General features: G+C 36.3%; 1 protein-coding gene and 1 long non-coding RNA gene across 3 annotated transcripts; one reads left to right on the top strand and one right to left on the bottom strand.

Moving 5' to 3' along the window:
• Nucleotides 1–34,168: 34,168 nt before the first annotated feature.
• On the bottom strand, nucleotides 34,169–35,431 carry LOC141544378 (uncharacterized). The gene is made up of 2 exons (XR_012482588.1): nucleotides 35,145–35,431; nucleotides 34,169–34,568 (listed from the first exon to the last, which is right to left on the bottom strand). It is a non-coding gene; the product is annotated as an uncharacterized LOC141544378 (long non-coding RNA).
• A 483-nt stretch (nucleotides 35,432–35,914) lies between these two features.
• SPATS2 (spermatogenesis associated serine rich 2) lies at nucleotides 35,915–207,453 on the top strand. Of its 2 annotated transcripts, XM_074270470.1 has the most exons (13): nucleotides 35,915–36,298; nucleotides 89,450–89,753; nucleotides 138,457–138,536; nucleotides 156,342–156,450; nucleotides 159,197–159,246; nucleotides 161,178–161,439; nucleotides 163,589–163,795; nucleotides 166,242–166,377; nucleotides 191,757–191,815; nucleotides 192,574–192,683; nucleotides 201,114–201,216; nucleotides 203,053–203,267; nucleotides 206,405–207,453. In XM_074270470.1, exons 2-13 carry the CDS (start codon nucleotides 89,729–89,731, stop codon nucleotides 206,744–206,746), a joined length of 1,698 nt encoding a protein of 565 aa, XP_074126571.1. In that variant the 5' UTR covers nucleotides 35,915–36,298; nucleotides 89,450–89,728; the 3' UTR covers nucleotides 206,747–207,453. The 2 variants fall into 2 exon arrangements, with proteins under 2 accessions (XP_074126571.1, XP_074126572.1); XM_074270471.1 differs by lacking the exon at nucleotides 163,589–163,795.
• The last annotated feature ends 18,106 nt before the right edge of the window (nucleotides 207,454–225,559 follow it).

Genomic DNA, 225,559 nt, shown 5'->3' with positions numbered 1-225,559 from the left:
TTTACAAAATTGTAGGTAAGTCTCTATGATTGTATGTATGTAAATATGTATTGGTATTTATGTATGTCTGAGTGAAGAAATCTGTAAATGATTGTATTGCATGATGCTGTTTCTGCCACTGTGTACCTTCATTTGTGTGTTAATATGAATGTCTATTTCTGTGTGAAAGTGTTGAAGGGTTGGGTATCCTCCCTTTGTCTTGTGTATGTGTAGGCTGTCTAATTCTGCTGAATGGGTCACAGAACATCAGAAGTAATTCAGAAAACAGGATAGAAAAGATCTGTCTTTAATCTTAGTACTTTCCAAAGGCCTCAGCCCAGCCTAATCCTACAACATCTCTAGTCCCCAGTTATCTCTAGCCCAGTCCCAGCAGGTGCAACTTCTTACAGAGTGAGAAATTGACCCTGCTTTTAACCCAGAAAAAAGAAAATTGTAACCCCTTATCTGAGTTTAACTGTTCTTACCTCTCTCCCTTGCAAAAAAAAAAAAAAAAAAAAAAAAAAGTAAAAAGTCTGTAGATATAATGATAGATTGCCCTTCTATGGTAGTTTGTGCCTCTGATTTTTGAGAAACAATTACAAGGCGAGACACTTTATAGGGAGTGAAAATTCTAGAGGAAGGATATTATATTTTCCAAACTCCTAGGAATGGCAAGGGCTGGGTGTTTATAGGATAGAGTAGGGAGTCAGCAGCCTTGGGGAATTCAAATAAGAGAATGAGAGAGAAGAGAATAGAGATATTAGAGGAGCCAAGATGATGAGGTCAGGAAACTGTTATCAGAGATTCGGACAATAGATTTAAATTTGGGAAGATAGGACTGATGCAAGACCTGGGCCATGGAGAGTCACAACATGCTGCCACATCATTGGGCCTGGGTTGGACAGTCAGTGAAACAGTAACATTTATGGGACAGTCTGTTGCTTTCTGAGTTTTGGGGTGGATCCTGGCTTGAGTCAGATCCCTTTCCCCCCTTTCTTTCCCTTAGTAAGACAAGGAAGAAAAAATGAAGAAGGTGGGAGAGTTAAGGAGAGGGCTTGATAACTCAGGTGGTGGATAAAGACTGCTGTTGGCAGTGGAAGGAAAGGGAGGGATTGGACTCGTCACACTATAAATACACATTTTATTCCAAGGTCTTTGTCACAATTTGTCTTAGGATGGGGGAGGCTGAGGGCTTCCACAGCCCTTTGCATGTCTAATTACAAAGCAGGTCCCCCAAGCTGGGATGAATGGATCAGAGTAGAGAGAGAACCCATACTGCCTTCCCTATCTCAGCTTTTTCTGTCCTATTCTCTCTCTCTCTCTCTCTCTCTCTCTCTCTCTCTCTCTCTCTCTCTCTCTCTCTCTCTCTCTCTCTCTCTCTCTCTCTCTCTCTGTCTCTCTCTCTCTCTCTGTCTCTCTGTCTCTCTGTCTCTGTCTCTCTGTCTCTGTCTCTCTCTCTGTCTCTCTCTCTGTCTCTCTCTGTGTGTCTCTCTCTCTGTCTCTCTGTCTCTCTCTCTGTCTCTTTCTGTCTCTCCTCCCCCCTCACTCCTTTCCCTCCTTTACTCTCTTTCACTCTCTTCTCTTCCTGTCTTCTCCCTCTCCTCTCCCTTTCTCTGTCCTCTCTTTCTCACCCTTTCTTTCTCTCTCCTGTCTTGATTTCTGTCTCCTCTCTGTGTCTGTCTGTCTCTCTTTGTTTCTATCTCTCTGTCTCTTTTTCTTTACCTTCCCCTCCTCAGTTCCCCTTTTCTATCTTAACCTGTAGTCCTCCCAAATTTCTGAATTCATCTCCCACTGACCAAACTGGTTCCCAGTCCTTGCCCTTCACTTGGTATTTTCTTTCTTCCTCTTTTTTGTCCTCTTTCACTCTCTTTTTCTTTCTCCTTCTTAGCCCCTGTTCTTGCCACAGAATCTCTGCTTAATCTCTTTTTAGCTTTTCTTATACTCAAAGCTTTCTTCTCAGCTCTTCCTACACCCTTGCCCTCCCTTCACAAACCCTTGTTCACAAACCTCCTTCAGCTCCTCTTTCTCAATCTTTCCTTCTCAATGCAGACATTCTCTCACCTTCTTGCTTCTCTGGAGGTGGGGAGCAAAGCTGTTGGCTGTAGAGCTGTGGGAGCCCAGCAGGGCTGCAGCGGGGGAGGAGCATGGAGCACTGTGGAGGGAGCTAGGGGGACAGCTCTATGAATTTATTCATGTTCTGTAGCATTTCCCCCCTCACTCTGGAATGATGCCTTTAGCTCACCAGGCACTTCTTTCTTTTCCTGCAGCTGTCACTTGACAAGGCTAGAAGGACCAGGGCCTGGCAGCAGACCTTGGGACATCAAGGTTAGCGTCTGGGTTCACAAGGTGATGAAGAACAGGTGATGAAAAGCAGGAGAGAGACAATTTAGTGTCAGTTGATCAGGTCAACCAAAAAGAAAGGTAGTGGAGTTGAGACAATTTGTAAATGGTGAACAGAAAGAATTAGATAAGATTTGGGGAAAGGGCTAAGAGGTGAATCAGAATAAGAGCAAAGTGCAGGTTTGAGTTAGGAAGCAAGGATGGAGGTCCTGGATATATCCCCATTGTTCCCTATTTCAGTTCCAGGTAGAACCCCCCCACGCCCACATTTACGAAGTTCTACTCTTCATCCTAATTCTAGGCATAACTGCACAATTCCAAGTCTCAACTTAACCCCTAGACTAACTCTAATCCAATCAACTAACTCCATCACCTTAACTTTAATCTAAATGGCATTATCCCAGCTCTTACTTTAACCCAGGGAATTAATTAATTAACACTACAATTTTACCTTCTAGGGTTCCATCCAGGTGTCATAGTAAAGAAATCCATGCTTTTGGTTACCATACTATTAGCATATGATTTGTATGAAATATGTATTGTCTATTGTTCTCAAGAAGTTTTCCTGTTAAAATTTTTAGATGTCTGCCTTTAAGGTCATCATTTATTGATTATTCTCTATTCTTCCTACACCCTGTTAACCCCTTAATAGAAGAAGAAAACAAAGAACAGTGATGGCATATATTGCAAGAGCCCACAAGATATATTTGGGGCCAATCATGGGTCAGCTCCCAAACTTGCTAGGGTTTTACACACATCCTGGATATAGGTCATATATCCCTGAACCTTCAAGCTAGAAATCCCTCCCCCTCCCCCATCTTTTTCCAACTTTCACTACTCTATACCTTTTGGTTCCTTTCCTTTTATTTGGCTATATTCTCCATCCTTCAGTCTTTTCCTCCCTGTTACTTTCTGTCTAGCTTTTCTATTCAAACCTTTAGCCCTCTAGAACTAAACAATCTCTTCCCACCCTTTTCTCTTCTCCACTCCTTCAACTTACTTTTACATATACACTAAACTTTCTCCCATCTTCTGATCCTTCCAATCCTAGTCTCTTTTGTCCCTTTTTATATATCATTGCTTTTCCAACCCTCTTCTCTCTTTTCCCGTTTAATCCCTTCTGCTCTTCCTATGGCTATTTCCTGTTCCTATTCTTTCCTCAGTCTCCCATTGATTTCTTTAGCTTCTCTGTTTCCCTGTTTTGAAGTATCCCATTTTCAAGAACATTACTAAGTAATACAGAGCCCCTCCAATGGATCACCCATGGGTGTCAAATTGGTGTATCTTGAAGATCCCAAAGTAAGAAACCATTCATTTCCTGAGGATCCAACAATCCCAGTTGGCATTGTTCCATTCTCATCAACCCTGCTAGAGCCTTCCCACAGATTCGTTTTTGGAGGAATCTTGCTTGAAGTGGGTGATCCATTGGAGGGGCTCTGTATTACTTAGTAATGTTCTTGATGTTCTTGGGCTTGATGTTCTCTAGACTTAAAGCACTTTCAAAATTGAGGAAGCTGCAGCAAGTTGAAATGAAAAACTAGTGATTGTAGAGATTTCCCATTTCCTCTAGGGAAACATTAGGGCTGATTCAGAAAACTATCTGGGATTGAAGAATACTGACTTCTATCAAGTAAATACCTCCCCAAGGTAGTAGAGCACTCTAACCCTTGTTTGTTAGTAGATCACGTCTCTGCTCTCCACTTCTGACTTTCCTTCCTCAAAATCATCCAACTCCCTTTCCCTCCCTACTCCTTACAGACTCCCAGTTAATGAAATGTGCAGAGCAGCAAGTCACCGACAGCTGCCAAGCTTACTGGTTAATAGATCCCAGCACTGATAGGTGAGAGGAAGGGGCAATGCTAGAAAGATAGGGCACAAATGGGATATATCCGCCGTGGAATGAGAAAGGACGTTATGGGAGGTCTATTGACTTAAACTTGCCATATTGTTCGTGATCTCTGACCCCGACAAATAAAAATGGGATATATTAAAGGGATATGGGAGTACGTAGATGGAAGTGGTGTAGGTGGGGCAAAGCAGAGTCAGATCAGTGGTGGGCTCAATTGCCCAGAAAGGAGCAGCAATTGAGGCTGGAGCTATTCCTCCAGGCCTTATAGATCCTTTCTTGCCTTGTGGCTTCTCTCCACCCTGTCTCCGGCAATCAGTCCTGGGGACTGTGCTTTGGTGTTGAGCTCTAACCATTAGTAGAAAGGGGAACGAGATACGGACCTATGTCTTCCCCTCCCCTCCCCCCATTTAATCTCTATCTAGTCGGGAAGGCTGCCGGGATGTGGCCCATTTCTTGTTCATTTGTAACTCTGACCCCAGTGCAGCCCTGCTCTGATCCTGGTCACGACACAGACTCTTGACTCCCCAGATTCTCTTCTCTAGCTGAGCTCCCCCCCACCAATCCTCCATCCATCCCTGTCAGCTGGGCGGCTCAGAGCCCCAGAGCCAGGGCCCGCCGGGTTCCTCCTCCTTCCATCTCTTCCCCCTTCCTCCTCCTCTCCCTCTCTGGCGGCCTCGGCCTTTATTAGGGATTCCGGGGCTGTCGGTCCAGCCATCCATCCTGTCCGCCGGCAATTAGGCGGCCAGACAAAGAGCAGCTTCGGATGGATGAGGGTCCCGGAGGATAGGAAATGTGAAGGGTCAGCGCTGCCGCCCGCGGGCCCCCCCGCACCCCGCTCCCTCCTCCGCATAATCACCGCGCAGCCCGTCACTCACTCGGGGCCGTCCGGGGACCTGCTGGAAGGCTGGAGAGAGGGGAGGAGGGAAGAATACTTTGGCCCTGGGCCTCAGGAGTCGGAGTTGGAGGGGAGAGGGGGGGTGAGGTGTTAAGGCTGCCTCCGGGCGCCTCCTGCGGGAAGTAGGCAGGACTGCGATCCCTGGACACCTTTTGCGGCGAAAATATAGGACTTCGGCCCTAATGTTACTCCCCCACTCCATTCCCAATTCTATAAAGTGCAACCGAATTGAACCGAGGCAAGGCAAGAACTGCCAAGCATAGTTTGGGCAGAGTAAGATCATTGATAGAGAGCTGGAAAGGAGTGGAGTGGAGCCTGGAGGAGCTGGACAGAGTCAGGATTTCATTGCGGTTTTTTTATTTCCCCTGCTGCCCCTCCCCGACCTGACAAAACGACATCTCAATCTGACAATTACCCGGCGTGGCCTGGGGAGGGGGCTTCCTGGTCCTATCCTGATCACCGGGAGGAGGAAGGTGGGCGATCCTGGCAGTGATGAACGAGGCGGGGATGGGGGGGGGGGAGTGCTCTGGGCCCTGAGCGCGCATTCATTACCCCAACTGACAGATGGGGGTGGAGGGGGGCCGGCGCTGAGGCGTACGTGCCTAGAGTGAGGCCGGCGGAGGAGAAGGGGAGCTGTGTGTGGAGAGGTGTTGATGTGAGCGACTACTTCCTGCACTGGAGGGGAAGCTTTTTTCAGAACCATCTCCTGGGATTTTTTCCCTAGACCTTGCCCCAGACCTTAATTTCTACCACCTCAGTTGTCCACTCCCTATGGTTTCTGTTCATTATTTGGGGGGCGTTTCCTTTTTCCCATCTCAGCCCACTTCAAGCTCCATCTCTTCCCAGAGATCATAAGTCAGATCAGATCTAGGTATTAAAGGCACACCGAGGGGTATCAAAGGTTAAGGTTCCCAAACTGAGGAGGGAAGAGGTTGGACAAGGGAGCTCTGACTCTAGCCGTTGTAAGGGACAATGATTCTGGTTCGTTCTGGGCACTGGTGGAGGGGAGTAGGATAGGGAGGAGCGTCTATGTTTTAAGTAATTGGTCAATGTGTGTGGTAGGAGGGAGTGTGCGTGTTTGAGTAATTGGGGTGTGTGTGTGTGTGTGTGTGTGTGTGTGTGTGTGTGTGTGTGTGTAACTCGTGTATAAGGGTCAGGGTGTTACAATGTTACAGTGTCAGGGAGAGCGTCTGGGTGTGTATGTGTGGTTGTGGCATTGTGTGTGTCCCCAAGTGTGTCGGTGTGTCTTTCAATATGAGCCGAAGCCCTTCAATGTGATGGCCTCACCGCTCAGCTGTCAGATCCCTGTCTCTGGCTCTGGAGGAAATGGCAACGCAAGTGGTGACAGCTTTGGGGGGGGGGGGGATGAAGGAAGAAGGTCTTGTTAACTGTCTGAGTGCCGAGATAGAGCATGGCTCCGGTCCCCATCACTGCCCATTAGACTAGAATCTCTCCTCCCTTTACACCCCCCACCCCAAAGTTCCTCTTTCCAAATTTCTCACAGAGGTAGAGAAGGGACTCCTCTGGGCTCAATTAAAAGGTTTAGGATCCAAAGTGGGTTAGGGAAAAGGGCTTTCTTATAATGTTGGGACTTAGTTCCAGTCCCCGGTGACAGCAAGGATTGATGGATTTATGGTATTCTCAAATTGGACTTTCTAGGCCAGTTCCCTCCTTTGACAGAGGAATTACAGAACAAGATCTCAGAGAAGGCTCTGGTCTACAACAGCTTAATTCAGGGAGTGGAAAAGAAGGGGGTCACCTTGTGAAAAGAAGTGGATCAGGAGACTTACCTGAGATGAGTAGCAGTGCCTACAATTAGACTGAAATTCCATCTTTGCATCTCCCCCCACACGACCTCCCCAGCCAGTCTCCCTATGAGCTGAATTAGATTCTGTCACTGTCCCTTTCAAAAGGAGAAGGTTAGATGAGAAGGATCTAATGTAGTAAACCAGGCTGGACTCTCTTCAGTGTCAATTTGGCTTTTAAACAGGTTGTTTCAAAGAAGTTTGTATGGGTTGGAGGGGGAGGGAGGGAGGGAAGTCATCATGGTACAACTATGATCCTTGGAGTCAAAGAACTTGGGTCCTACTTTGCCACTTCCTATCTTAATGGCCTTGGGGGAAAAAACTTCACCTCTGTGGGCCTCAATTTCTTCATCTGTAAAATGGGAAGGCTGGACCATAATTTCTAAGGTCCTTTTCAGCTCTATTTCATGCTGATTGTACTTCAAGTAGTTGTCTCTGGATTTTGCACATTTGGAAAAATACTCTCATACAAGCGATTGCATCAAAGCTGGTGATCTTATATACAATGCCCTTTCAAAATGAGAGATTTCTGTGCTTGGCTTCTTTCCCCGGGGCCTCATCTTTTAGACCAGGAAAAAAATGCGACCCTGGATCTCTATTGTCTTTTCAAATTTCCAGTCTTCATCTTCTACCTCTATTACCTCTCTATTTTCATCTCCATGCATGTATATTACGACATATTCCCATCTGTCTCCTTTATTCGCCTGTGTTTGCATCTCTCCCTTATGTGTCTATGCCTTTGTATTTCGGCTGCTCCCCACAAAACTCTGAATTTTATCCCTTTTTGAAGACCCCTCGAGCCAGAAGTGAGATCCGTTATAATAGGGGAGGAGGTGGCGGAGAAGGAAAAGTGGAAAACCGGAGAAACAGAACCTCTTTTCCTTGTCTTATCTGTGATTCTGGTTAATAACCTGGATCTCCGACCCCGGGGACCTCAGTGAAGAGGGTGTCAAGGCCGTGGCAATGCTGTAGCTGCTTCTCATTCTTGGCATAGGCAGTCGGTCATCTTCAGATGTCTTCCCCCCCCCTTCTCTTCTTAGGGCCCCTCCCCTCGGCCCCCAGCTTGGAAAAGGCAAATTTGACATTTTTAAATCCCGAGCCTTAGAGGGATCGATGAGACCCGAGGGCCCCGCCCGGGGTCGATATTCTTGATTGGGAAGAGGCCGTAGAGCCAAGTCAGAGTGTAAATCACCAGGGCCCAGGGGTGGAGGGAGGATTAAAGGGGACGAGAAAAAGAATCTGGAATTGGTCAAGGGAATCAGAGATATCCTGAAGAGAGAGAGTGAAGAGAGGCAGAAAGGCAAAGACCCCAGATCCGGAGAAACAGCTACAGAGAGCAAGACTCTGGGAGAGCAACATACGGAGGGGTCGCTTCCTCCCTCCCCCATCCTTCAGTCTTCTCCCTCATTCTGCCAACTCCCGAGCTCCGGCTCTGGTCTCGCTTCAACAGCCTCCACCCTCCGCTGCCCCTAGAGCCGCCCTTGGGAGTCCAGTGTCGAAGCCAGCCAAGCGGCGGCCTCGACTCTGGCCGCTCCCGGGGGTGGAAGGGGTGGGGAGGGCAGCCGTTTCGGCTGTCAGTAAGCAGACAGGCCGACTTGGGGCTCTCGGGTGGAAGATGGGGGTCGGAGAGGATTTGAGAGGGAGAAAGGGAGGCGGGAGGACTGAGGACTAGTGAGTGGATGGTGGAGACAGAGGAGAGTGTGAGAGGAAGGAGCTGCTGGGGCAAAGGGGCTAGAACAGCTATTTTAGAAAAAAACAGCTGTCTTAGAGGAAGGATCCGAGAACGACAACAGTGGAAGGAAACAAGGTAGTCTCGAGACAGAAGGAAGGCAGAGATGACTCGAAAGAGACAAAAAGAGGTTGGGAGAGCTTCAGATCCTGAGTTGCCCTGCATTTTCACTAAACCAGGGGAGTTTCTCAGCTCTCTGCAGGCGTTTAGAACTGGGGGGGGAGGGGAAGAGGAGGGAAGAAAGGAAGTTAAGGATTCTAGTCCTGGCTCTCAAATTGCACTACCAGTACATCTTGTGGATGAAGCCAAATGCCCTCAAACCTCCTAACTTTGAGTAAGGACTAAATAAATGGAGGAGCAAAGAATTCTGCTTAGTTGTTTGGGCTCTGCAAGCCTAGGCCAGTTTTTGATGAGAAATACAAACTGGGTGGATGTGGGGCTTGAGAAGATTGGGAGGAGAAGCAGAGAATCGCAGGACACACAGAGATGCTTAAAAAATGCTTGTAGATTGAAATAGAAACATAGAAGAGACAAAAGATGAAAAGGTAGAAATCCAAAATAAATGGCTAAAATGGGGGGAGAGAGCAATGGTGGGAAGGCTTCAGTGGAACCTTAACCTTTCTGCAAATGTCTGTTTTCAAACCAACTCCTGACCTGTCATTCCCCTCCTGATCATCAGACTTTTTTGGGGGGGTGGGGAGGAAGCAATTGGGGTTGTGACCTATCCTGGTCAAACAGCTATTAATGTTATAAATATAATGTATAAAGTGTCTGAGACCAGATTTATATTCAGGTTCTCCTGACTCCAGGATGATGCTCTATTCACTAAGTCATCTAGCTGTCCCTCAGTTAACTGGCACTGCTTTTCCCTCTCTCAACTACTGACTGATTGTGGTGGATAGAGCCAGATTGTACCTAGAATTAGGAAAATCTGAATTGAAATCTAACCTCAGAGACGGTGTAACTTGAGTAAGTCACTCATAACTATTTGCCTCAGTTTGTTACATCATAAAATGGGGGGATTAATGCATCTACCTCGTGGGGTTGTTGTGAGGATCAAATGAGATAATATTTGTAGAGTCCCTTCACATAGATGCTATTATTACAATTTCTAGTGCACTTCAATATGCTGTGGAAATTGAGACTGGGAAGGTAGAGATGAACCAGGAAATTTAAATTCAGAGATAAATTCAGTGACAGCAAGAAGATAACACTCCTGGGCATACATACACTCTGAAAGGCTACTCTGGAATCTTGTCCCTTTTCTTCCTCCTCCTTCCACCCCATGACAAAACCTCCAAGTCTGAGCCTAGCCCATCTCCTGAAATCTCATATCTCCTTAGCCTCAGTAGTTCCTAGTCTCTTCCATTCCTCTTCTGTCATCCACCTCCCTCCTCCCGCAGGTGCCTGTTTATAGAACAATTTGGGAAAAACAATCCTGGCTTAGTGACGGGCCATAATTGTGACAAAGTGAGTTCGGGCGGAGAGAGTGCGCTAGTGTAAGAGAGGAAGGAGGGGAGGTGAGAGGGAGAAAGGGAAAGAGGGAGGGGGAGGAGAGAGGGAGAAAGAGATTTTTCACAGCATCACTTCCACCTTTTCTGCCCCTCCATCCCTTTTCTTATTCTAATCACTGTCTCTCTCCCAGACTCTTACTTGCTCTTAATTTCTCCTTATTCTATCTCCCATCTTTCATCGTTTTTCTTTTATTAACGATTTCTTTCTCCCTCTCTTAATTTTCATTCACATTTCTCCCTTTTTATCTTTTTTTCTCCACCTCTAAATCTAAAATCTTCTAGCCCTCACTTTATCCTCCATCTTTCATTTGTTTCTCCATCTTTCTCCCTCACACTGCCTCAGTCTCTGCTCACCCCTCTCTTTTTCTTTCTTTCTTTTTATTTTTTTCCTGAGGCGGCTCCTTCTCTCTTTCCCAAAGATCGATTCAGCGGCACAATCTTCTTTGCCTCAGCTCTCCAGGCTCAGTTTCCCTCGACAGGGGTTCTTTACTGAGCTGAAAGATTCCTCCAGGAGAGATCTTTGAGGCCTGAGGAGTGAAAGAGAATCTTAGCCTGGTCCCTCTGCCCATTTCTCCCTTTCCCAGGTTTCCCCGAGGATGTGGCTGTCCAGATTATAGCCCTGAAATGAAAAATCCAAGAGACCCCAAGCCCAGATGATTGCCTGCCCCGGCTCTTCCGGTCTTTACAGAGCAATCCTTACCCGAGGTATAGGCCTCCATCCCCAATCTAATCTTTCCGCCCTGCCCCGCCTTTCACCTCCTTCAGTCCCCCCTCCGCCGGCTGATGCGTGCCAAGGCTGCGAGTTCCAGAGTGCGAGGAGAAGGCTTGTTTGTCCAACTTCCGCCGCCGCCGCTCGGGTTGTTTGCAGAGCTTAGAGCTGCGCAGCGCCGGCTCGGCCGCCCAATTAGGACTCATTCATTATTCATAACCCCAGCCTCGCACCCTCCAGACGCCGCCGGCTCCCTACCTCCTTCTGCAACTTCTAATGTGGCCTCCCAGCTCTAACGAGCCCTTCCTCAATTCCCCCCACCTCCCAGCTCCTAGAAACTTCGGACCCTCTCCTTGATGGGAAGGGCGGGGGGGGGGGGGAGGAGCGGAGAAAAGGAGGTTAGATTGAGGCGATTTGGGAGAGCAGGGAATAGGAGAGGGGAAAATAATAGATGGAACTGGAAAATACAAAGCAGCTTTTTTTTTTTTTTTTTTTTTTTTTTTTTTTTCCTTTTAGTTATCCTCGCACGCCAAGGTCAGAGAAAGAAAGTAGTCGTCTATTTCTCAGGCAGCTCAGGGGAACGTCAGCAGGCAACTCGGGGATTCATGGGCCAGTTCTACTCACTCCATTGTAATGAAAGGGGCTGGGGGATGAGGTCAGGGTCTGCTCTTCCTCTGACTCCTTACCCTCCTGCATTTTTAACAAGGTGAAATCAGGCTAAAACGAGCAGCAAAAACATCCTTAAAGACATTCCCTTAAAGGGGAAAGAAAGTAATAAAAGAGCACCATGAAGCAGGAAGGCAAAGTGAAAAGGCAGCGACTTTGCCCTGGCGGTTGGGGTTAGAGACTGGCAATTGAAGAGCATTTATAGGCAGGATCAATCAACGAACAAGCATTAACGTATTTATATAGAGAGATGGGGTGTACAACATGTACACATATAAATACAAACAAAATATAGATAAAGTAAATATGCAATTTCAGGGAGGAATTAGTATGTGGGGGTTAAGTGCCTATGTTTCCTCATCTCACCATTTTGCTTTAAAACTCGCCCAACCTTTGAAGCCTTTAATGATTCTCTTCACCTTAATATCTATTCTATATCCCCTAAAATTACCTCGTTTTTTGCTTTATTTTTGTATATTCTATACTTATACAGAGGGGTTGGACTGGAGCACATCCTGTAGAGCAGGTGCTCTAGTCCTTTGATAGAGGGAAAGGGGATCAGTTTTTTAGTTGGAGGTCCGATGGTCCCTGTAACTAGAGGGGGAAAGTAGGGGGAAAGTGTTGCATTGAAAGTGCAAATGATCCAGAAAGCTCTATTCAGGAGGTTGTATCAAGAGGGAAAAGCTATTTTCTTTATTGAGCATGTTGCTGAGGACTGGGGCAAGTAGCTTGGACTTCTGAGGAGAGAGATGTGTCTCCCTACCCCATTCCCATCAGCCAAGTGACTACAACGCTAGAACATGGCCAGAATGGTATGTGTTTGTCTAAATAAATCTGATATTGGACCTATTCTGTTTTTTCCCCAGCCAGGTCACAGAATGTTAATTCTGAGAAATGGGTTCCCAGACTTGGTGGCTACCTAATTAAGCTTAAGGGCTCCTGGCTTAGTCAGTGCTGGATTCCCATTGTGCAAGTACATTACTTCTAGGAGGAAATGAATGGGTGCCAACAGAAAGATACTGCAGCTGAAAGGACCTAAGTAATATTTTGGCTAGCTGGATCTTGTGAGTTACTCAAGAAGGCACATGTGCGTTGAAAGGACTATTCCACTGTCCTGAAATCCTTTTGCCACTCAGGGAAGTATGTGCAATGTGATTAATATTTTATGCTTTAAACATTTGCTAATACTCATATATGAATCTTTTGTGTTTTAAGCAGTTCTTTTGTGATGACTTCTCAATACTTCATAGCTACTTTGTGCGTTGAGTGCATTTACTAAAATAAACTTTGTTAGTCTCTTTTTGGGGAGCACCCTGACATGAACTGTGTGTAGGAAAGGCATAATAGCTATTAAAATCTGAGAAAAGTATGATCTCGGGGGTCAGCCTCCCACAAGATTGAATCTGTGAATCCATCTACAGGTAGCGTGTGTGTGTGTGTGTGTGTGTGTGTGTGTGTGTGTGTGTGTGTGTGTGTGTTTTCTCCCTTTATTGAATGTAAGCTCCTGAAGGGCAGGGGAAGTTTCATTTCTTACTTTATATCCTCTGTAGATATCCAATAAATGCTTGTTGACTAATCCAGAAACACTTCAGAAGATGAACTGAATTTTGAAAGAGGCTATAGATTCAGAGAGGCAGAACTGAGGACATTCCAGTAGAATGGAAAAGAGGACAGTCTTGAAAAAGGTAAGAGAAATGGAATGTTGAATGTGAGAGCCAGCTTGTAGAACAGCTTAGCTTGCATTATCATGGAGTACTAAGTTTGGAAAGATTGACTGAAATAAAAGTGTTAAGGATTTTACATGCCAAAAAAAGGAGTTTGGTTTTGATACCAGAGGCAATAAGAAACCACTGGAGCTTTTTGAGCAGGGAAGGTTCAGGATCAAGTCAGTATTTTTAAAATATCACATTAGCACTAGGAAGGGCACAGTTTGAGGAATCAATTGCAATTGTTAAGAGACGAGAAGAATCTGAGTTAGGATTGTGGCCCAGAAGAGGGCATATATGAGAGGTATGATAGACAGAGAAACAAGTTTTGGCAACTGGACTGAAAGGGGGGGGAGAGATGAAGCAGTGAGGAGGTGAGGATATCTCTGAGGTTGTATGCTTATGTATATGTCCCTAGTTTTTGTTTTTGTTTTAAAACTTGACAGACTCACTGCCTTCTTGATTGGTTGCTCCCTTGAGTCACATTTCTGTCTAGTCTGACTGGGATGATGACCCTGATTCACTAGATGCCCCTGGGACTTAGTGCAGGTGAAAGTAGATGACCTACCTGACACTTCAGCATACAGTCTGTGCCACAAAGCTGCTTAGCTTCATTTTTTCAGTACTGGCATCATTCAGCAAATGGAGAGATTAGTTAAGGGATAGTCATGTCCTCAGATCAGTGGCCTTCAAATAGCTTTGATCACAAATTTGTATCAGTCTTAAAAATTAATTTGTATTTCTCATTGTGTATTATTATTGGTAATAACTACTAACATTTATTTTGTATTTTGAGTTTTCAAGGATTTGATATTATCTCATTTGATTCTCTCACAACCTTGGGATGTGGGTACTTTTATTATCCCCATTTAAAAGAGAGAAAAAGCTGAGGAAATCATATATAAAGTAATATATCATAAACATTAAATACATAAAATACAAGTTAAAATAATGAAATAAAATTTTCTATCTTAGTGTACAAAATTCCTTTGTTTCCTCTATGATATTTTATTAAAACCTTTTAGTGCAACCAATATAATTTCATATAGCCCATTATTTTTTAAAGCCTTAGTATGGTACTTTGTGATAGAGCAATTGAAAGATCTGATTCTGAGTTTAATTTATTTCAACAATTGATTTTAATGACTGTCAGTTAAAAAAAAAAAAAAAGACCTCACAAAATATGTGTAACCAAATGGAAGAAGGGCTTCATTGTTTGCTCTTAAGTCTTGATACTAACTTTGCAATCCCAACCACCAATTATGCAAAGGATTTTGTAAATATACTAGCCAATTTTCAACCTTCTCTAATTCTAAGCATTTCTTACAAACTAATTGAAAGGTTTTGCATTTTTATATTTTTAATGAATAGGCTCAAAATTCATGGCACCCCCTTGAAGATTTCAAAATAGGTTAGAAACTTATGTTTTTAAATTTTAAAGTGTGCAGTTATGAGAGTTTTTATAAATGATTCATCATTTTTGATGCTGAGTTTTTAGCTGTCTTACTAACTGTGATATCTTCACCAATAGTAAATGTATAATATACATTGCTCAATATATAATATACAATTAGGGCAAGAGTTCTTAACCTGTTTGTTTTTAATTTTGATAATTATTTCAATTATTTCAGTGTAATTGGTTTCCTTTGTAATTTGATGGGTATTTTGTTTACCTTTAAAGATAGGATGCTGAAAGGAGGTTCATATGCTTTGCCAGGCTATCAAAGAATCCATGATACAAAAAAAAGATTAAAAACTCCTGACTTGAGTTCATCATTAACAATAGAGGATATAAACCCATATTTCAAATAATATTCTCATAATACTTTACAAAATTTTGGGACCTGACTTCTTGTCAAATCTAATTAGATTATTGTTTGTTTGTTTGTTTTTTTACAATGTATCTGACATAGAGCTCTCTCTAAAAATGCCACCTCTTCCAATTTCTTGCCTTTAGTTGTGCTTTACAATATTAGTATTATAATAATTAATATCTTTCTTTGTGTGAATCTTTTTAAGACACTTGTCTATTTTATGAATGATAGCTTAGTTAAAACTAGATAATAAATTAATAAATCCATTTACTGGGCATACTTAAACTGCAATATTATACAAATAAAATACAATAAAATCAAATGAATTGAGTGTGTTCACTGTCAACTGTTTTACTACGTGGAACTCTTCTTCCCTTTGGATAATTTATTTGCCATATGTGGCACATGATCATCTGACATACAGGCAAGTACCTACTATGTGTCAGGCACTATGTTAGCATACCACTAATCAGTTTGTTGATTGCTAGTAAATAATAATTTATTATTTTAAAATTTTTAAAATTTTAAAATAGAACTTCTAATATTTTCTTCCTACATCCCCATGGTTCATCTTGCAAACTCTGATTAGTTGAATTTACAGCACTTTGGACACTACTGTCTTAGATCAAACTAAATGGCTGAGGTAGTAACAGGAAATTGAAGCAAAGAGAATGAGGAAAGGAGAGGATAGCTGAAATTTGAAACAGGTAGATGGGGGTGGTCAGAGAAAGCATGTTTATTTACATAAATTGGTTAGTATACAAAGGGGTGGGGTGTTGTACTCACATCCCCCAAAACCAATTCAACAAATATTTATTGAGTATGTATTGTGTACATAGCACTACAAAAATGCAATGCATTAGTTCTTTTGGATTAATCCATTGAGGAAATAAAACATGCATACAGATAGGGAGAAAAAAATTAGTTTGAGAAGGGGAAGATTACTAATAACTTTCGAGGTGATTCAGAAAACTTCATAGAGGAGGCTGCACCTGAGTTAACTCTTGTAGGATGTCAAAGTTTCTGAGAAGCTAAGATGAGGAAAGAATGGCAAAGAACCATTATGAACAAATCACAGAAGGTATGCCCAAGAAGGAATGTAGTTGAGCCCAATAAGGAGGGAAAGGTGATCAATTAAGTCTTTCTGTCCATTTAATGAAGTTGCAGAATGAACTGGCCAGGTGACAAATATAATAAGTAGTTAAGGTTTAAAGTTTTTCCTCCTTTGGACTTTGAATAGTTGTAAAAGGCACAAAACCTAGAGGGGTTCACACCCTGAATATATTCATAGACGATCATAGGCATAAAAGTAGAATTGGCCCATTTGAATCTTGTGAAAAGTTTTCTGACTTGATGGACTAGTATATATATAGTTCCTTTATGAAGAATAAAGTTCTACAATCAATTTGATAGCATTATAGGGCTGCTATTAGTTGCATGAAGAATTAGCCAGCCCTCTGATGGCCTTAAAAACATGAGCAAGAGCAAGATTTGAGAAAGTCAGTTTTGTCAAGAGAGAAGAAAGAGCTAGCTATGAAAGAAAATTATAGTTCTTAAAAAGGAAGCATTTTCCTATTCTTTCCTTTGTACCTCTTTTAGAATGTGGGATGGAGAGAAGGGGATTCTTTCTCCTTTCCTCATTCATAGACAATAGCATCTTATAATAGTGTAGTTTATCCAGGAGGAAATGCTGCATATAGCAGAAAGCAGGCCCCAACAATCTAGTTTACCTCTCTACTGGTGCATACCATGTGTGTGCCCTTCTTGTCCACTGAGACACATTTGTGGTAGAATGTGCCTCAGTTTTATGGGGAGAGAGGGGAAATATTTTGTAGCCACTGCTCTTACTATTTTGTTTAGAGAAAACATTTGCTTTGAGCTAATTATCACTTCTAAGTGACTTTTAAAGGTAGAGGCATTAGCAGGAGCTTGTGAACTATAGTTTTAGAAATGCATATCCACAGAGGATTTAGAAGCGGGAATAGTCATCTCTTAGGGGATGTCAGCCTGTGACTAAGAGTTGGCTGATGGAGGCATTAAAAGTTTAAGCAATACATCAATAAACATTTATGAAGTGCCTGAGATGTGCCATGTACTATGTTAAATACCAAAGATTCAAAAACAATCAAAAGATAGGATATTCTCATATTGGACATATTTCCTTATATGATGGATGAACATCCTCCTTAACATCATCAGATTCGAGATTTTATTTTTGGCCTTAATTATATCTCCCTGATAAAACATCTTATGTAGTACTTTAAGATTTGCAAAGCATTTCATATGTTATCTTTTAAAAATTCTTACAATTATTCTGAGAGCAGAGGTTGTAAGTAATTTGTCCAGGATCATACATCCTATAAATATTTGAATGGAGATTTGAACTCAGGTTTTCTTGATTCTATGTAGTCCTGGCATGTGAACTGAGCACCTGAGCTAATCTTTGGACTTTAGAAAAGGAAAGTTTAGGGGCAGCTAGGTGGCGAAGTGGATAGAGCACCAGCCTTGAATTCAGGAGGACCGGAGTTCAAATCTGGTCTTAGACACTTAACACTTCCTAGCTGTGTGACCCTGGGCAAGTCACTTAACCCCAGCCTCAGGGGGGGGGGGAAGAAAGTTAGAAAGGCATACAGAAATTTAGAAGAGAAAGTTTATACAATACACATTACGGTTTTGGGAAGTTGTTCTAGAACCAAATCAGAGTAAAACGGGAAGAGAAATAGCAAGATTCAGAGCCAGGATGTAGAATTATCCATTTCAAATTCTAATTATCCTTCTCTAATACTATGAAATATGTAGACTATAGGTCACAGGAAAAGGGTCAGCTCTTTAGTGATCACCAGTACTTTCCCCTAACTTTAACACCAGGTTAGTACTACATGTTTAAAGGATCATATATACACCCCAGGAGGTAAAGGGATCCACTTCAGGGAATAGATTATTGGACTTTCTTGCTACCAAGTTCTTGCTAGCCCTTTGGTGGCTGTAGTAAAGGACCTCAACCTTAAAATAAGAACATGAATCCAGAATTGTATATGTCACTGGGAAGAACAGAAGCTCACAGTATAAAAGAGAGTTGTCTTGACTGTTTATGGAGTCAGTACAAGTCCTTTAAAGTCTTTATATTTTCAGTAGTCTTAAATAGAAGCTGCCAAAGTGCTTGTAAATGACCTGAAAGGTCCTTGATCTTTTCTGTAAAAACCTGGGCATGAGCTGTTTTTTGATGTTCCCAAAGGAAGCCCTAGGTGGTGGGGAAAAATTGGTAGGGTTTTTTTTTAAAGAATGATTTGTGAGATTTTTCTAAGTTTGAACCTCATGTCGGTATAGGACTGAGATTCTGTCTTTAGGCTATAACTTAAATCATGATGGAAGATACAGGAGTAACTAGTGGTCCAGTTTGATTGAGACATGAGGTACCTGATGGAAAATAGTTTGAAATAATGCTAGAAAGGTAGATGAAAGCCAGATTCCAAAGAGCATTAGGGGATAGAGCTATGTTTAAGAAATAAGCAAGGTGGGTTAGGGGGAGGGAAGGAATCCAAAGTGAAGACTAAGAAAGATAACCTCGAAAAATGATGTCATGATCTGGAATTATGCCCCAAAAGTTATCAAACTGTGCCTACCCTTTGATCCAGCATTGCTACTACTGGGCTTATATCCCAAAGAAATACTAACGAGGGGAAAGGGTCCTGTGTGTGCCAAAATGTTTGTAGCGGCTCTTTTTGTAGTGGCTAGAAACTGGAAGATGAATGGATGTCCATCAGTTGGAGAATGGTTTGGTAAATTATGGTATATGAATGTTATGGAATATTATTGTTCTGTAAGAAATGACTAGCAAGATGAATACAGAGAGGCTTGGAGAGACTTACATCAACTGCTGAGTGAAATGAGCAGAACCAGGAGATCATTATACACTTCAACAACAATACTGTATGAGGATGTATTCTGATGGAAGTGGAAATCTTCAACATAAAGAAGATCCAACTCACTTCCAGTTGATCAATGATGGACAGAATCAGCTACACCCAGAGAAGGAACACTGGGAAATGAGTATAAACTGTTTGCATTTTTATTTTTCTTGCCACGTTATTTTTACCTTCTGAATCCATTTCCTCCTTAGCAAAAAAAAAAAAAAAAAAAAAAAAGGTTCTGCACACATATATTGTATCTAGGATATACTATACATCTTTAATATGTATGGGAATGCATGCCATCTAGGGGAGGGGGTGGAGGGAAGGAAGGGAAAATTTGGAACAGAAGGGAGTACAAGGGATAATGTTGTAAAAAATTACCTATGCATATGTACTATCAAAAAAAAAAGTTATAATTCTAAAATTAATTTAAAAAAATAAAAATGATGTTATGGAAATCAAGGGAAGAGGTGATTGTCAGTAGTGTCAAAAGTTACAGAGAGATTGAAGATGAGTGCTGATATTTAATAGTTAAGAGGTCATTTGGTTATCTTTGAGAAAACAGTATCAGTAGAGTGATGTAAGCTACATTTCAAAGAGCTGAGAAGCGAATGGAAGATAAGGCAGTAAGTGATTATTGATATAGAATACTCAAGAAGTTTGTCAAAATAGAATTATAGTAGCTCAAGATGATGAAAAGATCCATTGAAGGTTTTTTGTGTGTTTCACTTATTTCTTTTAAAAAATTTTATTGATGCCTTTTGTTTTTAATGTTTTTTTCATTTCTTATCCATCCTTCAATATTGAATTATCTCTTTGATGAAGAAAAAAGTTAAAGAAAAACATATAATACAAAGATTAAAAGTTACATTGCATATAATGTTCTGAATTCCTTATATTTCTTATTGCACAATAATATTCTATTACATTCATAAACCATTATCATTTTTTTCCTCTAGTTACATCCCCATCAGTGGCATAGTGAATAGAATACTGGATCTGGAACTAGGAAGTCCAGATTTCACATTACACCATAGACAATGACTAGCTGTGTGATCCTGAACAATTTAGTCTATCTCAGTTTTCTCATCTGTAAAATGGGGATAATATTAATATTTGCTTCCAAGGGTTGTTGTGAGGATAAAATGAGATAATATTCATAAAACATCATATATTAGCATTGTTGTTATCATTATTATTATTATTATTAATTTTGGTGCATCTACTCTGATTCATTATGAATATTTTGGTATATGAGAACTTAGTTTCTGTCCTTTTACTTCTTTGGGGTTATATATCTAGTAATGGTATTTCTAAATCATAGTTGAATCTCTTTTCTTATATAATTTCAAACTAATATCCAAAATGATTGGACCATTTCAGTTCCATCAACAGAGCAGTGGTATTCCTAGCTTTCCATAATTCCTCCAACATTGACTAAATGTTTCATTTTTTCATCTTTATATGGTATAAGCTGAAACATCAGATGTTTTAATGAAATGATTACAATGAAGGCAATGATTGCAGCAAATGCAAAATATAATGATTTTAGAGTGTTTTTATATAAAATTTGCAGTTATTCTTCTGAAAAATTTTATATTCTTTGATCTATTGAGAAAACTGTTTTTGGAGTTACAAATTTATATCAGTTTTTTAGATATTAGATTAAGCAATGACATCTGATACGAATTCCCTCCACCCAACAACTTTACTATTCCTCTTCTAATTCTATTTAAAAGAGTTGTGTTTTTTTTTTTTTGTTTTTGTTTTTGTTTTTAAAGGATGGAGAAACTAGATCATGTTAGTAGGCAATGGAAAAGAAGCTAGCAAATAGAGACTAGAGATGAGAAATGAAAGGATCAATGAATGATCCTGAAGTTGATGTATTCAAGAACACAAGTAGAAGAGTTAACTTTGGCAAAAAAAAAAATTAGTGAAGTGAAGCAAGACAAGTGAAGATAAAGGGGAGGGTGTAAGGGTAAATAGGGGTAAATAAGGGAGTACTCAATAGAAGACCTTGATTTCCTCAATAAAGTAAGCAGAGAGATTATTTGCTGAGAGACAATAGTGAGGTTGGCTTGAAGAAAGAGAACCAAGTTTAGAAAAACCACTGTGGAACTCATGACAGCATCAATCAAAAAAGAATTAAAAGATTACTGTGCATTGGTAAGAATTCAGTTGAGATTGAATATCATAAATTTGTAGCATTTCCACCTGATCTGGTTGCATGATTTCTTCTGGCATGACTTAGAAGGAAAACCATTTCCCTAAGGTTCCTTAGCATAGGCTTAGGTGGTAAATTCCCTTGAGCCAGTTTATCCCTATGGGTATCTCCAAATGGGAGCTAAGTTAAGGCTTAAAGATTTAAGACTAAAATGGATCTATTGACTGATGTCAGTTGTCCCTTAAATGATGAGATTTCTACTTATCCTTGCTTCCTCATCTTTTTCTACTCTAGCCCACTATCTGGGAAATTTTCATAGGAGTTCCATTTAACATGCTTTCTCCAAATCTCCTGACACAATCAGTACCAATAGAGAGCACAAAGTATGCACTCCTTGATCTCACTACATGAACTGATATGACCTCCTACCCTCCCGGAACCTCATACCATTTTTACAATAATTTATCTTCTCAGTAATTTCCTTGGTTTCACTTTTGTTTCACAAATTGTTGTTAATTATATGCCTGGTAGTACAAGTCTAGGGATAGCTAGGTGGCACAGTGGAAAGCTGGACTGGAGTCAGGAAGATCTGAGTTCAAATTCAGTCTCACACATTGGGTGACATCGGGCAAGTCACTTAATCCTGTCTGCCTTAGTTTTCTTATCTATAAAATGAGAATAATAGCATCTACCTTTCAGAATTGTTGTAGATTAAAGGAGATATTAATTGTAAAGTGCTTAGTACGGCTTCCAGTACAGAGTAAATGTTATATAAATGTTAGCTATTATTATTATTCCATTGCCCCAAAATTTCCAATAGTTCCCTATTGTTTATGGAATAAATTATAGATTTCTTAACTCAGCATGGAAGGCCTTCTACCTCCTATCTCCAAACTGCCTATGAATTAGTCCTCCTATATACTATGCTTCAGCATAAAAGAACTACATTTTCTTCTCTGCTAACACTGTTTCTAATTCCTGGAATAACTTTCTTGCCAATTACTATGTGTTGATGGTTTACTCATTCTTTAAGATCTAACTTAAATGATGCCTTCCATGAAGTTTTTAGAAATTTCCCCTCAATGAAAGTGATTCACTCAGCTCTCATTCAGTGAATATTTATTAAGTACTTGTATTTATTGAGTACTTATAATGGAAAAACCTTTTTTGTATGTTTCTAATGTTTTTGGAGTGATGAGGTAAAATAAACTTTTAATTATATGATTCTGTGAGTATGCATGTGTGTATAGCTAGCTAGTTAATTCAGTGATTACTTCCTAGTAATTTGAATGAAGCACCAAAAAATATAACAGGCAATCAGGAAATGTTATAATTAATTGATGACAACTTTGAGATCATGGAATATACTAGCAAACTCCATCAAGAGAACCCAGGTGAACAAATATTTGTGTAATTAAAGACAAGGAATTATTCCTCAACTGTGGTGGCTGACACCTTAACTTAACACTTATTGTGCACAGAAATATAGTTGAGAAAAAATATAGTTACAAAATTGACTATGTGAAGCCACAACAATCATTGTCAATCATGTGATTGTAATTTGTCAACTTCTTTTCTTTTTCCTGAGGTTTTGGGCCTTAGTGATGGGGCAATTGGAATTACCAGGAATTAGTGAAGATGTGGTACCCAGATCACAACAGACACCAAGTAGAGAAAGCTCAAAGACATTGCTTAGAGATCCAGGCTGCTTATGAAATCCTCAGTAAGTCTAAGAAATAAAGAAACTCATGAGAAGTTGGAAAAAAAAGGCAATGAGATATTAAGAAGCCTTCCTTTGCCATGGGTTCTTCCTGGAAAACACTATCTCTGTAGATTTGTTCACTATATTTCTCCCAATAGAATCAAGGGAAGGGATGATAGCATGAAGCTGCTATTGTTGGGAATAAAAAGACTTTATTGCATTAGGATATATGGATTTATGGTAAAGTTTTAAATTTTTGTTTTCTTGATTGTTTTTAAACCTTAAATGATGATGGGGCAAAGGAAATGCTATGGAACAAAAAATAATTGACCTTTCATGATGTGTGTCATCTATTTTGGTCTGCCCTTCATATATACTGAAGATAGTAGCTTTGAAAAGCAAACTCAAGATATCTATTGACATTTGTTCATTTATTGAGTGTCTATTCTATGCAAGATACTGTTCTCTCCTTGACATATATTGGAGATAGTAGTTTAGAAAGATAAACTCTAGGTGTCTATCTATTAACCTTTGTTCACTTATTGAGTGTCTGTTCTATGCAAGACATTGTACCAGACATTTTCAGATATAAAAATAAAAACATGGTTTCTTTTAAAAACAAATATACAAATAAATATGATACAAAACAAGAAGGTGGTATGTACCCTGAGAGAAATGCCAAAGGAATTAGGAGGCAGAAATCACATCTGTTTGGGAGAATTAGGGAAAGCTTTAATAATCTCACTATTTCTATATTTCATCCACTAAGCAAGACTATTGATCAACCAATCAGCAGGGATTGGTTGATTAACTGTATAATATGTGTTTTAATATGTGCCAGGCAATATATTAAAGGCTAGGAATACAAAGATAAAAATGAAGCAGTACTGCTTAAAAGAAACTTACATTCTATTGAGATGAACTACACTTACATATGGAAAGAAATACAAAATGCAGAGTATACCAATAGTAATATTTGTTGGAAGGGAACCAACAGCAGCTTCAGGGGATCAGGAAAACCCGCAAGTAAGCTTAGGCTCTTGAGATGAATTTTGGAGGAAGCTAGGGATTCCAAGAGGCAGAGTTGAAGACAGGATGAATTCTAGGTATGAAGGAGAAGCCTTTGCAAAAGCACAAAAATGTGAAATTGTTGTTTGTAAGAAACATAAAGCAGACTAATTTGATTAGAGTATAGAGTAAATGATGGGGAGTAATGAGTCATAAACTTAGAAAAATAGGCTGGAGTCAGGTAATGAAAGCTTGAAATGTCAAACAAGAAACATTTGTATTAGATCTAAAGGATAATATGGAGCCAGGGCTGCTAGGTGGTGAAGTGGAACTCTTCCTAAATTCAAATCTGGCCTCAGATACTAACTGTGTGACCCTGAGCAAGTAACTTAACTCTGTTTGCCTCAGTTTCATCATCTATAAAATGAACTGGAAAAAGAAATGATAAACCACTTCAGTTTCTTTGCCAAGAAAACCCCAAATGGGGTTGAGAATACGCAGACATGACTAAAAATATGGAGCCATTGGAATTTTTTGAGCAGTATTGGACCTGTCCTTTAGGAATATTGTTTTGTGAAATATGTGGAACAAAGCTGTCAAACATGGGATTAAAATATAATTGGGAAATATTTAACAAAATGATATACAATAGAACATAGATAATACTAATATTTGATTTCCTAAGTCAAAATTAAACCTTATATGTGTATTATAGATATCTTTATATATGGCATAATAGCCCATTCTAATAGGCTTGATTCTATTTAGCAACTAATTTGGTGGGGAGGCAGAGAAACAGAAGAATCAGGGAAACGTCAGAGTTTCAAGAATGGATAACTCTAAGGATGTTGGATGTATCCTGGGAGAAAAGAGAGAAGTTTGAAAGATCGGTAGGATTTTTTTAAGTGGGAAATAGTAGATTCCACAGGAATATTGGAAGAAATAAGTGTACACATGACTAGAAATGAAAGGTCACATTGTAAATAAATTAGAGAAACAAGGAAGAAATTAACTTTAGGATCTATGAATTTATGATCAAACAAGAGATAGAGGCCTATTGAAGATAAATGGACAATTTTGTTTACATAACACTAAAAAGTTTTTGCAGCTAATATTAAAAGAGAAACACTTAAGTGGGGAAAATTCTCTGCAGCAAGTTTTCTGATAATATGAAATTAAGAAATAGAAATTAAAGCAACTCTAAGACTCTATCTCACATCTACCAATTGGCAAAATTGATAAATTAAAAAAATTGGCAAGAGTTGAGTGGGCTGTTGGAAAATAAAAACATTCATATACTATTGATGGAGCCAACTGTTCTAAAAAGCAGTTTGGAACTATGTCCCAAAAGTCACTAAACTGTGAATAACCTTTGACCCAGCATTAACACTACTAAGGCTTTATTCCAAAAAGATAGAAAAAAGAAGAAAAATACACACACACAAATATAATTTCTTTTTTTTTTTTTGGTGGTAAAGAATTTGAAGCTAAGGATGTATCCATTAATTGGGGAATGGCAGAATAAATTATGTCATAATGTATTGGAAAACTATAATGCCTTAAGAAATGATGAAAGGATGGTTTTAGAGAAACCCAGAAAGACTTGAAAGAATTAACTCATAATGAAGACCAATGAGAATGGCTTATATCATATTAAAAAGAGGAACAATTTTGAAATACTAAAGATCTCTGATCATCAACACAAGGATTAACTATGATAACAGGATGGAGGATGAAGCATGATATTATTATATTATGATATAAGGGCCACAGGTCAAAAGGTTAAGAAGAGATGAGTTGTGGTAGGTAGATCAGCAGGCAGACTGAAGTTGCTGGTTGTAATCTATTCTTACCACAATTTCCCCCTCCCTATGTAAAAGGTATTAATAAAACACTTTGCTTCTCTTTCTTTTACCTTGATTTTTGCCTTAAATTTAAAGAAACAAACAATTGGAGATGCATAAAATTAAAAGTAGGGCAGAATCAAAGCTCACTCTGAATGTTAGAGATTTTCCTAACTGCAAAATCTGAGTTAAGTGAGTGTATCAACAACTTTAGTCAGTTAGTCAATAAACATTTAGTCTGATATAAACTATAAAAAATAAAAAGCAAACAAACAAACAAAAATAAAGGTGAAAGTAAGAATGCTTCAATCTCCATTCAGTCCCCATAGTTCTCTCTTGATGCAGATATAATTTTCCACCCCAATTCTATTGGAATTATCTTGAATTATCACATTGTTGAGAAAAGCAAAACCTATCATAGTTGATCATCACATAATTATGTTGTTATTGTATACAATGTTCTCTTGGTTTTGCTCACTTTGCATCAGTTCATGTAAGTCTCTTCAGGCGTCTCTGAAATCATCCTGCTCATCATGTCTTATAGAATAATATTCCATTATATTTATATACCACAACTTGTTCAGCCATTCTCTAATTGATTCTTTCTCTCCTTGTAGTGACTCTCTTGTCTGTCCTGAAATGGGATCTTTACCATTATTACCCTTTTCAAAAGACTTGCACATAAAACTGGTGTCCTATGAAAACAGATTGAACACTTCCATAAGTAAAGAAAGTTCATCTTCAGATAATTTCAGAGTTTGAAGGAACTTCTCTTAATTGTTTTCTTTGAAATTTAGAATGCTAGACCTGGAAAGGGCGTCCTCAGTGTGCAGATGATGACACTGAAGTCCATATTAAGCCTAAATTCATAAACTTAATCTGTGGTAGAACTAGGACTAGAGCCCAGGTCTTCCGAGTTTTCTGCCAAAACTCCTACTATGCCATATTGTATTAACTTTATTTTTTAGAGATAAGGAAAATTAACAATCCTGAGGACATTAGCCACAAAAATATTCTTCTAGAGTGATCCTATGATGAAAATGTTCCTGTTCTGTGGACCAATTAAATAAACATGGAAATGTGCAACTGAAATAAAGGATACTGGTTCCTTATTTTTCACCCAATTTTGTTTAATAAATGTCATTATTAATCTATTGTTTTTATGCCATTTCTTTGATTATTCATAATTTGGTTGACATAGGATCTGGAGAGAAATGGAAATAGCATAGACTGAGCGGCATTTCTAAATGAGACCTGAAGGTGGCACCATAAGGCTGCCACAAATATGTAGTTTCCAATTTGAGCTGGGATTTGATTTTTAATGGGCTCTATTTGTAAATTTAATTAACCCTCTTTTGACTGAGACAGGTGTTATTGTGATCAAGATTTAAATGTACTCTTCCAACCAGAGCAAGTTTCCATTATATGTAATTTGATTAAATGATACGTACCACCAATGAAGCTCTTTCTTCTTGGGAACTTGAGGAATAGTATTGATGTCCTCTGACTTTGGGGAGAATACTTGAGAAACTCTCCTTGAATCTCTCTTATGGGAGAAACCTGTCCCAGGGAATCAAGATAAAGTGGTTTCATTCTGTTATCTGGGTGGGACTAGCTGAGTCCCAGACCACTTCCTATTTAGCTTAAATTTAGTCTCATTCTCTATTGAGCTCAAGACCACTCCCAGTAAGTGATCTCATCTAGGCCTGGGGGCAGCGACAGCATAGAGGGAATCTCATTCAATTGAAACTTCTGTCTCACATTTCCTTATAAAAATGGCAATTTAAATTCATTTCTTTGCAGAGGCCCTAAAAAGCTGGACTATGCCAGGCCAAGGGACCTCTTCTTGGCATAGCTGTCTGCAAGGACCCCCTACCCAATGAGAAGACATTCTCTTTTCAGTGTTAACCCCTTTTTATCTCTCTCACCTACTTTTCTGTCAGGATCTAGCAGAAGCCCAAAGCAGGACCATGCCTTGTCAAGGAACCCCTCACTCTCCTTGGCATAGCTGCTTGTCAGGACCCTGCCCACTGCAAAGAAACTCCTCCTTCTCAGTGTTAACACACCCATTTCTCTCTCTGAAAAGGATTTCTCTACACCCCTTGTTTATTTCTCTGCCAGGACTTTGTCACTTGGAAGTCAGCCTCCTAGCAAATGAGAGACTGTTATGTGAAATTAAAATATATGAATCAATTATAATTCTCTTTTGTTTAACAAGCTTGAGCTAAGATTTTTTTTCTAGCAATTTGTATAGCATAATTGAGAATTTTCTCTTTTAGGCATCTGGCTCTTTCCTTCTGCTGAATATGAATAATAAAGCACATGGATCAGCAATGTAGTAGTTAACCATTTTTATCTCAGAAACTAATTTTGAAACAAAAGAGGAACATGACACAAACTCAAGAGATTGCAGAACAGGTACATCTTTCAAGATAGAATGGGAAGGAAAAAGAAGGAAAGTGAAGAATGTTTGCAGCAGTATGAACCATTCCATCAACTCAATGTCTACTCTCTGTGGCTCCTAAATCTCAGTCTGCAGAGAAACTTCTGGTCTAAGTAGCATCATGGGCAGTGGTTATGTCATCAGTTGTCCTTTCTTAGGACTGAAGGCTAGGTTTGCCAGTTAAATGTAACTATTCCTTTAGGAGTAACATTAAGACTATAAGTAGTCAAGTAGTAGAACATAGGAACATTCTGTTTTGACCAACAAAACACATCTCCAGCACCTGTATCCCTTTGGAAATTCTAAAAAGCAGATACATATAGACACATGTATGTGTGTATATATATATATATATATATATATATATATATATATATATATATATATATATATATATATATATATACATACAGAGAGACAGATATAGAGACACAGAGAGAGAAAGAAACAGAGAGAGGAGTTTGGAATACATGATATGTAAAATATTTTCTGGTCTTAATATTCAATGACTTTGCAATCATAGGTCTTTTGAGCCCTATATATAGATATTTCTTTTAACTCATGTCCAATTCTTCATGACCCCATGGATCATAGTACACCAGGCCCTAATTTCTCTTGAAGTTAGTCCAAGTTCATGTCTATTGTTTTGATATTATCTATATCCATATCATCCTCTCCCATCTCCTTTTCCTTTTGCCTTCAATCTTTCTCAACATCAAGATCTTTTCCAATGAGTTCCATTTTCTCATTATGTGGCCAAAGGATTTAAGCTTTAACTTCAGTATTTAATCTTCCAGTGAATAGCCTGAATTTCTTTTAATACTGATTATTTGATCTCTTTGCTGTTGAAGGAATTGTCAAGTCCGCAAGTTTGCAAGTACCTATTCTGCAGCACTCAGATTTCCTTATACATGTATACATTGCTATGTATACAATGTGCTGAAGAAATCTACTGAAAAAACATAGTTTTTACTATATAGACATTTGTTGGCAAGGTATATTTCTGCTTTTTAGTGTGCTGTCCTTCAAGGAGCAAGCATCTTTTAATTTCATGAATGCAGTCTCTGCAGTGATCTTTGAACCCAAGAATAAATATTCTGATTCTGCTTCTATTTCTTCTCCCTCTATTTGCTAGGAAGTGATAGGATCAGTTTCTAAGATTTTAGTTTTTTTTTTTTTAATATTAAAATTTAAGCCAGCTTTTATATTCTCTTCAAGAAGCTTCTTAATTCCTGTTAACTTTCTGCCATCAGAGTGGTATCATTTGCGTATCTGAGTTGATTGGTAATTCCCTCAGAAACCTTAATTCCAGCTTTTTATTCATCCAGCATGGCATTTTGCATGATGTACGGTACATATAAGTTAAACAAATAAGGTGACAGTATATAGACTTGTCTTACTCCTTTTCTAATTTTAAACTAGTCAGTTGTTTCATGTTTGGTTCTAATTTGCTTCCTAGCCTGAATATGGGTTCCTTAGGAGTCAAATAAAATGATCTGGTACTCCCATTTCTTTGAGGACTTGCCGCATTTTGTTGTGATCCACACAAAGGCTATATATATATATATATATATATATATATATATGTCATTGCAATAAGTGAATATTTCAATAAAGTAAGTCACAGGAATTTCTTGGTTTCCCAATGCAAAAAAAAAGTTATGTTTAGACCACACCATAGCCTATTGTTAGAATTTAGGGTAAATAATACCTACAAAAATAATATATAGAATGACATATTTTAATTAAGGAATACTTTATTAATAAAAAAGCTAATCATCCTCTGGGCCTTCAGCAAATCACAATCTTTTTGCTGGTAGAAGATCTTGTCTTGATGTTGATGGTCATTGACTGATCAGGATGATAGTTGCTTAAAGTTGAGGATGTTGTGGCAATTTATTAAAATGAGACAACAGTGAAATTTGCCACATTGACTGACTCTTCCTTTCACTTGGATTCTTAAAAAGGCCAGTAGGGAATAGCCATTCCATGGAGCAGTCAATACACATATAACATTTTCCTTAGGAAAAATGGCACCAATAAAAGCTGGATTTCTAAAAATCTTCAATTTGTAAAACCAAACCAAACCAAACCATAGTATCAGTGAAATCTAATAAGTGAAGCATAAGAGAATGAGGCATGCCTATATAAAAAAAGCTAAGGCAGACTAAGTGAAAGTGATACTAATCAACCTTGACCTAGGTAATGGAACTTTGCACCTCTCCTTCCCCCCAACACCTCCCTCCCCCCAAAAAAAAGAAAAAAGGGAAAAGAAAACTTGGCCAACAAGAATTTGGAGACTTTTAAAAAATAGTATACTTTAAAAATTGTATACTTAATCAGCTTTTCAATAAAACATGGGTATGTGTAAACAGCTGCAATAGAAGTAACGAATTGACTTTTTGAATTTTTATGATTATACACTTTTTATGTAATTGGAATGAACATGTAAAATCATTCTAATTCTTAAAATTTTTACATTATTTTGTATAAAATGCAGGACTTGTTTTAAAAGACATACTTAAGTTGGTACAAAATATTTGGGGGTAATGGAAATTATATTAGTACATATTTATTATGTCTTGGGTCTGCCACCAAATTTTTGAGTAATACACTCAATTACACTGATAGAAAACCTATTGTATGAATAACCAAATTGAGACCGTGAAGAATAGATTCAAGTCAATAAGCATTTACTAATTACTATTGTGGGCCTATTGAGGAGCTAAATACTCTATATAGCAGATTAATCACTAGGACTAGAAACTTTGTAGGTAAATTCCTTCTTTGTGGGCCCATATCTGAAATACCATCTCCCTGCAGACTGGAGCTTCCCAAGGATCAAGACCATGTCCAGAATATAATTCATGAGGATGGATACTAAATCTCCCATTTCAGATCAAGGATATTGACTTTTCCTCCAATTGTTTTAGCTATGTCTGACTGTCACCCATTTGGGGTTTTCTTGGTAAAGATACTGAAGTGATTTGCCATTTCTTTTTCCAGCTCATTTTACAAATGAGAAAATTGAGGCAAACCAGGTTAAGTGACTTGCTTGGGGTCACACAGTTAGTATCTGAGGAGAGATTTGAACTCAGTAAGAGTTTCTAGTCCTAGTGCTTGATCTGCTGTACCACTTAGCTGTTCAATTGGCCCACAATAGGTAATCAGTAAATGCTTATTGACTTGAATCTATTCTTCACAGGTCTCAATTTGGTTATTCATACAGTAGATTTTCTATCAGTGTATTTCCCTGTACTTATTTATTTTGTTTATATTTTTGTTTACTTTTTTATGTACATCTTCTGGTAGAATATAAGGTTGAGAAACAGGGATTATTTCACTTTTTGTTATGGGCCAGAACTCAGAACTTGCAACAAGGATGCTTATAAGGTACTAACTAAAGTGGAATTGATGAAACAATGGTTACCTAGTTTAGCACGATTCAGTACGATTGATTTAATCTTACAACAAATAATGGTTTCCTAAAGATACAATGATTAGTTTATACTCAGTGTGGAGCATATAAGCAGGGACTGAGAACCACAAAGGACAAGCGCACTAGAAGCTCTTGGAGCCAAGAAGACAAATTCATTTCACCTTCAGTCAAGCTCTTGGTGGCTTTCCTCTCCTCTCGCACTTCCCCCGCTAAGACCAAGGCCAGACTGAAAGGCTGTCTAGAAAGCTGCCCAGCATTAGGCAAAGAGACAATAAAGACTTTTGGAGACCCTCAAGGAAACGAATGAGAGAACATTACAACTTTTGTCTTTGAATTCTAGCATCTAGCAAAGTACCTTGTTATGGACCAGAACTTGAAACAAGGTGCTAATGCTTATGTACTTAGTTTACACCTTAGTTCACACCTTTAGAGAGAAGATATAAGGAGTTCACAAGCCCACAAAACAAGTCTACTCTTGGACTTCCCGGAGATTCACAAGTCAGAAGCCCATAAGGCTACTCTCAGGGAGGAGGAGTCAAGATTCATTCCAACTTGCACCTTTGTGCTGGCTGGAGACATTGGGAAGAGGAGAGGCTGAAGCTAGCAGAGACAAAGGACTAGAGGCAAGAGTTTTTGGAACCAAGGAGAAAGATAGGCCTCTACTAAAGCTAACCAGGCCCCAGGAAAAGAGACAAGACTTTGAAGGAGACAATAAAGGATTAACTCCTAGCTGCATTTAGGGTGATTACACAGAACTGAAACTAAGGCTGCCTCCACAAGCCCTCCAAGAAACCTGCTCCCAGAGAACAATTACATTGTAGAGAAGAGAACATTACAGTAACCTGACAGATAGTTTAGTTACATGCAATTCAATTTCTTGGAATAGCAATCATTTTGGAATGTCTTCATTTTGTGACAGTGATGCTTATGCATGTGCTTCAATTGACATTAGTCTCTCTCAAAATATTTGATTGTGACCAGAAAAAAAGCCAAATTGAGCTTATTTCTAGAATTTCAGTTGTTCATCTTTCATTTTTTGAAGAGGGCCAATGACATCACAGATTTCCTGACTTGAACATGAATTGGATTTAAGTGAGGCAAAGCTGCCCAAAGTTGTCAATCTCACTCTCTCTTCCTAAATCATAGAAGTCCAGTGGCAAGACAAAAGTGAAGATGACTGGTCATGGTCCAGGATGCAATGGATGACTTTGGTGTCTTCAATGTCTGACCAAGCCCTGTGCTACAACACCTACTTCATGGCTGTTGGGAAAAACTGTTCTCCATCTGCTGAGGAAAAGTGTTTATATTCATGCATGTAATGTTCTCTCTAAAATGTAATGTCCTCTATTGAGGTTTTCTTGGGGTCTCTGGAGGCAGCCTTCGTTTCAGTTCAGTAATCATCACAAGTGCAGCCAGGTGTTAAACGTCCAAATCCTTTATTGTCTCCTTCAAAGTCTTATCCCCTTCACGCGGGGCTTGGCTAGTTTTCTGGAGGCCTTCCAGAGTCTTGGAGAAGTGAAGGAGGAGAGCCTGCCACCAAGGTGGTGTGAGATGGGATGAATATGTCTTGAGTCTAAGATCTTGTGCTCCAGCCTTCAGCCTCTAGCCTTCTGACGACTTGTCTCTGAATCTCTCTGGCTGAGGCTTCTAGCTTATATGTTCCACACTGAGTAAAAACCAATCATTATATCACTAGGAAACCATTATTTGTTGTAGGATTAAATCAATGCTAAACTAGATTTAACCACTGTTTCAATTTTACTTAGTACCTTGTTTCAAGTTCTGACCCATAACATCTCCTTGTAGGATTAAATCAATCATATTGAACCATGCTAAATTAGATAACTATTGTCTCTATCAATTCCACTGACTTAGTACCTTATGAGAATCCTTTGTTTCAAGTTCAGAGTTTTGGCCCAAAGCACATACACATCCCCCTAAGTCACCAACATGTTTGAAGCCTGGTTTAGCCCGTTTGTTGAGATGATTTACTGAGAAGTGGCCACTGTTCATGCTGCATATTATAGCTTCTTAGAACCACAGATGAGAGTTGGGTAAAAGTGGACACCAAAGGTGGATTAGTTGCCCTGAAAAGGGCTCAGCAGGCTCTCACAGCAGAAGAATACCCCATACCATTCAGAACTTATTATTTTTTTCTGATACAATTTAAGATCATACAAGTGTTTCATTTTTCTCTTTTATATTTTTAAAAAAATGGTTATTTCTCCAAGACATATATAAAAGTTGTAGCTTCTTGTAGAGAACATTTCATTGGCTATTAGTAAGATTGTAATGGCCACTAATAGGAGTATGACAAGTGTTTTCAAGTTATAGGATCAGCTGAATTGAGGTGCATAATAAAGTTAAAAGTGAAAATAAACAAAAGCACTTGAGGTCTTCAAACATTGTTATGTTTTAGAGGGTTTAAAGCGGAGATTTTTTTTAAGGTATTGTTCATATTAAATGGATCACTTCTGAGGCCCTGAGATGCTGGGATTTCAGAAATAAGGAAATTTCTGGTTTATCTCCTCAAACTTAGCTCTTTGTCTCTCAGTCCTTCAAAGCCCCCTCCTAATATGCCCCAACCAACATTTCTGGAGACAGAAATTCTTTTTTTTTTTTTTTTGTTGTTGTTGTTGTTGTAAAACCCCTTTATTTTATTTATTTTTATTTTTATTTTTTTTATTCATTTTTCCAAATTATCCCCTCCCTCCCTCCACTCCCTCCCCCCATGACAGGTAATCCCATACATTTTACATGTGTTACAATATATGTGTGTAAATACCATTTTCTTGTTGCACATTAAGTATTAGCTTCCGAAGGTATAAGTAACCTGGGTAGATAGACAGTAGTGCTAACAATTTACATTCACTTCCCAGTGTTCCTTCTCTGGGTGTAGCTACCTCTGTCCATCATTGATCAACTGGAAGTGAGTTGTATCTTCTTTATGTTGAAGATTTCCACTTCCATCAGAATACATCTTCATACAGTATTGTTGTTGAAGTGTATAGTGATCTTCTGGTTCGAGACAGAAATTCTTAGAGCAGAATCCTAGGCACAGGGTGAGGCAAAGAGGAAATACAAAATAGGAAATATTATATTACTTCATCATCTTCCTTCCCTCTTCATCGTTGGGCAGCCTGGAAGCTTACATACAGTCTAAAGAGAAAACCCAGGATTACTACAGGAAACACATGTTAAGAAACACAATGGTCTTCATCCTCAGCACCTCTACTAACCATCGTAGCTTCCCTGGAGTCTCACCCAAAATCCCATCTTTTACGGGAAACTTTCCTCAACCCTTCTTAATTCTAGTGCCTTCGTTCTCTTAATCATCCTGCATATGGTCACATATGTGTATATATTTGCATGCTGTCTCCCCCATTAGATTGTAAGCTTCTTGCGGCAGGGATAATCTTTGCCTTTTCTGAATCCTCATCGCTTAGCACAATGCTTTCCACGTAAAGTAAATGCTTGATAAACGTTAAGTTGATCAGTTGAAATTAAGTTAAGGAGCAGAGATCATTACGGCTGCATCCAGCTTTGGCAGGAAACCTGACTGTGCAGCAGCAGGAGACTCGAGGAAGGCTGGGGGGGAGGGGATGCGAAGGCCTGAGGTAGTGGTACCTGGTATTTGTGAGACACCGCAGGCCAGGTCAGTGGAAGCACCGCAGGCGGCGCTGAGGCTGCGCCCCCGGCTGGCGGTTGCCATGGATTACCAAACATTCTCTCCAGCGGTGAAGGGGGTTTCCGAGTTCAAAATTTAGGGAAGCAAATAGACTAGAGATAGAGAACGCAACTATATAAAGCAAATGACAGGACCCTTTGAGGTCAGAGGGGAAGAGAGTCGTAGCGAGTGCCGTACAGATAGGGGTGGGGCTAACCCATCCCTTTCCTTCGCGGTTCTAGTCTTCGGCTAGCTCCGGAGAAAGGTCGGCTCTTTCCGCCGTTGGAACTCGATCTCCGCGCCAGCCGGCGAGCGCCGCTATCGCCCGCTTTTCAGGGCAAAGACGGTTCTGCGCGTGCGCTCGCGACCCCCCCCATCTCGGTTTCTTCCCCCTAATCTCTCACTTTCCGCCTCAACTGAGTTGGTGGTCCCCCAGTTTGTGAGAGGGGTGGGGGTGGGGGCCAGAGTGGCGCTTGAAGGGTTGGTGCTAGGTGCGGAGGTAAAGTAGGGCTGGGGGAGGGAGTGGAAAGAGGCGGGAGTAAACGGGAGGGCCCCCTTCCCTTTCTTGGCCCCGAAGGGTCTCCCAGCGTTTGCCACCTCCGAACTCACGCGTATCTCGACAAGCCTGTTGCCCACGGTTCTCTCGCCACCCCTCCCCCAGCCCACGCCTCCGCCTTCGCCTTCCCAACGGCCTCGAGCTCGGCGCCACGGGTTCGCGCCAACGCGGGCACGCGCCCGGCTCGCTAAGAGCTTCGGGCGCACGCGCTGGTTGAAGCTCTCGGGTGGGGCGGGCAGATATCCCCCCCCCAGAGGGGGTCGGGTTGAATAAGCCGGAGCTCCAGCCCCTCAGTCCCGGAGGTGATTCCTTGCCCGGGCTCCCCCCCCCACCTCCCACGGGGCCTTGCTGAGGTGGGAAGTGGGGGAGGCGGCAGCGAATACGTGGAGAGCGAGGGAATAGCCCGGCGCCTGAGGAAGAGGAGGTGGAGGAAGAGGAGGAGGAGGAGGGGAAAAAGAAAAAGTCCCTTTCCTCTTGTCAGACCCCTGGGGCGTCTTAGACTGGGAGCCCCAAGCGGGGAGGCTGCCGAAGCGAGAGCGACCGCGGGGGAGGGTTAAGGTGAGTCTGGAGAAGTAGAGGGATGCCGGAAGGTAGGGGAAGTTGGGGTGGGGGGACGACCATGGGGGCGGAGGGGAGAAGCTGGACGAGCTATCCAGGTGGGGGAGGGGGCCAGGGATGATGTAAGGAGCGGGTAGCCCCGAGCTTGTCAGAAAATGAGAGCCTGGAGATGCGGACCCGGGGAGGCTGAGAGAGGCCCCTGCGGGCTGTGGTGGCGGGGGAGGGGGAAGGAGGAGACGGTTAGGGGCCGCCCGAGGGGTTTCCAAGGGGGTACTGGGCACAGAAACAATGAAGTAGAAGGGGAACTTTGTGGCTTAGGAAGCCTATTATTATTAATAATAATGATGATGATGATGCCATGTAAGACGGAAAGGAAGAACTTGGGAAATGGGAAAGCCCGAGGTAGTTGAGAGGTTGGGCAATAGTGCATGTGGAAGATAATGATAGGGCATGCGTGAGATGAGTTGGGGGTATGTAAGACATTATTGAAGACATTGTTAGCATTTTTAAAAATTAGGGAAAGAGAAGAGAGGGAAATGAGGTTGGAGGGAAACAATAAGTGATGGGGAGCAAATAAGTATCAGTGTGGTGTAGACGTGAAGTAAAGAAGAGAGGTGAGAGTTGAATAAAAGGGTACAGGTACTGTGGATCCTGGTCCCTCTGGATCCCCCCCCTTTTTTAAGGAAAATTTATTTTGAATTTATTTGAAATAGAGATCTTTCTCAGGCCTCACATCTCTGCTGTGGGGAACTCTTTGGGTGATTATTTATTCATTCTGATGATACAGCAAACCCATAACATTTTTTCCCCTCTACAATAGGTAAATTATTACTATATGTAAATTACCTGAGAGCAGGAGAAGCAGGGAAGAGTTACACAGAGAAGCATTTGGCTTTGAGTTGAGTTAGTTGCAGACCAGAAATCTGTGGCTTTGGTGAAGGTTAGGAGTTTATTTTCTCTGTTATATCTGCTTTAGCTACCACTCTTTGGAACTCTTAGGAGCTCTGATAAAAAGCTAAACTGTTTCTGCTTTGTTAAATTGTGTTTTGCCACTTAGCAATTGACCATTTATTTTATATACATCATTAGTTTGTTTCATAAGTGATCACACATTTCCTGATTGTTTCTTGGTGGTGATGCTTTTCCATTTGCAGATTTTTAAAGGTTAAGGGAGTACAATAATGGTATTTTAAAAAAATGCCTCTTACTGTCTTACTGTCCAGATTGAATGGTTAACATTTCTGGAAATGCTGCTGTGGCCAGATATTCAATTTAATGCTTTTCCTCTTTAAGGTTCTGCTTACTTAAGATTGTTAGGAGAATATAATTTTATATTATAGGGAGTAAGCTAGTGGCATTAAGTTACTTTTCAACTTTCCTAAAGTTCATTTTATTAGGCATTTAGTGTTCACAACTTAGTAAGTTGTGAAAAGTTATTGAAAGTTGAGATTTTGATTTGCAGTGGCTTCATTATTGACAGTGCAGCCTTGCTTGTTACTAAATCTGATTGCTTGGTTTCTAATTTTCCTAGGCACTACCAAAGTAGGAATAGTAAATTAAGTGAACTGTTTGAAATTCAGGCAAGATGATATACTGATTCTGGTAAATTGGGGACCCGTCTGAGCAATTTACTGAGGGGATATCCTGTTCTTTGTTGTTTGAGAGCATTTCTGAGGTCCCAGATTTTTTCTTTTTGAACTGTAACTCCGATTTTTTTTTGAATGCCTTAAAATATTTTTTTAATTGATTCCTTTTGTTTTCACATGAGCTTCATTTCCAAATATATTCCTTCTCCCTCATCCTTCAAGGTATCCCTTGTAGCAGAATTTTAAAAGGGGGGAAAAATCAGTTAAGCAAAACGAACTAAAACAACACATGACCCAAGACATATGGAACATATGGAGTGTTCTGTATTAGTAATCAGCCTATCACTTTTGTAAACAAGGGTACATTTTCTCATCTCTATTTTCTAGGGTCACCCTCCATATGATTTCATTAGTGTGGGTAGATACTTGGGGCAGACATTTTCAATTCAGAAGTCGTAGAAGGTTGCTTGGGACACTGAAAAATTAAAAGACTTGACTATAAACTTAGAGTTAGTTATGACAGAGATGTGCAACATACTTGTTGCTTTGTGAGCTTTGTATACTGCTGAACAGAATAGTATAGCTGACACTCAGCAGTGTAAATAGACTTGTGTGGAGCCCAAACTTCAGAAAACCAGAGAAAATTCAGTGTGTCCAAGTGTTTTTTTCATGTTATCTTTTAACTTTATATTTGGTACTTAACATTTGGAATCAGGAAGACAACTTCATGAGTTCAAAACTAGCCTCAGAAACGTTGTAGCTATGTGACTTAACTCTGCCTTAGTTTTCTCATCTATAAAAAGAGCTGGAAAAAAATGGCAAACTTTGCCAAGAAAACCCCAAAATGGGGTCACAAAGAGTTGGACATATATAATCCAACAATAATAACATTCACCCTAAATATAAATAATAACTGCTTGGAAATTGTGAAGGAAAGAAATGAGCAAAGTAGAAACAGCTAGAACCTGAGAGAACAACTGCAGGGGATGGGACAAAAAAACTTGGGAATGGAAGGGTGATCTTCATGGGTCAGAAGGCTGCAGATTCTGATGGACAAGAGGCACACACTTAATACCTCTGCTAATACCTCTGTATTACTTCTTTTGATATTCCACTGGAAGCAACTCCTACCTTAAATAGAACTGGCCTTTCGACTTCAAGCTGACCTATTCCTAAGTAGTCAAAAAGCTATTGTTATCAAGGAAAGAACATGAGAACCAACAGGAGATATGGTTTTTTCTCTATCCCAGAGGATTAGTTTTACTTTTGAAAAGGTAGATCCCACTTTTGCAGCTCCTATAGAATAGCTTCTAGCTTCTATCTTGAAAGTGTATAATGAAATTTTTGCTTTCTGTTTTTATTCTTACATTTGTAACGACCCAGATAACAAATGGGGTTCTAGAGAAGGAACTACACCTATCAGTGGTCCCATTTTACGAACTTGGTTCCATTTATTTGCTGGAAGTTTGTGATTATCATGCTTAGTTACTTTTAGGTATGACTTTTATTATGAAAAAGCACTGGTCTTGGAGTCAAGAGGTTTGAATCTTTCTGATACTTGTATAACTGGCAAATTAATCTTTCCGAGTTTCAGTTTCCTCATCTGTAAAATAGGGATAATAATATCTGTGGTAGTTACTTCATAGGACTATATAGTGAGAGTTAAAAGAATTTATGAAATGCATTTCAAAACTTAAGTTGCAATTTAAATGTTGTGTGCATGTATGTATATAAAACAGTCTTAAACTCAAATCCTGACAGTACTATCTTTAAGTATAGTATTCAAGTGCTGTTTTAATAATAATGACTACCACATTTATATAGCAACTTAAGGTTTGTAAAGCACTTTCCATATATTCTCATGTAGTAGTGATTAGAGAGCTGACCTTGAAGCCATAAACTCCTCAGTTCAAGTTCAGGCTCTGACATATACTGCCCTTGTGACCCTGGATTATTCTTTTAACCTCCATATGTTCTAGGCAATTCTCTAAGACTCTAAATTGCAGGGAAGGTACCAACCTCTGTTGATAGGGAGACTTTATTTGTGCAAGAGTTCATTATGCCATTAAGTTATAGGTCTAGTCCTAGCCACATTGTATGTATAAGCCACCTGGCAAGGGTTAAATTTAATTTTGACTTCAGTCTCCTTTCTAATCAAAGAATTTGACTGGAGCAGGAGATGGAAATTTCTGTTAAATATGTTGTCTCTTAGCTCTGAGGTTTCATTTCACACCCAGCAAATTGGCAAAGATATTAGTAAATGGTCAGTATTGGAGAAATTACGGAAAGACAGATACACTAATATATTTTTGGTGAGACTGTGATTTGTTCCAGCCATTCTGAAAAGCAATATAGAATTATGCAATGAGTAAGACTAAAATGTCTATCTTTTGATCTGGAGATCCCAGTGCTATACATCTACTCCAGGTAGATCAGTTATAAAAAAGAAAGGTCTCACATACATTAAAATATTTATAGCAGCACTTTTTGTAGTAGCAAAGAACAGGAAACAAAGTGAATATCCATCATTTGGAAAATGGCTCTATTACTAGTCTTTAAGTACTGAAGAATGTAACTTCAGAAGCAAGAGAAGACTTCCATGAACTGAGGTGCATTAAATAAGCAGAACCAGGAATATATACATATATAGTGTAAATGAAAAGAAAAACAATATAGAATAATTGAAATGATACTTTGAAATTACAGTGATCAAGCTGGCCCGAAAGAAAAGGAATTCAGGGGCACCCTATGGTTCTATGCATGTGGAACATGGCAAATAATATCAGACTTTTTTGATATGTTAGTTGGCTGAAGTCTTTTAAAATTTTTTTATAAGAAGTAGTTTGGGAGGGAGGGAAGAGTTAGTGGAATACATTGAGAAGTAGAGATAATGTAAAAACAAAAGATATAAATAAATTTATTTTAATAAATGTGTTGCCTTGTGTACATTGTGGGATGTACTATTAAACTTTTTCAGTCACACCTGCAAACATAGCAGAATCTTGTGTATGTATCCATATATATATATGTATATATTGGGAAATTGCATTGTCATGTTAATCAGTCTGTGCTGGTTAATCTGCCTTTGAGGAAATTCAGGGTATTATAACTTTTTTTCACTTGGAAAAAATTTCATTTTGTTTGCTGACTACCTTTTCTAATGTATTTTTCCTGTTTTAGGCAGATGGCTTCAGACTGTGGGAAGAATAGGAAAGGAAATTTGGGGATGTTAACTTGGTCTGTACTAAGCAAGTACTTTTTTTTTTTTTTAAGCGTTTTTATTTTTCAAGGCCAGTACTCATTGCTGAAATCACTTGTTTGGCCTTGTCATCTGTATAGCTAGAGTTATCACACATGAGAAAGTGTGAAGTATGCTGAAATATTGTCACTGCAGAATGACAAAAAATGGTTTCAAAATTGTGCCTGGCCTTCATTTTTTCCAAATGCTATAAAAATAATTGTCTCTCTATTGCTATAAATATAAAAACTTCCCAACATATCTTCCACATTTTAGTATTTCTCTTTCCTCTAGAGTGTCCTAAAAATTGTTCTGAGGTTTTTAGTTAGGATTTCACAATGTAGAGCTTGGAAACCTCCTCTCCCCACCCCTACCCCCCTTATGTAAGTGGAGTTATCTTTGAATAATCCACTGACTTTGAGACAGTGTGATCCCTTAAAAGCAGATTGGTTCAGAAATACCTGTTAAGATTCTGTTTTCAGCCTGTTTTCTGGATTCGTGGGATTGACTTTAGGCCAGCATATGTAAGTGACTAGAAAATTAGAATTCATTTGATTCTGATACAAGTCCCTGATATGATGCTAGGTTTTAGAAACTATTTGTGGGTATAGCTTAGGTACCCAGTGATCTAAATTAGCTAGTTGGTTAACTAGTCTCTCATGACTATACTAATCCTAATAAGGTGAATAGGAAGGAGTGTTTGTTTTCTGCAGAGCCAGGTGGGCCAATTTACTAGAACAGAATCTTAAAATTATAGCCTTGCATTATTGGGAAGGGGAGGGATACAGTAGTTTTGGGAATCTTTTATATAAAATAATAATTATGTATGATTTTACAGGAAATAACCAAGTCTTTCATCAATAAGACTTGTGGTTAAGAACATATCAGTTATTTGTGGAATAGATCGGGTTAGATAGGGGAATACATTATTTCCCTTTTGATTTCGAAGTATTGCTAATATCTACTATAGGATCTGTCTAAAAAGACCAATTTATAAAATCCGTCTTTTCTGCCAATACATAGTCTACTAAGTAACAAATGCCAGTTTTTGTAGTTTTCAAGCTCCAGGTCAACCTTTACAGTATTCTTCCTCAAATTAACCACACAGTCTCTAATTCCAACATGTCAGAGTAGTTAGCTCATTGCTGTTTTCCCACTTATTTACTACTGTGTTAAATTGATCTTGATTGTGTTATTGTTTTGTTGAAATATTTCCGTTATATCTAGTTAGCCCTTTTCAGCTCTTGAGCTTTTGCCTTATTAACCCCTGGTTTATTTTTTTCATGTGACAAGCTTTGCTAGGTTAGTTTCAACAAGACCTTAGCAATGGGATGGGTTCTTAAAAAACTCGGTATGTTTCACAGAACTTAGTTAAATGTTGAATATGCAGTGAAAGACTCTTATCTTATAACTGCATTATTCCTTTGATTTTAAGATTTGATGACTTGTTTGGGTTTTGTGATGCTGTTTTCTAGTTCTTAATTGCTTTGATACTGTTTCTAAGTTGGCAATATTAGATAAATTTTATTTTAATTAGGTCTGCTGGATTCACGATAACATACATGGCTTTTCTTTGTAGTTTGAGAGCTTATAATAAGTTGACACTGCAAATTCACCTAATATATGTGTTTATGTCTTGAGGACAGAAAACACAACCGGTCATTGTTAAATGTTATCTTGCCCATAAGAAGCAGCTAAGTGATTGATTTAGTATATAGAGCACTGCCTGAAGTCTGGAAGACCAGAGTTCAAATGTGGCCTCAGACACTAGCAGTGTCTCCACTGAAGCAGGAAATGGCAAGCCACTCCAGCAGCTTTGCCAAGAATGGTCCACGGCATTATAAAGAGGACACAAGTGAACAACAATAAAAATAGGACCTTACTCAATAAGGATACTTTAGGAGGCTTCAAGTTCACATAAGTTAAAAAAGCCCTTTAAAGAAATATTTGACAGCAGTATCTTAGTTCCTTAGAATTTTACAACTAACTCTTCAGAAAATTAATCAGAATTAGATTAAATTCCTGATTTACTCCGTTGGTGATAGAAAATACAATTGGAGAAACAATGCAAACATAATCGAGTTGGCCTACTACTCTACAGTGAAATAGCATTAGGATGATCAGTTTCTCCTCAGCTCTTGAAATATGCTTAGTATCAGTAGTATTAGTATCTTTACATTTTGCTTTCCATGGACTACATTATTCTTATATTTAATTTTTTTAAAAGTTTGATAACTGCACATGGTCAGAATCTGTATATCAGAATACAGTTAATGTTGCTGGGTAGTTGATGCAAAAATTGTTTGACCCATATTTAATAGCAATAGGGAAGAAAGGATGGAATCAAAATTTCTTTTTCTTTCAACTGTTAATTTTGATAGTATTCTGTCAAATGATATACCTAAAATAAGGACATAGAAAGTCATATCAAAAAAGTTGATTTGTCTTCTTTCGAATGCCAACATTTATTCCAAGTTAAGACTGATTGAAGAATTTAGATTTTTCTCTGTTTTGCCCTTACAAGAAAGTACTTTTCTACAAATACTACATTCTTTTTTTTTTTTTTTTTTTTTTTTTTTTTTAAAGAAAACTTTGTTGTGGAAGTCTACTTTCTATTTTTAACATATGTTATGGTTTCTTGTGCAGTTGATCTAGTGTATTATTCTGCTTATGTACCTTAACTCTCCTAGAGTAGTGGTCAAGTGAAAGATAATGGAGGAGAAAAGATCAAAATCATTAGAATCATAAAATCTCACCTATTCTCCCTTCAGAGAATTGCACCCAGACATCTGTCCTATTTTTAGACAGTCCCAAACACTTTACTATGAATTAAAATATGAGGCAGCAGCTTTAAGCAGAATACTTTAAAGAAAACTTTAGAAGTTTATTTAAAATATAAGTTTTTACTGGAAAGGCAACAACCCTATGGAACAATTAGAAATGAATTCCTTAATAAGAAAAAGTGTTGCAAAATTCCCAAATAGATAGACTGTCACATACTGACAAAAATCAGTAAATAATGCATAGTAGCAACTTGGGGCCTGCAGAACCTCAGTTCAAGGTAATTTGTTGGGTTCTTAATCTTGTACAATCATAGTTTTTTCTTCAATCAGAGGATACAATTAGTTCAGAACAACAGCACTGAATGAAATAGCATAGAAAGAAAATTCAAAATAATATAACCCCATGTAAATCTAGGGCATACTTTTCCAAAAAAATACAGTTGGTGGTGAGAATACATATTTTGTGAGGATACACGCATGGACACCACAGGCAGGCTAGTTTAGCTCAAACTAAAAGACAGAGAGCTAAACTCTACTGAATTTGAAGGAAGCAGCATGAAACAAGCAAGTCAAGTTGCCACCATCACCTTGATAGCTCCTTTTGGTCCCTGATGTAAATAGCCCAGGAATTTGAACCTAAGGGCTTTGAAATATAATTTTTACTAGTTTATTGTCAAGTGGTTCAGCATTAGAAACTGATGGGATTTTACCAGTGGAAATGACATTAAAGAAGAAGCATTACTACCTATTTTGCTAGCACCCTAAAAAAACTGTGGGACTTATCCACTTGGTTTGGAGCTGAAATTTCCTGTGTGCATTGTGTTCCCATTAGAATGTGGCTTTCTTTAGAATTAGGGACTGTTAGGATTACTAAGTGAGAACTGAGGTTGTCTGGATAGTTACAAGGTGAGAACTCAGGTTGACTTGGTAGAAGGAGCAAGCCCATTGGCTGAAGTGGTTCTTCCCAGAAGCCCTTGCATTATCCCACGCCCATTCTCTGGGAGGATAAAGAGGACAGCAATCCAGGAAGAGGAGAAGACTCTGAATTGCATCAGGCCTGACGGGGCTCTCTGCAGGAAGGGAAGTCACTTCTAAGGACAAGAGTTAACAGCAACTGCCTGGAGACAACGGTTCGTTACAGGAAGAAGAATCTGTCTGAGAGATTTGAGTAGACACAGCAGATCTCTTCCCAGAGAGCGATCCAGCAGTTTCTGGAGACGACAGCACGCTACATTTGGCGTCCACACGTGGGGCAAGGACTTTTGCTTATCCTGACAAGAGGAGCTAGACCAGACCTTTGCAATTTGGCGCCCGAACAGGGACAGACACGGTCCTGATTCCAGTGGAAAAGCCTCCCATCCAGATCTCAGTCTCTCTGACCCAGAACCGTGAGTAACAAGGAAACTTTGTTAAAGATTAAGTGAGCGTGCTAATAGATAAATAAGGAACTTAACTTGTTAAGGGCTAAACCAGGAATCTCTTATAGCTGAAATGGGGCAGATGTTAGCTATATTCAATCCCTGGACCTCAGCCGACTCAACCCCAGCCCCAGAAGCAACCTCAGCTCCATTCAGGAGTGGTTCTATAGAGAGTATAATCAAGATAATTGAGGAGCAGAGTTTACTTGTAACCTGGGTACAGATTGCTAAACTCTTGGCTGCATTAAGACGCACATCCCCTTGGTTCTTAGAGGAAGAAAAGATAGATGTAGATAAATGGAAGCTAGTGGGATATGAAATGAAAGAATTTCAAGCAAAAAATGGGCCTCGTTCAATTTCTGCAGAAGTATTTTATATCTACAACATAGTTCAATTAGCCTTAAACTATCAAGTAAGTTGTAGGAGAAGGAAAAGTTCTAAAAATGAACAGAGGAGGAAGTGTGAGGAAAAAAGGAAAGATCAAGATCTTTCCCTAGAGCAAGAGGATTTAAATGAGGAATTATGGTATGATTCTCTTGAAGAAGCTTCAACCCTGCCTAGAGAACAGATTATTGACAGGCCCACATCAACCCCACCTTCAGAGATGGAGGAAGAAAGAGGGGAAGAGGCAGAAACACAAACAGAATTGCCTGTGAAGAAGCTTAAGCCTATGACAAGATTAGAAAAAGCATTGGTTAAAGCTAAGAGAGAAGGACAGGATATAAGTGATTTTATACATGCATATCCTGTGATTGAAAATACTGACTCTGTAGGTAAAAAAAGGAGAAGATATGCACCTTTAGATTTGAATACAATTAAGGATTTGAAAAAAGGTTGTACCCTTTATGGGGCTACATCAGCTTATGTCAAAATGTTACTAGATGGTTTGTCTTATGAAGTCCTAACCCCGAATGATTGGAAATCCATAGCAAGGACATGTCTGGAACCTGGAGAAAATTTATTATGGCTTGCGGAATTTCATGAATTATGTAAAATTCAAGTCAGATGCAATTTGGAAATAGGAGTTAACACACAATTCACTTTTGAGCACTTGGCTGGTGAAGGTCGGTATGGAGAGAATTCAGAACAGACTGATTATACCATGACAATATATGAACAAATTGCTAAGGCTGCAATAAAAGCTTGGGGTGTCCTCCCTGGACAGAAAGATCGCGGAGAGGCTTTCACTAAAATACAGCAAGGTCCCAATGAACCTTTTGCAGATTTTGTGGGACGTTTGCAAACTGCTGTCAAAAGAACTATTGGAGAAAATTCAGCTACAGAAATAATGACCAGACATCTGGCTAAGGAAAATGCCAATGAGATTTGCAAAAGAATTATATGGGGATTAGACAAAGATGCTCCTTTAGAGGAGATCATAAGACGCTGTGCTACAGTGGGAACAAATGCTTTTTACACCGGGACAATGATGAATGTGGAAAGGCAGGGTCCCTCCTGGCAAGGGACTTCTAGAGAAACTCGGCGATGTTTTCAATGTGGAAAAATTGGGCATCTAAGAGCTCAGTGTAGGTATGGAGATACAGTGAGAAGACAGGGTGAAAGAAGACCTAAAACCCCATGTCCAAAATGCAACAGAGGACTCCATTGGGCATCAGAGTGTAAACTAATTCAGGGAAACGGGATGAGGGGCCCAGGTCCAGGGCCCCAGGCAAAAAAGACTTGGGGCATGATGGCAGCTGATGTTACACCTAAAGAGCCTTTAGAAGGCCAGGACTCTGATTTAATCAATCAGCAGAGAAGCAATCACATGGCAGAAAGGGATTACCTGATAAGTCAGTCAAAAGGCAATCAGATTGCAAAAATGGATTACACTTGGGGAGAATACAGGCCTTTTAAACCAACAGGGCTGTGCCCAGTGCGAACAACTCCAATGTAATTGTCAGATGATGAGAAGAGATTTAGAAAGTGGTAAATAGAAGGAAATTAGATAGGTTAACTGCCTGGGAGAGAGGGTTTGCTTGTATTTCTTCAGCAGGAGAAGGAATCAGATGAGTGCCAACGAGTCATATTCGCCTTGTCCATCAGAGAGAGACAGAAAAAGAGAAAGATCTCAAAATAAAGGAGAAGATCTAAGAAACATCTGACACTGAAAGAGCATGGATAATAAGAAGACTGTTAAAGAACTTTAAAAACCAGCAGGAATCATTGGACTTCCTCACACAAGATGAGACTAATGGACAATGGACTTATGGACATTTATAAATTTTCAATTTATGATTATTTGATTATGATTATGTTATATACTTCTAGCATGTGTTATGTTACTATGTTACTATGTGCTTATGTAATTTATGTAATTATCTGTAATACTTCCCATATTGATGGATTTATGTTTCAAGGTCATGACTGTCCTATGTTCTAAATCAAAAGAAAGGGGGAGATGTTAGGATTACTAAGTGAGAACTGAGGTTGTCTGGATAGTTACAAGGTGAGAACTCAGGTTGACTTGGTAGAAGGAGCAAGCCCATTGGCTGAAGTGGTTCTTCCCAGAAGCCCTTGCATTATCCCACGCCCATTCTCTGGGAGGATAAAGAGGACAGCAATCCAGGAAGAGGAGAAGACTCTGAATTGCATCAGGCCTGACGGGGCTCTCTGCAGGAAGGGAAGTCACTTCTAAGGACAAGAGTTAACAGCAACTGCCTGGAGACAACGGTTCGTTACAGGAAGAAGAATCTGTCTGAGAGATTTGAGTAGACACAGCAGATCTCTTCCCAGAGAGCGATCCAGCAGTTTCTGGAGACGACAGCACGCTACATTTGGCGTCCACACGTGGGGCAAGGACTTTTGCTTATCCTGACAAGAGGAGCTAGACCAGACTTTCGCAAGGGACAGTGCTGATTTTCTGTTTGTAGCTCCAGCACTTAACGCAGTACTTTTTTATATTGTAAGTATTTAACAAATTCCTCATTCTCATATGGCCATAATACTTGTAGGAAGAGACACCTTTTAATGCTAATAGAACCATTGATATATATTTTTTTTCTGGTGATGTCATTGTACTAGTTTCACTGGGCCTGCTTATTCTTCAGTGTACCACATCTCTGCTGAGCACATTGCGTTGGTCTCTAGATGATTATTATGTATATAGTCTTTTCTGGCCTGATGTTCTACTGGTCTCTTGTTTTCTCCGCTGGTTCCTGATGGTCTTAAAATGACTATTGGGAATGTTTTCTCTACTGGCATGTTCTGCTCTTTCCTTGGTGTCTTTGGGCACACTGTTTTGCTGATCGCTAGTGGACCTTGGGTAACTGCTGTGCATGTAATCTCAGCTGTATTGTGCTGATAGGTGCTAGGTTATGTTTCCTATCACAAGCTTTTGGGCTGATATTTTTAGGACCAGATAAATCATATCAGTATTTCATGGAGGAGCAAGGGAAGGAAGGAATAGAATTTGAAGCACAACAGTTTTTTTAATGTTTTAAAAATTGTTTTAACATTAATTTGGGATATGTGTGTGTGTGTGTATCTATCTATATATATGTAAAATTAAGAATAGGCTCAACTGGATAACATGTAAATTCTTTTTTACACTTGGTTTCTGAGATTTTTTTCCTTTTTCTGGCCTGCTTTTTTGTGCTTTCTGATGAACATCTTTCTGTTTTTGCTTTGTGCATATTTCAATGATTTCTGTTTTGTTTTGTTTTTCTTTTGCTAACCTACTCTTCATTTGATAATTAAATTATCCCTCTTTTTCCTGGAGAGAATTCAGATGGGGCATAGGATCATAGATTTAAAGCTAGGAATCTTCTAGTCCAACTTTTTCATTTTCTAGATTATTAAGTTTACTGTTCTCTTTAAATATTAGAAGGGATATATAAATTAACCTGAAGTAAAAATTAGAAGGAAATAGTGGAAATTATAGATTTATATTTTTGGTCAGTATAAAGAAAAACTTTATAACAGTTTTGAGTTTTCAAATATTGAAGTACTTTGGTTAAAAAAAAAAAGGCTGAAGGTTTTTTAGGGAATGTTAAGATGATTTATGTGTTGAGTAAGAGCTTAGACTAGATGACCTTTAAGGGCTCTTTCAACTCTTTAAAGATTCCATGGCTATAAGTCTTCTTGGGAGTAAGAGGTAGATCTGGGGAGCAATAGACAGAACAGCAAAGAATTTTAACAAGTGGTAGATTAATTTCATTGGGAAGCTCAAGTAGTGCATAAGTTGAGTGAATAGGTGTTGACTTGGCATGTGCATTCACACAAATTGGCACTGGTACTTATGGGCTTTTGCCATTATGGACCATAGATCAAGCATAATTCAGATTAGTTTTGTGGGCTCATGTATGAAATTGCGAAGAAATAAGATCATCTGAAAGTTAACAAAAGGTTTATTTAGTTAGAACATGGAAAGGATATTTAGTCAGGATACAGTGCTGATTTAGGTAGGCAAAACTTCTTATTTCCATAGAGAAATGTGTGGGGTCAGGATGGTATGTTGACTTTAGGGTCAGGCTGTCAAGTCTGAGGCACTTAACTTCTCAAGAGCAAGCCATATATGAAATAATCTGTTGAATGGGATTAAGTGCTCAAAGCAACTTAGCAAACTGTTATATTGTTCATATCTTATATTGGCACTTAAAAATCAAAACAGCTATAATAATTGATAACATATAGTTCTTTAAAATTTGCAAAATGCTTTCTTCATGATAACCCTGTAGAGTGGGTAATAACATGTATTTTTGGAGAAAGAGCTGAACCTTTGATTTCATTGCTCTGTGGAACTCAGGTAAGGAGCTCTCACAAAGTTGCAACATTGAGGGGATTAAGTGATTTGTTCGTAGTGATACAATTAAATATGTGTTAGATAGGACTTGAATCTAGGTATTTCCTATTCCAAGGCCGTGCAAGAATTATTACCCATTTTACAGATAATAAAACTGAGACACAGAAAAGTTAAATGCCTAGAACAGAATTATAGCTGGTACTAAAATAGGTATTAGATCTCTGACTTTGACTTCTTCTGGTGTGATAGCACACTATGCTGTCAAATGCAATTTCTGTTATGTTATGGCAAAGCTATTTATTTGTATGTTATTCTTCTGAAGCTTGATGTTGTAGAGATTGTTCTAGATATTTACTTGATTAATAGTATTAAGGGTAGATTGGAAAAAACTGTGTATGTCTTCTTGTGATTTAAATCATGAATAATTTCATGGAAGTAAGTTTTCCATAAGTAGCTATTCCATATCCACAACTTCCATGAATAATTTCAGGAAGTTGTGGATATGAAATAGCTACTTATGGAAGACTTACTTCCAAAAGCTCTAACTAAACTTTGGGCTAGCTAATCTTTCTCTTTTTGGTAGATTCAGTTACCATGAGGGCTGTAAAGAAATGTTTGAGTCTTGATACTTTCAAGAATTATCAGCATAGTCATTAAGAACTTATTTTGTATATTTTTAAAATCCTGAATTTTAACAACAAATAAAATGAACATTTTCATATGTAAAGGATTGTCCATTAAAACTACAAACTTCTTTTCTACAACTTGTTTTTCCTAAAAATATACAATAACTTTGTATATTTATATATAGCAAGGGCTTGACTGCTTATCCCCCCATGTCAAAACTTTCCAGGTGGAATGGTGGATGAGCACAATTTATTCCAATGGCCATGGAAGTGGCTGAAGCAGGTACTGTGGAGCATTTAGAGCTTGGTCAGACATGGAAGATAAGATACCAAGGTCATCCATTCCATTCTATATATCACCAATCATCTTGATTTTTGTCTTGCTACTGGACTTGGATTACTTTGAAGAAAGAATGAGGCAGATAGCTTTGTTCAATTCTGCTTCACTTAAATCCAATTCACATGCAAGTCAGGACATCACCTTGTGATGTCATTAGTCCTCTTGGGGAAAAAAGAGGATGAAGAACAACAACAGTATAATAATTTTAACATATAACTTTTAAAATTTGCCCATGTTTTTATTTATATTCTCTTTTGTGCATTTAAAAAGATTCATTAATATTCTTTGTAATCTTGCTAGGCCCTCCAGTCCCATTTCCTTTTACACTCCCCTTCTCAATTAAAAAAAAAAAGAAGAAACCCTTGTAACAAGTATATAAATAAAAAAAAATTCCCATATTGGATGACTTATTCTGCACTTTTAGTCCATCAGTTTTCTGTTAAGAAGGTGAACAGAATATTTCTTCATTGATCTTCTGGAATTGTGGTTGTATATTTCAAAGGTGTCAAATTCGTGTGGGGCTTCCAAGAAACTCCTGAGTGGAGCCAGACCAAATCATAATTGGGAAATGTCTAACAAAATAAATAAAAATACAGCATGATGGATAATGTTAATTTGTGGCTTTCTAAGTCAATTTGTGGTCTACAAGAATTTGTTTCTATTTGAGTTTGACACTACTGGTCTACATTGATCATAATTCTTAAGTCATTCAAGGTTTTTCTTTACAATGTTATAAATTATTACTGTAAAGTTATCAATCAGTTGCATTTTGTTGCAACATTATTAATAAATTATTCTCTGGGTTCTCACTTTACTTTGTGTCAGTTTATGGTTATTGTCCTTCATTCTCGAAGAGGATCAAAAATGTCCAACTGTGGCTAATCAGACCAATATGAGCTTGGTATGCCCCGCCACCGGTCAGACACAAATAATCCCTGTGAACATTTTGAGGTGGTTTCTCTAACTTTGTATATTTCCAGTTATTTGTAAGACATTTAAATTATTTTATTGATGCCTTTTATTTTTTATATAAACATTTCAAATACAAGATATTCCAAAAGTCTTAGTGCAGTTTTAAACTTTTAAACCTTAAACCTGCACTAAGACTTTTGGGACATCCTGTAAATAAGACTTTGCCCTTCCCTATGCAGTAAGCCTTCCCTTTTACCAGTGCTAAAAAGACCCTCTCCAAATTTAAGCAAAACAAACTAAAACAGTTTTATTTCTTTTACTAATGTTTGGAATATTCCACACCTATATCTCTAATTGTCTAGTTGTGATCCCAAATCTGGCATACTTTAGAGCTTTGGAGTTCAAATAATTTCCTTAATAAAAATATATTCAATAAACCTCCAGATATAAACAATCAATGTAGAAGCAGTTTGCAGATGGAAAAAAACCCACAGATAAAAGCTGTCAGCAATACAATAAATAGCAATAAAAGAATTCCATAATAGTCTTGGAAGTTCCCTGTCATATTAATTTTTCTTTTTTAAAAAACATTTATTTTAAATTTAAATACAAAATAGGAAAAGAAAAAAATTTCCCTATATACATTAGAACATGAGAAAATTCAAAAACTTTCCTACTGGGATTTTTCTTCAGATCTTCTCTGATTGTCCTTAGAAGGATCACTATTCTGCTCCAATTCTTTTTTTTATTTTTACTGCTCTACAGTGTTGCCCACAAAGTCTTGAATTTCAAAAGCGAGTTGTCAATGTGGAAATATGAGAGTTAACTCAAGTCATCCTAAATGTCCTGGCCTATAAGAGCAATGAAGTGAAGTAGGTACATTTTCTTGTCTCATCTCTGGACCCAAGTTCATTACGTTTACACAGTATTTAGTTTTGTTTCATTTTTTTTTTTCTTTTTACTTCATTGTGGTCTTTGTATATATTATTTTGAGTCTTTGTACTTTACCTTTGGAGCAGCTGGGTTATGAAATTAGGAAGACTTGAATTCAAATTTGGTTTTAGACTCTTACTTGTTGTGGAATCCTGAGCAAATCACTTAACCCTGTTAGCTTCTGATTTTCCCATCTGTAAAATGATCTGGAAAAGGAGATGGCAAACTATTATTTTGCCAAGAAAATTTCACGAGCCAGATACAACTGAAACTACTGAATATAAACAAAGCTTTGTCTCTGCATCATTTCATATAAATCTTTACATATTTTTCTAAATACTCTATTTTTGTTGCTGCTTTTGGTGCAAAACCATTACATATTTATATGCCAGTTAGAATGTTCTTTCACTTGTGCATCTAAACTTTAAAATTAACTTGTCTTAAAACTAAATATCTGTCCTCTTCTCTTTCCAAACCCAACTTGAATTTTTTCCTAATTATACTTTTTCACTCAATAAGCATTAAGTGCTTACTGTGTTCCAAGATACTGTGCTAAGTGCTGGACATCCAAACAGGCAGACAAACCAGCCCCTGATCTCAAGGAACTAATTAGAGACCTTAGAAGAGAAAACTGAAGCACAGAGTTTGCTGTTTTGTTTTGTTTTTTTGTTTGTTTTTTTTAATGATACCATCCATTCCCTAATTTCTCAGCCTTCAAGTCTCTTGAGTCTTCTTTGACTTGACTCTCTTCCCTGTTCTCCACAGTCAAGTCCTGTTTATTTTTCAGCAAATATTTAGGGTTAGTAAATCATATGTAAGTCATTGTGCGTCAAGGAGTTTTATGTTCTAAAGGAGAAGCTAAACTATACATCTATTCAAGTAAATACATTATATTTTGAAGAGGGAGAAAGAAATAACCACTGTAGAATAGGAGAGAGTGGTGGTTCAGTAGTAGGTTCCTGAGAGAATTCATTTTAGGAATGATAGTACAGGTTACGTGAAATCGTTAGATTATAGCATTTGAGGAGCGACTAGTCAGTCAAATTAGCTGAAATATAGAGTGTATCTAGTAGAGATAAGAAATATGTCTAAAAAGGTAGCTGGAAGCTGCATTGTAGAGTTCTTTAAATACCAGACTGAAGAAATTGTGTTTTTATTCTATGATAGGTAATCACTGATTTTTTTTAAAGCAGTAGTGACATAGCCAGTACTATGCCTTAATTAACACATCACTTTTTCTCTTAATGTCATTCCTTTGTTTGCTTTTCTACTATTACTATCCTAATTTAGACCCTTATTTCAATCTTGAACTATTTCCTTCTATTTTGTCTCTGCCTTTGTTCTTTTCTCCTTCCAGTCTGTTTTAGACACCATTGCTAGATTAAACTTCCTAGAACACATTTTTATCATGTTCCATAATCTTACTCTTGCATTTCTATTTTTCCTTTATTTCCCCACATGCCATCCAAACTTTTATCCTTAGTATCTCTCCAAAATGCCCTGTCTCTGTGCTTTTCTCCCTGTTATTCCTCCAATAGGAAGGGAATACCCCTTCTTGATAATTTTTCTGGAAACCCCCTCAATAGCTTTTCTGCCAAGAAGAGAATGTTTTTGTTCTTTGGGACTATTTTTCTCCCCATTTCTCAGAGTATGACTTCAAGTGATTTTTTTTTTCCTTTTGCACTATTACAATCATTATTTCTATTCTAGTCATGTGTTTATTGTGGTGGTTCTGCTTATTTCACTGCATTTGTTCAAATATATCTTTAATCATTATTTTTTCTGAATTCCTCTTTTCATAGAATTAGAGCCTTAGAACTGCAAGGGACCTGAGGTTACCTAGGCCAGCACATAAAAAAAAAATTGAGGTCTACAGACATTAAGTAATTCATATTGTACTTGGTGGTTGTTTAGTCATTTTTCAGTTGTGTCTGCCTCTTCATGTCCCCTTTTGGGTTTTTTTTTTTTTTGGCAAAGATACCTGGGTGGCTTGTCATTTCCTTCTGCAGCTTATTTTATGGGTGAGGAAACTGAAGCAAAGAGGGCTAAATGACTTGCTTGGGGTTATACAGCTAAAAAGTGTCTGATGCTGAATTTGAACTTGTCTTTTTCCAAGCCTGTCAATCTATTCACTGTGCCACCTATCTGCTTAGTACATACTATAAATTATTTTGTGTGTGACAGAATGCTTAGTGTTGTCTGATTGGATTATATGTAGTACCAGATAGTAAGGAACACTACATGGAACATCTAAAATATTCTAGTATATGTAAGTTGATAATATTTGTGATGATGATAGATGTATGGATACAGGGAAATGGTTCTTATTGTGCTCCCTTCCTAAGACCTAGTTTGTAATATCACTGTTCAGTGATGATATGCCCTACCAATTAAAGTAAAATTAAAATATGAGAAAATTTCAGAGAATGAATTCTATACTGTTGATTTTTATAATAGGCATAGTTTAAAATAGCCACTTTACATCAGCATTCTCTGATACGTTTTCATAGTAGCCATTGTGTGTAACTTTAGATCTTGGGCATTGAAGTCTCACAACAATCCTGTGAAATGAAAACTGAAGATATTATCCCTATTTTACAGATGAGGAAAAAGGCTCAGAAAGGTCAAATGACTTGCCTGTGTTTATACTTCATTTTCAGAATCAAAATACATGTTTAGCATTTTCTCCACTGTTTCTCTGAAATATTCTTAGTTCGGTTTTTCAGAGGTCTCTGGAAGCAGCCTTTGTTTCAGTTCAGTAATCACCACAAGAACAGCCAGGTGTTAGTCCAAATCCTTTATTGTCTCCTTGCCTGGGGCTTCCGATACCTTTTTTGGAGGCCTTCCAGAGTCTTGGTTTCAGTGGAGAAAACTAAGGAGAATGGGCCTGCTACCACAGTGCTGATGAAGATGGAAATGAATTTCACTCTCCTTCCCTCTGAGAGTGTAGGGTCCTGCTTCCAGTTCTCTTGTTTTCTCTGCCTCTGAATCTGGCCAAGTTTGTGCGAGCTTATATGCTCGCTTATCATAGGTGTGAATCTTGTAGAACTATATTAACTACATGTACTGGACTAGAGAACTATTAAGCATCATACTAAACTAGATAACCATTGTCTCATCAATTCCACTGACTTAGCACCTTGTAAGAGTCCTTGTTTCAAGTTCAGAGTTCTGGCCCATAACACTTCTCCATCAGTCCTGTCAGTAGCCACCAGCTACTAAGGAATTTGATCAACTTAGAAGAAACATTTCTTGATGAAGATGGACTTGGGAATCAAGAAAATGAATTTGAGGCCTGCCTTGAATTTCTCAACTCCATTTCTTCACTTGTAAAATGGCATAATAATTGCATCTCTTAAGGTTATGGGATCAGATGAGATAATTAAATTTTATAAATAATCATAATAATTACTGTAGTTAAAGTGTTATGATGTACATATTTATTATTATCTTCTGTGCTGTTTGGCTTCTACATTGTCATCAAAGTAAATCTTTTTAACAGAATAGCATAATTGTATCTCCTCTGATCAAAAATTTTTGATGACTCCCCATTGCTTCCAGATTTTAAAAAACCTTCCAATCTTAACATTCAAAGTCCTCCATAATTGGTTTCTAACCTATCTGCCAACTTTATTTAATATGTTCTTCTTTCCAGCCAATCTTTACCAGTTTCCAACCCCCATTTTCATTCTGCCCTTTTTTATCTCAGCTCTGCTTTTTGCTCATGATATTTCTTCCATGTCTGGAATATTTTCTCTCTCTTTTCCCTTTCCTCCCATTCTTATTTTTTGATATCCTCTTTATTTAAGGTCTGATTCAGATACTGTCTTCCTTCATGAACCCCCTAGCTTTAGTCCCTTATGTATTCAAAATGAACACTACTTCCTCAAATTTCTCATTGTCAAGGTCGAAGCTTCTTTTTTTTTTCTAATTTCAGAATTTACTTAATTTATATCTTAATTTATTTTTATTATTAATTAATTAATTAATTGATATTTAATGTTTCTTCCAAATATATATTCAAAACAATTTTTTTACATTTGTTTTTAGAATTTTTAAGTTTTAGGCTTTCTCTGCTGTTCCCACCCATATGTAAAGTTATGTAAAACATTTCTGTAAAAGTCAAGTTGTAGAAGAACGCATAGATCTCCCACTCTAATGAAGATTAAAACCCTTAAGAAAAATTATTATTATTTTTTTTAAAGAGAAAAAGAATGTTTTTATCTGTACTCAGGCACAATCAGTTCCTTCTATGGGTATAGATTGGATTTTTCATTATGGGTCTTTCAGTTATTTATTTCATATATTTATTTCATTTATTTACAGCTATTTACAGTAATTGCTATTGGTTTGTATACAAAATATTTCACTTTGCTTGAGTTTATGGAGAACTTTCCAGGTTTTGGTGTTTTGCTTTGTTTTGTTTTGAGAGCATCCTGCTTATTACTTCCTATAAAATAATAATATTCCAGTACAAACACATCCCATGGTTTATTGAGCCATTTTCCAACTGATGGCATCCCCTCAATTTACATTTTTTTTTTGCCCTGAAAAGAAAGCTTCTATGAATATTTTGTTGTACACACAGGTTGTAATAATGCTCTAGTTGGTTTTCTGGAGGTCTTTCGGACCAGCTTTTGTATCAGCAGAGTAATCACCACAAGAATAGCCAGGTGTTAAAGTCCAAATTCTTTATTATCTCTTTCAAAATCTAGTTTCCTTGCCTGGATCCCATGCCAACTTTCTTGAGGTCCTCTGGAATGTCTTGGTTTCTGTGGGGGAGGCAAGAGGACCACCACCACGGTCTTTATCTTGAAGTCTGTCTCATTCCGAGGGCTTGTGCTCCAGCCTCCAGCTACCACAAAGGTGGGAGATGAAATTAACCTCTCTGGCTAAGTGTGTCCCAGCTTATATGCAGTATACTGAGTATAAACCAATTATTATATCACTAGGAAACCATTATTTGTTGTAAGATTAAATCAATCACACTGAACTAGAGAACTATTAATCACCATGCTAAACTAGATAATTATTGTCTTATCAATTCCATTTAGCATCTTGTAAGGATTTTTGTTTCAAGTTTCTGGCCCATAACAATAGGTTATTTTCCTTTTTTTAAAAATCTCTTGGTATTCCTACTAGTGATGGTTTAGGTCAAAGGATATGCATGACTTTATAGCTGTTTAGGCACAGACAAAAGCTTTTGATCATTTATCAATTAGTTTATAGACCAAAGCTTCTTAAAATGTGGATCTTAAACTGTAGGACTTTTATGGGGTTGTATGTGGGGGTCATGAAAAATTTGACAATAAAAGATTTCTGAACAAAATGAGCAAAAATTAATTCATGGTGAAATGAGTAATGAATCTGAGGTGTTTCTGGCAGTGCATAATCTATATTGCTACACATGACTTCACTGCAATCTTTGATCTGAACATAACAATTTGCAGTTTATACTGCATATTGGCAGAAATACCTTGACTCAGATTCAAGATGGGAGTTGTGTAAAAATTTTTTGAGAAAAATGGGGTTGCAAATGGAAAAAGTTTAAGAAGCCCTAGTCTATCTAGATCAAAGGTTCTAAGTTTTTTTTGTGCCACAATCCTTCTCAGAATGTTTTTAAATGCATAAAATAAAATCTATAGAATTACAAAGAAAATCAGTTACATTGAAATAGAGAAATCCTATAATAGATTTTTTATTTTTATAATATACTCAGTTCTCTTTCTTTAATAGTTTAGTGAATTATGTGCTAATTTCCCTTCCTCATAAGATAGAAAGCTGATTGAGAGCACAATCTTGTCACTTTTGCGTCTCCAGTGCCTTCCACATAGTAAACATCTAATGAATATTTGTTGAATAGAATTAGCTCGTATGCTTACTGATTTCTGAAATTCTTTAACAAGGTATAGTATGTCAGCTGATACAAATTTTAGTCAATAAGCAAATGTAAATGATTCATATTAGACCCTTTCCCTGTTTTTCGAAGAGATTGGAATTGGACAACACTGAATATCTAAATTAGAAAAGAGAGGCTCTATCAAGGAGAACAAAAGGGGATAATAGGAGGAGGATGATGATATGGTTTAGCTTAGACTTGATTTCCTTTAATTATTTGAGGTTAATCAGTACAAGCTAGTTTTGTCATCTGAAAATTGTTGATTGTAATTCAAGTTGTATTTTTTAAATATTAAAGCTTTTAGCTCCTCATTAAAGTCTTTCCCCCCTCAAGTTCTAACATGGTAGAGAGGTAACTCTGGTTATCAAAGGTTTTGACTGTGTATATTAATCTGGAAATGTATCAAGTACATATATTTTATATATTTATATTTGAGAATCAGTCTATGTTTGGAAAAATTCATCATCAGAAGATTGATCATAAAGTGATAAATGTTTTATTTCCCTAGAACTTATGAAACTATCAGTGAAGAACTAAATAAGTTCTAATTTGCATTAGTAGTTTAATAGAGATGATAGAACCAAATATGTTCAGTCATCTTTATAATGAATAAGTAATACATTATAAAGCAACAAAAATTTTTTCCAACCTATTTCAGCCCTTATAACTGTGCAAAAATATTTTTACACAGTTATAATCATTAAGCACACCTTATTTTGAGTTACTTTTTTCACTTTTACACGGATATTAATGAGCTTTCTATGTTCTTTGAGCTGAAGACCTTGACACTTAAGAGATGTATGTATGGCCCACAGTACGTCACTTAGCTCAAACAATTTCCTTAGACATAAAAAACTTTCTATGTGCGTTAGTGGTAAGAATTTTTAATGAGATTTAGTTTTGGGGAACCCAAATGAAATTAGGGTAGTCAGGGAGTGACGGAGCAAGGGTAGGGAGTTCTAGGGATTCCCTTCTGGTGTCCCAGAGATCTTCAGTAAAGGAATTTACAGACCCAAAAACTAAGATTGATAAAAGAGGTTTATTATGGGGATTGGAAGTAACGTTAAAGTCTAGTTAAGGAAATAGGTGAAGGTAAAGAGAAGGTGGCACTGGAAAAGAGTATTCCAGTAGGCAGAAAGATCCTGGCTGCAAAAGGCACTGCCAAGGTCCATCTGCAAAAGCCTTAAATTGATGGAAGCTCATTAGATTGCTTGTGTTGGTGGGGATTGGGAAGCTTGAGTAGATCTTTAGAGTGGGGGCTGGGACAGCCCAAGTTGGCTCAGATCAGATGGGGGCTGGAACAAGCCTGGATCTCCTATTGGAATTCAAAGGGATACTTTTGACCAGGATTTGTGAATCAAAGATGCAGGCTTCTAAACTGATAATGCATCTGTGGAAAGAGCTTAATCACCATTCTGAAAGGAATCACAAATCAGTTTTTTAAAAGGACCACAACCCGCTTCATTTTCACATTAATGAAATCAGCTCCTTAACAACTTAACAACTCCTAACAAACTGTGTTTGTGGTGTACACACACAAACATAGTAAATGTTTGTGAATGTACTTTGTCCTTGGAAAGTTGGGTATTGTCCTTATTAATTTGTTTTAAGTTTCCTTGGCTCAAATACTCAAATACTTCAGTCTCACTGATTTATTTCCTTCAACAGTGAAAAACTTAATTTACCCATGGCCACTAATCTCATATGACTGACATTCATGTCCTATCATAAATTTTCCTCAGGGGGTTTATCCAACATCCCAAGATCCTTCTTTATCTTCTGACATCCCAGAAATTTGTCATGCACTCTTGTTAACTTCTGCCATGGAATCAGCTCATTTTCTTTTTCAAAAGTACATTTCTTTGGTGATACCTTTTATTCCTGTTCTTCCAAGTTCCTCATTTATTAGTTTCTGCTCATACCCACCATTTCCATCCCTGTGATATTAATTTTCAGTTCTTAAAGAGACATTGTATTATTTACCTTGGAGCCATAATGACCACATTGGTAGATTATTGGGCCTTTTTTTGGAGGAGAATTTAGGGACTTAAAGGAACTCTAGAGTCAACATCCATTTTCATTATCTGTGGCAGATAAGTGTACGGAGAAATAAGTTACATAAAGCTTATTGATCCTATTACATATCATAGGTATTAATCCATTTTTTTTTTTTTTTTTTTTTTAAATATGTGTTATCAGGCCAAACTCTTTGGGAAGTTTTGGATCTTTTTCTGGAGGTTTAACTACATTATTGGATTTGAGGCAACCATCATGATGTCATTTGCAAATTGTAGTATTTGAAGGATCTCATCTATGGGAAATTTCTTTTCAACTTTCCTTTACTATAGTGGCAAAACATATCTTCCTATTTAATAACTTTCTTGATGTATATATGTCAGAGGCTTATTGGAAAAGGTTTTCTCTGTGGTTAAATCTTTCAAGGAATATTGAATGATAGGAGACAATGTTAAAAGAGGGACTTTAAAGAGGGTAGCATTTGGTTTTATTGAATTAAACACTTTAAAAAATAATCAACAAATGAGCATTTTAATATACATAGTAGAAAAAAGTTTTGTATATGAAACTTCAAAATAAAATTAATTGATAGGAATTATTTAATTTTAACAAAAAGAGTAATTTGTATTTTAACTTTGACAGTGTATTATTTGTATTTATTATGGCATTTGACCAGAGTTTTGTTGCCTTTCCCAAGTTGTAATCACAGTGCCCATTGTCCTTTGAGCTTTCTTCACTTTGTCATTTCATAAAAATCTCTTATTTCTCTGAGTCTTTTATGGCTGTTATTCCTTATTGATTCAGTGATATTTCATTATATTGATATACCTCAATTTGAGCACATTTTATTTTTAGCTTTTTGTTATCACAGTAATATTACTGTGAGCATTTTTGAACATATGGATCTTTTCTTTGTCAGTAACCTTCTTTAGATATAGTCTTAGAAGTGGAATTTCTGAGTTAAAGATAATGAATAATTTTCTTTTGTAATTGCATATTTTTCTACAATGATTAAACTGATTCATATTCCCATTATCAATGAATTAGTATGCCTTTTTTTTTTTAAAAAAAAACAGGATATATGATTTTATAGGTGTAGGGATTTACTGTTGAGGAACTTTCTCAATCAGATCAGCAACTTCTCAGCAATTTGATTTTAGAGAAATCTTGGAATGACTTGTCTAAAGTTGTGCAAAAAGTGTGTCAAGGTACTGGTGGTAGGGATTTGAAACCAGGTTTTTCTGATTCACAATCCAGCCTTGTATCTACCACATCCCTTTGATCTTCCTAGGGGTTCATTCCTCTGTCACCACTCTCAAACAATGTTTTTCTACTTTTGCCTCTTTGCTAGCTCATCAAGACTAAGATGATAATCCCAGGGTTATTTTAATTTGTGTTTTTCTGTTAGTGACTTTATAGACTTTTTATAACCTGAGATTTTTAACACCTCATTTAATTAAGGGAAGGTGGAAAAGCATTGTAAATGATACTGCTGGATATAGTACTCTAGGAATAAAACAGTTAAACAAGTGGTATATGATTGTGATGGGATACAGTTGTGCTCTAAGAAATGATGAGCAGTATGTTTTCAGAAAATTATGACAAGACTTAAGTAAACTGATGCAACATGAAATGAACAGAACCAGGATAATATTATACATAGTAATGGCAATATTATATGATGGTCACCTGTGAATGACTTAGATATTCTTAGCAATGCAGAGATTGAAAGGAATTATAATGAAAAATGTTCTGCCTCCAGAAAAAGAACTGATGGGGGCTGAATGCCAATTGAAGCATATTATTTTTTACTGTATTTTTTTTCTTTTGGTAGGGTGGGGGGAAGGTGTATGTATCTTTCAAAGCATGACTGATGTGGAAATAGGTTTTACATGACTTCACATGTATAATTTAATCACATTACTGAGTAGCAGGGTGAGGACAGGGAGAGAATTTGGAACTCAGAATTTTAAAAAATGTTTGCAATTGTCTTTACATGTAATTGGTAAAAAATTAAAGGAAAAAAAAAACAGACTTTTCTATCAACAAGCATTTATTAACTATGTTCTCTAGGCACTTGCAAATCACCAAAAATAAATGCAAAAACAATCACAATCTAGTAGGAGAGACAACAAGCCAGGTTTGGATAGATGGAAAATAAGAAAGAGAGGGAAGGCATTAGAATTATGAGAGATAGGGAAAAGTTTTATATAGAAAATGAAAGCTTAATTGAGTATTAAAGGAAACCAGGAAGTAGAAATGAGGGAGAGCATTTCAGGCATGAGGGACAGCCAGAGAAAATGCCCCAAGCCAATAGATGGGATGTCTTTTTCATGGAATGGTAAGGAGGTCAATGTCACCAAATCAAGGCATACTTTGTGAGTGGTGATAATAAGGTATGAGAAGATTAGAAAATATATGTAGAAGTTGAGATTGAATTATGAAACTCTGATTTCCAAAGGTGGTTTTTATTTCATCCTAGAGGTGATACAGAGCTCCTCGACTTTACTGACTTTGATGTTGAAATAGTTGAGCCTATGCCTTAGGAAAATCACTTTGATTGGCTAAATGGAGGATGGTTTGGAATGGGGAAAGAGTTGAAACAGCCATTAGCAGGATGTTACACTTGACTAGGCATCAGGTGATAAGGGCCAATACTGGAATAGTGGCAGTATAAGGGGAGAAAAAAGGGACATGCTAGAAATGTTGCAAAGGTGAAATCAGTAGACCTTGGCAACAGATTGGATAAAACATTTGGTTTATGTAGCATGTCCAAATATCATAAAGAAGACTGTTGCATATACTATCATCTAAATTTGGCATTTGATCCCATGAAACCATCATACTCTTCCCCACCCCCACCCCCTTGCTACAGACAATATGCTCCCCAGGAAGAAAAACTTAGCTCTATATCGCTAGTCTAAGTTTTTGGTCTTGAGCAGATTGTTTTGAGGCTTTGGTTTCCAGGTTAACTGCAAGTTCCAGTTCTGTAAAACTGCTTTTTTTTATATTGTCTTCTGTGTGCTGCCAGAGCATTTATCAGTATTCAGATCTTCCTAGGTAATTGTTTCAGAGTTCTGCTGATTGTATCTATCAATTTATTGAGTTTCCAAGTTCCTTGTATCTGTTTGTAAAAAAAAAATATATAGCTTAATTAGCATGCTTGTAAGGTTTGAGTAGAAGGTACTGATACACTGAAACTGCTGGAAACAATCAAGCATTACTTTATATTCTAAGAAATGGTATGTATCAACTAAAGTCTATCAGCTCCCTTTTTGCTTAACAGACAGATTTTACTAGTAGCTATAGTATTACCGTAATCATAATGAGATGGTAGTCATTGTATGTTAAAAGACTATGATGTACATTTATGTTCAACCATATTTAGATAGTCTATATAGGCAGCATTTTTACTGTCACCATCTTTAAATATGCAAACAATCTATTGTGAAAAACACCTTTGTATTATATTTCAAATAAGAATCTAATAGTTAACACATGTGTAAGTATATATAAGTATATTTTAATGCAAATATAGAAGTGGTAATAGGAAATTCCTGCAATAGTTTGTCAAGGGTTGGATTTAAAGCAGAGGTTCTCAAACTACAGCCCAAGGGCCAGATGCAGCTGCTGAGGACTGCGGCAGGCGGGGTTGGGCAAATGGGCTGAGGGGCGGAGACAGAGTGTGAGTTTTTGTTTTTACTGTAGTCCGGCCCTCCAACAGTCTGAGGAACAGTGAACTGGTTCCCTATTTAAAAAGTTTGAGGACCACAGATTTAAAGGGTTTGGTTAGTCTTCACAAAATTTATTCCCAAAGTCCTCATTCTTGTCTTTGCACTTGAACCCTGAGTTTCTATCAGTTACCACATATCCACTTCTCAACCATGTTCCGAAGCCAGTAATCATGCAAGATCTATCTAGTTTCAAGTATTTTTCTCAGCTTTTATGTAGTTAATTGTTTGAAAGGGCACCCATCCCCTAAACATAGTTCAAGTGCCATCCAGAACTTTGAGGCCTATCAGAGCCTTTAATAAGTCCAGAACCTTTGGACTAAGCAGCAAGTTAGTGCAATTCAAGAGATAGAGATGACAATACTGTAGTCTGGCCAAACAGAAGAGTGCACCCCTGAACTGACATAAATCACAAGCTCAGCAGTCTTATGATCATCAGGGAACAACTCCTAATATCCAAGAGATAAAAGAAGATGGACCATAGGAAGTAGAATCTTTTGCCTTTCTGTGGAGTACTTGATCCAGTCCTTTTGAAGTGGGAGGGAAACTTTTCCTTTTACTGAAGCTGTGTTCACTTTAAGATTATCACTCTGAAACTGTATTTCCTTTTGATTTGTGATCCCTTTTGGAGTCTCAGCCCCTCCAGGGGAAGACATATTCCCCCAGATAAGTTATCTTTCCAGGATGTCAGAGCCTTTGATTCAATCAGAAAAAAAAGGGGTCCAAAAGCACCCCTTTGAAGTGTTAATTCCAATAGGAGATCTGGGCTGGATACTGATAAGCATCTAAGCCTGGGAACCTGAGTCCTGAAGGCTCAAGACTCCTTTTAAAAGGCAGTTTCTGGACTCACTCCTTGCAGAAGGCCTAAAGTAGCTTGCTTAGCTGCTAGGACCCTTTGCCCACTGAGAAGGCATTCTCTTCACAGTGCCAGATTCCATTTTCCTAATAGGACTTTGCTACGATAGAAATCAGTTCTTTTAGCAAACTGGTTTCTATCAATAAACTTTCATTTTTGCAATTAATAATTCAGGATAAGTGAATTCTTTCACTTTAAATCTGCGGCTGACCAAAAGGAGATTTTAACAACTCTCTTATTGCCACTAACCTCTTTACCACTGGGAATGGAAGGGATACTAACATTATCACTTTCAAGGGCTACAATTGCTACCAATTTTCTAAGCAGACAACCCCAAATGCCTCCCATGCCCAGAAGGAAACACTAGCAATATTTGAAAACCTAGAAGCAATTTTTCACAGATCATAAATATCTAAAGCATATCTCAAGGATCCAAGAGATTATTGAATATATGACTAGCAAAGAAAAGAACCTTGGGATACCAACCAGCACAAACAAGCAGAAAAGCATATATCTGATTGGTCAAAATGTCTTCTGTGTCTTCTGGCACTAGTTCAGATGCTCTCTGACCAGGGAGCAAGTTCAGATACCCAGGGGCCAAAGTAGAAAGTGGTTATAGTCTTTAATGCTGTGGAATACTTGGAAGTAATTTTTAAGAGACTAGCAGGCCTTTCCAGAGAACCCCAGGAGTCAAAGCAGTAATCTCCATTTGCCACAAGGGGGAGTCTGTGTAGCAGATTCGCTTGTCAATACAAATTTAGGGTGTGTTAGGGAGGGTGGTCATTTCCCATTGAAGGGAATGATGTTCAATTCCTAGTTCTGGAACAATTTAACATTTGTTATTCTTGGAGGGGAGAAAAGAATGCATGCTAATTACAATAAAAGCAGTGTCAGCCATGCTTAATTCTGGCTTCTGCATAAATGTCAAAGATGAGCCTTAAACCTTCAAACTTTTGTTTAAAATATGTGTAAACTGGTTATCAGGGCAGTATATGTTGAAGGCCATGGTGACTAGTGTGCTCTTCAGAAATCCACCAAGTCATGGAAGTCTCAAAATACCTAAATGACTTTATACCTTTCAGGAATTTGTGTCAGGTAAACCAAAGGGCCTCCACAGACAGTTTGGTTTCCTTTTAAGGAAAGCTAATTTTTTTAAGAGGGAAAGAGACTATCTTAGGTTTTTTTGTTTGTTTTGGAGGGGGAAGATGATAAAGAAGATGCATCAGGGAAATGATGGTTAATATAAATCCTTTTTTACCAATAAATTGCCACAACAAGAAGACCAAAAAGACCTCAGAATGTTCTTAGTTAATAAACATTTGATTGATAAATTACCAAACAGAAAGATATGACAGTCAAAGGTAACACAGAGATTATGAACTTGTTACTAAAACCTTATAAAGAAGAATCATGGAGGATTATGAGCAATACCACCTTAAATAGTTTTGAAACAAGGAAGAATAAAACCCTTTTCAAGAAAGCCTTTAGAGATCCAACTAAAGACATCTGAAAGATCTTCAAAGGTAAAAATGGAAGGATACCAGTAACAAAAAAGAAAAAAAAATGGAAAAGATTTTTATGATAAACTTCATCATTAGGGCTTGTAAACATCATGGTACTGGATAGACTTATGAAGAAAAGCATTCAGAAGTGCTTGAATGTAGGGAAAGCAACTAAATTATACATAGTTGTGCATTGAAGAATACTATGCTGAAAGCACAATTGTGTGAGTGTTAAGCTATTTGAAGGGGAAGATCCCAAAGGTTCAGAAAAAGTTTTGGTTCTAGACCTTACTACTTTTCCTCCCTCCCCCCCCCCAAAAAAAAGGACAATAAATAGAACAAAAAAACCTGAAAGAATCCAGTTTGAAGAGTTGTTTTTTTTTTTTTTTAATGAAAAATGAAGCTTTTCAGATGCTTTTGAATGTGGGCGACATTATGCAGTAAATCCTAGAGCATTGTAGAGCATTCTCAGCTGAGAAAATTTTAGCATTACAAACCACATAGGAAAAAAATCAAATAGATTAAGAATGTCTGTTGCTAAGATAGCCATATACAGTTAGATGGACAATCTCTAGAGTTTCTCCATCTATATTTACATTACTATTTATCTGACTCTATAGGCCATACAGTGCCAATGGACAAGTTGAACTTGCCTACATTATTTTTCCCTCTGTTGCTTATAAACAAACCCAAGTCTCCTTAAAAAACTTTTACTAGACCTGACACCCTCTTAAATTTTTCTCAAATTTCTCCTCCTATTCACAGCCTCTGCAGAAAAGGAGTCCTGGTTTTTTTATTTTTATTTTTATTTTATTTTATAATTATAACTTTTTTTTTTTGACAGTACATATGCATGGGTAATTTTTTACAACATTATCCCTTGCACTTACTTCTGTTCAGATTTTTTCTCTTCCTCCCCAAATCCCCTCCCCCAGATGGCAGGCAGTCTTATACATGTTAAATATATTACAATATATTTTAGATACAATATATGTGTGTAGAACCGAATTTCTTGTTGCACAGGAAGAATTGGATTCAGAAGGTAAAAATAACAGTTTACACTCATTTCCCAGTGTTCCTTTTCTGGATGTAGCTGATTCTGTCCATCATTGATTAATTGGAATTGGATTAGCTCTTCTCTATGTTGAAGATATCCACTTCCATCAGAATACATCCTCGTACAGTATCATTGTTGAAGTGTATAATGATCTTCTGGTTCTGCTCGTTTCACTTAGCATCAGTTGTTGTAAGTCTCTCCAAGACTCTCTGTATTTCTCCTGTTGGTCATTTCTTACAGAGCAATAATATTCCATAACATTCATATACCATAATTTACCCAACCATTCTCCAATTGATGGACATCCATTCATCTTCCAGCTTCTAGCCACTATGAAAAGGGCTGCCACAAACATTTTGGCACATACAGGTCCCTTTCCCTTCTTTAGTATTTCGTTGGGATATAAGCCCAGTAGTAGTATGGCTGGGTCAAAGGGTATGCACAGTTTGATAACTTTTTGGGCATAATTCCAGATTGCTTTCCAGAATGGTTGGATTCTTTCACAACTCCACCAGCAATGCATCAGTGTCCCAGTTTTCCCACAGCCCCTCCAACATTCATCATTATTTGTTCCTGTCATCTTAGCCAATCTGACAGGTGTGTAATGATATCTCAGAGTTGTCTTAATCTGCATTTCTCTGATCAATAGTGATTTGGAACACTCTTTCATATGAGTGGAAATAGTTTTAATTTCATCATCTGAAAATTGTTCATATCCTTTGACCAATTGGAGAATGGCTTGATTTCTTATAAATTAAAGTCAATTCTCTGTATATTTTGGAGATGAGGCCTTTATCAGAACCTTTAACTATAAAAATGTTTTCCCAATTTGTTACTTCCCTTCTAATCTTGTTTGCATTAGTTTTGTTTGTGCAGAAACTTTTTAATTTGGTGTAATCAAAATTTTCTATTTTATGATCAATAATGGTCTCTAGTTCTCCCTTGGACACAAACACCTTCCTCCTCCACAAGTCTGAAAGGTAAACTATCCCATGTTCCTCCAATTTATTTATGATTTCGTTCTTTATGCCTAAATCTTGGACCCATTTTGATCTAATCTTAGTATGTGGTGTTAAATGTGAGTCCATGCCTAGTTTCTGCCATACTAATTTCCAGTTTTCCCTGCAGTTTTTGTCAAATAATGAATTCTTATCCCAAAATTTGGAATCTTTGGGTTTGTCAAACACTAGATTGCTATTTTTATTCACTATCTTGCCCTGTGAACCCTATGCCACTGATCAACTAGTCTATTTCTTAGCCAATACCAAATGGTTTTGGTGACTGTTCCTTTATAATACAGTTTTAGATCAGGTACAGCTAGACCACCTTCACTTAATTTTTTTTTCATTACTTCCCTTGAAATTCTCGACCTTTTGTTGTTCCATATGAATTCTGTTATTTTTTTCTTGGTTATTAAAATAGTTTCTTGGAAGTCTGATTGGTATAGCACTAAATAAATAGATTAGTTTAGGGAGTATTGTCATCTTAATTATATTTGCTCGGCCTATCCAAGAGCACTGAATGTCTTTCCAATTATTTAAATCTGACTTTATTTTTGTGGCAAGTGTTTTGTAATTTTGCTCATATAATTCCTGACTCTTCTTTGGTAGATATATTCCCAAATATTTTATACTATCGACCGTTATTTTGAATGGAATTTCTCTTTTTATCTCTTGCTGTTGGATTGTGTTGGTAATGTATAAAAATACTGAGGATTTATGTGGATTTATTTTGTATCCTGCGGAGTCCTGTTTTTAACATCTTTATTTCTTTTCTTCTTTCAAAGGAAGAAAAACCTGCAAAGTTTTGATACTATAAAGTCTGGCTTCTAATTATATCACTCATTAACTGATGTCTTCAAAATTATCAGTATGTCAGAATGCTGTATGGAAACATAGTCTTTATTGATTAGAATGGAAACACCGGAGAGCCGGTGGGCAAAATGCTGCATGGTACAAGGCCAATTTTGCAAAGAATAGATTTTTGAGGACTGTTTTATACAAGAGCACAATCATTCAGATGCAGTGATGTAAGGAGGTTCCTGAGAGTGATGTAAATAAGATAAGGATTCTCTTGTTATCTTTTGGGGACAGACAGAAGTCTCTTCCCAAAGAGAAATTTCCTGATGGCATTTGGTCTATCTGAGCAGATTAAAATGGGGGCTGTAAAACCCCAGCCAGCTCAGATAGCCCCAACTAGTTTGACCAGATCTTGTATCGAAGGTCCAAGTCCCAAAGGAAGTTGGAGATCAAACAAGGAAAACCAAGGGGCTACCACCCTCAACATGAATTGCCAAATTTGATGACTTCAGTTCTCATTCTTCTTGACACTGTTAAACTTTCATTTTGGTTCAACCTTTAAAATCTTTTTAGGTTTTTGTGACAATATTCTCTGTAGGTTCTCCTATCTGTCTAATCATCTTTGTTTCTGTGAGTGTAACCAAAGATCTAATGTTCTTGATTTTTTTTTTTTTTTTTTTTTTTTTGGTTGAGGCAATTGGGGTTAAATGACTTGCTCAGGGTCTCAGCTAGGAAGTGCTGAATGTCCGAGGTCACATTTGAACTCATGTCCTCCTGACTATAGGGCTGATGCTCTATCCTCTGCTCTGCCTAGCTGCCCCCTGATTTCTTCTCTTTAAAGTAACCATATCAGTTCATAAAGTAGACCAGAGCTGATGAAGTCAAGCTGGTCCTTTATTTTTGAGATTGTAACACAATGAAACACATGTAATAGTTAAAGATTTAGCTATAACAGAGAAAGAAAATTCAGAGCAGGGAATGGATATTCACTTGAGGGTATAGCATTGATTCAGTTGAGTACAGCTTCCTTGCCTCCTTCTGTTGATAGTTTCATGGTCTGCCCTCAGGGCCTTGTTGCTACTTCTCTTGGTTTTTTGCTTTGTGTTTTTTTGTATGCACATAACTAGGATACTAGATACTATCAGTAGCCTCTGCTTTAGTCTCCTCAGTCTAGTCTCTGGGACAATTTTAATACCTCCTAAGTAAAGCAAGACTTTGGGATCTTTATTCCAAATCCCTCACAGGTCATATGCCCCGCTACATCCATCCTTCAGAATTCTGGGACTATCATAGAGGGATTTGGGGGTGAGCCTTCTAATGTTAATAACTTGAAACCCCATTATGAAATTTTCTCTCCAGCATTATCAGTAGTGATTATTTCTCCAATATCAGCTAAAATGATAATCATTAATGAGCTTTTTCAACTAATTACAAAATTTACCAAAAATAATTTTTACAAAATTGTTTACTGAAAGAACAGGAACCAAAGAACAGTAATGTCTCTCTGAACTGAAGGCATGAGCTCTCCTTTACATCCTGGTCCTTAGGAATAATGAACTTAAAATATTTGTTCCCTCCAAATTAACTTCTGAATATATCATAGCTACAGTTGCTTCCTTGCTTGCACCATCTTGGTAATGGAATATTAATCTATTGTTGGGTCAAGTAGATTCCTTTTTAGGGTTGTCTCCTTCCTGGGCTTAGGTGCTGGACATCTGGTGGCTTGTTTGATCTTTTGAGATCAAAGGCCCAAAGACATATACATACAATATAGTTCCATCCCAGACACAGGACTAACAGTCCTGAAAGAACAAAGAGCATTTTTCCACCAGTTCTTTGAAACTTAGTGCAGTAGGAAGAAAATAGAATTTTGTAAAGGCTTTGTCTCAATTTTAATTCAGCAGCTAAACAGAATCTTTTTTTTTTTCACCAAGTAATAAGTAGACAGTATACCCAATTACACTTTGAAGTAGAGACCACGCCTCCTTCTGTGTTGTCATGCTTCTTGAAGCTGAATCACCTAAAATGTGTATTCCCAGGACTAGACTATCATTGACCAATCTTTTCAACCCTTATCAAAAATTACATAAGGAAAAGAATTATCCTAGCTTATATGATAAAGGATACTGATAGCTATTTCTCCTTCCACAGCACATAAAAGTTTGATTATCCCTGTACAATGACTCTCATATCTTTCAGTTCAGCCCTTGGACACTACTGAGCTCTAATCCTATATCACTAGCTGCCCATTGAACAGTTCAAATCAGATATTCATTAGGCGTCTGCTGGAACCTTGTCTTCCTAGAAATCAGACTGTCAGGATAATGAAGTCTTTATTCTTGGTCTTTTGCAGTCTTGGTCAGGGGATTATATCTAGCAATCTCCACACCTCCTTCCTCTCTCTCCACTACCAGAACAATATCTCAGTTTCCTCCTCCTACTCCACCCACTCATGTTCCCCTTCTTTGTACATACCCACCAATCCAGCCAGCACAGAATAGTTGGGGAGGGTCATCCTTCAGACATGTTTCCAATTGCCAATTAGTCTCAACATGCTCCATTATCCAAGTGCATTTGCTCAGTTCTAGCCCTTTACAGGCATCTCAAAGTCAATAAGCCCTAAACAATTCATTATCCTTCCCTCTCAATCCATAGTTCCAAATTTACTTTTTCCTATCAAGGGTATTACCAACTTGTTTGTCATCCAAATTTACTGTTTTGGTGTCATTATCAGTTCTTCATTCCACTTCACCCTACATGCACAATCAATTGCCAGATGTTATAATTTCTATATTATGATGTAATGTCCAGACTAGCTCTCTGGAGGACCTTTGGATCAGCCTGAGTGGAGGAGTGAAGGAGGCAAGAGAGCTATTACATGGCTGGTCAGAGATAGAGTTTGAAATCTGGTGGCTTCTCTGATGTCTGTGGCTAAGAGCATTCCCAGACCTTAAATACTTCAGTACAATTACATCACTACACCACACTGAGCAGGTGCAACCATTACATCACCATAACATCACATTAAATAGGTACTTAACTATTAGCACCATGCTTACCTAGATTTAAGTATACCTTTTCAGAGTTCTGGTCCTGTACATTACAGTGTTACTCTGTCCCCTTCTCTCTGTTCTGTTGGTTTTCAGTACTTATTGCTTGGACTATCACAGTGGTCTCCTAATTGGTTTCCTCTTACTATCCAGCTTCTCCCTTCACCAAATCCATCCTTGAGTCTAATTGATTTTTCTCAAATGTAAGCTTGATTTTACCATTTTGTTATTCAGCAAACTTCAATGATTTCCTCTTATTTCTACTGTCAAATATAAATGTTTTTGCATTTAAAGCTCTTTACAACATACTTACAACCTACTTTTCCAGGCTATTCTTTATACACTCCCCTTTATGCATTTAAAATTGCAAACTTTTCTTAAGATCTTAGACTTTCCTCAGAAACAAAGGTTTGTCTTCTTAACATTTCTGTAGCTAGTACTGATTGGACTCTAGATAAGGAACACTAGTTTTAGGGGGAACATGAGTATCCTATAGAGAGAGATATAGAAATGTGGCTGTTAGTAGACTACACCATATTAAAAGAAGAAACTTTGAAGATGTACTTGAAGTAAAAGATATCATCAGGAAAATGTCTGATTGAAAAAGAGTATGGGCTGCTCACATAAGATGAAGGATATCAGGTGGACAGGTAGAATGCTCAATTAGCATTCTCATAATGACTTGAGAATTTACAAAGTGGTTTACTCTCTGAAGTAGAAAACAGAATGAAAAGGTATTGATGAATTATAGTTTCTCTTAACTCTGAGAATATCCAAGTAGATGAGATCATAGCTTAATTTCAATATTTGAATTCTTACTGGCTATTCATAAAGGAAGATATAGTTCAAATCTATTATTTTATAGAAAATGGGATTCAGGCAAAAAGAAGTTGAATGACTTACCCATTATCTCACAGTAGGAAGTAGAAGAGCCAGGCTTTGAATTCAGATCTCTGACTTGTAATCCATCATGCTTCCTATACTACAGTGAGTGGATAGTTGTGTGGTAGCTTCGATTTTAATTCCCCATTGTGAGGAAATCAGACTCAGGATGTTATGATAGGAATTTAAATATTTGTTGAATTGAGCAAGTGGGCATATGCATATTTCTTTTTTTTCCCACCTGAGGCAATAGGAGTTAAGTGACTTGCCCAGGGTCACACAGCTAGGAAGTGTTAAATGTCTGAAACCAGATTTGAACTGGGGTCCTCCTATCTTCAGGGCTGGTGCTCTATCCACTGCACCATCTAGCTGCCCCTCCCTTACCTCCTATACATACACATCTCTTAATGGGGATAGAAATATTAAAATGGATTTGATTTAATAATGAGATAACTGTGCATTTGGGGAAAAAAACTTAATATACAAACTTGATATATAAGGTATATTTGATATTAGACTTAAATAGCTTGATGAACTTTACCCTATTTCTTTTTCAATTTGTGGGCCAAATTTTCCTCTCTCCTTTTACCTCTCCCCTCTCCCTAAAACAGCAAGCAATCTGGTATGGATTAAACACATGAAGTTCTTCTAAATGTATTTCCATATTCATTAGGTTGCACAAGGTAAAAAAAAAAAAAAGAGAGAGAGAGAAAAAACATGAGAAAGAAAAAAACAAACAACAAAAAAGGTGAAAATACTATATTTTAATCCACATTAATTTTCCAACATTCTCTCTCTGGATGTGCATTCCACTTTCCATACCAAGTCTATTGGAATTGCTTTGAATCCCTTCATTGTTAAAAATAGCCAAGTCCATCACAGTTAATCATCACACAATCTTACTGTTACTGTGTAGTGTTCTTTTGATTCTGTTCACTTCATTCAGCATCAGTTCATATACGTCTTTCCAGGTTTTCTGAAATCAGAAATATTTCATTACCTTCATATACCACAACTTATTCAACCATTCCCCAAATGATGGGCTCAGTTTTCAATTCCTTGTCACCACAAAAAAAAAAAAAAAAAAAACCTTGCTGTAAACATTTTTGCACATGTGGGTCCTTTTTCTCTTTTATGATCTTTTTGGGATATAGGCCCAGGAGTGGCACTGCTGGATCACAGTTTTATAGTTCTTTGGGCATAGTTGCAAATTGCTCTTTAGAATGGTTGGATTATTTCACAACTCCACCAATACATTAGTGTCCCAGTTTTTTACTTCCCCTTCTACACTTATTATCTTTTCCTGTCATTTTAGCCAATCTGAGATGTATGAAGTGATACCTCAGAATTTTTTTTTCAGAATTGTCATAATTTACATTTCTCTAATCAGTTGTCATTTAGAGCATTTTTTCATATGTTTAGAAACGTCTTTAATTGGTCATTCTCAAAAATGTCGGTATTCTTTGGCATATGAATTTGAGTCAATTCTCTATATATTTTAGAAATGAGGCCTTTATCAGAAATGCTGATTGTAAAATATTTTTTCCAGTTTTATGCTTCCCTTCTAATCTTGGCTGTATTGGTTTTGTTTGTGCAAAACTCTTAATTTTATATAATTAAAATTATCTATTACCTATTTATCTTCTTAAAATTAATTTTCCCCCCTAAAAGCAATAAAAGATTTTATTTCTCCACCAAGAAACCCTCATTTTTATAAGGTTCCTGAGATCTAGGCATTTGTAGTTAGAATGTATTGTTTTATCTTTAATGTTGTTTCCTTTAAATCACACTAAAACAAAAAGCTTAAAAAAAGTTTTTTTTTATTAAAGCTTTTTATTTACAAACTTCCAATATTGACTCCTGCATAACCCCCTGCCCCAGATTTTCCCCTTCTTCCCCCATCCTGTTCCCTACCTGGCAGGCAGTCTGAAACATGCCAAATATGCTGAAATACATGCTAGATCCAATATGTGTATACATATTCACACAGCCATCCAGTTGTGCAAGAAAAATCAGATCAAGAAGGAAGAAAAAGAAAAACTGAGAAAAAAGAAACAAAATGCAAGCAAATAATAGAGTGAGAATGCTATGCTGTGTTCTACCTTCTGTTCCAATGGTTCTCACTTCGGGTGTAAATGGTTCTCTTCATCACTGCACAAGTGGAATCATCTCAGTGTTGAAGAGAACCAGGTCCATCAGAATTTATCATCATATACTCTGGTTGCTATGTATCTCCTAGTTCTGCTCATTTCACTTAGCATCAGTTCATGTAGGTCTTTCCAAGCCTCTCTGAAATCATCCTGCTGGTCGTTTCTTACAGAATAGTAGTATTCCTAAAGAGGGGAAAGGGACCTGTGTGCCAAAATGTTTGTAGCAGCTCTTTTCATTGTGGCTAGAAACTGGAAGATGAATGGATGTCCATCAATTGGAGAATGGTTGGGTAAATTATGGTATAAGAAGGCTATGGAATATTATTGCTCTGTAAGAAATGGCCAGCAGGATGAATTCAGAAAGGTTTGGCGAAACTTGCATGAACTGATGCTGAGTGAAATGAGCAGAACCAGAAGATCACTATACACTTCAACAACAATACTGTATGAAGATGTATTTTGATGGAAGTGGATATCTTCAACATAAAGAAGATCGAACTCTCTTCCAGCTGATCAATGATGGACAGAAACAACTATACCCAGAGAAGAAACACTGGGAATTGAATGTAAAATATTAGCACTACTGTCTATCTACCCAGGTTACTTATACCTTCGGAATCCAATACTTAACGGGCAACAAGAAAATTGGATTTACACACATATATTATACCTAGGTTATACTGTAACACATGTAAAATGTATGGGATTCCCTGTCATCTAGGGGAGGGAGGGAGGGGAAAATCTGGAAAAATGAATACAAGGGATAATGTTATAAAAAAATTACTCATGCATATATAATGCCAAAAAATTTATAATTATAAAATTAATTAAAAAAAACCAGAATAGTAGTATTCCATAGCATTCATATACCATAATTTATTCTCCAATTAATGGGCATCCACTCAGTTTCCAGTTTCTAGCCACTACAAAAAGGGGTACCACAAACATTTTTGGAAATGTGGGTCCCTTTCCCTCCTTTAAGATCTTTTTGGATATAATCCCAATAAAAACACTGCTGGGTCAAAGGATATGCACAGTTTGATAAATTTTTGAGCATAATTCTAAACTGCTCTCCAGAATGGTTGGATCCATTCACACAAATACTGTATCAATGTCTCAGTTTTCCCACATCCCCTCCAACATTTGTCATTATCTTTTCCTGTCTGTCATCTTAGCCAATCTGAGAGATGTATAATGGTATCTCACAGTTGTCTTAATTTGCATTTCTCTGATCAGTAGTGATTTAGAGCACCTTTTTCATGTGACTACATATAGTTTTAATTTCTTCATCTGAAAATTGTTCATATTCTTTAACAATTTATCAGTTGGAGAGTGGCTTGAACTATTATAATTTTGAGTCAGTTCTCTATATATTTTAGAAATGAGGCCTTTATCAGATCCTTTGGTTGCAAAAATATGTTTTCCCAGTTTATTGCTTCCCTTCTAATCTTATTTGCATTAGTTTTGTTTGTACAAAAACCTTTTAACTTAATATAATCAAAATTATCTATTTTATGATCAATTATGATCTCTAGTTCTTCTTTGGTCACAAATTCCTTCCTCCTCCACAAATCTGACCAGTAAACCATCCTATGTTCTTTTAATTTGTTTATAGTATCATTCATATTATCAACAGTTATTTTAAATGGAATTTCTCTTTATCTCTTGATGTTGGATTTTGTTAATGATGTATAAGAATGCTGATGATTTATGTGGATTTATTTTGTATCCTGCAACTTTGCTAAAGTTGTGAATTATTTCTAATAGAATGCTATTGAGAGTCACCACAGAATATCCTGCCTTTCTCTGTTTTCAAGAAAGCTCGACCCATCTGAGCAAAGTGGCAGGATTTAGGGTATGTATGGCATACCCGGAGAGTCAGGTCAGGGATATCTAGCAGGAGAGCCTGATATCTCTCTAGTAAGTCTCTCGCTAGCAAGCCACTGATGCCGTTTGGCTTTTAAAATGCTCTAGTGCCCTAGAATAAATTTTGAGGCTTCTTCTGTACGGCACAAAAGCCATTCTAGGGAAAGTGAGTCCAATTTCTTTGAGAAATAGACCACTGGTCTGGGATTTCCCAGGGTGTGGCCCTGCCTGTAGATCAAGATGTGACTGCAGTTAAATGGCTCCAAATCTCTTAACTCTTTAGCCAGAAGTTTATACTTAAGAAATTTCTCATTCCTGCCTAAAGCTGGAGTGGCCCAAACAGAGGAATCTTATTTTCTCCCAGATTTCAGAGGGAATATGGGAGGGCTGTGAGAGCAGCACAAAAAGACCACCTGGAGGTCTGAGAAGAGAAAATTTCACCATTAAGTCACGCCCCAATAAGGGAGCATGATAGGAGGGAATAATAAATGAGTGTTTAAATAACAGGTCACCAAACTGGCAAGTCTCCCAACAGTTCTTAAGTTCCCTTGCAATCCCCATTCTTAGGGAGTAGGGGCAAGTGAGACCAGAGTGCCAGAGTGAAAGGAAGAAGTCCCCCCAAGCTCCAAACTCTTGATGGAGGGCAGGGCATTGGGGGGACAGCTTGTCCCCGGTAAGCAGTCTCTCCTTCAGTGCCCCTTAGGGCAAGGACTAGGGAGTTTCTTTGAATAGTTTCCATGACACGTAAAGCATAAACCTCTATGGTTCCCGGAAATGTCAGCAGTCAAAAGTAGGGACTGTTCTTCATCTCTCCCTTTAACTCTGCAGTCTTTTCCCTCTGCTTCAGTTTGATCCCTATCATCAAAGACTCCAATAGCTGTTTCTAACAGCTGAGTGGGAGAAATTTGAGGGCCCATATTTAACTTCTGCAACTTCCTCCATATATCTGGGACAGATTGTTTAATATTAACATCTCCCCAGGAAAGATCAAGGAGGGCATTGGCCTTGGATCCCTCAAAAAGCTGGGTGGGGTCCTCACAGGTTTTTCCTTAGTCTGGGAGAGATTTTACATTGAAAGAGGCACCTCTGCTCTGAGTGTCTCTCCCTGAGAGTCTGCTGCTTCTCTCACGGGGCAGAGATTAGAAGGGGTGGCTGAATCCTGAGTATCCTGAGGAGGAGAAAAAGGGATTCCACTCCTTGTATCAGAGGGATTGAGGAGTGGGGACTGGGAAGTCCCAGGATCTGGTTTAGGTGAGGGAGATAGGAGTTAAAGAAATATTGTGGGACATTAGGTCCTGTTCTGAAAGAGATTCAGAAACCTCCTGATAAGGACTGCATAGGGGTGCAAAGGAAGGATCCCGTGCCCCTAGAGGAGCAGGAAGGAGGGAGTTTGATTTCTCTCTAGCAAATTAAAGCTGCATCCTGCAGTGCTGTTTTGATTTAAACTTTTTAGTTTTGAGGTCTTTTAAGCCGAATTTGCCTTTTTTAAGAGACTTTAAAGAATCCTTAGGAATAGAGGTAGATTGTCCCATTTTGCCACAAGCCTTAGATTTCCCTGATTCTATAGTGCCTCATCCTTCTCCTAAGCTTTCCTAGAGAGGTAGAGATGACAAAACATTCCCTGATTAAGGTACTTTTGTCAGAAAACACAGGAATTCCAGTCTGAGCATCCCCAGATAGAGAATTTTGCCGAGTGGGGAACTCCCAATGACCCAAATTTCCCCGGGAATTTATGTGTCCTAATTATTGAATAGATAACCAACAAAAAAAGGACTTACCTTGGCTATACTCTAGGGGATCCCTGCATGGGTGCGAGAATTGAAGGTAAAAGATCCCCTAAGAGCAATGGGATCCCCTTGGCTGGTTAAGCAGGTTTTGCAAAAGAAATCACAAACCCCAATAAATACAGGCACAAGGTCTGTGGCAAAGAATGGGTTTATGCTAAGAAAGTACGCTGATAAGACAACTTTCTTAGTGGGCAAAGAAGCCTGTTAGGAAGATTTTTGCAAAATGGGTTTACACTGAGAAGAAAATATCTTTATAAGTGGGCTAAGTCCAGAAAGGCAGGCTTTCCTGATTAGGAATTAGCAAGACTGGTTAACAAACCCTTGATTATATCTGGTTTAGTCTGGAGCTGGGGAACCGTTTGAGCCACTTAATTGAGGACTTGGACTATACCTCCGACCAAGATTTCCAATTGAATGAGATTACTTATCTGGGAGTTGTCTGCAAAACATGTGCCCCTCCCAGGATTTGAGAGTCTGGAGCAACCTTCCCCCCAAAGGGGACACAATTTACATCATTATGAAAATGGAAGAGTGACAGAAAAGAATTCCTACAAATGCTAATTTATTTTTATTTAAAAAAAACAAAACAAAACCTTATTGATATGTTTCATTTTAACACATCAGAAACTTCCCAACAAACCTTGAACTCCCCCACAGAATAAATTCTGTGGAAAACAATTTACTGAGTGATAAAGAATGTGCCCCCTTTAGCTTTAACGATATAGTTTGGACATTGACCATTGTTCTTTACTAGAGTTTCCCCCATCATTGGTCATTTTAATTATGTTGATGTAAGTAACCATTTATATAGGTTGCTTTTATTCTGATTTCTTTATCTTGTATTTTACCTAGAGAAGATAGTGAAAATTTTTAGAAAATATGTTTTTGGATTAAAAAATAAAAGGTCGTGGAAAGACTTACATGAACTGATGCTGAGTTCAGTGAGCAGAACCAGGAGAACATTGTAAACATTGTACACAAAATTGTGTACACAATGTACACATATACATTGTACGTGGTAAGAGCAACTGTGAGTTAGCTCTTTCCAGCAATACAGTGAGTGATCTAAGAAAAATTCCAGTAGATAGACTAGAAAATGCAACCTGCATCCAGTGAAAAAATTATAGAGATTGAATGCAATTCAAAGCATACTATTTTTTTTTTCTTTTTTTTTCTTGTGGTTTTTCCCTTTTGCTTTAATTTTTCTATCACATGATTAATATGGAAATATGTTTAAAATGATTGTATATGTATAACCTTTTTTAGATTACCTGCTGTCTTGGGGAATAGGGGAAGAAAGGAAGGGGGGAAAAAATTGGAACTCAAAACTTACAAAAGTAAATGTTGACAACTATCTTTACTGTATGTAACTGGCAAAAATAAAAGACTGTTAAGTGGGGGGGGGGAGAAATAAAAGGCATGTGGACTACTCAGAAACTTTGCACCTCTGTATGAAATTTTTTAAAAATACTAAAAACATACTTGCAGGTAGAACAACTCAGAAAAGTGTAGTGAATGCATGGAATATATTGTATACTACAAACACCACTTAGTCACCATCAATAAAAATTGTTTTTAAAAATTCCAAGTGCTGGCATTGTCCAGAAAATTTTTAATATTTGTTTTAAAATTTAGTTGTTGAAATTTGTTAACAGAAACATTTTTGAATACATTAAGTTGATTTTTTTTCTATTTTGAGAATAACAAATATTTCCCATGATAGTGGGGTTTTCCATGAATATGATATGCTACATATATATCTTTTTAATATTGTGACTTGTTTGGCATGTATTGCATGATCTTCAAATGTGATGCGATTAGTGGCAGTGCAGAGTTGTGAGAATTGGGGTGGGAATCCTCTCAGCCTACAGGTCCAAAGTGAAAGAATTCACATACCCGAAAAGTCTGAATGACAAAAGGGAAGTTTATTGGCACTGAGAAGCCAGCTTTGCTAAGACAGACTCCTCAGTGGCAAGGGGTCCTGGCAGAGAAATAACAAAAGGTTATCACTGAGAAAAGAGTCTCTTCACAGCAGGCAGGAGTCCTGAAGAAGAGAGCTTCATTGGCAAAGCATGATTCCTATTTCGGACTTCTGCAAAAATTTAGAGTTCAAAATGGTCATTTTATGAGAAATCTTAGACTGGGGCTTCCATTGTCATTGCCCCTAGGCCTAGATTTACAGTTGAAAAAAAGTACTTATCTTGGAAGTTTCAAACTACTCATTAGAAATATCAAGTCAAAATCTCCAGCTGAATGAGACCACTTAAGTTATTCCCAGCTACTGGGAGTGGTCCTAGGTTAATCTTAAGGAAACCACTTAACTGCCCTGAAGGATGGGTCTCTGTCAGAGGAGAATTTCAGAGATCATCCTCATCATTTGGACAGTTTTAGGGTTCACCCCAGTCAAATGGACTCCTTATAAAACACCAAATGTTGCACTCTAGAAGTGCTGATAAGTGTACGAGTTCTGAGCAATTTCACTGAACCAAAGCTGGAGGAGTTGATAAATCAGAAATTGATAATATCTGGTTTCACAGGTGCTATATAGTATACCCCGCTTTGTAGCAATGGAGGGCATACTCTTGCAAGCAACTTTTGTAATGAGGTTATTCTTAGGCACTTTATCACCTACGGGATTATGAATAGTTTGCTTATTACAAGCCCTGTTCCTGAACATTTCTCATTCATTCTCCTTCTTTCCAGACATGGTTCTAGTGCTAGAGACTGAGAACAGCAGCAATTGTGAACACAATTGAAAAATTCATAAACATTTTCTTTATGAAAAAGGCTGACATTGATGAGGTTTAGATTTGGGGAACCCAAATGAAATTAGGGTCTCTGTGGTCAGGGAGTTAAATGAGGTCTAGTGACAGGTTTGGGGTTCAGGGTAGGTTTTGGTGCAAAGGGGGGAGTTTTGGGGACTCCCTTCTGGCGGTGCAAGAAGTCCTCTGTAAGGGAATTTACAGACCCGAAAACCCAAATTGATAAAACAGGTTTATTATGGGGATAGGAAGTAAAGTTAAAGTCTGGTTAAGGAAATAGGTGAGGGTAAAAGCAAGAATGGCACTGGAAACAGTATTCTAGTGGGCACAGGCCCTTGGCGTGCCAAGCATAGCATAGCATGTTTGAAACTTCTGCAAAAAGAGAATCTTAGTTTGGCTCTTTTTTATAATGAGAGATTTAGCTAAAGGGGGCCCATGGGTAGAGTCCCAAGTTGGCTCTTCCCTGGGTTTTAGTTAGGACTAAAATTTGAGTTGAATTCAATGAGTTTCAGGACTGGGCCAACCCCCACCCAGATAACAAAAGATGAAACTTTGTCCTTGGGGCGGGGTCCATCACTGAGGCAGAATTGAAAATGTTCTCCTTTAAGGATTTTCAGAGTTTTGGGGTCCCTTTTTCAACATGGCTAACACCACACAGCATCACACAAATGGAGTATAGTCCATTTCATAACAGGAAATGATATACTAGTGTCATATTCATTTCTGAATCTACTAGGTACAGAACACTGATATCTTAGTTGAAAATCTACACAACTATAAGAAAGAATAAAGATGAAAAAATGTTATGTAATTATAACAGTTTCAGTGTGATCTATTCAAATAAGCTATTGATTCTAGAAAGTGGGAAGTGAATAAAGCAAAAATCATTGTAAATTATAATTTCCTACAAAAAGTTTACCCGATGTCAAGAAGTTACTGAAATCTCTCACCCTTTGGTCTCTTTTCATTTATCTATCACCCCTCCTAGTTCAGGTTTTTGCCTGGATTATAACAGTAACCTCCTGGTGGTACTTTTGGCTTCTATTCTCTCTGTCCTTCAATCTGTGCTCCACAGAGTTGCTAAAATAATTTTCCTCAATTCTGACCATATCACTCCTGATCAAGACTATTTCTCTTTTCCATCTCGATATGTTTTTCTCATATACAAACTATCCCAGAAATCTTGGTGTAATTGTAGACACACACACACACACACACACACACACACACACACACACACACACACACACACACACACATACACACACACACACACACACACACACACACACACACACACTCTGCAAAAAAAAAAAAAAAGTAAGATTCCTTTTCTTATTTTTGCAAAAAACTCATGTAATATTAAAATTGTTTTTTGATAGAATTCTTTTGAAATTCCATCTGAAGCTTTGTATTTTTCCTACCCTTTGTTGAATTAATTTATTATGAGATTTGGTTTTTATATTGGCTAATTTTATTTGTAAGTATTCATAACCATTCTAAGTTACCAGTTTTGTGCACAGATAAATGAGGAAGGTAGTTTCTAAGTTTGTTTTATTTCATCTTTACTTGTCCTAAATTCTAATTTATATTTGTCAGCTATCAGTATAAACTGACAATTTGGTCTCCTTAAATTAGCTACTGTTTATATACTTTTTAGTTTCCTTACCCCACCCCACTCCTAATAAAAAAAAAAAAATTAAATTAAAAAAAAAAACAGATCTCATTATCATTTCATGGGGTTGAGGGGGGGGTGGCATTTCCAATTTGTTAATTTGATTTTCAGAATATCTGCTTTAGTTATATCACTTGTATTTCTCATTTTTGTTCATGACAATGCATAGAAATGAACATTTGCCTAGGATGTTTTGGCTCAATCCCCAAATTTTAGTATATCTTATGTTGTCATTTACTTTGAAATGACCTATTTCACTGATTGTTCTTATTGTATTAAGGTTTAAATTATTTACTGACCATTAATAATTTTTTCTTTAAAGACACTGTATTGAAAATAATTTGTATTGTATATAAAGGATATATTCAGTATTTCTGCTTTTCTGCAAATATTTATCAGATTTTTTGGTCAGTTTGTAAGTGTGTCACACACAGTTGAGAAATATGTGTAGTCAATTCTGCTTTACATTTATACACATTTCAAAAAATGTACCATACCATGCAAAATTGAAAAATGAAAACCAGAGCTTATGGGGGAAATGAAATTAGAGGTATAATGCTCAAAAATTTCAGCAGTGGCATACACACACACAAATATAGTAAATTAATAAAAATGGAACTTCCATTTTATTCATGTTAAATAAATATGCACAATTATACATGTTTAAAAAAAGAAGTAATAAAAATGGTAGTTGTCCCTGGTCTTCTGTAAAATTAGTTGGGGAAGTGGATCTCCAAGTATTGAGGTGTGGGAAGGAGGCTTCCTAAGGTTCACAATAGGCCTTTTCCAAGACTCAGGTCCTATTGCACCAGGAGATATATAAGAAATATGACACTTTGAAAAGGATCTGACAGATGCTTGTAGAAATGGGCACTGGAAGAGCTGCTGCTTGTGAATGATTATGAAATGGTATGTGCAACTTTATGTATTCCTGTTTCTTCTCTTAGAAGAAATCAAGCAGAAGCACAAGTGCTCAAAATATTCATTTTCAAAAAAAAAGTCATGTTTTTAAAACATGAATTATAAGCACCAGCTCTGAAGTCAGGAGGACCTAAGTTCAAATCTGGCCTCAGCTACTTAACATTTCCTAGCTGTGTGATCTCGGACAAGCCTCATTTAAGTATTTAGATGCTATGCTATTTAGTTCATGAATGTTAGGTATTAATATTGTTTATGTAAGCAAAACATAGTTTCCTGGTTTTATTCATATCAGTTTTTACTCTTGCTTTGTCTGAGATCAAGATTACTATTCCTATGTAGTAGGAACAGTATCTTAAGGCCTTGACTTAGGCAGACTAGTCTAGTTTTTTAGTGTCTTCCAGATTTAATTGGCTCAGTGAACTAAGGCTTGGGCAACTGGTATAGATTTTTTTATTACCTGAGAACAAAAACAGGCAAGACACAAGGGGATGGAACTCTTCCTACAAGCTTTGGACTGAAGACTGGCAGAGGAAACCTGCAGGAAAATTCTATTCAACTGAGTCATCTGTAGTCCTAGTTCATTCTGAGCTTTCACATTCTTGTGTCTTTTTTCCAGCTCCATGTGACTTATATTAATCTCTTCTGTTACTTGGTCTTTTAATTTCTTTATATTTATAAAAATATAATTTTTCTGGTAAATTCTTATACATTCACATCCTTCTTTTTAAAACAAATTTATTCTTATGAGATTGGGTTTTTTTTATTTTGGCTAATTCTTTGTTTTTTTTTTGTAAATATTCAACCATTTCTAAGTTACCAGTTTTGTGCTACAGGTTAATCGAAGAAGATATTTTCTTTTTTTTTTTTTTTTTTTTTATTATATATATATTTTTTATAATATTATCCCTTGTATTCATTTTTACAAATTATCCCCCCCTCCCTCTATTCCCTCCCCCCCGATGACAGGCAATCCCATACATTTTACATGTGTTACAATATAGTCTAGGTACAATACATGTGTGTGAATATCATTTTCTTGTTGCACAATAAACATTAGAATCCGAAGGTACATGCAACCTGGGCAGACAGATATTAGTGCTAACAATTTACATTCACTTCCCAGTGTTACTTCTCTGGGTGTAGTTATTTCTGTCCATCATTGATCAACTGGAAGTGAGTTGGCTCTTCTTTATGTTGAAGATTTCCACTTCCATCAGAATACATCCTCATACAGTATTGTTGTTGAAGTGTACAGTGATCTTCTGGTTCTGCTCATTTCACTCAGCATCAGTTGATTTAAGTCTCTCCAGGCCTCTCTGTGTTCCTCCTGCTGGTCATTTCTTACAGAGCAATAATATTCCATAACCTGAAGAAGATATTTTCTAATAATTTGTTTTATTGGTTGTTAAAACACAATGCCATTTTTCCTTCTTATTGGAATTGTTTCCTTTTGTGTCTTCAGAATTTCTTTCTTAATCATCTCCTATTGCTTCTGGCCTAATTTACCCTATAGGGTTCAGGAGTTCAGGAGTTTTAAATCTGCTATATTTAAAAAAAAAAAAAAAAAACAAAACAACTTCATTCATCTATTTGTTTGCATACTATTAATATCTATTCTTCTCACTTCCCCTTCCCCCATATTTTTAAAAATATGCAAAACAAACACATTGGCCATATTTTAAAAATATGTCTTATTCTCCATATATTATCTCTCTGGCAGGGTGGTGTATAAAATTTTGTAGAGAGACAGATTTAGGCTTGACATAATGATGAAATTATTACTAATAAGGATTATCCAAAGCTGGAATGGGCTGCATGTTTTAGAATGTATGTGACTTGGTTCTCTTTCACTTGAAGTCTTGAAATATAGACTTGAGTTGATACTATAGAAGATATATTTAGGTGTGGATTGGATAATCTATAAACATTAACCAGTGAACTATGAGTCCTTTCTATCTAATATTCAGTGATTGTCTGGGAGCAATGATAGCTCATTATTCATATTGTTCAACAATTATATTTTTAAAAAGCCTTTTTATATATCTAATGCTCAACTAAATTTCAATTGTGTGTTTTTTCTTTCCCTTTTATTTATGTAAACAAATAGTTACATAATGTGTTGGAATCTTCTTCCCCCAGCCTTCTCCTTGTTTTTCTGAGCAAAAAGCTTGAAGAGAAAAAATAAAATAGAAAAACTTCTGGAGGGAAAAAACAGAGCTAGGCAGTCCAGTCCCCATATTTTACAAGAGAGGTGACAGATTGAGAGGGATTATAAATTGGCCAATGTCACCTAGCTAGTAAGTAGTGAGATTACCTTTTCTACTGGCAAATCCAGTGCTCTTTTTCCATTGTATAATGCTGACCTTTCTATATAGCTTTTGAGACTATTAGTCATCTTAATATTTTCTTTAGAATTTCTGAACATTATTTCTCTCGGGGATTTTTGTTTTTGTTTTTGTTTTTGTTTTTTTTTTAAATCCATCCTTTTCATGTTCTCTTAGCTAGATCTTCATTTTAGTCAAGCTAAATATGGGCGTTTTATAGGACCCTGTCCTTTATCTCCTGTATTCACTTTCCCTCTCCTTTCCTTATCCATCCTTTTCATGTTTTCTTAGCTAGATCTTCGTATGTGTTCCCTTTTCTCTGACATTGTCAGAACATGAGAGATATAGGTCTTCATCACCTCACACCTGGATTGTTTTAATAACCTACTGGTTAGTCAGCCTACTACAAGTATCTTCCTACTCTAGTCCCTTAGGTGATCTTCCTAAAGTTCAAGTCTAACTGATACATTGTTGGTGGAATTGTGAATACATCCAACCATTCTGGAGAGCAATTTGGAACTATGCTCAAAGAGTTATCAAACTCTGCATACCCTTTGATCCAGCAGCATTACTACTGGGCTTATATCCAGAAGAGCTTTTAAAGAAGGGAAAGGGACACACATGTGCAAAAAAATGTTTGTGGCAGCCCTCTTTGTAGTGGCCAGAAACTGGAAACTGAGTGGATGCTCATCAATTGGAGAATGGCTGAATAAATTGTGGTGTATGAATGTTATGGAATATTATTGTTCTGTAAGAAATGACCAACAGGATGATTTCAGAGTGGCCTGAAGAGACTTACATGAACCGATGCTGAGTGAAATGAGCAGGACCAGGAGATCATTATATATTTCAACAACAATACTATATGATGATCAGTTCTGATGGACGAGGCCATCTTCAACAATGAGAATGAACCAAATCGGTTCCAATAGAGCAGTAATGAACTGAACCAGCTACACCCAGCGAAAGAACTGTGGGAGATGACTATGAACCACTCATTCCCAATCCCTATATTTTTGTCTGCCTGCATTTTTTATTTCCTTCACAGGCTAATTGTACACTGTTTCAAAATCCGATTCTTTGTGTACAAGAAAATAACTATTTGGACATGTATACATATATTGTATTTAATTTATACTTTAATATATTTAACATGTATTGGTCAACCTGCCATGTGGGGGAAGGGATGGAGGGAAGCAGGGGAAAAGTTGAAACAAAAGTTTTGCAATTGTCAATGCTGGAAAATTGCCTATGCATAAAATTTTTGTAAAAATTAAAAAAAAAAAAACAAATTAATACAAAATGGCATAAGAAGCAGAAAAAACTTATAACAGTATTTAAAAAAAAAAAAAAGGCTATTTTGAAAAACTTAAAAAAAAAAAAGTTCAAGTCTGACAATTACTCTCCACTCCCTATCTACCAATAAACTTCCCTATTGCAGTAAATTCAATGTTCTCTTTCATTTCTAGAATCAAATATGAAATGTTCTGATGTTCCAAACCCATCATAAACTATCCTCTTATATCTTACTCCCTTTTACATATTCAGCAAACCAGTTACACTGGATTCCTTTTTGTTCCTTTACAAGACACTCCTGACTCCAGACATTTTCATTGATTTCTCCCCTCCCCCCCCCCTTGCTTGGAATGCCCTTCTTCTTCATCTCTACCTTTTGGCTTCCATGGCTTCTTTCAGATCCCAGCTAAAATCTTTTAAAGAAGCCTTTCCTAATCCCCCCTAATTCTAGCAGTCTTCTCTCTGTTGATATTTCCAGTTTATCCTGCCTATAGCTTGTTTGTGATTGTATTTGCCTTAGACTGTGAGGTTCTTAAAGATAGGAATTATTTTTATATCTCATTGCTTTGCACAGTGCCTGACACACAGGAGACACTAAATAAATGTTATGACTGATACAGTAAGGACAACTAAAGAGATGGTCGTGAAATAGATCTGCAAGATGTGGAATGAAAGTTTTAGTGGCCACATGGTCATGGGAATTTGTATTGTGTAGGGTGTGATAATTAGGAGAGAGAACCTATGTAATGAGAATGATTTTTATAAAATTGTCTAAATATTAATCCAGAAGTTCTATTTTTGGTGGGAGTAGGGATGGTGAAAGGAGAGGGGGTACACAAGGAGATCCTCCCATTAATCATATAGATTTTTACTTTGTGATAATTTAAAAAAATTGTTTAATTAAAGCTTGTAAGCATTTTGTCCATGGCTTTCAGTAACTTTATTACATGAAATAGCTTATTAGAACATTAACTAAGTTTCTTTTTCTCCCCTTCTAGAATCTAGCTGGGCAAAAAAGACAAAGGAGACATGAACTTCTGCAGTCAAGCTTCCTGACAAGAAGTTGATATATAGAAGGACAGATTAAACAGGAACTAGCGAGCAAAATTTCTGATAGCTGTAGCTGTCTTCATTATTGGCAAGTGGAATTTGCCATCTATAACCAGATTCCTATCGTATTATTTCAAGTTGAAGATAAGATCAACTTCCACAAACCAGACCTCATCTAAGACAAAGGGATATTTTTCTGCTCTGTTGTGGAAAGCAAAGAAATAACAATGTCGAAAAAACAAAATCAAAAGGGTAAGATTGCGTGTGGATATAACTTGTTCGAGATACATTTGATTCATATGAAATCCTGTAACTATTCAGAAATTACTCTATTTGTTACTGCTTTTTATTTTAATAATTGTACTTATGTAGTTCTATGATTTCATTTTTCTATTATTACTACTATGATTTTAGCAGAATAAGAACTACTTCTTAGCTTTCTGTGTGAAAATCAGGCCATAGTTCTTTATTTACTAATTGCCTGAAAATTATTGATTAGAATCTAAGAAAATCAGAAAAAATTCTACAGTGTTGGGTATATTCTGTTTTATCAAAGTGAGTTATTTCGCTATTAAATTGTAATGTAAGTTGGGGTATCAGAATCATTGGGAGTTTTGAAAATTATTTTTTAATTTGGAAATGAATAAGCATTGGTTAGAAGGATGGAGACAGGGTAACCACAAAAGAAAAGTTCTTGTTCTTGTACTGCTTATACTTGCAGATCTTGAGGTTTCTTTGGAAACAGGCAGTAGAGCAGGAAAGATGCATTAAAAAAAATTATCCTTTTGCTTTGCCCCTGGAATTATCTGTCCTTTTGCCCAGCAGGAGTCAGGCATCATTATGTCAAGTGTAGCTTTATGTGGAGTGAAAGGGTTTTGATCATCTATAATTCTTTACTAAAGTTTTTCTTGAATAGGTACATAAAGAAACTTTACATTGCTAAAAATTATTTCAGATTAAATAAGAAAATGATAGTGTGTATATTAAATTATATAGTGATTTATTTGACATTTGTTTTTTATTCATTCTGCATTTGAGCATCTGGTATTATTTATAAGATATGATGCCAAGTTCAATTTGAGCCATTACTTTACGTCCAGATCTTTGTGTTTGTAAGAAAGAATCTCCTTTAAATGTTAACTTTCTTATTTTCCACTTCATTTTTATTTTTTAAAAAAAGTATAATTTTTTTTTCAAAAAATTGCATTTGTTTTTGAAGAAATCTAACACATCAAATCTACTTTTTTGGTAATAATAGAAATGACAAAAAAAAAAAAAAAAACAAACCCTGATTTCTCTTTTATGATAGGATTTTACATATCCAGTATTGATTTTCTTACTCTCCTCCGTAATTTCCCACTCATTTCTAAATATTAGTCTTCCCTCCTCCTTTAAGCAATAAGACAGTCCTCTAATAAAAATTAAAAAAGGAAAGAGGAAGAAAAAGCAGTCCGCAAAACCAATCAGCTCACCAGTTGTATTTGACAATATATGAAATAGTTCTTATGTACATTTACAGTGAAAAGAAGATTTCTCTGATTATACTTAAACTTCATTCATTTTCAGATCATATAAGCCCCTCAGGTATCACTAATTTCTTCGTATTCATTGTTATAGTGCAGTGATAGTCTGTCCTGATTGTATAACCATAGTTTGCTTTGCCATTCCTCAGATGATGGGCATACACTTTGTTTCTGACTCTTCACTACCATAAAAAAGGAGAAACACTGAGTAAGGGTCCATTATTTTCTATATGGCTACATTGCAAAGAGTACCAATAAGGAAAGCCTTAGTTGCCTTACTACTGATCTAGATGGTCAGATAGATTCAAAGTTGATTTTTTTATTTACTCAATGTTTGTTTTCTATACTTGGCTAGTTCACTTTTACTGGGATGTTTACTAGCATATTAGTTAGAAATGAACAGGAATTATATACCTGCCTTGTATAAACTTTTGGATAGAACAAGCAAGTCTATACGTATAAATCATTTCAATGCATTAACTGAGAACCAAAAAATATGATATTCCTTAAACACTTTAAAGTCTCCATTATCTCACTAGGCTTATTTTCTCTCTCCATTGCTACAAAGTATTCCTTTTCATACTCTATGATTATTATTCCTGACTTCCAGAAAAAAGATCATATATGTCAGCTATCTGCCTTCCTGCAGGTCTTTTAACATTTTGTTGGTACCCATGCTGAGTGGCCCATTTTCTTTTCTGCACATAGGTTTTCTGAATGATATTCCTTACTGCATATATTGAATTTAAATAATTTTTAATTTGCCACAGCTTTTATGGTTTTTTATTTCTCCATTGCTTTTTGGGTCACCCACTATTTAAATTCTTCAAAGATTATGTTGTCCATTATGTTGTCTATATGTAACCATCCAGTCTCACTGGGAGAATTCTGGTGTTAAAAGACATTGTTTTGTATATGTGTCAGAACAGGTTGGGATCACTTAAAAACATTGCATGATTTTCCAAATGGAACCCAGTCCACTTTCTTCCTCCTTTTTAATTCTGGGCTTGACTCATTGTCCATCTTCATTGCCTGTCCAAGATTTATGTGGTGATAGACTAATTCATTGGAAAGAGTATGATATGGGGCAGCTAGGTAGCTAGGAGTCTCAGTGGATAGAGCATCAGCCCTGAAGTCAGGAGGACCTGAGTTTGACATTTAACACTTCCTAGCTGTGTGACCCTGGGCAAGTTGTTTAACCCTAATTGCCTCAGCCAAAAAAAAAAAAAAAAAAAAAAAAAAAAAGGAAAAGGAGAATATGATTAAATATATAAAATATCACAATCTTGTCTTTCCAGCCCACTTATTTATAATGTTATAAACTTGTCCACCCATTTATATAATGAGGAAATTACTCTTTTGCTTTAGATTCTTTGAGGAATATATCAAAGCTATAACTATTTTAGCAACTAGTTTGTTATGTATCCCAATTATATGATGATAATAATAATAGTAAGATAATAATCTATAACTATTTAATCTCTCTTTTCCCCAAGATTTTTAAATTTCCACTGGTATGTAGTGTTATAAAACAGATAAAAACTTTGAAATTGATTCTTGCATAGATTGGGGCATACCTAGTTATTCGTTTAGAAGGCCTAGGTCATTGGTCATAATTTAAAAAAAAAAAAATGCGAATCAGTTCAACATTCTGACAAATTGGAACACTTTTGTCCCCATATAATCACATGTACTCCATTTGCTTTTTCCTTAGAATAGGCAAGAGGAAAGCTCAAAACTGTAATTCTTTATTGGATAGAGTACTGTGTTTTAGTGATAGACGTCATGAATGCTGTAACGTACTGTTGTCTCCAGAAGCTGCCGATCGCTCTCTGGGAGGAGATCTGCTGTGTCAACTCAAATTTCTGGGACAGATTCTTCTTCCTATAGAGAACCGTTGTCTGCTGTTAACTCTGGTCCAGAGTAGTGACTTCCCTTCCTGCAGAGAGCCTCAAGTCTGGCCTAGAGCAGAGACTCCCTATCTTTCGAGTGCCGCCTTCTTTTATCCTCCCAGAGAATGGGCGTGGGATAACGCAAAGGCTTCTGGGAAAAATTACTTCAACCAATGAATTTGCTCCTCCTAAGCATGCAAGCTCCTCCCCCAGGAGTTCACAAGTAAAACTCCCAGTAAAGGCCGGAACTAGAGAATTGTTAAGTACCGATTTAGCACTTAGTAAGAACCTAACAGAATGCAATGTATAAAATATAGAGTTTCAGAGTTAGAAAAGACCTCAGTGGTCATTTGAGCCAATCCATACCTAAAAAATTCACTTATTGCAACATACCCAGAAAGTGGTCATCCATTCTTTGCTTTGAAGACCTTCAGTGAGTGAAACCCACAACTCCAGTGTAACTCATTCTATTTTTGCTTACCTCTAATTGTTAGTAGGTTCATCCTCACATTAAGTCTAAATTTGGGAGCTAAAATCCAAAGATTGCTGTCTCTAGAATTAGAGAATTTTGTGTTCAAACCACACTTCTCACATTTCCTTGAGCAAGTCATACCCTTCCTGAATCATAGTTTTCTCATCTATACTTTTAAAATTTTTTTCCTATTCTAGATGCAGGAACTTATAATCATTCTTTCACATGATAAGCCTTCATATAATTGAAAGCAAATAATCTTGTTTCAAGTGAGTCTTTATTTCTCCAAGCTAAGCATTCCCAGGGTTCCTCCACCCATTCATAGATTCAAGGCCCCTCTATATCCTAGTTGTTCTTCTCTGGATCCTCTGAATAATAAACTTACTCCTTAAACAGCAGTATTCAGAATTAATGTAGTCCTCCAGTTTTGATTTGATTGTGGCAAAGTACAGAGGAATTTTCATTACTTATTTCTTAAATAAGGCTGTACAATACAGTCTGATGCATTCATTATTTTTTACTGCTTCATATTCCACTGTTGATTCATATAGAATTTGCAGCCCACTAAAAATCCCCATCTTTTTCAGACAAGCTATCATCTAATTTCCCTCATGCTACCTTATCAAGTTTATTTTTTAAACCTAAATTTAAATTTATCTGAATTAAATTTTATTTTATTAGATTCAACTCAGAGCTGTAGCCTGATCTTTTTAGATCCTGATTTTGTCATCGAGTATGCTATCTCTTCTATCTTTTTTTGCAGTCTGCAAGTGTAATGAGTATACCAGCTAAACCTTTATTTAGACATTGACAGAAATATTAGACAATGTAGGGCAAAGCAGAAACAATCTACTAGAGAGCTGATGAGTTGACTTTGAATGATTAACATCTACTTTTTAGGCCTAGTTATCCAGTTTTGTATCCTGCTACTTACAAGTTATTGATAAGTTATCAATATTGCAACATGAGAGTTGTATGCAATAAGAAGATATAGAGAGAAACAAGAGGTACATAAATACTACAGATTATCAAGAAATATTAGTTAAATAGAACATAAAAGTCTCTTTTGGACATCAGCAGTCATGAGAATTGCAAGGAATAAGTGATGGTAGAGAACTAGGCAGAGAGCTTTATAACCCTATTAAATGACAATTGAGATGAGATAGAGCAAAAGGAATGAGCTTCCTTGTTTCATGTGGCCCTTGACACTGGTGATTCTTCCTTTCATTTGTACAATGAATAAATTACTGCTCACTAACTCTTGCTTTCCTCACAGGAGTATATAGGATTGGGAGACAAGATACATCATCCATGAGAGCTAAAGTACAGTGGGAGATTGTATGATTTTGTCAAAAGGAGAAATATGGACATACAGTATGTATTCATTAGTAGAAAATCAGTTTAGTCTGGAGAAGATAAGACCTTTTTAGAGAGGTATCATTTGGTTAGGATTTGGGAGGATAGGTAGGATTTGGACAGACAAATGACACATGGAATGACCTTCTGCTCAGAGATAGCATAAATAAAGCTTTAGTCCGAAATAAGTATGGTATTTTAGTGTACATTGAGATACTAGTTGAGTGAAAGGTTCTTAAAAGGGACTGGTCTGGTTCAGTTACAGAAGGTCATTAATGCTAAGTTTGAAACTTTGATTTTATCTTTAATGGCTGGAACTATTACAAAAATTTTAGTAGAAGTTGTGACATCAGGAAATTGGTACTTAAGAAATATGAATCAGACAGGGATGTATAGGATGAATTGTTAATTCATTGTTTTGTTTTTAGTCTTAATAATCCCTCTGATCTTTTAGCATTTCCCCATAAACAACTCTAAAATAATGCCTCAAATCAAATTTTGGAGTGACAGAAGCAATATTTTCCATCCCAAGACAACTTAAAAGATCGATAGGAGAGATCCATCTCACTGGGATGGTGGTTGGATGTGTATTGCTACAGGTTGTCTTACAGCACCAGCAGTGGGCCTTGGAGGCAGTTGCATTGATAACAGCACCAACTTCAGGAACTCTAAACCTGCTGATGGTGGTCAGGGTCAAATAGCTAGTAAGAAGGAGATTGCAGGGAACCCTTTGCTGGCCCTGTTGCATTACTTTTATGCAGTTCTAAGTCACAATCTGAGGGCCAAAAGAAGTAACACTTGTGGTCACAGGGGAGCTGGAGCCCTGATTAGGATCCAGGCCAGAGAAGACTCAGAAGGGAGTAGGGACAGTGGTCTCAATTCCAAGACAGAGGGGAATTGTGGCTACTGCAGAGAGGAGACCTGGTTACAGCCTCAGGGCCAGGAGGAATGCTAGCAAGGTCCCTTCCTGGATAAAGATCAGAATACAAGCCAGGATTATCTCAGCTCTTCTAGATCCTACCACCTTGAAGGCACTGAAATATGAAATATGTCCCCCGAGCTAGCTGTGAAAGTTCAGCATTAAGAAAGTTGGGAAGCTTGGGACGGTGCCTCCTCCACTCTAGGAGCAGATCTACCTTTAATATTAAGTTCAAAGTCAAGATATAGGATGTGAAAATGAGCGAACAACAAAAAGAGAACCTGACCAAAAGAGGTTACTATGATGACAGGGAAAATCAAGAAACAAGGGAAAATCAAGAAACAAACCTAGAAAACAAAATGTCAAAGTACCTGCAAGAAAAATCTCAAAAGAAAAACCTAACTACTAGAAGAACCCACTGGTTGGGGTCCTCAGCTAGTGCAGACCTGCTGACACCAGCTGGAGTCTGAGTACTTACCCACAATTATCATTGCCTCTATGACCTTCAGACATCTCTGGATATGACAGAATAGTCTGACACCACTATGCAGTTCAGAGAAATTTTATTCCTTGGTTACATCATCTTGTCTCTCCTTTCTGCTTCCTTTCTCTCCCTCTGCCATCCTGTACTTATACCCCTCTCATCTGCCCTTACCAACGTGCCCCAGCAACAAGTATGTGTTTAGCTTGTGTGTCCAGGAATTCAACTCCTGAGACGGTGGGGGCGATCTCGATTTGTTGCGTGCTTGGTGCCTGTCCTGATGTGTCTATGGGATGTGTACCCCGGACCTTTAGCCAGTGAGGCAGAACTCATACCCGAGGCCTCAACATCCATTCCCAAGAGTGAGCTGATCAAGATCCAACTAGCCAAAGACCACAAGGATCAAGTAACACAAGACTTGCCTTTCCAGACTTGTTGCCTATGCAAATGGGGCACTGTGTGCAAGGTACAAGATGAAGGGTCACAAGATTAATGCAGACTCTTGTTATTCTGTTCCCTACCACTCTTGTTGCTAGGTTCCCTAGCATCTCCCCCTTTTTGTTTTCTATGGAGGGGATGCCACTCAGCTGTCAGTCCTGCAAGGGACTGTCTTGAGAGAGAGAGAGAGAAAGCATCAGAAAATAGAAGATAAAAGCAACAGCAATACAATAAAAAAGACAATTAACAATAAAACGTGAGATAACCATAAGGGTATTGGCATTGTATGTTGATATATCCAATCAATAAAGCCATGAGAAGCATCATTAGGGAGGCTAAATTTTTTTTTTGCTAATATATTAATGTCAGCAACAAACTTTGCCAATTCTTGGATTTGATTAGAGCAAGTCCATGACCCAGCCATTTCAGTCTTCTCTTCCGCTCCCTCTTTTCTGTTGACTGGCGTGTTCTGGTCCTCCTTTTGCTCTTCTTGTTCTTGAGGCTCTAGAGTCTCAGGGAGTGGGTTGGCACCCACTGTCCAGCTTCATCAGGACCTGGAATGATATAAGCATACCCTACCACCCACGGCCCCTTCCATGATCCATCTGTAATGTCTTTCCACATCACTTGCCATTGTGTTGGAGCCATCCTGGTAGGGGGTGGAACCTGTGAATCCTTGTCCTGTGGCATAGCAAAGAAGCATAAAGCTGGTATAAGGGTATCAATAGCTGAAAATTGAAGAAAATTAAGTGTGTAGAGAGCGGCATCTAGTTGGGACTGAGTTAATTGTCCCATACCTCCACCTCCACCTCCCCCTTTTTGCTTTTGCAGCACGATCTTCAGCGTGCGGTTGGCATGCTCAACCACTGCCTAGCCTGTAGGGTTATATGGAAAGCCTGTGAGGTGTGGTGAATCCCAAATTCCTGTAAAAAAAGAGCAAAGCTTTTAGAGGAATATACGGGGCCATTGTCAGTTTTAAGGCATGATGGAGGGCCTGCAAAAGAGAAACAGTGATACAGATATGAGATGGTATGCCTGGTCTCCTCGCCTGGTTGAATAATTGCCCATAGGAAGCTGGAAAAGATATCTACTGTAATTGAATAAGCTGCTTGCCCCAATGGGTAACATCCATTTGCCAGAGGTCATTAGGATGGTCACCACGGGGATTCTGTGGAGAGGGAACTGAAGGAGGGGGACAGAAAGGAGCACATATATAACACACTGGCGAATTAACGTGGCCGCCTCCTCTCTGCTAAGACCGTACAATATTTGCAGGGATCTAGCAGATAGGTGATACTTCTCATGAGCAGCCTGAGCTGAAAAAGGAGGAGAATTTTTTTCTACTGATGAAGAATATAGCAAGAGTGTCTGCTGCTTGGTTGCCTGAAAAAGTTGGGACCAAGACCATCAGTATGAGATCGAACATGCATGATAAACACAGGAGAGATTCAGGCGAGAAGTGTTGATTGAGCTATTTGAAGCAAAAAAAGATATATTAGTATCTCTGGCTTCAGTGTAGGCAGAAGGCTGGCAAGAAGAGCTTTTACAGCATAAGCGCTATCTGAAACATTACATGCCTGAGGGAAGAATTCTAAAGCTTTAATTATAGCAAACAGTTCATTCTGTTGAGTAGTTTCATAAGAGGGGTGGAGAACCCATTGTTGATTGGTATCTGGGTATACTATCACAGCTTTCCCTGATTTGGTGGCATCAGTGAACATTGTTGGGCCCACAACTGGTTCTGTAGATATTATCTGAGGAGGGACCCAGAAGGGGGGCTGGTCATTTGATACAGATTATCAGAGGTAGGTTTAAAGCTTACAATGGACATTATGGAGGCCCACAACAAATTGTCTTGTGCAATAGCTAAAATGTGTTGTTCTGATATGGGAGCATGCACAATTGGGTAGGTCCCAGTTAGCCATAATGTCCTTTGTATGCAGGACCAAAGAAATTTAGCCAGCAAATCTGCCCAAGATATTATGACCTTCATGGCTCTTCGAGGGTACAATCAATCAATTGATAGGGTCCTCTCCTTGATGGAGCATGGCATACATGGGGGCATCTTTTTCTATGGTTAACTCAATTGGAAGGGTGGGATCTATACATGTGAGCCGTTTAGACCATAATTGTTGAATGGAATAAGGAACCTAGCAACAAGAGTGCTAGGAAACAGAATAACTAGAGACTGCATTAATCTTGGGACCCTTCATCTTGTACCTTGCACACAGTGCCCCATTTGCATAGGCAACAAGTCTGGAAAGGCAAGTCTTGTGTTACTTGACCCTTGTGGTCTTTGGCTAGTTGGATCTTGGTCAGCTCACTCTTGGGAATGGATGTTGAGGCCTCAGGTGTGAGTTCTGCCTCACTGGCTAAAGGTCCGGGGTACACATCCCATAGACACATCAGGACAGGCACCAAGCACGCAACAAATCGAGATCGCCCCCACCATCTCAGGAGTTGAGTTCCTGGATACACAAGCTAAACACATACTTGTTGCTGGGGCACGTTGATAAGGGCAGATGAGAGGGGTATAAGTACAGGATGGCAGAGGGAGAGAGAGGAAGCAGAAAGGAGAGAGAAGATGATGTAACCAAGAAATAAAGCTTCTCTGAACTACATTAGTGGTATCAGACTATTCTGTCATATCCAGAGATGTCTGAAGGTCATAGAGGCAATGATAATTGTGGGTAAGTGCTCAGACTCCAGCTAGTGTCAGCAGGTCTGCATTAGTTGTGCATCAAGCAATTCTCACTGTAATAGCTGAGGACCCCAACAACCCACAAAATGTTTTAAATATCAAATAAGAGAAGTAAAAGGAAAAACTGGGGGGGGCAATGTAAGACAATTAAGAAGAGAAATTAATAGTTTGGCAAAAAGAGATTTAAAAAAAAAAAAGTACTGAAGAAAATACCTTAAAAAAGAAAGAAAAAATTGGCCAAATGGTAAAAGCAGCACAAAAATTCATTGACGAGAACATCCTAAAAAGCAAAATTACCAAAAGGAAAAAGAAGAAAATAACTCTTAAAGAGCAAAATTGGCTAAATGGAAAAAAGCACAAAAGCTCACTGAAAAAAAATTTCATAAAAATTAGAATTCAACTGAAAGTTAATGACTCTGAAAAATCAAGAACCAATAAAACAAAATCAAAAGCATGGACAAATAGAAGAAAACGTGAAGTATTTCATTGGAAAGACATTTGACCTGAAAAATAGATTGAGAAGAGATAACTTATGAATTTTTGGACTGCTTGAAAGCCATGATCAGAAAAAGAACCTAGACATCATATTTTTCCCATTTCTTATTTAATATTTTTCTCTTCCCCCATGTAAAATAATTTCTTGCATTTGTTTTTAAAACTTTAAGTTCCAGATTCTCCCCCTTCCTCCCCACTCTTACCTCAGTTAAGTCAAACATGAAATTATGCAAAATATTTCCATAAATGTCATGTTCTGAAAGAAAACATAAGTTTCCCACTTTCTCCCCCCTCCCTGCAAAAAAAAAAAAAAAAAAAAAACCTCAAGAAAAATAAATATATGACATGACTTCTAACTTCTTCTAACTGCCCTAATAATAAGAAAGTTGTTATGAGTTGCAAATATCATCTTCCCATGTAGGAATGTAAAGATTAACCCTTTTAAATCCTTTATGATTTCCCTTTCCCAATTACCTCCTTATATTTCTTCTGAGTCCTGTATTTGAAAATCAGATTTTCTATTCAGTTCTGGTCTTTTCATCACAAATGATTGAAAAGTCTTCTATTTTATTGAATGTCTATCTTTTTCCCTGAAGAATCCCTCCTCCCCCCCGCCCTGAGGCTGGGGTTAAGTGACTTGCCCAGGGTCACACAGCTAGGAAGTGTTAAGTGTCAGAGCAGATTTGAACTCGGGTCCTCCTGAATTCAGAGCTGACGCTCTCTCCACTGCGCCACCTAGCTGCCCCATCCCTTGAAGAATTAAATAACTCTTGGTTGTAATCCTAGCTCCATCGTTCTCCAGAATATCATTTTCCAAGCCCTCCAATTCTTTAATATAGAAGCTCCTAAATTTTGTGTTATCCTGACTTTGGCACCACCATATTTGAATTGTTTCTTTCTTGATGCTTGCAGTATTTTCTTCTTGACCTGTGAGTTACAAAATTTGGCTGTAATATTTCTGGGAGTTTTCATCTTGGGATCTCTTTCAGGAAGTAATTGATGGATTCTTTTGATTTCTGCTTTACATTCCAGTTCTAGAATATTAGGACAGTTTTCCTTGATTATTTCTTGAAAGATGTCCAGGCTCCATTTTTTGATATGACTTTCTGGTGGACCAATAATTTTTAAGTCATCTCTTTTGGATCTTAGATCAATTGTTTTTCCATTGAGATATTTCACATTTTCTATTTTTTCATTCTTTTGGAGTTGTTTTATTGTATCTTGATTTCTCATAAAGTCATTAGCTTCCATTTGCTGAATTCTAATTTTTAAGGAATTATTTTTCTCTATGAGCTTTTATACCTCCTTTCCCATTTGGTCAATTTTGCTTTTTAAGGCATTCTTTTCCTCATTAGCTTTTTGCATTTCTTTTTGTATAATTTTCATTTCTCTTCACAATTTTTTTCTCTTCCTCTCTTAAACTTGATTTTCAAAATCCTTTTTGAGCTTTTCCATGGCCTGAGACCAATTCTTATTTTTTCTTGAAGGCTTTGGTGTATATATAGGAACTTTGACTTTTATTATCCTCGTCTCAGTGTTTTGACTTTCTTGTTATCTTAGTAACTTTCTGTAGTTAGAATCTTTTTTAGGTGTTTGCTCATTTCCCCAGTCTGTTACTTGACTTTTAACTCTTTGTTAAAGTATGGTTTTGTTTCTATGGTGGAGGGTATAATCTTCCAATCTTCAGGGGTTTTATACAGTTGTTTTCAAAGATTCTGCTAGGGACCTGATCATAAGTCCTCTTTTTCTGCCTTGGAGCTGTGAAGAGTTCCACCCCCCAGGGTTGTAAGTTCTAGTGTGCTAAAGCAACATAGACCTTCCTCCCTGATGAAGCCTCTGGTTGCTGCCAATGTTTAGTTTGCTGGTTTCCCAAGACCCTCTCATCTTAGTTAAGATAAGACTTTCCTACTGATTTTCCATGATTTTTTGGATGTCTCTGGGCTGGGAGGTCTGGAAACAGCCAGTTGTACTGCCACTAATTTAGAGGCCGCAGAGCTTGTTCCTGCTTTGCTGTCATCAAGTCCAGGGCTGGAGCTACACTGGTACAGTTTGCTAGGACTCCCACCCTAATGTCACAGACCTCTGCTGACCTTCTAAGTTGTCTTTGGCTTGGAAAATTGTTTTATTCATCTTTTCGTGTGTTCTAATGTCCTAAATTTTCTTTAGTATCATTAAAGGAATTTGGAGGGTTTGGGGGGAGGAGAACTATTGAAGTGGGAAAAGCACCCCAGATGGGACCGTGAGAAACATAATTTTGAAGTTCTGTAATTAGAAGTTTGTTACTGGATCTTCATGCCCTAATGTAGATGGTATTTTTACACCCCCAGATGTGTTGCCCTAAAAAACCTAAGACCTTGACAACTTGATTAACATAAAGAAATATTGTCTTATTGCCATCTGGGAATGGCATCCTTAGTGTGATAACCTTTGCCTTCTGTCTAGAATAGAAATTCCTTTTATTATGACAAATGTATCAAGAAACATTTTGATGTCTCTCTCTTCTTTCTATAAATATGTGGCCCTGAGACCACTCATTCGCTGAATCCCCTGTTCTGGTGGGGTTCATCACTAGCTATCAATAAACGCTCTAAAATTTTCATTATTTTGGCTGTCCTGTATTTTCTCTCATCTGGGCACTTCATTATGATTCCTTGCCTTTACTGTGCAATCTTGGCTCCATTAACCATAAATATTTCAGATAATTGGGGGAAATTGATTTAATATCCTCGATTCACAGGATAAAATAGAAATTTTTTTATTAATTTTATAATTATAGCTTTTTTTTTTTGACAGTACATATATGCATGGGTAATTTTTTACACCATTATCCTTTGCACTCACTTCTGTTCTGAATTTTCCCCTCCTTCCCTCCACCTCCTCCCCTAGATAGCAGGCAATCCCATACATGGTAAATATATTGTAGTATATCCTAGATACAATATATGTATGCAGAACCGAATTTTTTGTTGCACAGGAAGAATTGGATTCAGAAGGTAAAGATAACCTGGGAAGAAATCTTCAACAAAAATGCAAACAGTTTACACTCATTTCCCAGTGTTCCTTCTCTGGGTGTAGTTGATTCTGACTATCATTGATCAATTGGAACTGAATTAGATCTTCTCTTTGTTGAAGATATCCACTTCCATCATCCTTATACAGTATTGTTGTTGAAGTATATAATGATCTGGTTCTGCTCATTTCACTCAGCATCAGTTCATGTAAATCTCTCCAGGCCTTTCTGAAATCATCCTGCTGGTCATTTCTTACAGAACAATAATATTCCATAACATTCATATACCATAATTTACCCAACCATTCTCCAACTGATGGGCATCCATTCATTTTCCAGTTTTTAGCTACTACAAAAAGGGCTGCCACAAACATTTTGGCACATACAGGTAGGTCCCTTTCTTTTCTTTAGTATTTCTTTGGGATATAAGCCCAAAGTGTATGCATAGTTTGATAACTTTTTGAACATAGTTCCAAATCATTCTCCAGAATGGTTAGATTCTTTCACAACTCCACCAACAATGCATCAGTGTCCCAGTTTTCCCGCATCCCTCCAACATTCATCATTATTTGTTCCCGTCATCTTAGCCAATCTGACAGATGTGTAGTGGCATCTCAGACTTTGTCTTAATTTGCATTTCTCTGATCAGTAGTGATTTTGGAACACTTTCATATGAGTGGAAATAGTTTCAATTTCATCATCTGAAAATTGTCTGTTCCAATTATCTCACAAAACATGAAAGCGAGAGCTTTTAAAATAGAAGGGAATATGGGGAGGAAGGGAGCAATGCTTGAACCTTATTCATTAGATGGATCACAAGGGGAAAATGTACATACTCACTTATAAAAATCTTTCTTCTAGGGAAGTATGAGAAGGGAATAAGAGAAGGAGAGGGAAGGCTGTGATAGAAGGAAGGACAGATTAAAGGAATATAATGGTCAGAAACAAAATAGATTTTTGAAGAGGGACAAGGTAAAAAAGGTGAATGTAAGTATAGTTGACAGATATTAATGAGGTAGTAAAGTTTATGTTGAATGATCTTTGTTTCACAAAATGAGATTGGGTTATTTCTGAGATAGAAAGATAAATAATAGGACTCTAATCTTGAGAGTGGAGAAAGCTTAGAAAAATTGTTCTGAGAAATATGCTAGGTAATCAGTTAGATAAAGAAAAGTACTACTGAATAATAACTTAGACCCATTTCATTCCACAGATATTTATTGGGTGTTTTTTTGTGTAATGCACTTTGTGTAGGAAAAATATGTATAATTTTTTAAAATTTATTTTTGTGTGTAAACAATTGGGGCTAAGTGACTTGTGCAGGACCATATAGCTAGGAAGTATTAAGTATCTGAAGTCAGATTTGAACATTCTATAGATTATTGAGTGTTTTTTGTGTAATGCACCTTTCTATAGGAAAAATATATATAATTTTTAAAAAATTATTTTTGTGTGTGTGTGTGAGGCAATTGGGGCTAAGTGACTTGCCCCGGAGCCACATAGCTAAGAAGTATTAAAGTATCTAAAGTTGGATTTGAACTTCAGGACTCGTACTCTATTCATTACACTACCTAGCTGCCTTTAGTTCATAGCTTTTAAATAGAATTTAAATCAGGGAAATTCCAAGGAATTCCCAGGGAAATACATCTTAGATGTATTTCTTAATCTCTTGTGCTGTGTATCATAATACATGGCCGTAATACAATACTTTTTCTATATTTGAGAATTCTGGGACAGTTTTACCTTTTATATGACAACTTAACAGAGTTCATAATTTCTTCATTGGGGACAAGAGTTCCAGATCCTATCTAAATTTTTAAAAATGGAAAAATTTTGATGGTGGATTTTTTACAGCTTAAGGAAGATGCCCAAATTTTACAGGTTCACTTGGACATCTGACAACAATTTTTGTTATAACTTTGAGTGAAAAAATGAGCTTCATCAGTAAAAATGGCCTTTTTTCCCATCTTGAGCCTTTTTTTAAAAAAGCAAATTAGAATTATATGAAGGAAAAAAAATCCTTTTATGGGCAAAAGCACAAAGAACAATGGACTATGTTCTGAAGTTGTAATGTGGAGACACATTACAACTTCAGAACATAGTCCATTGTTACTTAGTATCTCCAAAAGGTTACAACAACAGTTCCAAAAAATAAAATAAAACACACTAGTATGCTTCAGGATCAATAAATGATTTCAGTAGTTAAAGGTCTATGAGAGTTTTGTTGTTTTAGCAACCAGTGGCTTTCGATATCTTCTTTCTCTGTCTTGCAGTTTGAGGGGTTAAGTATTTCCTTCCTGAAATAGCTGATGGAATTCAGAAAAATCTGAAAGGGAAGGAAGTTAAATTTTTTTTTTTTATCTGTAAGGATCATTTCATATGTAGGAGAACTAACCTCAGACTGATGAAAGATGACATTGAGACAGAAGACATTAGACATTAAAATCAATACTACTTCCACCTTACTATTCTCTGGAATCTGTTACTGAGAAGGTTTTTAAGAAGTAGGCTAACTCTACTATCCAATCAGCAGTCACAGAGGAGTTGGCAGAATTAATGCTGGAACCAGCATCTTTTTAAACAATGAGACCCTCAAAACTTCTTAGAGGTTAAATTTTTGCAATAGAAATCTTTTGGTGTGGCTGGACTGAGAAGAAGGGTGGGTAAGGTAGTATTTGATTGTTTGTCTGTGTCCTTAATAAAAACCCTGGCCCTTCCATCATGTTATACTTTGGAGGGGGGAGGAGAAGAATCATAATTCTATCCTAGAGTTTGGAAAGTTCCCTGTGCAAATGATAATTTAAAATCTGTCTGAAAAGGAGAAAAATAACATCCTTCAGAGTATAGCCAGGGAAACACTTAAAGGAGCCAAGAGCAAAGGAAAAAAATCAATCATCAGTAAAGAACATGTGCCACATGAAAGCAGAATTAACAAAGTCTCTTGAATGCCTGCATATCTGCTTTCATTGAAGATCTTTTTTTATTACAGCTTTTTATTTTTTAAAGTAGATGAAAAAATATTTTTCAATATTCACCTTTGCAAAACCTTGTGTTCCAAATTTTTTCCCTCCCCTAGGCAACAAGTAATCCAATATAGGTTAAACATGTGAAATATTTAAAACATATTTTCATATTTATCATGCTACACAAGAAAAATCAAGATTTTTTTTACATGTACAATCATTTTTTCTTTTTTATTCATTTTAATATTTTTGCCAGTTATATTTAAAACTTTTTTTATATTTGTTTTTAAAACTTTGAATTCGAGATCTTCTCCATTATTACCATATGCTTCAATCTGTATTCAGACATCAAACAATTCTGTATGGATAGGATTTTTCATCTTAAGTCCTTCAGAATAGTCATGAATCATTGTACATGTACTGTTGAGAACAGCAAAATCATTTATAGTTAATCATCCCAGAACATTGCTATTACTTTGCACATCATACATTTCACTTTGCTTGAGTTCATGGAAGAATTTCCAGGTTTTTCTGAAAGCATCTTGCTCATCATTTCCCATAGAGCAATAATATTCCATTATAATCATGTACCACAATTTATTCAGCCATTTTTCAGTTGAAGGGCATCCCCTCAATTTTCAGTTTTTTTATCTTGAGAAGAGAGCGGTTCTAAATATTTTTGTACATATAGAGTCTTTTTCTTTGGATTCATGCCTAGTAGTTAAAGGATATGCTTGATTTTATAGTGCTTTGGGCATAGTCATATCTTTTGATCATTTATTACTTGGGATATGCCGCTTATTTTTTATAAATTTGACTCAGTTCCCCATTTGAGAAATAAGGCCTTCTCAGAAAAAGTTGTGTCAAAAAAATTTTTTTATAATTATTATTGTTAACTATATCCCCTCCTTACTTAATCTGTTTTCTCTCTCACACCTTGTCCCTCCTCAAAAGAGTTTTACTACTGACCACTCCCTGTCACAGTATTCCCTCTTGTATCATTCTCCTGCCTTCCCGTGTCCCATTCCCTTTCTACTTTACTGTGATTTCTATATCTATAAAGAGTATGTATATTATATCCTCTTTGAGCCATTTGTGATGAAAATGAGGTTCTCTCACTCACCCTCTCCTCTCCTTTTCTTCCCCTCCACTGTAAAAGCTTTTTCTTGCCTTTTTAACGGCATATAATTCATATCATTCCACTTCTTACTTCTTCCTTCTCCTACTACATTCCTCTCTTGCTCCTTAATTTCATTTTATCCCTCATTGAAGATTTTTTTTAAGCTATTAGAGAATTATGGATGTTCTCTATTTTGATCCAGTCATCAACTCCATTCAGATGATGGAGTTAGGAAAACCAATTTATACAGTCATTATGTATGGAGAAAGTCTTTACTAATAACCTACCACATCTTGAATTCTAGTTTGGTCTTCAGCACAAAACTTATTAAAAGAAAGAATTTTCTCAGATTTCAAATTTTAAACTATTAAAGATATAATTTCAGAATGGTGTATTTTTGGAGAATTATGTAAGGCAAACATCTCAGTCATGAATTACGCCAAGATAGTATTTGTATCTTTTTACATTCTGTTTTGCTTCCCTTGCTTCTTTTTATATTGTTTATTCCCTTTTTTCGAGATCTATTTTTTAAAATATAAAATTAAAACCTATGCTGTAAATGTTCTGAACCACATTTCTACTTTAAGTATAAAATACTTTTATCAGCATTGATTTATGTTTTTTTCATTGTGTATAGATTTAATCCTACCAAATTACCCTTTCCTATCTACTTAAATAGTAACATAGTATAAAATGTACAGGACCAGTTGTTATCTCATTTTCATTGATTCCTATGACTTTACAGTCACATTTCTTTTCCCACACTTTTTAACAATGAGAGGAAAAGAGATTTAAAGATGGGGAAAAAGTAGTTGCATAAAACTAGCTAGTATATCGTGTGTCATAGTATGTGTAGCATTCTATATCCATCCCTGCTGTCACTCAAGTCACAACCTTGGTGTGATCCTTGACTCTTTTCTTTTCTTCACACACATAACTGTTAGGATTCTTACAAGGTGCTAAGTCACTGGAATGAATAGAGATAATAATTATCTAATTCAGTATGATTGATCTGATCCTACAAGGAGATGTTATGGGCCAGAACTTGAAACAAGGTACTGAGTGGAATCGAAGAGACAATGATTAAATCTAATTTAGCATTTATTTAATCCTATAACAAATAATGTTTTCCTAGTGATAAAATGATTGGTGTATACTCAGTGTGCACCATATAAGCAGGAAGCTCTCAGGGCCAAAGAGGACTTTAGGAAAACTTCTTGGGAGATTCAGAGTGAAGATTCATTCCCACTCCAACCTTTGGACTGGCTGGAGACATTTGGACAAGAGCTCTCAGGAACCAAAGAGAGAGACAGGCCTCTAAGAAAGCTAACCGGGCCCAGGAAAAGATTCAGGATTTTGAAGGATACAATAAAGGGTCTGGACTTTAACTCCTGGCTACATTTTGAGATTATTGAACTGAACTGAAAGGAAGGCTGTCTCCAGAAGCTCTCCAAGAAATCTGCTCCGAGAGAATGATTACGATTTAGAGAAAAAGAACATTACATATAACAAATCACTTGTCAGATCTTGGTCTTTCTTCTTCCACAATATCAGTCAGCAAGAATTTATTAAGTACTTTCTTATGTGTAGACACTGAGGATAAAAATACAAAACATGAAAAATTAAAAAAAAAAAAATCAGTATTCTCAAAGTGCATATGTTCTAAGAAGAGAAATATAAATATATAGTTAAGTTTATACTTAACAAGAATTTATTAAGAATTTACTATTATATGCCAGTGGGCTAAGTTCAGCACTCTCTGTCCTCAATGAGTTTATATTCTAACCGAAGTAACAACATGCAAAAGAAATACATGGTGTAAATAGAAGATAATTTCAGTGATTTTAGAAGTAAAGAAGTAGCTACTGGAATTTGTGTAGGATGGAATAACATGGTTAGACCTGTGCTTTAGAAAGATCACTTTGGCCTCTGAGTGGAGGACATGTTGGAGTAATAGATAGAGAGCAAAGGCCAGGAAACCAACCAGTAAGTTATTGTAGTAGTTTAGGGGAAGGTAATATTAATCTGATCCAGGATGGTGATTGTGTGATAGGAGAGAAGGGAATATATACAAGAAATGTTGTGAAAAACAGTGAAATTTATGGGTATAGACATGTTAGTAATTTTTTTCGTAATCCCAAATTGTTTTTCAGAGTGGTTAATTCATAGTTTTCAAATATACATTACTGCGTCTATCTTCTGCAGGCTTCAAACATTGACTGTTTCCATTTTTTGTTATCTTGTACTTTTGTTGGATTGTCAAGCCTTGGAATTTTTATTCTCATTTATATTACTTGTAGAGATTTGCAACAAACTTTCATATAGTTATTAACAGTGTTTGATTCTTTTTGAAGAATTCTTTTCTTATGTGCTTGGGTAGCTAGATGGCGCATCGGATAGTGCTGGGCCTGGAGTCAGAAAGTCACTTCATTCCTGAATTCAAATGTGGCCTCAAGATACCTATGTGACCTTGGTCAAATCACTTAACCCTGTTTGACTCGGTTTCTTCTTTTTTAAAGTGAACCAAAGAAGGAAATGGCAAACCACTCCAGAATTCCAAGAAAACCCCAAATAGAATTGTGAAGAGTCAGACAAGACTGAACAACATCCTTTGATTACTTTTTCATTAAGTTCTTGGTTCCATATATTGGGATATTAATCCTGATTAATGTTAAAAATGTAATAATTAGTGTTAATTCTCAAATTAATAGAGAACAGATACTAATTAGAAATATTTTATTAAGTTTTTCTCTAATCAATACTTTTCCTATGAACTTAATTTTATTCTTTTGTTTATGCAAAAGCTCTTTAGTTTCATGCAATCAAGAGTTTGTTTTGTTTTGTTTTGTTTTTTTGTGATTGACTTTCTCTCTTGTGTTGTTAAGAATTCTCCCACTAATTATAACTGTGAGAGGAACATTATGTTGTGACTTACTATTTTCAGGTTATATATCCATTTTGACTTTATTGTAATAAACTGCCAGAGAGATCCATCCACAACACACAAAAATGTTAAAAATCCCTGTTCTCAACCTCTTGTCCCTCCAAATGAATGTTATTCTTTTGTGGTGGTTATTCTATAAATTAGTAGTTTGCTATTCAGTTACTAAATCTTGTAAATTAATTTAAGTAATGGCATTCTTTTTTTTTTTTTTTTTTTTTTTTTTTTTTTTTTTTTGCTGAGGCAATTGGGATTAAGAACTTGCCCAGTATCACACAGCTAGGAAGTGTTATGTCTGAGGTCAAATTTGAATCCAAGTCCTCCTGACTTCAGGACTGGTGTTCTATCTACTGCGCCACCTCGCTGCCCCATGGCATTCATTTAAAATTAATTTTTATATGCACTGAACTGCTTCTGCAGCCCCTCCAGTTCTTCCTTCCCACTCCTAATGCTTGTCCATTAAAGGATTTTTAAAATTAAATTTTTTTCAATGAACAAGTATGTATTTTTTTCTCCCTTCTATCTACCTCCCTCCAACAAAAAAGAAAGATTATCCTTGTAACAAATATATCAGAATTAAAACAAATTCCAATATTGCATTTCTGAAAATGTGTCCTTCTGCATATAAAATTGTTCCTTAGATTCTACTCACTTCATTCTGCTTCAATTCATGCAAATCTCAAGTTGCTATGAAACCATGTTCATTGTTTTTTAGTACTCAGTTATATTTATGTGCCATAATTTGTTCAGCCACTCTGTGGGTATCCTCTTTAATTTCCAGTTTTTTGCCACTACAAAAAGAGCTATTGTAAATATTTTTTATATATGAGTCCTCTTTTTTTAATCTCTTTGAGGATGCAGATCTTGCAGTTATTATCATCACAATAAAGGATTTGCCCAGTTCAGTAACTTTTGAGGCATAGTTACAAAATGTTTTCCAGAATGGCTGTAATATTTTACACCTCTACCAACAGTATATTAATTGCATGTTTCAGGTGGTGACTGATGGATTTTTTCTCTTTCTACTTTTCCTCTTGTTCTAATACTTCAGAGAAAATGTCTTTCTAGCATGTCATTTTTCTTTTTTTTGGTCAACTTTTTCAATTTAATATATATAAAATGGAACTTTTTTAAATATTAAATTTATCTAGGTTATATTGTAACATATGTAAAATGTATGGGATTGCCTGTCATCAAGAGGAGGGAGTAGAGGGAGGGAGGGAATAATTTGGAAAAATGAATACAAGGGATAATATTATAAAAAAAATTACTCATGCATATATACTGTGAAAAAAATTATAAATAAATAAAATTTTAAAAAATATTAAATTTATTTATTTAAAACAAATACAAAATATTAGTGAATATGGCTGACAGTTTCGTTTCCCTTTTTTCTTATTTGATTAAATCTGTCTGAGATACTGAGTTCTATCTCTGCTTTTCCCCCCAAACAAATTCTACTCTTGATCATCATTCAATAATAATGATATTTGTATGTATCTCTTATTTCTTATCCCTGCTGACTTCTTTCCTCTACTATTATCTATTTACTACCTGGCCTTGCTATTACTTAACCTACCTCCTTTCCAAGGTTCCTTCCCTTATCCTCTCCTGCCACCCTTTCCTTCTCTCTTTATCCTATTCTAGTTAATTGACACACTTATTCTATTACCTTCTGTACCTCCCCCATGCTATTCCCTTCCCCTCTTTGTTTCTATATAAATTTAGAAGATTTTTATACATATATATATGTGTGTATATATATATATATATATATATGTGTGTGTATATATATATATATATATATATATATATATATATGTGTGTGTATATATATATACATATATATATATACACACATAAATGTGTATATATGTATGTGTGTGCATGTATGTATAGTTATTGTCCCCTCGTTAACCCATTCCTGATGAGAGTTGGATTCTAAATTGCCAGACCTCTTCCCTCATCTAAATTACTCTGTGTCACTTCTTCCTCTTGTATCTTATTCATATAACAATTACTCTTTTTATCTTTTCCTACATGTTTTTGCTTTTTTAGAATCACTCAACTCTACTCCAATATTTCTAGACATATGCGTTACATTTCCATGCACAAAACAAAAGCTGCTTGTCCTTATTGAGTCCCTTATAATTAGTCTTTGATGTTTACTTTATATTTCTTTTGGATTTTGTATATCACTTTTTCTATTAAGTTCAGATCTTTTTGCAACAAAATCCTCAAAGTCAGGCAATTCATTAAATGTATGTTGTTTTTTTATTTGGGATTATGCTTAATGTTGGTGGGTATAATTGTGTTTTCATCACAATCCCAGTTCTTTTGCTTGTAAACATAGAGTATTCCAAGAGTATAGCCACTACTGGATCTTGTGTGATTCTGATTGTTACTGTGCTGTACTTAAATTGTTTCTTGTAATTGTGTGAGAAGGTGAAAAACTTTCAGATTACACACATATTGATCAGAGACTGTTAGCTAAAGTAGATCAATCCTATAGGCCTCATTTTCCGCTTCTCCAGAGTCATGTGATTTTAGATAAGGCCTGGACTACAATCTATTGTCCAAAGAAGGGATTTAAAATATATATGAGGCCAAAGATGCTGTACATCACCTTATCTACTACATTCCACTGACCAAATAGGGAAATACAGACTTATGTGACCAATCACAACATATAGAGGGTGAGATTTTGGAGGTTCTTTGTCTGAAATGTATAAAAGCTGTAAGCATTTTCAAGGTTCTGGCCCTATTCTGCTGTGAATTTGGCCCTCACAAACCAGGATGGGGTCCGCTTCTCAAGAGCCTAATAAATAATTCTGCTTTCTATGAGTTGTCTCTGTAGTAGTCAATTTGGGTAGGTCTTTTTGTCCCAAACATAATATTTTTTCCTTGTCCTGGGATTTTAGAATCTGGCTATGATATTCTTGTAAGGTTTTCCTTTGTAGAATCTGTTTCATGACCCCAGATCTTCCCTACTTATCAGAATGTCTGGTGCCTCCCCCATTCTGTCATTGTTTCTCTTGTTCCCAACTTATCAGAATACCTGGTGCCTCCCCTCATCTTATCAGAACCAGATTGATAGTCTGTTCCCACTCTCAGTGCTCTGATTCTGCCCCTGCCTCGGTCTACTCAGGTAGCTTGGAGCCACATGTATATATATTTCCTGGCTACCTCACATTCCCTGCTGGATGCTTTGAGATATCAGCCCTGGGGGCAGCATGCCCCCAGCACAATCTCTTCCTCTCAAATAACAAATTTAAAACTCTCTAATCTCTACTTGACTCAGCTTCTCTGGCAGTACATTTGGAGGCTTCCCAGAGAGATAAGAGAGAGCCGGATTAGAGATAAGAGACTTTCAGGTCTCCACCTTGGGCCCCTGGGTGGTTGAGGATAGATCTGGGTTCTTTGCCTGGAGAGGATGGCCCTCTGGATTTCTCCAGAGTCTCCTGAAAGGAGAGCAGTTTTCAGCTGCAGCCAAGGCCAACAATGGACACCTTCATTTTGGCCACAGGAAAGGCTGGGTACATAATCTAATCTGTTTTATTTGTTCTATCTGTCGGTGCTAGTATCTGGATTCTCAGAATAATAAAATGCCGGTAGGCATTAAATTCTGGGAATAGTATCATTCCAGGATGCTGAATAATACTATCTGTTTTGGGTGTCTTCTAAGACACATCTAGTCTGATCTGATTCTGAGTGCCTTTTTTGGGGGGTACTATCTAGTTACATGTGTTAAATATTTCGTTTAATGTAGTTGTACAGTCTATGTATGATCGGTGTTCTATGAGATTTGTCCATTTTGTTGATTAAAGAGCTCTGTTAAAGTTTTAAGAAGTAGGATTAAGAATTGGTTATTTAGGTCAGACTTCCGGCCAAGATGGCAGCGAGGAGGCACACAACTGCTTGAGCTCCACGTTTTCTCTCAGAATTTACTTCATGACAAGCCTCGGAATTAATGCTTGACTGGAAAAAACCCCACAAATAATTACCAACAGAAGACATCCTTGAAATTTACCAGAAAAGGTCTGTTTTTGCTCGGGGGAGGGAACAAACAGACTGGGCGCAGGCTGAGGGCAAGCAGCCAGAGCAAGGCAGGCAGCTCACACTGCTCAGACCGGAGGGGGGAGGGGTATGACCTCTGCCTTTTCTGTGGAACAGCTTTTATCCTAGTATGGATATTCTGTCTTGGCAGCAAGCCAGGATCAGCAGAGAAGGTGTAAACACAGGAAGTAAAGAATAAAACCCCTAAAAGTCTCTCGGGACTGGCCACCCTCACCGTCACCCCCACCCGGAGTGACTCAGCATGTTCTTAGAGCCTCAGAGTGCAGACGCAACACAGCCATCGCTGTCCTGTTAGTGCCTTGCTGTCTCCCACAGTCTGTAGCGGAAACGCAATAACCCCATTCAGCCCCATCCCCCTCCAGAAACAGACCAGTTGTTTTTCTTGTCAGTTTGGGTTTTTTGATTCTTCTCTGACAAAATGAACAAAAAATTTAAAAGGGCTCTAACCACTGACAGCTTCTGTATGGATAGTGAGCAGACTTCAAACCTTGAGGAGACTAAAAGCAGACTGTCTCCAGAGGAATCCCCTAAAGGGGATATGATCTTCTCCTCAATACATAAATCTCATAGAGGAAATCAAAAAGGCTCTCACAAGAGAGCTAGAAGAGAAATGGGAAAAGGAAAGGGAAGCTTGGCAAGAGAGTCTGGAGAAGTCATCCCACACATTTTAAAGACAGAGTGGATAAAGAAATCAAATCATTGAGAAATAAAATTAGTGAGTTGGAAAAAGAAAACAGCTCTCTAAAAAATAAAATTGATGAAATGGAAAAAAATTCCATAGAAGAAAAAAACTCACTTAAAAACTCAGTTGAACAATTACAAAAAGATATTTAAAAAGTGAGTGAAGAAAATACATCATTGAAAATCAGAATCGAACAAGTAGAATTGAATGACTCAAGGAGAAACCAAGTAGTCAAGCAAAACCAGAAAAACGAAACAATGGAAAAGAATGTTAAGTACCTTATTGGGAAGACAACAGACCTAGAAAACAGATCCAGGAGAGACAATTTGAGAATAATCGGACTCCCTAAAAAATATGAGGAAAAAAAGAGCCTGGACACTATTTTCCAGGAAATTATCAAAGAGAACTGCCCAGACGTTTTAGAAACAGAGGGTAAAATAGACATTGAAAAAATTCATCGATCACCTACTGAAAGGGACCCTAAAATCAAAACGCCAAGAAATATATTGGCCAAGGTCAAGAACCATCAGACAAAGGAAAAAATATTGGAAGCTGCTAGAAAAAATGAATTCAGATATGGAGGAGCCACAATAAGGATAACCCAGGATCTAGCAGCATCCACATTAAAGGAGCAAAGGACCTGGAATATGATATTCCGAAAGGCTAAGGAACTTGATATGCAGCCAAGAATAACTTACCCAGCAAAAATGAGCATCTTTTTCCAGGGAAGAAGATGGACATTTAACAAAATAAATGAATTCCATCTATTCTTGATGAAAAAACCAGATCTATACAAAAAGTTTGATCTTCAAATCCAGAACTCAAGAGATTTCTAAAAAGGTAAAAAGAAATCTTGAGAACTATATTTCTGCCATAAAGATATGTAAAGAACACATATATAATTTGTTCTAGAAACTAGAGGTGGAAAGGAAATTGTATCATAAAAAAATTATATCATACATCTCATGAAGATGCAAAGGTAACCTGTTATTATCTGAGAGAAAGAAAGGAGGGGGATGAACATAGTTTGTATCAATTTGATTTATGGTGGAACTTCTTCCACATCATTGAAAAGTGGGAGGGAAGGAGTAAACTAAGGGGAAGGGAATACAGAAATTTTGAGGAAAAGGGGTAAAATAGGGGGAGGAACTTTAAAGTGGGGGAAGGATACTAAAAAGGGAGGGCTGAGCAAAGCAAGTGGTTCTCACAAGTTTAATACTGGGAAAGGGGGGTAAGGGGAAAGGAAAGGAGAAAAGCATAAGCAGGGGTTAACAGGGATGGCAAGCAATATAGAATTAGTCATTCTAACCATAAATGTGAATGGGGGGAAAACTCCCCCATAAAAAGGAAGCAGTTAGCAGACTGGATTAAAAGCCAGAATCCTACAATATGTTGTTTAGAGGAAACACACCTGAAACAGGGTGATACATACAGAATAAAGGTTAAAGGTAAAAGGTTGAAGCACAATCTACTCTGCTTCAGGTGAAGCCAAAAAAGCAGGGGTAGCCATCCTCATCTCAAATCAAGCAAAAGCAAAAATTGATCTAATTAAAAGAGATAAGGAAGGGTATTATATCTTGCTAAAGGGTAGCAAAGATAATGAAGCATTATCAATATTAAACACATACGCACCAAGTAGTGCAGCATCTAAATTCTTAAAAGAGAAATTAAGAGAGCTGCAAGAAGAAATAGACAACAACTATAATAGTGGAAGATCTCAACCTTGCACTCTCAGAATTAGATAAATCAAACCACAAAATAAATAAGAAAGAAATCAAAGAAGTAAATAGAATACTAGAAAAGTTTGATATGATAGATCTTTGGAGAAAGCTAAATGGAAACAGAAAGGAGTACACTTTCTTCTCAGCAGTTCATGGAACCTATACAAAAATTGACCATATATTAGGACATAAAAACCTCAAAATCAAATGCAATAAGGCAGAAATAGTAAATGCATCCTTTTCAGATCACAATGCAATGAAAATTACATTCAATAAAAAGCCAGGAGAAAATAGATAAAAAAAATAATTGGAAACGAAATAATCTCATACTAAAGAATGATTGGGTGAAACAGCAAATCACAGACATAATTAATAACTTAACCCAAGAAAATGGACAATAATGAGACATCATACCAAAATGTGTGGGATACAGCCAAAGCAGTAAGGGGAATTTTTATATCTCTAGAGGCCTACTTGCATAAAATAGAGAAAGAGAAGGTCAATGAATTGGGCTTACAACTAAAAATGCTAGAAAAGGAACAAATTAAAAACCCCCAGACAAATACAAAACTTGAAATTCTAAAAATAAAAGGAGAGATTAATAAAATTGAAAGTAAAAAAACTATTGAATTAATTAATAAAACTAAGAGTTGGTTCTATGAAAAAACCAACAAAATAGACAAACTCTTAGTAAATCCGATTAACAATTTGCTTTTCCTCTTTCCTTTTTTTAGTCTTAAAAATGAAGAGGAAATTAGAACAATAATTATAATTAGGAGTTACTTTGCCCAACTTTATGCCAATAAATTCGATAACTTAAATGAAATAGAAGAATACCTTCAAAAATATAGCTTGCTCAGATTAACAGAGGAAGAAGTAAATAGTCCCATTTCAGAAAAAGAAATACAACAAGCTATTAACTAACTCCCTAAGAGAAAATCCCCAGGACCAGATGGACTTACATGTGAATTCTACCAAACATTTAAAGAACAACAAACTCCAATGCTATATAGACTATTTGAAAAAATAGGGATTGAAGGAGTCCTACCAAATTTCTTTTATGACACAGACATGGTACTGATACCTAAATCAGGTAGGTTGAAAACAGAGAAAGAAAATTAAAGACCAATCTCCCTAATGAATAGTGATGCTAAAATCCTAAATAAAATATTAGCAAAAAGACTACAGAAAATCATCCCCAGGATAATACACTATGACCAAGTGGGATTTATACTAGGAATGGAAGGCTGGTTCAATATTAGGAAAACTGTTAGCATAATCCGACTATATCAATAAACAAATTAACAAAAACCATATGATCATCTCAATAGATGCAGAAAAAGCATTTGATAAAATCCAACATCCATTCCTAGTAAAAACACTTTAGAGTATAGGAATAAATGGACTATTCCTTAAAATAATGAGGAGCGTATATTTAAAACCGTCAGTAAACATCATATGTAATGGCGATAAACTGGAACCTTTTCCAGTAAGATCAGGAATGAAACAAGGTTGCCCACTATCACCATTACTATTCAATAATTGTACTAGAAACGCTAGCCTTGGCAATAAGAGCTGAGAAAGAGATTAAAGGAATTAGAGTAGGTAATGAGGAAATCAAACTATCACTCTTTGCAAATGATACGATGATATACTTAGAGAATGCCAAAGACTCTGCTAAAAAGCTGTTAGAAATAATTCAGAATTTTAGCAAAGTTGCAGGATACAAAATCCACATAAATCCTCAGCATTTTCATACATTACCAACACAATCCAACGGTAAGAGATACAAAGATAAATTCCATTCAAAATAACTGTTGATAGTACAAAAGAAAGTCACAAATTATGTGAGCAAAATAATAAAACACTTGCCATAAAAATAGATTTAAATAATTGGAAAAATTTTAAGTACTCTTGGATAGGCCAAGCAAATATAATAAAGATGACAATACTCCCTAAACTAATCTATTTACTTAGTGCTATACCAATCAGACTCTCAAGAAACTATTTTAATGACCTAGAAAAAAATAATAAAATTCATATGGAAGAACAAAAGGTCAAGAATTTCAAGGGAATTAATGAAAAAAAAAATCAAATGAAAGTGGCCTAGCTGTACCTATTATATAGCAGCAGTCACCATTTGGTATTGGCTAAGAAATAGATTTAATTGATCAGTGGAATAGGTTAGGTTCACAGGACAAGATAATGAATAAAAATAGCAATCTAGTGTTTGACAAACCCAAAGATCCCAACTTTTGGGATAAGAATTCATTATTTGACAAAAACTGCTGGGAAAACTGGAAATTAGTATGGCAGAAACTAAGCATGGACCCACACTTAACATCACATACTAAGATAAGATCAAAATGGGTCCATGATTAAGGCATAAAGAACAAGATCTTAAATAAATTAGAGGAACATAGGATAGTTTACCTCTCAGACTTGTGGAGGAGGAAGGAATTTGTGACCAAAGGAGAACTAGAGATCATTATTGGTCACAAATAGAAAATTTTGATTACATCAAATTAAAAGGCTTTTGTACAAACAAAACTAATGCAAACAAGATTAGAAGGGAAGTAACAAATTGGGAAAACATGTTTACAATTAAAGATTCTGATAAAGGCCTCATCTCCAAAATATACAGAGAATTGACTCTACTTTATAAGAAATCAAGTCATTCTCCAATTGATAAATGGTCAAAGGATATGAACAGACAATTTTCAGATGATGAAATTAAAACTATTTCCACTCATATGAAAGAGTGTTCCAAATCACTATTGATCAGAGAAATGCAAATTAAGACAACTCTGAGATACCACTACACACCTGTCAGATTGGCTAAGATGACAGGAACAAATAATGTTGAATGTTGGAGGGGATGTGGGAAAACTGGGACACTGATGCATTGTTGGTGGAGTTGTGAAAGAATCCACCCATTCTGGAGAGCAATTTGGAATTATGCCCCAAAAGTTATCAAACTGTGCATACCCTTTGATCCAGCATTGCTGCTATTGGGCTTATATCCCAAAGAAATACTAAAGAAGGGAAAGGGACCTGTATGTGCCAAAATGTTTGTGGCAGCCCTTTTTGTAGTGGCTAGAAACTGGAAAATGAATGGATGCCCATCAATTGGAGAATGGTTGGGTAAATTATGGTCTATGAATGTTATGGAATATTATTGTTCTGTAAGAAATGACCAGCAGGATGAATACAGAGAGGCTTGGAGAGACTTACATCAACTGATGCTGAGTGAAATGAGCAGAACTAGGAGATCATTATCCACTTCAGCAACAATACTGTGAGGATGTATTCTGATGGAAGTGGATATCTTCAACATAGAGAAGATCTAATCCAGTTCCAATTGATCAATGATGGACAGAATCAGCTACACCCAGAGAAGGAACACTGGGAAATGAGTGTAAATTGTTTGCATTTTTTGTTTTTCTTCCCAGGTTATTTTTACCTTCTGAATCCAATTCTTCCTTTGAAGCAGCAGCAGCAACAACAACAGCAACAACATTCGGTTCTGCACATATATATTGTATCTAGGATATACTATAACATATTTAATATGTATGGGAATGCCTGCCATCTAGGGGAGGGGGATGGAGGGAAGGAGGGGAAAATTCGGAACAGAAGGGAGTACTAGGGATAATGTTGTAAAAAATTACCTATGCATAGGTACTGTCAAAAAATGTTATAATTATAAAATTAATTTAAAAATTTTTAAAAAGAATTGGTTATTTCAATGTTGCAACTTAGTATATGAAAATTTGCTTGTGATTTTAAACTTCTTAACCTGTTGTACTGATTTATAAGTAAAAGGAACAGAAAATAAACAAAAAAATTGGCTATTTTAAAACTGGTAGAAGCAGTTTTCAAAGTCTGCAAGTAGGATTAAAGGGAAAGCACCATAAAATTCAGGCTTAGCAGGGACTGGGTAATAAAAGCTCTAGAAATAGAGATGCTAATTGCTGTGAGAAGATCAGGAAGGAGAAAGAGAAAAGAAAGAAAAAACACTGTATCCTTTTGAATGTCTTAAAATGATGTTGTGGGAAATGGTTTTACTATGGCCTGTGCATGCTATATGTGGTTATCTTGAGTATAAGATTTTAAGAATTTGTTTGAATATCACTTTATTACTAAAGAGGAAAAAGAAAAAAACTTGGCTGTTTTTAAAATTTGGCAGAAAAGCAGTCTTTTCAAAAACATATTAGAAAAAAGGGGGGGCAATAAAAGTTTTGCTTGGGCTGGGGAGAAAACAAAACTTTATCTGTATAAGCACTGCCTGGACAGACAAGAGAGATGCTAATTGTTGTGAGAAGAATACTCTGGCAGAAGAAAGAAAAAAACTATTTGGTTTGATTCAGTTTGTTACCTTCTGAAACATGGGGTAATTTGCAAGCATTATAAGTTATGCTTTTAAGTTACGCTTTATGGAATTATTTAGTGATTCACTGTATTGTGAAGTTTTTGAAGGAAAAGGACAGGAGAATGAAGGTAATTAAGAGAGAAGGAAAGAGAAAGTATTGGGAAGGTATTTCGGAGGAGAAAGAAGAGATGGAGGAGGGAGAAACAGGGAGAGGATCTTTTGTCTTCAAAGGCAAAGATTCAACTCACCCCCACCCCCCTCCACTGCTTTCTGCTACTTTAGCAATGGAGCATCTAGTTAGAAAAGTTATTGGTTTGGGAATTGTTTAAAGTATGTAGCAAGAGGGAAAGAGGAAAGTTTTTAATGGAAGGATGGAGAAAAATATTGAGAGAATCTTTTGTTTTCAGGCAGATTTAGCTGCCTCTTTGAAACTGGAGTGGAGGAAGGGCAGTCACTTGGAATCCCCTTTTCCATCCCTTCTCCCCCCCCCCCCCCCCAAAGTGTGTTCCAGCCACTTTCTGCAAAGGCTTGGCTCCGGCAAGTTATTTAAAGAGACAGATCTACTTTTAAATTAATTGATTGAATATTTGTTTCTTTAGATATATAATGGTTTCTTTGGTTAAGGAATATCGTCATAAATGTGATCTATAATTTGCTAGAGTTATTTCTTTTTTTTTATAATTATAACTTTTTTTTTTGACAGTATATATGCATGGGTAATTTTTTACAACATTATCCCTTGCACTTACTTCTATTCCGAATTTTCCCCTCCTTCCCTCCACCCCTAGATGGCAGGCAGTCCCATACATGTTAAATGTGTTATAGTATATCCTAGAGATAATATATTTGTGCAGAACCGAATTTCTTGTTGCACAGGAAGAATTGGATTCAGAAGGTAAAAATAACCTGGGAAGAAAAACAAAAATGCCAACAGTTTATACTCATTTCCCAGTGTTCCTTCTCTGGGTGTAGCTGTTTCTGTCCATCATTGATCAATTGGAACTGAATTAGATCTTCTCTTTGTTGACTTCCATCAGAATACATCCTTATACAGTATCGTTATTGAAGTGTATAATGATCTCCTGGTTCTGCTCATTTCACTCAGCATTAGTTCATGTAAATCTCTCCAGGCCTTTCTGAAATCATCCTGCTGGTCATTTCTTAACAAAACAATAATATTTCATAATATTCATATACCACAATTTATTCAGCCATTCTCCAATTGATGGGCATCCACTCAGTTTCCAATTTCTGTCCACTAGAAAGAGGGCTGCCACAAACATTTTGGCACATACAGGTCCCTTTCCTTTCTTTAGTATTACTTTGGGATATAAACCCAAATGACTACTCAGAGATCACTCAAAATAGAAAGCAGAAAGGTTGTTTACTATACCTCCAGAGGATGAGCTGTTCTATAACAAGCTCATGGTAGGAGGACTAAAGAAGTAAGTAGCTGGGTCACAGTTTGATATCTTTTTGGGCATAATTCCAGATTGCTCTCCAGAATAGTTGGATTCTTTCACAACTCCATTTGGTTCTAAAAGTTTAATTGATATTTTTAAGAACTTGGATTCTTTTATGTGGAATTAGGATATTCTGTATCAGTTTTACTTGATTGTATTGAATCATCCTGAGATTATTTAAAGGGCCTCTGAAAATAAATTTTTCTTCTTTGTCCTTTTGAAAATGTTTCTGTTGTAGACAATATGCAATTTGGGATTTCTCTATGTATTGGGTGTTTTAAAAGCAAAATGATTTTTATAACGTTCAACTTATGAAACTGTCTACTTAGATATGAAAGATAAGTTGTGATCTTACTGAGACAAATTTCTTACTGTTATCAATATAAGGTCATGGTAAATACCTGTTTAGGATTTATCTGAAACTTTGGTTAATGGGATTTGTTATGAGAGGTAAAATTTCTTGGGTTTGTAGTTTATATTATTTGGGTGGAGTAAAACTGGGTTAAGGCTATTTTATCCTGTATGTGCTGAAGATTGAGTTTTGATTGCTTATAATTGTTATTGTCATGTCTCTGCATTTTTTCCTCCTGTTAACTGATCAGAATAAGAGTCAAAAGAAATTATTGATGCAGTTCATTTATATCATACCTTTGTGTGGAATAGAGAGATAAGGTGAAGAACTTACAAAAATGTGTGAATTCTTTTTCTGTATTTTATTTTCATTATTTCTGTGTTTCCCCTATGACCTGTATAATATGTGCAGATCCATATGTACTTGAGCTTTGGCCAGCTATTTCTGAAGCCTGAAGGTCTGATTTTCTATTTCCTAGAAATCAGGTGATTTTGGGGAAACAGTTTGAAACCTTCCATTCCAATCTCTCTGGATAGCAACAACCAATTAGATGCTTCCCCCCTTCCCTTATCAATCCTCTCTTATTTGTGATGTAATCTGCTGTATAAAAGCTGCATATCTTTACTACTTCTTTAGTCCTCCTACCATGAACTTGTTATAGAACAGCTCATCCTCTAGAGGTATAGTAAACAACCTTTCTGCTTTCTATTTTGAGTGATCTCTGAGTAGTCATTTTGGGTAAGGGTTTTCTACATTCCACACATATCTTGCTGTTTTTGAATCTGGTTATTTTTAATCATTATATCCTAAATACTTAGGCTAATAAGTATTTAGCCTGATCTTCTATCTGTTACTGGATATTTGTGTCTGTGGATATTCAGGTTTTTTAAAGGTTTCTAACTAATGAGAGGATAATTAGATTATTAGTGGTCTGTGAGACCTAACTGCTGTTTTAATTATTGGGACTGTAGCTGACAGCCATTTGCCTGTCCTGTGAGACAAGCATGTCTCCTTACATGGGAAGCTGCACATTTTGTAGCAGACTGTTCTAACCTTTATTTGTTAGATTTGTTTTTGTTCTAGATTTTGGTCAAGTTACAGCTATATTGACCTTTTCAAATCTTTAAAATTTGGTATATGAGCTACCAAAATTTTTATTGCTCTTGTATATCTTTGAGAATCTCAGGTCATATTATAAGCAAAGCTTTTTAAGCTGTGGGTTGCGATCCCAAATATAGTTGTGTAACTGAATATGGGGTCATGAAAAATTTGGCAATGATAAAAGATTTTGATTTGATGTTCATCCTGCAGTATCATATATTTTGCCAATATTTAAATTTTTTATGTAAAAATAAACAAACATATCTATCTCATTAATATGTAAATTTTCTTTCATCTTTAATAAAATTATATGCATACCAAATAAGCTTTAAGATAAATTTTTTTAATGATTTATTATCAGTAAATGTTTGATTTGCATATCTATACATAATTTATATACCTTTATACCCAGGATCAAGTAAAAATTTCTCAGGTGAAAAAGTTTTTTGCCTTTGCCACAAGCATCAGATTTGGAATTTTGTGAAGGAATCAAAGAGATTTGTAATACTTGCAAAAAAATCTAGATAAGTAGTAGAAAATTGCATTTGTTTTCAATTCCTCCTTTCAAGTTTTGCCTTTTAATAGTTTTGGAACGTTCTTGCTTTGCTAAAATTCTATTCAGGGAGTTGGCAAAATACAACCAAATCCAGCATACTGTCTGCTCTTGTATGATCCTAAGATTAATCATTCTTAATTCTAATCCATTTCACAGGAGTTACTTTTAAAAAGAAAAATTCTTGTTGATTTCCAAGGGGGAAAACATTAGTATCTTAGAGATTTGTTTTATGGTAGTCAAAATTTTAAATACTCTGCCTTTATACTTTGTAGAGAGGCTGAAATCTTTATTTTAACAAATCTGTTAGAGGAACAGGTAAGATACATGGAGTTATATAAGACAATGGTGTTGTAAAATAGGACGACTAATTTAATGTGTTAATAATTCTAGTGCCATTATAAAACTTAGATAACTTTTAGTATTTGAGAATGTTAAATTTAGTTAGCACATAGGTACAACAAAAATCAAATTTGCTTTATCTAAACCTCTTCTTGCCTGAAAGGTCATAGATTGATGAGCAGTTGTGACATACGTATTGACTTAAGGTATGCTATAATATTGGTATTTTTGTTTTCAAAAACAATATAACTATCTACTATATACATAGCCCTGTAGAATTATAAAATACTAAAATTTCTATAACTATGATTTAGTAGATAAAATGAGATATACTAATCCTTGTGATATTTAAATTTTTATCCAAAAGATCATGAGGAATCAAATTTCAAATTACGTGAAAAGGGAAGAAGATACCAGAGGTTCACATTTGCTTTTTTATTGCCAAAAAAGGTGAACAAATGAATATTAATAACTACTGACTTCTATGCCTACTTTTCCATTTCTACAGAATTTTTATGGCAATAATCTGCATGCTTAGCAAGAGTACAAGAAAGGGACAGAAACAAGCTGTTATCAATGATATTCCAGAGTAGTCCTTAGTTTTATAGCTATATAGTTGCCTGAAAGCTATAGAGAATACAAAGTACCACTGTGCTTGATGTTTGCTGATTAGATTTTTTTTTTTTTTTAAATTTGGGATAAATGTCACATTGAAGGCCTTCTTTCATTAGTTTTTCTGAACTGCATTGGAGTGGCATAGCTTCCATGAATTAACAAGTGATATAATCCTTTTGTACCCTGTCTCCCTCATTTGGGATTATTGTCCACCCCCATTTAAGAAGTATGTTGATAAAAGGTAAAGGGAATCTTTAGAATTATTTTGAAGATGGTGAAGAATTTGAAACTATGTCATTAAACCTTGAGGTATTTGACCTGAAGAAGAGAAGATTTAGGGGAGAGAATAATTTAATCAACAAGACTTTATTAAGTACCTGCTATGTGCCAGGCTCTGCACTGAAACCCCTTTTGACTTTCAAAAACTTAAAATCTAGTAAGGTTAGCTTGGCATGATTTGATACTGATGACCAAGTTAGGTTTTAGTAATCACTGCTTCCCTTTCTAGATATTTGCCAATCATCTCTTTAATGATATCTTTTAAAATTTTCCCAGGAATTGAAATCAAACTCATTGGCCTATAGATTTCAGACTATCTTCACTTGTACTTTTTGAAAAGAAATTCTTTTATTTTTCTCCATTCTGGGGGGATACCTCTCCTGTTTTTCAGAGTTTTCCATATATTCCTGATATTGACACAAGTCACATTTGCCAGTATTTTCAGTTTTCAGTACCTGAAATTGTAATTCATTTGGATCAGATGACTTGGATTCATTAAGACAGTAATTAGATACTCATTTTACTATTTCCTTCCTTAGTTTGGCCATCACTTCCTCTTAGCTATTTTTCCCCTGTTACTTTTGTATCCCCAGCTCTTAGCTTGGCATGTAGTAAGCACTTAATAAAGATTGATTTAATCTAATATTGCTAGTTCTTGGTGGAAGGGACAAGGGGGAGAAAAGAGGGGAAGGAAGCAGAAAAAGGGAAGGAAAAAAAAGATAAAATACTCAATGCCAGAGATATCAGCAATACATGAAAGTATCTTGGTGATTGATTTAGAGAGAAAAGAGATTACTGTGGACTGAAATGATTAAGGATGACTTCTTGGGGAATGTGGACATTGAACTTAGGACTTAAAGGAGAGAAAGTTTTGATTAGATGAAAAGAGAGGAGAAGGCATTATGTATGGAGATAGAAATGACTTATATTGTTAATAAGTCTGTGTGCAAAAATGAGGGCTCATTGGTCAACAAACTTCAAGCATATAGTAATGTGCCGGGCATTGTATTAAGTATTCAGGAGAAAAAGAAGTATAGAAACTGATCTATCTTCTCTAGGAGCTCATATTCAAATAGAGGGAACAACATATAAACAACCATATAAGATATATATAGTAAATATAAGATAAATTTCAGAGGGAAGGCACTAGCAGTGGGGAATAGAGCAGAGAGAAGGAAGAGTTCAGGAAAGACCTGTTGTAAAAAGAAATGGAATTTTAGCTGAGAAAAAAAAAAAAAAGGTAGAGGTGAGGAAGATGAGCACGCTAAGCTTGGGAAAAGTAAATGAAGAGTCAGGAGATAAACTTTTTTGGAAAAGCAAGAAAGCAGTTACTGGATCATAGAATTTGTGGAGGGGGGAGTAAAGTATAAAAAAAACTAGAAAGATCAGAAGGGACCATGTTGAAAGAATATAAGCCATACAGATTTTATATTTGATCCTGGACCTAATAGGGATCCACTGGAGTTTAATGAGTATGATTAAGTAAATCAACTGTAAGATTGTTGTAAAAGTCCAGACAGAATGTAGTTGGGGTTATATCAGAATAGGTGCTGTGTGAATGGAATAAAATGAATTTATATGAGAGATGCTGTCAATATATGAACTATGAGACTTTCTGGCCTGCATGTATGGAGTGAGTGTGAGTCAAGAATATCACTGAGTTTATAAACTTGGGCAACTGTAAAGATGGTGGTCTCTTAATAATAGGTAAATTTGGAAGACTTATATAAAGTATAATGAGTTTTGTTTTAAACATGTTGAGTGTGAGATGTCTTTGAAGCATCCTAAAACATGCTGTTTGGTTGTAGAATAGGCAGACATAATTAGAGTGGAGGTAAGGAAAGAGGGTAGAGTTGGAAAAATAGATTTGAGAATCATCTGTATAGAGGTGAGGATTGAATTCATTGAAGATGATGAGATAATCGAGCAAGATAATATAGAGGAAGAAAAGATGGCTCAACACTGGGAACACCTACAGGTAGCATGCCCTGGAGCAAGATCCAACAAAAGAAAACTGAGGAGTGGTCAGAAAGGTAGAAGGAGAATCAGGAGAGAGATTTCATGAAAACCTAGGAGAAAATATCTGGGAAAAAAGGATCATCAATAATGTCAAGGGCTGTAAAGTAGTCAAGAAGGTTGGAGATTAAGACCACTAAGAAATCATTAGTAATTTTGGAGAGAGGAATTTCAACTAAATGATGAGGGTTTTAGAAGAGAGGAAGAGAAAATGAAGTAAAAATACTGTGTATTATAGACAGATTTCTCAAGTTTAGCCACAAAAAAGTGGAGAGGTGTAAGACAGTAACTAGTAGTTATGGTCAAGTTAAGTGAGAATTTTTAAAGGATAGTAGAGACATTTGGCATGTTTGTAGGCAATAGGGAAGTAGGTAAGAGACAAATCCTTGAACATTAGTGGGAGAGTAGAGATCTGCTCAATATGGGGTCAATAGTGTATTTATTTGCCCCAATGAGGCAGGGATATAGGAGAAAATAGAATAGTGACTGATTTGAAATGAGGAGCTCTTTGAGATTGGCTTTCATTTTTCTTTTGAAATATGGGGAAGTATTTAGCTCAAAGTATAGCAATATCATAGGAGGGATATAAAGATTTGGAATAGCTGATGTGGTTAATAGGATAGTGATTGGATTAATGAAGTAGAAAATAATTGTCTTGATGTAGTGTAGAACCAGTTAAAAATTTGTAGTGGATCCAGTTAGCATGGTTTTCTTCACTTTCTTCAGCAGCATATAAGGGCAGCAAATGAAGGGAGTAATCTAAGGTTAGGTCTTGGCAAGACATTATTACAAAAGATAAAGGAATAAGGGATGTCTCTATAGAAAATAATAGAGTAAAACTGGTTCATCAAGGGGTCAAAATAGATAAGGAAGGAGAATATAGTTAAGGGTGTAAAAATTAGAAGTCATGGTGAGGGCGAACCACAGGCTTAGTTTGTGAAGCATATGGAAAGATCAAAAATTCCTAAAGGAATTTCATTTCATCTTTTTGTTCATGGATATGGAAGTGGAATAGTTGGAGTATAGGCAAGATCATAGGTATGACTATCTCTACAGAACTGAGGTGAAATGGAGGAATAAGTCATAAGAATTCAATAGATTGATTTGAGAAGTCTGAGGAAGGAATATCAGTGTAGATGTTGAAGATACCTTGTCGGAGTGCTAGAGTTGGGGCAGACAGAGACTGTGACAGTTACTGAACTCATTAAGAATGTCCAGGGGGTTAATAGATGATAGTTACCAGAATCTTGATTATGATACATTTAGAATGAATAAACCTTTAAGGAAGAGGAGTTTGGGAGTGGTGATAGAAGAGAGAGGATCTGTAGTAAGTAAGAGTGGGTAGCAGTACTCTGACTTCCCCATCACATATGGATGTTATATCATATATCATTGGAAGAGAGTCAGATCCCAACAAAGATTCATAAGATTAAAGGAATGGAAAAGGGAAAGCTTTAAGATAAAAGTTTGTTAGCAGGTGGGTAGATTTGGAGTAGGATATTTGTAGGAGGTGGACTAAGGGAGATAGGGGATAAAGTAGCATTTGTAAGGGGCATTTTGAGAAAATTGCAGTAGATAGGGGTACTTTTTAATAATAGCTTTTTCTTTTGAAGCATTTTTAAAATTTATTTTTTTATTTACAAAGCATATGCATGGGTAATTTTTCCAATATTGATCCTAGCAAGATCTTTTGTTCCAAATTTTTCTCTCTTTCCACCCACTCCCTCCCCTAGCTGGCAGGTAGTCCAATACATGTTAAATATATGAAATATATGTTAAATCCAATATGTGTGTGTATATATATATATATATTTATACAGTTATCTTGCTACACAAGAAAATCCTATCTAGAAGGAAGGAAAAGAAAAACTGAGAAAGAAAACAAAATGCAAGCAACAACAGAGAGAATGAGAATGCTATGTTGTATTCCACACTCAGTTCTCACATTCCTCTCTCTGGGTATAGATGTCTCTCTTTGTCACTGAACAAGTGGAACTGGTTTGAGTCCTGTCATTATTGAAGAGAGCCATGTCCATCAGAATTGATCATCATATAGTCTTGTTGTTGCCATGTATCTCATGCCATGTATCTCATGCCATCTCCTGGTTCTGCTCATTTCATCTAGCATCAGTTCATGTAGGCCTTCAAGCCTCTCTGAAATCATCCTGCTAGTTGTTTCTTACAGAACAATAGTATTCCATAGCATTCATATACCATAATTTATTAAGCTATTCTCCACCTGATGGGCATCCACTCAGTTTCCCGTTTCTTGCCACTACAAAGAGAGTTGCCACAAACATTTTTGCACAAGTGGGTCCTTTTCACTCCTTTAAGATTTCTTTGGGATATAATCCCAGTAGAAACACTGCTGGATCAAAAGGTGTGCACAATTTGATAACTTTTTGAGCATAGTTCCAAATTGCTCTCCAGAATGGTTGTATCTGTTCACAGTTCCATCAGCAATGTATCAGTGGCCCATTTTCCCACATCCCCTTCAACATTTGTGGTTAACTTTTCCTATCATCTTAGCCAATGGGATAGGTGTGTAGTGGTATCTTAGAGTTGTCTTAATTTGCATTTAATCAATAGTAATTTGGAGCACCTTTTCATATGGCTACAAATAGTTTCAATTCCTTCATCTGAAAATGGTCTGTTGATATCTTTTGACCATTTATCAATTGGAGAATGGCTTGAACTATTATAAATTTGAGACAATTCTCTATTTTAGAAATGTGGCCTTTATCAGGTCCTTTGGATGTAAAAATGTTTTCCCCGTTTATTGCTTCCCTTCTAATCTTGTCTGCATTAGTTTTGTTTGTAAAAAAAATTTTTAACTTAATAAAAATGATCTATTTTGTGATCAATAATAATTTCTAGTTCTTCTTTGGTCATAAATTCCTTTTTCCTTCACAGGTCTGAGAAGTAGGCTATCCTATGCTCTTCTAATTTGTTTATAATATCATTCTTTATGTCTAGATCATGAACCCATTTTGACTTTATCTTGTTAAAGGGTGTTAGGTGTGGATTAGCTTTTTATTTTTCAAAATACATGCAAAAATTTTCAATATTCACCCTTGCAAAACCTTGTATTCCTTATTTTCTTCCTCCCATCCTATCACCTTCCTCCCCTAGAAAGCAAGTAATAGGTTAAACATGTGCAAGTATATAGATTTGGAAAGGAATATTAAGTATTGAATGACTGGTTAAAAGATTTTGGCTTTTACAAGCCATTCCCCAATTGATAGTCAAAGAATATGAATAGACAGTTTTTAGATAAAGCAATTATAAACTCATTTGTAGTCATGAAAAAATGCTCTAAATGCCTATTGATTAGAGAAATGCAAATAATGAAAACTGAGGTATCACTTCACACCTTTCAGATTAGCTAAAATGACAAGGAAAAAAAGATAATTATAAATATTGGAACGGATGTGAGAAAACTGAGATGCTAACGCATTGTTGGTGGAGTTGTGAAATGATCCAACCAATTCTGGAGAGCAATTTGGAACTATGCCCAAAGAGCTATTAAACTGCATACCTTTTGATTTAGCAGTATCTCTATTGGGTCTGTATCTCAAAGAAATCATAGAAGAGGGAAGAGGACCCATGTGTGTAAAAGTGTTTGTTGAAGCCCTTTTTGTAATAGCAAAGAACTGGAAATTGAGTGGATGTCCATCAATTGGGGAATGACTGAACAAATTATGAAAAAGAAATGAATATAATAAAATTTTATTGTTCTATTAGAAATAATTGCCAAGCTGATTTTAGGAAAAGCTGGAAAGACTTACATGAACTGATGCTGAGTGACGTGATTTCCAGTTTTCCCAGCAGTTTTTGTCAAATAATGAATTCTTATCCCAAAATTTGGGATCTTTGGGTTTGTCAAAGATTAGATTGCTATTTTTATTCACTATCTTGCCCTGTGAACCTAACCTATGCCACTGATCAACTAGTCTATTTCTTAGCCAATACCAAATGGTTTTGGTGACTGTTGCTTTATAATATAGCTTTAAATCAGGTACACTTAGACCACCTTCCTCTGACTTTTTTTTCATTAGTTCCCTTGCAATTCTCGACCTTTTATTCTTCCATATGAATTTTGTTGTTATTTTTTCTAGGTCATTAAAATAGTTTCTTGGGAGTCTGATTGGTATAGCACTAAATAAATAGATTAGTTTGGGGAGTATTGTCATCTTTATTATATTCGCTCGGCCTATCCAAGAACACTGAATGTCTTTCCAATTATTTAAATCTGACTTTATTTTTGTGGCAAGTGTTTTGTAATTTTGCTTATATAATTCCTGACTCTCCTTTGGTAGATATATTCCCAAATATTTTATACTATCGACTGTTATTTTGAATGGAATTTCTCTTTGTATCTCTTGCTGTTGGATTTTGTTGGTAATGTATAAAAATCCTGAGGATTTATGTGGATTTATTTTGTATCCTGCGACTTTGCTAAAATTCTGAATTATTTCTAATAGCTTTTTAGCAGAGTATTTGGGGTTCTCTAAGTATACCATCATGTCATCTGCGAAAAGTGACAATTTGATTTCTTCATTTCCTACTCTAATTCCTTGGATCTCTTTCTCGGCTCTTATTGCCTAGGCTAGAGTTTCTAGTACTATATTGAATAGTAATGGTGATAGTGGGCAACCTTGTTTCACTCCTGATCTTACAGGGAAAGGTTCTAGTTTATCACCATTACATATGATGTTTACTGAAGGTTTTAAATATATGCTCCTTATTATTTTAAGGAATAGTCCATTTATTCCTATACTCTCAAGCGTTTTTAGTAGGAATGGATGTTGGATTTTATCAAATGCCTTTTCTGAATCTATTGAGATGATCATATGGTTTTTATTAATTTGATTATTAATATGGTCAATTATACTAATAGTTTTCCTAATATTAAACCAGCCCTGCATTCCTGGTATAAATCCCACTTGGTCATAGTGTATTATCCTGGGGATGATTTTCTGAAGTCTATTTGCTAATATCTTATTTAAGATTTTAGCATCAATATTCATTAAGGAAATTGGTCTATAGTTTTCTTTCTCAATTTTCGATCTATCTGGTTTAGGTATCAGTACCATGTCTGTGTCATAGAAGGAATTTGGTAGGACTCCTTCAATCCCTATTTTTTCAAATAGTTTACATAGCATTGGAGTTTGTTGTTCTTTAAATGTTTGGTAGAATTCACATGTAAATCCATCTGGTCCTGGGGACTTTTTCTTAGGAAGTTGGTTAATAGCTTGGTCTATTTCTTTTTCTGAGATGGGACTATTTAGACTACTTACTTCTTCCTCTGTTAATCTGGGCAAGCTATATTTTTGAAGGTATTCTTCCATTTTATTTAAGTTATCGAATTTATCGGCATAAAGTTGAGCAAAGTAGCTCCTAACTATTGTTCTAATTTCCTCTTCATTAGTGGTGAGTTCACCCTTTTCATTTTCAAGACTATCAATTTGCTTTTTCTCTTTCCTTTTTTTAATCAGGTTTACTAAGGGTTTGTCTATTTTGTTGGTTTTTTCATAAAACCAACTCTTAGTTTTATTAATTAATTCAATAGTTTTTTTACTTTCAATTTTATTAATCTCACCTTTTATTTTTTGAATTTCAAGTTTTGTGTTTGTCTGGGGGTTTTTAATTTGTTCCTTTTCTAGCAATTTTAGTTGTAAGCCCAATTCGTTGGCCCTCTCTTTCTCTATTTTATGCAAGTAGGCCTGTAGAGATATAAAACTTCCCCTTATTACTGCTTTGGCTGTATCCCACACATTTTGGTATGATGTCTCATTATTGTCATTTTCTTGGGTGAAGTTATTAATTATGTCTATGATTTGCTGTTTTACCCAATCATTCTTTAGTATAAGATTATTTAGTTTCCAATTATTTTTTGGTCTATTTACCCCTGGCTTTTTATTAAATGTTATTTTGATTGCATTATGGTCTGAAAAGGATGCATTTACTATTTCTGCCTTACTGCATTTGATTTTGAGGTTTTTATGCCCTAGTATATGATCAATTTTTGTATAGGTTCCATGAACTGCTGAGAAGAAAGTATATTCCTTTCTGTCTCCATTTAGCTTTCGCCAAAGATCTATCATATCAAACTTTTCTAGTATTCTATTTACCTCTTTGACTTCTTTCTTATTTATTTTGTGGTTTGATTTATCTAATTCTGAGAGTGCAAGGTTGAGATCTCCCGCTATTATAGTTTTGCTATCTATTTCCTCTTGCAGCTCTCTTAATTTCTCTTTTAAGAATTTAGATGCTGCACCACTTGGTGCATACATGTTTAATATTGATACTGCTTCACTATTGATGCTTCCCTTTAGCAGGATATAATGCCCTTCCTTATCTCTTTTAATTAGATCAATTTTTGTTTTTGCTTGATCTGAGATGAGGATGGCTACTCCTGCTTTTTTGGTTTTGCCTGAAGCATAATAGATTCTGCTCCACCCTTTTACTTTTAGTTTGAATGTCTCACCCTGTTTCAAGTGTGTTTCCTGTAAACAACATATAGTAGGATTCTGACTTTTAATCCAGTCTGCTAACTGCTTCCTCTTTATGAGGCAGTTTGCCCCATTCACATTTATGGTTAGAAGGACTAATTCTATATTGCTTGCCATCCTATTAACCCCTGCTTATGCTTTTCCCCTTTCCTTCCCTTTTACCCTCCTATCCAGTATTAAACTGGTGAACACTACTTGCTTTTCACAGCCCTCCCTTTTTAGGATCCCTCCCCCACCTTAAAGATCCTCCCCTTATTTTACCCCTTTTCCTCGAAATTACTGTATTCCCTTCCCCTTAGCTTACTCCTTCCCTTTCACTTTTCAATGAAGTGGAAGAAGTTTCACCATAAATCGAATATGTCTATTGATACACGCTATGTTCATCTCCCTCCTTTCTTTCTCTCAGATATAATAGGTTACCTTTGCCTCTTCATGAGATGTAGTACCACCACTTTACACTTTTTTATGATATAATCTCCTTTCCACCTCTAGTTTCTAAGACAAATTGTACATATGTTCTTTACATATTTTTTTGACAGAAGTATAGTTCTCAAGATTTCTTTTTACCTTTTTAGAAATCTCTTGAGTTCTGTATTTGAAGATCAAACCTTTTATGTAGGTCTGGTTTTTTCATCAAATATAGATGGAATTCATTTATTTCGTTAAATGTCCATCTTCTTCCCTGGAAAACGATGCTCATTCTTGCTGGGTAAGTTATTCTTGGCTGTATACCAAGTTCCTTAGCCTTTCGGAATATCATGTTCCAGGCCCTGCGTTCTTTTAATGTGGACGCTGCTAGATCCTGGCTTATCCTTATTGTGGATCCTCCATATCTGAATTGTTTTTTTCTAGCAGCTTCCAATATCTTTTCCTTTGTCTGATGGTTCTTGAACTTTGCCACTATATTCCTTGGCGTTTTGATTTTAGGGTCCCTTTCAGTAGGTGATCGATGAATTTTTTCAATGTCTATTTTACCCTCTGTTTCCAAAACGTCTGGGCAGTTCTCTTTGATAATTTCCTCGAAAATGGTGTCCAAGCTCTTTTTTTCCTCCCATTTTTCAGGGAGTCCGATTATTCTCAAATTGTCTCTCCTGGATCTGTTTTCCAGGTCTGTTGTCTTTCTGGTAAGGTACTTGACAGTCTTTTCAATTGTTTCATTTCTCTGGTTTTGCTTGACTCCCTCTTGGTTTCTCCTTGAGTCATTCATTTCTACTTGTTTCAGTCTAATTTTCAATGATGTATTTTCTTCACTTACTTTTTTTATATCTCTTTGTAATTGTCCAATTGAGTTTTTATCTTCTATGGAATTTTTTTCCATTTTATCCATTTTTTTTTTTTAGAGAGCTGATTTCTTTTTCCAGCTCACTAATCCTGTTTTCCTTGGAGTTGTTTACCTTTTCCAGCTCACTAATCTTGTTTCTCAATGATTTGATTTCTTTATCCACTCTGTCTTTGAATGCATGGGATGACTTCTCCAGGCTCTCTTGCCAAACTTCCCTTTCCTTTTCCCATTTCTCTTCCAGCTCTCTTGTGAGAGCCTTTTTGATTTCCTCTATGAAGTTCTTTTGTATTGAGGAGCAGCTTATATCCCTCCCAGGGGATACATCTGGGGACAGTCTGTTCCTAGTCTCCTTAGCATTTGAAGTCTGCTCCCTCTCCACACAGAAGCTGTCAATGGTTAGAGCCCTTTTGAATTTTTTGTTCATTTTGTCAGAGTAGGAATCAAAGAAAACAAACTGACAAGAGAAACAATTGGTCTGTTTTGCGGGGGATGGGGCTGGATGGTATTAATGGGCTTCCTCTACAGACTGGGGGTAGGGCAGCAGAGAGCCACTAACAGAACTGCAGTGACTGTACTGAGTCTGCGCTCTGAAGCTCTGAGAACGCACCGAGTCAGTCCAGGTGGGGGTTGGGGGTGGCCGGGCTCTGAGAGACGCTGGCTTTCTGGGGTTTTAATCTTCACCTCCGGTGTTTACATCCTCTCCACCACTCCTGGCTTGCTGCCAAGACGGAGCATCCACACTGGGGCAAAAGCCCTTTCACAGAAACGGCAGAGATCACACCCCTCCCCCTCCGGTCTGAGCTGTGTGAGCTGCCTGTCTCGCTCTGGCTTGCCTGCCCTCAGTCTGCGCCCAGTCTGATTGACCCTCCCCCGAGCAAACACAGACCTTTTCTGGCGACTTTCAAGGATGTCTTCTCTTGGTGATTATTTGTGGATTTCTTTCTGGGTCAAGCATTAAGTCAGAGGCTTGTCATGAAGTAAGTTCTGAGAGAAAACAAGGAGCTCAAGCAGCTGTCTGCCTCCACGCCGCCATCTTGGCCGGAAGTCCCCCAAAACATAATATTTCAAAGCATAATACTTTTACCCTTTTTTGTTTTGGTTTGTTTGCTTGGTTTTTTTCCCTTCTCGTGTATATTTTCCCACTTTTGATCTGATTTTCCTTGTGCACCATGACAAATATGGGACAATATTTAGAAAAATATGTTGAAAACTATCTTTGCATGTATTTGGAAAAAGAAAATACAAAAGAATTAGAATTTCTTAAAAAAGAAATATTGATTTTATTCTCTCAGCATTTGGGAGCCTTAGATTGTTATGTTGAAAATCCTGTTTTAAAAAGCAGCAGCCAGTGATAAGAAGTTGAGGTAAGATAAGCAGTTATGGTTCATATGTTAAAGGGTTAGATGAGAGTAGTTTCAGCGGAAATAAGGACTGCTTAGGAAATAAAAGTCAAAGAGACAGCTGAATTGAAGATGACTTTTGCATTTGGAATTCAGAGGAAAAGAGAGCAGAAATCATTAAGTTCAGTATGACAGTCATGCATTTAACTGGGTTTGTTCATTGAACAGTTGCAAAACATGACTGGAGAATCAGTGAAATCACAGGACTGAAGATAAATATTTGGGAGTAATCAACATAAAAGTGATCATTTAAAACATTAAAATAACATTGTGAGGGAGAGAAGCAGAAGACCAAGGAGATTTAAAGGAACTTTTTAACCTGAAAATGAAAAGATTTAATGAGGAAAAATATTTGAAAAGTTGCAGGGTAGAGGAAGAATTATAAATATCTGTTCCGTCTCAGAGGTCAGTAGTTGTACCATTGGGTAGCAGTTATGATCAAATACATTTTTGTTCAAAGTGTAAAAAAACTTCTTTAATATGAACTGTCCAAAAATTGAATGGGCTGCTTGAAGCATTAGTGAGTGTATGATTGATTTGTGACTTACCTATAACTGAAAGTGTTTAGGTGAAAGCTATATATACTTTTTAGGAATAGTGAAAATATGTTTTTTTTCATCTGGGTAAGTGTTGGACTACATGGACCTGTCTTTCCCAGTTCAGGATTTCTATGATTCTTTAGACACCTAAGTTTCAGAATAAAGAGGATAAAGCTACAATGAAGAAAAATAAGAGGAGGAACAAAAACGATACAGACAAACTAGGATAGTCTGATGTTTGCCTACTTGATTTGCTGTTTTCATTGAAAAATGTTAATATATTATGTTTATTGAATCTGGAAAAGTATATTTACTTTTAGTAGCAAGTGTAATTTTTTAAAAACATACATTTTTGATGTGCTAAGATCCTCTAACAAAGAACTTTATGTAAAGACCATTAGATTGGAAATAAAATATGTTAAAATATTAAAACTATTAATATTTGGCAAATTATTTTGAAGCATATCTTCCAGTGAGAATAGGTAAAATTAGTAATTTCTGGACACATAGCTGACTAAAAAAATAATAATAAAAAAAATAAACTGATTTAGACAATCTGGGAATATTATCATAATCAAATTGTATAAGTTTATTCCTAAATGAATAGCTAACATCAGCTATTTAGTAGTGTTAGACACATAATACTGGTTTTAAAATATGATTTGTCCATTTTAATAGGAAAGTAGCTCTTTATTTTTTTCTTTTAAGTGCTTTAGTGGTGCTTTTTCCCCTTTTTTGTCATTATCATGTCTTCTTCCTTCTCTGCTCCTCTACTTCCTATTCCTCAGAACATTTTCATAACAAACTAAGCAAAATAAATAAATAGTCTGTCTAAAAACATTCACCTTATTCCATATGGCAGAGGCATTATTTCACATAATCTGAAATCATGATTTGACTACATTGATCAGATTCTGAAGACTTTAAATGTTGTTTTTCTTTACATTTTCATTTGTAATGTAAATGGTTCAGATTCTGCTTCCTTTGCTCAAAAGTTGTTAATTTTGACTAGTCTTTTTTTGAGATCTGCCAACATGAATTTCCTATTCATGTTGATTAATATTAACAACAATAACAGCTTTTTTTTGTAGAATTTTAAGACTTATAAACCACTTTATGTATTTTCCATTTGATCCTCATCTTACTCCTGGGAGGTAAGAGCTCATTTATTACCCCTTTTTACAGTTGAGGAAATTGAGTTGTTTAGAAGTTAGGTTCACAAACTAAATAAATACCTGAGGTTGCATTTGAATTCAGGAGTTACAGAGTGTAGATCTAGCATTCTATCCATAATGCTACATAATAGCCTAATTTTCTTTTTTTTCATTCTTACAGATCCATCAGGATTCATTTTTGATTTGCAGTCCAATACTGTGCTGGCCCAGGGAGGAACTTTTGAGAACATGAAAGAAAAGGTAAGAATGGAAAGTAAGGTACTAAACTTGAATGCATTTAGCTGAATAAATAGAAAAATTTGAGCATAAAAAGAAAAAAGGCAGTTGAGCAACCATTCCTTTCCCTCCAAAAAAAAGGTCCTATGTGCAAATATTTACAGTGTTCCATACAGATAACCCCACATCTATGCAAAGTGGTTAAGGAGATACATTTTCTTATTTCCTCTCCAAAGCCACTCTTTTTGCTCATTAGAATTAGAAACATTTAGTTTTGTGTTTTATTCTTTCTATTTATGTTTTTATAGTCATTGATATTATATTCCTGATTTGGTATACTTCATTCTGTACCATTTAATATGTTTTTACATGTTCTCTCTCAATTCTTCATAGACATAGTTTCTAATATTATAGTAATATTCTGTTACATTCATGCAGCATACTTTATTTTAATATTTCCCCAGATAATTAAAGGACAATAGTCTCCTTAATTTCTATTTTTTTGCTCTCACAAAAAATCCTGAAATGAATAATTTGGTGTATATATTACCTTTCCCTCTAACTTTAACCTCTTAGGGGTACATGTCAAGCAAGAGGCTCTCCGGGTCAAAGACTATGGACATTTGTTACATATTGCTTTCTAGAGTGGTTGGGCCCATTAACAGATCCACCAGAAATGTATTAGGCAATGTGTCAATTTTTCCAATTTCCACTAATGACAGTTTCTTTTCTCATATTTGCCAAATTGCTAAGTGTAAAGTCAAACTTCAGGGTTATTTAATTTTGGTCTATGTGATTTTTAATAGTTTGTGATTCTTGTTTTTTGATACTGTTTATATCCTCTTGTCATTTATCTTTCAGGGATTAAGTTCATTTTCTCTAATTTCAACTAGGGCCTCACTGCAGCACTGCATTCTTTTATGTTGTTTCTTAGTATATGTTTTCTGAATGGCTTTTCTTTATTTTTCCCTCAGTCCTTCTATAGTTCCCTCAATCCATACTTGCTCAGCAGATAACCTTTATCTAAAACACATTCCTCTGACTCTTTGGTCATTTCCTCCCTCCTTTAATCTTTGATCTCTTCTTTTTTCCTTGCTCCTCATCTCCTCCAAACATTTCTGCCTTCCTTAAAAGACTCTTTCAGTGCCTAGCTTCTAGAGTTATCTCTATATTTGTTGCCTCCAGCAAGCATTCCTTAAAATAAGACTTCCAACCCCACCACTGAACTGAGAATACTCTTTCCAAAGTGGTATCTATGACTTCTTAAAACAAACTGATCAATAAATCCCACTTGATACATTTTGTTTCTCTTGTATCATTTCCCTTCAAGGAAGCCATTCCTCATAATAATGATTTTTTTTAAAATAGGAAAAAAAAATTAACAATCCATCAGTACATTGCAAAAAAAAATTCTGAAAATATATGCAATGCTCCTTACCAATGTAAATAACTTATTCCTTAGGAATAAGTATGTGAAATAACACACAGTAATAGTTAATTTTATTGAAGATAATGATGACAAAACAGCATATCAAAGTTTTGGGGATATAGCCAGAATAGTTCTTATGGAAAAATTTATATTTCTAAACATTTTCATCAGTAAAAGAGAGAAAGAATAAAAGAAAACAAAACAAAACAAAATTTAAACCAGAAACTAAAGATCAAAATAGAAATCCTAAAAGTCAAAGAAGAAATTAACAAAATTGAAAGCAAAAAAAAATCATAATTAATTGATTTTTTAAAATAGGAAAGGCAACTTACCAGTATCAAAAATGAAAAATTGAATTTACAACAAATGGAGAATAAAATAAATTATTTGAAAAAATTTTATCCAATTTTATGCCAGTAAAACCTAACAATCTAAATGAAATGGGTTAATATTTACAAATCTATTTACTGCCTAGATTAAAAGGACAAAAACAGAGAATTTGCACAATCTGAAAAGGAAATTGAACAAATCATAAATGAGTCTTCCAAAGAGACATGGGGATGGAAAGCAGATTCTATCAAATATTTAAGAAATCGTTAGCTCTAATATTACATAAGCTGTTTGTAAAATAGAGAAAGGAATCCTATCAAATTCTTTTTATGATATAAAAGTAGTCTTGCTACATAAACCAGTAAGAGACAAAATATTAGCAAGTAGACTATAACAAGAAATTACCACAGTCAGATTTGGTTCATGTTCTGAATCCAGGTTGATTCAGTATTAGGGAAAATGTGAACATAACAGACAATATTAACAAAAACAACAAAAATCTTATGACTATAAATCAGTAGATGTGGAAAAAACTTTTGACAAAATACAACACCCATTCTTGTTTTAAAAAATAAAAACATTAGGAAACATAGATATTCTTTCCTTAATATAATCAGTACCCCTCTAAAACCTATTGCCAATATTATACATGATAGAAATAAACTAAAAACTTTTTAAATAAGATCTTGAATATATCAGGGATGTACATTATTGCCTTTGCTATTTGATATAGTACTTAAAATTCTAGTTTTTAATAAGACAATAAAAAATTGAGAGGTTTGGGTTGGGCAGTACTAACTGGTTAGTGACAGAGTCAAGTGACTCTGAAACATAATGATGGACTATTTTATAGCCTGGTTTTTACATTTCAAGAAATCATAAGTGAAAACTAAACAGGGCAAAAAGTAAACTGTCCAAGGTTTTTGAAAAGAAAAAAAACTTTTTAAAAATCTAGCTCTGAAACACCCCCCCCCAAAAAAAAAAGTCTTACAAAAGATAAGACCAAAAATTGTTGGTCTTCGTCCTTCATCCTTGAAGACCCATCTACTGTTGGTTTAAAAATTAATAAATTATTAGAACTAAGTAATCTCTGGACCATGTTTTCCTCAGTTCCTCATTTGTAAAAATATCTGGAAAAGAAAATAACCCACCTGGAATTGTGAATACATCCAGCCATTCTGGAGAATGATTTGGAACTATGCTCAAAAAGTTATCAAATTGTGCATACCCTTTGATCCAGCAGTGTTACTACTGGGTTTATATACCAAAGAGATCTTAAAGAAGGGAAAGGGACCTGTATTTGCAAGAATGTTTGTGGAAGCCCTCTTTGTAGTGGTCAGAAACTTGAAACTGAGTGGATGCCCATCAATTGGAGAATGGCTGAATAAATTGTGGTATATGAATGTTATGGAATATTATTGTTCTGTAAGAAATGACCAGCAGGATAATTCAGAAAGGCCTGGAGAGACTTACATGAACTGATGCTGAGTGAAATGAGCAGGACCAAGAGATCATTATATACTTCAGCAACAGTACTATATGATGATCAATTCTGATGGACGTGACCCTCTTCAACAATGAGATGAACCAAATCAGTTCCAATAGAGCAGTAATGAATTGAACCAGCTATACCCAGTGAAAGAACTCTGGGAGATGACTATGAACCACTACATAGAATTACCAATACCCATAGTTTTGTCTGCTTGCAGTTTTGATTTCCTTTACAGGCTGATTGTACACTATTTCAAAGTCTGATTCTTTTTGTACAGCAAAATAACTGTTTGGACATTTATACATATATTGTATTTAATTTATACTTTAACATATGTAACATGTATTGGTCAACCTGCCATCTGGGGAAGGGGGGGGGGAATTGGAACAAAAGGCTTGGCAATTGTCAATGCTATAAAATTACTCATGCATATATCTTGTAAATAAAAAGCTATAATAATAATAAAAAAAAATAACCAACCATTCCAGCATCTTTGCCAAGAAAACACCAAATGGAGTCATGAGTCAGACAACACAAGAAATAGTCATATCAGTAAGATAACAGAATCAGAAACAATGGAAGTTAATAACTCAATGTTTCGATAAAATGGAAAAAATAAATTATCTAGGAAAAAAACCCTTATGTGGAGAAAGCTGTTTAGAAAACTGGCAAATATTCCAGTAGAAATTAGGTTTAGACCAACAACTCATATTATGTTCCATTTTACATTCTAAATGGACATGCTATTTTAATATTAATGATCAAGCTAAGAACAGTTAGAAGAGAAGTAGATCATATAACTCTCACCAGTATGAATAGGAAATCTCTTAACTAAACAATAAATTGAGGCTAATACAAAAAAATCGAACATAACTTTGATTACATGAAACTAAAAAGCATTTTATTTCTGCATAGGCAAAATTAATGCACATAGGATAAAAGGGGAAATGGTCAAATGAGGAGAAAAATTTTTTGCATCAAATTTTCTTTATGAGGGTTTAGTAACCAAGATGTATCAATAATTAATAAATATATGTATAAAACTAATCTAGCCATTACTCAGTCAATAAGTAATCAAAGAATATGAACAATTCTTAAAAGAATTCTATAGGGTCACCTAGTTGGTGTAGTGGATAGAACACCAACCCTGAAGTCAGGAGGACCTGAGTTCAAATATGGCTAAGATACTTAACCTGGCTGTGTGATCCTGGGCAAGTCACTTAACCCCCAATTGCCTCAGGGAAAAAAAGAATTATATAGTAATCACAACTATGTGAAAGAATACTCCTAATGACTGATAATAAGAGAAAGGCAAACCAAAACAGTCTTGAGGTTCATCTTACATCCTGAAGACTAGCAGATATGACCCCAAAATGCAGTAGTCAATATTAAGTGCATTAATTCATTATTAGTGGAGATATGAATAGTGCAGTCATTTTGAAGGAAATTTGACATCATGCAAATAAAGCAACTAAGTTGTCCATACTTTTGAACCAGAAAGAAACTTCATTACTAATGTGTTTTGTTTTCTCCCCCATGCCTGAGCTTTTATCCAAGGAATCCATTGCTAAGAAGACTGACTCTCAAGAGTCTGTGTCTGTCTCTCTCTCTCTCTCTCTCTCTCTCTCTCTCTCTCTCTCTCTCTCTCTCTCTCACACACACACACACGCACACACGTGTATTTGCATATATATGCATACGTGTATGTATGTGTTTGTGTGTGTATATATATATATATATATATATATATACATATATATATATACACACATATTAGCACTTCTTGTAATGGTAAAGAATTGGAAACAAATTAAATGCCCATCGTTGGAAAATGTCTAAATAAATTATAGTATATGAATCTAATTGGAATATTACTGTGCTGTAATGAATATGGCTGATGAATATGAAAGAAGCATAAAAATTTGGATGCACTGATGCAAGCAAAGCAAACAATAAACATAATAATTACAATAATATACATAGAACAACTCCTCACCAAAAAAAATCAAAGGTAAATGCAAAAAAACTATAAAGGTCAAGCAGACTTGAAATGAAGAGATATGAGGACATCCCTAATCCACTCCTTCATGGAGGTAAGAGGACCACAAGTGTTGAACATTGTACATGTTTTTGGATTTCTCAATGTTTTTTAAGTTACATTCTTTTTTTTTCTTTTTTTAAAACACATATTTAGTTATAAATTATTTGTCTCCTTTCCTCTCTGAATAGAGGGTGGAGTACTAAACTGCTTTCAAAGCTTTTCTTTATGGAAAATTGGAATGTAAACTTTCCAGGTAACTCTACTTTCTATCTGTAGTTCTTCTTGGCTTGAACTCCACAGCATATTATATCCTGAGATACTCTGCTTGTGACACACACATTCCCAACCTGTTGTTTTTTTTTTTTCCCCAGTCATTTCCAGTTCTATAAATTTACCATGGACCAAGGGCTTTTACCTTGAAATCTATTGAAAGACCTCTATATGCACCAAAATTATTACACTATCTTTTGAAGCCTGTCCAACTTTATAATTGTCCTTTCCTTGATACTATATCATTCCATCCTCTGTCATCACCTTTTCCTTTTTTTTTTTTTTTTTTTTGCTTTCAATCTTTCCCAACACCAAGGTCTTTTTCATTGAGTCCCATGATTCTCATTTTGTGGCCAAAGTGCTTAAGCTTCAGTATTTGACCTTCCAGTGAATAACCAGAATTAAAGTCTTTAAGTATTGACTGATTTGATCTCCTTTCTGTCCAAAGGATTCTTAAGTCTTTTACAACATCACAATTTGAAAGTGTCATTTTTCCTTATCATCCAACTCTAACCCATACATTACTATGGGAAAAACTATAGTTTTGAATATATAGACCTTTTTTATCATCAAGGTGATGTTTTCACTTTTTAGAATGATGCCCAGATTTGTTAAAGCTTTTCTTCCATGGAGCAAAGTGTCTTTTAATTTCATGCGGGCAATTGCTACCTGTGGAGATTTTTGAGCCTGAAAATATAAAATCTGACACCGCTTCCTTTTCTTCTCTCTCTATTTGCCATGAAGTGATGGGACCAAGATTTTAATATTTTTAAATGTTAAGCTTTTACATTCTTCTTTTTCAGTCTCATCGAGCGACTTTTTAATTCCTTTTCATTTTCTTCCACCAAAATGGTATCATCTGCATATATGAGATTGTTGCTATTTCTCCTAGCAACCTTTTAACTTCTAACTTTTGATTCATCCAGCCTGGCATTTCACATGATGTACTCTGCATAAATCAAATAAGGGGACAATATACAGCTTTGTTGTACTTTTCCAATCTTTTTTTTTTCCCTTTCATTTGTTTTATTAATTTTATAATTATAACTTTTTTTATAATACATATGCATAGGTAATTTTTTACAATGTTATCCCTTATACTCCCTTCTGTTCCAAATTTTCTCCTCCTTCCCTCCACCTCATCCCCAACTTTTGGGATAAGAATTCATTATTTGACAAAAACTACTGGGAAAACTGGAAATTAGTACGACAGAAACTAGGCATGGACCCACACTTAACACCATATACTACGATAAGATCAAAATGGGTCCATGATTTAGGCATAAAGAACGAAATCATAAATAAATTAGAGGAACATAGGATAGTTTACCTCTCAGACTTGTGGAGGAGGAAGGAATTTGTGACCAAAGGAGAACTAGAGATCATTATTGATCACAAAATGGAAAATTTTGATTACATCAAATTAAAAAGCTTTTGTACAAACAAAACTAATGCAAACAAGATTAGAAGGGAAGTAACAAATTGGGAAAACATTTTTACAGTTAAAGGTTCTGATAAAGGCCTCATCTCCAAAATGTACAGAGAATTGACTCTATAAGAAATCAAGCCATTCTCCAATTGTTAAATGGTCAAAGGATATGAACAGACAATTTTCAGATGATAAAATTGAAACTATTTCCCTCATATGAAAGTGTTCCAAATCACTACTGATCAGAGAAATGCAAATTAAGACAACTCTGAGATACCAATACTTTTCCAATCTTAAACCAATCATTTGTTCCATGTTTGGTTCTAACTGCTTTTTGACTTGCATGTTCTTGGCATATCCTTAAGAGTTTTTCTATGGCAGCTAGGTGATACAATAAATACACTGGGTCTAGAGTCAGAAAGACTTGAATTCAAATCAATCTCAGACACTTACTTGCTGTGTGACCTGAGCAAGTTGCTTAACTGTTTACCTCATTTTCTTTATCTGCAAGATAAGCTGAAGAAGGACATGGTAAACCACTCCAATATCTTTGTGGGAAAATCTCAAATAGTATCATGCAATGACTGAACAATAGAATTTGTCTTGCTTAGGACTAATTGCTTCTTTACTTTCTCCTTCCTCTTAATTTTTCTTCTCTTTCCTTTTCCCCTTCTATTTCCCTGGTGAGTAAAATGTATTTCTATACCCAAGTATGTGTATTTTTCCCTTCTTTAATAAGTTTGGATGAGAGTAATGTTAAAATCTTCTTTCATCATTGTTCTTCCCTCTACTGTTTAAAGTATACTCCATTTTATGTGAGATAAGTTTTTCTATTTTCCTTGTTTCCCTTCTCCCAGTACATTCATTCCTCTTGCCAGCTCTTCCATTCTTCTATGATTATCCAAACCTATTAGAATGACATCCACGCCCTCAATCTCTAATTATTCTTCCTATAAGAACCCCACTTATGAGAAAATTCTATGAAGTTACTGTAATGCCAGAGAAACTGAGTCAGGATAGAGATTAGAGAACAATTTATTAATTTATTGGAGAGTAAATCAATTGACTGGATCGGACTCTTGTCTCAAAGTATCCAGCAGGGAAAGTTGGATACAAGACTCTTTTATAGGGTAACAAGAATGATGACATAATGGGGGAAGTACTTGAGATGGGGATGATCTAATGAGGATGACCTAATGGGGGGAGGCACCTAGGATGACATAATGGAGGGATGTACAGGAGAGGCTTCTGATATTCTAATGACCTAATGGGGGGGAGGCACCTAGGATGACATAATGGAGGGAAGTACAGGAAAGGCTTCTGATATTCTAATGATGTCTGAAATGGATAGACTTTTATCCCATCAAACATTAAAAAGGAATGATTATAGCCTGAAGATATAAGACCCTATCAAACATTAAGAGGGAATGATTATAGCCTGATAACTGAGGTAGGAGGATTTCAAGCAGACTGTGGCATAACATTGCATACTTTCTTTCCTGAATTATTCAAATCATTGAATCACCTTCCTCTTGACACTCTTTTCTCCCCCCCCCCCCAGGTTGGGGTTAAGTGACTTGCCCAGGGTCACACAGCTAGGGAGTGTTAAGTGTCTGAGACCAGATTTGAACTCGGGTCCTCCTGAATTCAGGGCTGGTGCTCTATCCATTGTGCCACCTAGCTGCCCCTTTCTCTTGATACTCAAGAGGGTCTTTGTACCATAATTTTGACTGCCTCCACTTGGGAATGGATGAGGTGAATAAGATTAGAGAAGATGCAAGGACCTATGGCAAGGGTGAGGAGAAGAAGCAAGGTCCCTTATGGGACGTAATAAGGGTGGTAGCCATGGGGAGGAATTAAACAGAGACTGGCACCAGTTCTTTCCTTGCCTCTGCTCCAGTCGTCTAGACTCAAGATTCTTACAAACCAGGGCCAGACTTCCCCTGATTACCACAGAGTTATTAGCATAGAAACAGAATTCCTCTTTAGGGCGGCACACAGGCCTCCCTATCGCAGAAATAGCAGGTCAAGTCCCCTATGGTTCTGGAGTACCATCTCAGCCAAGGAGTCAACCTAGCTTTCCAGTTTCAAGATGGATGATTTGATCTGAGTCAGGTCTTTGGTCATTTGTGCATTTAACTCAGCATACCCAGAATTGCCTGTCAGGAGGGCTGCAGTGCTAAGGGTAGTAGGTCGAACCCTACTACAAGGGGAAGGAATGGCAGAGCACGTTTCTGTCTGATAAACTCCAAGGGAAAAAGGTGGGCCCAAGAGTGGCTCCATCCATCCCCTCCTGGAAGAACAGACAGGCTGGGAAACACCACTACCAGGATTCAGAAAGGATCAGGATTTCTGAGGGAGGGTATCAGAGTAGGCACTACACTTCTGGAGAAACAGCTAAGGTGTTTATGGTTCTTAGGTTCTTAGGGGAGGATATATAGGCAAATAGGGCAATCACAAACAGTAGTAACAAAGTGAATACAAGGATTAATCTTCCCAGGATTTTCCCACCTGATGTCTTTAGGGGATATTAAGGACTGGAGGAACGGATCAGTCTCAGTTTCAGGGGTTCATCACCAATCTCTGCTTTCTATTCAGTGGTAACAGCTGGCTTCACTCTGCTGTAGTGAATCCAGGTGGGGATTGACTCAACCTTGACTGCAGTGGGTGTGGTGAAGAGCACAGTATGCGGTTCTTTCCATCCTGGTTCCAGGCTGGTGGTAGAAAATTTCTTTATCAGAATTGCGTCACCAAGCTGGAATGGATGAGCAGGCTCAGGGACAGGGACCGGAATGGCCTCTGGGATGAGGTGTGAGATTCCTTTCTGGGTTTTCTGCAGGGCCTGTAGGAATTTGACAAGAGAGGAGTTAGAGACTTCAGTAATTATGTCTTCTCTGACCAAGGGTAGGATAGGTGGTGGTCTCCCAAACAGTATTTTAAAGGGAGTTAAACCCAATCTGTTGGGGGTGCATCTGCTTCTAAGTAATGCTAATGTCAGCAGTGAGACCCAAGAGCTTTGGGTCTCTAAGACGAACTTTGTAAGAAATTCCTTAAGTGTTCCATTCATTCTTTCCACTTGGCTTAGAGCTTTGTGGTCTGTATGTGCAATGAAGTTTCCAATCTATTCTCAATGCCTTGCTAATGCCTTGTGATATTTTGTCAACAAAGGCAGGGCCATTATCAGATCCTATGGCTACTGGAAGACCAAAGTGAGGCATTAATTCATTTGGTATCTTTTTGACCACTGTGAGACCCGTTTCATTTCATGTGGGGAAGGCTTCTGTCTACCCTGAGAAGGTATCCACAAAAACTAACAGGTATTTGTACCTAGCTGTTGACGGCTGTATCTCAGTATAATCTACCTCCCATCTCTCCCCTGGGATATGTCCCTTAAGCCTGATTCCCACACCGGGCTCTTTAATTCTTTTTATATTTACTCTAGTGCAAGTGTTACATTTATGAATATAACTTCTGATCAATTGGCTAACATCCTTTATGTAATATCTACTCAATAACATGCATTTTCTTTTCACCCAAATAAGTGAAATCATGCAAGTCCTTCACCAGCATTCTGCTTAATGCTTGTGGAATAAAAATTTTGTCCTCTATGTACAGCCAAGTCTTCCTCTCCAAAATGTGAAAGAATCTTCTGAAGGGGAGTATGCAGGTACAGGAGAAAGAGGGGGAATTGCCAGAGGCAGGAAGGAGTTGGGAGGTGGCAGCTTGTCGAGCTACTGTATCCACAGCCCGATTTCCCACTTCTTCCATTGTCACACCGGACTGGTGATCTGAAAGTGGATAATAGCAACAGAGAGGGGTAACCAAATAGAGTCTAGTAAAGAAAGTATTTCTGCCTTATTCTTAATTTCCCTACCAGTGGATGTCAGCAGGCCCCTTTTTTGGTAAAGAGAGGCGTGGACATGAGCTGTGGCAAAAGCATAGTGGCTGTCAATGAAAATATTAGTCATTTTTCTTTCTGTTATGCACAGGATATGAGTCAAGGCAACAAGCTCGGCTTTCTAAGCAGAAGACCCAGAGGGGAGGGAAGAAGACCACAGAGTAGAGAGGGGGAGGGATAGTCCCACCACTGCTGCCCCAGAAACATGATTGTCCCCCACAACAAAACTACTCCCATCTGTAAAAAGAATCAGGTCAGGGTTTTTCAGTGGGATGTCAGAAAGGTCAGGCCTTGCTGACTAGGACTCCTCAAGGAGCTGGAAGTAGTTATGCACGGGGACCAGGTCAGAACAAGGATCTGGGAGCAAGGTGGCAGGGTTCAGAACAGACGATTTGGAGAAAGTGAGGCGGGGGTGGTCCAGAAGCAGGGCCTGATAGTGGGTAATGTGAGCATTAGAGAGCCATTGGTCAGGGACGGACCAGAGCAAAGCCTCAACAGATTAAGGGGCAGAGATAAAGACTGGCCCAAGGAATGCTTGTCAGCGTCTTTTACCAGGAGGGCAATGGCAGCCACATCCCTAAGACAGGGGGGCCACCCAGCTGCCACCGAATCCAAGCGCTAGGAGAGATAAGCAACAAACTGCTGCCAGGGGCTAAGGGTTTGGGTCAGAACACCCTTAGCAATACCCTTAGCTTCTGCCACAAAAAGATGAAAGGGCTTTATGACATTGGGGAAAGCTAAGGTGGGGACCTTGATAAGAGCTTTCCTGAGATTATCAAAGACAGCTTGTTCAGTGGAGCCCCAAACGAGGGGACCCTGTCCGGCTGTGGCAGAATAAAGGGGTTTTGCTATCTCAGCAAAGGAGGGAATCCATAGATGGCAGTAATCATCTGTCCAATTCCTGAACCTGCTTTTTAGTAGTAGGGATAGGAACAGATAAGATAGCCTGGATGCGTTCAGAAGACAGGGAGCAGTGGCCAAATTTGAAGACTTAGCCCAGATAAGAGACCTCAAGAAGGCGGAGCTGAGCCTTTTTAGCAGAAACTATATAAACTAAGGATTGAAGGAGTTGCACAAGGGCACGAGTTGCCTGCAAGCAGAGGGACTCATCAGAAGCAGCAAGAAGATCATCTACATATTGGACCAAAGAACAATAAGAATATTCCTTGTGAAAAGCTTGAAGGTCCATATGGAGAGCTTTGCAACAAAGTGGGGAAGTTTTTAAAGCCTGTGGCAGTCTAGTCTAAGTGAGCTGCCCTGAGAATTCCCCTTGGGGATCTATCCATTGGAAAACAAAGAGAGGTTGACTGGCTGGCACAAGAGGTAGTGAAAAGAAAGCATCTTTTAGGTCAAGAACAGTATATACAGTATGAGTAGGAGGCAGTGAGCTGAGTAAGATATATGGATTGGGAACAGTGGGATGGATAGATTCAACCTGTTTATTTACCTTCCTTAGCTCCTGAACAGGACGGAAATCCGTAGACCCAGGCTTCCTGACTAGAAGCAAAGGGGTGTTCTAAGGAGACTTGCAAGTAACTAAGATACCAGCATTTCTCAATTAGTTAATGTGAACAGAAATACCTAGAAGGGCTTTCCTTGACATAGGGTACTGCCTGACAGATACAGGAGAGGCAGTGGCCAGAAGCTGCAACAACCACCGGTGCATAATGAGCAGCCAGACCTGGAGAGTTATTCTTAGCCCACACCTGAAGAAAATCTGCTTGCAGCTGAGAGAGAATAGGGGAGGGAGCAGGAGAGGACGATGCAAGAGAAGCCATTAAGATTTGTTCAAATTGGAGAGGTAGGGTAATCCGGGAGGATTTAGGGTCAGAGAAGCCTAGTCTTCAGAGAAGGAAATAGTTGCCTGAAGTTTTCAATGCAAGTCCCTACCAAATAATGGCTATGTGCAGTCTGGCATGATCAGAAAATTGTGGGTAACTGCACCATGCCCTAGATAGACTGTGCACTCAGTAATCTAAGGATAAGAGACGATTTTACCAATAGCACCTTGTATAGGAGTAGGTTTTGGAAATAATGGACCCAAAGGTTTTGTTAGAGCATAATATGTGGCTCCAGTATCTACCAAGAATTCAACAGGCTGACCCCCAATTTGTAAACATACCCTAGGTTCTCCAGGGTCTAGAGAAAGAGAACCAGGGCTACCTCAGTCTGCCTCTTCAAGAGAGAGGATATTCTTGGGATGATTTCAGATAGACATTCTCTCTTCCAGTGCCCTGTTTTCTTACAATCGGCACACTGAGCTGATCCTAATGACTGCCACCCACAAGGGCACCATGGAGAATGCTTAGGGAAGTTGTTTGATTCCCTCATGGCTGCCACTACTGTCTCAGCACAATGTTTACCTGCTTCCATAGCTGGTGTGTCTTGGTTATTAAGGACTTTCAGAAGTATCTCAACTAGATGAAATATATTCATGCCCTCAAATCCTTCCTGCTTCTGTAATTTTCTACATATGTCTGGAGCAGATTGATTAATGAATATAATATTTATAGATCTATATAATTCTTCGGAGCTTCAGGGTCTATAGTGCTATAGGTTCAGTAAGCCTCATGTAGACATTCTAGGAATGCTCCAAAGTATTCTTCTGTACCCTGAATAACTTCAGAAATCTTAGTCATGTTAATAGGCTCCCTGACTACAGCTTTAAGACCCTGGAGAAGATATGTGTGATAAGCAGAAAGCTCAGCATGACTGTGTTGCGAGTTGGAGTCCCAGGAAGGCCTCTCAGAGGGAAAACTAGATTCACGATGTTCCTCTGTGAATCCCCCACTAGATCTGAGCACAGCTTTCCTAGCCTCGTGCTTAATCTTATCTCTCTCCTCAGTATTGAATAGAGTGGTGAGGAGTTGTTGGCAATCATCCCATATGGGCAGGTGGGTATGAAAAACAGACTTAAGAAAGTTAATCAAAGCTTGTGGTTTCTCAGAGAAATGGGGATTCTGACTTTTCCAGTTATAAATGTCATTTGTGGAAAAGGGGACATAAACTAAAAAGAGAAACCCTTTTGAGCCCACCATTTCCCTTAGAAGTGGAACAGGTTTTGGGGGAACTGGGAATGTCTGGACAGATCTCGAAGCATTGTATGAAACTCTGCTTCGAGTGTGGGGTAGGGTACAGTGCAGGAGGAACAGAGGAGTCTAGAGGTAATGGGACAGAAGCCAGTTCTCTCATGGCTTTTTGAAGCCCCTGTGTGTTGGGAGGAAGAGAAGAGGAAGTTCAGAAGTCTGATAAAGGGTTAGGTGCTGAAGAACAAGACACAGGTTTTAATCCTTCAGGCTGTAATTCAGGTAGGGGTGAGAGTAGGGAGTTTCCAGGTAAAGGTGGATATAGGCTCGACCCCCAATAGGGCGGGGGATCTTCAGAGATTCCAGTAGGACTTTCTTCTCCGCTTTTGCTTGAGCTACTGGCAATTTACAACCTTTCTTCTCTGTCCTGGGGCCTGGGTGACCAAAATACAAATACCATTTTTCATGGTCACCACCCTTAGTCAGGAAAGAGGGTAAGAAACAACTTACAGCCAGATGTCAATATAGGGGTACTGATCTGGATGGCCAGGTTCACCTGGTGCACTTCTTGTGCTATTTCTCTATCATATGTGCCTTCTGGTGGCTATCCCACCCCAAAGGAAGGCCACTCTTTTTGGCAAAACAGTTTTAGTTTATTCTTTTTCCATGATATTCCATAATCATGGTGTTTAAATGTCTCAGAAAAATATTTAAGAAGACAATCTAGTAGAGTTACTGGTTTTGGAACAGTTTCCCATGATAAGGTGGCTGAGTTGACAGATAGTCTTATACCACTAGGAGAATTCCTAATATCTTTTTAACAGTTTTTCCTTTTGACAGAATAGCCAAGCCTTTTCTGTCCCTTTCTCAATCACAGTTTTTAAACCTTAAGACACAAAACAGGCAGTAACATACAAAACATACAGAATACAGAACACTGATCACACATAGATACACAATTAAAACATTCAATAAGACATTAACATCAAAACCAGAGCCAGATGGTGTCTTAAAAAGACATCAGATTTATACTCTGGAATGCCCAAAGTTGTGTTAGCTGGCACACAGAACCAAATGTGTCTTAGGAGACACCCAGGTAGTGCCAACTGCGCCCAGTTCAACACTACTTCTCAGAATTTTAACTCCTGTCGGTACTTTGTTATTCTGAGAATCCACATGCTAGCATAGACGAACAGAACAGATAACCAGATAGTGCCCTAAAAGGCACTCAGAATCAGATCAGACCACATGTCTTAGGAGACACAAAACCAGAGGATATTATCCAGTGTCCTGAATAATAATCTTCTCAGAATTCAATGCCCATCAACATTCCATTATTCTGAGAATCCAGGTGCTAGCACAGACAGATGAATGGATCAGATTGTGTCTTCTCACACTTGGACTTATTCTCCCATGGCCAAATCAAAAGTATCCACTGTTGGATGTGACTGCAGCTGGTGAACTGCTCTCCCGGAGCTTCTGGAAAACCAGAGAACTAACCTTTCCCAAGAAAAAAATCCTGATTCCCAACTGTCTCCAGGCCCAAGGTGGAGACTTGAAACGTCTCTAAACCCCTAGTTCCGTTCTCGGTTTCTAATAATCTTGCTGGGGCCTCCAAAATCTAATGCCAGAGAAACTAAGTCAGGATAGAGATTAGAGAACAATTTAATTATTAATTTATTGGAAAGTAAATCATTTGACAGAATCGGACTCTCGTCTCAAAGTATCCAGCAGGAAATGTTGGATACAAGACTCTTTTATAGGGTAACAAGAATGATGACATAATGGAGGAGGTACTTGAGATAGGGATGATCTAATGAGGATGACCTAATGGTGGGGAAGCACCTAGGATGACATAATGGAGGGAGTTAACAGGAGAGACTTCTGACATTCTAATGATGTCTGAAATGGATAAGACTTTTATACCATCAAACATTAAGAGGAAATGATTATAGCCTGGGGTTTGGGGGCAGAATAACTGAGGTAGGAGATTGTGGCATAACATTACATGTCTCACATCCCTATAAAGGAATATTAACAGTTTAACTTTGTTTATTCCTTTATAATTTCTCACTCGTATTTTTATGTTTATTTTTATTTTTTTGTACTTCTCTTGAATTCTTTGTTTATCAATTTTTTTTTTACTTAGCTTTCTGGTTTTTTTTTTTTTAATTAAAGATTCATTTTTCTCTGTAGGATTAAACTCAGTTTTGCTAGTTATCCTTCTGGAATATCTTTTCTAAACTCTCCATATCTTTATGTATGTCTGGGGTGAGAAACCTTTTTCTGCCTAGGGCCATTTGGATATTTATAAGCATCATTCACGGGTCATAAAAAATTATCAATTTAAAAAACTCAGGCAGAGGGAGATTGTTGTCACCTGTAATTGGCTTATCAGAGTCAGATCAAATGAATTCATGTTCCCCAAGTCTATTTTATGTATGGCTGCTAAATCTTGTGTGATTCTAACTCTGGTCCAAGCTGGTATTCAGATTCTTTCTGGCAACTTTTCTGAATTTTTCTCTTGACGTTGGAGCTCTGGATTTTGGCTATAATATTTCTGTGAATTTTATTTTTGAAATTTCAGGAACTGAACAGTAAAATTCTTTCAATTCAGTTTTGTCCTTTAATCCTCAGATATCTGGACAGTTTTATGTTAAGATTTCTGCAAATATGATGTCTGGTTTCCTTTTTTTGTTCATTGCTGTTGAGTAATTCAGTAATTAAGCTATTTCTCTTCAGCCCAGTTTTCCAGGTCATTTAAGTTTTTTTCTTTTAAGATTTTTTTCACATATTCTTTTTTCTTCTTTTCCTTCTTATTCTCCTTTTTCTTTCTTATGACTTTTGATTATTTCTAATGTCTTATGAGGTCATTAGTTCTGTTGGCCAGTTCGGATTTTCAAGGAGTTACTTTCTTTCATAGTATTTCGTACATCTTTTACCAAGTTTATTACATTATTTTTATATTTTATTTCCACTTTATTTTTAATAAAAATACTCATTTCATTTTCAAAAAAATTTAATGGTTTCTTTAATTCTAAGAAATTTTTGTTGCACTTGTATCTGATCTACATTTTTTTTCATTGAGGCTTGCTTTATAGATGTTTTGGGGTCCTTTATTTCTTTTATGCTTGTGTCTTGAGTTTTCTTCTTACTATAGAGGCTTTTTATGATATGGTTCTTTTTTTGTTTGTCATTCTTCCAATCTATTTCTTGACTTTGGATATTATATTAGTGGTAGGTTCTATGGAACTTACGTAAGGGTGGGAGGAGGAATGCCTGTGTCTAGCCCAAGGTATCATCCTTTTACATCAACCTGCTGCTTTCAAGTTTAGCCAGTGTAGTGCCAGAGAAACTGAGGCAAAACAGAGATTAGAGGTTTTTAATATTTTAAAAGTGGATAATTTGGGCTAGCCATAGCCAGCTGACTGGATCAGACTCTTGTCTCAAAGCATCCAACAATGAGCAATAATTCTAGAAACTTGTATAGGGCTCCAGCAATCAGGGAAACAAAGGCAAGGGGGAGGCAGAGCACTGGGTGAGTGGAAACTCCAGGAAGGACCATAATTCCATTCTGACAGGTTGGGAATAAGGAGGAAGGATAATAAATTTTTATAAGAAGTTGGTCAAGCAGGAGTCAGGAATTCTGGGCCAGGAATAAACTATCTGGAGTTTTATGACTCTTTGGAGTACCAGAGTGGCCAGAGCTCTGCAGCCCTAATTATCTCAGTCCTAATGGCAAGGAAGGGGGGTTGCCACGCAGAAAACTGAGGCAGAACAATTCAGGGAAACTGAGGCATATTAAGAAAAAAAATGTCACTTTTTCTAATGTCATAAGTGATATGCTATTATTCTTGGCAATTCACTTTAAAAGGCTAATTTCTAATATGACCACCATTCCCATCTTTTTATAGATCAATGCAGTACGTGCAATAGTCCCCAATCGGAGTAACAATGAAATTATCTTAGTCTTGCAGCATTTTGATAACTGTGTGGACAAAACAGTACAAGCATTTATGGAAGGTAAGCCTACTTACATGGAAGGTAAGTGTACTATATAATTCAGAGCTTTAGACAGCCAATAAATATTTATTAATCTCCTCCTGATGAAGGTAGTGGCAGTGCAGAGAGTTGTGGAAATCCCCTTTTGGTCGGAAGCGCAGGTTCTTTGTGAAAGAATTCACAAACCCGAAGAGTTTTAGGTAACAAAAATAGAAGTTTATTGTTGGATGAGAAGTCAGCTTTGCTAAGAGACTGACTTCTTTAGTGGCATAGTCCTATTAGGGAAATGGAGGCTGGCACTAAGAAGAGAATGTCTTCTCAGCAGGCAGGATCCTGACAGCTATACCAAGGGACAAGACATAGTCCTGCTTTGGACATTCTTCAAGGAAATTAGTAAACAGAAACCTATCATATGAGCAGATCTTGGGGGGGGGGGGGGGAGTTGGCTGGGGCAGCCTGAGCTGATCAGACCAGGATCTCCCACATGAAATTGCTTTGAAGGCTTCCTCAGCCTGAATTTGAATATAGAGATCTAGTTTGCCCTAAAAACGGCCCCCTTAATTAATGCCACTTAACTTTCTGGAGAGAGATGCCTCCCAGGAGGGCCTGAGACTCAGGTTCACAATTTTAGTCATTTAATCTTTATAGATTTAATTTTACAGATTAGAGGGAACATAATTTTACACCCCCATCACTTCTGTATGCCCAACACTGTGCTAAATACTGGAGATACAAAAGTGAAAAAAGAAAAACAATCCCTAAACTCAAGGAGCTTGCATTCTTTAAGGGAAGAAGACCAAAAGGTGGGACTGGGGAAGAAGGTGCTTGGTGCACCAATCCAAGGAGTATAAATTGATGGGAAAGGAAAAGATGACTGACTGCTCTGGGAACTGTTTCAAAATGGAAGCTTTGGGAGGAGTTGTTTGCACTGCCTTCAATTAAAGGGAAAGGGGGGTATTAATGATACTAATAAGGAATGAGTTCCAAAGCTTATGCAGTTCCTTTAGATGAGGAATTTCTTTGAGAGCTTTTCCTAGGGGTATGGTGAAGCTAGTCTAAGGAGTGAAAATAGTCAGGTTTTTAAAAAACATTCATTCAGATATCTTGTATATCAGTTCATTTACCAAAACTCACCATAACAGACCATAATAACTTTCTTCATATAAATTATATCATTTTATTTCCATAAACTCCTTAAAATATTCTAAGAAGATTTATTTTTTTTTTATTTCTCAAAATATCCTTTACTGCTAATCAGTTAGAAAAAAAAAAAAAAAAAAAGCATTATGCCAGTAATGACATAGGTATTAAGATTAGGTTAAGTATTTTTCCCAAGTGTATAACTGTGAAAAAGTGATTCGTTATGTTGAAGGATGCAGCAATGGAGATCCCCACGCTGGTGTCACAAGTTTTGAAAAAAATTTGCAGTCTCCAAGCCAGGTTTGGCAGAAAATGGGTTTATTTTCACTGAGAAGTTTCAGTAAGCTAGTTCCTGATTAGGAAGTTAGCAAAGATTGGGATACAGAGTCATGATTTTATTTAGCTTTCTGTAACTTGGGACTAGGGAGTGATTGAGGGGCTAATTTCCAGGTCAGTAATGGGTGATGATTATGCCCCAGGCCAAGATCTCCAAATGAATTGAAGGTGAGGATTATTGTGGGTGTTTTCCCTGGGAACCAAGTAGGAGGATGGGGAAGGGTTTAGATTTAGGTAGGGATAATTTTTAGGAATTTCCCCAGGTTGGGTGGTCCACCCTCCACAAAGATCAGGGGGACAGAGTCCCCCCCCTGAATTTTACATCAATTACTCTTTCAATTTATGGGAACCACTTACAATTGGCCTTGACATCTTTGCATGATCTCTCTTTGGTCCTCTGTTCATGTGAAAAAGAGTGGAATTAAATTCTTCTTCAAACCCTCAAGGGAAACACTAGCAGAAACCAGTGAACAAGATTTTTTATCAAATCACATAATTTTGTTATTTTTTTTGGAAATTGTAACAATATATTAGAAAAGTTAGGACACTGTCAATTTTTCCTTTCCCATCTTCATTTATTTTTAACTAAAGTCAGCATTTAATTCATGTGCTGAGCTTGAGATGTGAAACTCTTTCCAAACTGATGTGATCGAAGCTATCTGGAAGCATAGGAGACAATATGTACTATAACAAAAACAAATAATCTTTGCCTTTTTCCATTTCTGAATACAGCTCCTCAATGGCTGTATTTGTGAAATGAGACTATATTAGGCTTTTTTTCTTTTTAAAAGAGTGTTCTGGAAAAGATTTTAAGGGGAGGTTGTCTGAATCATTTGAAGACATTATGCATCTTTAATGAGGAAAGGGAAGACTTAAGGAGGACCTAATAGCTGTCTTAAGTATTTGGAGGTGGAAGTTGGAAAAAGTCTAATTTAAATTTGATGTCAGGAAAAACTTTACTAACAATTAGAATTGCCCCAAAGTAGAATGGACTGCCTTGAAGATAGGGGGTTCTTCTTGGAGATCTTCATTCAGAGACAGGGTAATCTCTTGTCATGTCTTATACCAGAGATTCTTCATGTACAGGCTGGAGTGGATGGTTGCTGAGATTGCTTCTAGCTCTCAAATTCTATGATTCTGTCATAATAGACAGGCTACCCAAAAGGCAAACATGTTGAAACTTAACCTTTCCCATTGCAAGCTTTTAGAAATTCTTCACAACTACTGCAAGACATAGAGAAATTAGTTCCTGAATACTTATGGAGAGAAAAATGATGTTTTCCTCTTTCAGGCAATGCCAGTGAAGTACTAAAAGAATGGACAATAACAGGAAAGAAAAAGGTAACTTGAATGAAATTTAGTATTATGCTTTTGATCTTAATTGTCAAAAAAACAAGACTTACTAAGATATATTCTAGAACATTTTCTATTCACCTATTTTAAATAATGGATATTTTCTTGCTCAGAGAGATTCAGATAAGTCTAAAATGAGGTAGTAAATTCAAATGAATGCTATATAAAAGTTTAGGACAAGAAACAGATAGCTTTACTATGTTGCCTTTGCAGAAGAGATATTGGTTTTAGACCAAAAATGAAATTGTAGATCATGTCAGAGAAAGCAAAACTGCTCCAGAGAAAATGATCTGTCCAGTGGTTTTCAGAATCATTAGTGCCCTCAGTCAGTCATGTTTTTGTTTTTTTTTTAAAAAGATCAAACAACTGATTCTTCTCGCCCATTGTGTTGTGGACTCTGAACTTATAGAACCAGAACTCAAAACCTAAATTAATGTATAATAGTGCCCGGAGAAGGTTCTCAGCATTATACCTATTGGGTGTTCTCAAGGGATGCTCAGCATTTCAATATATGGAATAAAGGGGCAACTTTCAATTAAAAAACAAAAGTCTGTTTGGAAATTGGTCGGAATAGATGAAAGGATCATAAGCTTCTGATATGTTAATATCAATTCTAAAATGTTGATATTGGTAGTTCTTTTTGTAATTGGTTTGTTAAGCTTTTAATTAAACATTTGCTTTCATTGTCTAGATAATTGACATCCTTGTGTTCTTCCATATCATTCTGAAATTTTGGATGTTTTTGCATGTAGGTGGGCAGGATAATCTGGTTGCCCATTAATAACAGCAGGTCTATATTTGGGGGGAAATTTTTTTTAAGCATTTAACTATATGTTATTAACTATGTGTTATTAGGGATAGCAGTAGAAAAATGAAGTATCCCTACCTGCAGTGAGCTTACAGCCAAATTAACATTTTATTAATTTGCACCTTAAAGTAGAAAGACAAACTATTTCCTTTGGTTTTTCTGAGGTTTTATCTTGTGCCTGCTTCTATTTTCTGTATTCTCTTACTTAGTTTGTGACTTTATCAGCTTTGAGAGATTTAATTATTACTTTTATGCCAATGACTGCCACACCTATCTATCTAAACTTAATTTATTTCCAGGCAAGCATCATTAATTGACTACTGTCTCAAACTCAAGTCCAAAATAGAATTTATCTTTTCTTAAAACCCACTCTTATACCAAGTTTTCCTGGATTCTTATAATAGCTACACTGTCTCTAATCCATTCTACATACAACTATCAAAGTGCTTTTCCTATTGTGCACATTTGGCATATCACACTCTTGTTCAGTAAACTCCACTGGCTTTTCTGCTGCCTCTAAAATAAAATATAAACTTATTTATTCAGTTTGTAAGACCTTTCACTACCTGATCTTAGTCTACTTTTCTAGCTTTATTATAAACATAAACTCTTATTTCCCTTCCTGCATTTACAATTTAGTCAAACTGACATTCTCTCTATTCCTTATCTATTACACTCCATATCCCATCTCCATATCCTAGCACTAACTCTTCTGCATTGATCTCCCCCTTCACTACCACTTCTTAGAATCCTTTCTTTACTTAAAAATTATACTTGAGTCACCTTGTACATGAAGCCTTTCCCGCAGCTGTTTATGCCCCTATTCTCACAATGTATATCCTAATTATTTTATATGGATACTTTTTTCTACATATATATACACACATGTTATTTCCTCATTAGAATGTACGCTCATTAAGGACACAGCTTTTTAACTTTTTTTTCTTTATATACATAGTCTCTTCCAGCTTGGTATCCAGCACTTAATAAATGCTTACTGGTTGATTAAATTTATAAGCTAAAGGGTTTAGTAACTTAAACATTCTCTTTGAGTTGTGGGATAACTTTTCTTCTTCCCTCTCCCATCCTCCATCTTTAATAATTATTAAAGAACAAAAAGAAGAAAAGTAAACCAAAACCTGCAGCAGAAGCAATGAACAACCTACCAGACACAAATAAGCTAGCATCCACTCAAGATGAGCAGTCAATAGCTTCTTTGGATAAAGGTGGGATTAATGGTTACCATGTCAATGGTGCAGCTAATGATACAGAGTCTGTGGACTCTCTCAGTGAAGGCTTGGAGATACTTTCAATAGATGCCAGAGAATTGGAAGATTCTGAATCTGCCACACCAGATATGCCTGATAGAACAGGTGAGCTATTTGAAATTTTTGTTTTATTTTATTTTGTTTTTAAATGGAATTTTATTGAAAGATGTGGGCTGGTAGCTGAGAGAGTAGTTAAATTGAATTCAGTTGGTTAGCTTTGCAACTTCTTAACTAAGAGGTTTTTATGGGATATCTTAATAATGCAGGTACAGAAGAAAGTCAGTTTTTACTCATCTTCAGAATTATCTTTGTCTAACTTAAATGAGATAATTCTTACAAAGTACTTTGCAAAGTCCCTTACCTGTTCCCTTCCCTTCTCCTGCAGAAATCTCCTGGTTTCATAATACATATTGTTAACTTAGTTCTTTAGATGGTGCTGCTGAGTAATAAGAGTGGAGGTAGAGAGGGGAAAGTATTCTGTAAGCTATTGTATAAAAAACATAATCGAAATAAAATAGCTCTGAAAGCTGATTAAACTGATAATTCTGGGAAGGGAATGGGGAAAAAAGTTTTTATATATATATAAATATATGAACCTATAAAGGCATGCATGCATTTTCATCTGTGTTTAATATACATTGTAAAATATATAAATGAGTGTAACCCTGAGACAATATCATGTAATAGAACATGGAGTCAGAAGAATTGAATTTGAATTTAAGTTCTATACAAGTTATGGGACCATAACTAGTCAAATCATTTAAGTTCACTTTTCTGTGAAATAGATTGTTTCTGTTACCTCTACTTCACAGGGTTGTTTTGAGGTAGACATTTTGTCAACCTTAGAACATTTTATAAATGTGAGTTACTCCTAATTTTCTTTTTCATATGAACCACGCTTTTCTTTTTTTCATAAATCTCTTATTTTTCTTAACTAGGATTCAGATCTAGGGTTTGAATTGTTTAGTTTAAAAAATTTTTATTGACATATTACTTTTTATATAGCCCTCATTTCCAAATAGATTGATTGCCTCTCTCTTCTCCTACATAGAGTCATCCTACCTCTTTAAAGAAAAAAGTAGTGTGAATTTTCTAAACTCTTCTCAAGGGCTAAGCTGACACACTGTTGAGTTTCTAATTTTGTTATTTCCAGTTACATTTTTTTAGTTATTGTATATATTGTTGTCTTGATTTTGCTTACCTTATTTCTAATCTTCTCTGAATTATTTTTTTTTAATTTTATAATTATAAAAATTTTTTGACATGTATATATGCATGAGTAATTTTTTTATAACATTATCCCTTGTATTCATTTTTCCAAATTTTCCCTTCCCTCTACTCCCTCCCCTAGATGACAGGCAATCCCATACATTTCACATGTGTTACAGTATAACCTAGATACAATATATGTGTGTAAATCCAATTTTCTTGTTGCACATTAAATATTAGATTCTGAAGGTATAAGTAACCTGGTAGATAGACAGTAGTGCTAACAATTTACATTCACTTCCCAGTGTTCCTTCTCTGGATGTAGTTGTTTCTGTCCATCATTGATCAACTGGAAGTATCTTCTCTGAATTCTTAATTGAATAGTTTAATTTTTATCATTCTTTGTTAATCCACTTCCTCCTTCCCTCCTATCAGTGATGTGCAAATGTAATAAAAATATAAGAATTAAGTTTTATATGAGGATATTCAAGATGATGATTCTTTGTTAATCTTTATCAGCACATTGAAAAAAAACTTGAAGAAAATTATGCTTTAATTTACCCTATGTGATCATAAAAGATTCTTATTTTCCTTGGGTTTCCTTTTCTTTTTAAAAGCCAAATTTGGACTCATCTTCAATTGATGATTGTGATTTTGACTTTTCTGATTCAATGAAAACTTCCCCTTCTTTCCCAGATATCTTAAAAAAGTTGGAAGAAGGTGGTAATATATTGGCTCTTATTTATATTATTATCCCAGAACCAAGGGGATAAAATGATTAGAAATGAGGCACCACATTCACCTGCCTTTTTTTACCTTTAAGGGATCACTTATTAGGATGAATGGGGAAAGGAATACAGGAACAACTAATAACTGTTTCTATCTGAGCCTGCATGTGTTCTCTTTGATCAGTCATTTTGTTTACAGCCATTTGAGGGACATTATTTTTCTCATAACATTTTGGCCTTTCCTGTTTTTCCTTAGAACGATTTAGCTTAATTTTATCCCAACTTGATGTTGTAACTTTCTCCCTTTTCTTTGGCAGTTTCAATGCTGGAGAATGGTGTTTCTGATTTTGAGTCCAAGTCTCTGATCATGAATGCCACTCAAACTTCACAACAGTCTCTGAAACATGAGTCCAGGAATCCTACCAAATCTCTGTCTAGACCCATCCCAGGCACTCAATTTTCAGGCCTGGGTTCTCTCTCCACAGTAGAAGACGTTCCACTCTCCTCTACTAACAAAAAACTAGGTAAAGCAGAACCTTTCCTTGAGAAGGAGATAAAAACAGTACCTTGAACAAAAGACAGAAAATTACCTTTACTGATAGAATTTCAGTAATCTAAAAGAACAATAGTACTTGGCTCTCTTTTCTGTTCTTTAGTCAGTTACTACAAGAGCTGTTTTTTATACCTCCCTGTACACAGCTGGAATCTGACAGCAATTCAGATATGGTGCCTCACACAGTAGTCTTGTTAGGATGACAGTGATTCCTGGAGCACTCAGGCTCCAGTGCCATATTTTATATGCTAACATCAGCAGCTCCTTTTATTTGCCTAACTACAAAGATTTCTCCATTCATGTCATTTCCTTTTATGCTTTTCTTTTGCTTGACCTAATAGTAAAAAACTATAATATAATGTGATACCCAATTTTTAAAGAGATCTTTAAATCTCTTCAAAATCTAGGATTCTAGCTCTAAGATTCCAGCTTTATATAATATTTTCTGAGAAGCAAACATTTAGTAGTTATGGCTCTTTTAAATTTTTTGCCATAAGGATAAGCAGCCAATAATTTAATATGATAGTATAAATAAATGGCTGTTAGATATAGAAAACAAGTTACTGAAGAACTGAAAATGAGTATCTCAGAGGGTATTAGAAAGGTGAATACATGTGAATGGGCTATATAAAAGAAATAAGGAACTTTTAAGAAGAAGAATAGTATCATTTAAAAAAAAAAAAAAAGATAATCTGGCCACATAGTCAAAGTAAGAAGTACCTTGGTGGACAATCTGACTGTTCCACTAATATCCTAACAGTGTGAGGGGAAAGTAGGGAAAGGTTCCCCAGCTCATTAGGTGATCCTTTTAAGTAGCAGACTTATAGAAGACATTGACAAGAGTTACACAAGAAGGTAGACATGTGAAAGCATTACAATCTCTATAATTGAAGGAAGTATCTAAACTGATTAAGATGACTGAAACATTTGATTAATAACTGTGGTCACACATTTTGGTGCATGGTTGTCTGTATCATTGGTATTAAGCTCAAAATAAAACAAGGACCACCAAAATGAGGAAATGATTGTGGTATGAAAAAAAAAAGCACCAATAAAAGTTAAGGAAAAGAGAAAAAATTTTAATTTTTTTGAGAAGCAAATATTTAGTAGTGATGGCTCTTTTAAATTTTTTACCATAAGGATAAGCAGCCAATCATTTAATATGATAGTTAATTAAACAGCTGTTAGATATAGAAAACAAATTACTGAAGAACAGAAAATGAGTATCTCAAAGAGGGTTTTAGAAAGGTGAATAATACATGTGAATGGGCTATATAAAAGAAATAAGGAACTTTTAAGAAGAATAGTGTTATTAAACACACACATACATATAATGATACTAGCTGGCCTTATATTGACTTAGAAAACTACACATTCTATCTATTCATGTTTTGAAAATATTTTTGATGTGTTTGAAATTTGAAAATTTTGAAAAAAAATTTTTAAAGAAAACTACACATTAATATCATATATATATATATATATATATATATATTTATATTATTGTATTTTTGTTTTGTTAAATATTCCCCCATTACATCTTAATCTATTTCAGGCTATACTCCAGAATGTTGCAAGGTGACCTGTGTTTGATACCTCTGGTCTACTTCATTTAAGAAGCAGAGTATAAAAAAGACACTAGCAAAATTCAGATTATAAAACCTTCTTAAACCTTCTTTTAATTAAAAGTGTTTCCTTTTTCTTATCTGGCCTTTAACTTGGCCTAGCTAAATGAAGCTCAAAATCTTTCTCATCTTTATATAAATTTATATTAGGAATTTATTTCTTTTGATGGAGTTTCTCTTCATCTGTTGTAAATGCTGCAAATGAGAGATTCATAATATGCCTGATTTATTTTTTCCCAGACAAATTAGCATAGATTTCATAGGCATAAAGCCTTAAAATTTAAATAGGCATTAAAAGCAAAGTGAGAGTAGGACAAGGAAGAATTTAAATAGAAATAGAAAATCTATAGCAGTACACTACACTGTATTTCTATGGACACATGAACTTCATCATTAAATACACTAAAACTCTGCTGCTGGTGAACATAGGAAGAGGTAATGATTATTTTAAAATACCTCATATATATTTATTCCATTTACACACAAACCTAGAAAATTTATGTAAAGCTCTTCAGTATTAATAATAGCATTTGCTTGGTGAATTGTTCAATATAAATTTAATCATTTTGGGGTGATTAGAAAGATTATGGACATGTAAAGAATCTGTAGTTTGTTTTCATACTACAGATTAAAATAGCAGCAGTTCCTCAAAAAAGGAATTTGAGGGTGAAGTGGTAACTATTTGAGAAGCATTCTTAGTTCTGTGTGACTTGTCATGTTTAGGTTTCCAGCTTCAACTTTAAAGAGTCTTATGGACCTCTCACTATCATTTCTTGCTGCTTCTTTTCTTAGGTTCCAATATTGAAAAATCCGTGAAAGACCTACAGCGTTGTACAGTTTCTCTTGCCCGGTATCGGGTTGTGGTTAAAGAAGAAATGGATGCCTCCATTAAGAAAATGAAGCAAGCCTTTGCTGAGCTTCAGAGCTGGTAAAATTAAATCGTACCATAGAAATGATCACACATACCAATGATCTAAGTATACTTTGTCTATGGGTTCCTGTTATACTACCTCAGGAGGAATGCTATTTTAAGAATTAGAAATGGTCTAGAAGCCATCTGGGCCACTGTCTTAAGTTTGCACATCAGTTAGAAGGAATGTTAGGAAATGATTATAGAATAGGGCATAAGTTTTGTATGAGTCCTCTAAATCAGAAATTTGCAAAATTTTCTTATTTAAAAATTTTTCTCTTTTCCTTAACTTTTATTGGTGCCTTTTTTGTTTTTGTTTTTCATACCACAATCATTTCCTAATACATATACTATGTAAGTGAATATTTCACCTTGCAACAAACCATCATACAAACCAACTAATATCTGGCAATATATGCAAACACTGCACCTATACTCTGCTGTCACACCTCAAGCAATTTGCGTTTCATTATTTTTTTCTCCAGACCTAAGTATGATTATTTAGTCTGTATTTAGTTCTATTTAGTATTATTTTCATTTGCATTATTGTAACCATTTTTATTTTCTGGGTTCTACCATCAGGTGGTTCCACATCACTTCTGATAAGTCTTCCCATTTTAAAAAAAATTTTTTCAGGCCCATTGTTCCTTTTTGTTTGTTTCTTAAAAGTTTTTGTTCCTATCTTCTGGTTTGTTTTTGGTTTTTTTCCCCATCATCGTGATATCCCAATTATCTATCCTTCTCTCTCTCCTAGAGAGCTATTCTATTTAACAAATGACATTTTTAGGGGGGAAAAAGGCACAACTGTTAATTACATTTTTAAAAATCCAAAAATGTACACTAAGGGTTAATTTGAAGATATCTCCTATCTCCTCATTCAAGTCACGTTTGATGTTTATAATTTATTAAATTTACTTTTGATTCATATTTACATTGTAGCAGGAGTTTGATTCTGCTTACTTCACTCTACATCAATTCATATTGATTAATTATATCATTTCTTACAGCACACTAATATTCCATTACATTTATGTATCACAATTTGTTTAGTCATTCCCCAGTTGATGGTCATCTAATTTGTTCTCAGTTCTTAGCTATCACAAAATGTACTGTTTTAAGTATTTTGGATTATATGAGGACTGGAGTCTCTGATTCAGAGGCTATGGACATTTTAATCACTTTGTTTGCATAATTCCAGTTTCTTTCCAAAGTAATTGTATCATTCATTTCACAGCTCCACCAACATATTTTGTCATATTTACCAATTTTCAATGTGTTAAGGTAGAATCTCAAGGTTTTTAAATTTGCATTTCAGTTTTTAGTAGTGATTTGGAGAATTCTTTCATGTGGTTGTGAATACTTTGTAGTTCTTTTAAAAATTGCTTGTTTGTATCCTTTGACCACTTATCTGTTGGGAAATGGTTATTATTCTTATGTTTATTTATTAATTGTTGCTACATTTTGGATATTTCCATATAAGGAAAATTTGATGTGAAGATTTTTTCCCCCATTCAGCCACTTGCCTTGTTATTCTATATCCATTAATTTTGTCTGTGAAGAAGCGTTTCTTTGCTTTGCATTTTGTATGTGTGTGTATGTGAAAAAGCTTTTCATGATCTTTTGTATATGGTCTTGTTCTCTTCTAAAATTTTTAAATATGATCTTCTGTATTAAGGTGGCTTATCCTTAAAATATATTAAGAAATATAGTTCTTCTTACCTAATTTCTGCAAGATTGATTTCCAGTTTATGATATAAGGAATTTTTCCCTAGGTAACTTGTTTTTCACTTTGTCATACACTAGGTTATTGAGTTCTGATGTATCTAAATCTTTCTTTTCTAATGTCTCTTTTTATTCTTTAGCCAATATCCAGATAATTGTTGAATACTGCTGCTTTTTAATAAGGTTTAAGGTCTGGAAGTGTTCTTTCCTACTTTTTATCATTTCCCTTGACTTTCTAGATCTTTTTATTTTTCCAAATGAATGTTGTTATTGGTTATCAAGTTCTAGAAATAATTCTCTTGATGATTTATTTAGCATAACATTAAGAATATAAATTAATTTTGATGGTTTTGTCATTTTTATTACATTGACCCAGTCTAGTCATGAACATTGATTATTCCTTTAGCTATTTAAGTTGTTCTTTATTTCAGTAAGGAGTATTCTATAATTGAATCTATACCTTGACCCTCAAGATATTTTATACATTTTGTAATTATTTTGAATGGGATTTTCCTATTATTGCCACTTGAGGTTTTTTATCATATAAAAATGCTGTTGATTTTAGAGGATTTTGTTTTGGAGCCTGCAACTTTGCTGAAGCTATTAATTGTTTTATTAGTATCTTTGCTGATTCTCTAGGGTATTTCAAATAAACCATCATATCCTCAGCAAATAGGGATAGTTTTAAATCTTCTTTACATATCTTTATGCCTTTAATTCTTTCTCTTACCTTATGAATTAAGTTTAATTTTAAAATGTAGCATTATCTGTGTTTTACAGTATTTTTATTTATTTTGTTAAGTATGTCACAATTACATTTCATTCTGGTTTGAGCCTTACATGGGAATGTTGTGGGCCACATATGTTCCACAGGCCGTGTCATATGTTTGACAACTCTCTTCTAAAATCTGACTGATGCTTGTATTTAACTTATGCAAATGATGCTGGTTTTTGTACTAAGTTTAAATTGTTATATTCTAGGCATTTTCCACTCACATTTAGAAAACTTTATCTTGCATATATTTTATATGTACACTGCCCTATGGAATTTTTAATCTAAAAGAAGTAAAAGAAAAAAAATGAAAATAAAAGGGGGTTCCCTTTGATTAGGAAATACCTTAAAAATTGTGGCATATAATACTGAGCTATGAGAAATAGTATTCAGGATTAAGAGAAACACAGAAAGACTATTAATTGAAAGAGAATAAAATAAGTAGAATCAGGAAGATGATATTTATAATAGTTAAAACAATATAAATATAAAGAACAATAAAATAAATGGATACTATAAATTATAATGACCCAAGAAGAGATGGGAAAATGCATCTTGCTCCTTTCAATAGAGATCTGGGACATTGTGGATATAAAATATCCACATTGCACATATGTCAGGTGAACTTGATGGATCAGTTGGTTTTACTTTACTATTTTTATTTCTTTGTTACAAGGGAAAGGGTAGTGAAAGTGAGGGTGAATAAAAGGGCATATCTGAAAATTACTATGATTAACAACACTTTTTAAAAATAACTTGGTTAAAAAATGAAGACACTTTTTGAAGAAAAGCATATATTCACACTCAAGGAATCTAATTTTCCCTAAAACAGACAAAGGAAGTAAAGCATGACTTTTTTTTTTTTCACTGCCATAGTATCCTGTGCATTTTAAAGCCTTAGGGGTGGATTGCAGATTCCTGTTACTTGAAAATTGTCTCTAAGCTACTAGAAAAATATGCCAATGTTACTGTTTCTTCTGAGGCACAAATATGTATCATCTGGTTTCTTTGCATTAGCCAAGCTGATATAATCAGTTTAGTTTCCATCTCTAATGTCTTCTCTGCCCTTAAAAAAAAAAAAATACAATACTCAAAAGAAAATATATTCCAAGTATTTGAAAGCTTTTCTGTTTAAAGTTTGGTTTTGGTTTTTTCCCCCTTTCAGAGTAATTGCCCTTTGGTTAGAGTTATCACATTAGACTCCAGCATTGTTTTTGGAAAGGTTTGCATTGAAAAGTCTGTAGGATGCATGATTATATGATTCAGTTCAACTAAAAACCTTTATGAATCAGGAAATAAGCAGTGAGTTCCTACTCTACAACTAATTTGGAGCCAAGATGGGAACCTCCTTCATGGTTTTCCTGTTAGGGAACTTTGTATTTAGAGTTGATTAACAGGTATAACATACTGGGTCAATTTAACTTGAGAAAAGATATTAATTGCCCTTTTCTGCCAGTGCATAACTCTTTTGTATGGTTGAAGAGATTATTAAGTTGTCTTACTTCGTTATCCTTTGCCCTTCCTGTTTTAGGACATAATTGAGGGGTGATTGAACTCCTTTTGGCATCACCCCCATATCAAGTGAATATCATTTAGGAAGCTATCTTTACATGGTTTTTCTGAAAAAGAACCAGTGGATTCCAGGACTCATTTACAGAAGTCCCTCTCCTCTGAGAAGACATTGGGAAAATTGCAACATACTGATTTTTCCTTAATGTCATATAAAAATTGATTTGTACCTTGTATGAGAGGAACTTATAGAGCCTTTCACTTATTGAAACATTGAATCCACTAGAAAAAGCAATCACGTTCAGATTCAAGTGAACATTTTTGGTTAATTAAATCTGTCTGGGTTCTCTTTGAGCCATCAACTAAGTATAAAACTAATATATTATAGAACATGAGGCTGGAACAAATATATTACTTTGGAATATGTCATGTTAATATTTCAGTGGAAAATGCCAGGATATACCTCTTTAGTTCTTTTTAAATAAAATGTGTAATTATTATTTTCCAATATCAAAAATAGGTATTGGAGAAGAGAGGATTTTGAGGAAAGGGTGGAGAAATGAGACTACACAGATAAATCCATAAAATCACTCTAACTTATAGTCAGAAGTTATAAGTTCAGATTTCTAAGTTATATTCCTAATTGCATCATGGACTTTCCATTGATCTTGGAAAAGCTATTCCATTTCTCAGAATTTCTTCTAGTTTCTTCTGTTAAAAGTAGCTTGCTAATAGCCTTCCAAGATATTTTTGAACCCCCATCAAAAGGCCCAAAGATTTGAGTTTTTCTTCCTGCCTTGTGGACCAAAGTGTTTTGTTTTTTTTAAAATAGCTATAAATCATAAAAATGAGGAAGTGGTTATATATAACTGATATATTATATGTATTATCAAGAAATAACATAAACATGAAGTATCGTATAACCTTCTTTAACATCATTTATTTAATAAGTCCTTCCAAACTGGTCAGAGTATCTTATTTTCTAATCTGATCTTTTATGAAGGAAAATTGAAGAGAAGAAAAAGACTAACATTTATTCTATTATATACTATAAAATAGTATTTGTAAGTGAATGTTGACTGAATTTAATTTGCTAATAAATATGAATGAAACAGACTAAATTTAGTTAGATAAAATGACTTATTCATAAAATAACTAATACTTCTAAAAGATTTAAAGTGTTTTCTCATATATGTAGTTTCATTTCATCTTTAAAATAACCCTGGTAGATTAACAAGGCTGGTGACTTGCTGTAGATACATGGCTAGTGTCAGAATTGGAACTCAAAACAAAATCCTGAAGAAATTGTGGTGTATGTCTGTCATGGAATATTGTTCTACAGGAAGTGATAAGCAGTATACACTTGGGGAAAAAAAATCTGGAAAGTCTTCCATAAACTCAAGCAAAGTGAAATGTATTGTATACAAAGTAATAGCAATGTTCAGGGATGACCAGTTATAAATGACTTTGCTATTTTCAGCAGTATCATGATCTACAACTACTCTGAGGGACTTATGATAAAAAATCCTATCCATATCCAGAAAAGAAACTTATTGTGTCTAAATACAGATTGAAACTATACTCTCTTTTTTTTTTTAACTTTATTTTTCTTGAGGGTTTTTTAAAATTAGGGTAGGAGATCTGTGTTTTCATAATTTTTATGAAAACATATTGCATGACTTTACATGCAGATGAGGAGATAAGGGAAAGAATCTGGAACTCAAAAGTTTAAAAAAGAAACAAAAAATGTTTTAAATGTAACTAGGGAAAGTATTAAATAAGATTTATAAGTAAAAGAAAAATCCATAACCTCTAATACTTAGTTATTTCTTTCATACAATAGCAACTGTAAATGTTAAGCTCAAATAAGTTTTGAGGAAATCTTACAATAAAAACATGATATTTTGAGTACAATAGAGTTTCTCAGGGAAAATTTCTTGGAAGCACTGAATATTTAGATGAACTTCAAAAGAATTATAAAATTAGAAGTAGGGTCCTACCTAGGATAGAGGATAGAGATTCCAAATTAGGAATATCATGTGTACTGTGGCAGAAGAGGGTAATGAAATTAATCTTTCTGGACAGAAGCTCTGTGTGGGAAAGTAGAGAAAGGGAAGGTTAGACATGATGGATCAGGAGCATTTGATGGAAAGTTTGTAGACCAAACCCATCAAGGTCATAGTCTTGAAGATTGCTTCCAGTTTCAAATCTATAATCCTATGTTTTTGTTTTTGTTTTTAAACTTCATCAGCTACCTACTTTGTATGTACATACATACATTTATACTGGACTTGAAATGTATACTGATCTCAGGAAATTACTTAATAAACTTTATTAGATAGATGAATGTATTGGAACTAGAATTATACTGAGCATATCAATTGCCTTCTTTCCTGGCTTACCTTTTTATATCTTTTTTGTCTCTACTCACCATTTTTCCTTTCCACACACTCTTTTTCTTTTATGAAACTTTATATTTTGGGATTATAACTCTTGCATATATATAATTCATAAATTGAAATATTGACAATCCTAACACTGAAAATCCTAATTTCAAATGTAAGTGTGGTTAGCTACTTGTTATAAGGTCTTCACATTTAAAAACAGCCTTTTATCTTCCCCATCTAGGAAATGGAAAAATATAGTTCTATAAAATGGATGACCCTTGATAGCTATACTTTCCTAGGTATATTAGGGAAAATGTAGCTATTGTATATTCTCTTGGTAGAACCATTCTAGAATTTCTTAAGTCTATGATTCATATGCCTATGAGATGGACTTTCATTATCTTTTCCTCTGTTTTCCTCCCTACTTCCTACGTTCTTATTTATGTAGATGGCTATACTATCCTTCCTCAGATTTGAAATCTTGGATTTATCCTCAATTCCTTATTCTCACCCACCAGTATATAACCTGTTTACTTCTTTCTATGTGCTCCCTTCTGTTTTCTGACATTGTTGCCACTCTAGTGTAAGCTTTCTTTGCCTCATACCTGGACTACTGCAATAATCTGTTTGTGGAGCTTAAAGTGGGATCTTTTTCATGGGTATCTTAAAATACTGAAAAGCAATGTAAGAGATACTCTCTTGTTTTCTCTGTCTCTGGCTCTCATTCTCACTTTTCATAGAAAGAAAGTAAAGATATTTTTTCCCCTAAAAATAAAGAAAAAAAAAGTTTATCTACATACTCAGTTCTTCCAAGAAACTTAATCCCTGATTCTACCATACTCAGATTTTTTTTTTTTTTTAAATTATCGGACTCCTTCAAACTGCCTCAAGTCTCTCCCTATGCCAGTCTGTCCTCCACTCAGCCAACAAAGTGATTTTCCTGAATTGGGTCCAGCTATGTCATCCTCATTCTAACCTTCAGTGGCTCCCTGTCACCTCCAGGATCAAATATAAAATGCTATGTTTGGCATTCAAAACTCTTCATAAACTAGCTGCCTACTATCTTTCCAGTCTTCTTAACACCTTACATCTGGGTACTTAATTTTCAATTCAGTGACACTGGCCTTCTTTTTGATCCACAAATAAGACACTCCTTCTCTAAGTTCCACACATTTTCTCTAGCTGTCTCCCATATCTGCAATATTTTCTCCCTCTTCCCCTTCAACTACTGACCTCTCTTTCTTTTTGTACCAACTAAAATTCATCTTTTACAGGAAGCCTTTCCTAACCCCTCCTAATTCTAGTGCCTTCCTTCTGTTAATTATTTCTTATTCTGTATGTAGCTTGCTTTGTGTATATTTGTTTTCATATTTTCTTCTCCATATGTTGTAAGCTCCTTAAAGGCAGGATCTGTCTTTTGCTTTTGTATGTTCTTGTTAGTTTGAACATGGAGGAAAAATTACTACAAAGGAAAAAATGATGTCTTCTTCATTTTTCATCATATTCTCCTTAGATTTCTAGCTTGATTGACTAATGAAAATTAATCTTAAATAGGTTTTAGTTTTACAGCAAATATAATCAGATGCAAATGTTTTTGAAGAATTGTCATTAAATGGATTCAAGTTATCATTCCCTGAAATAATTGGCTGTGAGATTGCCAGTGTTGTTTCCATTATTACATTGTTTTCTAGAGCAAGACCCTTGAACTAATGGGAGTTAATTATCTTTATCATTGCAGCATTAGTGAAGTTGAAATTAGAAAACTATTAATTATATATATTTTTTAAAAGGTTCTATTCTTCAACTGATGGACAAACAGTTGACTGTAGTGGCAACAATTATGAACATATAAGTCACAGAAAAAACTTTTAAAAAGTTGAATAAATATTAAGATGTTAAAAATAAGGAGGGAAGAAAAACCAATTATTTAATCAAGCAGACCTTTATCAAGTGGTTATTATGTGTTAATCATTAAGCTTGTCACTGAGGATAAAAAAGACTATAATGGAAAATCTCTGCCCTCAACAAACATAGGTTTGTGGTCATGAAAGCCAGTTTAGCTAGACTGTAATGTACATGAAAAAGAAGCATGTGAATAAAATTGGAACTAAATTTTAAACGACTTTGAAAGTCAAACAGAGGCATATTGATCTTTAAGACCATTGGACATTGAGTAGGGAATGACATGATTAGAAAAATATGTTTTATTTATAAAGATCTCTTTCACAGATATGTGAAAGTATGATGGAGTAAGGCACTAAAAAAGAACTGCTATAAATATTTTTGTACTCCTTTCTTTATTAAAGATATCATGTGGTATTCTGTAACTTAGCTTTTTTCATAGAAGAGATGACATTAAACTGAAAAGCTTATTTGTTTCCTGAAGTTCTCTAATAAATATTTTACATGTTTCATCTGAGAGGCAAAACTTGTCTTCTGATAGAAATAGTGTCTGCATCTTAAGGTGATACAGCAACAGGAATAGAAGTATCAGATGGGTATTTGTCTACTAAAGTGATATATTCCAGTTATATCTCCTGGATTATATATGACAAGGTTTTTTTATAATTAATTCTTTAGTGGAACAGATTGATTTTGAAAGTTCTTACATGATTTTGTAAAGTATTTTTGTCCTTAAAGTAATTAACTATTCTTTTTCTCCAGTTTGGATTAAGAGTAGAAAATTACATGTGCACCATGACAGAGGTTTTTGATTTGTTTGTTTTTTATTTGGGGGAAGAGAGATGATATATGGCATATATTTATTAATGATCATATCTTCTCTACAAAAAAAAGAAAGATTTATTACCCCCTTTGATGACCAGGACTATGTCTTAATCTCTTTTCTACTACTCATACTGGTTAAAGTACTTTAATATAAGCTCATTCAGTTTTTGCCATGTTAAAAAAAAAAAAACTTCAAATGTGGCCCTAGAAAACAGACCTAATCTGTTTTCTGAGGCCAACCTAGTTAAATATGGCTGACCATAAGATAATAAATTTGGTGCTAAAAGAGAGTGGAGTCCCTTTTATTTTACAGATAAGAAAATTGAGGTTCAGAGTTGTAAGCAACTAGCACATGGTTGTAGTTAATAAGTGCTTCTGGCAGGATAAGAATCCATACCTCAAAGCAAGCCTTTTATTCAGTAATAAATTTCTTTGACATACAGCCCATGAAATAAAGAAATATAAAAAATGGACCTCGGTTGTGTTTTCTTCCTCTTCTGCCATCTTACAGTATCAGATTGACAGAAGAGGGGGGCAAAATGTTCTAAGAATCACAGTTTTTAGATAATATATATATTTTATATTAAATAAATACATATGACTTGGCATATTGTTAGTAATATAATAAATACTAATATAAATATATAATTAAGATAATAAATATTAAATTAGATCCTTGTCTTAGTGACCAGTGAATAAACATACTGCTAAAAGGATTTGAATCATATGAGTCTTAAAGTTTGTCACTAAAAAAGCAATCAGTAAGAAGAAAGAACTTGGTCTCTACTGGGTCTGTATTCCAAAGAGGTCATAAAAAAGGGAAAAGGATTCAAATGTGCCTAAATGTTGTAGCAGCCCTTTTTGTAGTGGCAAGGAACTAGAAACTGAGTGGATGTCCATCAACTGGAGAATAGTTGAATAAGTTATGGTATATGAATATAATGGAATATTATTGTTCTGTAAGAAACGATCAGCAGAATGATTTCAGAGAGGCTTAGACAGACTTACATGAACTGATGCTAAATAAAGTAAGTAGAACCAAAAGAACTTTATACACAGCAATAAGATTACACAGTGATCAATTCTGATGAATGTGGTTCTTTTCAACAGTGAAGTGATTTAGGCCAGTTCCATTAGGTTTGTGATGGAGAGAGCCATCTGAACCCAGAAAGAGGACTGTAGGGACTGAATGTGGATCACAAGATAATATTTTAACCTTTTTTGTTGTTGTTTGCTTGCTTTTTTGTTTTCTTTCTCATTTTTTCCTTTTTGATCTGATTATTCTTGTGCTGCATGATAATTGTGAAAACGCATGTATTGTACTTGCCTAGGGGAGGGCAGTGGGAGAAAAGAAGGAGGAATAAATTTGGAACACAAAGTTTGTCATGGTTAAATGTTGAAAACCATGCATATATTTTGAAAATAAAAAGCAAAAAAAAGAAAGAAAGAGAAAAGAAAAGAAATGATGTGGAAAAAGACAAGACAATATAGGAAATGTTTAAGTACCTGTTTGTAAGTAGTCTGGTTTAAAGCATTAGTCCCAGGGCTGAATGAGACTATCGTCTCCAAGAATCCAGCAACCAATGTGAGTTCTCAGTGACATATACATACACATGGCTCAACTATAGGGGTGACTGAGGCAGGGCAGAGTCAGAGTGCTGAGAGGGGGATCAGGACTATCAATCTGGTTCTGACAGGGTAGTGGGGAGGCACCTGACAGTCTGATAAGATGAGATTATAGAATGGGGAGAGGCACACTGGACATTCTGATGATGTCTAAAATGCAAGGTCTTTCTCCTCTTTTTTTTTTTTTTAATAGCTTTTTATTTATAAGATATATGCATGGGTAATTTTATAGCATTGACAATTGCCAAACCTTTTATTTCAATTTTTCCCCTCCTTCCCCCCATCTCCTCCCCTCCTTCTCCCCATCTCCAGGTTGACCAATACATGTTAAATATGTTAAAATGTAAATTAAATACAATATATGTATAAATGTCCAAACAGTTATTTTGCTGTACAAAAAGAATCGGACTTTGAAATAGTGTACAATTAGCTTGTGAAGGAAATAAAAAATGTAGGCGGACAAAAATAGAGGGATTGGGAATTCTATGTAGTGGTTCATAGTCATCTCCCAGAGCTCTTTCCCTGGGTGTAGTTGGTTCAGTTCATTACTTGCTCTATTGGAACTGATTTGGTTCATCTCATTGTTGAAGAGGGTCACGTCCATCAGAATTGATCATCATATAGTGTTCTTGTTGAAGTATATAATGATCTCTTGGTCCTGCTCATTTCACTCAGCATCAGTTCATGTGAGTCTCTCCAGGCCTTTCTGAATTATCCTGCTGGTCATTTCTTACAGAACAATAATATTCCATAATATTCATATACCACAATTTATTCAGCCAATCTCCAATTGATGGGCATCCACTCAGTTTCCAGTTTCTGGCCACTACAAAGAGGGCTGCCACAAACATTCTTGTACATACAGGTCCGCTTACCCTTCTTTAAGATCACTTTGGGATACAAACCCAGTAGTAGTACTGCTGGGTCAAAGGGTATGCACAATTTGATAACTTTTTGAGCATAGTTCCAAATTATTCTCCAGAATGGCTGTATATATTCACAACTCCACCAACAATGTATCAGTATCCCTGTTTTCCCATATCCCCTCCAACATTGCTCATTATCTTTCCCTGTCATTTTAGCTAATCTGACAGGTGTGTAGTAGTATCTCAGTTGTCTTAAATTTGCATTTCTCTGATTAATAATGACTTGGAGCATCTTTTCATATGGCTAGAAATTTCAGTTTCTTTGAGAATTGTTTGTTCATATCCTTTGACTATTTATCAATTGGAGAATGACTTGATTTCTTATAAATTAGAGTCAATTCTCTATATATTTTGGAAATGAGGCCTTCATCAGAACCTTTGAAGGTCTTTCTCCTTATCTGGATCATGTGATTAGGAGGGAGGAGTGGTGGTGTAGGAGGATTGAACAATTAGGAACTGAGACAGAATTCAAGGAAACTGAGGCAGGACAGTTAGGGAAATTGAGTTAGAACAATAAAAGGGGACTGTGGCACAACATTCCACACACTCTTCTGAATATTCAAATCATTGAATTACCTTCTAGAAACCTGGAAGGCCTTAGCGCCATAATTTTGACCAACCCTATGTGAATCAAATAAACCAAAATAAAACTAGAAAAATGCAAGGACTTATAGCAAAGACAATCTCCCTGATAACCCCAGAGTTAATCAGCAATAGAAAGACTCCCTTTTACAATCAGGTCAGGTCCTCTGCAGTTCCAGAACATCTCAGCCAGAGAATCCAGTTTGAGATAGACAGTTCACTGTGAGTTAGGTGGTCTGCAGTCATTTGTACATTAAACTTAGCCTCTGCTTATAGAGCAGCAGGGCTCAAGACAGTTGTGCTACCCATTCAGAGGGGCAACCTGCTCCAGGAGAGAAGGGTGAGGCTTGGAGTAGCTCCACCTGTCCCCACCCAGAGGAATAGACAGGGCTGCAGAAAGGATCCAGATTTTTGAGCAGAGTGTCAGAGTAAGCAATTAGATCAAAGCAAGCAACCCCAAACTTTGAGGCCTGATATCAAACTACAAGGTCCTTTTGAGAATGCTGAAATACTAATTAAGGAACTAGGGTTACAGGAATGGAGGAACAGATCAGAGAGACTGCCAGTCCCAAGACAGGTATCCGAGTTCTAGTTGTTTCTTAAAAATAATCCCCAAAACTGAGTCTGCCAGGGTAATTTTTTTTTTTGGGGGGGGAGGCTGGGGTTAAGTGACTTGCCCAGGGTCACACAGCTAGGAAGTGTTAAGTGTCTGAGACTAGATTTGAACTCGGGTCCTCCTGAATTTAGGGCTGGTGCTCTATCCACTGTGCCACCTAGCTGCCCCGTGCCAGGGTAATTCTAATAGAATAAAGGGTTTCAAAGTTAAAACATAACCAGCAAATCATAGTCCAATAATTAAGCAAGGGGTAAAAAATGAAAAGAACTGTTTAAAGGATTTCCGATTCAATTTGAATTAGTGAGATAGGGGTTGGGGCAGAAGTGCCTAAAGCAAAGTGAATAGGAACAAGGGGTTCCCATTCTTTCACATATTTTGAGAAAAATACAACAGTTTCTCCAATTTACTATGTCTTCCTCCCATTTTTTTCTCACAGAAAAGAATTATCAAATAACCGTCCCACATATCCCAAGAGTGAATCAAAATTCCTATACAAAACAGACTAGTGCAGTAGGGTTTCCTAAAAATCCCTTAAACATAACAGCAATAGTTATACAATTTTAACAATTTCCATCCCAAATCTTAAACATACATTAATAGATAACCCAGTCAAGATTTAATAGTCATTCATCAACCATTCCCAAATTCCCATCAGTCCATCAGGGCAGGGGGTGAAGCCTCATTCAAAACTGCTTTGTGCTGATAAGGGGCGGAGATATTCATTCAGTCCAAGCTGCTTCAGGCTGAGAATGGGAGATGTGAGAAGATGCTCAGTCCAGAGAGGGGCATGGATGTGGTATGGCGTGCTGACAATGAAAGCTGATCTAGGTTCCAGAAGCAAGTCGATATTTGTAATTTGACCAAAATCTAGAACAAATCTAACAAATAAAGGTTAGAACAATCTGAGAGAGAGATTGGTCCACAAGGATTACTACAAGATATGGGGAGGCCAAAATAGATTGGCCAACAGCTTTGCCCTCTCATTATATAGAAATTTAAAAAAAAAAAAAAAAAACTTGAATACCCAGACACAATATCTAGTAACAGAAATATGACCAGGCTAAATACTTATTTGCCCAAGTATATAGGATATAATGATTACATATAACCGGATTGGAAACAGCAAGGTATGACATAATTGAATTGCATTAACAGTTTCTATTGACCATTGCTTTGATTATAGAAGTCAGTCACAGAAGGAAAAAATGCAGGGATATGACTATAACGTAACATAAGCAGTTAAAATTCAACCTTCAGCACATCAGAGGGTAGAGCTTTAAAACTCCCAAATAGCATTACCTCCAATAACAAGTCCCATTAACCAAAGTTTCAGATGAATCCCAACTAGGAATTTACTATAACCTTATATTGATAACAGTAAGAACTTTGTCCCAGTAAGTTCACAACTTATATCTTTTATATCTAAGCAGATGTTTCATAAGTGAATATTATACATACAAACCAGTTTGCTTTAAAATGCCCAATACATAGACAAGTATCCTAAATTACATATTGTCCATAACACAAACATTTTCAAAAGGACAAAGAAAAACTATTAATAATTTTCAGAGGCCTTTTAAATGACCTCAGGATGACCCAGTACAATCAATTAAAACTTAGATAGAATATCCTACACAGAATATCCTAATACCACATAAAAGAATCCAAGAAGTTCTTTAAAATATTAAACTTTTAGAAATAACCCTACCAAATTATAGATCACATTTATGACCATATTCCTTAACCAAGGAAGCCATTATGTATCAAAAGAAACAAATATTCAGTCAATTAACTTAAATCACAGTTTGCTCCTTTCATCGGAGAACCAGGAAGTTGCAACCTGAGAAAAAAACAACTGGAATACACACTTGGGGGGGAGGGGAATTCCAAATGGCTGCCCTTTCCCCCACTCTACTTCCAAAGAGGCAGGGGGAAAGTCAAGCTAGACTGCACCCTGGACAAAAGATTCCTTCCTGTTTCCCATTCAATTTTCCCTACACAGAAGTACTTCCATTAAAAACTTTCCTCTTTCCTTCTTGATACATACTTTAAGCAATTTCCAACAACCTTTCTAACTAAATGCTCCATTGCTAAAGTAGTAGAAAACAGTGGGGGTGGTGTGTGTTGAGTTTTTCCTCCCTCCCCCACCTCTTCTTTTCTCCTCTCAAATACCTTCCCAATACTTTCTCTTACTCCCTAAAATCATCCAAACCTTTAATTGCTCCTACAAATCAATCCTTCATAAATCACCAGCATTTTCCTCTCCTTTTCCCTTCAAAACTTCACAACAAAAGATTCACAATATAGTGAATAGCTAAATGACTTCTAAAACCCCTTTGTCCAGCAAAGCTGTATTTAAAGTATAATTTATAATGTTAACTAATTACCGGATGTTTCAGAAGGTAACATACTTTACCTTATTAGAGGCATATGACCCCTTTCTGGCAAGTTAACAGAACTTCTCTTTAACAAGCCATTGTTAAAATCTTATACTCAAAGATAACCAAATCTAGCCTGCATAGGGAACAGTAAAATTGTTTCCCACTATTTTAAAACTGCCCAAAAGAATATGTTTGTTTGTTTTTTCACTTAGGTTTAAACTAGTTCTCCAAAACCTTTCCCCAAGTTTCAAAGCAATTAGCATAAACTCCTTTGTCCTCCAGAGGCCTTATCTGCCCAGCCCAGCTTAGGCTAGGCTAGGCTTGAATTTGAATCAGGGAAGGTTTTATTGCTCTTTCCCTTAGAAATCCTATTAGCTAGCTTTGAAAAGTGCTTCTGCCAGTCTTAAAAATAGCCTTGTTTTTATTCTGTTGTTGTTCTTTTACTTACAAATTAGTGCAACAAGTTAAAAAGTTCAAAATCACAAGGAAATTTTATACTAAGCACAGTTGCAGCATTGAAATAACCAATTCTTTTTTTAATTCTTTTTATAATTATAACATTTTTTTTTGACAGTACATATGCATAGGTAATTTTTTACAACATTATCCCTAGTACTCCCTTCTGTTCCGAATTTTCCCCTCCTTCCATCCACTCCCTCCCCTAGATGGCAGGTATTTCCATACATATTAAATATCTTATAGTATATGCTTGGTACAATATATATGTGCAGAACCGAATTTTTTTGTTGTTGTTGCAAAAGAAGAATTATATTCGGAAGGTAAAAATAATCTGGGAAGAAAAACAAAAAACAAAAATGCAAACAGTTTACACTCATTTCCCAGTATTCCTTCTCTGGGTGTAGCTGATTCTGTCCATCATTGATCAATTGGAATTGGATTAGCTCTTCTCTATGTTGAAGATATCCACTTCCATCAGAATACATCCTCTTACAGTATCATTGTTGAAGTGTATAGTGATCTTCTGGTTCTGCTAGTTTCACTCAGCATCAGTTGATGTAAGTCTCTCCAAGCCTCTCTGTATTCCTCCTGTTGGTCATTTCTTTTTTTTTTTTTTTTTTTTAAATTTTTGTATTCATTTTTCCAAATTACGCCCCCTCCCTCCCCCCGATGACAGGCAATCCCATACATTTTACATGTGTTACAATATAGTCTAGGTACAATACATGTGTGTGAATACCATTTTCTTGTTGCACAATAAACATTAGAATCCGAAGGTACATGCAACCTGGGCAGACAGATATTAGTGCTAACAATTTACATTCACTTCCCAGTGTTTCTTCTCTGGGTGTAGCTACCTCTGTCCATCATTGATCAACTGGAAGTGAGTTGGATCTTCTTTATGTTGAAGATTTCCACTTCCATCAGAATACATCCTCATACAGTATTGTTGTTGAAGTGTACAGTGATCTTCTGGTTCTGCTCATTTCACTCAGCATCAGTTGATTTAAGTCTCTCCAGGCCTCTCTGTATTCCTCCTGCTGGTCATTTCTTACAGAGCAATAATATTCCATAACCTTCATATACCACAATTTACCCAACCATTCTCCAACTGATGGACATCTATTCATCTTCCAGTTTCTAGCCACAACAAAAAGAGCTGCCACAAACATTTTGGCACATATATGACTCTTTCCGCTCTTTAGTATTTCTTTGGGATATAATCCCAGTAGTAGTGCTGCTGGGTCAAAGGGTATGCACAGTTTGATAACTTTTTGGGCATAATTCCAGATTGCTCTCCAGAATGGCTGGATTCTTTTGCAACTCCACTGTTGGTCATTTCTTACAGAATAATATTCCATAACATTCATATACCATCATTTACCCAACCATTCTCCAATGGATGGACATCCATTCATTTTCCAGTTTCTAGCCACTACAAAGAGGGCTGCCACAAACATTTTGGCACATACAGGTCCCTTTCCCTTCTTTAGTATTTCGTTGGGATATAAGCCCAGTAGTAGCACTTGCTGGGTCAAAGGGTATGCACAGTTTGATAACTTTTGGGGCATAATTCCAAATTGCTCTCCAGAATGGTTGGATTCTTTCACAACACCACCAACAATGCATCAGTGTCCCAGTTTTCCCACATCCCCTCCAACATTCATCATTATTTGTTCCTGTCATCTTAGCCAATCTGACAGGTGTGTAGTGGTATCTCAGAGTTGTCTTAATTTGCATTTCTCTGATCAATAGTGATTTGGAACACTTTCATATGAGTGGAAATAGTTTTAATTTCATCATCTTAAAATTGTCTGTTCATATCCTTTGACCATTTATCAATTGGAGAATGGCTTGATTTCTTATACATTAAAGTCAATTCTCTGTATATTTTGGAGATGAGGCCTTTATCAGAACAGTTAACTGTAAAAATGTTTTCCCAATTTGTTACTTCCTTTCTAATCTTGTTTGCATTAGTTTTGTTTGTGGAAAAACTTTTTGATTTGATGTAATCAAAATTTTCTATTTTATGATCAATAATGATCTCTAGTTCTCCTTTGGACACAAATTCCTTCCTCCTCCACAAGTCTGAGAGGTAAACTATCCTATGTTCCTCTAATTTATTTATGATTTTGTTCTTTTTGCCTGAATCATGGACCCATTTTGATCTTATCTTAGTATGTGGTGTTAAATGTGGGTCCATGCCTAGTTTCTGCCATCTTAATCATTATTCTTAAACCTTTAGCAGAGCTCTTTAACCAACAAAACAGACATATAAGTCACACAGAACACAAATCACACATATGCAGTCATAGTTATATTAAACAAAACATTTAACACATATAACTAGAGAGTGCCCAAAAAGGTACTCAGAATCACATCAGACCAGATGTGTCTTAGAAGACCCCAAACCATTGGGGATCATCCAGCATCCTAGAATCCTTCTCAGAATTTAATGCCTGTCGGCATTTTATTATTGTGAGAATCCAGATGCTAGCACAGACAGACAGAACAGGTAAACAAATCTGATTATGTCCCTAGACATCCAGACTTATTCTCCAGTAGCCAAAATAGAGGTGTCCACCATCGGGTGTGGCTGTGGCTGAAAACTGCTCTCTTAATCCAGAGGGCCAGCCTCTCCAGGCCAAGAACCCAAATTCTTAACCACCCCGAGGCCCAAGGTGAAGACCCAAGGTCTATAATCTCTAATCCTGCTCTCATTTTCTAATATCTTGGTGGGACCTCCAAAATGTCATGCTGGAGAAACTGAGGCAAGATAGAGATTAGAGAGTTTTTTTAATGTTTTATTTGAAAGGGAGAGATTTACTGGGACCTAAAGGATCCATAGTTTGGTCCCAGAGCTGAATGAGACTATCGTCTCCAAGAATCCAGCAATCAATGTAAGTTCTCAGTAACATATACACACGTGGTTCAGCTACAGGAGTAGACTGAGGCAGGGGCAGAGTCAGAGAGCTGAGAGGGGGATTGGGAGTATCAATCTGGTTCTGACAGGGGAGGGGGGAGGAGAGAGGCACCTGACATTCTGATAAAATGAGACATCCTGATGATGTCTAAAATAAAAGGTCTTTCTCCTTATCTGGGTCATGTGATTAGGAGGGAGGGGTGGTGTTGCAGGATTGAACAGAACAATTAGGAACTGAGGCTGAATTCAGGCAAGACAATTAGGGAAACTGAATTAGGACAATAAAAGGGAACTGTGGCACAATAAGCTAACACTCTTGCCCATTTCTGGCAAGCAGCATCTAATTTGGCACTGGCCACAATCTGTCAATAAGTAATAATTTGGAATTTAGCTCCATACTCTTATACTTTGAACATATCAGTGGCAACCTATGTGGTTTTGTTTTTTTGTTTTTGTTTTTTTGGGTTTTTTTATTTTTGAATTTTTTTTTAAATTCTAGACTTTAAAAAAGACTAATATATATAAAACCATGATTCTCATTTCATATCCCTTTTAAAAATTATTTAACCAATTCTACACATTCCTTTCAAAACTATCTTATTTGTATTATGTTGTTAATCTGTGCTTTAAAAAAAAAAAAGTCACAATGACTTTGTTTTGTTTTGCATCATCCTTGCTCCCCCAACCTCTGACCCACAATTAAAAACTGAGAGGGGCAGGGGAAAGAACTTTATTTGAGAACTAAGAATTCGAGTTTGTATGTAGTGTCTTGTCAGTAAATTCTTCTGCTAGTGAGTATAATAGATTTCTAATTGACCATCATTGTCTTGGGCCAGCACCATTCCTAGTTTGGGATAGCATCATTATTTAGCATAAAAGGCCTCCTGGAGTCTACATGATCCAGCACTACACTAATTCTGGTAAGGCAGTAGACCAAATCCATAAAGATTTGTTTGTATTTCCCTTCCCACTAATCTCCAAATCTTAGGCCCAGATGACTTTTCTTTTTGATTATATTATTCTTTCTGAAGATTGAAGTAATTGAGTTGTTTGGCAAAAAGAGTAGAGCCCTTGCAAATTTGTGATAATAGCAACTAAATCCTGGAACAATGTCTTAAATATTCTTTACATATAATCAGATGAGGAATTCTTTCTTTGAATCATGTCTCACTTTTTGCTGAAAAACTATATGTGGATATTGTATTTAACTTATACTTTGACATATTTAACATGTATTGGTCAACCTGCCATCTGGGGGAGAAGGTGGGGGGAAGGAGGGGAAAAGTTGAAACAAGGTTTTGTAATTGTCAATGCTGAAAAATTACCCATGCATATATCTTGTAAATAAAAAGCTATAATTTAAAAAAGAAAAAAAAGAAAGAAAAAAGAAAAACTATATGTGGGAGCATCTAGATGGCAAAGTGGATAGAGCACCAGTGCCGAAGTCGGGAAGACCTCAGTTTAAATCTGGTCTCACACACTTAATACTTCCTAGCTGTGTGATCCTGGGCAAGTCACTTAACCCCAATTGCTTCAGCAAAACAAACAAACAGAAAAGCTATGTGTGACCCACATAGTTGACAGAGGTTTTATAAAGCTAGTATTTGTTCAGTACAACTTTCTGTAGCCAATCTAACACTTAAATCAATCTTCCTTCCTCCATGCTCTTCCAGTATCCTTCCAAAAACACTGAAGTCATTTAAATGTACCAAATCCATATCACCTTTTTTTTTTTTTTTTTTAAACAAAGTATTAAAGAGTTATAAACCTTGGAACATATGTTCAAACTGATAAAATCTCAGTGTAGATGAAGACTATTTAAATTTTGTCATCTTTGGCTTATCAGAATCTCACAGTGTAAGTGATGTAACAACAACGCTAAAAACCACTGGCTATCTAACAAACAATCCAGAATAATTTAACATGGCATACTGATACATTTTAGTTCTGTTATTCAAAATCCAGATTTTTCCAGTCTTTTTTCATACTACTACTTGTAGGCAATGCATATGGATTGCTGTATTTAATAAAAATGTTGACCACTAGTTCTTAAGATCATCTTCCGTCACAAATGAGGCAGTCTTTTTTGACCAGTCTTAAAGAAGTCAGTATTCACCAAGAAAGATTCTGTGGCATACCCACTCTTCCAATGAGAATAACTTTGTCTTTTACCACACTTCTCCCTTACCAGGTTCGTTTATTCTTAGAACACTGGAGAATTTCCAAAGTCATATTTCTCTGGATCTATTCCAAAGTTGGGGAAATATGCACTCAGCAGGCATTCTCTGTGACCAGTTATACTGATGGTCAGAAGGATCAGGTACACCAAGGCTCAACTTGTTGCTTATAGCATGCTGCTAAAATTTTGAATATGCAAAAGTTGGTCCCAATGAATGTGGACATGCCAAAAATATTTTTTCATCTGGATATAACCAGAGCCTAAGTGTCCATTTTCCTATTAAATTCAACAACCTCCTTAATGGTAATTAGGTTTATACAGAGTTTAAATCCAAAAGTGGGCATCTTTCCTGATCCCAAAAGGGATTAGATCCATAATATCATAGATTTAGAGGTGTGATGGCCTACAGGTTATCCATTTCATTTCTCCCTCATGCTCACTTTACAGATTAATTCTGTACAGAGTGGAATGACTATTGATAGAGATCACATAGTTAGTAAATGGAAAAACTCAGATTGCTGGAGCTCTCTAACCCTTTGAGGGTCTTCCCCAAGGAAGATATATTTATTTTAAGACCTAATTTCTTTGCCTTTATCTCCCAATCTGTGGAATAATGGAAGGAATGCTGAACTTATGACCTACAGGATTTAGATTGGATTTCCCATCCTGTTCTCCCTGCAAATCACTGGACAAGTCACTTGGCTTTTCTGGAATTGTTTCCTCTTCTATAGGGGAGTTTGGCCAGATGACTTCTTAGGCCCTTTCAACCTAAATCTGTGTGCATTCTCAACTTTTCATGTCTGTTTTAATCTATTTACCTATGTGTCTGCACATCAATCCTCAGGAGATTGTATACTTACTGAGGCGAGGGGATTAGTTTGTCCTTTTGTCTATGTAACTGAAATACATTGTTCCTTTCCCATAGTAGGAATTTAATAAATGTCCGTTGGTTTGGACTGAAAAATAATTTAAAATATCAGTTACTCTTACCAACTACATGGATTATCTGCCAGCCAATATTAAAGGTCTTAAAAGGGACCATATTTTTAGGTATTTGACAAAAGGCTGATGAGATTTTATATTTTTCCTTATATTGTTTAGTGAATATTTTAACTTTTCTCCAAAGTGTTTCTAGAAACTTATAAATTTTTCATACAATTTTTTCAGTATCCTTCCCCAAGTCATAAGTCACTCTTCCAAAAGTCCTCTGTATTACTGTTAAATACATTTCTAAACTCAAGTGTTAATAAGGCATATGAGCAATCAGTATACAAAATCAGTTCAAAGCAATTGTTCTGACTTGTAAACATACTAAAAATATATATAGTCTGAAAACAAAATAAAAACCACTTTGTGGTTTCTCTCGTGGTAGGGAATTTCTGTGGGTCTGTGCAAATGTATAGAACACCCCAAGTATTTCCCAGCTGAAGCGCCCACAGTGTAGCACTTCTCTGAGGTATCCCCTTCAATTTATATATACATGTTGGCTTCCTTGAAGAAAATGGGAGAAGGGACCACCTTAAATTGGATCTGCAATTTTAAAACTACAGCCTACAAACCTCAATATGTGTTTTATGTTTTAGCCCAGAATAAAGGCATTTACTGAGTTGACGAGAACAAAGCATCTTCTTCCTTACATATCCTCTGTGCTGTAAGACCCCAAAGTCCCTTCTTCTCTCATGGTATTCCCATGCTGCTCCCATTTTAGTCATCTGGACTTCATGAATCTCTTTCTGTTTCTCTCTAAGCTTACAAAGTTCCTTCTGATTTGTGTCCTTTGTACTATTGCTTTGTAAAGACTACCATGGTGTGGTTGAGCCTTTAGAGAGTCAATGACTAGGTATTCTTTAATTCCTTCAAGTTTGATCAAAGAACCTCTTCATATCTGGCAAAGAATAAAGGAACATTGACTTGATTAAAGACCAAAACACTTCCCTGTCTGTATTACTTTCCCTTTATATACTATAATTTTTTCAACTTGGTGGGGAGGGTATCAGTTTGTATGTATGTATGTCCTACATACAAATATACACACCATCCTGTCTAGATGACTGTTAAATACTTATCACAAAATCAACATGTTGTTTATTTATTTGACTTCTCTGATTTCTAAAAGCCAAAGTTTCTTTTACTAATAAATAATAAAGTGTAGATTAAAAACAACAACAACTAAATTTTCAGCAGCCAATACCCCTGCCCGGGTATGATTAGGGTTGTATTTGTATTAGAAGCAAAATTGTCAAGCTTCTAGACCAAAATATAAGATGAAATATGTGTGAGGTACATATTGAATTTCCATAAGGACTTTGCATTTGAGTATAGCTTTTAATGTTTTGAAGTTTTTTGCTGCCATCTGCTGGTAACAGCGACTTGTGGTGTTAAAGCTATAGGACTTAAGGATAGTATAGGATTCCTAAATCTCTGTTGCTGTTTCTGTAATGAGAAGGAACAATTTCGTTAGCTCAATTAAAAACTATTTTAAAAATTCTTCCTTTGCTGAAGGAATAAGTATGAATATTTTAAAAGGATGTGGGAGAGAAATGACTATCCACACATATTGATGTCAAAAAGAATAGCTATAAAGTAGGAAGAATAGGAGTTGAGATACAAGTCACAAACAAAATTCACAAACCAAAAATCCAAGAAAAAAGTCAGTAAAACCCTTGGCCTCAAATGTCAGGCACAAATATCCAAAGTTTGGGCAACAAACAAAAGATACTAGAGTTTCTAATGGAATGGGACAAATTTGACTTCATGGGTGTTACTAACACTTGGGATGAAATCCATCACCATAACTCTGGGTGGCTAAACTTTAATTAAAAAACACATACACACACACACACACACACACACACACACACACACACACACACACGAAAGATGGATTTGCACTGAATTAGGAAAATCATATCAAGAAATCCAGGAGCCAGAGATAGAAAGCACAATGAAGAGTATTTGGATTAAGATCAGTGAAAGGAAAAATTGAAATTATCTTGTTGGCATACATTAAAAACCACCTGCACAGAAATAGAAAAATAAATCATTTAGGAAGCATCAAAGCCTCTCTTCACAGAAGCATTGTAGAGTAGTATTGCAATTACATGGACATCTGTTAGAGCCTCCTCATTCTCTGCCAAAAGCATAGTAGCTAACAACTTCTTGATTTACCTTAATGATAATTTCATCCATCAAAAAATAGAGGAACTATCAAGGGCAAAAATCCGATTTTAAGGAACATGAAACTCCATCCTAGAGCTTGTCATAGGAAGAAAGAAATTCTGACTTCACTGTAATTTTGGAGAAAGCAACTTTCAGAGAGTTTAGGGGGAAAGGCAGGCAGGATTCCACAGAATAAAATGCTTAAAGGGGAAGTTGACCTAGAAGGAATGAGAGATGCTCAGGAATGAAAGTTTAAAGCTACAAAGAGGATTAAGTCCAATGTGGAGGGGAAAATAGTATTTGTCTGAAGAGATCTCTGTGGATACACGGGAAACATGACAATAGACCCAGGATTTTGCTTTTTAAAAGGAGTGTGCAGAAGTAGAAGCAAGACCAGGTTAACAAGATAAATTTAAGAGCATGATATGGTTCTAAAAAAATAATGTAGGAATATTTAAAATGGGAATTTCTAAGCTAAGGCTGGTAAGAGAAGTCAGAACAACTAAAAGAGTAGTTTTTTTGTTTTGTTTTTAAGTAGTACTGGGAGAGAAAGTGTGGTTTAATAAATAAAGAGCTAACTTCAGAGGGAGGAAAATTTGAATTCAATGACATACTAGCACTCTAACTTTGAAGAAGCCACTTATTTTGTGAACTTTATCATGAGAAAGTGCTGATTAGCACTGGTAGAGGGAATTTGTGAGTCCACAAGCTCCCTGGACCAATTCCCTGTTAGTTTTGGTATAAAAAAGGAAAGTCAAAAAAAAGATAAAATTCTCATTCTCTCTCTCTCTCTCTCTCTCTCTCTCTCTCTGTCTCTCTCTCTGTCTCTGTCTCTCTCTGTCTCTCTCTCTCTCTCACACACACACACACAATTAAGGTTAAGTGACTTGCCAGGATCCCATAGCCAGGAAGTGTTTCATTGCATGTCTGAGGTCACATTTGAACTCAGGACCTCCTGACTTCAGGACTAGTGCTCTATCTACTGTACCACTTAGCTGCCCCAAGACCTTCTCTTTTGAGGGATAATTGATGGGAACTGACAACAGAAAGAAGCTAGAGCTGCCCCAGTTCCACCTTCTGTTTCTTCTGTCAAGGAGAATGACCTTTGAACTGCATGGAAATCCACAAAGAGAAGTAACCTCTTGAGGCAACCACTCCACATTTATATAGCTTTTAAGTATAATTTTCTGGAGGTATAACACTAGAGAGCCACGATTACCTCTCATTGTGAATTTTCATGCAGAGGCTATTAGATGACCACTGATTGAGTATGTAATAATGATTCGTTTTGTGTGAGAGTTGGTCACCCTAACCCTGCTAAGTATCAGATCCTGTAAGATCTAACAACTTTTGCCCATTCTGATAAAAACACACTATTTTCATTTTTAGATTCCTAATCACACTTTTTCCTCTGTTCTTTCACTTTTAGCCTAATGGACCGAGAAGTGGCATTGCTAGCTGAAATGGACAAAGTAAAAGCTGAAGCAAGTAAGTAAATTGTTACTAACAAGTAGTAGTTACATACTTAGTATACAGAAGTTTATTAAAATTTTCACACTGAGGTTTCATATGGCCTCAGCAGATCTATAATCTCATTGATAAGGATATTGTTTCCAAGAGTGTAAGTCCTAAACCATTTATACCTTCTCAACTTAGTTCATAGCTGTGTTATCCCATGAATCCTTAACAGGGCAGGGATCCACCTAGAATCCCCTCCCTAAATAAAACTTCACTATCTGCTCTGTAATTAAGCTTTCTTTCATTTTGTTTCCCCCAATTTGAGTATGAGCTCCTTGCAAGAAAGGATCACCTTGCTTTTTCTCTTTACATCGCCAATATAATGCTTGGTACATAGTAAGTAATAATAAAGGCTCTTCTTTTTCATTCATTCACTTAGCTTGATGATGACCTTCCTATAGGTGTCTTACCATTACTTTAGTATCATTTCAACATACAGACTATCCATCTACTATCTCTTCCATTTAGAATAAATTTACTCTCAGATGCTGAGTGAAATTCCTTTAAATTTGGCTCTGAGAAAAATTTAGGCTCTAGTTTATGTTTTCACTTTTGGACATCAAAAATTAAAACCTCTGCCTTCAAAGACTCTTCATAAGGGTTATAGACATTATATCCTTTGATTTCTTTCTAAATGAATACTAAGTTTTTGACTAATGTTGTATTGCAAAGAATAAAATTTCCAGGATTCAATCTCTTAGCAGCTTACCTTTTCCTCCCCTTTTAAGTGGAAATATTGCTCAGCCGACAAAAAAAAGCTGAGATGCTTAAGAAGATGACAGACGTGGCTGTTCGAATGTCAGAGGAGCAATTGGTAGAGCTGAGAGCTGACATCAAGGTAAAGGCTTACTTTTCATTTCTGCTCATCTAAATTTCTTTGATTTTTATCATTTGTAATAATAATAACTAGCATTTTTATGATGCAGTAAGGTTTACCAAATTCCCTTACAACAACAGCCCTGTGAGATGTTATTATATTTATCTCATCTATAGTTATAGAAGACTGAGGCTGAGAAGTGAAAGCGATTTGCCTAGGGTTACACTTAGTAAATAAATGTAAGACAAAATTTGAATGCATGGCTTCCTGACTCTGTTCTAGCATTCTATCCACTGAACTATCTAAATGTCTCAGATATATAAATATAAAAAATCTGTATTCTATGGGGCTTTTAGTTTTAATTTCATGGGGAAAATTAATATTTTACATTGATTATCATTTTTTAATAGTCTGTATATTTTGTTAACTAATCTGTTTATAAAGATTATAGTTTCCATATTTAGGCTTCTTTTAGAATTCTTACAAGGTGCTGAGTCAGTGGAATTGATAGAGGCAATGATTGTTTAGCAGGGTTAACAGTTCTCTAGATATACTTAGTACTTATTACAGTTCTGCAAGATTCACACCTTTAAGAGAGCATATATAAGCTAGGAGCCTCAATCAGAATGCACTCTGGGAGACTGAGAAGCCAGGATTCAATTGGGCAGAATAAAGGAAGACAGAGAAGTGGTGGCAGGCTGTCCTGTGGAGAACACTGAAAGCAAGATCCAGAAGGCCTCCAGAAAACTAGCCGACCCCAAGTGAAGGAGATAAGATTTTGACAGAGACAATAAAGGATTTGGACTTTAACTCCTGGCTGCATTCGGGGTGATTATTACACTGAACTGAAAGAAAGGCTGCTTCCAGAAGCTCCCCAAGAAACCTGCTCACAGACAATATTATATTTTTAGAGAAGAACATTACATTTTGGCGCCTGAACGTGGAACAGACACGATCCTGATTTCAGTAGAAAAGTCTCCTCGACCCAGAAATTAGGGTGAGTATAAAAATACAACAAGGAAACTTTGTTAAAGAGCTAAAGTAGAATTTCAGCTAAAATGGGATAGATGTTTAGAAAACAGCCTTCCTGTGGAAATCTTCAACATAAAGAAGATCCAACTCACTTCCAGTTGATCAATGATGGACAGAGGTAGATACACCCAGAGAAGAAACACTGGGAGGGGAATGTAAATTGTTAGCACTAATATCTGTCTGCCCAGGTTGCATGTACCTTTGGATTCTAATGTTTATTGTGCAAAAAGAAAATGATATTCACACACATGTATTGTACTTAGACTATATTGTAACACATGTAAAATGTATGGTATTGCCTGTCGTCGGGGGGAGGGAATAAGGGAGGGGGGGTAATTTGGAAAAATGAATACAAGGGATAATATTATAAAATATATATATATATAAAATAAAAAAAATTTAAAAAAAAAAAAAAAAGAAAAAAAAGAAAACAGCCTTCCTTTCCAGTTCAAGGAAAATGTGTAGAGAGCATTGTCAGGCTTATAAAAAGCCAAGGTTTGATTATAATTTGGGAGCAGATCACTGAACTTTTAGAAACTGTACAGTACACATCTCCTTGGTTCTCTAAAGAAAAATAATTGAATCCAGACAAGTAGAAATTAGTAGGAGAGCAACTAGGTGAATACTACAATTCCAATCCAAACTCAATTTCCTAAGATACACTTTATACATACAATTTAATACAACTGACTTTAGGAAATTATATAAGTGTTAGAATAAGGAAAAAGAAGAAAGAACAGGAGGAGGAGGTGCCAACTAAACAAGGTGAAAAGGAAGAAGAATCAGATAAGAATGGAGTTAAGTACAATTCTGAGTGTGGCACTTTGAAGTAGGAGCATTTCCCATCCCCTGACCTACCTTCCTCAAGTAACCCTTCATGGGTGGAAGGAGAAGGAGGGAGAGAGGCAGAAACATAATCAGCATCTCTTATGAAGCAGTCTATGACAAAATTATAAAAGGCATTGGTTAAGGCAAAAAATAAAGGACAGAATGTATCTGATTTAAAAATAAATGTATACCCTGTGATTGAAGAGCTTGATTCTTCAGGTAAAAAAAGGAGAAGATACATTCCTTTTGATCTGGAAAAAAGTAAGGATTTGAAAAAAGGTTGCACTCTTTATGGGGCTACATCATCTTATGTTAAGATGTTACTAGATAGTTTGGCTTATGAAATCCTAACCCCTAGTGACTGGAAATCCATATGTTTACAACCTGGACAAAACTTGTTGTGGCTTTCAGAGTATCATGAATTATTTAGGATTCAAGCCCAATGAAATAGGCAAACAGGAGTTAATGTACAAATCACTTTTGACCAACTAGCAGGTGAAGGTCAGCATGGAGAGAATTCAGCACAGATTAATTATCCCATAACAGTGTATGAGCAAATTTCTAAGGCCGCAATAAAAGCTCTCCCAGAAAAAGATGAAGGTAAAGCCTTCACAAAAATAAAGCAAAGTCCCAATGAACCCTTTGTGGATTTTGTGGGATGTCTGCAAAAAGCTGTCACAAGAACCATTGGAGAAAATGCAGCTACAGAAATAATGACCAGATATCTGGCTAAGGAAAATGGCAATGAGGTTTGCAGAAGAATTATATGGGGACTACACAAAGATGCTCCTTTAAAGGAGATCATAAGACACTTGGCCACAGTGGGCACAAATGCTTATTATACTCAGACTATGATGAACATGGGAAGACAGGATCCCTCTTGGCAAGTGACTTCTAGAGAAAATTGTCGATGTTTTCAGTGTGGAAAAATAGGACAGCTTAGAGCTCAGTGTAGATATGGAAATAGAGTGAGAAGGCAGGGTGAAGACCTAAAACCCTATGTCAAAAATTCCACAAGGGCTTCTAGTGGGCCTCAGAATGTAGAAATGAGAGACGGGACCCAGCTTCAGAGCCTTAGGTAGGACATGATGGCAGCTGAGGTTACACCCAGAGTCTTTAGAAATTCAATATTAAGACATAATCAATCAGCCAAAAGGCAATCTCATGGCAGAAAGGGATTACAATTGGGGAGAATACAGGCTTTTTAAACCAACAGGGTAGTGTCCAGTGCAAATAGCTCCAATGGAATTGCCAGATGATGAGAAGAGATTTAGAAAGTGGTAAATAGAAGGGACTAGATAGGTTAACTGCCTAGGAGAGAGGGTTTTCTTGTATTCCTACAGATGGAGAAGGAAACAGATGGGTGGCAATGAGCACCTGGAGAGAGACAGAAAAAGAGAAAAACCTCAAAACAAAGGAAAAGATCTAAGAAACATCTGACACTGAAAGAACATGGCTGATAATGAGACTGTTGCAGGACTTGAAAACTAGCAGGAATCATTTGATTCCCTAACACAAGATGAGACTATTGTAGGACTTCAAAGCTTGCAAGAATTATTGGATTCCTGGCACATGAACTAATGGACAATAGATTCCTTTTGAACTATTTCTAGGACTTTTGAACATGTATAATTCTTCATGTTGATTCATGTTATTTGTTACATCACTTACGAGCCTGTTATGTTACTAAGTGCTTATGTAACTTATGTAATTATGTGTAATACCTCCCATATTGATGGATTTATGTATACCTGTTTTAAGAGTGAACCTCTTCAGAAACCCACTAATCTGATTTGATTTCCCATTTCCTCTGGTGTTTTCACCTCCTTTTTTGAGCAGTCAGAGAAGGCATGAGCACCTTCTTTTTTGGGGTTCTCATATCCTTGAGAAATCAGGGAGGTGATGACCACCTATATTCTAAATCAGTGGAATTGGTAGAGACAATGGTTGTTTAGCAGGGTGCTTAACAGTTCTCTAGATGTACTTAGTACTTATTACAGTTCTGCAAGATTCACACCTTTAAGAGAGCATATATAAGCTAGGAGCCTCAACCAGGATGCACTCTGGGAGACTGAGAAGCCAGGATTCAGTTGGGCAGAACAAAGGAAGACAGAGAAGTGGTGGAAGGCTGTCCTGTGGAGAACACTGAAAGCAAGATCCAGAAGGCCTCCAGAAAAGTAGCTGAGCCCCAAGTGAAGGAGATAAGATTTTTACAGAGACAATAAAGGATTTGGACTTTTAACTTCTGGCTACATTCGGATTACTCAGAACTGAAAGGAAGGCTGCCTCCAGAAGCTCCCGAAGAAACCTGCTCTCAGAGAACATTATATTTTAGAGAAGAGAACATTACTCTTTTAGTTCCTTAAATAGAACATTGCTTCTCATGGTGAAGGTTCCTGGCTTATTGTAAAGGCAAGCTCTCTAAATAACTCTATAGCAATAATATCAACCACCATATTGTGGAATATAGAAACAGTATGATTTGACTTTTTCCCTTTGCTCTCTCCCAACCCTTTAGATTTATTGCAATATTCAAAAGGAAGATTATTACATGGAGACTTTGGAATAGCATCTGTAAATTAAAATATAAAGTAGTAGTATGGGTACAAAAATCCCCTCTTGTTTTTTGCTATAATGCAACTTCTTATCCAGGCATACTTCTGACTGAAACCAACTGAATTTTGCACCTTTTCCTATATAACTAAAACCACAGTGCAAATCTTACACACATACACACATGTGCAAAAAAATCTCTCTCTCTCTCCCTTCTTCCCACCCCCCCTCTCTGTTTCTTGCTATCTTTCTCTCTCTCTCTTTCTCTTTCTTTTTCTCTCTCCCTTTAACTTAATTTTTCTTAAGGGTTTTTATTAGGGTAAGAGATCTATGTTTTCTTTCATAACTAAATGACTAAAAATCATTTATGGAAATGTTTTGCATAACTTTACATATGGTTTCTTAATTGTGGGTGGGGATAAAGGAGAATTCAAAAATCTTAGAAACAAATGTAAAAAAAATTGCATGTAGCTGGGGGAAGATATTAAATAAATATTTTTTTAAAGAAGGAAAAGATTTATGTATTGAGTATCTGTCACCATTACAACTTTTTGAAGAGGGATTTTTGTTTGTTTGTTTGCTTGTTTTTCTAGTCTTATTCCTGACTTTTTACTTGATGTTAGTTCTGGGCTCTTTGAACTTCTGGGGGGATGATCTAGGTTGATCCTGTTGTTGATTTCTTGTATATTAAAAGTTGTATTATTCCCATTTTCAGGAAAAGCTCAGATTTAAGATCTGTCTGCAGGCTTTCAAAATGGGGTGACCCAGGACAAAGTCTAATTGTTATGCTCTTGATTTGAGTCTGCAAATTCCTGTCCTAATTTTGGGTCTGAACAACAAGACACTTCTGCTAGATTCTGCTACTATCAGCCATCTGGAAAATTCTTCAGGTTCAGAGTGACAAAACTATAGCTTCCTCTTTAAAATGGATTCCTTCTATAGTTATTCCTCTTCAGGCTTCAGACTGGACTAGATACTGAAACTAAGATACCTCTTCCCCATCTTGACCCTTTACCCCCATGCCTAGGAGGAGAACTATACCAATACTACTTTGTTCTGAACTTAATTTTTCTCTCAGTACACAACCTGGGACCCAGGACAACTCCTTATCCTCAGAGTGCCAGCACTGGGCACACATGTTCCCCTACATCTATTATTGGGAACTAGATACTGGGCAACAAAGCTACCAGATGGTGCCCAGTTCCTGTTGGGGTGCCTCCCTATGGGTACTGGGCCTCCTCTTGCCCTCATGCATAGCTTTTTCCTGCCAGTACAGGAAATATTCCCATTCATATGCCATTTGTAGTATCCACAGACCCCTCTGTCTCCCTGTGCAAAAAGAATCTTTGTGACTTTCTTGGGTTTCATCATCAGGATTTGGTCTTGTCCATTTCTGTTTAGAAGAGTTTGGGGATAGGAGAGGTAGAACTTGCTGTACAACTTCCTGCTATTCCACCAAATAGGTTTTGTCTTTCAGATTTATTTTTTACATGCAGATTTATATATGTCTTGTTTCTCCCATTTGAATGTAAATTCTTTGAGAGCAGGGATTATTTCATATTTTGATTGTGTATCCTTAGCTCTTGTCACAGACTCAACAGTAGTTATTTAATAGATGCTTAATAAATGCTTATTGATTTATTGATTGATTTAATTAGCCTGTCAGATTTTATTCAATCAGTTTTAGAGCTCCATTACAAAAGAGCCAAGTCACATGTCTTGAAGCTTCATAGATTCAAAGCATTTCTCTGCTAAAAGTCCCTAATAAAGTTTTAACATGTAAATGGCCTCAACCACAAGCCTTTTATTTTATGATACAAGTCTGTTTCTAGGATGGCTATAGCCAGATATTTCATCTGTACCATTGATGAAATTGTTAGTGATACAGCATTTTTGAAGCTCCATTATGGAGCTTTAACCAATGGTTAAATTGGTTGGAAATGTTTGTCTTTGGAAAGGAAAAAGGTTTTTTCCCTAGGATAAACCAATACTACTTCTTTTGGTTATTAGTCAGCTCCACTTTAGTGACTGTCTTCTGTTGGAGCTATTCAACATTCAAGTTTGTGTTTAAATTTTACAGCAAAGATTTTCAGGAGGCTAGTTTGTTTTTGATTTGGGAACCATCTTGAGGGGTTGTCTTTGGTCCCATCATAATTACAGGCAATCTAAAACTATATGTTAAAGGTAGACTTTCTACTCCTCCTAAACATTTCAAAACTTACTTCTCAACTATCATTAAGTTTCCATAGGTCTATGGCTAGACCAAGAAAAAGAATCTTCTAAGAGGATTAAATTACTTAAGCAAAAGCTGTGCTCATTTACAAAATGACTTTTTGAACAAGTAATTTATCTTCTAAAAAAAATCAAGAATTTGTGAACCAGGGCTTGTAGAGAATAAAAGTGAGACTCAAATTGACAAAAGTATACCAAATTATCCCATAATAAGACTCCTCTTCATAGCAATGTGTTTGTCTGTTTCCCTTGACTCCTTTAGAGTTAGTAGCAATTCAGTAAAAGTAAACTGAGGCACATTTTCCCCAAACAAGATCACGGTTTATTAACAGGGCATGAACCTCTTCATGCCAGCCTGATGGCTGCCTCAATTTCTAGCCAAAAGATGAAAAACTAAAGGTGCAATTCATTCTTATAAGCATAGAAAAAAGAACAAAATAGAGTAGGTGATAAAAATGATACAATTGCTTATTGAGTTGGCAATATCATGGGGATTAGGACCAACCATTGTTGTCTTGGGGGACTTTTTTGTGGACTATTGGGACCTAGCTGCTTCCTGAAACCATTGATAGTGGACCCCAGGAATGTAGACTGATAATGGTTCCTAGAAGGCTAAGACTACTTTAATTGGGCAAGGATAAGCAGAGATGGGACCAGATCAGCTTATTTGCTTTCAGAGATACAGATGTCATGGAGTTTCTCAGGAGCTGAAGTTATGAGGGCTAACAAACTTACTTATTACACTGCAAATGGTGCTAGGATAATAGTTCCCTTAAAATTAAGAGTGTTTTATGAAAGTACTGAACTTCAACACTTTAGCTCAATTTTTCTTTTAACAGTGATCGGTAGGGACAATAAATTGAGAGAAGGACTGAACTTTTGAACTTATGAGCTTTACTCAGAGACAAAGAAGAAGTTTAGATTTGTTATATGAGACTACAGAATAAAATCATTTACAGGATGGAATCATATATAAATTACAGGCTCAGACTTACAAAATATAATTACTTAAAAAGTCAAATCAAATAGAAAATGCATGATCAATGTATGATTTTTTTACACCTTCCATAAAGTAGCAAAGGTGGGAGGTGACCAGTGGTAGAAAGCTATTCTCTTATGTTCTTTTCTCCTTTCTCTTTCCTGTATGATCATCCTGAGAGTTCTCCCTATCATATAAAATTTATCCTTATATCACAGTATTACCCAAAAAAAGTAGACAAGAAATTTGTCTAAGAATTTTGCAAAAAATGAATGAGTTTAATTTCAGATCTCTGATGGCCAGTGTCCAAAAATATTATGTTTCGTTGCTCTTATGGAATTTTGTTTTACTTAACTATATATGTATTTGTTATAAAGATATTGTTTTTTTTTTCTTTTTTTTCCTGAAATGGAAAGGAGGAGATGAGGGGGGTGGTTTTCTTCCTCTGCCCCTTCCCCAAATAAAAAGAGAATAAAAGAAAGGTTAGAAGGAATCACAGACAAGCAGGGACTCTTTGAAGCCATATGTTGAATCTGTTATGTAATGTAAAAGAAAAGCAAGATTTGCATATTAGAAATTGGTATTTTCATGTATAATCCTATCCTGTTCTATAATGTATGTGGGAATGCTATTTCTTTTTTGGTGTTCAATTTCAGGATTAAAAAAAACCTAGTAATTATTCCTATTTCCTACTAAAAGTTACAAACTTTGAAGCAAAACAGAGAATATATAGTAAACAAAATTTCCTTATGTCTTTGTGTGGCAATGAATTGGTTCCATTTTAAGTGTTTATCTCCCCTGAATAGTTTCCTTTTTCTTCTTTTCAGCACTTTGTTAGTGAACGTAAATATGATGAGGATCTAGGACGAGTAGCCCGGTTCACATGTGATATTGACACGCTGAAGATGAGCATTGATTCATTTGGACAAGGTGAGATGGTGACTCTTGGTGCTGACTAGGATTGGTGATAAGAAAAGGACCTTCAAGTGGAAGGAGGGAAGGAAAGTCTAAAATTCTGGTTTCTTCCCTAAAGTTCAGTAATATAAGGCACTTAAATCCTCTTTACCTAAATTTCGTCATCTATAAAAAATGAGCTATGATGGTTATAGAATTTAGCTTGATGCAGTGGACAAAATTGAATTTAGACTCAAAGAAGTTGAATTTGAAACTTAGTCCTATTATGTGACCATGAACCTGTCATCTGTAAAGTGAAGGCTTGGGCTCAAGAACTGTTCCCAAACTAAACTCTAGTAAGTGTTTTTAGCACCTAATGTGAACATTTCTAGCTTTATAGATAGCATTCCTCTGATATTTTTAATAAATTTTATTTTATGCTGACAAGTCATAGAATTCTGTTTGTCTGAAGATCTTTTGGTTTTTTTTGCCTTAATAATAACTAATATTTCTATATTATCTCATAAGATCCTTACAACCATCTTGGCAGGTAAGTAAATGATATTATTATCCCCATTTTGCAGTTGAGTAAACTGAGGCAAAGGTAAATCACAGCTTGTGTCTGAAACCACATATAAACTCAGATCTTTCTGACTACTAAATCTAGTGATTTATCTGTTATACCACCTAATTAATCCTAAAGGTGAAATATTGGACCTGGGGCATTATTGAAGAATCAGTTATCTAAATCTGTAATCCTTGTTACTGAGGACTCTGAATCAGGTGTATTGCTTGAATTCAGGAGTTTTGAACTGTGGTAAATCTACTAAGTGTCTGACATTCTTGGAAGCAAGATCTGCCAAGCTGTCTAATGAGGGGCCAACTGACCCAGTTAAGAAAAATTGAGCCAATTAAATTTCTCATGCTGATCAATTATGAGATTAGACTTGTGAATTGCCATTGTACTTCCATCCTGGGAAAAATGGGGAGGCCCAATCTCACAGATCTTATTATTAATCCAGTATTGAAAACAAAAGTTTGGGAGAAATAAAATATTTATTTAGAATCTTCCCGGAATGAGATTATCTCTGTTTTACTTAAAACTAAGATTCATTTTTGTAAAGAAGGAAAGACTTTGGATTCAAGGAAGACATATGAATTGTGAAGGTTATTCACACCCAGCTTTAACTTCTTTGTCTTGTCCCTTCTTTATAAAAATATGTATTTTATAATGTTCCTTGCATAGGTACAGAATTATTTATTTTTAACATTTTTTTTAAATTTTGAGTTCCAGATTTTTTTCCTCCCTCCACTTCTCCCATTGAGAAGGCAAGTAATATATTGATTGTACATGTGAAGTCATATAAAACATATTTCCATATTAGTCATGTTCTTGCATAGGAACTTGAACAAATTGCTCCTGTACTAGAACTTAAGTCTACAGGAGAGGAAGAAATATCTGCCAAGAATCACCAGACAGCAGCAAAAGGAAGGTGGGAGGAAGGAATGCTCCTATTCTCATGTCATATTCTGGTCCCTGGAGATCCTCACAGCTTTATTATATTTATTCTCTACAGAACAGTGGATATGTTCATCACAAGACTTTCTTACCCATGCTTTTGAAAAGTATATGTAAGGAAGACAATTCAGTTTTTAAAACAATTATTAAATATCTGTTGAGAAAGAAATGAAGAAATTTTTCCTCAGGGGTCAGGGCTGTAGAATTTTTCCTTTAATACCTTAAATTGTATTTCCTGTAAAATGTCATCAAGCAGGTTTTTTCCCCTTAAACTTCTCATTGAGAAGTGAAGAAAGTGGAAAGGTTTATCATTCCTTGCCATTTAACATGAGCTGTCAATGTTTGCTTTTTAGTGTCCCATCCAAAGAACAGCTACTCAACCAGATCCCGGTGTAGCTCAGTTACATCTATGTCATTGAGCAGCCCCAGTGATGCAACTGTTCCCTCCAGTTCCACCTGTGCCTCTGCTCCTAGCCTTACAAATGACAACAAGAAAAATTCACCAGCAGGAGAAATACCTGCAGCCATAGCAAATCCCAGCAGCCGGTCTTACCAGCCTCATAGAGAGGTAACTTGATGTTCCCCATTGAGATGAGATGAAATGTCATTGTATTAAAATTGTATTAATATGCTGATAACTCAAAACAGCCCAGTGTTTAGCTTGATTTCCTTCTTCATACCATCCTGAACCCCTAAAGTTCCAAGTGGTTACAGAGAGAGCATTTGGTACATTCTCAGCCACTAGCCAGTATGGGTTACCTGTTGCCAAGTAATGCTGCATTTTTCATTTTGGCAGTCATTCTAGTTGTTGTGGGCTGAATTGCCCATTAATTACTCACAGTGGGAATTATGTACTGATCGCAAAGTAGACAGCACCACAAGTGGCAAGCCCACTAGAGAATAGTAAAAGACACCTTATTTTAATCTTTCTTCCTAAAAGTAGCAACTCCCTCCCAGTACACCACAGAAGCAGTAGAAAAAAAGGGAAATGACTAGAATTTTTTTAATCTTTTTTTTAATTAATTTTTATAATTATAACATTTTCTTTGACAGTACATATACGTAGGTAATTTTTTTTTTTTTACAACATTATCCCTTGTACTCCTTTCTGTTCAGAGTTTTTCCCCTCCTTCCCTCCACCCCCTCCCCTAGATGGCAGGCATTCCCATACATATTAAATATCTTATAGTATATCCTAGGTACAATATATATGTGTAGAACCGAATTTTTTTGTTGTTGTTGTTGTTGCAAAGGAAGGATTGTATTCACAAGGTAAAAATAATCTGGGAAGAGAAACAAAACAAAACAAAACAAAACAAAACAAAACAAAACAAAAAACCAATGCTCTCAGTTTACACTCATTTCCCAGTGTTCCTTTTCTGGGTGTAGCTGATTCTGTCTATCATTGATCAATTGGAATTGGATTAGCTCTTCTCTATGTTGAAGATATCCACTTCCATCAGAATACATCCTCATACAGTATCATTGTTGAAGTGTATAATGATCCCCTAGTTCTACTCGTTTCACTCAGCATCAGTTGATGTCTCTCCAAGCCTCTCTGTATTCCTCCTGTTGATCATTTCTTACAGAACAATATTATTCCATAACATTCATATGCCATAATTTACCAAACCATTCTCCAATTGATGGATATCCATTCATCTTCCAGCTTCTAGCCACTATGAAAAGGGCTGCCACAAACATTTTGGCACATACAGGTCCCTTTCCCTTCTTTAGTATTTTCTTGGGATATAAGCCCAGTAATAGTATGGCTGGGTCAAAGGGTATGCACAGTTTGATACCTTTTTGGGCATAATTTTTCACAACTCCACCAACAATGCATCAGTGTCCCAGTTTTCCCACATCCCCTCCAACATTCATCCTTATTTGTTCCTGTCATCTTAGCCAATCTGACAGGTGTGTAGTGGTATCTCAGAGTTGTCTTAATTTGCATTTCTTTGATCAATAGTGATTTGGAACACTCTTTCATATGAGTGGAAATAGTTTTAATTTCATCATCTGAAAATTGTCTGTTCATATCCTTTGACCATTTATCAATTGGAGAATGGCTTGATTTCTTATACATTAAAGTCAATTCTCTGTATATTTTGGAGATGAGGCCTTTATCAGAACCTTTAACTGTAAAAATGTTTTCCCAATTTGTTACTTCCCTTCTAATCTTGTTTGCATTAGTTTTGTTTGTGGAAAAACTTTTTGATTTGATGTAATCAAAATTTTCTATTTTGTGATCAATAATGGTCTCTAGTTCTCCTTTGGACACAAACTCCCTCCTCCTCCACAAGTCTGAGAGGTAAACCATCCCATGTTCCTCCAATTTATTTATGATTTCGTTCTTTATGCCTAAATCTTGGACCCATTTTGATCTTATCTTAGTATATGGTGTTAAATGTGGGTCCATGCCTAGTTTCTGCCACTAATTTCCAGTTTTTCCAGCAGTTTTTGTCAAATAATGAATTCTTATCCCAAGATTTGGGATCTTTGGGTTTATCAAACACTAGATTGCTATTTTTATTCACTATCTTGCCCTGTGAACCTAACCTGTGCCTCTGATCAACTAGTCTATTTCTTAGCTAATACCAAATGGTTTTGGTGACTGTTGCTTTATAATACAGATCAGGTACAGCTAGACCACCTTCATTTAAATTTTTTTTTCATTACTTCCCTTGAAATTCTTGACCTTTTTTTCTTCCATATGAATTCTGTTGTTATTTTTTCTAGGTCATTAAAATAGTTTCTTGGGAGTCTGATTGGTATAGCACTAAATAAATAGATTAGTTTAGGGAGTATTGTCATCTTAATTATATTTGCTCGGCCTATCCAAGAGCACTGAATGTCTTTCCAATTATTTAAATCTGACTTTATTTTTGTGGCAAGTGTTTTGTAATTTTGCTCATATAATTCTGACTCTCCTTTGGTAGAAATATTCCCAAATATTTTATACTATTGACCATTATTTTGAATGGGATTTCTCTTTGTATCTCTTGCTGTTGGATTGTGTTGGTAATGTATAAAAATGCTGAGGATTTATGTGGATTTATTTTGTATCCTGCAACTTTGCTAAAACTCTGAATTATTTCTAATAGCTTTTTAGCAGAGTCTTTGGGGTTCTCTAAGTATACCATCATGTCGGGAAATGACTAGAATTGAGATAGAGTAGATGGGAGGAAAAAGCAATGATTTGAAAGTTCAAATCAGACTCACAGTTCCATGAGGGGGGAATTTTCTCATTTAGATTGGAGGAAAATTTTAGAAACTTTTTTTAAAGAAACTTTTAAAATTAAAATCAGCATTATATTTTATTAAGAACTTAGAGCATATATAATATTCTTGGCGTCAAGAAAAAGAATTATTATGGATTCTAGTAGCATGATTTCATCTCAAGTCACAACAAATGTATTTCTTTGATAGTATTATTTTCATATCTTTCTGGCTAGAGAAAATGAGTTCAAGAAGAATATTTTTTGGGTAAAGAGCTTCCTCTTTAGAGATGGTAGGAAAAAACCAATGAGTATTCAGTTTTCATGGGTTTTAATGTCGTAGTTCAGATTGGAATAACTGATAAGTTTTCTACTTATAAAAATTTTGACAGATAGCTAAAGTCCAGCCTGGGAATTCCTAAGTAGAACCATCTAAGTAAAAGACACTTGTTCATGTTTATTTAAGCCTGTTCTCTTTGTTTCCCAGGCATTACAAGGGAATAGGAGAGGAGGACAAAGCTACCGTCCCCAAGGCCAAAGGTCTAATGGCCCCACGAACCAAGGGCGACATGACAGCATGGGCCGTTACCGAAATGGCTCATGGTATCCATCTGGGTCCAGGTATCAGAATGCTCCACAGTCTCCAGGAAACACAAATGAGCGAGGCCCAGCCCACTCAGCAGGGACCAATGGAACTGGAACCATCGTGGAGCCAAGCCAGCCCAGCCCCTCATCCAAAAAGGGGCGTTCAGGCCCAAATACCACTGAAAATAAGGGGCTTCCTCAGCGCAAGCCCAGGGCCTACCAGCCTGAAGCAGTGAACTCCTGAGGGGGATCCCATTAGGCTTCTTCCTTTAATGCAACTCAAATTGATAACTGGACTATAGGAAACTTGTAGTTAGGTTTAATAACAGAGAAGTTTACATTTATCATTTTTGTGCCACTCTAAACATTTTTTGTCTCTTCTTTCTTCCTCCCGTTCCCTCTTCACTTTTTTTCAGAAGGGAAGCTGTTTTCTTCCAGTCTGCTTGGTCATTTTCAACTGGGATCAAAGGCAGCTGCTGTTTGGTCTGCCTAAGGCAAGCAATTCCCTTGCCCAGTACCCCATGCCTTCTCATTTCTCTGTAGAGGCCTGAATCATTGATTCCACTTTGGGGGCTAGATTCACAAGGGTCCAGTCACACCTGGCCCTAATGTCTTTCTAGTCCAGGTAAATGGCACAAATTCCTCCCCTCCCCCTAGGGTTTCCTCTGAAGAATAGTTTTTGTAAAGGAGAGGCTATGATACATATACACATAGGGTTAGCTAAAGGTGCAAATACAGTTGGTTGGAATAAGCGGTATCTTGGGCATATTTGAATTCCACTGTGCTCCCCCAAAATGATAAGAGACCCAAATTGGATTTTCCATCCTGCTTGGCACTATAACCAATCTCTTTTCCAAAAAAAGTGAAAGCCTTTCTTCCTGTGATCTTAGACTAAAAACCAGAAGACTGATGGGAAGTCATATGAGCAAAGTTTAAAAAAAAGAAAAAAAAGTTTCCATGTTTTAATGGGGTTGGGTGGTGGTAACTTTTTTTCTCCCCTCTCCTAAATTTCATTCTGATCCTGAGCTAAATTTATAGCAGCATAATTAGCAGTGCTAATACAAGGTGTTACCCATCAAATAATTACTACTGTCACTCTTTATAGTTGTATAAATAAAAACAATCACATAAATGTTCCCACATTTGGTGCTTCATGACAGCAATCGACTTCATTGTTTCTCTTCAGACTTCTTAGAGTGGAAGACTTTTATATGATTTGTTCTAGGTTAAAATGAGGGTGTCTTATTCCCAAGTGATCTTATCATAGATGAAGGGCCAGATGGATCTTGGAGGCAAGGCAAGCCATCCCAAAGAAGTTAAGTTACTTGGCCAAGATAACACTGGAAGGATCAGGAGGAGAATTTCAGCCCAGGTTCTCCAAATTCAAAGCCAGTACTCTTCCCATGGTACCACATTGCCTTGTAATGTCCTGTTTAGATTAAAAACTAAATTAAAATGTGAAAAGTAAAATAAATCCAATTTTCTGTGTAAAAAAGAGTAAAGAAAAGTTAAGAATGATCTTTCAAAATAGAACTTAGCTTCTGCTCTTAATGAACTTGCCACCCTAATTGTAGGAACAACAAACAAAGATAGACACAAGGCATACCACCATTTCTCATATTCAATTACAGGAATAGTGAACATGAACTGTAAATATAACTATCCCTGCACAAGACATAAAGCCATAGAATCAGATCCTCCCAAAACCACAGTTTAAAAAGGATGGAGCTATCTTGTTTCCTTCAGTCTGAAAAATAAATTATAAGTAACCATCACACAGACCTTAGTAACCACTATGTTCTGTGTCCAGAGCTGGCTATTGGGATTGGGTGGGTGGTGTGTGTGCATGTTTGTATGTACATACTTAGAAAAGTCAGGGACTCCTAGATCCTAGGAGCACTGTCCTCTCCTAATGTTATACCTCGCTCTCCCTAAATTGTTCTGCATCAGTCTCCCTGGTAGCATTCCCCCACCCTTCCTGGCCATTAAGACTGAGATAATTAGGGCTAGAAGCCCTGACCACTAGCATTCCAAAGAGTCATGAACCTCCAGATGGCTTATCTAAGATATCTTCCACCTCAGAGTTAGTGTCTCCTAGACTCCCCAGAATTTATCAGAATTTATGATCCTTCCTTACCCCAACCTGTCAGAACCGAATTTATGGTCCGTTCCTAGAAGTTTCCACTCACTAGTGCTCTACCCTCACCTTGCCTTTGTTTCCCTGATGGCTGGAGCCCTGTAAGAGTCTATGGAAACCCTTGCTCCTTGCTAGCTGCTTTGAGACCAGAGTTCATTTCAATCCAGCCAGCTGGGGTCAATATCTATTTTGCCAATCTCTCTGCCTGAAGCCTCTAATACAATATTTTAAAAGTCTCTAATCTCTATCTTGCCTCAATTTCTCTGGCATTACACTACTTAAACTGTAAATAATCTTATGTCCAACTAATATAGCAGCCTGCTTTTATATGATTGTCAGTTTTAAAAGTCAATCATAGAGTCAGAACAAATCTTGAGCATTATATAGTTTTTATAAGATCACTACTAAGACATAGACAAATGAATGTCCATGCTTGTTGGGAGTTTTTTTTTTCCCCCCAAGCTTTTATGGTGAAATGCCTTTGTTCTGTTTAAATTTATTTCTTCTTTGAGGAAAAACTTTAAACAAATTCTGAAAAACAATTTAAAACTAAAACCTGGCTCATCTAATGTCACATACCTCCATAACTTTGCCCTCAGTTACCTTTTGGAAAGGAACATTAAATTCTTTTTTAAAATTATAATAGCTTTTTATTTTTCCAAATACATACAAAAATTAGTTTTCAACATTCACTTTTGGAAAAACTTGTGTTCCAAATTTTTTTCCTCCTTCCCCACCTCTATTTAGAAAGCAATCCCACTGCTTATATTCATTATATTGATTGAGTTTAATCAAATATAGGTTAAACTCATGCAGTTCTTCCAAACATATTTCCATATTCCTCAAAAAGCATTAAATTCTAAATGGTGTAAAACAGCATGTCCCTAAATAATGAAAGCAGATTCTTGGTACTACCCAGAATCCTTCCTTCCACAAGGGAAAGTAGAAGGCAATAAGCAATAACACCTTATATTACAAATAGTTGATCCTTACAATAATCCTGGGAAGAAAGTGCTATTATTAGTCCCATTTTTCAATTGAAGAAACAGGCAGTTAAGTGATTTGCTCAGGGTCATGGCTAGTTGAATGTGAGCTCAAATCTCCCTTACTCCAGACTCGGCCCTTGAGCCACTGTCCCACCAGCTATCTCCAGGAAACTTTGCCTTGATGTTCCTTTGTTGTCCACTACCCAGAGCCTAGAAAGAGTAAAACTTACTTTCAACAAGTATTTTTGTATTCCTGTCTGATATGCAGTCATACAGATATGAAAATTAAAAACTGAAAAGAGGTAAAATTGCATTCTAGGAATGGAGATAAGATTGTACAGAGGAACAGGTGAGAATCTGGGTACTTGTTATCTTCACAGTTCTGTGAAAGATGGCAGAGTGGAGACACGGGAAGAGGGAGATAGACCAACTGAGAGGAATGACCAGGTAAGAAGTGATGAGGGCCTCTACTGGAAGAATGATCTGATGGGAATGGTATGAAATATGTGGAAATAAAATGGACAATTGGTCAGTTGGTTGACAGAGGATGAGGAAGAAAAAAGTGTTGAGAATCAATTCAGTTGCAAACCTTGGTATAACATTTGACAATATGGAGAAATTTTGAGAGCATTAAAGTTTAACAAGATTAAGTTCTATTTTGGACATGTTGAGTTTGAAGTGCTATGGAAACGAAAATAACAGACAAGTTACTAAGGCTGGAGCTCAGAAGAAAGGTTATTAGAGCTAAACATACAGATCTGGGTGACGTCTGAGACCACTGGAGCTGATGAAAGTACAGAAAAGAGAAGAAAGCCCAGATTGGAGCCTATACCTCATATTAGGGTGTGACGTAGGCGAGAAAGAGCAGAATGAATAGTGAACAATAGTATCACAAAAGCTCAGGGCAGAGAGAGTATTTCCTAGGAGGAGCTAAATGATTATTCTATCTCCAGCTCAGTGGAAGAGCTGAATGTACATTTACTTGTATATATTTGAAGAGAGATATGTACCAGAGACTATGCTAGGATGCAAGTGCAGGGAATTTTAGCTTTTTGTGTGTGTCATGGCAATCTGGAAACTTAATGAACTCAATACTGTTAGGTATGTGTGTGTGTGTTTTTTTTTTAATTCATAATTGAAGAAAATGCTAAATTTCAGTGTATGAAAATAAAGATGATTTGTCCTCCCATTCAAGTTCAAATACTCTTGAAATGTACCCATATATCTCAAGGATCTACAGAAGTCCTAGTTAAAAATTCCTGCATCTAAGGCAATTTGGATCTAAATTCATGTCACTTTTACAGCATCCCCAAAAAAGGTCATAAGACCACTAAAGATTTCCATTAAGTAAGAATTTACTACCTCAGTGCAGCTTTTTGCATTTTCTGAATGAATTTGTTAGGGTTTTTTCCTTTGATCAAGCCTCCACCTGAACTTCAGTAGCTGCTTTTTATTCCTAGTTCTGCCTTCTAGTGGACAGTAAAACAAATTTATGTATTTCACATAGCAGCCTTTTAAACATGAAGACAACCATCTGGTTTCCCTAGTAAGAGAAGTTTTCTATTTAAGTTGAACACCTTGGAAGTTCTTCAGTATCTTGGCTGAGCTCCTCTGAACCATCTCTTGCTTATCTGTGTCCTTCCTAAAATTTGATTTCCAAATTGAACATGATTTTTCAACTGTGATTTGACCATAAAAGAGGACAGTGGGACTATTAATAAAGTTTACAAAAGCACTTATATTATTATCTCATTTGATTCTCATGACCACCTTGTGAGATAGATGCTATTATTCCCATTTTATAAATGAGGAAATTGAGACCTAGGTAAGTTGTGACTTGCCCAGAGACACTGTTAATACGTTTCTGATGCAGGATTCAAAGTTGGGTTTTAAAATTTCAGTATTCCATTGTAATACCACAGTATTAACTTCCCTTAATCTAGGTACTGCTCCTCTCATTGCACTTGTTCTTTTGTCCATTCCTTTGTTTGGCTGATATAACAAACTATTGATAAGCTACTAAAACTTCCACTTTTTTCCCGTGAACTTTCTAGTGATGCTGCCTTCATTTTATACTGTTGAAATTGACTTTAAACCTAACCTAAGATTTTACATCATCCATTTAAAATTTTATCTTTTAAGCATTCATCGTAATTGGATTGGGCCAGCATTCTAGGTTGCTGAAATATTTTTAGATTCTGACATCAAATGTGCTATGTGAAAATCTGATAATCATGTCATCTATGTCACTGAGTAACAGATCAAGAAAAAGAGCCCTTAAACACACCACTAGAGACCCTCTTTCCAAATTGATAAGACCACTGACTTCTCAGAGTTTAGTCATTTGAACAATGTTAAATCTAACTACTACCATCTAATCCTTCTTTCCCCCATCTTTTCCCCTTTCTGGATAAAGGGACACATTGCTTCATCTTTTCCCCAAAGAGAGTATGAGAGGCTTTGTCAAATGCTTTGCTAAAGTAATACCCATAATACTTTACTGATCCTAAAAACACAATATCCCTAGCCGCTCTCTCATACTGCACATACTTTCCTACTTTTGGCTCCCACATACCAGGATCAGTCAGGAAGGAAATGGACATGTTTCTAAATGAGCCTCACTGCCAATTCCAGTACCTTCCTGTACACTTACACTAAGTGATCTCTTTTTCTCTGAATTTCCAAATATTTAAATGTTACAAGGATCCAGATTCTAGTGGCAGTTATGTTCCAATCCTAAAACAATTCTCCGTCTTTTCTGGAGCTCTGGATTAAGCAAATAGTCTTCCTTTCTATCTTTATAACACCTTCCTTTATACTTCAACTTTACATATTGCTGATTTCCCAGTTGATCATCTTCCTCAACTTGTGATCTATACTTTCACTCTGTCACAGATAAGGATGGTCTTAGCCTAGATCTTATCCACAAGTAGTATACCTCCATCATCTTTAAATCAGTTATTCCTTTTACCATAATAACCTATTTTACTGTCTCTCTATGGCTTACCCATCCTAGACCTGCAAGTTATAATGCCTTGCTCTCTCTTTCCTCCCTTCAAAATCTTGACCTTTTAGTTAACCAGTCAACTTTATGTTGTTATCAACCCATGAATCTCTTGCCTAATTCTATCACTGATCATCCTTTTCAAGTCCCAATAGTTCCTCTGCTGCATACAAACATGCCCAGATTTTCCTCATCTATAAATAAACTTTTACTTGATGCTACCATAATTTCACATCCTCGTGTCTTCTCCCTTTAGGCATACTATGCCTCACATGTGCTAGGGATATAAAAGCACAAGTGAAAAAAAGACCTGACTTCAAGCAATTAATATAACTAAGGAAGACATTTCCATGTACAAACAAATGTGAGAGCACACATTTCCATGTATGCATAATGGGACTATGGTGTTGCCCGCAGTCACCAGTGGGTCACCTATCAGCCTGCTATGTAATTGATGACTATATCCGTTCTCATGACCCCTAATTCTGGAGTAATACAGGGGTATGTTTGGATGCTTCTTCATAAATTACTAAATTACATCATCTTTCTTAGTTAGTTCAGAGCCCCAATAACAATTTGTTGTTCATTTAATAAACTAGAGAAATGTCTTTCCCAAAGTCTGGAGACCCATATCTCCTCATAACCCTTAATCTTCTATAAGTAAATAATATACAAGTTACTAGATATAGACATGTTAACAATTCAATAACATCAATAACACAGACATAATTATTTACAATGTGTTATCTGTGAGAATGATCACAGCCACAGTTACCTCTAACCTTCACTTTACCTGCTGCACACAACCTCTTCTAAAAATAGTTCCACCTTTCATTTTTCTCAAGGTTCCAAGCAAAATCTCCTCTCAAGAATGCTGTTTGTCCTCATCACAGAAAAAGGTTAAAACAGCTTCATCAGTCAGTATTTACTATGTACCCGACACTGTTACATACTGAGGATGCAAAGAAAAAAAGTCACTGCCCTCAAGGAGCTTACATTCTAATGGAAGAGACAACATGTAAGTAAATCCATATGACAGAAGAATATTCCTCCATCTCTTTCCCTATGTCCTTAGCTTCTCTCTAGCCATGACATAAAAACAGCATCTTCAGCTTTTCTCACAAGTCTCTTCTAAATGACAGTTTAAAAAGGCCATGTCCACATCATTCCATTTGGCTCTTAAAGCCACAGTGATGTTACCATAGCTTCTGTAAGAGAAGCTTTTGAAATAGGTGTTAAATAGGAGTATGCAAAATAGTTGCAAGTTAATTTTGAAGGGGAAAGCACCAACAGATGAGAAGATCAAGAAAAACTGTATCTAGAAGGTAATACTTGAACCAAGTCTTAAAAGAAACTACAGATCTAAGGGAAAGGGATGAAGAGAGAATACACAGCTAGTACAAAAATCTATAAAGATGGCAGAACCAGTGTGCCATTCATGAAGATTAGTTCAAGAAGCTAATTTGGCTACTCCATAGTGTGCATGAGGGCATTACACTATGTAATAAATCTGGAATGGCAGGGAGACTTTTTCCTCAAAAGAAGTATTTTATTTTTCCAAATACATGTAAAGATAGTTTTCAACATTAATTTTTGTAAGATTTTTTCTAAATTTTTTCTTCCTCCCTTTCTTCCCCCCTCCCTAAGACAACAAAAAATATGATAAAGGTTATTATTTATTTAGTTAGTTTTTAGCAGAGGCAATTGGAGTTAAGTGACTTTCCCAGGGGTCACATAGCTAGGAAGTGTGAAGTGTTAAGTGTCTGAGGTTAGATTTGAACTCAAATCCTCCTGACTTAGGGTTGGTGCTCTATCCACTGCACCACCTAGCCATAAACATTTTCTTTAAACATATTTCCATATTTGTCATATTGTTCAAGAAAAAAGACCAAAAGGGGGAAACCAAACCACAAAGAGAAAAAGCAAACAAAAAAATTGAAAATACCATGTTTTGATCACATTCAGTCTCTATAGTCAGTCCTCTCTCTAGATGTGATCTATTGAAATTGTCTTGAAATACCACATTGCTAAGAAAAGTTAAGTCTATCATAGTTGATCATATAATCTTGCTGTTACTGTGTATAATACTCTGGTTTTGCTTACTTCACTCTGGTAAGCCTTTCCTAGCGTTCCTGAAACCAGCCTACTAACTATTTTTTACAAAACAATAATATTCCAATAATATTTTATTCATATACTATAATTTACTCAGTCATTCCTTAATGGATGGACATACACTCAATTTCTAATTCCTTATCACAACAAAAAGAGCTGCTACAAACATTTTTGCACATATGGGTCCTTTTCCCTTTTTTATGATTTCTTTGGGATACAGACCCAGTATGCTGGATAAAAAGGTTTGAAAGTCCTTCAGGCATAGTTCCAAATTCTTCTCCAGAAAGATTGGATCATTTCACAAATCCACCAATAATTGTCCCAGTTTTCCCACATCCCCTCCAACATTTGTCATTATCTTTTCCTATAGTCTTAGTCAATCAGATAGGTATAAAGTGGTACCTCACAACTGTCTTTATTTGCATTTTTCTAATCAATAGTGATTTAGAGCATATTTTTCATAACACTGCTTCCTCTCTAATTTTGCTGCATTGGTTTTGTTCGTGCAAAATTGAATTCCTCCCTTCTCCAAAGATCTATCAGGTAGACAATCCCTTGCTTCTTAAAGTACATTTAATATCACTCTTTATGTCTGAATCATGAATCCATTTCAATCTTATCTTGGCATAAAGTATGAGATGTTGGTCTATGCCTAGTTTCTGCCACACTATTTTCCAATTTAAGGGAGATAGATTGTAAAGCATTTTAAATAACAAAATTTACATATAACTAATTTTTTGTTTTTATTTTTAAAGCTTTTTATTTTCAAAGTATATGCATGGATAATTTTTTAATATTGACCCTTGCATAGCCTTGTGTTTCAGATTTTCCCCTCCTTCCTGCCACCCCCAACCCTACATAGCAAAACATATAACTCTATAGAAATCATTGGGAGCCACTAGTTTACTGATTAGAGAAATAAGACCATTACATTAGATGGCTGTAATGAGAATAGATTGAACTAGGAAGAGACTCAGGGCAGGGAGATAAATTAGGAAACTATTGAAATAATCTAGATAAGAAATGATGAGGACTTAAACCCGAACTATGTGTTTACTAGAGAGGAGCTATAGCGAAGAGAAAGCAGCCCAAGACAGAATGGACTATATGCTGAAACCAGCTCAAACCAATTCTAGAGAACTGATTGAGGAAATTGACAAATACTACAAAGCAGGGCTTGATTTATTGTGTTGTTTAGATTTAAGAAAGTGATGGAGAAATGTTAATATAGCAGGTTAAACTTAAAAGTGTGTTGTGTGTAATTTTTTTTTTTTTTCCCCAGAGAGTCAGTTTTTAAACATTTACCAACACATGCCTGGGACACACCCACAGTTAGGTGGTGTGATTTGTAAGATGGTCCACAAAGGAAACTGAGGAATGGTCAGATAGGTAGGAGAACCAAGAGAGAACAGATATGAAAATTCCAGAAAGAGAAAGTATTGGAGAAAGTGATTGAAAGATGTGGCAATTTATTTGTAATTTTGGAAAAATTAGCGAAAGAATTCAATTGGAAGCTAAAAGATTAAGAAGGGAGTGATAGAAGAAATTAATACAAAGAGTAATCTTCTTTTTTTGAAATTTGACTAAGAAAGGAGATTTTATATATATGTACACATATGTGTGTATATATATATATATATATATATATATATATATATATATATATATATATATATATATATATACATATATATATCCAGTTTGTAGCTACACACAAATACATGTATATATGTATATATATGTACACACATAAAAATACATATATATCAACTTGAGGGGATAGTGTGGTCTAGTGAAAGTTGTTATAATTGTGATTGTTTTGCAAAGATAAGGGAGATCTGGATGTTAGAATACAACAGACAAGGAATCAGGCAATTGGGAGAAATTGAAGGAGAGCCAGAGAAAGAGATAAAATTACTATATTCAGTGATCTGCTGAAGAAGATGAAAGGGGTTTTTTAAAATGGCATAAATGTAGGCTTTGTTAAGGAGAAAGGCCAACTCTTCATCAGAGACTGTAAAGGAAAAGGCAAAGGGAGATGAGATGTGAAGGAGAGAAAAGAAGCAACTCACAAGTTCCTCATCTGACAGGGTAAAGGATGATTGGTGTTAGAGGCAGTAGGGAAGAGATTTGAAACAGTTCTTGAAGGGAGTGGTAGAAATGAGAGAGAAGTGAAAGGATTCCCTTGCTGTAGTGAAGGTCTAGCTGAGATTAGATAACATACATCTAATTAGTTGCTAAAATCTTATTGGTTCTATCTCCTCAACATCTCTTATACAATCCTCATACTACAATCACCCTAGTTCATGTGGAACCTGAACTTCAGCACCTAGAATATTGAAATCTCCTAGTTTTTTTTCCTCTTCTAGTTTCTTCTTTCTCCAATCTGTTCTCTATACAGTGGCCAAATTGATATTCCTAAAGTGTTCTGATCAGAACACTCCCCTCCTCAAAAAGCTTCTTTGATTTCCCATTGCCTCTGAGATAAAATATAAATTCTACTACTTGTTTTTTTCCCTAAACTTTCACAATTTAGTTCTGATCTTTTTTTTCTTTTTCCAAACTGATACTATACTACTTTCCCTTGTGTACTTTATACTTTAGGTCACATAGACCTAAAGTTAGACAGCATTCCATTTCTTTCCTCAATGAGTTTTCCTCTATAGTCCCAATGCCCAGAATGCTTTACATACTTAGAACTATTTAGAAATTTTCCCATTCTATCTCAATACACTAAAATCTTGCTTTTTCCACATCAAGGGGGTAGGTTAAACCACACCCAGTTTTCTTTCTTCTATCACAATTCTTTGTAGTCACTTCACTCTGAAGCTTCCCATTATTTCTGCTTCAGCACTCAATTCCTTCTTCTTGATGAGAATCAGGACAAGAATGTAGTAGTTCCCCTCTTGTTTCCTCTATCTTTTGAAGTACATACCCCCACGAAGTAGTTCCATTGGCAACTTCTGAGAACTAAGTTCTCCATGATAAAAGGTTGGGTGCTTTGAGATGGCAGCAAGGCCCGAGCAATTCCTTGGTCCTCTCTGCATCCCTCCAACCCAGGACAGTATTTCATCAGTTACAAGAGAAAGACAGCTTCTTTTAGCTCTCTTTATCTCTTCAGAACTTCAGCATAAAAGACTTCTCCAAGAAATACCAGCAGTGGTAGGGGGAAAAGTCAGTACCATTCTCCACTCTGAAAGGCTGTTTGTTAATATGCCAGTGGGAATATTTCCTGCTTAGACTAGCCTTAGGTCTCTAGCTGCTGCTTTTATGTTGTGCTCTTACCTCTGACACATCCAGCCTTGTGAGTTTAGGAGTCCTGAATCACTCATTGTGAGCTGATTGACAGTGCTCTACAATTATACCCTTCTCAAAGAAGATGTCCACCAGAAGGGAGATAAGGGAAACCCTGACCTACTTTGCTGGAAGACAAGGACCCACAAGGAATTGTTTGGATGGTGTAGAATTAATATGAAGATGAAATGCAGATTCAGCACTCCCACAGAAATGTTTCCTATTTTGACATTTTGTTGTAGAGGAGCCTAGATCTTCCACACCCAGTGGCAAATATCTGAAAAGGTCAAAGATAATAAGGAAAAATAATGAAAGAAGCTAACTCCTTCATTCAATGTGAACTATACAAAAAGATAGCCAAAGTCTGATAGAAGGTAGCAAATGGTTTGTACCATGGAAGCCAATATAAACCCTGATAAACAGATGTGAAGGCTATGAGTGCTAGCAGAGGAGCAGAACAAGAAAACATATGAGTCAACAGAAGAATACACTAAACTCTATAGTAGTATGGGTTCACAGAACCAAAGAAGTAAACCAGATAAAGACATTAACTCCACAATACAAGCAGAGTTTAGGGATTTGGTGGGGGGAATAACTTGATCACAAATTTTCTGAGAATGGCTAGGAATAATTGAAGCAAGAATTAAAATTTAACTTGAAATAAGGACCTGAAGGGAAAATGGAAGAAATATAAATAGCTTAGGCCAAAAGGTAGAAAATCTTAGGAGTGAATTCCCTAAAGATAAAAAAGAGTCAAGAGAACTCAACAATTTCCAAAAACCATCTGAGATCATGAAAGGGAGGATGTGTGATGAGGTTCAAATAAAATAATGAATTAAGGCATTTTGTAAATCTTAAAGAACAATATAAAAGCCAGTTATTATCATTATTTTTATTATCCCACAGTGACCAGGCCTCCAGCCTAATGATGGCTTTTACTGTACTACTTTTAAGCTCAAATAATGTTTATAATGTTAGTAAATGTCATAACTAGGCTTTTGGGAGGCCAAATGTGCACACATATACATACTTCTAAGTTTAATTTGCTTCATTAACATTTTTTGAAGTTGGGGCAGCCAGGTGGGGCAGTGGGTAGAGCACCAGCCCTGAAGTCAGGCAGACCTGGTTCAAATCTGGTCTCCGAACTTAATACTTCCTAGCTGTGTGACCCTGGGCAAGTCACTTAAACCCAATTGCCTCAGGAGAAGAGAAAAAAAAAAAAAAAAAACATTTTTTAAAAGTCTAGAAATCACCAAAATGATAAATAAAACCCTGATTTATAGCAGTTGTTGATCTCTCTCTCTCTCTCTCTCTCTCTCTCTCTCTCTCTCTCTCTCTCTCTCTCTCTCTCTCTCTCTCTCTCTTTCTCTCTCTCTCTCTCTCTCTCTCTCTCTCTCTCTCTCTCTCTCTTTTCTCTCTCTCTCTCTCTCTCTCTCTCTCTCTCTCTCTCTCTCTCTCTCTCTTTCTCTCTCTCTCTCTCTCTCTCACACACACACACACACACACATACACACACACAGTCTGGGGTAAAAAACACAAAAAAATCAACAAAGAAACAGATATGGATAGAGAAGAGAGAGGACAGATTCTGGGAGAGAATAAATGAAGATCAACTTTGGAAGATGGATCAAAAACTAGAAAGCAAAGACACAGGCAAAGAGAGGGAAGGAAGAAGGAAGGAAGGAGGGAAGCAAGGGAGGAGGGAAGGAAGGAAGGGAAAGGAAAGAAAAGAAGAAGCTGTGAAAAGGGAAGAAAAAAGGAAGGAAGGAAGGAGGGAAGAAGATAGAGAGGAAAAAAGAAAACCAAATATTAGGATCTAAGGGAGGAGAAGTAAGCAGCAGAATTATGAGAACAGACAACTTTAATTATAAATTTAGGTTAGTGAAATTCTTTCTCTTTCTCCACATTCCTTTTCTTTGCAAAAAAAGGGGGGTAGCAACACTATCACCATTACTGTTTAATATTGTATTAGAAACTCTAGCCTCAGCAATAAGAGTCAAGAAAGAGATTAAAGGAATTAGAGTAGGTAATGAGGAAATCAAATCAATCAGTCTTTGCTGATGATATGATGGTATACTTAGTTTCTAATTACTGATAGTATAAAATATTTGGGAATCTATCTGCCAAGGGAAAATCAGAAACTATATGAGCAAAACTATAAAACACTTTCCACACAAAGTCAGATCTAACCAATTGGAAAAATATTAAATGCTCTTGGATAGGGTGAGCAAATATAATAAAGATGACAGTACTACCTAAACTAATCTATTTTTTTAGCGCTATACCAATCAGACTCCCAAAAAACTATTTTAATGACCTAGAAAAAAATAACAAAGTTCATATGGAAAAACAAAAGGTCAAGAATTTCAAGGGAATTAATGAAAAAAATCAAATGAAGATGGCTTATCTGTACCAGATCTAAAATTATATTATAAAGCAGCGAAACTATTTGTATTGGCTAAGAAATAGACTAGTTGATCAGTGGAATAAGTTAGGTTCAAAGGACAAAACAGTCAATAATTTTAATAATCTAGTGTTTGACAAATCCAAAGACCCCAGCTTTTGGGATAAGAACTCACTGTATGATAAAATTTCTGGGAAAATTGGAAATTAATATGGCAGAAACTAGGCCCACACTTAACACTGTACACCAAGATAAGGTTAAAATGGGATCATTACCTAGGCATAAAGAATGAGATTATAAATAAATTAGAAGAACATAGGATAGTTTACCTCTCAGACCTGTGGAAGAAGAAGGAATTTATGACCAAAGAAAAATTCGAGATCATTATTGATCACAAAATAGAAAATTTTGATTATATCAAACTGAAACTGAGTGGATGCCCATCAATTGGAGAATGGCTGAATAAATTGTGATATATGAATATTATGGAATATTATGGTTCTGTAAGAAATGACCATAAGGATGATTTCAGAAAGGCCTGGAGAGACTTACATGAACTGATGCTGAATGAAATGAGCAGGACCAAGAAATCATTATAGACTTTAACAACAATACTATATGATGATCAATTCTGATGGACATGGCCCTCTTCAACAGTGAGATGAACCAAATCAGTTCCAATAGAGCAGTAATGAATTGAACCAGCTACACCCAGTGAAAGAACTCTGGGAGATCACTATGAACCACTACATAGAATTTCCAATCCTTCCATTTTTGTGCACCTGCATTTTTTATTTCCTTCACAGGCTAATTGTACACTATTTCAAAAAACGATTCTTTTTTGTTAGAATTCTTACAAGGTGCTAAGTCAGTGAAATTGATAGAGACAATGGTTGTTTAGCATATACTTAGTACTTATTCTGCAAGATTCACATCTTTAAGAGAGCATATATAAGCTAGGAGCCTCAACCAGGATCCACTCTTGGAGACTGAGAAGCCAGGATTCAGTTGGGCAGAACAAAGGAAGACAGAAAAGTGGTGGCAAGCTGTCCTGTGGAGAACACTGAAAGCAAGATCCAGAAGGCCTCCAGAAAACTAGCTGAGCCCCAAGTGAAGGAGACAAGATTTTGACAGAGACAATAAAGGATTTGGACTTTAACTCCTGGCTGCATTTGGGGTGATTATTACACTGAACTGAAAGGAAGGCTGCCTCCAGAAGCTCCCCAAGAAACCTGCTCACAGACAATATTATATTTTTAGAGAACATTACATTTAATCTGCTCCCAGAGAACATATTTTAGAGAAGAACATTGCATTTTTTGTACAGCAAAATAACTGTATAGACATGTATACATATATTGTATTTAACTTATATTTTAACATATTTAACATGTATTGGTCAACCTGCCATCTGGGGGAAGGGGTGGAGGGAAGGAGTTGGAACAAAAAGTTTTGCAATTGTCAATGCTGAAAAATTATCCATGTATATATATTGTAAATAAAAAGCTATAATAAAAAAATAATAAAATAAAATAACTGAAAAGGATGGGAGAGGGGCAACTTTAAATAGTATATAAGGGTCCCAAAAATCTTAATGCAGTTTTAAGCTACAATTAGCTTAAAACTGCATTAAGATTTTTGGGACCCTTATATAAAAAATTTTATGCTTCAGAAAAGTAGGAAGAGCAACCATGGTCTCAGATATGACAATAGAAAAATTTGACATGGTTAAGAGATATAATCAAGGAAAATAAATCATAAATAAACAGCACAAATAATAAAAATAATATCAATATTAACATGTATTCACTGAATAATAGCATGGATTCTAAATATTTAAGTAATAGTTAGTTGAATTTCAGGGAGAAATAAAAAATAAAGTTATTATAGTTGGGGATATTAATATGTACTTTCCCATCCCAGCCAAATATAACAAAAACATAAATAAGAAAGTTAAGGACTTGAATAAATGTTAGAATTCTTACAAGGTGCTAAGTCAGTGGAATTGATAAAGACAATGGTTGTTTAGCAGGGTGCTTAACAGTTCTCTAGTTCACTAATTTACTTAGTACTTATTAGAGTTCCACAAAATTCACACCTTTAAGAGAACATATATAAGGAGGAGCCCACTAAACGACAAGCCCACCAAACAAACAAGCCCCCTCTCGGAGGCAGAATCAGATTCATTCCCTATTCCACCTTTGTGCTGGCTGGAGACATTTGGAGGGAGCTAGAGACTGAAGCTGGCAGAAGCAAATGACTAGCAGCAGGAACCAAGGAGAGAGATAGGCCTCTATGAAAGCTAACCGGGCCCAAGGAAGGAGACAAGACTTAAAAGGAAACAATAAACGATTTGGACTTTAACTCCTGGCTACTCAGAACTGAAAGGAAGGCTGCCTCTAGAAGCTCTCCAAGAAACCTGCTCTCAGAGAACATTACATTTTAGAGAAGAACATTACAAATAAGATTTCAGAAAAGCTAAATAATAGCTTTCTAGTGATTACTAGATGAGAATAAAAAGGAATATGTATATTTCTTAGTTCTTTATAACCTCTTTACAAAAAAAAAAATTGACCATCTCTTAGAGCATAAAAACTTCATAAACCAAAGCAGAAAAGCAAAAATGTTAAATATATCCTTTACTGAACATAGCACAACAAAAAATAACTTAAAAAAGAGTATTAAACTTCAATGCAGACTGAATAATTAAATTTTTTAGGAATTGGTGCAAAAATTTAGTTATAAAAGGTATATATAAATTTATAAAATATGTTACTGCTAATAGATAATTTCATCAGAAAATAGCAGAAAACAAACTAAAATTTCTGAACTATAAGAGAAAAAACAAATCAATAAAATAAAATGTAACTTTAAAAAACTAGAACAACAAATAACTCCAATTAAAAACAAAAAATAGAAAATTTGAAGATTAAAGAAATAAACTATTATTGAATAATAAATAAAAATTGAATAATAAATAAAAATAGACACTAGTTTGTCAATTTTAATGAATTACTTGATCTGATTTTTAAAGAAAAAGAAAATTGCTAATATCAAAAATAAAAAGGAAGAATCCCCAACAAATTAAAAGAAAATAGAATAAATTATTAGAAATAGTTTCAACAAATTATATATCAGCAAAACTGTTAAGTTTCAATGAAGTGGATGAATACAAAATATATAAAATGTCCAGGTAAATAGAAAAAATTAGAAAATTTAAATAACAATCTCCGTGTCCTAGGGGAATTTAAAAGACTATGAAGAAATTTCCAAAGAGGGGTTAAAAACTTCAAATAGAGATATTTACAAGTGAATGATACTTTTTCAGAGAATAATGATTTCTAATTTATATATTTACTTGAAAAATTAGGGAAAGAAAAATCTTGCCAATTTCCTTTTGGGAGATAAATGTGGTCCTGCCTGATACCTAAAACAGGGAGCTATGAAGGAAAATAAAAAGAACTAAAATCATTTTTAATAAGTAGTATACAAAAACAATAAATAAATTAATTACCAGCAAAATTATACCAGTTTGGATTTATACTAAGAATTTAGGCTTGATTCAACAAGTTGCTAGGTGGTGCAGTGGATAGAGTGCTAGATTTGGAGTCAGGAAGACTCATCTTCCTGAGCTCAAATCCAGCCTCAGACACTTACTAGATGTGTGACCCTGGGCAAGTCACTTATTTCTGTTTATCTCCATTTCCTCATTTGTAAAATCTGTAAAAAATAAAAATTGCCAAGAAAACCCCAAATGTGGTCATGAAGACTTGGACATGACTGAAAAAATGACTGACCAACAAAAAACCCGAAAAGATTGAAGAAAAAACCAAAGGTCCCATGTACACAAAAGTATTTTTAGCAATATTTTCTATTGTAGAAAAGAAAAGAGGAAATTCATTAATTGGAGAATAGCCAAACAAATTATGGTACATTGCTGTAATGGATATATTGGTTATATAATATAATATGATGGATTATTGAACCAACAGAAGCCTGAGATTTGTATGAACCTCTCACTACAAAGCAAAGTGAGCAGAATCAGAACAATGTATGCAATGACAAATATTTTGTAAAAAAAAAATCATAGTGAAAGATTAAAAATATGATTAATAAGCATTAAGCAATTCAATAACTCTAAAAAATGCCAACCTTTTGGCAAAGTGGTAATTGGCTGCAAATAGAGAAGATATTCATTTTCAGGTAACATGAAGGTAATTTGTTTTGCTTAAACTATACTTGTTATAAGCAGAAACTTTATTTTGGGGATTATGGGGGTGAACCCTGAAACTGTCCAAACCCTCCTCTGGAAGAGGCCGAAGGAGGATGACATAAGCTGTTATCTTTTATGGGGACTAGATGTGTATCCCCTTCAGAGAGCTCCCAGACCCTGGGAAAACTCCCAGTTAAGTGGTTTAATTCAATTGGAGATCTTGGTCAATCACTGTCCATTGAATTGCCACAAACAACTCTCATTGATTCCAAACTCCTAGTTAAGTAATCTCATTCAATTTTAATTTGAATTGAAAATTAGTCTCTCAGGAGTTGAACCCCATCTCTGGGCCAAAGATCAAAGCAAGTCCCAATATATCTAGGGGTACAAACTCAGATATCTTTGCAGATGTCCTAAAACAGACTTTGCCCATTGTGAAGATATTCTCTTCTCACTGTTATCCTTTGTTATCTCCCTTTTGACCTTTTGACTAAGAAGTCTGTCTTCCTAACAAAGCTGACTTCTCAGGGCTAATAAAAATCCCTTTTGCCAGACAGATTTCAGGTTTTCGAATTCTTTCACTATTGGACTTGCACCAACCAGAGGGGATTCCCCACTCCAATTCTTATACCTCATCACAACTACTACTAACCTCATCATTTGCACCTCATCAGGGGCAAGGAGAGTTATGGGTGCATTTTATGGGGAAGGAATAATGATAGTACTGTCCCCTGAAAAAGTGTCAATAAAATGTGTTAAAATACATATAAGAAAGCAGAAAAAAATTCAGAAGGGAGTACAGAAAAGCCAAACAGTGCTGGAACCACTATATATGAAGATTAATATGCCCTTTAAAAAGCAAATTATAAACAAGAGATTTATATGTAATCTTTTCTGTCCCATA

Source organism: Sminthopsis crassicaudata, chromosome 5, assembly GCF_048593235.1.
Source record: "Sminthopsis crassicaudata isolate SCR6 chromosome 5, ASM4859323v1, whole genome shotgun sequence".
Lineage (NCBI taxonomy): Eukaryota > Metazoa > Chordata > Mammalia > Dasyuromorphia > Dasyuridae > Sminthopsis > Sminthopsis crassicaudata.
Note: the sequence above shows the minus strand (reverse complement) of the source record. Positions and strands in the feature narration are given on the sequence as shown.

What these genes read in the sequence shown, in the direction of transcription:
- SPATS2 (XM_074270470.1), top strand. Translation starts at nt 89,729, where the DNA reads ATGTCGAAAAAACAAAATCAAAAGG. An exon ending in TTTGCTGAGCTTCAGAGCTG is followed by an intron (nt 166,378 to 191,756) that starts GTAAAATTAAAT and finishes TTTCACTTTTAG; the next exon opens with CCTAATGGACCGAGAAGTGG. An exon ending in CAAAGTAAAAGCTGAAGCAA is followed by an intron (nt 191,816 to 192,573) that starts GTAAGTAAATTG and finishes TCCCCTTTTAAG; the next exon opens with TGGAAATATTGCTCAGCCGA.